Source organism: Podarcis cretensis (genome assembly GCF_951804945.1).
Source record: "Podarcis cretensis genome assembly, chromosome: 1".
Taxonomy (NCBI): domain Eukaryota; kingdom Metazoa; phylum Chordata; class Lepidosauria; order Squamata; family Lacertidae; genus Podarcis; species Podarcis cretensis.
Window position 1 is genome coordinate 83,595,357 of NC_137170.1, and position 231,281 is coordinate 83,826,637.

Consider the following 231,281-nt stretch of genomic DNA (forward strand, 5'->3'; position numbering starts at 1 on the left):
AGATAGATGATAGATAGATAGATAGATAGATAGAGATAGATAGATAGATAGATAGATATAGATAGATAGATATAGATAGATATAGATAGATAGATAGATAGATAGATAGATAGATAGAGATAGATAGATAGATAGATAGATAGATATAGATAGATGATAGATATAGATGATATAGACAGATGATATAGATAGATGATAGATAGATAGATAGATAGATAGATAGATAGATAGATAGATAGATGATAGATAGATAGATGATATAGACAGATAGATGACAGATAGATGACAGATAGATGACAGATAGATGATAGATGATAGATAGATATAGATAGATAGATAGAGATAGATAGATAGATAGATAGATAGATAGATAGATGATAGATAGATAGATAGATAGATAGATAGATGATAGATAGATAGATAGATAGATATAGATAGATAGTAGATGATAGATAGATAGATAGATAGATAGATAGATAGATAGATAAATAGATGATAGATAGATGATAGACAGACAGACAGACAGACAGACAGACATAGATAATAGCTATTGAAAGGCTTAGGTATTAATCCAAATCCATGTCATGCTTAAGTGCTACAAAGGTGATCTGCGATACTCTTGAAGCCAATATTGCCATAGCAACCTCAAAAATAATTGGAATCTCCCCCCCCCCCAAAAAAAGCAGCAGAGCTCAAGAAGACTGGATAGCTAAGATTGCAGAGGAGCAAGGGCTGTGAAATCACTTAGGCACATTTCCCCAAGGGTAAACGTAAACTTGAATTAGAGCCCTCATGCTGAGAGGATTGTTTTAAGATCTATCCAAATAGTCTGGCCAGTCAACGTGCCATGATTAACGTATGCCAGTTTCGGAAGCAAAGCAGCTAGCAATCGATACATACATATTACAATACGCAAACTGATGGAATACGCAGAAATGGACAGATTGACGGGGAGAATTAGGAACCAACGTGACCAGAGGTTCTCCGAGGAGTGGAAGAAATTTACAGAGTATATCAAAAATTTCTGTTATGAGCAAATAACGTTCGTTGGCTTTCAAGAAGCTCTGTGAAATTACTGTTAGAGATATTGTTTAAAAAATATGATGTGATTAAGAGTATTTGAGTGCAATATAATATTGGGAAATGTGAGACGAGGATAAAAAATAAACGGAAAATTATCAGACAAGCTGAGGGAAGTTCTGGAAAAAAGGGTTTAAGTTAAAAATGGATGTATAATTTTGTAAAAAAGTTTTTTTTATGGAAAATCTAATAAAAAATATTTATTTTTTAAAAAAGATACATACATATTACAGTATGACCATAAACCACCTACTGCATACAATAAAATGTCACAACTGATAACATCATTAAAGGCCATAAAACAGAATCAATCACATCTACTTAGAAACTTCACCCACTACTGCTTCCACTACAGAAAGACCTTCCTAAGTGGAAAGTTCCCTGAAGGTCAAGGAGGCTGAGTTTGCTGAAAGTACTTACCTGTTTCATAGGATGCAAGGTCCATGTCCACACAAACAAGGGAAAGAGTGCTAGGTAGCCCTGTGCAGGATACTCAGCAGGGCTGGTTCATTTATATAGCACCACCAGTGTTGCTGGCACTTTACAAGAGGACAGGTCTTTCCCCCCAGGGGCTTCCTTTCTAAATCTCAGTACAGATGAAATAACAGAGGAGAGTGGGGTGGATGGGGAATGGAGGCAGTGGGGGCAGCATACGTGCTTATTCCATTCCACATACTATAACTTAGACTTGGTTACACGACAGAATGCGGAGGCTACAGAGGCTGCAAGCACAACTTACACTTGAAGCCCATGACTTCCGCCTGCAAATCCTGGGAACTGTAGTTTGTTATGGGCCTTTGTTTGCTTGTTTATTTCTTGTTTGCTTGCTTTTTAACATACTGTTTTATTGGAGCCCATATTTCTAGGGTGAATTGGCACCCTGGAAAAGAGTGACCCAACCCCTAATCTGGTAAAGTTTACATGTACGGTATAATAGTCTAGGAGCATTTCCTTTCTTCTGACTTTAATTCCTCTTTCAGGGTGTGTTTATACAAACAAAAAGCCACATTATTTTAGCCCCATCCTTTTTTGAACTAAAACCCATGTGGCTTAAGATTCTTTTTACCACACTTTGGAACAGTCCGCTATCCCTGAAGGTCTTCTTGCCTGATTGCTCTACACTCTGTTTCTACCCACCTCTGCTTATTCAGTTGCATAAATATAATACATTTTCTCTTCATAGAGTCAAAGAGGTTTCTGCTCCCAATGGTAGAAGATGAACAGGCTATTTTACAACTCAAAAGTCTTCCATTTTGTACTCTACATGGATGCTTGAGCTGTCCTCGAGGGCTACTATAGCAAGCATCAACTAGTGATGATTTGTAGTCACTAGAACAGTGCTTTTCAACCAGCGTGCCTTGAATGGTGGTCTGGGGTGCCACAGGCAACACTGGCCTCTGTCCCTCTTTCCTTCTCTTCCTCCTTTGATGCCCTCTCAAATCTCTGCCTCCCAAAGGCTTGCACAGCTGTTTGTTGCAGCAGCCCTGGCTACTAGCTTCCTAGCCGAATGGCACCTCTGGGTCTGGTCAGGGGGTGCTTCCCAGGCCCTTGTGGGGCAGTGGGAGGAGGTACCTCTCTTTGGGGCAGGGGAGCAACTCAGAGACCGGGGGCTGCATCTGCCCAGAGGACTCCCAAGTGGAGAGGAGAGGAAGCTGAGGGAACACTCCACAAGGAGGGTGTTCAAAAAGGGGTGAGGGGCTGCCAGCTCTGCAGGCAAGGGGTGACATAATTAGGCTCCTGAGCCCCACAGGGGTGCATCAGAAAGAAGGTAGTTGGGCAAGGGAGCCGTTGACCCAAAAAGGTTGAAAACCTGTGCACTAGAAGCATTAGCTACAGTGTATTGAAAGCAGCAGCCCAAGAGGAGGAAATTCCTGCATAAAAAGGATGCATGTTTAAACAGAAGACTGCCTTGTCACTCAACCAGCCAACCATAGAATAGCCACCACATGTATAGATCATGCAGACACCCTCTGTTACTGTAGTACTAGAAGTTGCGTTTGAGAAACTGAATAAAAACTTTGCATGAGTATAGACAGGGTCCATGTGAGGCTCAAGTACACAACCTTCAGTAGGGAGAAACAAGCAAAGAGTACCATCAACTAATGGGTTAATCTGGCTGCAGATAGATCCAATTCCCAGGCAAATAACCATTTCCTTGTACATCTCCATTCATTAAAGATAGATGCTGGAATCATTTTAGGTTTAGTAGACAATTAGCTAATATTTCATGAAAAGTACTTAGCTGTAATAGAGAACATTTCGAGATTCCATTAGTTGCTTTCTGTGAAGAAAGGTGTGTTATTTTTTGCTTTCCCAAAGTAACGTTATACTACACTGCCACTCCTAAAAATATACACATGCTGCTAGACAGAGTGCCATCATAAAATGCAGCATTAAAATACTGATGGATTACAAGTTCTGTTCTTGTAAATAGATCCTTGTTTTCTGGGGAGGGGGGTGCTTTCTGCCTCCCAAATTCCTTTTGGATAACATGGATTCAGATACCGTTCTTACTCAGGATCTAACCAGTTGATAATATATATTAAAATGCAGAGGGGGAACAATATCTACAGCAGGTCAAATTGGCTATTGGCCAGCTATGGTGGAGCATGGAGGCTGTCTTCTCCCGTAATGTAGTTCAGCTTGCTTTCTTGCTTGCTTGAATCTCCTGGATTCACGGGTCCTTTTGGACCCTGAAGAAGGCAGAACAGGGGTGGGGCAGAATGGGCAGAGTGGGCTTATGAACACTCCACCAATGTGCATGGGGGCCAGGAATGCAACCCCGCACAAAATGGTTGCCGCCTATACAGTGGAACAGCTAGTAGATATTGTACTATGTGCATTTTTGGTTGGTGTATAAAAGCAGATGGGGCTACCACAGAATTTAGGTGACAGTGCCAGTATGCCTAATAGAGCACAAAGATGTTACACCCACAACTGTCAAAATGGAGCTGATTCATCTATCAGTTTCTACATGGTGGTGCCACCATACAGTCACTTTGGAGGAGAGGCCTGGCATGATGACTTTTGGGATCATGACTCAGCCTGTATTCAGCGGCAGCAGCAGCATCCAAAACAGGAGGAGCCACATTGCAAAGTGAGCTGTTCCACTTGTACTGACCCCATGGTCTCCCCAATGAACTCATGGATTGCAATACAGAGAGATCTGAACATAAGAAGATCATGATGCATCATGTCAAAGGCCCATCTAGTCCAGCCTCCTGTTCTCACAGTGGACAACCAGAGACCCTCGGGAATCCCACAGTCAGGACCTTGTGATTCTCAGCAACTGGTATTCGGAGGCAAACTGGCACAGTTTCTGTGGGGCTTATGGAGGCTGGATGTACAGAGCCAGCTCCTGCGGGCATGTCGTAAGGGGAAGATTATTGGATGTGATGCATACAAGTGTCAAGGATGTTGCCACCCATCGTGAGTTAACACATGCACCATCTCCACTTATCAACCTGCCAAGAGAGAGAGACGTGGGCTATTAACCTTGTCACATAGTGTCAGAGGCTAGCGTTCCATCATCACATCTGTGCAGAGATCTGGATGGTTTGAAGTAAATTGTAGGCAACCGATGAAGTCAACCATGGATAAATAAGTTTGGTTTAAGTTAAATTTAATCGATTTATAAACTGCTTTGTAAGAAAGCCCCAAATAACCAGCCAGCCAAAGCATAAACTCAGCAGAGTATAAACAGTATATCCCCCAAGGATTCTAGAACAAGGGCTTCTACAGCAGTGTTTCCCAACCTTGGGCCTCCAGCTGTTTTTGAACTACAATTCCCATCATCCCTGACCACTGGTCTTGCTAGCTAGGGATGATGGGAGTTGTAGTCCAAATACAGCTGGAGGCCCAAGGTTGGGAAACACTGTTCTACAGTATGTGCCTATGTGGATGACCTCACCTTGGCACTTCCTGTACAGGGGCTGTCTGGATGCCTCATGACAGACAGAGATTTGGCCTTCTGTGTCTGCATAGCCCTGGGCAGTGATACAGTTGGGAACTCAGAGGGTGCTGGGGAGGGATGGGTCTAGGAGAGCTAGTCAGTGAACAGTAGTATTGGGGTGTCAGTTACCCATCTCTTCTGTGCTCTGAGGTCACAGGTTGACCAAGCAGAAGACACACACACGTGTGTGTGTGTGTGTGTGTGTGTGTGTGTGTGAGAGAGAGAGAGAGAGAGAGAGAGAGAGAGAGATTTGTGTGAGCTGAACAGCTAATTAGCACAACAACCATGGAGACTGTGCACATGATCTGACTGTGAAAAGCAAATACTGCACACAGTCTGTTGAATACACAAGTATGCATGAATGCCCAGCAACTGAGTGTGCCTGATCCCACTTCCTACTTCCCTGTATTTGTATAATGTCTGAAAGGGATTGCAGTTGGGGCTGAACATGTGGATCATGATCCCAATCTCCAATCCACGTGTTCTCTGAATGTGTGAAAATATATTTGAGGTTGACTCACAGTTGCATATGCAACCAAGCACTGCTGACAAGAAGCACTGCGTCTGAATGAGCATCACATGTTGGTACAAAAGTCCTATCTGTAAGGACTGATCTGGAACAGCATATTCAGACATGCATGTCATTAAGATCATGTGATGCTATAGTCAGTGCACGATGAACTCGCATGGTGCACTCCTAAGGATACCTATATGAGGCAGCAAGTCCCTTTGAACTCAGTAGGAGTTATTTCTGATTAAGCATGTTTCATCTCAGGCTGCATGGGTTAGCCAATGTAGTTCACTCCAGATGTGGACTACATCTCCCACCACCACTGATCATTGGCCATTTTGACTGGGCTGATGGGAGTTGTAATCTAAAACACCTGGAGGCCGTTACAGTGGCTACCCCAGCTGTAAATGAAATACTGGTCTATACAAAGAGACCAAATGAGTCCTTTCACTGGTTAAAGGCGCTGCTTGAGTCCAAATGACTCCTTCAAATAGGACATAAATAGCACTTTGTGCAGGCCCATGCCACTGCCCCCTTGCCCAAATGTGAATGCCACCCTGTATGAAAAGAATTAGAGCTATTAAAGGAGAATGACTAAAGGAGACCTACATGCAGCCTTTTCACTGAATCTGGCATGGGGGATATTTGGGACAGAAGCCTGCAGGGGTCTTTCTCTGGATGAAGAGGAAAAGCTCTGGTGAGTCATCGCAAACCTTCCTCTCTTGCTCGGTGTGAACTCAGCAAACTGTATGGTGTTGACAGTGATGCAAAGAGAGAGTAGGGGGAAGGAGGGAGGGAAGTCCATCTGTGCTTAGGCAGAGAGAGAGGAGGAGGAGGATGGAGGGGGAGAGAGAGAGAGAGAAACCAAGTCTGAAAACACGTTTGCAGCAAGTGAAAAGGGCGGGCTGTATCTCCTGAGCATGTGGCAGAAGACCCAGGGAACTGGGCTGGATCTGGTTTTGTTTGTGACCGTGCCACAAGGACACATGAGGTTCTCAGAACGACTGACAGCTCATCCCCACGCAGCCTTTTCATCTGGGGAGAAAGCAAACAAAACGGCAGGGCTATAAGTAGGCACAGATGGAATCAGTGCAGCTAAAAAAAGCACCAGCCGCTGAAGCGTCACATAAAGCTCAGCCCCCAAGGTTTGAAAGCATTCCATCATTATTTCTTCTCCTTCCCTCCCTCCTCCCCTTCTCAGTGTTATTTCAGAGCAAGCCGGTCTCACGAGGAGCCGCATCTTCATCTGCAGCAAACCAGCAATGGCTGTAAAGGGGAGTGGGGGGAAACACACACATGTGGATTTGTATCCACAGTAGAGTGGGTGCCTGCATCATCCTCACCGCTGGGGAGCTGGTTGGGCTGCTATAGCACAGAGCTGCAAGCTCTGGCAGTAATTGCCCAGGCAGGACTCAGCAGACACCACCACCCCCATTTAAGTGTTATGCATAAGACCAGCATGTGAGCAGGGACATGTAAAATAGTCCAGCCCTTAGTACTGTAAGAAGAACACCTGTATGTGGCTTAGGGTGCTCCGAGAAATAAATAAATAACAGGGCTCCTGGGCACCCACAGGAAAGCATATGTCTGTTTTTTCTCTGTAAGATTCTGCAAGGCAGGAGGAGTGGCGCGGGGGGGGGGGAGTTGTCTGCTACATCAATGCCTTGCATTTGACTAGATCATTCAATCAGTCTCAGTATAGAAGGGCCGGTGCAATACAGTGGTACCTAGGGTTAAGTACTTAATTCGTTCCGGAGGTCCGTACTTAACCCGAAACTGTTCTTAACCTGAAGCACCACTTTAGCTAATAGGGCCTATTGCTGCTGCCGTGCCGCCAGAGCACAATTTCTGTTCTTATCCTGAAGCAAAGTTCTTAACCCGAGGTACTATTTATGGGTTAGTGGAGTCTGTAACCTGAAGCGTATGTAACCTGAAGCGTATGTAACCCGAAGTACCACTGTATCTACCCAGAAAGAAAGGGGCACTTTGAAACTATGGTGCCTTCAGATAGTGGCATCAAGTGTTTCCTTGGAAATGTGAAGCATGGAAATTCATCCTTTACATCCTGACAGAGATGTATTGGTAGTTTTCATCCTGTTTGTGGGTGATCCTAGGTTTTCCTGGAAACTTATAAGGGTTTGTAAATGAGGAGATTAGAAATGGTATACAAACATCCTTAAAAAGCACTCTCCTCTGTTGTTGTCCACCTAAAATGTCCAGCTGCAAGGGAGTTCAGATGGGATCGAGGTGCATCAGCTTACAGAGAATGGTGAACCATAATGGGCCTAAACAATACTGTGAAACAGGTGTACACCCTCAAACCCATCCCAGAATCCTCTGCAATGTGCAAGGGCTCCGTGGCTGGAGCATAGGGATTCCTTGGCAGTCTTTTGGGCTCCAGGAAGTTAAGCAGTCCGGTCACCATTTTCTAGAGGAGGAAACAACTTTTTTTTTTTTTTTTTGGTCTTTTACAATATTAACAGTCTGGCAATTCTGTTTGTAACACACATTGTGGCACCCAGTGATTAAGGCAAGAGACTGCTGGTGGATCAGCCAAAATCTCTGAGCTATCTCTGACTGCTGTCTGTTCTTCAATAGGTACCTATTTCTCTCAACAGCTCTAAATCAAATATTAATACAAGTTTGTACATACCTAAGTTTCCCATCAAAACAAATAATGCCTAATAGTAAAAAAAAAACCACTTTTTTTTTTTTTTTGAGACCTGCATTTTGGTGAAGCTGTTAAGTCCCCAGATGAATCTACCACTGGCTTGATGGTAAATGTTGGGCAGGGGCTGGGGAAATGCCTAGGGAGGAAGAATGCCTAGGGGAAAATGCCTAGGGAGGAAGAACTGATATTCCCTTTGGCAAATGACAGAGAAGCTCTTCCCTTTCACCGCCCATGGAAGTTCCTGCAGGAGAGGGTTTCCCAAGGGATTCCTCTTGGCTGCTACATGGAAGAGGTTCTCCCACAATCTCAGGGCTTGTCTGTGCTTCTGCTTCTCTCATGCTTTCTTCTAGGTATAGGTCCGAGAGGTTTTTTGTTTATGCTGCCACTTCCCCTGCAAAACCCACTCTTTACTGCTGAATCACAACAAACATCAGTCAGGGAAATCAGTGGGGCAAATGAAAAACCTCTCTGAAAGCACAGGACAAGCAGAAGGGTGGACAAGCCCCCCGTGTCTTCAGTACCTCAGGACTACTCGCCTGGTACAGAGATTTTATCCAAGGAACTAGGCCACAACATTACATTCGGTTCTAGAGTGATTCTGAGCAACCAGAATAGATTTTCTTTAAGAACCAGTGCAAGTTTCTTTGCCTTATCACTTGTAAAGCTAAAGGTACCCCTGACCATTAGGTCCAGTCGCGGACAACTCTGGGGTTGTGAACACATCTCGCTCTATAGGCTGAGGGAGCTGGTGTTTGTCCGCAGACAGCTTCCGGGTCATGTGGCCAGCATGACTAAGCCGCTTCTGGCGAACCAGAGCAGCGCACAGAAACGCCGTTTAGCGGTACATATTTATCTACTTGCACTTTGACGTGTTTTTGAACTGCTAGGTGGGCAGGAGCTGGGACCGAACAACGGGAGCTCACCCCGTCACGGGGATTTGAACCGCCGACCTTTTGATCGGCAAGCCCTAGGCTCTGTGGTTTAGACAGTTACTTTGCAAGTTTCTGTGCAAGTTTCTTTGCTTTATCACTTGTAGGGATGTTCAAATCTGTCAATTTAGGTTTCTCTCAGCTTCTCATTTTTCCATTCCAAAGGTTCAGTTTGTTACCTTTCCACAACCATCTGAATTTTTTAAAAAGAAGTCATCACAAAAATTCATCAATATATACATTTTGTAGGCATTTTTGCCCAATATGCACCTTTTTGTATATGATGCATTTATCTGCGGGTGAAGGGTGGGAATCTACTGACCTTCACATCCTGCTTACCTTCCACCTCCTCTAACTGCTCTGTCTCTCCCTCCTCCCCTGGCTCCTGCCTTGTGGGTAGTGTGACACCCCATAAATCAGAGGTCCCCTCTCCCAGCTCACTCTCCTGGTCCCCTGCCTCTGCCACACACTGTTTTGGGCCCTGCCAGTCCCTGCCAGTACTGTGTAGCTGGGAGTAGATTGGGTTTCCTGTATTTTTAAGTGAACCGCAGCAAAATGCATTTTTGTTTTTCTTTTGAACAGTTCCTTTTTTTCTGGATCCCTGTCCATGTCAGCCGAAAAACATCTGAATGACTGCTTGGTGGGATATAGAGCATTTCCCTCTTTCCTCTTCCTTCCACCCCCCCCCCCATCCCAACTCATGATCCCATGAACTTTCATGCAATAAAATATGAGGGGGCTCGACACTGGGATTCTGGCAATAGGACCCAGACACTTTCCTCTCTGGACACCAGGGCAGTCATCAGGCAGAAGGCTCTATGGCCTTGCTCTTCTCTGCTCAGTATCACCATCCAGACGATGTCCACAGAGGAATACTACAACTCAACAGCAAATCAGGTTAGGAATCATTGGTGGAGGTGGGGGGGGGTGACCTATGGTAGCTAAATGTTTTGTTGGTGGCTGAATTCCTTGTGTCTCTCTTTCAGGTGAAATGCAGTGTTGGAATAAACATCACAAGTGCTGTAATGGCCTTAGCTGGCATCATTCTATACATAGCAGAGATAGCTGTATTTGCTGATTCACATTATCATGGGCTTTTGAGAATGATAAGTGAACAAGCAAAGAGGCGTAAGTAAGAAAACCATTAACTTTATAGGCAAGATCCAAGAAAGGGAACATGAGTAAATGGGAAAGAATCATGCTTCGCTTCCTGTTTTCACAGCATATGTCCACATGACATTTCTACACTTTCATCACATCACAGAATAACAAGCAGCCCTTCAGTGGGTCATTGCTCAGACATTCCTCATCTTTGCACAAGGGATGCTAAGCAGGTTTGGCTAAGGTGTGGTCTTCCAGATGTCACTGGACTCCAGCTCCCACCAGCTCCAGTCAGCAAGTGATGGGAGTTGTCATCCAGCAAAATCCGGTGGACCAAATATTAGCCAAGCCAATATAGGGGAAAGATGGCAAAAATGTAAACAAAGGAGTCTAAAACCAACATCCTTAGTAAGGAGTGGAGGAAAGAATCATGTACATAGCTGCTCACGTGCCATTTCAAGAACTTGCAGTAGAGAATGCCATTGTGCTTGTCCTCCACAGGCTATATTGGAACCCTTCCCTTTAATCCTGTTCCCTTTAATCTGCTTCTGACACAATGGCATGGTGTGTGTCTTTGTCAATAGTTTTCTGTCAGTTGCTAGCCATTTGCAGGCTCCTGGGTTCTAAAAGGCCTTGAGGTAAATGCCATGGGAAGGATGATACATGAGAGTACTCTCACAGGTGTACCTTAGACTGCCCCATCCTTTAACTGATCTATTACACAAATGTAAAATGAATCAACCAGAATGTGTTATATCCCAAAATAACAGCCTTCAAATATTTTTAGCTTTATTTGTGCATTCCAAGTACAACAGCCTATCAAATCTTTGTCAGATGTGCGTTTGGTGCTTTGCTTTGTGATTTTGCAAAGCACTCAGATACTAAGTCCCTGCCCAGGTTCTTACACATTAACAATTCTGTCTTACCATTTTATGTTTGAAGAGGTGTATATAATGTTCTATATCTCATGTGGACAGTAGACCCTTTGATCAAAAGAACCAAAATAGTCACCACTGCACTTCCCCTGACTTCCTAATGTGCTTTTTTTTTAAGAAAGTGACCCAGATTGTGTTTAGCAGGATACTTTCTAATGTTACAACTGAATGAATTTGTAGGAGGAACAAGTATACTATGCAAGGTACTCTGCTGTGTGGTATCTAGGTATTGGGCATGCCGTCTTTCTCCTCTTGTTCACCATTCTGGAGTTCTCCACCACTGTTTTCTTAGCACATTTTGGGCGCATGGCAGCCTGCAATGACATGGTAAGCATCTGAGTATCTTGATCAGATTTTAAGAGGGTCATATTTTAAAAGCCTGTGAGAAAATGGCATTGGGAGTACATTTGTTTGAGACCGTAAAACAAGGGTGGTGACAATGAATAAAGCATTTCATACACTAAATTAATTTTGTGTGTATTTCAGCCTGTAACTGTATCGCCACAACCTGTTCTCAGAGATGGTGGGAGACCCGCTGAAGGTAACCCTGATCCTCCAGACTATGATGATGCATATGGAGATACATATCCATCTGTCTATTGAAAAGCTAAGCAATGCGCCGAATAGAAACTTTTTGTGATATCTCACCAACCACCCAACAGTCTTATTATTTAGATCTGTTCTGAACTGGGTTTAGGCCTGACCATGGGGCTGAGTCTGCCTTGGTTTCCCTGCTGGATTACCTCTATACGAGTGAGATGGGGGAGGGCAAGCTTGCTCCTGCTTCTTGATCTCCTGTTGGCTTTTGATACCATTGACCTCCCAGTCATCAGCTGGCCAGGAGATGGAGATTAATTTTGCTCTGAAGTTCCTCAGTTAGCTGAATAGCACAAGGGGAATCCCAGGGAGAAGCAAGTTTTAAGCTTTCCCTCAACCACCCAGGAAAGGTTTTATTGTTGTTGTTTTTACTACACATGGTTGTTTCCCAGTCAGCTGAGCAGCACAAGGGCGATCACAGGAAAGTGAAGGTTTTAAACCCCACCCCCATTTGCCCTAATGGACCAGCCTCCACTGCCATGTCCCCTGGAGAAAAGGCTCTCTCGGCCCCTGGATGACTTTTAGAGGTGGAGCTGTGCTTTATATTTTTGATTGTAGTTTATGTTATTATCCTTGTAATGTTGCTTTTGTATTTTCTTCTGTTTTTGTATTATTTGTTCGTTTTATTCAATGCTTGTTTGTATGATGAATAAGTATTTAAAGAGGGAGAGAGATGGAGCTGTGGCGGCCTCTGGTGGATAGGTTGGGCGACTCAGAAGAGCGGCAATATGCAAAATCCTGCACCCGCCCGCATATTTTAGGGCCAGCTGTTGGTTAGCGGGATGGAGCCGAGGTGGGATGGAGCCGTCGAACCTCGTGATATGTGAAGGGCTTCCCTTCCAGCCGGTCGGATATTCCCAGCAAAGTACTGTAGATAGTTCCAGACATCATGTTCTCTCCTTCAGCGTATCAATTTTGTAGCTACTAACTGAAGAGAAATTACCAGGGATGGAGGACTGAACCTCAGCCCTCCTGAAACTCTGAGGGAACCGCTGCCAGATAGCGCAGGCAGACTGAGGCTTCCCAAGCCGCGGCCTGCTTCATTCAGGAGTCCGTGCAGGCCTGTGGAATTGTGATCGAAATTGACAGGAGGCAGCACATTAAGTACCCACATTGATTTTTAATTGCGTTTCGTGGCTTCTTGCGTTGCATTTCAGTTTGAATGGTGTGGGATTCAGCTTGTGAGAGGCAAAACAGAGATAGATAGATAGATAGATAGAGGATAGATAGATAGATAGATAGATAGATAGAAAGAAAGCGATATACATTATTTAAAAGCATATACAATTGCTACAGCGGGCCAAAACAAACAAACAAACAAACAAGCAAACAAAACATTCCGTGCTCCACCAGATCCTTCAGCAATTTATATTTTACACGAAGCTAGATGACGCTTGTGTAAGGCAGCGCCGTGTGTCCCTAAGAGCACCAAGCAACCTCTGGGGATTTGCGCGGCCTCAGGAAGAGGGTATAGGATTGCACCAGGAGTTGAAGGACAGGTAACCCCCGCGAATAAGGGTTGCCCCTTCATGGATCACTGCCCCTTCATGGATCACTGTCTTGCCGTGGCGAAGGGGCTTGAAGAACTCAGAGAAGCTATGAACTATGCCGAGCAGGGCACCCAAGATGAACAGGTCATAGTGGAGAGTTTTGACCAAACGTGATCCACCTGGAGGAGGAACCGGCAAGCCACTCCAGTATCCCTGCCAAGAAAACTCCATGGACAAAGACAACAGGCATATAAAAGTTATGACGCTGGAAGATGAGCCCCTCAGGTCGGAAGGCGTCCAACATGCTACTGGGGAAGAGCGGAGGGCAAGTACAAGTAGATCCAGAGCTGATGAAGCGGCTGGGCCAAAGCCGAAAGGACGCTCAGTTGCGGATATGCCTGGAAGCGAAAGGAAAGTCCAATGCTGTAAAGAAAAATATTGCATAGGAACCTGGAATGTAAGAACCATGAACATGGGTAAGTTGGAGGTGGTCAAAAATGAGATGGCAAGAATAAATATTGACATCCTGGGCATCAGTGAACTAAAATGGACAGGAATGGGTGAATTCAGTTCGGATGACCATCATATCTACTACTGTGGGCAAGAAACCCGTAAAAGAAATGGAGTGGCCCTCATAGTCAACAAAAGAGTGGCAAAAGCTGTACTGGGATGCAATCTCAAAAATGATAGAATGATCTCGATACGAATCCAAGGCAGACCTTTTAACATCACAGTAATCCAAGTTTTTAGGGGACGCAGGTGGCGCTGTGGGTTAAAGCCTCAGCGCCTAGGGCTTGCCGATCGAAAGGTCGGCGGTTCGAATCCCTGCGGCGGGGTGCGCTCCCGCTGCTCGGTCCCAGCGCCTGCCAACCTAGCAGTTCGAAAGCACCTCCGGGTGCAAGTAGATAAATAGGGACCGCTTACCAGCGGGAAGGTAAACGGCGTTTCCGTGTGCGGCTCTGGCTCGCCAGAGCAGCGATGTCACGCTGGCCACGTGACCCGGAAGTGTCTGCGGACAGCGCTGGCCCCCGGCCTCTAGAGTGAGATGGGCGCACAACCCCAGAGTCTGTCAAGACTGGCCCGTATGGGCAGGGGTACCTTTACCTTTACCTTTAATCCAAGTTTATGCACCAACTACTGGTGCTGAAGAAACTGAAATTGACCAATTCTATGAAGACTTACAACACCTTATAGAAGTGACACCAAAGAAGGATGTTCTTCTCATTATAGGGGATTGGAATGCTAAAGTAGGGAGTCAAGAGATAAAAGGAACAACTGGCAAGTTTGGCCTTGGAGATCAAAACGAAGCAGGGCAAAGGCTAATAGAGTTCTGTCAAGAGAACAAGCTGGTCATCACAAACACGCTTTTCCAACAACACAAGAGACGACTCTACACATGGACATCACCAGATGGGCAGCATCGAAATCAGATTGATTATATTCTCTGCAGCCAAAGATGGAGAAACTCTATACAGTCAGCAAAAACAAGACCTGGAGCTGACTGTGGCTCAGATCATCAGCTTCTTATAGCAAAATTCAAGCTTAAACTGAAGAAAGTAGGAAAAACCACTGGGCCGGTAAGATACAATCTAAGTCAAATCCCTTATGAATACACAGTGGAAGTGAGGAACAGGTTTAAGGATTTAGATTTGGTGGACAGAGTGCCTGAAGAACTATGGATGGAGGCTCGTAACATTATACAGGAGGCAGCAACGAAAACCATCCCAATGAAAAGGAAATGCAAGAAAGCAAAGTGGCTGTCCAATGAGGCCTTACAAATAGCGGGGGAGAGAAGGCAAGCAAAATGCAAGGGAGATCGTGAAACATACAGGAAATTGAATGCAGATTTCCAAAGAATAGCAAGGAGAGACAAGAAGACCTTCTTAAACAAGCAATGCAAAGAAATAGAGGAAAGCAATAGAATGGGAAGAACCAGAGATCTGTTCAAGAAAATTGGAGATATGAAAGGAACATTTCGTACAAAGATTTCCATAATAAAGGACAAAAGTGGAAAGGACCTAACAGAAGTAGAAGACATCAAGAAGAGGTGGCAAGAATACACAGAGGAATTATACCAGAAAGAAACGGATGTCTCATATACCCCAGGTAGTGTGGTTGCTGACCTTGAGCCAGACATCCTGGAGAGTGAAGTCAAATGGGCCTTAGAAAGCACTGCAAATAACAAGGCCAGTGGAAGTGATGGTATTCCAGCTGAACTATTTAAAATTTTAAAAGATGATGCTGTTAAGGTGCTACACTCAATATGCCAGCAAGTTTGGAAAACTCAGCAGTGGCCAGAAGATTGGAGAAGATCAGTCTACATCCCAAACCCAAAGAAGGGCAGTGCCAAAGAATGCTCCAACTATTGCACAATTGCACTAATTTCTCACGCTAGCAAGGTTATGCTTAAAATTCTACAAGGAAGGCTCAAGCAGTATGTGGACCGAGAACTCCCAGAAGTGCAAGCTGGATTTAGAAGAGGCAGAGGAACCAGAGACCAAATTGCAAACATGCGCTGGATTATGGAGAAAGCTAGAGAGTTCCAGAAAGACATTTACTTCTGCTTCATTGACTATGCAAAAGCCTTTGACTGTGTCGACCATGGCAAACTATGGCAAGTTCTTAAAGAAATGGGAGTGCCTGATCACCTCATCTGTCTCCTGAGAAATCTCTATGTGGGACAAGAAGCTACAGTTAGAACTGGATATGGAACAACTGACTGGTTCAAAATTGGGAAAGGAGTACGACAAGGCTGCATTTTGTCTCCCTGCTTATTTAACTTATATGCAGAATTCATCATGCGAAAGGCTGGGCTGGATGAATCCCTAGCCGGAATCAAGATTGCCGGAAGAAATATCAACAACCTCAGATATGCAGATGACACAACCTTGATGGCAGAAAGTGAGGAGGAATTAAAGAACCTTTTATTGAGGGTGGAAGAGGAGAGTGCAAAATATGGTCTGAAGCTCAACATCAAAAAAACGAAGATCATGGCTACTGGTCCCATCACCTCCTGGCAAATAGAAGGGGAAGAAATGGAGGCAGTGAGAGATTTTACTTTCTTGGGCTCCATGATCACTGCAGATGGTGACAGCAGCCACAAAATTAAAAGACGCCTGCTCCTTGGGAGAAGGGCAATGACAGGCCTAGACAGCATCTTGAGAAGTAGAGACATCACCTTGCCAACAAAGGTCCGTATAGTTAAAGCTATGGTTTTCCCAGTAGTGATGTATGGAAGTGAGAGCTGGACCATAAAGAAGGCTGATCGCCGAAGAATTGATGCTTTTGAATTATGGTGCTGGAGGAGACTCTTGAGAGTCCCATGGACTGCAAGAAGATCAAACCTCTCCATTCTGAAGGAAATCAGCCCTGAGTGCTCACTGGAAGGACAGATTGTGAAGCTGAGGCTCCAGTACTTTGGCCACCTCATGAGAAGAGAAGACTCCCTGGAGAAGACCCTGATGTTGGGAAAGATGGAGGGCACAAGGAGAAGGGGGCGACAGAGGATGAGATGGTTGGATAGTGTTTTCGAGGTTACCAGCATGAGTCTGACCAAGCTGCGGGGGGCAGTGGAGGACAGGAGTGCCTGGCGTTCTCTGGTCCATGGGGTCACGAAGAGTCGGACACGACTAAACGACTAAACAACAACAAAGGGCAAAGGAGATGGGGCTCCCGCGCCCTCGCCAGGCGAGGGAATTGCAGCAGCTGCGACCGTGCGAGCGACACCGGAGGGAACTTCCGCTTCTGCAGTCAGCAAAGGCGAAGGAGGAGCAACCGTATTCCGCAGCAGGTGTCAGCCCGGTCCCACCAGCAATGAGCGCGATTTCCAAGCGAGACCCATCGCTTCCCACGCCACTTCGGGCTAAGCATCGCGTTGCAAGCTCAAAAACCGCTAGTTGCTGGCAGACACTGCGAAAAGTTTTCCTGGTCGCTCATATTTTAATGTCGCTCCCGGTGAAGAAAACAGTTACCCCAAGTCGGGCGACTTGACCGGGTTGGATCTGATTTTTGCAAACGGAAGCAGGCGAGCACGTGGCTTTGTCGGCGCGTTGTTGCTTATCTGCGGGAGCATCTTCCGCCCTCCTTGCATTGTGGGCGCTGTAGTTCCGCCGTGCCTTGCCCAGCGCCGGGGCCTCGTCAGAACTACAGTCCCCAGTAGGCACCGGTCCCTCCCCGCCTCGCCTCTCTCCACGTGCGAGAGGCCGCTGGCGCCTAGGGGAGGGCTCTGCTCTGCTCCGCTCCGGGAGGCGCCTGCGGAGCTCCTTCCCCGCGCGGCGCTGTGAGGGTCGCGCGCGGCTCGCGAGGCGCCTGACCCGTGCATTGGGAGAGCAAGAGGCAAAAGGTAAGAGAAGGGGCCGGGAGAGCAGGGGGGCCGGCGGGCCTGGGGCGGGCGCAGGGAACAGCCTGGTTAGCCGGAGGGAAATGTTTGGGATGCCACCTGGGAGATGCAGGGTCACCAAGGGCTCTATCCTGCAAAAAACGCAAAACCCCCTGCTCCCAATGCTGGTCCTGGAAAGAGAAGGGGAACTTGTTGCTCCCACGCTCCCATGCAAAGGAGCATAGGTCAGGTGTCTCGTCCACGTTGCTCCTGTGGCAAATGTATGCTTTGACACCTGGGAAGCCGTGTGTGGAGTAGTAATACTTTTCGCGGCCACACCTTGCCGCGCGTTTGAGGGGGTGATTTATTTATTTTGTAAGTTAATGTATGCATACCTTTAAAACGTGTATCCCGGCCGCTCCTTTCCTCAGAAAAAGCTGGAGGTGGCTTATGACAAGGGGTGAAAGTAAACATAGGAGAACGAGATTACGAAAATCTCAGAATACAAAAGCAGATATGAAGCAGCAATTAAAGTAACTGGCCGCCTTCCACCTGTGGAAACAATTCCTTGCCACAAGTTAAAAGCAAAACACACACACAATTCATGCTCCCAAAGCATTTCTAAACAGGAAGGTTTTAGTGGTAAAGTCTTTCTAAACAAGAAGGTGTTAGTGGTAAATATATCCTGAAATGGTGCTTGTTTACAGTGCAATCCTAACAATGTTTAGAAGTAAATCCCATTGTGCTCACAAATAGGCTTCCTGGTTTTTAGGATGGCAGCTTTAAACGATGGAAGATCTGTAACCCATAGTAATATATACCAAACTCTGCTGTTAAGTGGGGGGGGGGCTCATTTTTAATGACTGCAGCTGTGGAATACAGTACTGATGTTCTCCTGATGAGCGTACAGATCATTATGTAGTCCTCCAGACCTATGCTTTTTTTTTACAATAATTGTTATAAAGTAATGTAGATGGTGATATATTTGGTCAGACTGGACCCCCCCCCCTGCAATTGGCACTCCCATACAACTACAACTATAATAATAATATTTTATTTATATCCCGCCCTCCCTAGCCGAAGCCGGGCTCAGGGCAGCTAACAACAATAAAACTCCCTAAGCTAAATAAAAAACCCCTGTTCATTGGCCCCAAAATAGAGAACTCTCTTAGAGGTTTTTAATCTGAGGCTGGTTGACCACCTATTTGTTGTTTAGTCGTTTAGTCGTGTCTGATTCTTCGTGACCCCATGGACCAGAGCACGCCAGGCCCTCCTGTCTTCCACTGCCTCCTGCACTGTCACCATCTGCAGTGATCATGGAGCCCAAGAAAGTAAAATCTCTCACTGCCTCCATTTCTTCCCCTTCTATTTGCCAGGAGGTGATGGAACCAGTGGCCATGATCTTCATTTTTTTATGTTGAGCTTCAGACCATATTTTGCGCTTTCCTCTTTCACCCTCATTAAGAGGTTCTTTACCACCTATTAGGGATACTCTAGCACAGGATTTTCTGCATTGAGAGGGTTGGGCGACATGACTTTTGGAAATCCAGTTCTCTGAAGCTTGACCTTTAATTGTAAGTGGCAAGCACAATGTACATTCCCCCTCTGCTGAAGAGAATGTGTGTGCACACAAGCAATTGTATGTAAATATTAGTAGGGTTAATTGCTGTAGTTCTCATGACCTGGTACTGGAGCAGCCGTCTACTGCATTGGTGTTTATAACATTCCAAGGGAGTAAGCTGCGCAATAAACCACATGTGACTAGCTGGCTGGCTTTCTTTACATATTTGGTTGAGAGCTGAATGTAATATTACAGCTGCTTAAACTACATCATAGAATACATTCAGAAAATATCAGGCAGAGCAATTCTAACCAGGTAGATTCTGTTACATGTCACCCCAATCTCCAAGCAAGACGAGATTCCAGGGGTATCAGGCACTCTTACCAGGGTCTGTGTTTCCTTTTGGGCAGTGAGACACAGTGGAGATTGTGGTGTCTTTATGACAACCTACCCATATATATCTAACCCTTTATTGAATCCATGTATTTTAGGTGAGTCTTGCCGCCCCCCCAAATTTATAAGAATATGTTGGTGTACCTCCTGTGTGAGATGAAACTGCAACCTAGCTGCTTTTGGTCAGGGTTTTTTGGGGGTGGGGTGTGGGAGGTGGTGCACCTCAACTTCTCCCAGCCAGTTTATGTGGGGTTAGGATTACAAAAATGTTAGGAGTTGGGAAACTTAATTTTAGAAGGGAATTCATGAAGTATCTTTATAGATATAACTGAAAAAAGAGCATTGGGGGGGGGGGGCAGATGAAAGAAACCATTAAAACAAAAAACCTATAGGGGAAAAATCCAGAATGAGCAAAACAAAACCACATAGTAGGTCAAGGTATTTTCAAATGAGAATGGAAAAACAACTGGTGGCAGATAAAATGGATCTCCTGGAGCAAGGAGTTCTGCATCTTGGCCACCACCAAACGGAAGGTCTGTTCCCTTTTACACACCAACCATACTTCTAATGGTGGTGTGATACACAGGAAAGTTTTTTATTCAGGCCTAAGTGGATGGCAGGGACGCAGGTGGCGCTGTGGGTTAAAGCCTCAGCGCCTAGGGCTTGCCGATCGAAAGGTCGGCGGTTCGAATCCCTGCGGCGGGGTGCGCTCCCGCTGCTCGGTACCAGCGCCTGCCAACCTAGCAGTTCGAAAGCACCTCCGGGTGCAAGTAGATAAATAGGGACCGCTTACCAGCGGGAAGGTAAACGGCGTTTCCGTGTGCGGCTCTGGCACGCCAGAGCAGCGATGTCACGCTGGCCACGTGACCCGGAAGTGTCTCCGGACAGCGCTGGCCCCCGGCCTCTTAAGTGAGATGGGCGCACAACCCCAGAGTCTGTCAAGACTGGCCCGTACGGGCAGGGGTACCTTTACCTTTACCTTTAAGTGGATGGCAGAGTATGGTATTTTCAGTAAAACCATTTATGTTACATCCACCACTTTGAATTTGACCCAGAAACAAATGGGCAACCAACACAGCTGATGTAAGAGAGGAGCCATGGGATGGGGGGTGGGAGAGAAGGGTTTACTGAAATTCCCAAGCTTACACTAGGACCAGTAGAAGTTGGCATAGCCATGCCATAGCAGTTGTCAGTATAGCAGAACAATAGGCTTGCCCCATCTAATTGTAAAATAAAACGTTATTATGGTATGCCTGCACTATTCCTTTTATTAACTTGTAGGAATGATAATGCTCAGACCTTTAATAACCTTTGATCAAGAATGGTAGTTTTTTCCATTTCATTTTATTTCAGGACTATGCATGTGTCGCAGTGGTGTTGTTGTTTTTTTAAATAGTTGCTTATTGAAAGTGATGGTGGTGACTCAAATGAGCATGCAATGGCATGACTCTGCAGACTTTACTCCCCAGTGTTTCAAAGATCAAATAAGGTAACACCTTGCTATCTTCTTTTACAGAAGGGTTTACTGAAATTCACAAGCTTACACTGTGACCACTAGAAGTTGGCCCAATAAAATATAGACTTTTTAAGTTTCTCTGTTCTGTTTTTTTTTATTTAATTGTAAAATGTGTCTTATTGGAGTATTATTTTTATTTAATATTTTGGTTTTCTTTTGTCAGTTTTTAATGCCATTTTTACTAGCTGCTGGAGTCTCAGCAAGTGCCCTACCATGAAACTTCATTAGCAATGCAGTTGTTTGTGCGTTTAGTCAGAAATACATTCCCACTATGTTCATTTGGACTTGCTTGTGGGTGAGTATGCATAGGGTTGCAGCTTAGACCAATTAAATTGAGACAATACTGTAAATGCCCTCTCAAACACCGTGCTAGTATTACATGTTCACTACATTGCGGTGTGTCAGCGTTCTAAGATGTAGTGCTTAATTTTTTTTAAAGACAGCGTCTTATCACTTGGACACAGACACAACCAAATTGGGAACCTCCTGGCTTTCTTGGCTATTACATCTCTGTATGTAAGATATTGATGGTGTGTGCGCGCATTTGTTTCATAAAACAGGCTCACAATGTAGTATTCAGGGAGCATTATAATAAGGTCTGGGGCAGTGGTAGACCTAGGGCATAGCCACAATCCGGACTGGGATTCAAGCAGCATTACATATAAACCCACAAAAGTTACTAGCTCACAAATAGCCTGGAAGAGAATAAAAGTATCAACACACTTCCCCCCCCCCAAAGCAACCCTGTGGGGGTCAGCTGGAGGCAGTTGATTTTTATTTATTTATTTATTTTTGCTACAGGTGAGTTGGTTAAGTTTAATTTTCAAGCCTGTGTTAGAGAATAATAATGGAGGTGTTGTCAGCAGCAGCATGGCACCCTATTTATAGTTATTTTATAGAAGATAAAAAAAAGCTTAGTTGTGGTGTATTTTCATGCAGATAAAATGTTTGAGGAGCAAAGACCAAGTGAGAAGCAGGGCAATAAAACAATGAATTTATTTATTTTCTTAAAAGAATGTGTGTTTTCCTAAGTGTAGATGATTTGGCTACCACCCTGCTAGTTGTATTTCTGGCTCTTGAAGCTAAGGAAACCTGGCGCTTGGTAGCACCTGGGATGGAGAACTGTAAATCTCACAGATACTGCCTCTGAACTCCTTGGAAAAAGAATGGGAAGCAAGTGTAATACAGGTGATACTGACACAATCTGACGAAGTAAGGCTTGATTGAGTTTATTTTTTCTTTCTAAAAATGTTTTATTAAATATTTTCTTGGTTAGTAAACCAAGCCTTGTCTCTCTTTTTCAGGTTGTGCAGTCTTTTCTACAGATCATTTACATTTGCTATGAGACATTAGTGTTGAGTACAGTATAAGGTCAAGACGAAGAGGGTGGGGGGTGAAACTTATATTTTGTACAGTGTACGTGTGGGGTTTTGCGTCAGAGTCAACTGGATAGGTTCTCCTATTCACTTGTTACATTTCGTGAGAGGGTTTGGGGGCCCAGGGGGTGGTTGGTTGTCTGTGCTTGGCTGCAGTGGGGTTTGTTTGCATTTGTAAGTGGGGGAAGGCATGTTGGGTCAGGTAAGCCAGATTGATTTGTGTGCTTGATTGAGATTCTAAATCAAGATGACAACTTTTAAAATGTGCTTTTGGCCAAATACACACAGCAACAGTGAGATAAAATTCAGCTGGTCTGAGTTACCAGCAGTAAAAATAAGATGATCTAAAATAACACAATATATTGTAGAATGCTCTCCCCTGGGAGACTCACATGCAACCTTCATTACATATCTTTAGGTGCCAGGCAAATGTTTCTCTTCCACCAGGCATTTGGCTGATTAGATTAACATTCTATGGCTTTTTAAATTTGCTTGTGGTGGGGGGGGGGGGTTGGTTTGGTTGTTAATGCATTTTGCATTCTCATTTTGTATTTTTCTGTTGTGAATGGCCCTGTGATCTTTGGATGAAGGGCAGTATACATTTTAAAAAATCAAAAATCTCTAAAGCCCACATTCACTAATGACTGGTTCCATTTTGATGGTGTTAAGAAGAGAGAATTTAAGTCTTCAAAATGTACCGAAAGTGGTTTCTATAATACCAGTACAATCAACACATCTGCCACCAGATCTCTAGCTACTTTGGTCAGAATCCAAAGTGTCACATATACCTCCCCCTACACAAATTTCATACACATCTCCTGTTCCAGTGGCAACATTGTACACCTCTAGAAAGTCAAACCTGAAAGGTCCAAAGTGCATGTCTCTTGGAGGGAAGGGGATTATCAGCTAGTTCACCTCCTACAGAGCAGTGTGGTGTTCTGCTTGCTCACCCATAGGTAAAGGTAAAGGTACCCCTGCCCATACGGGCCAGTCTTGACAGACTCTGGGGTTGTGCGCCCATCTCACTTAAGAGGCCAGGGGCCAGCGCTGTCCGGAGACACTTCCGGGTCACGTGGCCAGCGTGACATCGCTGCTCTGGCAAGCCAGAGTCGCACACGGAAACGCCGTTTACCTTCCCGCTGGTAAGCGGTCCCTATTTATCTACTTGCACCCGGAGGTGCTTTCGAACTGCTAGGTTGGCAGGCGCTGGGACCGAGCAGCGGGAGCGCACCCCGCCGCAGGGATTCGAACCGCCGACCTTTCGATCGGCAAGTCCTAGGCGCTGAGGCTTTAACCCACAGCGCCACCTGCGTCCCACCTTGCTCACCCATAAGATTGCCCTAATCCACTATAACGCTGTCCAAACAGAAGTGAGATGTTTCCTCTGTATGACCTGTTGACAGAGCAGAAAAACCTGACTGTCAAATGGGGTGGAGAGAGGGTCCAGAGAAATGCATGGCTTAGCAGAGTGTATAGCTCTGAGAGTTTTCAAATGGAGTTGTTGAAATTGGACATACTAGGATGGTACCCTGAATCATAGGTTTTAAACCTTTTTGAGTCTACTGCTCCCTTGGCCAACTACCTTCTTTCTGCGGCACCCCTGTGGAGCCCAGTTATGTCACCCCTTGCCTGCAGAGCTGGCAGCCTCTCAACCTTTTTCCGAACACCCTCCCTTGGGAGTCTTCCCTCAGCCTCCTCTCCTCTCCCCTCTCCTTGGAAGTCCTCTGGGCAGCTGCTCCTGCCTCCCTTGGCACCTGAGCAGCCTGCCCACCACCAAAAACTGCTCAGGAGGGTCAACTAGCAGGGGTGGAGAGAGAGAGAAGGGAGATGCTTGGACAAACACATTAGCATGACATTTAATTCCACCCATTGCATTAATCAGTGGGTGACCAAGTTCCACTGGGACTTGCCCACCCTGCTCCCAGGAAGAACATCACAGTGAGGGGGAGACCAGCCTGGCACCATCTGCTTGCTGGCCAAGGAAGGAGCAGCTGCAATAGGTTTTTCCCCTTGCCTCCCTGGCAGAAAGAGCCTTTGCTACAAATGCTAGTTGCCTTGCAAGGGTAAAGGATACCTGCGACCCATCTATTGGTCAGAGGCACAAGAGCCACCAGTTGCTATTAAGGCAAGAACTCCTGCAGGGGAATGTCATCCTGGGATTGAGAGCTGGATACAAATGCCCACTTCTAGCTCACGACTTTATTGTGGCCGATAGAAAGGAGATCTCCCTCTCCCTCTCCCTCTCCCTCTCCCTCTCCCTCTCCCTCTCCCTCTCCCTCTCCCTCTCCCTCTCTTTCTTCCTTCCATTTCCCTTTGCTCATTTGATTGTTTAGTTTGTAAGGCTGATCTTTAATTGATGTAAGTTGCTTTGGAAGGCAATAAGTGTCAAAAATTAGTACATTATAAGAAACTAAAGATTGAAAATTGAATGTTTAATGAGCTAAATGTGAACCTGTTGATCCTGAAAGCCAAGAGGAGGTAATACCAGCTGATCAATTATAGGGGGTTGCCTATAACCAGTGGGCCTGTGGGCCAGATTTTTCTCAGCATAGTGTTTCAGAACACAACAGCTGTCATAGAAGTTCAGTATCCTTTGAATAATAAGGATGTTAAAACAGCCTGAATGTGATTTTGCGGGGGGGGGGGTTGCTAGTAGAAACTAGCAAATATTATTTATTTAAGTTTTTTATGTCCCATTTTCCCCATTTTACTGGTGAAAGCCAGCTTGCAAATAAGGTAGGGTTGCCATATTTCAAAAATTGAAAATCCGGACAGAAAAGTTGTGTTGTTGTTTTTTTGCCCAAAGTTGTTGAGTGTTTGGCAACTGTAAATAAGGACAATATCCATATTACAATTGGAGGAAGAAAAGCATCAAATATTGTAAAACTACAATGACAACCCCACCCTAAAGCAGCAGAAGAAATTCTCCTGAAGAAGTGTAGTAGAATAGCTGCAACTCCACCGGAGTGAGTGATACCGATTAGACACCAGGCAGGCATCTCTGGAGAGCGTGTTCCAAAGGTGTTGCGCCACCAGGAAGAAGGTCCCATCTCTGGTACTTCCATCTGCTTCGTTGATGATTGTTCGCTGGGCGGGGGGGGGGGCGTGTATGGAGTTGTTGCAGAGAGAACAACTTAGAGAAGGGTGTCTTATGTTAGTCTAAATGATTGAATGTGCACATATGAGAGATGCTGGACTTGTGGATAGGCTGGCCCCAGGCATGTGGGATTTTATGGGCTGCCCCAAACCAGCACTTTGGCCAGTTTGGTTCAGTGCAAATTGTGGGAACATTGGAAGCTGCCTTATACTCAATCAGACCATCGGTCCATCCAGCTCAGTTGCATTGTCTTCCTTGTCTGATGATGGCTGTCCAGGGTTTTCAGGTCTCTCTTACAGTTCCGGCATAATATGCTCATATATATCTATATATATCTATACACATACACTTTATCTGGCCTTTATACTGTATCTCAGGGTGGGTAACAGTAATTCAGGAAAACAACCAAAACAGAATGAGGCCATAAAACACATACATAAGACCATCATTTCCACACTGCTGAATGAATTCCAGTCATGTATCAAATGCTTGCATGGCCAGCCATGTTTCATTGCACTGAAGCCCCCCATTCAGAGCCTCTTCACAACCACTTGAACCAGCTGAAAAACCCAATTGGTCTTGAAAAGTAATTTCATGTACGATGCATTCCAGTCTAACCTGGTCAGTAGTTAATCATAAGTATTAACCACTGTTATTGCCACTTATTCCTTATTCAGAGCCTGTGTGTTACAGCAGCGGCAGTGTTAGATTTGTATGGCTGGCAAACTTGGTTCTTATCCTTGCTCAGTTACGATGTGACCAAGGTGTCCTTGGGTATTTCTCAGCCCACCTACCTCGCAGGGCTGTTGTGAGCCTTAAAGAAACCTCTGTTCTAAGCTGCTTGGAGTAAACGAGTAGAAAACAATAGGGATGATGCCAGTATTTACCGTTAATTGCTTCCAAATGTATCAGTCCAGCTGAATAAACTCTGCTTCAGCTTTTCTTGGTTTTTTGAAGTTCTGATCTGGCAGCCTTCAAGCATTCAGTTGAAATGGTCACAGGCACCATGTGGAAGCGGACTTAAAAGGCATTGCAGTGGCAGCAGGGGGGCGGGAACCAGAGTGTTGTTTGTTCTCTTGGATTTGTAGCTACAAAATTAACTAAATTCCTAGCCAGATGATGGGGGTATTAGTTTGCAATGTTCCAACTAGGAAATTTGATGTGGTGCCAAACTCTCCTTTTTCTGCAGACACACCTATGTGTGCTGGAGGCTTTTCTGTGGCCAAGGGACAGGGATGCTGTGAAAAGAGCTCCTCTCTCCTACAACTGATTGAGACAACGTGGGTGAGCCATGTCTGCTGAGGCCGAAAACCCCGAAAAGCAACCCCCGGACCCACCCCCAGACCCACGCTGGAAGCTCCTTGTGTTCTACCTCTGCTTCTATGGCTTCATGAACCAGATCAGACCTGGAGAGAGCTTCATCACACCCTACCTGTTGGGGTCGGAGAAGAACTTCACAAAGGAAGAGGTGAGCTCAGGGGAGAGTTGCAGAAGGCCAAAGGGAGCCCTGGCATGTAAACGGAGCAAGTTTTCCCAAGTAGCTCCTGGTCTGGGAGAGTAGGCTAGGGATGGCTGCTTCTCCATCCCCATATCCTTCCTGTGTGTGCTGGTGGGAAAATTGAGAGGTGGAAGTGGATCAGTGTATGGCTTCAGTGGGTGGCCCATGGGGAGGAGAGGGGTGGCTGGGATGTGCAGAAGACAGGTGGGCATAGGCCTCCTGCCGTGCAGCTACACATTAGGAGACACGTCCAAACATTATGAGGGCTTATCCACACTTACCTTTCCCCAGCTATTTCCAGCCATGGCCTACAATTTAAAGCTCTGTGTCAGAGCACTTTTTCCCCTTCTTTGTAGCTTTCCCCATGGAAACCTGCTCTTTAAAGCTCTATTGGAGCAAACAGCAATTGGAGGAAAACCCATATAGACGTTTGCTCCAATTCAGCTTTAAAAAGCAGGTTTTTGCAGGCAATGCTTGGGGCAAAACAACAAAAGGTAAGTGTGGATAAGCCCTGAGCTATCAGCAGCACAGACTAGCTTGGGAGATGGTGGACTCTCATTTGCTTGAGGTATTTAAGCAGAGGCTGGATGACCAGTTCAAGGATGTTGAGGCTGCATCCTGCATTGTAGAGCCTATGCTTAGTAGAGTGGCTGACAAAGTAACCTTCACGGTCCTTTCCAGTGCCGTAATTCTGTGATTCTGGACACAAAGGGTAGTGAGAGAAGAGGCTTGTGCTGAGCCAGTACCAGCGTACGTAGCCCTCACCATTCAGCATTGCATGCCTGCTGGGAAATGGATTGTGCTTCATGTAGTTAATAAAGTAATGAAAATCACTGGGAAAGTGTTTTATCATTTGATCACTGTGCTGTAGGGTACCAATGTGCTTTTTTTTTTAATTAAATGCAGCCAAAAAGAACTTTATCCTGTTGCCTGCCTTTTTGGTTAATTAAATGCAACCAAAAAGAACTTTATCCTGTTGCCTGCCTACCTGTTGCCTGTTTAACAGTTTGAGTTTGTAAGTGAATTGTTCATCTGGGTTAGCTACGTCTGCTCACTGTGAACTGTTGTAACAATGTAAGATTATTTTGCCCAGGAAGGAAGCAACATGTTGAAATGCATTGGGCTTTCTGTCTGTCTGTCTGTCTGTCTGTCTGTCTGTCTCTCTCTCTCTCTCTCTCTCTCTCTCTCTCTCTCTCTTCAAATGCTGCATTGTTTTAAGATTCCCCCCTTTGTTGTTCCTTTTCCCATTCATTCTATCTATCTTCAGTTGTTTTCTTTGCTTTGGATCTAGCACTTTTGGGTGGCTGGGTCCCTATGGGAGATGGGACACAGTGTTCCTTCCAGCTGGCAGATGGCATCAAAGGTATCTTTGCCCCTAACTGCAGCTAAGGAATTACTCAGCAACTTCCTACTTCGACCATGGCCCCCATTTCTTTCACAATCTGCTCCTGGCTATTCTCTAGTAGTTTCAGCAACAAGTGGTGCTCTCTGCCAGGAGACAGAGGGCATCTTGGAAAAGTGCAGCAATAATGAAAAGGAGGAGGGCAGTGAAGTGGTATAAATTCCAGGGCATGTGGATGGCCCTGATTCTCATAAATCTAGTGTAATTCCTTGCACATCTTATGCAGCTCTCATGGACTTGCTTTGGACACACCAAACCATGTTTTCGACTCTGATGGAGCAGTTAGGAACTCAAGCACTCCCCGATCTCATTCATGGCAATTCCCTGCCTCTTTTTCCTGGTTTGAGGAAAGCCATTTAATCCCACCTGGCAAAACTGTTTTTCAATCCCAGGGCGAGCTCATACCATAGATGAGTTTTTGGACTAAATGGTCCAAACTACTGTATGCTCTGAATCAGAGAAGGAGGCAGGGGATCACCATGCAGAATGGGAGGGGAAGGAGGGAGTATGTTAGCACAAGACTCCTGGGTCCTCATTCACAATAGGGCAAGCTACCATTTGGCATTACCTCTGAACTGCCCCAATTCTCTGGCTTGATACCTTGGTTGGTAGCCTTGATCTGTCAATAAAACCTCAAGCTTCCAAGGCATGCAAACATTTGCTCCTTATCTGGAAGTAACAGGCTAAGGTGCAGGGTTGTTAACTGAAGCTTCTCCCTGAGATAGTGAAGCACTGTTGACCTGTTACTTCCAGTAAGTAAACATTGGGACTGTCCAGGGCTCATGAATAGAGCCAAACCACCTTGTGTGTGTGACTTGAACAGAATTTCAGGGAGGGGGTGCAAGGAAGTATATGTTTCTGCTCAAAGGAGATGGGGGTACTGCCATTCTTCCTCAAGTGACTGCTGAGGATGAATACACCCTGGGGACTTTATTCCACTCAGTTACAATTACAGTCAGAACTATCATTTTTGCTGGAGGATAATTGGTGTGTGTGGACTGTGGAGGTGGTGAAGAGAGGGGAGATTTGGGGGTGTGATTTACAAAGTAAAGAACTGAACATTACCAGGTAGTAAATGCCTAACAAAGAATCAAACTGAGTATTAGAACATTAATTTGATATAAACGTTTTAGTATTTGCTTTTTCTACTGATGTCTCATTTGAAAACGACAAATGGATCTAATCACAGATTTCAATATTACAAAAAGCCACATGCTGAAATCATAATCTTGGGAATGATCCTATTGCGCGAAAGAAAAATAGCAAGTATTTCTGAGTCTCATCAGTTTTCAGCAGAGAGTTCACCATATGTTTGAATCTTTTCCATTCAAATCATTGGGATTTTTAAAATCAGATCATGCCCTAATACAGGGGTCCCCAACCTTCTTAGGCCCACATAAACAATCGCAAATTTAATAAATTGTCATTGGTACCACAGAATTCCAGTTTCAGAGAAGAAAAATTGGCAAAGCTTGTTCATCTCTCCCCCCCCCCCCGAAAAATAGGATAGGCAAAGCAGAAACTCCAAAGCAGGCCAAAAAAAAAAAAAAGCAGGCAACACCTCCCAAATCAAAATTCACACACCCCAAACAAATGATAAGTGGGCAAAACATCTCTCAAACACTCCCCCCCCCCAAAAAAAAAAATCAGTTAAAGCACACAACCAAACCAAAAATCATGCTGAACATCCCCTACCCACAGAGGCATTCTGGAGACATTTAGGTCAGAAGGTGAAGTGTCTAGATGGCCTGCAAAGTGCTTTCCACTTTCGCTCAGTGCCATTCATGTGGAAAATAATCCTCTATTGAAAAACTGGAAAGGGTGAGAATCTTGGTGGGTACCAAGGGAGTTTTGAGAGTGCCGTGGTGCTTATGGGCGGACACCAACCCTAATGCATTGGAAAGACCCACTGCCATGACAGATACAGAAATACAGATCATACTTGGGGAAGCTTGAAGCTGGAAGCTTCCCCGCTTGATTTAATGCTACATTCAGTTTCAATTGTTCGTTTTGTACAGTAGCAATTTTAGTACAATTATTTTCCCTTGGTCTTTCCAAATAATGATATAAAAATGTCTGTGCTGGTGACCTCCCACATTTTTCAGAGAGGAAATATTCTAAACTTAAAATTATTGTAAACTTATATTTTATTTTGTTCACGTTTTGGACATAATAAATAAATTAAAAATGCTTTCAGTTGGCTAATCTGTCCACTAGCCAACAACGCTTCTGCTTTTTTTTAATCTAGCAATTTAAAAAAGCACCCTTCACAAATGTTGTATGGGTTTCTCTGTTACTGGCTTTAAGAGGGAGGGGAGAAGTCTGTATTCCACCACCTGCTCCAATTCTGAGAACTCTGAACTGCCTTACAGAATATGAGTTGGGATTGCAACAGCCTTGCTGAACTTAACTCTCTGACCTGCTAACCTAATTTCCTGGTGGTTTATGTTTAAACCATCTATCTCTCCCTTTAGCAATGAATAATTTCTGTTTTCTGTCCTCAGATGCTTCTCTGGGACATGGGGCAGCTCTCATCCCACACAGGCCCAACTGGGAGAGGTGACAGGGAGGCAGCCTGCATACATACATGCTCACGTAATTCTGCCTCCCAACTTTGCCCTTTTGGAAGGGCCAAAGCTCATAGACATGGTGATTACTGTGTGAGCAATTTCTTTACATGCTGAAAGGAATGGGGGGGGGGGGGAGAGACTTAGGCACTCTTTCTCTCTCTAATTTTTTTGCCCCAACTCATCTCTTAACTTTTTTGATGTTAACTGGAACAATAAACTGGCCTGAAAGGAGTCTCCCATTTTCCACTGGGGGGGGGGCATGGATGGTGTGAAAGCAAGGAAGGCCATTCCATGGCTCTCACTCGAACTTTGTGTATCCTTCCAAGCCTCTCCCGGCCTAAAAGAGTAGGAGATTGAGGGAAGGCAGTGGATGACACTGATGCCTTGCTAGTGATAGGCTGAAATATCCTACCGGTTGAATTCAGTAAGGTGGTACTTTGAGACATATTGCTGGACTAGGGTTCCAGCACATGCGAGTAGACACAGAGCAGTTCCTAGAGCAGGAGGAACTATGGGACCACCTCCATAATTATTGTCCCAGAACAGAGATTTCAACCCTGTGTATTGGCTCAGCCTGTGACCTCTATGTGTTCACATTTCCCAGACTCATTGAACAGAAAACCCAACAGGAACTGCCCATAAATAGACAAGTTATTCAAACTGGCTTAATTTGCATCCTTTACATTGGCTGAAAATGGAGGGGCAACTGCTTCTTAGTCATTCATAGCTGGTGCCGGCTTTGCCCAACTCGTATTATCTGCCCAGTTCCTCTTCTAGTGCTTCTTGCTTTTTCTTTTTAGTGGAGTTGTCTCTTTTCCCCGTTGGTTCTGCTCCTCGTTTTGTTTGATGTGTGTTCCTCTCCTCCCCTTGCTTGCCTTTTCACCCATTAACCAGGCCTGCCATCTTCTGACCCTGAAACGGCTTCTGTGTGGAATGGAAAGTTACACTGGAGTGGGGGGCTCTAAGAAGGTCTGGCAAGGGAGGGTCTGCTAAGTGCTTGCATGACAGGCCACCTGGCACCCCTATGTATCTCCACGAGGAAAGAAAGATGCGATATAATAAATGGACTATATAAGCCATCTGTGCAGCCCTCTCAGGATCTAGGACTAGCTGCCTTACAGATTTCAATATGAAGATAATAGATGCTCCTATAGAACAAGCCCATGCACTTTAAAATGAAGAACTGTGGTCAGGATTGCAGATTTGCCTTCGAAATATAGCAAAACAGTCAGGATGGCTCAGGTGTTAACTAAGGATTTGTGGATTTTCTCCCAGGCACACCAATTTATCGGCAATTTATGTGTAAAGCATACACAAATGCCTGCAGTGTTATGGTCCGGGTAGCGTGGTTGTGCCAAATGTTCCTTGCAGCACCCATCATAATGTTTAGTCTCTCCTGATGGGGCAAGTGAATTTAACCTTCCGCGAGTCCTGTTCACGAGGCTGTCCCTTCCACACCTCCCCCCACTCATTGGGAGAAAGCTTTATTTATTTTTTTGGTCTGTGTCCTAGCAGGGCAGCTCTGGCCAAGGATCAGAGTCCCTCCTGCTGATTTGTTTCCATGGCTAGAAAACAGCAAGTTCCAATCAAAAGAGGCTGGAAGAAGCTTAGCTGACCTCCTTAGCAAGGGACCTGGAAGGGGGGTGGTCTGCTTTTGGGCTCCCAACGAAAGAAGGAGCTCGAGATGTTTTGTTTTTGCAAGACCAAATATTTGTAATTAGGCGACTGTGATCAGCAGGTGCCCTTCCAGAAATCGAGGGGTCCCCAGGACACTTTGCACAGTTCAGCAGATTTGTGTCACCAGCACCTCGCCTCCCTTGAACCAGCACAGCGTGCTATGCTTGTATTAGTATGCTTGCCTGCTCTGTGCCCTGTGTAAAGTGTTCTCAGTGCACTACAAAATGGTACCGGAAAACAGGTGATCAAAATAGTGCAGGGTTATGACTCCCAAAGTTGGTTGCAGTGAGAGCCTCTCCTAATTTAAAAGCAGTCATGGTTAACTTTTCCTTAAGGAAAGCCAGTTAATCCAGAAGGAGGTTAGCAGCAGATTCTGGCTGAGGTTGAACTCCCTCTAAAGGACCAAGTTTGCAGGTTGCGGGGTCTGTCCAGACACTATACAAATCAATCTGTGGAAGGACAGGCAGCAGTGGCTAGGAGTGCCCTTACCGGCATTGGCTGTTACAGCAGCCAAAGACCCTCTCTTAGTGTGACAAATCTTGCCTCAGTTACCCATGCACTGGTTACCTCCAAACTAGACTACTGCAACGGGTTTTAGGTAGGGCTTCCTTTGAAGATTGTTTGTGAACTTCAAGTACAGTGGTGCCTCGCAAGACGAAATTAATCCGTTCCGTGAAGCTCTTCGTATAGCGGTTTTTTCGTCTTGCGAAGCAAGCCCATTGACAGCTTAGCGGATTAGCGCTATTAGTGGTTTAGCGGCTTTTAGCGATCAGCTGTTAAGCGGCTTATCAGCGGATCAGCTGATAAGCGGCTTAGCGGCTTAGGAAAAGGGGGGGAAGGGGAAAAACCCCACAGGAACTCGCAAGACATTTTCGTCTTGCGAAGCAAGCCCATAGGGAAATTCATTTTGTGAAGCGCCTCCAAAATGGAAAACCCTTTCGTCTAGCGGGTTTTCCGTCTTGCGAGGCGTTCGTCTTGCGGGGCACCACTGTAGTGCTAAATGCCAGCTGCCCCGATGTTAGTTGGGATAAAGCAATCAGAACATATTGCTTCAGTATTATATCAGCTGCGCTGGCTGCCAGTTTGTTTCCAGGCCCAATTCAAAGAGCTAGTTAAAACAGAGTTTCTTGAAGGACCGTCTATGCCCATATGTACCTGCCTTGGACCTTCCTGTTGACCTCAGCTCGTCGATCTGTCAGTGGGTAAATTAGACTGGCAGCACATGTGATAGGGATTTTTTTGTGGTGTGCTCCTGTTTAAGAAACTCCCTTCCCCAAGGCTTTTATTCTACTCCCTGCTTTTTTAAAATTTTATTTTATTTTATTTTATTTTATTTTAAGCCTAAATGTCTAAGACAAGCTGGAGTGACTGACATCTTGTGCCCGTAATGAGGGGTTTGGCTGTAGTGCACTGTGCTATTTGTCGCTCTTGTTTTGTATTTATGAGTTAAATATTTATTGATTTTAATTACATGGTTAATAAAGTTTTTTTGTACTGCTTTGACTTATTATTCTAAGCTGTCTTGGGCAACACAGAAATAGCTTACATATATCAGTAAAAACGACCTGAGCCAACAGTAACAAGTCACCTGGGAGAATTCACCCTTGCCTGCCTGTCTTCAGCAAGCAAGTAAAGGAAACTTCACTGTGAACCATGGACTACTTAGTAATGCCTAGGCTTGGTAAACTGACCCGGTCATAAAGTTATTACTACAGTAAAATGTCAGGTCATGCATTTTGGAAGATGGAATATAGGTCAGAGCGATTACGGCTTGATGAACCATAGAATTCCATGTGGGTTTGCTGACTAAGGTTAGTAGTGAGAGCATACAAAGTACTGAGTGTGCTTTTCCAGACAGAGTTTGGATGTATTAACTTGGAGTTTAAAAAATTTAACATTGTGTCTGATGGCAGAATGCTGTGCATGCAGATTAAAGCCACCATTTCTTCAGCTGTTCCATGCTCTCGCTTAAAGAGTGATTTGGAAGCTCTATGGCATGGGATTTAGAGCATAGTCCTAATAATCATGCCACTCTCGTTTCGTAGATATGCAAGCACCGGGGTCAAGGGCCATAGCTCAGTGGTAGAGCATGGTCCCAGTTTCAATCCCTGGCATATCTTGATAGGGCTGGGAAAACCTGTGGCTCTCTAGGTTTTGTTGGACTAGAACTCCCATAATACCAGACCATTTGTCATTAACTGCCCTCCTCTGGTGCAGACAATTACTGAACTAGATGGGCTTGATATAAGGAAGTTTCCTATGTGGGGTTGCTTTTGGAGGTTCCATCAGTGCAATCACTTTGGGTGGCATTGGGGGCTTAGCTTGTGGAGATTGGGCTCTGCCATATTGCACTCGTGGACCCTTAGATTATGGCAGAACACATACAAAGTTTAGCCTGCTGTCTCTTGCAGTAGCCTCTTGCATACGCGCTGGGGTGGTTGTGTTGAAGCCTCATTGATTTACCATGTGCTGTTGCTTTAAGAGGTGGCGTATAAGGCCTCTGCACATCTTGCTCAGCAAAAGAAATGTAGGAAGAGAGCTCCAAATCAGTGGTTGAGGGAGAAGAGGGACTGGTTGTTGGACTACAGTTATAGTAAGAATCTTTGTTCCTAACATCTGGGGTTCTCAAACCCAGCTTTGATCTGGCATCACTTGGGGCTTTGAGGGGTAGGTTTTGTCATTCGCTGTTGGAAGGCGTTGCAATTGCTTTGGTTTCTCTCTCGCAGGTAACCAATGAAATCACACCTGTGCTGTCCTACTCATACATGGCTGTCTTGGTGCCCATCTTCCTGCTGACCGACTACCTGCGGTACAAGCCGGTGCTGGTGCTGCAGAGCCTGAGTCACATTGCCATCTGGCTGCTGCTGATCTTCGGGACCAGCATCCTTGCCATGCAGTTCATGGAATTCTTCTACGGCATCACCATGGCGGCGCGGGTGGCCTACTCCTCGTACATCTTCTCCCTGGTCACCCCTTCGCGCTACCAGCGCATGGCTAGCTATTCCCGCACCTCGGTCCTCATGGGAGTCTTCGCCAGCTCCGTGCTGGGGCAGCTCTGTGTCACAGTGGGGGGCACCACCTTCACAACCCTGAATTACATCTCCCTGGGGTTCATGTCCTTTGGGCTGCTGCTGACGCTCTTCCTGGAACGCCCCAAGCGCAGCCTCTTCTTCAACAGGAGTGAGCCTGTGTGCAACGGCACCTCGCCCTCTGAGATGGACAAAATGAACCCTGGGGCCGGGGATCCAGTGTGGCACAAGGCCCCCACCTGGAAGAACATGGTCTTTTTCCGGATGTTAAAGGAGCTGGCGGCATTTGTACGGCTGCCGCAGCTAAGACTTTGGTCCCTTTGGTGGATATTCAATTCTGCTGGCTACTACCTAATACTGTATTATGTGCAGATTTTGTGGAATGAGATATATCCCACAAGAGACAACAGGAAAATCTACAACGGAGCTGTGGAAGCTGCTTCAACGCTCCTCGGTACATAGATCCTCCCCCACTTCCAGTTTGAGCTTGATTATAACCCCACCCCACCCCTTTCTATCTCTGCTTTATGCCCCAAATATGAATTCAGAGCACCTAGGGGAGTCTCCTAGACCATGGTCCTAAAGTACCGTATTTTCCATCTATAAGACGCCCCCCATGTACAAGACATCCCCTATTTTGGGGGACTCAGATTTAAGAAAATGGGGGGAGATGGCTCAGATTATAAGATGCCCCCTAATTTTTGACGTTATTTTTTAGGGGAAAACATAGTCTTATACACGGAAAAATACGGTGCATTCATGCAAAGGCAATTTCTGCTAAAATTACTTGGGTTTAAAGCAACTTCAGGTGATGCACCTCAGGGATCTCCCTGCATTGAGAATCTAGGCTAACCATTCCACTAACCTTCCCCAACCTGGTGCTTGCGAGGTTGGTCTACAAGCATGCATTATTGTGTGCTAAAGCTCAGGGATTATGTGCATTGCTCTGCATGCAGATGTGTATAAGCTCAGTATTTGCCATCTCCAGCCAAAAGGGATTGTAGGGTCACCGTCAACCAGAACAGGGAGCATTGGGAGCCAGATGCAGTAGTGGCTACACCTAAGAACTTGACCAGTCTGGTGCCAGCAAGGAAGCTGTGGTTGGAAAGAGCACTGGCTTTCCCGAGTTGCCTCTCAACTCTCTGGGTTTTACACTGCAGTTCCCCAGCTGGTAGCATGTTTTGAAACATCCTGTTAAGAGTTTTACTCTTTTCTCACACCCAGAATGGTGGTTTCATTTGCATCATCCTAAAAACCATGCTAGAACTGTGGTGTATACTTGGATGCATTGCATCTCTAGTGCAAAAGGCTGATGCCCATTACAGGAAATGTATTATGTTGAAAGTGACCCACCCCTTACCTTTACAGCTGGATCCAGAGCAACTTGGTTACTAAACGTTTTTAAGGGCTTGTCTCAGGACAAGTCCCCCCCCCCCACTTCTGTGAGAGTTGCGCTTTATGAAGCTGAATCCCATTCAGTATCTGTCCAAAAAAAAAACCAAACCTAGCTTGCTAAATCCAACTAGGAAAGGCAAAAATTCCTCTCCCCATGTACGTTTCATTGCAGATCTGACATAGAAATAACTTGCTGCATAGTCCTTCTAGGGCAGGGCAGGGGAACCTGTAGCCCTCCAGATGTTTGAACTTCTGGCTGGGGCAAATTCCAACAACATCTGGAGTGCCATCATCTCCCCCCCCCCCCCCACTGTTCTATGACTTTTTTTTTGTCGTTTGTATGGTATGTCCCCATTTTTCAGCTGCTCAGCTGTATACAGTTTTATTCCTGCAAACTTTTTTTTTTTGGTCATTGTGTGCATGTTTGTATCCTAGTGTAAAGTGTTGGGTTAAAAATGTCTGAAACAAAAGGTGTTCAGGGAAGCAAAGGCAAGTGCCCAAAGAGAAATTTCTTCCTCAATTACCTTGGGCTTAAAATAATCTCCTTGGATATTTGGGGTAGAAATTGTCCCTTGGGTTTTTCCAAACAATGACTGTTCTGCTGTGCCCCTTGTTGCGAGTGCCGCTTTGGAGAGTGGAGGCCTTGCTGTCCATACCTGGTCCTCTCATCTATACCTTGACAACATGTATGTGTCTTTGCAGGTGCCGTCACCTCCTTTGCTGCGGGCTACGTGAAGATCCGTTGGACGCTGTGGTCAGAGCTTGTGATTGGTGTAGTGACGGCATTCCAGGCAGGCCTCCTTTTGCTGATGAACACTACTGCCAACATCTGGCTCTGCTACGTGGCTTACATCCTCTTCAGGGGCTCCTACCAGTTCCTTGTGCCTATAGCCATGTGAGTGGTGAGAACAACTTGATGACTAGGCCTCCATTAGCCACGCTGGTGGTGAGGAACATAAAGATTATGATATCCATCGTTACCTGGATATATATCGTCATTCTCACTCTTTTCAACATGCAAAAAGATGTGGGGGTGGTTTGAATGCATACCCCAATATATAGACCAGATTAGCTTTCTAGTATCTGCTTTGCTAAAGCAGGGATTGTAATGCCAATAAATATCCCCCCACCCTTGTAAGGATGCCAAGAATAACCTTTTGGTCCCAGGGTAGATATGTTGTTGGAGGCTTTTAGTATTCAGCCTAGGTTAACAAGCTACGGTGATTGCTGCTGATGTTCTGAATGATATTAGCTAATTTGTTGGAAATGCTAAGGTGGGGATGGTTAGCTAAATACAAAGAACTGGATTAGGCGGTCTTTAGCACTCTTCCAGGCCAGCAACTGTATGCCTTTAACCATTGGATATTTCACTAACATCAGTGATAAAGGTATTACAGCTTCCCAAACTCTCCTCTTGGTGTAAACACTCCCAAGCTGCCTTCTAAGGTCAACACAAAATAACCAGCATTAGCCCTATCTCTATGCCATCTTCGGCTTGTAAGTAAAAATGCATTGATCTTTGCGAGTGCCTTCCTTGTCGGTGATGCTGCAGCATACCAGCTGTGGCTGGGGCCTGGGATGGAGAACCTGTGGCCCTCCCTGTGGGACTGCAAAAGTTATCACAGGGATAACTGGCTTGGCCAAGAATTCATAGCAATTTCACCTTTTGTCAGTATCGGGACAGTGAACTATCATCAGCCCCAGGGAGCATAGCCAGTAGTCTGGGATCATAGGAGCTGTAGTCCTTCATTGTCTGGATGGCCACAGGCTGGCCACCCTTGCCCTGAGCCATAAAGCGACCCTCCCTTTGTCCTTGGTGCCTTTTCAGTGCTTGCCAGCAGAACTGACCTGCCTTCCTCTCTTTCTCTCGCTTTGAACAAAGTTTCCAGATTGCAGCTTCCCTGTCCAAAGAGCTCTGTGCCCTGGTGTTTGGAATCAACACTTTTCTCGCCACAGTTCTCAAGACTGTCATCACCATCATCATAACAGATAAGAGAGGTCTGGGTTTCTCAATCCACCCTCAGGTAAGAAGCACAAGTTGCACTGAGGCTTGCGGTAGTGGGCTTTGGATCAGTCCTAGCTGCCTTTGCGACTTACTTTGTAGGTTCCTCCTGTGGAAGGAGGTCCTTTGAATAATCTGGTGAACCACATAGTGGGAACTCAAAGGGACTTATTTGCAGTAGATCCTCTTGCCTTGCCTGGACCACTTTTGGCTGTTGGCCCCATTCTATGCATTGCCCATCATGTTTTGGAGTGGAAGCAGGGCTGGCAAAAATTAAAAGGCATGTAAGCCAAGAAAAATAGAACTTCTGTTCCTTATCTTCCTTATTTATTTATGTTAAGAGACTTATGCGCTTGCTTTGGGTAGGTTTCTAGGGTGGGTGGCTAGCCGTCAGTCAGTTCTGTCCTTTCCAAAAAATGAAAGGTTTCTGCGAGAGTCTTAACACAGTGATCCTAAGCACATGCCAAATCACATGATTTCAATGGAACTTGTTGCCAAGCAAAGTTCTGCTGAGTTAACAGAACTACCCCCTAATAAACATGTAAATGTATTAATCCTTGCCATTTGCGGATTTCTGTTACATTGTCCTCAACAAAAGCTTCATCCATCCTGCAAGAATCGAGCTTATATATTTTTTTTAAAGATGCTGATCTGGAAGCTGCAAATGTAATCTGTTCCCATAAGGGCTGTCATTGCTGGCTCATGGCTGTGGTGGGCTTAACAAAGCCTTGTAATTACCCGCTGCTCATGTGACAAGATAAGAAATGATGGCATTGCATTGGAATAGCATGGCAGCAGGATATGCATGTGTGTTTAAATCTTCCTTATTGGAAGTAGCGGGCACAGGTTGGAGAAATATTTGGTTGGGTTAGTTCAGGTAGACTTTATTGATGAGGCTGGAGGAAAAGTAGGGTGCCTTTTTTAACTAGAGTTCCAGCTTTATGTATGTCGCTGCAAATGAGGTTGGCAGATGCACATCATGAGTGGAATTCTTGCTGTCAGAGATGGGATATAATTTTGACTTACGATAGCTACATAGAACATCCCAGCTCAGATGCTGTGTTCTGGCAAACAAAGCAGTGGGGGACAATTGCTGTTATGCCTGTATGTGGGAGCTTGAGGGGAGTTTTCACCTGGCTGGCTGCTAGAGTAGATGGACCTCTGATCCAATGGGGCTCTTCCTGTTCTTAAAGAGTTTCCCTCCTAGCTCTATTCTGTGCTTCTGTGGGCTGCTGATCATTTCTGGGTTTTTTAGTGCTTTGGAGGAAAATAAGGCACAGGGCCTCAACACATCGTATGTCCCTCTTTCTCTTTTCCAGTTCTACGTTTACTTCAGCTATTTCACGCTCCTGACAGTGGTGTATCTTTCTGCATCTGTGTATGTGGCTGTGAAGCATAATGGATGCAGGAAACCTCCAGAGGAAGCACCACCCAAGGAACTCAGCATGCCAGTTGAGGACAGAGGCACAGAGCTGGCTAACTTGGAAGTCTGAGAAAACGCTGGATGGGGAAGAAAAGGAGCTGGCCTACCTGCATACTCCCAGCTGGGATGTAACACACAGAACTCTCATGTTAATCAGCACTTAGAAGCATCTCAGCTTTCCAGAGTATCAGATCACTGCAGAAGGAAAAGGCCTTCCTTAACTTTAGGGCTTGTGCATCAGCAGCACGCAACCAGATGACTGGATTTCCCCCCAGTCTTGGTCATAGGCTCCTGAGCTCAGGTGAGATTATGGAGACATTTGCCAGTGTTATGGTTGGCACCTGGTAATTTTATGAATGTAGTTTTAAACACTGATAATACTCTGCACGCTTTCCGCTCAGCCTTTAAAAGAAGTCAACAGCAAGCAAGATGGATGCAGGTACTTTTTAAAAAAATAAAATACAATAGTTTTACTTTTTATAAAACAATCAATTTGTTACCAGTAAATATACTCTGCTGGGAGTTATGGATTGTAATATTTGTTGAAGCTTTCCTCCTAAGAAAATTGAGCTCCTTTTCATATTTGGTTTTTAAAAGTCAAAGTTATGCTTAAGAAAACAGGACTGAGAGTAAGGCTGCCAACCTGACTCACGTCCTCTCATCCATTTGGGTCAGTGAGTGGGAAACACAATGCGCTTTTAACAGTCACTTTAGATCCTCTGGAGGAACATAATCCTTGGAAAGTATACACTTGCATTTTGTTCTGACTTGTAAATTCTTGTTCTCTTCCACTTTCCCCACCAAAGACGATTGATTTTCAAATACCTTCACTGTCACATAATTTCTACTGGCCGCAGTAGTATGCTCAGTGAGCATTTTGAGAGGAAGATGAGGTCTTTAGCAGAGTCCTGATGACTTTCCAAACTAGCTTGGACTTTTCATCTGGTTTTGCCTCCAGGGGCCAGTTCCACGAATCCTGCTAGACCTGTAGGCCATGGGTGGTAGTCACACAGTGGCTGCTTAACATAGAATGGCCATATGAAAAGGAGCATGGCCACAAAAAGGTGTAGCCGTGCCCCCCCCTCCCCCCAATCAGCCCATAGGCACTCACTTGCTCATGGAAAGCTCTTTGTGATGCTGTTCTGTTCAGAAGGGAAGGTGAAATGTGTGCTGGGAGTATATTCAGTGTAGGAAGACCAAACAGTCTATTATTGTGTGTCAGGGGTTCAGGGAGAGAGGCGCAGAGGAGGGAGGAGACCGAGAGTGAGGGAGAAGGATTCCAGCCTGACGAGGAAGAGGACGACAATGACCCGAGATGGTCCATGAGTCCGTCCAGTGAATCGGAGGATTCCCAAAAGGGAGCCCCCCTGGTCAAGCCAAGGGGAGCCCAAGGGGGAAGCAGTCAGGAGCAGGGGAACGTAGGGGGAACCGCCAGTGGGAGTTGGAGATCGAGACCTGCTTCTCCACCGGAACGGAGTGAAGAGGGTGGAGTTACCAGTGTGTCGGGAGGAACAGAACAAGGAGCAGAGGGGGGAAGGAGATCGGGGCAAGACGTCCTGCCGGAAGGGGCGGAAAGCAGTACCGGGAGCAGTGTGGCTGTTGAAAGGAAGGTCAGGAGCAACGTACGCGCGCCAAGTTCAAATGTGGAGGCGCGCGGAAGTGGGGAGAGCTCTGGGGAGGAGCCTGGTGCTAAAGCACGAAGGAGGGGGCAGCAGGCAGGAGAAGACTCAGCCTCTGGGGAGTCCCGGAAAGAGGGAACACAGGGGGGCAGGAAGACCCTGCGGAAAAGGAAGGAGAGGAAAAGGTGGAGCAGCACAAGCCTCTTAAATTGGTGCAGGGGAGGGACGGACTCAGAGGGGACTTCTAACATCTAAGGGTAACAGATGTGGAGCCACGGAGTTTGGATGTAATCACGACAATGATCTTCAATAAAACCTTTTGTATATAACTTGGACTGGACTTTGGTCTCTTGTGAGCTGGGACCCAGGGTGGCTCTGACAGTAAGTCCCCTCCAAAGAACGCAAAAATTTTTTTTTGCAAAGCTCACGAACGGTGACAGCCATGAGTGCGGAGGAGCAGTTGACAGCTCTGCGAACTACAGTTTCCGAACTCACTGCTGCAGTCCTTGCGTCTCAGAAGAAGCATGACGAAATGGAGAAGCGCTGCCAGGACCTGCAAACCAGGTGGGAACGTGCAAGCAGGGAAGGGTTCCCAGGGTCCAGGTCAGAAGGGATTGGACTTGGACGGAGGGGGGGCAGCCTAGTCACCCACTTCGATGGGAACCTGAAGCACTACCCCAGTTTCAGAGCAGACGTTTTGTATGCATTGCACTTGCTTCGTCATGACTTTAAAGATGAGGAGGAGAAAGTGGGGTTTATTGTTTCTCACTTGCATGGGCCGGCCAGAGACTGGTTGCGCAATTTGTGGCGTGAAGATGGCCCTGCCCGCCGCGATGCGGATGAATTCATTAAAGCAATGGATGCCTGCTTCCAGTCAACTGTAGATGTGGATCTTGCACGCAGGGAAATTTTTGGATTGCGGCAAGGCAAAGCCACTGTGCGTCAGTACCATTCCAGATTTTTTGCTTTACTGACTGCGCTAAGCTGGGAGAAGGATTGTGCACCTGTGAGGGATTTGTTCTGGGAGGGGCTCAGCGGTCCCATTAAGGATGAACTTGCCAGGGGAGACAGACCCCAGACCCTGGAGGAGCTTGTGCAGAGGGCTTTGGCGATTGGGATAAGGCACGAGGGACGTCCTTGGCACACTGAGGAAGAACGTCAGGTGCGTCCACCAGCGAGGACGTCTTCTTTCATCCCCAGGGAGTTCAGTCAGTCACATCCTTCGCCACTGGGAAGGCAGGGGGAGGAGCCCATGGAACTTGGTGGTGCTAAGGCTCAAGCAACAGCCAGAGCCCCAGCTTCCGGTGCAGTAAAGGCACAGCCTCCTAGAGGGACCAGGAAGTGTTACATTTGCGACAGTGCACAGCACATGGCGAAAGAGTGTCCCCAGAGGCTGCAGAAACACACTGCAGCTTTAGCAACTGTTGCAGCAGAAATGATGCAAGCAGAGCAACCTCAGGGAAACGACAGTGCCTGGCTGGAAGCAGAGCTGCTGGGGCTCAGCCAGGCGAATCTGTAGAGCAGTCCCCAGCGCTTTTGCAACGCACAGACCCTTTACCACCCAAGCCAGCGGTGCAGCTCACTGCAACACTTCAGTTGCCGAATGGAACCACCCTGGAAGTCCCCATCACGATTGATTCTGGGAGCAACGCAGATTTTGTGGGGACGCACTTTGTCAAGCAGCATCGCATAGCGCTTCTGCCAGCGACAACACCTCTGAACGTAGTCACGGTGGATGGCAGGAAATTGCTAGGAGGACAAGTTGTGCAACAGACGCCTCCCATGGTGATGAGGATTGGAAATCATCGAGAAGTCATCAGCTTCAATGTCACCCGCCTTTCAGACACGCCTATAGTATTAGGCATGAGTTGGCTGGAGAGACACAGTCCTGCTGTAGCGTGGTACCAACGGCAGATCACCTTTTGCTCATCGTACTGTGCTCAACATTGCATCCAGTCCAGCCAGGAGGAGGGAGCGGAGCAGCAGTTGCAACTTGGCATGGTGCAGGCAGTACCCCGCAAGTACGAGGGGTTCCTGGAGGTTTTCTGCGAGAAGGAAGCTGACCAGTTGCCGCCCCACAGGCCTTATGATTGTGCCATCGACCTGGTGCCAGGGGCGCAGTTGCCGACTGCAAAGCTGTATTCCATGTCTGAGGACGAGATGCAAGAACTCAGGGAGTTCATAGAGCACAATTTGAAGCGCGGATTCATCCGAGAATCGAAAGCGGTGGGGGGCAGTCCTGTTTTCTTTGTAAAGAAAAAGGACACGCCCCAAAAAAGACTCATTGTGGACTATCGATTCATAAACAGTAAGACCAAACCCAAGGCCTTCCCCATGCCCAAGATAGATGATCTCCTGGCAACCGTAAGGAAGGGGAAGATCTTCACCAAATTGGATCTGCGTGGAGCGTATAACCTCATACGCATCCGGGAGGGCGATGAGTGGAAGACGGCCATGTTCACGCCTCTGGGCACGTACGAATACAGAGTGATGCCATTTGGTCTCCAAAATGGATCTCACGTCTTTCAAGCATTTATGCATCACGTGCTAGCGGGACTTCTCTACAAGAAATGCGTGTGTTTCCTCGACGACATCCTGATCTTTTCGGAAACGGAGGAGGCCCATGAGAAGGACGTAAAGGAAGTCCTGCAGAGACTACAGGAGAACAAGCTCTACGCCAAGTTAGAGAAGTGCCAGTTTGATGTGACGGACGTGGATTTCCTAGGCTACAAGCTGTCCGACAAGGGGCTGGCCATGGACAGCGCCAAGGTCCGCGCGGTGTTGGACTGGAAGAGCCCTCGCAATCGGAAGGAAGTCCAAAGATTCATCGGCTTCGCCAACTTCTACCGCAAATTCATCAGAGGTTTTGCAAAGGAGACGGCAGCGATCACGGACACTCTCAGTTCCAAGAAAAAGAGGTTCGTGTGGACGGAACAGGCGGAGCGCTCTTTTCAGAAGCTTAAAAGCCTTTTCGCCTCCGAGGAGCAGCTGCTGCACGTGAATCCAGGCAAGCCCATACGAGTAGAGACCGACGCGTCAGACAGAGCGGTTGGAGCCGTACTCCTGCAAGAAGATCCACATGGAAACTGGAGACCCGGTGCCTTTTACTCCAGAAAGCTCAGCAAAGCGGAGCAAAACTACACCATATGGGACAGGGAGCTGTTAGCCATTCACGCAGCGTTCAAAGCGTGGCGACATTTCCTCATTGGAGCCAAGCACACAGTGCAGGTCCGCACGGATCACAAGAATTTAGAGTATTGGCGCACGGCGAAACTCCAGAGCCAAAGACACATGCGCTGGGCAGAGTTCTTCGCGGATTTCGACTTCAGGATAGAGTACGTCCCAGGGGACTCCAACGTTATAGCCGATGCGCTCTCCAGGAAACCGCAATATCTTGAGGAAGCGGCGCCAATAGCAGCCAGGCACATTTTTGCACCGCAGGCGTGGGCGTGCGCTGCCATCGCTGTCGACCTGGACGCAGTGCGACGCGCGTTGCAGGTAGATCAGTTTGCACAATCCAAAATAGAGGAGCTGCGTAGGGGTTCGCTGAGAGACGATGAGTTCCAGTTACGCGACGGACTGTTAACTCACAAGGGTGCCCTCTACGTGCCGAGCGACGAGCTCCGAGCAAAGGTTCTGCAGCAGTTGCACGACGCTCCCAGTGCGGGCCATTTCGGCAGGGAGAAGACAATAGAACTGGTGGCCAGGGACTTTTGGTGGCCCCAGATGCGAGGAGAAGTAGCGGAGTACGTCGCCAGATGTGACACTTGTCAGAGGTCCAAGCCAGTACACCAGAAGCCGGCGGGCTTGCTGGAACCACTGGAAACACCACAGCAACCGTGGGAGAGGGTGGCGCTGGACTTCGTCACTGACCTGCCCAGTTCCAGAGGCAAGACGGCGGTACTGGTGGTGGTGGACTTGTTCACCAAGATGGCGCACTTCATTCCCTGCGCGAAGGTGGCGACGGCGGAACAGACCGCCAAGCTCTTCATCGACCACGTGTTCCGGGCGCATGGGCTGCCGCGGGCCATCCTGTCCGACAGGGGGCGCCAGTTTATTTCCAATTTTTGGCAGAAGCTCCTAGGTATCCTGCGCGTCAAGATCAACCTAGCGTCGGCAAGACATCCACAAACCAACGGCCAGGCCGAGAGGGTCAACGCGATCATGCAGCAGTACCTGAGATGTTATGCAAATCAGCGACCCACAGCTTGGGTGGACTACCTACCGATGGCGGAGTTTGCCTACAACAACACGAAGCATGCGTCGACGGGGGTGACGCCGTTCTTCGCGAACAATGGACGTCATCCCAGGACCTTCCCGGGGTTCGTAGCACCAAGAGAGGGGGAGCAGCAAGAGGCCGACCAGTTCGCTGCAGAACTACAAGAGGTGCACGAGGAGCTGCGGAGACATTTGGAGCTAGCCAAACAAGCATATAAGGTGCAGGCAGACAAAGGCAGAAGAGTGGGAGAGGACATCCAGGTGGGGGACTGGGTGTGGTTAGCGGCCCAGGCGATGCCAACCAAGTCGTTGGCCAAGAAGAAGCTAGGGCACAGGCAGCTAGGACCATACCAGGTGGAGGCTAAGATCAACCCCGTGGCTTTTCGACTGGCCCTCCCCGAAGGTTCCAGAGTCCACCCGGTTTTTCATAGGTCGGTGCTCACTCCCTACAAGGCCCCGCACAGGTTTCAGGAGTCTGAAACAATACCGCAGCCACGCACAGAGTCACCTAGGAGGGAGGGATCGCCTAGGGTCGAACCACTCAACGAGGTCACAGAGATCCTGGACTCGAGATGGGGGGAAGAGGGAATAGAATACTTTCTAGTCAGAGAGGGTGCACCAGTCAGTGCCAGTGGGTGGGTGCCGGACTACGCTTTAGACGAACCTCTTTTAAAGGACGAGTTCCATGCCCTTTTCCCACATAGACCCATGCCAGCCGAGTACTTCGATGACTGGCTCTTTACCCCCACATGTTCAGGCAGCACTTTCCACGGCTTTTCTTCAGCCGAGGAAAGAACGCCGAACTCAAACTCGCCCAGGGGATCGTGTTCGGAGGTGGACACAGAGCCCTCTTATTGGTGGGATGAGCAACCAGAGGAAGCCTGGCGCAAGAAATGGCTGAAGGGGCCTTGGCCGGCAGCACCAGACGAAGTAGCAATGGAAGAGGGAACTGCGAACATTTTGGGTGAAGAACCCGAATTCGAACACACGTACACCGAGCTGCCAGCAGAGGTCATGGACGTAGCCGAACTGTATCCTGCATCTACCTCCGAGGAGCTGCAGTTCCCACAACCCGCACCCGATGGGGGGGAGGGGGGAAGGGGGGGCTTCGAGGGGGGGATGGATGTCAGGGGTTCAGGGAGAGAGGCGCAGAGGAGGGAGGAGACCGAGAGTGAGGGAGAAGGATTCCAGCCTGACGAGGAAGAGGACGACAATGACCCGAGATGGTCCATGAGTCCGTCCAGTGAATCGGAGGATTCCCAAAAGGGAGCCCCCCTGGTCAAGCCAAGGGGAGCCCAAGGGGGAAGCAGTCAGGAGCAGGGGAACGTAGGGGGAACCGCCAGTGGGAGTTGGAGATCGAGACCTGCTTCTCCACCGGAACGGAGTGAAGAGGGTGGAGTTACCAGTGTGTCGGGAGGAACAGAACAAGGAGCAGAGGGGGGAAGGAGATCGGGGCAAGACGTCCTGCCGGAAGGGGCGGAAAGCAGTACCGGGAGCAGTGTGGCTGTTGAAAGGAAGGTCAGGAGCAACGTACGCGCGCCAAGTTCAAATGTGGAGGCGCGCGGAAGTGGGGAGAGCTCTGGGGAGGAGCCTGGTGCTAAAGCACGAAGGAGGGGGCAGCAGGCAGGAGAAGACTCAGCCTCTGGGGAGTCCCGGAAAGAGGGAACACAGGGGGGCAGGAAGACCCTGCGGAAAAGGAAGGAGAGGAAAAGGTGGAGCAGCACAAGCCTCTTAAATTGGTGCAGGGGAGGGACGGACTCAGAGGGGACTTCTAACATCTAAGGGTAACAGATGTGGAGCCACGGAGTTTGGATGTAATCACGACAATGATCTTCAATAAAACCTTTTGTATATAACTTGGACTGGACTTTGGTCTCTTGTGAGCTGGGACCCAGGGTGGCTCTGACATTGTGTATCGTGGATTTTTCCCCAGATACCACGCTGGTGGGCTTGTGAGTGCCACCCTGGCACTTCCAGCCTAAAAGGCACTTTTCCCATTCTCCTGGAGCAAATGGAGTCAGGGTTCAGTTCAGGGATGTAGACAGAGCCCTCTACAATTCCATGCAAATGAACAACAACAAATAACAAGAGGATACTTTCCTTTATTCAGTGCCTTTAGAAAACAGTTTATAGAACACAACACACAACTGACAAAGATATAGAGATCCACAGGCTTTTAAAATTGCATTAAAAATTTCACAAAATACAGTAGACAGTAATAAACTGATTGTGTGACTTGCACAGGCTCCCTCTCCCTCCCTCCCCATCTGGTAATAAAATTTCAGAAAGACAATCAATGAAAGCTAGGTAGAAATTTAGCACCTTGGTTTGTCAAAACAGACTCAAACGCTCAGACATTAATGTGTTTAAAACAGAACTGATACACAGCAATCATCTGCCTGGCCAAGGCTTCTGGCATTGAAGTGGAAGGGCTGTGATGGAGGGAGAGGTACCAAAAACTCAGTCACAGTTAAGACCATAAGCATGGCTTTCTTCATTCTGCATTCAGCGTTAAAATGGCAAAATACTGCTTGCCTACCTGTGCTTGGGTGACACACACTAACAGACAGTGACTGGTGTGAACTCTAGTCCTTCCCCCTCGAAAATGTCAGCACAGTGCCATTCTGCTCTGATGCGGCAGAAGAAATGCTGCAAAATACAGCTATTAGAAATGGCTTGGTTCTGGTGGTTCCTGCCACAGTGTATTAGGGACAGGGGAGAGAAATGAAAGGGGTCAATACTGGACAGAGATGGTTCTTAATTGCCTAAACTTTGTATTATCTCTTTATTTTGGAGCAGTTGCTAATAACAGATTCCAGATCTGAGATATTTAGGAGAACATTCCTGGCTGGAGGATTATAAATCTGATCACCTGCTACAAACAAAGCTTGCTATAGGTCCACCTGTTCTTCAGGGTCTCAGGTAGGACACTTTCACCTCACCTGTTATTTACAGTGGAGGTGCCAGGACTTGAACCTGGGTCCTTCTGCATGCAAAGCACAGGTTCTGCACCACTGGGCTTTGGTCACACTTCTTCTGATAGGTTAAAGCAATAGAGGGTTCTGGGAGCTAGCATGACCCTCAAGGCTTCAGCCAGGAGGGCCCTGCCACTTTTGCACTGACTGTTTTCTTTGAATATGGCTAGTAGAGGCATCCTTTATGGAGAATGGAGGAAGGCAGGGCAAGTAGAGTATAAAAATGTAAAAAAGCAAACCACAAATCCAAATACTGATTGTTACAACGGCAAGCAGTTTCTTCTTCCACTATGGCCTCTAAGGAGACTGGCTGAGGCAACTTTTAGAGCTAGACAATGTGAAAGGGCTGGGTGGGGGAAGAAGCAAATGAGAGAACTCTGCCATAGCAAGGTTTGAAGGTTCAGTCTCACTGCTCTGGGCATGTTGTCTCAGCAAAGGATACTGTCAACTCTGCAGCAAAAATTGCAACCAGCTATGAAGAGTGTTGTTTGCATCTATGTTTGGAAATAATTATGCCGGCTGGTGAGTCAAGCAGAGATAAGGGAGTATATTTTCTGCAAGCCCATATATTACTCTCGGGGGAGGGGGGGCAGACAATCAAATTCCTGGTCTCTTTGGCAGGATCCCCCCCCCCCCGATACTATGCTGGGCACACAACAGAAAAGCCACCTCAGTGTTTACAGAAATCTTAATTTGGATGATTATGCACTGTCCAGCAGGGTCTAAGCTTGTGTTATTTAGCACCATGTCCCCACTATAAGGCAGGCAGTGACAAGAGTGACAAGTTATCGGGTTGTGTAATGCAGCGCTACACTGACAGTAAGGGGGACACTGCTGTTTGAGGGCTACCTTATGTTAAATCAGCCACAATAAATAGACTTTCTGACCTATCCCAACATGGCCTTGGCTTTTTTAAGGGGCCACCTGAATGGAATGGGGGGAGAGAGGCAAACAGGGAAGCTTAACACACACAAACAATTCAAGGGTTAAACATGAGCAGGATTAGAGAGAGAAAGAGAGTTAACTGCTCCATGTACCACACTTGCCTGGAGATTGCCTTGCACACAAGCCTGTTCTGCTCCAGCCCCTCCAGCAGGCACGTATGATTCACAGCAGCCACGCCAGGAGGAAAGACACAAAACATTCAGCACCGGAGCTGCGCTGGAAGACACTCTTTGGCTTTGTCACTCATTCATCTGCTTGACTGATATATTGCGGAACTGCTTGGGCACATGATCCTGGTGGGGGTGGGGGGTGGGGAGTGGGAACCGCTTGCCCATTTCCCCTGTTCCTTAAGGGAAAACATTTGGGTTCCCTTCCTCCACTTGCAGCCAGTGCTTTTGTTGTGTGCCGTTTTTTTATTTCTTGGAAGAAGTCATGAAGCTGTTTTCAATGCAGAGGACGATGAAGGCGTTCTTGCAGCTGCTGCTCTTCTGCTCGAGCAGCTTGCCCGACGCCAGCGAGGAAGCCTGCCCTGTCACCACCGTGTCGTCTGTCCGCCAGGTCTCACAGTAGCTCTCTGTTAGCCGCCGTCCCTTGGAGTCAGAGCCGTGCCACACAGATTTCTGAGGCCTGAAACACACCAGAGTGTTAGGGGTTGCTTCACACGTAAGTGGCTGCAGGTACCCCAACAGTCATGGCTCCCCTTGGGCTGATAACTCTCAAAGCCACCCATTCTTGCCACATAAAGTGGGGACAGTTGGTCTGGGCAGCATCTTGTAGGAATGAACTGCCAGCCTTGGGATAAGATACCTGGGACGCTTACTCCACTTCTTGACCTTAGTCTTTTGGGAAGGAAAATAATGCTACACGTGACTATTATACTGCTGGGGCAACATAAAATGCTTGGCTTCTAAACATTTCGTTCCTGAAAACCTGCCCCCAAGAGAAGCATCACATGGGGCTGGAAAAAGAATACAAGATAGCAAACACATTCCTCTTCTCTTTGCCTGCTCTTTATAAACAAAGGAATCTTCTTTGATGCCCTTGGAGTTGCAGAGCCAGAGAGGCCAGCCCCAGCTGGAGGGGCAGCAAACCTGCAACCGTCGCACATTCCCGGATCTTTAGACAAACAAAACCATTTCCCCCACCTACCATGCAGAGTCTCTCAGGACATCCCTTCCGTCAAAGGAGAAGATGCGAACCCCAGTTCTGAATGGAGCATCAGTGCCGGAGAAAAGGTTCTCCCAGTTATTAAACAACAATTCATCCTGGAAAGGAACAGAAACGGGCAATGTAATAATGTAACTGCTCTGAGAATACTTTCTGCCTGTCTGATAACTTTGAGACAGGCTGCCCTTTCCATGGACAAGACCTTGCATGTCCCAGGTTCACTCCCTGGTGCCTATGGTTTAAAATATCTCAAGCCACTGGTCTGGGAAAGGCCCCTGCCTGAGAACCTGGAAGGACAGCTGCCAGTCTCCCAGTTCAATGCAAGGCAGCTCTTTACAGAAGTATTCAAGCTGACAGCTTAGTCTGCATTACAGATCAAGTATTAAAGATAAAGGTATTACCAACATTCTCAAACTTTTCAAAGTCGGTTTAAACCTTTTTATAAAAAGTAAATAAATATTAGGTGTTGTTAAAAGATGATGCTGCTGCCTTGCAGGTTTGCCCCTGACCACTAGTCTTGATGTGTAGTTCTAGCCTCAATTAACACCACTTAGAGGTTGCAATCCTACACAGGGGCAGGAAAGGAAGACAGCAATCCCATCGCTGAGCTTCATGTTTGCCTTCCGCTGTCACGAAGCGTTGTGTTTGCTCAGGCCTCTGACCAGACGTACCCTGAGGTTGACAATAGGCACCGTGCCCCTGTCTGCTCTGCGCACTATGCTGTAGAGGTCTTGCAGTCGGGAGGAGAGGAACGCTCGGAAGGTGCCCGTCAGTCCAACCTCCCTGGCTTGCTGGAAGCACTGGAAGTCAGCTCCTCGGATGCCCCGCATGCTGCCACTCAGGGGAGTGTTCAGGGCTATGAGGTGGAGCTGGAAAAGCAAGAAGACGACCACACATGAGAGGGAGCCTGTACAGTGCAACTGGCAGAGATGCTAAGAATGCAAGGGGGAGGAATGTCCGGCCACCACAATACAAGCAGCCAGTCAGCAATGGGGCTGAGCATGGGGGTCGGGGGTCTTTGCACCTTGATTCCTGCTGCTGCTGCTGCTTTCTGGGACTCCTGAGAATCAAGAGAGGCCAGCCCTGTTATTTCTCTCACTGGAAATCATTCATTGTTGGGCGGACATTTCAGAAGTAGTTGCCTATTCAATGGCTATGTCCACAAAGCAGTCAAATAACTAAAATGCAGAGGATATAGAATGTAGTAACATCCTCGCCCTCGTCAAAGCTATTATGACATGGCTCTGGGATGCATTCCATCAAATGAGAACTGGATATATTGTGTGGTTGTGGCCTAGCCAGCTTGTCACCCCTGTAGTCTCTTCTTCAAAGGCATCCTATACCAAGTTGTAAGCATAGGGTGGCCCCATGGAGCAGCCTCCCAGCCTGGGATGGAGTGAGTATGTTGTTGACTGGCTGCCTACATCTGAAGCAAAGGAATGCAGGATGCAGGCACCCTCTGAGGGGACTGGGCCCTTTGGGCCCGTCAAGCCATGAACTCCCACCATTCAGAGGTTTCGATGTCTGATTGGGATTCTTGAAAGGGCCTCTTGCTCATTCATCCCTACTGCTGGCAAAGAAGCCCATTCAGGCTCCTCATTGCTAGTGGTAGACCATCATGCTAAGCTAGGTGGACAACCTGTACAGAGGAACCCTTCACAATGGAAGTCAGCAGGCAGGGGACCCTTTGGTGCCAGCTGCTTTCATGACCCCACTCTCGGTGTCTTTATGTAGGGCCAGTTGAGGCAGTCACCCAGGCAAAACTGCAGCAGGGGACTCTGCCATCGTGTGCAGGGCACTCACAGCAGGCTGGAAGTCATGGTGGGTGTGGACGGCAGAAGGAGCAGTATCGGGCTGGCGGTTGAGGAAGAAGGCGTTCAGTGGCTCCTGCTGGTGCTGAGCTCCCTGGTGTGGCTGGTGGATGGCGGGTTGCTCAGGAAGGCGGTGCTGGTTGGCCACACTCTCATCCCCTCTCCAGGGCTTGGCAGTGGAGTAGGCGCTGTATTCTCGGTGGGAATGCACAGGCAAATGCTGTTGGAAGGGGCGCTGGGATCCAGATGATGAAGCCGTTCCTCCATGGGAGTAGTGGACATTGGGAGGCCTATCATACACCTCATTGTCCTGCAGCAGAAATGAAGGGTAATGTTCCTAGAACCCTTTCTAAGTGTCCTCTTAAGGGGTCCGTCCCATAGAAGAGCACAGGTCAAATAAAGCCAACCTCCCCCCCCCCCCCATTTCCTGCCCCTTGCAGCACAGTCATCTGGCTGCATTACCAGCAGAGCCAAGCATGCACACCACCAGGCTAAACAACAGCCAGCTACATCAGCTGCATCCCAGTATGGGTGATCCAAAATCCTTAGTAGCCCACTGTGGACCTGATCATTCAAGTCACACTCCCCCTGCATGACATGCCTCATTTGGATTTTCCCTGATCTATACCCGAGTGCACCATATAGGTCACCATGTATTGAAATCCAAGCACTAAAGAACATTGTAAAGATTGCTAATCCCTGGATCTCAAAACTCCTAGCAAGCTTGGAATGACCCACAATAGACCCAGTCCATGCTACAACACCAGGTAATAATGTTTCACTTACCAGCCCAGGGCCAGAGATGGATATTCTTTCCTCAAGCTGAAATTAAATCAGAATAAGTCATTATACCATTTATATAATGTGTTTTGCTTGCTTTGTAACACTTATAAGAACCCTAGGTTGGTATTATCTCCAAACTGCATGTCTGAAGTCTTGCCTAAGACCACCCAGTGAATTCATGGTTGAGGAAATATTTTATCTAGGGAATTCCCAGCTCACAGTTCACTCTATACCACTAGCACCCTATTACTATTATTCTTTAGGATGAATTTTGCTATTTTCAAATGCATATTTGGTTTTGGAGGGAAAGGGAACGTTTGCCAGAATGAAATAAAGCTGTAGTTGTTGCAACCTGAAACTTATCCAGGAATTCATTTGGTAAGGAGGAAACAATGTCTATGGATCCCATATCAGATTGTTTCCAGTAAGCTTCTTCCAAATCAAGCCAGAGGAAGCTCATTCATCGCTACAAGGGAGCGTTTCTTCCTGGCATTGCATTCTCTCTTGTGTGTATAAATTAGCAGTGGGTTCTGCATTACTCTGAGCGTCTGCCAATACCCCACAGAGAAAGACCCCTCTCCAAGGTAGTAGTCCACCTACAGTCTTACCCCGATTGCTGTGTTCACACACATCATACTCACAAGGACTCTCCTGAAACCACTGCGGACACGGATGTAGAGCTCTTCCCTGTCCCGGATGAAAAGGAGCTGTCCTTCTGGCACCTCATGAGCTCTGCCCATCATGCTCTGATAGGTTGGCAAGATTCGCAGCTGCCGGAAAACAAATCATTTGAAAAAGGAACAACGAAAAGGGCACAGCCATTCATCAGTCTGAAGTACGAGGTGGTGGCTCACCATTAATACAATTTATATTTGGTGCCCTTGTAAACTGCAGGCATATTGATGATAGCCCTTGCTTTAATCACACAGGGTTCTTCATCAAATAGAGAGTACCTGAGTTATAATAGGTCATAGTTACAGTCAGATTCACAAGCCAGATGCCAGAAGCCAATGACAAACTTCACGGTCATCACTCTTACAGTGTTATCATGTCTATTACAACAAATATTTGTCGTAATTCCCAGAAATTGGAGTGGCGTTCCTTTCAATTAGCACCCTAGAGCTTTCCAAAAGTAGCAACAGCTGTTCCTATTTGCAGGGCTAGCAGCAGCAGCAGCTGCTGCTCCTATTGGACAACAAATGGTTGTCCGTGTTCATAGATGGAGCATCATCAATCACTCAGGCAGCGGCAATCTCTAGCCAATTTGTTAAATTCTTGCTTGAGTAAAACCCATCAGGGCCACCCACAGGAAGGTAACTTGCTCCACCCCCACGAAAGGAACACCACTGTGTAGGCCTCTTTTTCTTACCCCAGAAGATGATGTATCACTGGTGCCTGGAGTTCCCGGTGGTCCTGGTGGCCCCGGTGGCCCAGGAATACTGATTGCTGGAAATGAAACAAACCCAGAGCTAAACCAGCTATATTCACACAAAGCTTGTTTTTAAGGCCTAAAGCAGGGCCATTTGCAATGAGTAGCTGGGAAAAGATTGGGTATCTACTCACATTGCCTATGGGGTCCTGGAAAGGAAGGGGGTCCTGGAGGGCCAGGTGGACCCGGGGGTCCTGGGGTCCCTGGGCGCCCCTCAAATCCTGCGCCAGGAGGCCCTTGGGGGCCAGGAGGGCCAGGGGCCCCTCTAATACTGTCCCCTTTGGGGCCCTGAAGAAGCAAATAACATACATGTATATTAGAAACACTGAAGTTTTGCTCAGTGGCAGAAACATCCACCTGCCAGCACTGATCCGCCTAAGCAATTAATGACATTCATAACCAAATGCATAGTTCTAATCCTTCCTCCCCCTTTCTCCTTCCATTGCCCCACACAAACACCTTCCTCTTCCAGCTTCCTAGGCCCCGCAGCACATGGAGCAAAGGAAATGTCAGAGTTTAGCTCCATGCCCCAAGGTAAATTATCCAAAGCTCTTAACAACCAGTAACCTTTCCACTCCAGGTGCCCACCCCACAACTTGCCTCCTCTCTCACTTCCCTTGTTCTCCTACCTGCTACTACAGTCTCTCCACTGCTTCTGCCACTCTGGGCAAAACAGCATTTGTTACGGTGGACAGCCTCATGGGATAAGAGAAGGCTATTCACAAAGCAAGGCCTCTCCTCCCCACCATCAGGATGACGTAAAACAAAATCTGCCACCTGTGGCAGCTACCCTACTCTGCCTATTGGCAGGGACTGCAATGCACTTGAGAACTTCTGCACTTTGGAGATTGGGTGCTTATCCTTCTCTGCCCAAATCTCCTACCAAAGGTGCCACTTGCACACTCCGTTTCCCCTGCCTTGGAAAGTATTATAGAATGCAGAAGACTATCCCGTGGTAGAAAGATGTTGGCCACCAACCCTCGTAACAGTGTAGTGTGGGGTATCTCACCGGAAGACCAGGATATCCTGGGGGGCCTGGGGGTCCAACAGCACTTGATCCAAACAATCCTCCTCCGCCTGGCTCACCCTTTTCACCTTTCAGCCCTGGGTCCCCTCTGTCCCCTCTTTCTCCCTATGGAAAGATATTAAATAAGCAAATAGACAGTGGCCAAACAAAATGCATTCTCCTATCTCACCTTCAAGATTAGCACTATTTCCTTCTAGACTTGTTCCTCTGGCTTGTCTACACTTCCCCTTGTGCTGTGCCTAGAAAACGAGTCCGAGCAGTTTTCTGCTTGACCCATGCTTTCTAGGCATGAGTCAGAGCCGTCTGTCATATTAGGGAATATCTAACTAAAATTGGTTCATTGGGCACACCTCTCTCTCCCTTACATCTTCCACCCCACACCAATACACCAGTTGAACTTCAGTTCAGCCACTGTAATGACAGGTGAACACAACTGCTAGCTGAAGCTTTGGCAGTAATCAGGGGCAACTAATGTGAATACAGTGGTGCCCCGCAAGACGAATGCCTCGCAAGACGGAAAACCCGCTAGACGAAAGGGTTTTCCATTTTGGAGGCGCTTCGCAAAACGAATTTCCCTATGGGCTTGCTTCGCAAGACGAAAATGTCTTGCTAGTTCCTGCGGGTTTTTTTCCCTCCCCCCCCCCCTTTTCCTAAGCCCTAAGCCGCTTATCAGCTGATCCGCTGATAAGCCACTTATCAGCTGATCCGCTAAAAGCCGCTAAACAGCTAATAGTGCTAATCCGCTAAGCTGTCAATGGTCTTGCTTCGCAAGACAAAAAAACCGCTATACAAAGAGCCTCACGGAACGGATTAATTTCGTCTTCCGAGGCACCACTGTACCATTAAAATTGACAAAGGGGAAGGGAGAGAGAGAAAAATACAATCATTCAAAATATCTTAAATAAAATGAAAAAAATGTTTAAAATATCCTTTAATAAAAAACCAGAAGCTTTCCTTTTGGGGATTACAGATTTGGACATTCCCAAAAAGGTAAGAGATCTTTCTATACGTTATGGTCGCAGCAAGAGTTCTCATTGCGGCAAACTGGAAGAGTGATAAAGTTCCCTCAAGACTAGAATGGATTCAAAAATTGGCTGAATATGCAGAACTAGACAGCTTCTTAGAAAAAATAAAAAATAAACCAAAACAGGTATTTATCTCAAAATGGGAAGTCTTTAAAATTTATTTGAAAAATAACAACTGTTGCTTAAAGTCTGTCGCAAGTTTTGAATAATCTCAGTAGTAGTTTAAAAGTATGAAGCATAATTTAATATAGATTAAAGTCGGTTGAACTCTAAAAAAATGTTATGTTATGGCAGTGAACAAATGATGAGAAATTGAAGTAAGGAGTAGACGGGAAGTCAGGTCTATAGAAAAAGACCATTTTTATTAAAAGATTTTGAGATTATGATTTGATATATTCATTTCCTTTTTGGCTTTATGTTGATGGATATTTGTTTTTTCTTTCTGGTGTATGTTAAGGTGAAAATAAAAATAAAAAGATTTTATAAAATATATACCTTAAATAAAATAACTGGTTTTAAGTTGTATTATGCTGGTTGTGGTGATTTTGTATTGTACGATGGTCTTCATATTTGTTTGCTGTCCTTCGATTTTTTATTTTAAAAAAACTCACTATGAAAGCCACTATGAAACTCACTATGAGTTACCCAAAAAGGCAGCTTATAAAGTTTAGAAGCAAATAGTAAAGCAAACAAAAAGTCTTTTTGCCTATCCCTGTGACCCTGGCCTCATTAAATACATATCAGCCCAAACCTGTTTGCCATCAAAACCCCTTAAGCTTCTTTTTAAATCTGTATATTCCTCCCAAATGGCAGACACTTACCCTGAAGGTGGAGCCAAATCTGCTGAGGTCATAAGGGAACTGGCCTTGTGACAAAGGGAGAAGAAAGGGAGAAGAATGAGATGTTTGTAACGGCAAAGAAACCAACTCTGCTCGATGTGGGGCTTCTTTCCATTGTGATCTTTGGATCTTTCTCTTATGATGCACCTTCATGGCACAACCCAGCCATTTATGACTGTATGGAAAGGGCTTTTGTTTTTCACTGGGTGAAAAATTTGGAAGCAATACTCATGTAAAATGCATTATTTTAGCTTGTGCTAATAAGCCTTGTACTTGTACCGATAAGGCTTGCACTGATCAAGCCAGTGCATAACTCTTACAGATTTTTCTCCAGGAGGATACAGACAAGCTCAGCTAGGCTTTGGCTTCCTGCACAACGAAAAGGAGGGGCCATAGTACGTCTGTTGCCTGCTTTGCACATAGGTTTGATCTCTGGCTTCTATGCTTAAGGTAGTGAAGGTGCCACCGGTGCATGTAACTTGACTAGATGACACCAGGTTTATTCCAGCCCTGCAGGTCTTAGATTTTGTAGAGTACTCCGTGGTAAGCAGTGAAAGAACTAGCCTGTACAAAAGCCGTTGGATGCATCTAGCTGGAGACATAAAATAGGAACAATAGGTTAATAGCGACAGAAACCTACTGCAAAGCAAGAACTTGTGTGGTGCAGCCGCCTCAGAACAACACACCTAAACCACAGCATGCTACAGGTCTAAGGCAGGAGCAGGGAGGTTAATTGGAGGTGTGCAATGCTTAGATACGCCACACAGCTTAAGCACATGAGCCAAGTCAAAAGAGGCTTCCATGACTGCCACTAGCTCATGAATCCATGATACCTCTTGGTAAGTGTTGGTTAAAAGGTGGAAGTTAAATGCAAGTAGCAACACTGCAGGAAATCTTACCTGGGGGCCCAGGAGGACCCACATCACCTTTTTCTCCCTTCGGACCAGCAGAACCATGGTAGCCTGAAACAAAGTCATGGCATAAGGCTAGACAGTCCCCAAGAGCCAGTGGGAAGGCACTGCACATCCATAGTCCAAAACTTCCAGAACCGCTAGAGGAACGTACTGATTTATACTATCATGCAAGGGTATTAATTGCACATTCGGTTCAGATTAAAATGATTCCAAATGCCTTTTAGAAGGAAACAATGTTATGGTTCTATACAGCAAGGGTAGCTAATCTTTCCAGGTGCAAGGGCCACATCACCTTGCAATGCTGTGGGCCACATGGCAGCTGCCCCACAGCTGACATGTGCCCAATCATCAGATGGGATGATCTGCAAACACCCCACCCAGCCAAGTATCATGATAAGGGTAAAAACAGCTGTGTTCCCACCAGTGCTCTACACCATTTTTTTTCTCTAGCGGCATTGCTACTGCCACCATATTGGTTCAGGGGGCTGGTGTGCAACCAGGAAAGGTTTGGTGGGCTGGATCAGGCTGGATCAGGCCAGCAGGTCCCAATGCGTACTTGAGCAAAGACTGGCATTAATATGGGAAGTCTTTAATGGTGACCCATAGAGCACCATGGAAAAGGAATTATGAATCCACCCTTTCCTGCTTCTATAGAGGGATTCACCCCAGGAATCTGATGGGGAAAGCCGATCTTTGTCATCCAACCCCATGCTTTAACCGCTTCTGCAACATCCTTACCAGGCAATCCTGGAGGCCCTGGTGGTCCCACTTCACCAAATGCCTGAAGTTGCAAAATAAATAAAATAAATCCCCCCATGAAATACATTATTATCCAATCATTGTATAACAAGACATTCAGTTTCTGGCATTTACACGTGTTTCCCCCCAGCAAGGAAAATGCACTTAGGCCATTACTCACATTGTTGTCATAAATAGGCACTATGCTGCCCGGAGGACCTGGGGGGCCAGGAGGGCCAGGGAGCCCTGGAGGACCCTAGAGAGAAGAAGAGAAAAACAGACATCCCATTAATTATGTAGGGAACTGACTGAAAACAGAACAGACTGAATACAACAGGACACTAGCCAGTATCCACTCAACAGTGACAATTCTGCAACCACCCTGTGTCTTTGTGGGTGGTGGGTGCTGCTCCTGGCTTTAACTGGAACACAAGATTGCGCGATGTGGCATTGCTTCTACTTGTGGGACTTGAGGTCAACTCAAAAAGTGGAAGACAGGAAGATGACACAGCCAGTGGAATGCATCCTGCACTCTGTTCCACCTCCTTATCATGCATGTCATCGGCATTTACAAAAACAAACAAGGTTTGTGTTTCTTTCCACCACCCACAGACAATTCCTACCCCAAATCCCAGACTCCAGGCTTCAAATATTTCATTATTCTGTCTGCAACAGCAGAGGAAATCAGAGTGTTCACACACAATATACTTGACAAAATTGTTCTTGCAGTGCATGGACCAGGATTAGCATTGCTTTACTAGAATCCACATGGTGGGTGGTTATGACACTCTAGGATTGGTGCATGAGAGCCCAGGGGTCTGGCAACAGCACAGAATTAGGCCTATGATTTTGCTAGCCTCCCCAATGCTGTGCTGTGCTGCTGCCTGCTCCCTGGTTCTAAGTACACCAGAAGCAAAATCACTCCAAGGCAAAGGGGATGCAGCACACATGAGAAATAGTGCTCTCACAAAAATGCTTGGCCACTGCTGCATTTGGATACTTGCAGCCACACTAGGACAAGAGCAAGGTCGTTTTCAGATGCCCCTTGGGGAGGCATGAGACCTTTTTCTTCTCTCATAACAGAGTCTGATGATGATCATGCTCGGGGTTACAGTGGGATACAAAGGCCATCAAAGCTAGCAGCACTGCATGCCAGCCTTCAGCATAAACTGCACCATGCAGAGAGATGTGTCCGTTTTCCACTTACCCTTAAGCCCAGCCCTCCACTTGCGTCTGCTGGGTCACCTTTTTCTCCTTTCAACCCGTTCATACCAGGTCGGCCCTGCAAAGGACAAAAAGCCACTGCTGAGTCAGCTTAATGGACCCTTGTAATGACACAGCACTAATGAGGATCCAGAGTACAAAGAGCACTACAAACATCACCTTTTGTGCTCCCATCGGGTGAAGTGAAAGGGCAAAGAGTGAAGAATCTACTGAGATCTCACAATTTCTCTATGGGGAGAAATTACATACTACTACATACTACTCCTGAAACTAAATGCCTCAAGAGTAGGTAAAACTATGTTGCGGTTCTGCCTCGAATAGATGGTTTAACTGGGAAGGCCAGAGCTGTCCATATGAAGTTAGAATTAAAGGGAACAAACAGCAGGTGAAACCCTTGGTACTTTCATAGATCCCTGAAGGAAGCTCATGGCAGATTTTGTGGTTTCCCATGACAAACCTCTGTCCTTAAAAAGCACTGTCACACACCAGCAAGACATAGAGACAGTAACCAAGCCAGAGCCACTCTGTTGAACAAGATGGTGGAAAGAGGGGCTTGTAGGATCAGGAGAAGGGCAGGTTCATCCTGACTGGAGAAAGACAACCCTGAAGAAAGGAATGCAGGGACAAACCTTGTGTTGGTAGAAGCAGCATGGCAGGATCTCACAGCAGAACGTGAGACAGAGGATGGTCCTGTTGTATCTCAATGTACCCAGAGCCTCCATGCTTATGGCAGGAGGGAGTGCCAGCTGAGGGGACCTAGAAGCATAATTCCACTTCCAGATGCATTCAGAGCCACTGAGTGTTTGTTATGGCACTTGCATCCTTTTACCTAGGATACCCTTTTGTTAATGGTTCAGTCTGGAGTGAATTAATGCCAGAGTCTGATTTCTGCAGCTTCCCTTGGAATTTCTATCTAGCAGAGAGGTAACAGTGACTATTCTAGAGGTGGATGAATTTACTCCTCTTCCCCCATTCCGTTTCTAATAAGGGAATGTACACTTGAAGACAATCTAAAAATCAAAATTCTTACAGGCCTTCCAGGAAAGCCGATTTCTCCTTTCTGTCCATGCCGCCCAGGTGGCCCCTAGAAGAAGAACAGAGAGAAAAGGCAGGCTTAGAAAGATGGCAAGAGATTGTAAATGAGAGTTCCTGCAATATCTGTGATGTAATACCATCTGCTACAGGATTTATAATTCCAAATGGAAGCAGAAGACAAGGAAATCATCATTCCCTCCAATAGCAAACTCAGGGAAGTGAGTGCTGACAAAATATAGACACCAGAGGGGAAAGGGATACCCTGCTTACACTCCTTATGGCTTACAGAAACTTGGGGAAGGGCAGGCAGAAACCTGAACAGAAGGACTTCTACTAGGAGATGAAAACACACTGCAATATTTGGAGGCAGACTCGACTTTCCTAAGTAACCACACTGAAATAAATAGGAGCTACACAAAAGCTCTACTAACAATACCACACACAATAACAACAACAGAGAGGATAATTTAATTCTATCATTCATGCTTAATGGATGTTTCGATCTATGTAAATTCCTTGCATATAAGCAAAGATACCCTTTGTAACTTACTGCTGGTCCCACAGGTCCTCGCAGGCCTGGTTCACCCTGGCAATAAAAGCAGAGACAATTAGACCCTCCAGACAAGCTGCTTACACTCATCCTGATTTGCTTGCGCAAAGTTTACAGCGAGCTTAGATTATCTTCAGTCTTTATTAAGCATTCATTTCTATTTGTTTGCAGGGTGGATATACAACAACAAACATTCATCCTGCATTCACCCAGTTTTCTTGTGGGTTGCTTACATGCCTTTTCCTTAGCTAATTGTTCACTCAACATTTTTCAATGCATTTCCCCATCACTTTCTAAACAGCAAATAAGCCAAATCATTTTTAAAAGTGGATTTCTTCCACTAGAGCAACAGAGCCCTTTAGTCCACTTGAAATGTGCATACCTAATGTTCTGGCATGCGCTTGAATCCCTCCCACAAAATAGTGAGAGTCTGGAGGTATCCCACACTACTATTTAGAACAGGGGTGATGAACCCCCTCACTCCAGCCTCGCTTCGCACCCCAAGTACTTTGCCTGACTGGAGTGTATCCTCGATATCTGCTTCTCTGCATGAAGACTACAGAGGGGTTTGTGAGTGTGTGTAGAAACTAGCATACTGGACAAAGTTGAAATGTAAATTTGCCATTCTGTACACTTTTGCCTCCGGGCTCCATCTGCCACTGACCTTGGCAGGTTGCCCTGAAGGGAATGTCCTGATTTAGAGCACCCTGGGCTAGAGGCAAGCCCATGGTCGCTAAGGGTCAAACTAGACATTCATTAGAGATTTTGCATGCATCTGCATATATATTTTTCTCTTATATAATACAGACATGTGAGGGGATAATCCTTTTCAAGGATTGCCTCTCCAGCACAATAAGAATGACCCCAGAAACAGGCCTTATGGCTAAAAGTCTTAGGGGGAGACATCTCCTTTGGAGGCTCCTCTGCTGTGATTATTCAGATCTTGCTGGGGAGGGAGGGGAGATAAGACTTGTTATGTGCTGCCTTCAACCCCTGCCTTTGCCTGTAATTAAATAATAATATTAATAAACTAGATAAGAGCAAATAAACACTTTATGGTCCTTAACAAAGAAAGGGAGACTCTTCTCTCTCTCTCACACACACACACTTACCAGGGTGGTAATTGGGGAGAGACAAAGCAACATTGGTACAAACATCTTATTGCTTGGGACTTCCCGAAACCTGGCAGCGCCCATCTCCCCTGCCCACTCGATGACCACACAAAGGCTGTGAGTGGTTCTTGCCAGAGAACCACCTCACCAACCATAGTCACTTTCATGGTCACATTGCAATGAATACTCTCTCCTCCCTTTTCCCAGAAAAGATCTGAATGGTACAGATCACGTGGGTAATCCCATGCGTGCGTTTGCTAACACAACTTTTGCAGAGGGTGCACATCCAAAAACTCAGTAGCACACTCTCCCAGATGCATGGGTGGCGGCTCTCAATCTTTCACTCTCTTTTAGAGGGGCTCTATACCAGTCTTTACGCCATGGAGGGGGAAATCCTTCAGCTTCTCGTTATACAGTAGCAAAACTGGGTAAGAGAGAGAGAGAAAAATTCAAATGAAAACATGCTTATTTCTACCTTTTCTCCTTTTGGATTAGTTGCTATGACTGTCCCATCAGGACCAATTATAACCCCTGGCTCTCCTTTTTCACCCTGTCCAAAAGACAAATGGCAAGAATGAAGACAAAATGCTTGTGAAAATATAAACTTTGCAAAACAGGCAAAAAATTTCCTCTGGAACCAGGCCTCTGGCCTTTAACTATATGCAGCCTTTTAGAAATAGGTGGGATGTTTTAATTTATTTATGTGGGGGGGGGGGTTGTTTGGTTGTAAGTCACTTTGGGTTGTATTGGGCAAGATAAAGCAACTAACAAATGTAATAAATGCTCCGGAGGAAACATGACCCATGTTATAAGCTATCTGGTACAATGATCTTATTGAAGAAAGATTCCCCAACAGAGGATGATGGCTGGCAATAATGAGCATTTGTTCATGGAGATTCCTGGAAACATGAAATGCTATGTTTGCCATGCCCTTAATCAATCACTGTAAGGCTGAAGAAAATCAAAGAAATAGAAATTGGTGCTTTGGAAAGATATTTGGATTATGGAAAACGATTTGGAACTAAGGCTGCAGTCCTAACCATGTCTAATCCAAAGAAAGTCCTACTGAATTCAAAGGGGCTCACTCCCAGGTAAGCAGGGCTAGTTAGGGTTGCAGCCTAAGACCAGGAGCCAAATTGTAAGAATCCTCTTGATAGTGGAGAAATTTGCATTTTGGTGATCAAGTTGCAAACTGGAATGCTTTGCTCCAGAGGGTAGGACTCAAACCAATGGCTTCAAGTTACAAGAAAGAAGATTCCAACTAAACATCAGGAAGTACGTTCTGACAGAGCTCTTCAACAGTGGAATGGACTCCCTCAGAAGGTGGTGTGCTCTCCTTTCATGGAGGTCTTTAAGCAGAGGTTGGACAGCTGCTTGTCATAGGATTGTAGAGTTGGAAGGGAGAATGAAGGATGATTAGTCCAAACCCCTGCAATGCAGGAATATTTTGCCCAACATGGGACTTGAACCCATGACCTTAGTTGAGATTCCTAGATGAGCCTTGGGGGTCCCTTCCATTGTCTTACCTTTGATTGTCTTACCTTTGGACCTGAAGAGCCCGGAACACCTGCAGATCCTGTGTCACCTTTTGGTCCCACTGGCCCCTGGAATCACAGAGAGTTACACCTGATGACATTGACACATTGGCCCATCTTTTCAGTGCTAGGAGTCTGTGGAGCAATATTGTTTGTTTGTTTTGCTCACCCCCCCAACTGCACACCCTTTACCTAGGGATATTAAAGCATGCTGTGAGCCAACAGGCCCCCTCCTTTGCTTTGATCTGCTTGCCTTGGCCTAAGGGTGAGCCTCTGGTCTACGAATAACGCCAAGCAAGCCATCAAAATAGTAGTCTTCATGTTTTGGGGGGAAGCTGACTGTGGAAAGCACCAGAGAAGCCCTGCTTTAAAACAAGTCAGGCCAATCTGCACATTCATTATTATTATTATTTTTTTAAAAATACCTATTAAGAGTTCTCAAAGGAGTTTGGTTATTGGTGCTAGTCCATCTGTACTTTCTCCCCTTTGTAGATTTGCAGATGGTTTGTCTTATTCTCCTGGTGCAAGCTAGCACAGCCTGCAAATGGGAGGAAAAACTAATTGGGAAAAGTGGGGTTTAAGGCTGGAAAAAATGCCAGAGAAAATCCATTTAGTGATCTACCTAGTTTGAAAAGCTATGTGCACTTTAGCTCTCAAAATGCAGGAGCAGCAGGTGATACAGCAGGACTGGTGTCTGCTGCTCCCTGCCTGGGATGCTGAGGAAATGGAAAGAAGCAAAAGGAGGAGCGCCTTGCAACCACCTCCCCACCCCTACACACAGACACACACATCCTTCCTGTTTTGTTCTCTCTCGTTCCATTCCTTGTCCAATATACACAACCGCTGACAAAATAAAAACAAGCAAAAGGTAACAAAAGCTTGACTGCTGCCAAGCCTCAAAGCTGCCCTCCTTTGCTTCTGGTTGCTCTAGGGCAGCTCTCAGCCAGAGCAGGCCCCAGGGGGGAGAGCTGCTCACTGAGGCTTGGAGCAAGGTCACCCAACCCCTTGCCAGGGCCAGTTCACACACATCCATTTTGACTTCAATTGGCTCTGTTCAGAACATAGTAGTACAGCTGCGAAGTCTGTAGTAGTAGTAATAGGCTGCTGTGGGGGTTTTTTGCGGGGGCGGGGAGGTGGATCATACAGTCTACAGGCAAAGAAAATCAAGCTCAAGTCACAGCGCCAAGACTTTAAAAAGGGGGTTGTGAATAGATACTTGCCTGATCAGCTGTGCCAAAATTGTCTCCAGGTGACCAATCTAGGACGCTTTATAAAACTTTTTTTTACATGTACGCAGATAGATGTCAGTAAATGGACTGGTAAATTGGTTTGTTTGTTGGAGTGCTGGCAACTGCTGTGGACTTACAGAGCTGACCTAGGGTTCAATGCACACTTCCTGTTAGGCTGCACTTTCCATGTACAGGTCCGGGATTTCTAGGTCTCTGTCAGAGTGTTCCCCTCCCCTTCCTGCCGCTTACCCCAGGGAAACCTGTGTTTTACTGCTGAATCGGAGCAAGCAGCAATCAGGTTTTCAGCAGACTGTCATTTCTCCAATTCAGCAGCAAATAAATGGCTTTCCTGGGGAAATCTGCAGAAGGTGGAGGGGAAAATGCTCCAACCTGGACCAGGAAAACCCAGAGCTGTACCTAGAAAGCGCAGCACAAAAGGAAGTGTGCATTGAGCGCTTATACATGTGCTGCAAATTTTCTCTTGCAACAGAGGATGCCACTGTATACTAAGAAAAAACTTTGGCATGCCCTCCCCGCTCCAGCCACTGGTAAACTGCAAAGATGTACAGCAGCCAAATTCTTACAATCTGAGCACTGTGAAGCCACCGGGCCGTATTCAACCACATTTTTGCACTAGCACAAAGGGATTCTCCCTTTCCGCCATGTGCACCCTATGCTGTCCCCAAATCTGTCCTCGAGGGTTGGGAACAGATTTAGGGGGAACACAGGTGAAAGAAGAGGCAGAGATGGTTCTGTTGCACAAGGAGAAATCCTTGCACTGAAGGAATGATCTGCTTAGTGCTACATTGAACATTACCCAGTATGACCAGTACTGGGTCAACTACTTACTGGGAAGCCAGCATGCCCTTGTTTGCCCTGCAAGAAGAAATAGGGTAGCATAAATAACATATAAAATATATAATAGTATTATCTCCAGCCCTTTAAACTTTAAAATAAATTGTTTGCACGTAATCAGTTGAGCCCAAATGTGTGGGTCACTATAGTTGCTCAGCCATGGTCTTGGAAACCAGCTGAACCCCAACACAGTGTGTCAGAGTAAGCGGTGTGGTGAGGATAACAGGGAATGTCTCATCATTCTCACTCTTGCACCAGCTTAGCTTCTGAAGCAGTTTAGAAGAAGTGGCTTTGTACATTTGCACATCAGCAATGTGAGGATCTGCAGCACAGATGTCTTTACGCTTGATGCTTATTTATAACTGACATCTGTGACAGGCGGATGTTGAGTCAGCCTCCTGAAGACCCAGAAACCAATCAGGGCTGGATGGAGTTGTCATCCAATTGAGAGAGAGTAGAGAACAAAAAGTCAGAACAGCAGTTAAACTGTTGGATAAGGTTTGACTATCAGGTGAAGATCAGATAGGGCTTGGTTGGAGCCTAGATAGGGCCTCGAAATGGTTTAGCTGGGGATTATTCAGGTGGTTAGGGGCTTGCTAAACAAGGCAACAATATTATTCCCCTGTGGGGAAGGAAAATATCTTAGAAGGGGCTGGAAGTGATTTACTGGCTTAGTAGAACAAATGGCCATTCTAGGAGGAATCAGTTTAATCAGAAACAGGTTTAAAATGAAGGTTTAAGTAAAGTTCTTAATTTCTTCTGTAAAGTGTTGTTGACTGAAACAAAGTGCTTTGCCTTATCAGTGAAATCAATAAACTCTAATGTTCATCAAATACGTTTAAATAAAATTCCAGTTTTGTTTATATAGTGCCTCATACTTACTTTGATCCTCTGGCTGAGGGATAAGTTTCCTTTCACAGTATTAAAAATCCTTGCTGTTGGTTATCAGAAAACGCTGCCACTTAAAGAGAAGACCAGACCTCTCAAGTGTTACTGACAGGGAGTCTAAGTGTTCAAATACCCAAACCATCTTCTTCTTCTTTTTCATACCCATCTTATTGAGCGAGTTTGCCACTAAATCAGTATAAAATGATCACTAGGATAGAAATTGCTTTTTACTTACCTCTGGGCCTGGCAGAGTAGGTAATGTAGGTAATGTTTTCTATAGAAAATAATGAAAGGGTATACTTAAAATGTGATCTTTATTGTATTTCCTCATATTCTTTGGTGGGGCAAACTAAAGTCTGACCCAAAGTCCAGTAAAATGCCACAAATTTCTTACCAATGACACTAAATTATTTATTCTTATTCCTACCATTATCCTGTCATTTCTATTAAATCAACAGTAGCTGGAGAAAAGAGATGGGCTTGAATTCAAATGTAACATTACATACCATGGCTGGAATTCAACTATTACAATTGGTCGATTGGTGAAAGTATTTCAGCTTCTCTGATGGAACAATCCTCTTCTCTCCCCCCCCCCCCCGCTTGCTGGGATTCTGGGGGTTCCTCAGGGATACATTCCAAGTCCATTTGGGGCAGTGGGGGGGGCACAAGGAAGAAACTCTGATGTGCTAACAGGAGTTCTTGTGCTGGCCCCCACTAGCACTATTATTTAGTTGAATCTGGCCCCGTATTTTCTCAGCATGAGAACCCACTGGCTTAAATCAGAAATCTAAACCTTGCAATCTAATACATGTCTACTCAGAAGAATGCCCAACTGAGTCCAAGGACATCTAGACCCCTTTGCCTAAAAACTAAAATGAGCAGGGGGGATTGCCAGGGAAGCCAGTCACGCCAACAAGGAACACGTAGAAAATTTTCTAGAGGCAATCACCTATTGGTTCAAACCATGGTTTAGCATGAACCTGCAAGCCTACAAGTTCCCCACCATGAGATTGCAGGCACTTCCCTCCTCTCAGTCATTTTGCTGCTGAGCTGCACTGACCTAAACCATGGTTTGGCTTAGTGTGTCATCCAAACTCATGGTTTCAGCTCTCCTAGGCAAACCACAAGCTGTAAGTAAACCAAGAACAACCTTGGTTTTAGCTCATGATCTGTCTGGAGAGAGCTAATTCATGAGCCCAGGTTTGGACAACAATCGAAGCAAAGCCATGGCTTAGCTCCATGCAGCACAGCGGCAAAATGGCTGGACATGAGCAAAGTTGCTATGATCTTCTCCCTGGGAGCCTGTAGGCTCACATGTTCACACTAGTTTGCCTTAGTGTGGTATGTGAACCAAGCCAATGTCTGCCAAGAAGGAAACTGAGAACTATCAGTCATTGAACTTCAGGGTATTAATATTTTCATGGTTGATGCTGAACTAGAAAATATAGAAACAAATTACCTTTATAATTAGAAATAATGAATTGATTATTTGCGGAATGGCTCCTCTATGGAATCGTATCATTTTGATTCACAGCAAATAGCATGATTTTGCAGAAGTAAGAGGAAGGGGTCAATAAAAAAGCACAAATATCCTTACATCATCACTGGGCAGGAGGATGACTTGTCCTGGAGGGCCAGGCGGTCCAGGAGGGCCTGGCAGCCCTATTCCATCTTGACCTCGTTCACCCTCAAAAGAAAAGAAAGAGAACATTTGAATGTGGTGCAGAATTCAGCAGCCAGCTTGCTCACAGGGGCAAGACAGTTTGAGCATATAACACCAATCCTGGCCTGATTGTACCGGCTGCCAATTAGTTTCTCGGCCCAATTAAAAGTGCTGATTTTGACCTATAAAGCCTTCAACAGCTCAGGACCACAAGACTTCAAGGACTGCCTCTCCCCATGTGAACCAACCCGGATGCTGCAATCACCATCTGAGGCTCTTCTTCATGTGCTTCCCCTATATGAGGTCCGGAGGGCAGCAACACAAGAACAGGCCTTTTCTGCAGTGACTCCTCATTTGTGGAATGCCCTCCACAGGGAGGCTCACCTGGTGTCATCATTATATATCTTTAGATGCCACACAAAAACTTGCCTCTATAACCAGACCTCTGTCCTTTAACTATCTGTGGCCTTTTAAACAGGGGTGGGGTATTGTTTTCGTTTGTTACTATGGTATGTATTTCTGTGTTTTATATTGTAAACGGCCCTGTGATCCTTGGATGAAGGGCAGTATAAAAAATTATTATTAACAACAACAACAACAACAAAGTTTTTAGGGGGTGAGTTGCAAAACATATTAATTGCACACATTCTAGCCCATTTTCTGTTTGTCTGCTAAAAGCATTTGTATACTTCAATTTCATTTAAAAAATTGAAATGGTTTACAACAGTTAAAATACAGTAACAACAAAATTTAAAACAGATCAGCAGCTGACTATTAGGGAAACTGTTGCAAGCCAATCCTGGCCCGATTACACTTTACCATAACATGTTGTGTGCACACACACACTCATACATATGCACATACACACACAAACAGAACTTCTCCTGAAATCCACGGGGGTACTTACTTTAGGCCCTGGGTCTCCAGTGTCACCCTTTGTCCCCTGAAATGAGAAACATGGGGGAGACAAAATCATTTTCAGGGAAGGATACAGTTTCGCACAATGGAGAACTGTGTCTGGTGAAGAACTGTGTGGCAAGTGACAGCCAGTGTGGTCCAGCAGATGGAGACCTGGACATGGATCCAGAAGATCTGGGCTGAACTCCCACACTTCAGTCATGGACTCATTGGGTGGGCTTTGGGTCACCTACCATCACTCAATCTGTTCTCCATTTACAAACAAGGAAGAAGAGTGATCCCTCTCTTGGGACTATCCTAGGGATGAGTGCAATTAATACTGTTGCATTTGAGGTGTGTGATTACTTACAGATGAGGAGAACAACATTGTCACTCTATGAGGGCACACACTAGACATGGGAGATGAGAATAATACAGCTGTGAAGTCCATGTTTCTGCAGGGTTTCTTCCTGAGCTACACTTACACACAGAAGGCTGCATCCAACTAGGCTCCACTCAGAAGGGAGCCATCTAAATTAACAAACGTAAGTCTGTTCATTTCAATTGGATACAACCTATTCATTATTTGTAGGGGTATCTTAATTTTCCGCTTTTCAGCTTTCAAAAAGAAACATTTGTAGGATATTCTTTTCTGTGAGTTTGTCCGAAAGATGCCAAGAAAGAGAGGAATGACTGCACTGAAATTCATGCTCACCTGTGGTCCTGGGAAACCCTCTAGCCCAGGACGACCATCCAGACCTGCCAATCCAGGGTCTCCCTGCAAGCAAACAAAGGAGCCTAATAAGGGATCCTAGCCTTGCCCACAAATGCCACTCAGCAATCCAGTCCAGCTCCTGTTAAAATATTTCATAGCAGTACAGTAACAAAACATCTCTTATAAACCAGCAGTCATGGCAGGGGAGGTGGAGACAAAGTTCACCTAGTACTTCTCAGTATTTATGACATGATCTTACCTTTACTCCAGGCAAACCTGGGAGACCAGGGCTGCCGACATCACCCTGAAAATTAACAAAAAGACAGGCAGAAGGCCTATTTTTACTGGTCACATTAAATAAAAGACATGCTATCTAATTTTTCTATTTTGTTTTTCCATTTGAGTCCTAGCCCAGGCTATCTTTTTGTGCTATTGATGGTGGGATGGAACTTGTGACAGTATGTGACACGTGTGCAGCACCATCTAAATTGGAATGGTCCTGTCTGTGCTCTGCTAGGGCAGTTGGAGAGATGCACTTTGCCTTTTGACCAGGGGTAGGCAACCTAAGGCCCAGGGGCCAGATGTGGCCCAATCGCCTTCTCAATTTGGCCCATGGATGGTCTGGGAATCAGCGTGTTTTTACATGAGTAAAATGTGTGCTTTTATTTAAAATGCATCTCTGGGTTATTTGTGGGGCCTGCCCGGTGTTTTTACATGAGTAGAATGTGTCCTTTTATTTAAAATGCATCTCTGCGTTATTTGTGAGGCATAGGAATTTGTTCATCCCCCCCCCCCCCAAAAAAAAAAAATAGTCCAGCCCACCACGTGGTCTAAGGGACAGTGGACCGGCCCATGGCTGAAAAAGGTTGCTGACCCCTGCTTTTGACAGTCCTGTTTTTAGGTCCGTATGCATCCTTTGTGAGAGCCAAGATGCTGCACCAAAATGAAGATGTTATCCTAGTCTGAATGACAAGAGACAGGACTAAGGAAAGCATCGTGACAGCCTCATCTTGCCATACTATTCACACCTGATTCATTCATGCCTTGCACAATATATTTCCACCAACCTGAGTTCCTATACTAGTTCAACACTGAGTGCTTCATTGTAACAACATCACAAAACTCAGTAGTCCTCTGCCCCCTCCACCTAGCATCATCCACATTTTGCCGTTATGGAAAGGATCTTAACTTGAGTAGGAAAATGATTTTTTTAAGAAGAGCACTGGACACTAAATGGAGTTCAGATCAGGCAGAGAGATGGATACCTTCATTTGTGGGTGCAGTTCTGGCTTAAAACAAGCCAAGCCACACTGCCTACCAACCAACTAGTTAAATACAGCAGCAAACAACAACAACAAAATAGTAACAGTAACAGCAATAATTCTGACCTTGAGTCCTGGAAGCCCTGGTGGTCCCTATAAAAATAAAAATGGTCATCAACTCAATTCTGTCAGATTTCATGACCTATAGAAAAGCACTATCTCCTCAAAGCCATATTTATACCTGTTGTGTATATTTAGCATCCATTAACAATATTGACATATTTTATAGCGTAACTTAAGGTCTGCTATTCAGATCTTAAGTATCACAGTCTACAGGCAAGGTCTGTCTGAAACTCAGCTGTGGACTAGGATATTAACATGGCAATTAGTGGAAGATGCTTGTTTCTGTAAGAGGAACAACAACAGACCGAAGGTTTCCAGCTGGACACTGGCAACATGGAAACTTTTAATTCATGTCCATTATAGACCCAGGCAATTATATGCCATCATACTGTCGATGAGGGGGTCAGAAGATAACTTCAAAGGCTCATAACTTCTTTGGTCTGCACCCCTTAATCACAAGTGGAAACACATGGCCACACAGTGCTGAAAGGTTAACTTCAACACTCATAAAAAATATAAACTGATTAGCAGCCCATTCCTATGCATCTTTACTCATAAATAAAGCTTGTGTTGTTCAAATCCTGCATGCTCCCAAGCAGGTGCTCAGAGTGCTGGAGTCTTTGGAGGAAGGCAATGCTGAGAAATGGAATGAGGAATACCTGTGGCCCTTCTGGTCCACGTGCTCCAGGAACAGCAGAAACCAACGGCAGCCCTGAGCCCTCCATGTCATCCTAAGAAAGAACGGATGGCGTTAGTCTCCAGGCAGAACTGTCATCAGGTAAAGCCTGTGGAGAAAAGCCCTGATCCCTTGCCATCCATTTTGCTTGAGCAAGCCAGACATGTCCAAGTTCCCAAATACACAAGCACAGGATAGGTCCCTCTGGAAGCAACATCAAGAAATCCCAGTGAGAGTGAACACTAAGTATTCACATCCCCAGGAGCTTCCTGCCATCCTCACCCCTCTAACTCCCCTACAGGTGTTTACAAACGACTTGGCCAATAATTGGCTGAGAAGTGCCACCGGACACTCAACTGCAATGTGGGTAGGAAACTCTTTAAAAAAGAGAGAGGCTATGGCCATGCAGCCTTTTGTCCCTCACACTAAAGTCCCTTGTCCGTCACTGACCAACAGAAAACCCTGCAAATGACCAGCTATGCCTGTTTCTAAGTCACTGGTTCTTGATGAGCTAGACTTGAGTTAAAGAGCTCCTTTTATTTTCAATATTCTGCTTAGTTCCTTTGTTCTCTCCCTTTCCTTCTTTATTCCTAATAAACATTATAGAATTAGACAGTTGCTTCTTGCATATATTGTTGCCAAAGTCACAAGGTTAGTGTAAAAATTCCCATGTGCCTAAACCACTTGGTTCATTTCTATGGAGGTACGGAAATTGGGATTGGCAGAGAAAAGCCAGTTGCTTTGGTCTTTGAGAGAGATGCAGTGGATGCAGGACCATCTCCTGCTCCCTCAAACTACTCTACTCTTCCTTGCTTGCTTTTCCTTATACCTGGAACTCCCTTCTAAACATCTATGTGACATCACTCCGCTCTCACATCCTTCAAATCCCTCTTTTCCCAGGAAACTTTTGACTTAGTCCCTTAGTCTTCATCTCCTACTGAAGCAAAGTCTCACCATACATTTAAAATCACCCCTCCCAAAGAATGCTAGGAAGCAGAGTTCAAGGGGGCTGGAAATTGTAGGTCTGTAAGCTGCAGTTCCCAGGATTCTTTGGGGCAAAAGGAATGACTGTTAAAGTGGTATGAATGTGTGGCTGTAGCCTGTGTGTAACTTAATTTAATGCACAGTCACCTATTTACCCTTGCCTCCACCTGTCTCTCCTCCTTTTATTGCCGTCATCCATGTTCACATTGAGTTTGAAAAGAGGACCATTTCTATTTGTTTGGTAATCTGTTAAGCACCTCACACATTGATGGAACAACTATTAGTAGTACAACCAAGTTTTTCCAACATTTTGCACTTCTTGGGTCTTATGGGGCCCACTGAACAGTGGTGCATTCAACAATGGCATTTCAAATATGGTACTCACAAATCCAGGCCCAAAGGCTGGCCCAGGTGGGCCAGGAGGACCAGGTTGTCCTCGGGGACCCATGGGCCCAGGAAGGCCTGCCAGGCCAGTTTCACCCGGTGCTCCCGGAGACCCTGCATCTCCTTTACTGCCCTGGAAGAAAACAGGAAAGGATGTTTGAAAAGAGCAAAGAGAAGGAAAGTACAAGCGGGCCAAAAGGAGCCTGGTAATAGGATATTATGTACAGTATTTCTGAAAGAAAACCTTGCAATGCTGCCTCTCTCTCGTTACATGCATTAAAAACATCTGTATGCGCATCACATCCCAGAATGGCACATGCTTCTGATCTGCGCTCTGTCGTCAGATGCTCACACTGGTTGAAGTGTACAATGCCACAAGTGTTACAATGACGTAAGTGTGTGCAGCTGAACAGAGGAAGCACCCTAAATTGCATAAAATTGGGGACTAACTCAGCCTGCATATTTTGAATTTTGCAGCTGTCGAATTGCAGCTGACTTAGCATGTAGATATGCACCACACAGAACCTCTGAATGCACACAACAGTTTATTTGCACTCCTGTACAGGAGTGGTTTCTGTGGCCCAAACTGGTGGTCTACACACATGTTTAAGTCTTTTACATAAGCAAGTGTACTGGGGATATGTAAGGAAATCTGACGTCAGACACACTGGCTTCAGGACTGTACCCAAAGTCTGTATTTTGTTCATTATCAGGCAGAACATGTGCAGTAAAAAGAGAAAGTAAATTATGGTCTATGGGAAGTGTAGCTTACAGGAAATATAGACTGCTTTTATTTTATAGCTAGATGCTATTGTCTTATCAGTGTTCAATAATAAAGGCATTCTCATCTGAAATGTTTTTAAGCTTGCTTTTAATAAAATAATGTCAAAAACGCTAGAGGGGAAAAAATCTGCATCTTCTTTTACATCTCTTAAGAGTGCTGGGTTAATAGAAGGAGATGTGGATATATGTGTCTTTTCCAGTGCTAGGTGAGAAAAGAAACCTTACATGGTTATTTTTATTTTTTTAAAATGGGACTACCACCACCAATTAGGCCAGTTCAAAGAACGTGTTAGAAAACACCCAGAGCTGCATGTCATAGTGCAATAGAGGGCAGGGGGCTTTCTCCCCACAATTCCACAAACCATTCAACATGCAGGATCACACTGTATTGTTATTACACCTCTGCACACATATCAAACTGCATTTTTTGTGCCACACAAACACATGCACAGAGATGTTACCTCCATTTTTTGTCTTCCCCTGTATGGGGCTCTGTAGTAGTAAGAAAGTATCTCTAACACATCAGGGGAGATAGGAAGCAGAGTGTTCTAGTTAGGTGGGGGAAAGTAAATGGAAAATAGGAAGGTTGAGAAGCAGGAAAAGAAGAATAAATGTCTGAACCACCTATGAGATAAGACAACCTCAGTCTTACTCTGTCCTGTCCTTGTACTGTACTGTACCCAGAAAGTGAGCTATTCTACCTTAGGTCCAGGTGCTCCTGGGAGGCCTAGTTCTCCTGGTTCTCCCTGGAAACAGCAAAGGAAAAGAAGTGTGAATGTGCTTTTCTTTTTTACTAAATTCAAGCCAGAGGCAGCCTATTTTCTCAGGCTTGCTGAGGCAGCTCTGTGAAAGGAACTTGCACAGCTAAGAGAGAAATATACATACACTAGCTCCATTCAGTCCAGGCTGGCCAGCTATCCCATCTTTTCCTGGAGAACCGGGAGGGCCCTGGAAAAGATTAGAAAAGGAAAGTTGTTTTAAAAGCTGCCATAAGCCAGTTTGCATCCACTAATCCCAAGTCCATTCCTTGTCAAAAGATACCGTCTCTTCCCTTTAAACAGAACTACATATGGTACACGTCTTTGTGTACCAAAAGAATGGAAGCTATTTTCCACTGGACACAACTTTTGAATGAAAGATTACAGTGTGTGTGTGATTTATTTATTATTTTATTTATTACATTTATATATCACCTTTTTCTTCTAAGTAGCTCAAGGTGCTATACATGGTTCTCCTCCCCATTTCACCCTCACAACCCTGTGAGGTAGGTTAGGCCAGACATAGGCAAACTCGGCCCTCCAGATGCTTTGGGACTGCAATTCCCATCATCTCTGACCACTGGTCCTGTTAGCTAGGGATGGTGGGAGTTGTAGTCCCAAAACATCTGGAGGGCCGAGTTTGCCTATGCCTCAGTTAGGCTAAGTGATGATGACTGGCCCAAGTCACCCAGTGAGCTTCATGGCTAAGTAGGGATTCGAACCCTGCTCTCCCAGGTCCTAGTCCAACGCTCTAACCACTACATCACACTGGCTCTCAGTGTGAAACCTTTCCCTTGCTCGCTGTTTCTTCACTCCAAGGTGTGTCCACAAAGCACTTTTCTCCCTGTGATGCTCTGGGTGTGTGTTTATTCATAAAAGAAGCTCCATTGTTTGGAACTGTGCAGAGAAGCAACTTGGGACAGATTATCACACACACACACACACCAAAGGAAAAGTAGGTTGCCCTGTGTTCCACAAGCTACTAGTTTAGACTGTCATACTTGCACCTCTTGGCTACAAGATTGTGAAATATTCACATTATTATAGCTCATGCTTATATTTGGGATACTGTTTTAGCTTTGGGTGATGCTCACACATATATAGGACTAGTTACAGGTAGGTAGCCGTGTTGGTCTGCCATAGTCAAAACAAAATAAAAGAAAAAAAATTCCTTCCAGTAGCACCTTAAAGACCAACTAAGTTAGTTCTAGGTATGAGCTTTTGTGTGCATGCACACTTCTTCAGATACTTCTTTTTTTTCTTTTATATATAGGACTATTTGTGCCCTATACCCAAAGTAGCAGAACAGAAGCGTAAGTTTCTTATATGCATCTAATTAATCAAGACCATGTTTCAGGTCAACTCCAATGAAAATGCTGCTAACACAATACAGGGAGCCTATAACGCGCAATAACTTTAAGGGTTTGGTAACACCTGGCAAGCTTTTACTTGGTGGACTAACTCCAGCAACCCCACAGGAGCAAACAAAGCAGCAGGCAAAGGCTCCCACCCCTATCCATGCCTCTGCAGTGGAAGAGTTGACAACCAAAGCCAAAGGCCCATAATACTGGGAGCTGGGGCAGTTTCTGGAGACAGACTTGCATTTTACCATCCTCAATTATTCCTTCCCCGCATCTTCTTTAACTTACAGGAGGCCCTGGAGGTCCTGGGCTGCCATCTCGACCTGGCACTCCAGGGAGGCCAGGGGGCCCTGGGAGGTCACTGCCATCTGTCCCAATTCTTCCAGGTTGTCCTGGCAAGCCAGGCACACCAGGTGGTCCTGGGGGCCCGGGTTGTCCTCTGGGGCCCTGAAACACAACAAATAGGATTCAAAATCAGGTGTGAGCATATAATAAAAGAGAGCATTTGTGGTGCAAGTTGACTTCTGAGGTGCATGCCATACACCACCTCCCCAGAAGAAATCCTTCTGAAGGTAGCACCTGTTTTTGGTACTTACACGTAAGGTTTCCAAATCCCCTCCAAAACCAGAGCCTTCCATATCGATAAATGTCTGGAAGAAAAGAACACTGTTCTATAAGCACACCAATGAGAAATGCTACAGGGGTAAAGAATTGCATGACTCAGGCCTAACTCTGGATTCCTTGCTGTGGGTTTAACAGTATAAGGAGTTAAGATTATCCCGAATGAGAGAGTCAGACTCAAGACATTGTGAAGGGTGTTCTAATAATTGAGAAAGAAAAGTACTCTCTCTCTCTCTCTCTCTCTCTCTCCAATTGTCTAGTATTTACTTTTTCATTTATTATTCAATTGTTCAGCCTACAGCACTTCTTACAATAAAACGTAACACTGGTAAAAGCAGTGCGATATTTAAGAGCAAAACAGACCATAAATACAGCAACAAATACAGAATAAAAATAAACTCTTAAAAGGTCTGGGTAAATAAAATGATTTTTACTGGATGTTTAAAAAAACATGCTAAGAAACTTAATGCATACAATAAAAAAATTATGCCACACACAGACTTGTTATTTTTTTAAATGGAAGAGTGGTTTATAAATATTTAAATAAAGGAAGAGAGAGGGAGAGAGAGAGAAGGGTGAAATGTGGCTTCAGAGGAAAGCAAACAACTACACCAGACAGCTTCAACCAGAGGGGGCAGTGACAAGGAGAACAGCTTCTTCCCATGCAGTTATTGTGGGTATCTGGGACTCACCAACTTGTCCAGTTTTGAACTGAATCCTGGTTGCCCAGGTGGTCCTGGTGGCCCAGGAGAACCTCTTGGACCGATGCCTGCATCACCCTAGGTGAAGAGAGGAAATGACAGAGCTGGGAGCATTGGCCACACTTTCACAAAGCAGCCACAAATGAAATCTGCTCAGAAAACACCGATGGCTGCTGAACTTGAGAGTTCAATGATACCAGAATATGCCCATGTGACGGAAGCTCATACCTTTTCACCTTTCTGGCCAGGCTCTCCCGGCGTCCCAGGGAATCCTTGAGGGCCAACATCACCCTGCAAAGGAAATAAGTCAGGGAAGTGATGGCGTCTGGGTGATCCCAGAAGAGCCACAGAGAAGCATCTAAAACATGTTTATAAACACACACACACACACACACACACACACAGTTGCACATCATACCTCAGTTCACACACCACACAAGGTTTTCTTCTTGGTTACAAGCTCATGATTAATCTATAGAAAACCACAAGCCCAAGTTCAAATGATGCATTTGGCTAACTCAGCACATCACAGCTGCAGATAGGTCTGTGTAGGAAGAACACAGCTGCAAGCTCCTTCCCAATTTGGTTTAGAGTGACATGCAAACCAGACCACTGTGCAAGGCAGCTGAAAGTCACTCCAAGATGAAGTGCCTTCTGATGAACAGCACCTGCCACCCGGGCTCTACATTAAGAAAATCTGTTTAAGATTATAGATTATAGAATAGATTATAGAATTGCAGAGTTGGAAGGGACCCTGAGGGTCATCTAGTCCAACCCCCTGCAATGCCGGAATCTCAGCTAAGCAACCATGACAGATGATAAAACCAAGTTCCTGTTAAGAAGCAGTGCACACACCATGCATGCTGGGGGCTTAGTTTACAATGTTCTAACTATTTTGACATCTCATAAACAAACATTTGTGACAAAATACCAGACACAGACATGCTTGAAAGTGATGCAATAAAGTATTTCTATAAAATATTAATACATTTAAAACATTTTTATTTTAAAAAAATATTTTTGTTTCATTTTCATTTTTATTTTTTATTATTATTTTTAAACTATGATCAGGTTGTTTACTGTTATGTTTACTGTTACTGTTACACAGCACTTTGTCTCCACTAAAAAATTAAAAACCCCAAACAGGGATTTCAAAGTTCAGGAAAGGGAAACTCCAAGAACTGTAATTATTTTCTATACTCCTAAAATAGGCAAGAGAAGAAAGAAACTACTTTTTTATGGAAAGCACTAAAGTTAAATCTATTTCCCTATAACTATACCAGTTGAGGAATTTATCTTGAAAAGTTGAGGGACAAAAGAGCAGAACTTACTGGTTTACCATCCTCACCAGGATCTCCCTAGTAAGAATAAAACATAGGAGGTTAGCAAATGCCAGACATTTTCTACAAAGTTGTAATTCAGCAGCTATCATTTCAAGCTGCCCTAAGTCCCGGGCCTATTTTTCTTGGTACCTTTTCAGCACTTACAAAGCAATTGGGTTGAGACAGCTGCTGGGAAAGGCAAGCCTAAAGCCATAAACACTCCATGAAACTCCATAGGAAAAATCCCTCTTGTCAGAACTTTCAAATGGTTTTAAAAATATACACATACACTTGCCCTTCACCAGAAGGTCCCAGGGCAGGTTACAGTAAGAAAATATACAACTATAAAACAAATAAAAGATTTAGAACCATGAAAGAAGGAAGTGTAAAAGCAATTAAAAACAATTCAAACATTTAAAAATAATTCTGTATATAGAAACGGTTAAAAAATAGTTTACAGTACAAAGCAGACTGCAGGCTATGAAAATTTCCACTTAAAGCGCTTGTTGAAAGAGAAAGGTTGCTGAAGAAGGAAGCAAACAATGGGCAAAGTGAGCCATTGTAATATGGTTGGGAATGAGGAAGGAATTATTTGAGGCGGCTCTGATAAGGTAGTAAAAAGACATTTTTTAAAGGAAACTAACCATGGAAGGCAATGATCACACAACCACATACAGGAGGAGCAGAGTATACAATCAAAAAAGCAGGAGAAAATTTCCCTAAAGAGAACATTATGCAGAAAACAAACTCAATAATGTGTGAAAGACTTATGGCTAATTTCATTACTAGTAGGGACTACATAGATGAGAATTACTTACATTTTGAAATCTCCATTTAAAAAATACGATCTGGGAGTCTGATACAGGGGATCTCACCTGCAGCTCTAGAGGTGTTTTATAAGTTGGCCTTACACCAGCAGTTTAGGCACTTGCTGCTTTCACAGATCACAGTAAATCAAAGTTTACTATGTTTACTATGAAATGCAGTTGGTTCCTGCTTCACTCCTCCCCTTACATGAACAAGAGCAACAAATCACAGTCCCTGTTTTTGTGATACATCTCCGCTGGGGATTGTGGCTTGTTTTGCTCCAGCCCATGAAGTCAAGGTTTGTTCTTGGCTTACCAATCATTATTTGTTTGAGTGAAACAAGTTACAATCCTAATCTGAACATGACACTAGGACAGGAATTGTGGTTTGTTGCTTCTGCTCATATTACAGAAAGAGCAAGGAAGGTGCCATCTGTCTGGTAAACCATTAACTGGTAGTTTAACTACCAATAAACTATGGTTTACTGTGACGTGTTGACTGGGCCGTTATTTTAACAGCAAGGATTCAAAGACTGCAAGTGGTTTGCATAGCTGAAGAACCCCTTTTCCTCCTTAACACAAACCCTGCACTTGAAACCAGACATTACCTTTAAAAAGAGTTTACTTACAGGCTCTCCGTCCTTTCCAGGCAAGCCATCTTTCCCAGGAAGCCCTGGTGGCCCCTGGGGTCCTGGAGGCCCAGCAACCTGCTCCACCACAGAACCGTCAGGGCGCTGCACAATGGTCCCAGGAGGGCCTGGGGGCCCAGCAGGGCCAGGAGACCCTTGGTCACCAGGCTCCCCTTTCTGTCCTTTTGCGCCTGGATATCCGAAGCCGGCATTTCCCTAGACATGGTTGAGGGAGAGGGAGAGATGGAAAATGAAAGCAATCAGATACTATTCCTGTCATGTACTGAAGTTCTCACCCTGGGCCAGCAGGGGGATACTGTAGTGTAAATAGTTCAGGTCCACATATGCAAATAAGGGATCGAAAGTGACGTTCAGTGATTGGATAGTTACAGAATGTTGTTACAGTTACGTTGTACTGGAGCTCTTATAAGCAGGCTAGCTGAACCCTTCAGTTCAGTTCTGTTCTGGCCTGTGAATAAACAAGAGCTGTTTGAAGAATCGCTGTGTCGTCTGATATGTTCACCCACACAACTTAACAATTCCCTCATGAGAATATAGAAGTGGGCATCTGGCAGATGTGACCCCCTTTACTACCAAGGCCTTCCTGCTTTCCTCTCTTAAAAGTATTTCTCGGCTGGTATCCATGTGCATTTTTTCTTTGCCTTCCTTTATTCCAGCCACAAATCCCTATCCTCTTCAAAATAATTGCTACTGGCAAGCTCAACACCAGCAGTGCTGTAGATAAGGAGGTATATTTGGAGCAAGGAAATATCCTCCCATGGCACACGATTGCCATACTGCAAATACAGATAGCCATAGCACATACAGTTATGCACACCAACAGAAAAAAGCAACACATATCATTTTCAAGGAAAGATGAACAGGAAGTCTGATATTAATTACTGCCAAGTGCCCAGGGTCACACCCTTTCTGCCCACATGGGGCCGGTCCAGATGCTGCTTCACCATCCTGTCCAACCACCACCTTGGGTGGCAAGTGAACAAAACAGCTGCAGCACAGCTCCTTAAAGGGGCGCCGGATGTGAGTGACAGGGTGAGCTGCAGTTCCATCTCCATTCCTTGGTATCTTGCAAGAAGCCAAGGAACTCTCACAAAGGTGTGTTGGTTGCACACCATGTTCTAGAATAAGGCTGTGCATCAGCATCCTGGCTCCAGTTCTCTGTTACTGCATCAGAAACCACCACTCAGACCCCAAGGCACTATCTGGGCAATTGCTCATTTGGCGCCACTGAATGTTAAGAGACCAGATGATGGTGATGATGATGATTTTATTTGTACCCCATCCATCTGACTGGGTTGCCACTCTGGGCAGCTTCCAACATATATAAAAAACATAATAAAACATTAAAAAGTTATATTCAGTAAAATATTTGGTCTGGAGTAATAACCAGTAAAATCTTAGGGATATTCACTATTTTACATAAATCTTAGGGACGCATTACTGGAAGGATGTTGTTCTGTTACAGCTAGCATCCGTTTCAATCTCTGGCATGCCTGTCTGAACCCCTAGAGAGCCACTGCCAATCCATATAGACAATACCAAGCTAGATGGATCAGTGCTCTGACTGTGCAAGGCATAGCTGCCTATATTTCTATATGGATGAACTTCTAATTTACATTTAAAAATCCAAGTGGGACCTGCAACCAAGTGTTGCAGTGATGAATGCTTCTGCTCAGGGTTTCAGCCAGCCATGCCCTCTTCAGGTCACTCCATTCCATTCCTCCTCTCCCCCTTGTTGTCAGTTCTCTCACACACAGCTAGAGCCCCATGGCTACTAAGCACATTCAGCTCCCAATGGGCTACTTTGGAGATTCACCCTTCTATGGTGCTGTTTTGGCTATATAATAATCCCCACTCTGAGCATGAGTTCCCTATTAGTGTATAGGATAGGTGGAATCCACCTAAATAAATTATCATCACATGAAACCACTTTTAAAAGCAAACAATGCAGCAGCTTGGCTCACCTTAACACCGAGCTCTCCTTTTTCTCCCTGCAAAAACAAACACAAGGCTTTTCAGTATAGCAAAACATAGCAAAATGAGGTTGAATTCTCTGTTTTAGGAAACAAACACCCGTGGTCAAATCCAACTTCCTTTTGTGGCAAAGGAAATTAGTTCATGGGTCATTTCTTTGACAATGGATGAATTAATTGATATGTTTTTCATGAACAAACAACCCACACCTCACGTCCCATAAGTTAAGTTTTCTACAAGACCTAAAGGCCTACCCTGTGGAACGCCCTCCCATCAGATGTCAAAGCGATAAACAACTACCTGATATTCAGAAGACATCTTAAGGCAGCCCTGTTCAGGGAAGTTTTTAATGTGTGATATTTTAGTGTTTTTTGGTTTCTATGGAAGCCGCCCAAAGTGGCTGGGGAAACCCAGCCAGATGGACGGGGTACAAATAATAAAGTTGTTGTTGTTGTTGTTGTTGTTGTTGTTGTTGTTGTTGTTGTTGTTATTATTATTATATAAAAAAGGAAAGTTCACAGTACAGGGTTGCAAGCAGCATCTCTTTCAAAAAGCGGGAGCATTAGTGTGTGATGAGCGTAAGAAGCCTCCTTCTTCCTGGTTCATACACTTCAATATTCACCTCTTACCACACTCTACAATCAGATAGGCTAGATTTTCCCCAGACTGGTGTCCTCCAAATATTTCAGGCTACAGTTCCATCAGCCCCAAGCGGTGCAGCTGTACTGGCTGGGGCTGATGGGAGTTGTAGTCCAAAACTTCTGGAGTGCACCAGGTTGAAGAAAGCTAAAGTAGGCTTTGTGTCTTTCCACTGGACAAGCAATTAACACTAAGAAAACTGTCCTCTGCACAGCTACTGTTCCATATTTATGTCTTGAGCATGAACATGACCGAAAGATGAAAGAGAGAGCAGAAAAGTGCTGGTGGTGGGAAATGATTTCCCATATTGGCAGCAGCAGAATATGAGCAGGTATCATAATTTTGATTATCTCCGATCTTCATGGCAGTACCAGGACTCCTTGAGTTCCTTCCTGAAGGCTTTTGTTCTAAAAGTTGGTGTTACTCTCCCCTCCACCATCCACAACTCAGGGAGAAACACGGCAGGATGAGAATTACAGCAGACCTTCTCAAATTTGTTTACAAACCGACCAGATTTGGTGAAGAGTCACTTCACTGCACATGCAAAAAAATAATAATCACATTTCGCCCCCACTTCATTCTGAAAGAGCAAAATGCTGCTCATCCCAGCCCAACAAGATGCTCAGAAACTCCAATCACAGTGACTTCTGCAACAATGAAGGCATCCGAGAGGAGGCAAAGCTCAAGGCAGGGAGTAAGTGATGTGAAAGAGGGTGATGGTGAGACTCTATTCCTAAAAATAAAAATAAAAACTTTGTCCCTTTTGGATGATGAAAACAGGAAAGGAGATCCACACGTAATCACATTACCTTTTCACCTTTAGCACCATTTGTCGGCAGAACTCCACCAACTCCAGAGTCCCCTTTTGTGCCACGTTCACCTTTTTCACCAGGGTCTCCTTTTTCTCCTTTGACTCCAACTATGATGGAAATATAAAGATAAGCATGTGTAATTATCTGTTGTGAAGGTAATTCTGCATTTCTGCAAAAATGAAAGAATGAAAATCAAGACGCTTGGCATTCAGATTCAACATGAAAACACTTTCAGACATTAGTGGATTTATAAAGAAAGGCCTTTTTCTTCTTTATAATTCTAATGGTCATGTCAAGAGTTCTTCTGGTAAAAGGGGTTGTTTGTTTTTAGTAGTATTATTACCTACTGACATGAATGACATTTATAAAAGTGTCCTCTTCATTAAATTAACTAAAATAATCAAATAAACAAACAACTATTGGTGCCTTTCTATACCCTCTCAACTTTAATCACAAGACCTGACCTTCCAAAGCCCCAGTCTGAAAAATCATGGGCAGACATATTAATGGTAGACATATTCAGTGCATGCTTTGAGTACAGCATGTCTTTCATACTAGGGGTGATAGATGTGGCATAAAAAGAGGCTTCATTGGCATTCTCTCTGCTGTAGTTCAAAACCTGTTTCCTCATAGCTGCTCAACTGAAATTGCATGCTTGCATACCAATGAACTGAATGCTGATTCAGTTGACAAACATGCCCCAGCCCATGTTTCAAGGGGCATTGAAGTATGTGTGTGTGTGTGTGTGTGTGTGTGTGTGTGTGTGTGTGTGTGTGTGTATTGCAGAACTGTTCCACAGGTGTGAAGTTGTGACCTTACAGGTGCCAGGCAATCCGTGTCATCCATAGCCAGTTCCATTAACATGAAAGTGGTTTGTTTATCAGTGCCCACTGCTAGAGAAGAAAGGTATGTTTCGGTTGTGATCAGTAAGGATGCTTTCAAAATCAGTCCTGCTTTTGCATTTAAAAAAGCTACATCTGGTTCACCCTAACTCCCGAGGCCTACATTTCTACTTGTTCTGAGCAAGCACCACAAACGTTTTTCCCCTGCCCAAAGCTTAACATGAGGAATGTGTGACATTCAAGGTTTTTCTTTTGAATAGTCAGAACTGTAATGATTTTTTTTAAGGGACTGTTCCCAACCTTAGAAAAGCTAGGCTTACCTCCTGAAGACAATGGGGGCCCCTCTTCTAGTTTGGTTAATTCAGTTTGCAGGTGGAGTTTCTCTTCTGGCTGGGTGGGCTTTTTGGCAATTGGGGGAGAAGTGACAGGTGGTGGTTCTGGCAGACTTGAGAGTGATACCTGGGCCAAGGGAACAGGACTGAAGTAAACAATCACTTGCTCTGTCCTAGGCAACCTAAGGCAAATGAACTCTTTGCTCCTGCAAGCCTAATAACAGGGAGCTCTTGCACTGTTGATCCTGCGCTGTAAATACTTCACCTCAAAATAACAAGGAAAATTTGAACTGCTTGAGAAAAAGAATAAAAGGAAAACTCTTGTTATCTAATTTTTGAGGGAAACACACACAAAACTGCTGATGGGAAAATACTTCCAAGTGTTGCAGAATACAAAACATCTTCAGAAAAACCAGTCCAACTGGCAGACAAACTGTTTCAGCAAAGTTGAAGCAATACTTTGGGACAATACAGCCTTACTCAGATTCCCGGGTCTTCTCTATCAGCTGCAAAACTACTGAATGTTTCAAAATACACACACACACACACACACGCACACACACACAAAGTCGGTTTGATTCATGCAAAGCTTTCATTTTCTGAGTTTGATTAAGCTCAAAATGGAAGTTTGAAATCAGGAGATAGAGATATTTCACAGACATTCATCATGGTTTACTGGGATGGAATTGAAAAGAAATAAAATAAGCAAATAAATTTACTTTCAGGACAGCTGGTTTTATCTGCAGTTACTATATTTGCAGTCTGATCCTATGCATGTTTACTCAAAAGCAAGTCCTACTGAACTGAATGAGGCTTCCTCCAGAGATGGGAGGAAAGTAGCCTTAAAACAAAAGACAGTACAGTTTTGAAAAGTTCAGTGTTGTTATGAAGTTTGTAAATGCAAGTTTGATCTAATTCAAATATTCACTGCACACATACTTCTTCCGCCCGCCCACCCCACAAAGGTTTCAGAATTCCCAGAAACTGTACATACAGTATTTGCCTAGAAAACAGAGAACAGATCGCCTGCTATTACACCTCTGGCCAGTGGGTGGCACAGATGTTCCACATACAAATGCATGAAAAAAGTGAAGACAGTCAGAAAATCTCTTGGAGCCAGTCATGTGTCTAGCATCTTTTGTCCTAGTTTACATCATTGGATAGAAACTAGAATTGTTCCCTGTAGACGTGATGCTTAAGAGTGTTACAGGTTCAAAATCCTAATGCTGCTCGGCTACGGAGCTCATTTGGGTGATTTTGGACCAGTCACTCTCTTGCACCTCACAGGGCTACTGCAATTTGTTACAAAGTGACCTTTGTAAAGGAAGCCAGTGTAGCACAGATGTCCAACCCTGGTTACTGTGATTTGTTAAGGTGCTGGGAAGTGTAGCTCTGATGGCTAAACCACAGTTCCTTGTGCATAATTGTTTTTATTGAAAGATATACTCTCTACCATGGGACATGAGTGGCACTGTGGTCTAAACCACTGAGCCTCTTGGGCTTGCTGATCAGAAGGTCGGCGGTTTGAATCCCCACAACGGGGTGAACTCCCATTGTTCAGTCGCAGCTCCTACCAACCTAACAGTTTGAAAGCACGTCAAAGTGCAAGTAGATAAATAGGTACAGCCCCGGCAGGAAGGTAAATGGCATTTCCATGAGCTGCTCTGGTTTTGCCAGAAGCCACTTAGTCATGCTGGCCACACGACCCAGAAAAACTGTCTGCGGACAAACACCAGCTTCCTCAGCCTGTAAAGCGAGATGAGCACTGCAACCCCAGAGTCGTATGTGACTGGACTTAACTGTCAGGGGTCCTTTTCCTCTACCATTTTATACTCTCTACCCTCAGGAATATCAGCAGCTCTTCTTTGGATAAATATCAGCAGCTCTTTATGTGGATAAATAAATAGTTAAAATGTGAGTAAAATAAAAAGCACCCCTTGCGCATGTTTGTGCACACATGTGCATGCATACATTAACTCTTCCTTCAACGCAATATATGATGATGAGTCTTCACATAAAAGCTACTGAACATTTCTGTGACATGGCTTTCAGTACTGCAAGTTCTAAACATCCCTGTTCCAGAGATCCCTTTTAATGACATTATGTCATGAGTACAGGTTGTAGCTGGCTAACATCCACAAGAACTACCAACAAATAGGCATCCTTAAACACAGGTTGAATACAGGAGGCATTAAGCAACACTCTGCTAGAACAGTGAATTCTGGGTCCTGCAACATTTGGGGCCAAACTCACAGAAAATTCTAAGGACAGAGTTGCTAAGCTCATTGCTAAATAAGAGCACATTCTGGGCAAACTGGCTGTTGTGCTCGTGAGTCTCCTGCCTTACATTTCCATTCATTATTAAGTTTGTTCAGAACTGATCCAAGCACAGTGGCTTCCAAGGACTAATCTGCAATGTATAGAATCAATTTTAAAATACCGTTATCATGAGTGTTGATTGAGTGACAGGTGCATGGCTGCATTTATTCCAGAAAAATTAAAGACGCACATGAAAGAATATTATCCCTGACTTAAGCCCTTGTGTTTATTGATTTAACACTTCAGTCATGTTGGTCCAGGATTCTATATGCTGAGCAGAATCCAGGCTGGCTTCACAAAGTGTAAAAATATACTTTGAAAAAATAAACCTTGGGAAGGCCATTCTCTGCAATGAAGTGGTTGTTTTTGCAACTTGATCTTGCATTAGTTCTGGCTGGGAGGATGGCTCTTATCTCAAAGCCAGGCAGAGATTAATGGTAATCCCATGCGAAAAGGAAGGGAAGGAAAATTCTCAAGTTATCTAATTTTTGCAGGAAAACACACAAAGCAGCTGAGAAACGAATAGGCTCCAAACACCACCATCAGCTACCCTGTGGATATACTAGTGGTGATTTTAAAATGTATCTTTTTACAAAGAGCTGCATGAACAAGGAAGTGACACTACAGTTCTGGGGACGCTGTTACCCACCTTTAGTAAGATACTTGGGTTAACAAGGAAGAGTGGCAAATTCAAAGCATGTGTTGTCAATGTGTGGCAAGAAACAGTATGCTACTGCAGAGGCTACCATCTGGGAGGAAAACATTAGGGATCTCACAGAGAGCTGTAAAACATCCCCATGTTTGATGCGTGAACAGAATACAGACTCAACAAATTAGACATAAAGGGTATTTCAAAAAGACCTCAATCCCTGGAGTTGATGTCAAGCATGGACTTATTTTGCAGAAGAAAATTAATGTGCAAAATGTGCTACATAGCAACATGAATGGGGGCGGGGGGACAAAGCAGCAGGAACTAGACATTAAATGCCATCTGTGTCAATAATGCAAGCTTTAAAACTGAATGGGGAAAGTATAATGCTACACTCATGCGTTTCCCAGCTATAGGATCTTAGGACGATGCAGAAGAGCTCCCAATGCCACCAGAAGCGGGAAATTGCTGCCTCTTACCAAAAAACACTGCTGCCAAAATGGTAGCAAGTGTCACAGAAAGCTGTAGCTGCCCATCAGCAGAATTCCTACCATGGATCCTCCCAAAATGAGGTCGTAGGTGAGGGGCACAGCTACACCAGATCCTGACTAACCTGTCTCAGTCCAAGGATCCAGACAGAAAGCCAGAAATCAAAGTCAGGACAGAGCCTGGCATAAGTAATTCCCTTTCCATTGACTCAAATGGGAACAATCTCATTTTGCCTCACCTGCCGCTCCCTGCCTCAGCTTGGAATGGCTTTGGCACTGTAGAGCTATGACTGATGGACCAGGGCAGAGCTCAGGACCTCTGGATTCTAAGCCATGCAACTGTTCGGTAAATTATTTTAAAGTGTTAGTGATGCAGAAGATACACTGATTAAGGATCAAGGGGTTTGTGCAGTCTTGCTACAAAGCAATGAAGCTTGTTGCTACAGAGAAGGAAGAAAAATCATTGTAATTATTTTTTATAAAAGATGCAGTAAAGATGCTTTGTTGTTATTGTGACCAAACATATGAGGTTCAGGAAGAGCAATTTTCTTCCAAGTGAAAATATTTTTTGCTCACATCACATTTTTTTGCAGAGAGAAAAAACACAGATACTCGTCATCGGTCCAGAAAGGCAAGGTTTGCGGGTCTGATGGAAAAGGCTATTGGACTGCACTTAATTTGCCCATGTTTCCACATTTGCCTGTATTTCATCATCCAAAACGTCGCATTGGTGTGCCAGGAGCAAACACCCAACAATTTGCTCACATACACATTATTACTGGACTAGCTCTGGGGCGGGGGGTGGGGGAACGGCATTAACCATGGTGTGGGTAATCAGGTGTGGGCGAGACAAAGAGGAAATCCGAAGAAGTAGAAAGTTAGCAGAGTCTAGGATTATGTGACGCACCACTGAAAGTAGTCAGCAGCATGCCTGGTATGCTGTGCCTAGCCAAATGCTTGGAGGTTGCCAAAAACCCAACAGCAACGATCCTCCATTAGTAGGAAATGAGGAGTCCAGCTTGACCAGCTGCCTCAAAACATTATTGCCCTGGAAAAACCTCATATCCTCAATCATACAGATGTCTAAGCTTGGACACATTATTTGGATTAGCACAAAGGGGCAAGTTTCCAGGCTGCACCGCACATCTGGTGGAAAGAGGATAACTAGCAGATCATCTCTAGACTCTTGAAATCTTCCTTCGGGTAACTGAAATGTACAATGCTCGAAGCTGTGGCTTTAGTGTATAGAAAAACAAACAAGCGTGTGGGCATACCATATGTACACTATATACACAGTGATAACACCAACTTGCAGCTCTCTTTGTTGAGAAACTTGCCAGCTTTGTTCATGTCCTGGCAATTGCTAATTGTTATTGCAATGTGCTGCACATGGAGAGTACTTGAAGACTCTTCAGAAGTTGTTGCCAGTAAAAATGCCATCACCGGCATTGTGGCCGAACTTAAAATTTAGCTGAATTTAGAGAAGTCAGTGACACTGATCACTTTTCAAAACTGGCAACCCGTTTGCTTTCAAACAAGATTCTGGACATTGGTTATCACTTATTAAAGCTTGGTATGCACACTTCCTCCCTACTCTGTGCCTTCTGAGACTAGCCCTTCTTTATGCAGAAGTAAATGCAGGGATCCAGGAACTTCCAGAAACTATCCAGAAGACAACAACAGTCTCATTCATTTTGTAGTAGAAAATAAAACTCAAAAAGGGCTGGATTTAACTAACAAGTTACCGTATTTTTCGTTCTATAAGACACACCTTTTCCCTCCTAAAAAGTAAGGGGAAATGTGTGTGTGTGTCTTATGGAGTGAATGCAGACTGCGCAGCAATCCCTCTTGTTCTGGCTTCAGGGATAGCTGTGCAAAGCCTCTTCAACAACATTTGATTCAGAATATTTTTTTTCTTGTTTTCCTCCTCTAAAAACTAGGTTGCGTGCATCTTATAGAGCAAAAAATATGGTACGTCCAAGGACTTGCACTAGTACAATGGGGGTTCTCCCCTCTGTGTACCCCCATGCCCCCAAACTGGCTCAGGGGAAAATTGAGAGGAGCTCTAGAACAGTATGAAGTGGGGAGGAATGATCCATCAGGCAAGCAGAAATAAGGTCTCAGGGCAGCTTTACAGCCATTTAAAATTCAGTATTAAAACAAATTTAAACAAACAGAAGTCACAGAAAGAGGGAGTGTCACTCTGATCCCATTTTATCTTTTCCTCCACTGCCACCCAACTCTCCTCAGATGGGCAGTGCATTAATAATAACAAATTGTTGTTGTTGTTGTTGTTATATTTTATTTTTATTTGTTACATTCCCATTATTAATGCTAACAAATAATAGTAAGGTCCCAAACCCTGGCCCCTTCCTATCCCTGCTTTGCCCCCCATCCCTTGCAGATTCTAACTTCTCTGGACAGGAGCTACATCACTTTTCTTTTCCATAAAATGCTCAGCATACTGCTGTTGTTAAGTAAAATGCAAAGCAGCAGGAGGAAATCAAATTAGAACATTACAAATGTTCTAATTACACAGTACATAGATCATTATCTTATAAATGAAATAACACACTGGGTAGAGATCCCTTTCCTTGTTGAAATGACCCTTGTGTTAAGGCAAGAAGATAGAGCATGAAGTTACTTGCATGAGCAGAACATGTGGGACAGTAAGAGGTGCGCATATGCGCCAGAAAAAGTTTGGTTGGCATGTGCTGATCTTCCCTAGTTTTCCATTTATCACCACCCTGACCTCTTCAACTTAATACTACATAAAGAATCTCACCCTTCACTGCTCAAAGGAAAAGCAACACTTATTTACCAGGTGTTCAAGGTTCCTTGTAGCTCTTATGTATTTTCTCCTTACAGCAGTACAGTTGTGCTTTAGAGGCAATTAGAAATTCAGCCCCACTTCGGGTTTCTGCTAACTCAGCACAAGGTTAGCTGAAGGAGGAAGGGGGTCCCTGTCATTGTGCTGGCTTTCTTTCCCAAATATACACTTCCTAAGGGGAGTAAGCCAGATGTTTAAGGGAGTTCTCACACACAAAAAACACATTTTAAACTTCTGAAGCTGGATTGCTATGGTGTGTGTCTTTGACATTCAATAAGCAAATGTAGCAAATACAAAAACCAATTCGGTTGTCACCCAGCCACACTTTTCCTAAAGTCTACACCTCTTTGCCCTGTTTTCAAATTGGTCTGGGGCTGGGTATTCCCACTTGTGATTTTTGCCTAAGATTTTACTTGGGGAGAGACCCCTGAAACCCCATGTTTTCCCATTCATTATTCCTGAAATCAATGGTTTGCTTTTCATGTTTTTTCCACCTTCAGATCCACCCACCTATGTCAGAGTCAGAAAATCAGAGAACATGAGAATCAGAAAGCCAGATAATCAGGCAATCATTTGGCATCCACAAAAGGAGCAAGGACCCTTCTAATACATATTATTAAAGACAGAAAATAAAGCTGTTTTTGGAACCATCACAACCAATCAAAACAAACAAGCGGAACATGAACACGTTTTGCACATATATCATTTGATCACAATTCTATATGAGCACTAAACAAGGAAAAGTAAAATAAAAAATTAGGCATGCAGAGAAAACCAGAAGTGTGCTGCTCAAAGCTAGAGAGGCAACTGGAAAAAATATCTTACGGGGCAGGGCCAGAAAGAAGGAAAGGAAGTGGAAGCAGACCGCCCCAACACAATTCCCAGGTTTAGAATAGCATTTTCTGTGGATTGATGCCTATTCCAATGAAGTAGTAAATAGTGGGTTTTCCCAGGGAAAGTGGAGGGACAAAAAACAAAAGCAAAACACCTCTCTTGGACCCATGCTAATAGATTGATACAAAATACTAGAAATCACAGGACAAACAGAAGTGTGGATGGACCCTAAGTATCATGAACTGGCAGGATGATGGGGAGGAGGAAGAGGATCCTGACAAGGGGTGTAGCCAGGACTGGGACATGTCAGGGCAAGCTGGGGATGGGGAAGGAAAAGTTGGTGTAGGAAGTACTCACGGCATGACGGAGGATGGCGAGGAGGTGGGGGTCAGTGCACAGGAACCAGAGCAGCAGGACCCCTCACCAGAGGGGCCCCCGTCTCCATGATCACAGCAGGCTCCGAGGCATAGGGAGCAGGGGGAAAAGATGATCTTGGAGACTGAAGCAGGCAAGGACCCACAGCCCAGCTCACTAGCTGGCCAGGTGGGACTCGCTAGGTCTGGGAGAAGGTGTGGGATTCCTCAGCTGGAGCAGGGGAGGGTCATGTGACTCTTTAAGCCCAGATGCTGCTATCAGCATGCAGAGTATAAAAGGGCAACAGGTGCTGTGTCTGCTCAACTGCCCATGTTGATGGACCTTGACTTGGACGGGACTGTGCTTGCGAGGGGCTCACCTGCAGGTGCCATGATCCCTAGATCGGCTGCAGAGGCAGGAACCTAGTCTGACTGATCTTTGGACTTGTTGGCTTGCCAGACTGCGTGATAGCATCTGCTGTGGGATCGTGCCCTCCAGCAGGACATGCCGCCAGGTACCCTGTGGTTCAGGGCATTAAGAAAGATATCAGCTTTCTTTCTCAAGTTAATGATAATAAGTAAAATTGCCAGCTTTGCTTTTCAAGTTCTATTGCACCTTTCAGAGCATAATGTTTTTTCTTATCATTTTAACCTCTCCCCCCCCCTCGACTTCTGCTGCATGAACTAGACTGAAAGGTAGCAAAGTGCCACGTACCATGGGACCGGACAGAAGAGCAAAAGAAGTCAACTAGATGCCTATTGGCCAACTAGATGCCTATGGGAAGCCCCAAAGCGGCACTCTCCCCACTTGCAATTCCTGGAAACTGGTGTTCACAGGCATATTGCCTCTGACGGTAACCTTAGCCATCTCACACATCCTTGCTTTTTATCTTCTTCAGTATATACTGATGCCACACACTGCACAGCCGTAGGTTCTAACCACAAGATGACAGACAAAATGGGTAACTTTCTGCTGTCGTCGTGGCTAGAGGTGGTTCTTCTTTGCTACACTACACATCTTTTGCATTTCCCTGCTGGAAATGTAGTAAGACTGACACAAGTGATTGAGTAGCTCATAAGGACCACTTTTCTTTCTCTGCCTCCAGCAGCTCCATACTTGTGGCAAATGAGTCATCCGACTCGCTCACCACAAGCGGATGCTACTACTTTGCGGAACATTATCAATTTCCTCGGTGTGGGTTTGAGTGGTGTCGTGCAACGAGACCACCCATTTGTCACAACCAGAGCATAAAAGTGAATAATAATAATAGCCGTCCCATATGCATCAACCCTAACAGCAAGGATAACTCACACAAGGATTTCAGAAAGTACATTTGAGCATGGAAAGTTAAGGCAAGGCAGAGGAACATCAGGAACATGGACTAGAACTCACCTTTTCCTTTTCCTTTTCCTTTTCCTTTTCCGACGGCTGCGGCCTTTCTTCAGCTCCACTTCCACCATCTCCAGATATCTAAAGAAGTTTTTGTTTAAATGAAAGATAAAGGTAAGCAGAGGATACAGCATAGTCAATTGTTTCCCTGAAAAAAACCCCCTATGAAATGCAATAGCCAGGCTAGAGCATAGCAACAGAAGTTTGGTGTAAAAATATATCAATGTGCCTGCACCATATGCAGAAAACTAATCCTCAAGCAACATTCAGCTATTGTGAAGAGGTGTCTTCTCTCAACATTTATGGAACCCTTTTCTTCTTACAAGCTTACCTCTTCTCTTAAGTGGGCAAGGAGGGTCTCTGCTATAGGCTTCTATCCCTGCCAACCAGGTTAAATCAGCAACGGCAGGTGGGTGACAGAGCTTTTTAACTATTCTCTTCCTATGGCTCACCCTCCTGCAGGAACCCATTGACATCAGATGTTTCTGGGCTTCTGGATGCAAACGAAGATGGGTTTTTTCAAGGCATTTAACTGAATGGTTTCCTAAGTTGCTTTGGTTTTATGATAAAATATATTAGTGGCAGATACAGTCTGTTAAACTTGTAAGCAGCCTCTGTTTTAAAGAAAAGTGGCATAGAAATTCACTGCATAAACAAACACCACTGCAGTCTTGCTCTTTGTTGACTTTAAGATGAGAAATATTTTAACTGGCCAATGGAAATACTAACAAGTGAGGACCTGGAAACCAAATAGTTTAATCCAGTGAGCACACTACTTTCTATGGTCTAATAAAGAGAGTAGAAATTTTCAAAAGGGTCCTCAAACTCTCAAAAACACAAGTCTTCTGATTTTGCAATGACTTCCTGGGATTTGTGAATCAAGTCCCAAGAGGTTCCTCTTCACAGTAAGGGATTCCTATACATTATTCTGGGATAACAACTCCTTAATTTACTTCATCCTTCTCCTTCCATGAAAGGAAGGCGGGTTGTTTTGACTACGTGGGAGGCACATATACAGTGATACCTTGGTTTACAAACTTAATCTGTTCTGGAAGTCCATTCTTAAACCAAGGTGTGCTTTCCCATAGCAGCAGGGGTCTCAATTTACAAATGGAACACACTCAACAGGAAGCGGAACATGTTCTGCTTCCAAGGCAAAGTTCACAAACCAAAACATCTACTTCCGGGTTTGCAGCGTTCTTAATCCAAGTTGTTCATAAACTAAGCTGTTCTTAAACCAAGGTACCACTGTACCAGAAAGAATGCAAAAGGGAGAATCTAGTTCTCAAAATTGCCAATAATTACAGCTCAGTGCATTTCAGAACAGAAGTTCCTTCTTAAGGAGTTACTTTAAACTTCTGCATTCTATAGACTATGCAGAGCAGCTTGCACAAATCCTACTGCCTATCTGGCACCATGCGGTCTGACTTTGTGGTGTCAGATAAACCACAGTATTGAGAGAGTCTGCCAAACAGAGGGTTTATTTATTTTTTAGTGCAATTTATAAGCCTGCCCTTTATCACATAATCCCAGGACAAGGTATATGTCATAAAGGTAACAAAGAAATAGCAAATATAAAACCATAACACATACACACGAAAACAATGAAAAATAAAAACAAGGTGAGACTGGCTAGCCTCTTACCACACCCTCCCAAAAGCCTGGCTAAAGAGGTATGCCTGCAGAAAATACTGATCTAGACTGATTATTGATCTGCCACAAGGAGAAGATTGAAAGTTTCCACTTCAAATTAACTGCAGTTTAGCAAGTTATGTGAATCCTAAACTGTGGTTTATCTCAACTATTTTCTGTGTAAACAAAAAGTTTCATAAGCAATAGTTTTTGAATTTGGCTTGTTTCCACTAACCATAGTTAAGATTAACCACATCTTCTCATAGTGCTAAATTATGGTTTAGTAGCAGTATGTCTACTAATATACCCCAATATACGACAGCTTTAATATGGTCAAATCCTGAGCCACCTACCATATCAGAATCACTTACCATATCAGAATCATCATCATCTTCCTCACACTGGACATCAGCTGCGTGGGGATCTCCTTTCACTTTCAATTCTGCAATTACACCCTACAAAACCAGAAACACAGGCATCATTACTTTTTTAGCTTCCATGAAGCAGAGAGCACCACTCCCAGTTGTGGGGGAGTACAACCCTGAGGCCTGCACCCTAATGATTGATTACATTTCCTACTTGATTATAAGCCAAGACTCATTTCCAACACAGACGCAGCTTGCTCATATTTCCAATGGCAATGGCTCTATTTCACAGAGTCCCCCTGGCGCAAGCTGCAATGGTTGTTGTATCACTTCTAATTAAAGCGAACAGTTCATTGATCTCTCATTGTAGACCAGAGATATCCTACCTACGCTGATCAAAACTTTAGCATCCAATGTAAATTATTTAAGGCAGGAGAACAAAAACCATGTGGGAAAGGAGGTTGGCAAGCAATGTCCCTTGTGGCAGAAAGATGGACTTTATATTTCTTTCTGGTCTCTTCAAAATCTATGGTTCTTTCTAATAAGGTTTTTGGGTGGTCAAGCACACAGATTCAGCATTCCCAGGACCCACAAGTCTCATATGAACTATCATTTTCCCCCCCCTGAATCTTTGCAGCCTGAAAAGCAAACCAGCAGCAAGATGTATCATGTGGAGTGGTACAGAGTTTCTGTCTGTCTGTCTGTCTGTCTGTCTGTCTGTCTGTCACACACACACACACACACACACACACACACACACACACGGGGGGGGGGGGAGTGTAATGTCTAGTGTGGCAACCCAATACCTGAATGCTACAATGTTCACACCTGCCTTACTTGCCTCAGATACATTCCAAAGGCTGCATCGTGTTTTGCAATGCCGATCAGGAGCAGCTGTGGGCATGTAACATCCTAGCCACTTAGGTCCTGGGCACACATGCAGATCTTAGGAGTTAAGAATGGACTAAAAGACAGTTTCATTCCTTTATGGTCTAGTTTATAAAAGCAGTTTTAACAACTTTGTTCCATCATTTTTGACAGATTGAGAATTACTACAGAAAGAAAAGAAAAGAAAAGAAAAGAAAAGAAAAGAAAAGAAAAGAAAAGAAAAGAAAAGAAAAGAAAAGAAAAGAAAAGAAACTTCTGAAAGGAATGTTTAGAGGAGAAATGTGAACATTTTCTGTTCCCACCACATACTGTTACAGTGAAGCTGATGCCCCCATTCACCCAGCTCACATTTGTCAGAATCCAAAGCAAACCTAAATATTTTAAATATGTGGGGAGACACTAGCTTTCCCCCTTACACAAATATGTGACGTGTAGCCTAACTGATGCCCATAACTGAGTTTGAGATAAAGCTACACTTCAAATCAGGCTGATGGGTACCACTAATAATTACACTGCAGTGTGCCCACTGGTTCCTTGCTTGAGTTGAACCTTTGCTCTGCAGGCAAAGAGGTGATGACTTGTTCCTATGCAGCCCTATAATGTGATTCATATTTTGTGATTCATCAGACTGTTAGACAGACAAAGGGGTGGCTTTTAGGCAATATTAGTTCTCCAGAGCCAAGGGGTGGGGCGAGGGATACTTCTTCTCCAGGCACAATTTAAAAAAGATCATCTGTTAGATGAAACTTTACAGTGGATCCATTCCATCTGAGTTTACAATTTGGAAGGAAGCTGAGAGCACAGTGTGACCATCAGCCAACAAGCTGCCCCTTAAATCTAACAGAACATTCCTGCTCCAGCCTGCCGACTGAGCCAATTTAATGGGGGTCACTGACAAAAGCCGCGGAGGAGGACAAGATAAAGTTTTTACCCAAAGTTCTATGTGTGCAGCTGCCCCTTCAAAGCTATTCTGCAGTAGATTCTCAAAAGCTTTTTCATAGCACAGAGAGCATGCAAACAGGAGTGATCTCCCTGCCATCTTCCATGCTTGCAAAAGCCAAGCAACTCCCTCATTTGCAGGAAAACAACCTGTCCAGTAACTCAAAAGCATATTTCAGTAAACTGTTACAAATTCATGCACCCACACACATTCTCTACTTTAATTTGAGCAGATCACCTTTGCTTCCCTCAGCCTCTCTGGTGGCTACTGAAATTGCTTACATAGAGATTGCTTTCAACAAAAATTATGAACATTTAGGAATAGCTCAGATCTGCAGATTCCATCCTAACTTCTGAGAATTGAAGCAAACCAAGGCTTTTGGTGAACAGCAGACTGATCGGTCTTACATCAGCTAAGAACCAATGACACGCGTTCCTTTCTTTCCTGTTCACAAGCAGTAATGGTTTTAATGAGGCATGTGTGGTAAAAAAAATAGTTGCAAAGAAATATTGCTAAAAGCTCCAGGTATCTCCACTACCAGTTCACTACTGCCTCTTCGCCAGTGATGGATCAGAGGACTTACAATGCTGAATCTTTCTATTCTCCAGACTTGATGGCTCTAGATGATGGATAGCCAAGGTGGTACCAATTTTGTGGTACAGTAGTGCTTTAATTTGGTCTCAGGAAACCTGAAATCAAATCTCAGCTCAGAAAGCCTTTAGAAAGGAACAGTCTTTGAAGACCCATTTATGCAATGGCTCGAGTCAAACAAACATCCAAAGTGTGATTTGGAGGATAAATTGAGGTATAGTGGATGCCACTGTGGTCTAGGGGGTGTTAGAGGAGGGGTGGCACCTCTGATGGGGGACATGATGTCATCCTTCTGGGGTAGTTTGTCCACCTTTGGTCCCCACCCTGCTCCCAGTTCTCACCTGCGGCTCCTAGAAAATGTCAGCATGCAATAGCAGCCATACCCAGGAAGCGGATTCAACTGGCCGGATAAACTACATGAGGGTAGCCGTGGGGTCTCAAACCCTTGGTGAGTTTGGGACTTCCACCGCATGCAAAGACAGGCTCCAGCAAACTGAGTGGGTGAGACCAATAGTGGGTCCAACAGTCATAGTATAGATTCTGATGTTGAATACAGTAGATGGGCAAAATCGAAGGAGGCAGTCAACCACTCCTCACACTTAGCTCATATTTATCATTGGGGAGCCAACAGCAGCACTGCCTTTTCTTGATCATGTATGAAACAAGAACCAGCATTCTAAAACAGTCTTACATTTAAAGACTGCCACTAACCCTTTCTCCTTGCCTTTTTGATAGATACCAATTTGACACAGCCACAACTCTGGCCCCCTCCCTTCCTTTCCCATACGTGTATTATGCTCCTGCCAGGTAGAAGCGAACATTTCTATGCACAGTGAGATCTTCATCTGGGAGACTGCCAGGCCTTTATGTTCAAGTGCAGGATTTACGTACCTCACCTCACTGTAAATACACTACACAATACATCATCACCTCATGCTCTTGGGGCAAGAGAGTAGAAACAGGAGGCAGGCAAGGACAGGCCAGAGGCTTCAAGTAGCTGCACGACCAAAAGTGGGGAGAACAGACAAACAAGGTGCTCTTATTCTTAAGAGAGAGCAGTTAAGGACAGGACAGCCTTCTGTGAAGAAATCAGGAATACAATTTATTGTGATCACTCTAAAATCCTCCCACTGCTCATCATTCCAATCTTCATTTTGAGGGTGAAGAGAACAAGGAAGGAGCTGGCGGAAACAAGGTGCAGCAGTTATTATGGAGTACATGGGCCGGCTTTGGGTTTCTCATAATCTTTTGCAAGGGGGAAATATTCACAAGCCCCTTTGATTACCTTTTTGGTATGCTATTCACAATCTCCCTGAAACTGGTCCTTTCCTTGATATGTAGCAGTGGCTAACAAAACAACCTCAAACAAACCATCACATGCTTGTTCCAGAAGCAATTCCAGACACGCCATAATATTATAGACAGCACAATGTTATCACACTCAGTTCTGCAGGAATGTCATAAAAGCTTTCCGATGATGTTATGTAGCCAAATCAAAATGAAGGCAATGTTTCTTGACCTCACTTCTCAGCAGGTTAAGTATGTTCACCCTGCTTTGCAACTCCTATAAAAACTTGTAACAAGAAAAAGAAAAAAGTGCATTTCATGGGAGAATGGGGCTAAAGGTGGGGTTTTTTGTGAAACATACCCTGTTGTTTCAAGTCAGCACTAGGCCAAGGGCGTTTTAAAATGTATACCGAAGTCCAAGTTCCCAATTTTTCTTTTAAACATCTGGATTTCAGAGCCTATGTATGGTTATGTTTTCCTGACTAGGATTTAAAGTTTCTTTCCATGCCAAATCCTTGGTCTCAAGAACAGAGAGTGATCAATATTAATTCCCTTATTTTTCCCACTCTAAAGGAGGAAAATGCTGCATGTGTTTATAAGCTGTAGAATCTTCTCGACAATCTTTCATCCATTAGCTTTGTTAGGATGCTACTATTTGTTTGCATTCCTGAAGATAATCCACACTTCCTTAGCATTTATTTAGTCTTTACAACTACTGCATACATCTGAAGCACAACAAATTCTTTCCTAAAAGTTCAATCCAAAACATATATGCCCTGTCTGCATGTAATGCTAAATGATGTTTTAGTGGCATGAAGACAAGCCACAGTGAGCCTTAAGCTCATGTGCACCTCCATACACATCCTCCAGTGTGGCGGTGAAGATGAGATTGGAAGCTTCCAATTCCAGTTTAGGTTAACCATAGTTTAACATTCCATCCAAATCATAAACTGCAATTAATCTTAACTAACATTGTGAAACTTAACTATCAGTGAAAACTAGCTTCATAAACTGTGATCCGAAGTTGACTTGTGGTAGGTCAACACACAATTCACAGTGATGGCATTGAATATTCCAGTTCACATTGGCTCAATCCAGATATAATGACAAACCATGGTTTAACTTTACCAACAAGCCTGCATGAGCCACAGGCTCACATGTTACCTGCTTCACTGGGGGGGGGGGGGTGTAAAAACTTCTATGAACATAGAACAAGCTATGTCTAAACTCAAGGAACTCAGGCTCATTCTAACTGGCATCTCACTGGCATCCTGCACAAACTTGTATGAACCCCATGTCGTACTGACTGTGCCCTTCAACAGTGTTGGGTGATATGGTATCACCCACCGCATCAGTGCATCAACATAAACATATTACCCTGTAACACACCAACACTGTGAGGGCATTTCAGGTAGAAACTACTTCAGATGGAGGGTGCCAGTCATACCTGAACCAAGTAAAGAGCGCAGCTGACTCAAAGCATCTCTTATGGAATTAAAGAAACCTTAACTTTCCAAATGTAGAGTGCTTAAATGAGGCTACACATGCCTTCTGAGGTACCCCAAGTGAAGTGGCAATATCTGTCTTTGTGTGCTGCAGATTCACTGGTGTGTTTGTTTGTGTGTGTGTGTGTGTGTGTGTGAGAGAGAGAGAGAGAGAGAGAGAGAATGATGACCCCACCCTTTTGCCTCAAATGATTTTGTCTCCCTCTAAGCTAAAAGGGGTTCCATTCTCCACACATCCAGAAGAGAAAAGATGGTATGGGAACCTGGGTAGCACTTAACTGGGAAAGATAAATTTTGTACATTATATAGAGTTGGAATTGTTGCTTTTGAAAGGTAGGTGCACAAAGACTCGAGGTGGGGGGATAAATAAACCGCATATTTTGAAAGTCTTGATTTACACCAGATCCACAGTACTCCAAACAACCTCTTCAGAAAGATTTCTAAATGGATAAACATTCACTGGCACAGCTCTAGAGTAAAACTAGTCATCATCTTTTAAAACACGCAAAAACCTGTGTACACTCACAGGGGTCAAGCCTATTTTTGTATTTTCCATCCAAACCCTGTTGCAGGCCATGGATGACTCTAATCCTCTTCTTGACCCAAGACGAAGTTACCCTTAGACTTATTACATGGAATGTTTCCCCATCTGGAGTCTGATTTTACGCTCACAGGCAGGATGCCTGGGACAGGGAGGGTAACGAGTTGTGTTCTAATCGGTCTGTTTTGCAGATGGTGCAAAATAAAAGTTTCCTCCCGGTTTTGTTCTTTGAAACAAACCAGAGTTGACACATATTTTCAAAAATCATACTTGCTGGCATTTACTGCTCCCTTGCTCTTTCCAGTAAATAAACTAGTCTCCCCTTATGTCTCATCGGGTTTTTTGGTACTGCTTTTGTACTGTACTGTAAGAGGAGTCTTGTTGGATCAGACCAACGGCCCATCTAGTTCAGCATTTTGTTCCCACAATGGCTAACCCGATGCAAGCAGGACCTGAGTGCAATAGCATTCTCCCCACTTGTGAATGGTATTCAGAGGCATACTGCTTCCCCACAGGGAGGACAGAACATACATAACCATCATGGCTAGTAGCCATTGATAGCCTCGTCCTTCATATAATCCTCTTTTAAAATCATCCAAGTTGGTGGCCTCTACTACTTCTCATGGGAACAAATTCCACAGTTTACCAATGTGCTATGTAAGAACATGTAAGAACTTCTAGTTCAGTCACCTGCAGCTACTGTTTAACATTCCTCCTGCATTCTGGTAGCAGCAGACTAAAGAAAGTATCTGTTGTGTGTATCCCATATGAATACCCACATCTGTTACTGAGTGGGCAGGGGAAACTGCTCCCCAAGGCAATCTGTGCTGAAAAGCAGCAAAAGCAGAATTTATCACGTTTTCTAATCAGTTGTCAACAAGGCTTGGGTAGAAATACCCCATGCTTTTGTCTGCAGACATCAGCTGTAGAAAATTCTGGCCACCCTCCTCCTCCACCACCACCCGCAAAAGAAAAATGCAGCAATGGATTTGATCTCAGTGGGGAGGGCCAAGTACGAATCACAGGGGTCACTAGACTGACAAATTAAGCCAGTGTCTGGAAATGAACTTGATGGTAAAAAATGTTAATTACTTCCCCTTTGTTTTTCACTCTGGATGATACACTGGAATGATTATTCAGATTCATTTTTAAAGCTCTTCGCAAAGTTAACAAAATAATCTCTTTCCTAAAAAGAAGGATAGACTTCAAAAGACAGACGAAGTTGCCACTGTCACTTATAAGTGCTGGCTATAATCACTTCCATATATTCCTCATCAGATTCTTCACAATGGCAATTCATTGGGTTGGTGTGGTGTGTGTTTTTTAAAGAAACATCAAAATATATTTCAGTGCTCATTGATAGATGTACATAATGAGCATACGCACCAAAGTAAAATGGGTACAGGCAAAAAAAATTAAAAAAACCACAAAAATCAAAATTTCTACAAACTAACCTACATTCTGCAGCTGAAACATCTAGGAAATCATATTCAGTAACATTACACTACTGAGCTAACTTTGGTCTACTGAGGCTGCCAAACATGGGAACTAGACAACCATCTGTCAGCTGCACAAAACACACATATATACAGACAGTTCTCCATAAAATGAGATAATGATCATGCATGCTGAATTTGATCTATATATAAGGAAACACACACAGGTTAAGAACCCCTGGTTAGACTAGAGGCTCTTTTCCATGCTCTGGTGAGGTCCTTGCGTGCATAAATAAGAGAATGGGCAAATTCTCATCCCATAATAAACAGATGCTTCGATAAAAAGCAGTGAGTGATCCCACAACAGATCAATGCCCAGGAGATGTCTGGCAGGCTTGCAAATTAATAATTCACAGGGGGAAACCTCACTATTCTTGTATCTCTGAATTGCCATCTCCTTACTGGGCCTCTTTTCTCACTAGTGAAAGGCAAATGCAGATGGGAAATTGGAGGATGAGGCAGCCTGAGTACAAGACCAAGGAGAAAGCTCCTTGATAGAAACTTTGGGTAAGCCAACCAGGTGTCAACGGATTTTTATTTTTATTTTTGTTTTGCTTGTTCCCACTTCCTTGGTCTACTGAATCACACACGGCCAAATTATGTATTTCAACACTCTCTGTACACTGTGAACTCACATCAGCCTGTGACCATTTTCACTGAAAATAATACCTTGGTGTAAGTCCATGCTCACCTGGTATTTATCGGGATCAGCTCCTCCAGCCTGTGCCACAAAAAGCCCTGAGCCATCTTCCAGCTCCATCTCATCAGGCGAGCGTTCAAAACGGACCCGCTCAAACTCCTCGCAGTCTACGTAGAGAACGACTTCCTCATCCTCCACACTGATGGCAAAGCGAGTCCACTGATTGACTAGGGAAGGCACTGTGAATGCAGCAGCGGCATAGGAGTTCTGAGAGCCAGGCTCCGTATAATAGAAGATGATCTGCTGTTTTCCATCTTTCACCTCTGATAGCTTCACGCCAACATAAATGATTGACTGGGAGGCATCCGTGATAGCAAAAAGGACCCCTGCCTTGTCTGTGGTGGGCTGCACATGGAACAAGAGCGAGAAGTCTCTGTAAAAAGGGCTGGGGAGGTGGTAACGTGCCACTTGTCCAGTGTTGGCATCCAGTCCAAACACATAGCCAGGGCTGTTGTCTGGGCCATACACTTTGGTTATCTGGTCTGGTGGGGGATCTCCAATCAGCTCCAAGAGGCCAACTTCTGTGCTGAAGTTTTCTGGTGAAGGGGGAAAAAAGGCATTTCAGAAATAAGCAAGACAGTGTTGTTCAGTATAGTATGGATACATTCATATAGGAGAGTCTTCCAAGTATCAGTGATGTGGCTCAAATCCACATTGAAAGGCAGAAAACTGTGGATTGGACCCAACTAAAGAGTCCCACTAGTATAGGGCCCTCTAGCTGCACAATGAAATTTTTTTGCCCGCCCCCTGTGCCCTCCCTAAATCTGTTCCAAAGGGTTGAAAGGAAACCTGTATGAGATTTAGGAGGTCCACAGGGAGACGGGGGGAGGGGAGAGTTGCACTGTGCAGCCAAAACTGTATACATTGGCAGAATTGTTTAGTTGGATAACTCCCTATCTCTCAAAAAAATCCGGGAGAGTCAAGTTTGCAGTATGCAGCACACATCACAGTGCAGGTAAGAGTGAACACCTAATAAACATATTTTAGGATCAAGCCTATTCTCTTGACTGTAATTTGTTTTAAATGCTTTTAGTACTTTATTTTTAAATTGTTGTAACCCACCCAGAGACGTCATGGTGAAGGGTGGGAAAGAAATCTAAACCACCGCCAACTATCTTCAAGGCAGCTTATGCCTCCAGTTGCAAAGCTGAACTAAGGAGCCATCGCATTTACACTTAGCAGCAATAAACAATTCACTAGAATGAGTCAACAATGGTGAGCTTAGTACCATAACTCAACAACTTAAGTCTCTGATCCTGAATATTTTCAAGGAATAAAATACTGTATGCTCACAACATTCTGCTTCCATGTACTTCAAGAGTGTCAGGCTTCAAGTACCTATCTGAGATATTAATTTCAAAAGACACTTTTATGCACACATGGCCTAAACAGATATGCTCATTAAATGCTATATATGCAGAAAGGCATGTATGCATGAGCCCATTACATTATGCCATGCTTTACTGCATGGAAAACCTGCCATCTTGATGTGGTAGTATGGCTGTATTATTTTTTGAAACATAAAACCATTCAATAAAAATTATTTTTTTAAAAGAAAAAAGAAAACCTGCCATCTTGAGCGAACCAGCTCTATTTTCCTTCTTGGTTTACTTCAATTTATCACCACTCCAAAAAAACCCCACCGGCCCGAACAAACTAAACACAGTTCAACGATTTGGTTTTTATTAGGGAAGCTTTCACTAGATGAATAAAGTTGCCTCTGTAATGCTTTGGGGAAGAATTTGCCCTATGACGAATTCCATGATTATTATAGCTTCATAAAAAAAAAAAAAAAATTGTGAAATTTCAAATGGAAGCCTATGGGCAAGCTTTAAAAATGTAGAGTGGTTAATATGAGTTTTGACCTCCATCCAGGGGGGTACCTAGTGGTTGGCTAGGTTGGCCCCTGCTATGGGTGGGTACAAAAATCGTTAAGAAAGACAAAGAGAGCCAATGATTGCCTAGGGGGCAAGGGATGGCAGGGGGGCCAAGGGCACAAGAGAGCCTAGATACGTCTCTGCCTCCACCCTATGCTGTCTTTTGGATTGTGCAGAGAACATTTTACTAATCAGATTACTGTAGCACAGCAGCACAGATGCATTAGTTTAGCTGATCTGTTTAAGTTACCCTGAGAGGTTGCCTATGGCATTAATATAACAAAGCACAATGGAACAATTAGAAAAGCTGGGTGACTAGGATTACAATAATGAATAACAATTGTACATTCTTATTAGAAATAATAGCTGCTGTGATACACGCAGGCATCAGCAGAAATCAAAGAAAATGTGTGTATTTTCTTTAGAACTTTTTCCACTCATAAGTTATTACACTCAAATCAATCAGCTAAAGGTCATAAGGTTAATTGTTTAGCATTTCTTCAAACAGGTGACAGCTCTACAAAAAGTGTGTGGAACAGTACTGGCAATTTTGAATGGTGAATGTTCACTTAAATGTCAGGATAAGCCCAGCAATAAACGTAGAACCAGGAATGGCCCCCAACTTCTGTGTTTACTGCAGAAATGCATGTCCATTTACACACATATACCATTCACAACTGATAGTACATTTTGTTGTAGCATATTCTAAAACAAATTAGATGTGAATCTGCCCTGACATTCTCTTGACCAAAGGTTCACAAAAACTTGGAGCCAGCAATGCCTTGGAAAAATCAAATTTAAGAAGTCAGCTGAATAGCCCCTCTGTTCTTCCTCTTTCTAGGCAGCTATTTACATTTCAATTAGATTACTGGTACTTAAATACATAATAAGCCACCCAACCCATGACACGGTCCTTTTCTTCAACGCAATTCAGATAATACAACCAGTGTATGGACAGTCTACAGGCCATTCCCTGGCGTTTTTGTGACAGCATGGGCCGGAAGACACAAAGGGCATGGCCCATTATGAGAGATAATGCAAATCATGAATGCAAGTAGCTTAATAAGTAAAGGTAAAGGTAAAGGTACCCCTGCCCGTACGGGCCAGTCTTGACAGACTCTGGGGTTGTGCGCCCATCTCACTTAAGAGGCCAGGGGCCAGCGCTGTCCAGAGACACTTCTGGGTCACGTGGCCAGCGTGACATCGCTGCTCTGGCCAGAGCCAGAGCCAGAGCCAGAGCCGCACACGGAAACGCCGTTTACCTTCCTGCCGGTAAGCCGTCCCTATTTATCTACTTGCACCCGGAGGTGCTTTCAAACTGCTAGGTTGGCAGGCGCTAGGACCGAGCAGCGGGAGCGCACCCCGCCGCAGGGATTCGAACCGCCGACCTTTTGATCGGCAAGTCCTAGGCGCTGAGGCTTTAACCCACAGCGCCACCTGCGTCCCGCAAGTAGCTTAATATGTTGAGAATAAAGGGATTACTTTAAATCATTTTAGTAAAATACAAAATTATTAGCATGAGTTGTGCCATGGGCCTATGTGTTTATCAGTCACCCATGTGCTTTTGCTCTCACTCACTTCCAACCAAGGCCAACACTACATATTTATGACAAACTCCCTCATAATGGTAATGCTGAGACAAGGGGAGAGAAATTGCAGGGGGAAATGTGTAACTGGGTGGGATTTGTAACCCTTCTCCCACCTGCCAGTACTGACTTCTGTAGGCTGCTCACCCTTGGTGGACTTTGGGGAAGAGAATAGATCCAGTATTTGTAAGGGAGAATTGGTAGGAAGAATTCAGTACATAATTAAGCAGTCTGGTTTTTTGTTGTTGTTGTTTTTTAAAATAATATTGAATAAGATTTTGGAAATTACAAAAAGAAAAAAGAAAAGTTAAACATAGAAAAACAGAAACAAAAACAAAAACACTACATAAAACATTAAATTAACCAAACAAAACAAAAACAATTAAAAGCACTTCCAATATTTTCGATCTTAACTTTCATACACTTGTTTCATTGACTTCCTCAACGCCTCCCTTTTTGTATTCCACTTCAATTAACTATTTCAGCAAGTCCTTTCCATCTTCATCTATTTTCTGTCTTATAGTTAATTTTAACATATTGTAACTTAGTTTTTTCCCCTTTTAATGCATTAACAATCTATCTATACCTAGTTCCTTCTAACATTTCTGCCAAAGCCATATAACTTTATTCCACCTTTTTTCTAAAGCTCCTTAATTTTACAGTATTTCTGTAAATAATCTTTAAATTTTTTCCAATCTTCCTCCACCGACTCTTCTCCCTGGTCTTGGATTCTGCCAGTCATTTCCGCCAGTTCCATATAGTCCATCAACTTCATCTGCCATTCTTCCCGGGTGGGTAAATCTTGTGTCTTCCAGTACCTCACGATGAATATTCTTGCTGCTGTTGTCGCATACATAAAGTTCTATCCTTCTTTGGCACCAATTGGCCGACCATGCCCAGGAGAAAGGCCTCTGGTTTCTTCAGGAAGGTATATTTAAATACCTTTTTCATTTCATTATAAATCATCTCCCAGAATATCTTAATCCTTGGGCATGTCCACCAAAGGTGAAAGAATGTACCTTCAGTCTTATTACATTTCCAACATTTATTTTCAGGCAAGTGATAGATCTTTGCAAGCTTGACTTGTGTTATGTACCACCTGTAAATCATTTTCATTAAATTCTCTCTTAGGGCATTACATGCCGTAAATTTCATACCTGTGGTCCATAACTGTTCCCAGTCAGCCATCATAATGCTATGTCCAACATCTTGTGCCCCATAATTAAGCAGTCTGTAACACGTGCATTGTCAACTAAATATTTGGCATGTGGCCCCATTCAAGAGAAACAGCTATGACCCAGGCAGCTAGCTCCTGGAGAGCTGACAAAGCAGTGTGACCTAGTTGGAGAAGTTAACTACTACTCTGTGCAGGCTCCCAAACCTCAGCAAAAATAAAGTTTGTTCTACCGTGAACTTGGCTCTTAGTAAGTTTCTACATCCACAGCAGCAGGAGGCAACACACAGCCCTCCTTGTGTTCAGCCCTCTGTTCTCACAGTGGACAACCAGCGGAAAGCCTGAAAGCATGCCACGATCACAAACAGCAAGTGTTATTCAGAGGCATATTGCTTCTGGAGTAGTGCACAGCCACTCCCAATATTGCTTCGGCAAATTCAGGTTGGGAAACCTACATATATACATGTGTCCTTTAAAATGTGTGTGACAGGCTTCAGCCAAAGTTCCAGGGCATAAAATATAAAATACAATAGCAATGATGAACAGCAGCAGTTAAAAACAACCACACCAGGCAAAATAAAACTCTTTTAGCCTGGTGCCCAAAGGGCAAACATTCCTTCCTGTGGTAGGAATCTACCAAGAAGGTCCTCCCTCTCTCTGGTCACCACCCACCTCTCCTCAGATGGCGGTGGTACCCAGAGGACAACCTCTAAAGATGGCAGTGCATGGGCAGATTGATACAGGAGCAGCTGTCCCTTAGGATAGCTGGGTCCCATGCTGTATGAGCCTTTAAAGGGGAAGAACCATGGCACCAGATTGTGCACCAATGAGGCGATCTGAAGCAGCCTGCCTCAGGCAGCATGCTCCACAGGGGCTGGGAGATCCTGACCACCATCATGATGCCGCCACTGCATCTCCACTTCTTTTCTTCCAACTGTCACCCTTCTCTGGCCTCAGTGGCAGCAGCTTCTGACTTGGCTTTGGGTAAGCTGAAGACACAGCCCAAAGTCAATGCCAAGGCGTGTAGCAGCAACACTCTGCAGAACGCTCCCTTTTCACCAAGACTCTCAGCACAAAGGGGGCATTCCTGCAGAGTGGCTGCATTGCCCCTGGCCTCCTCCCACACTGCTGGGGCACATGCCTGGATTTGGGTGTGGGGGCAGCAGTGCTTCCTGCCAAAAGGTCTCTGTCCACCCCCTGGGAAGCACCTACATTTTTAATTGACATTGGAAGTAGACTGGGAGCTAGCGAAATTCTTGAAGTACTGGCAACGTGTGTTCGCAATGGCCAATCCCAGTATGCAGCCCGCTGTACTTTAAAATAAGTTAGCAGTTTTCTGGCCATTTCCAGAGATAGTCCCAAACACACCACATTACAGTTTACAGTAGTCAAGACAACTAAATCCAATCTTGCCCTGAGCAATTGGTTTGAATACTGCACTTCATTTTCCCTTATACTTCCCATGGATTTATATTTCCTTACTGTTGACATTAAGGCTGAAAATTCAAAGTGAAGGGCCTGAAATAACTCTTGAGGGGCCAGCCTTCTTTCCCACTGAAACGACAGTCGTGGCTGCTAGCACTTTGTTTTGAAAACCATGTCATCAAAGGCAAATGTTCAAAATCCTCTCTCAAATTATTTCCTGTTCCATAGGGATAGCATTTTATTGATTTTCAAGGCTTACATGAAACATACCATAACGTCAGCATCTGTTGCTTTCTGGCAGTGGCTGTACAGTAGGGACTAATTAACACCAACAACTGGTTCAGTGCTGTTTTGGTTTGTTTGGCTTAGAGGAAGAAAAAGTCTTCCCAAAACCACAACTGGAAATCCCTTCAGCAATTCTCCTGCGGCTCTGCAGAAGACTTGAGTTGGAAAACTCATCCTGAGAATGTGAACTCAGCAAAGCCTGCTTCCCTTCCCACTCCAGCCCCAAGAGGATGGATGCCACTCACTGCCATTTTTATCCACTCGTTAAATGAAGGATGAAGATTCACATAGATACAGCCATTGAGTTTCTAACTATGCAGAGAGATAGCATAGTTCACGGTTACCATCAGGATCAAAAGGGTGGTTATTCGAGAAACTCAAAAAGTCAGTGGACGGATTAAGATGGGGCAGTGAATCCTGAGCAATGGGTAATGAAGTCACCAGCGAGATCTGCCTTTCAAATATTCAGATTTGTATGATGATGATGATGATGATGATGATGATAATAGTCTTACTCCTGCAATACACTTCTCTACAAAGTCTTAGGGCTCATCCACATTTACCTTTTGCCCTACACTTTCTAGGCAAAGGTCCACAATTTAAAGCTCTGTGTACAAGCACTTTTTTGTTTGCCCTGGTGCTTTCCCCTTGAAAAGCTGCTCTTGATCACTGAATCAGAGCAAAAGGCAAGCCTTGGAAAACCATCCTAGGCAGCTTCCAGCAAAATATAAAAACTAAAATTAGGCCATTTTCAGTGGCACTCCTGTGACAACTGTAACATGTGCCTATTGGTACAGATCAATTAACTATAAAAAAAACTTTGTTGAATATGAGGAAGAGATTAGCCTTGTACTCCCCACCCAATCCCGCTATTTAGCCTTTTGAGGGTGACAAGAACAGCCATCTCCATCACTGATCGCAACCCAACCTCCTGCTGTATGAAGAAAACTAAGAAGTCACTGAAGCAAATAAAACTTTGCTACAGATCTGGTTTCACACACTGCAATACTTAAAACTGCAATTTAATTTCCCTCCAGTTCCACCTGTATAATAATCTTTCCCCCATCTTCATTTTCTGGGAGTTGAAATGAGGCAGCTGTGTTTGCACCAAAACCTTGGAAGAGATCCTAGCACATATAATGTTCTCTTACACGAAATAGACTTAAGGGCTTTTCACACAATTATAAAAAGGGGAGAGTTTTGCTTCAAAACATTTGAAGGGGATATGTTTGTTTGCAAACTCCTATAAATAGATAGCTGGGAGTTTCACAAGGTATTTGTTGGCAATATATTTACAGACATGGGTCTCTCCAAACATCATACTGCAAATGCCTCTTTCCTTTTGGTATTGTGTGCAAAGGCTCTCAAACAGATCAGGCATCCAAAACCATAGCCACACTCCAGAGTTCACGGCCCTTCTGCTTGGGCTCCAGGGAAAGTTCTTCCCATTAAAGTGCACAGCTGTTAGAGAGAAATCTAGCAAAGCGAACAGACTTGGGCTAGGAGAGGGAAAGGATGAAATATCTATGCAGCGCAGTGCTCTGGATTTAATGCTGACCTTGAGTCACCTCCATATTAGTTTGCTTGTAAAATGAGGTGACACTCAAGTTTTTACAGCAGGAAAGCGCTGCGCTGCTCAAAGACAAACGCAGGCCAGTTTCTGATAATATGAATGACAGCGAGTAGAAAGAAAAATGTGATTCATATCTTTCCCATTCCCCACCCACAACATAATTCCCATGTACAAAGCCGTCAGTCATCTTGAATAGAAAACTTTTCCTGGCTGCAGTTTCAGTTGTGGAACACCTGGCCGTAGGAAAGTTGACAAATCACAATCATTCCCTGGAGTTGGGGAAACAAGTTACCTTGGCAATAGGATCTGCAAACATCATGATGGCATGGCTTGAGGAGGGTATGTTTTAAAGGTATATCCCTACAGAGCAGCCTTTACCCATGCTAATAGGAGTTGTAGTCCAAAACATGTGGAGAGCACCTACTTGGTTAAGGCTCCTTTATAGGGAAATAACTGTAGTATTACCATAGAAAAAAAGTGTTTTACAGAAAGCTGTATCTATGAAGTTTTTGTTGTGGCCACTTGCCGCTTTCATTTCTTTAATTTTTGCCACAAATTACCCCACCCCAACAGCCTTCAAAACTGCCATTCCTACATTCTGTTGTTGTTGTTGTTGTTGTTGTAGTAGTAGTAGTAGTAGTAGTAGTATATACCATTCATCAGACTGGGTTGTAGTAGTAGTAGTAGTAGTAGTAGTAGTAGTATATACCATTCATCAGACTGGGTTGCCCCAGAAATGAATGCCACATAATATTCAGGGGTTCGAAGACCTCCACAACTTCAGATAACCATAAAGGGAAACAAAGTAATGCACTAAACTCCAGGAACAGGCAACTCAATAGGAGAACATGTAAGTTTGTGAGAGTATTTTGAATTTCTGATGGCCCTTGCCATCAGATTTCAAGGCACCAAGTGACCTGACACCTCAATTTTTTCCTGTTCTGACACAGCTATAAATAAAAAAAATTAGCTGTGGCTTGGTAAAATAGGATACATAGGATATAATTGGGATAAATGACCTCTTGACCTCTTTGTAGGGTACATCCAATTTGAATCAATTTCTGTTCAACCACTAGAAGTATACATATTCACTTTCAAATAAACTATACTGAGCCTAAACTTTCTAAAGGCATTCCTGCACCAGATGTTTTCCCCAGGATATGTTCAGGAACAGCTGGTGCCATCCACACAGCAGCCTGTCTGATGTCCTTGATCTGGGCTCCAATTCCAGGCTCCAGTTTGCTGTGTTTGCCCATAACGTTCCTCACAATGCCCAAGCACATGATGTTTGCACCAACCTTTTCTTTGTCCCTTCCCTGCTCCAAAAGGTGAAAATGCTGGTGCAGATACAGTCACACCTCGGGATAAATACGCTTCAGGATAAGTATTTTCAGGTTGCGCTCCACGGCGACCCAGAAGTAACGGAGCACGTTACTTCCGCATTTCGCCGCTCGTGCATGAGCAGATGATCAAAATGACACCAAGCGCATGCGGGGAAGCGGCGAAACGCGACCCGCGCGGACATGTTTTACATTCTGTTCAGGATGCGAACGGGACTCCGGAGCGGATCCTGTTCGCATCCCAAGGTACTGCTGTACTTCACATGGCAATTGTATTTGTCAAGCTGTATCATTGTTCACTTACTGTCAGCGTTCACAAATATATAAAGGGTGAAAGAAAGATACCTATCTCCAGTGAAAGGTGACCTATGATGTGCATGAACTAGGAAGGTGCAACTGACCTCAGTTCCCTGGCGCATGTTCAGTGAGTGTCTGGAGATGCATGCTTCCCTTTCACAGAGTGTCATGCTTGCTGCGGTACATGAATCTGGTTTGTTTCAACTCACCATAGTTAAGATTATCTGCAGTTTAGGTTGTGGACAGCACTCTAAATTGCAGCACACTAAACTCCATCTAAAATGGAATTGGAAGCTTGCTCAGAGCCACAATGAATGAGGAGAGAGGTGGGAAAGAGAGTCTAAGTCCAGGATGAAACTAAACTCATTTTCCTAACAACAACAAAAAACGTTCTAGGTATTATGTCCAAATGCTGCCATAAAGAAAAGGCAACCTTTAATGTACAATCTTATACACCAGGGGCAGCCAATAGGGTGTCCTTCATATGTTGCTGGACTCCAGCTGCCACACGCCCTAGCCAGCATGGCCACTGGGGCAATGATGATGAGATGAGCCCTATTGGATCAGACCAAAGGCCCATCTAGTCCAGCATCCCATTCCCACAGTGGCCAGCCAGATGCTTATGTGAAGCCTGGAAGCAAGACCTGAGCGCAACAGCACTCTCCCAAGGCATAGTATTGCACTATTAGTTTCATGAGAAAATGTTAGAAACTGATGAATGCAGTTGTACTGAGCCCAACACCCACCATATTCTCTTGCAACCCCCTCCCTGCATTGCAAATTCTCTTCCTCTACTCCATGGGAAAGCCTCCTAGATCGACATTCCATGCCTCCCAACGCCACTGCACATTTGTACGTTTTGAATGGAAATGGAAATAATTACAAACAAAAGTACATTGAGTTTTCTCTCAAGGCATGCTGGAGTTTGCATATCCAGAAATTATTCTCTTACCAGCCCCAGCAGAACATCTGGCTATGTTCACGACCTGACCCTCACAGCAAATTCTTATTTTTCTGGCATTGTTTTACAGCTCTTCTCAATCACCCACACAGTGGGTGAGATTTTTTCCTAACACATGTCGTTTCTTCAAGTTAGAGCCAACAGTGTAATAACCTCTTTCTCTATACAAAAAAAAGGTTGAAACTCAAAATGCTGTTTTAAAAATTCAAGCTTTCAATTACACACAGTTTACCAAAAACTGAAAAACTCTTAAAATAAAAAAAGAAGTAAAAGTGCAGCAAAAATTGTTACAATTCAAAGATAAAGAGTGTGTAGGCAAAGGGTGGATTAAGAAGTCGAGGTGTGGGGTGGAGAGATGAATAAATCCAAAAGAACAGACATATAAACTGAAAACATCCTCAAAACTCAAAGCTGACTACTGTGATGAAGGCATGAACTCAAGACTCATAAGGAGCAACTTCATGGAGAAGATTTTAAAACCAGTATCAAAATGAAAATGGAGACAAGAACCTGAGAAATAAAAAGCATTATGGTTTTCCCAAGTACCTTGGGAGGAATACAGGAATGCACTTGGTTTCCCACGCTTGCAAAGTGTTTATGGCTAAGGGAAAGAAAGATTATTTTGCAAAGAGAGATAACTTTAATCACATCCACAGACTTGAAAGGAAAATATCAATCAACAGCTGCATTGCTGCAACTTTCACCATTGTGGGAGAGGTTTTCTAGGTCAAAAAAGGTCATTGTGTATTTAGAGCCCTCCCCATATTCGGGGGGGGGGGGCGGTCAGGAACCATTACTTTTAAAGAGTTCACTTTACACTATGGTAAAGCAAGACCGTGGGGGTGGGGTTTATCAAACGCCAGGAGGCAAGTTTCCCCTCCAGGAATGCCACCTGGAAGAGAAACATTCTGCAACATTTGAGACAAACATTAACCACAGTCCTGAGACTCATTGACCCATAAGCAAACAAACTGACCTGTCTTATGTGCTATTTGCATTTTAGTTGTACTCACAAGCTGCTTAATCTCCAAAAGACATTAGCCTAACAAAATTAAAATGTGCTTGATCAGTAAAAACTCAAGACACGCAGTGGGCGTTTCTATAAAATCTTGACAGGGATGGGGGGGGGGGGACCGGAGTAAACAGAAAGCATTATTTTTCTGTGAAAAATTAAGAGGGTGAAAATTAGAGCATTTCGCCGTCAAAAACAAACAAGCAAACCCTAAATATTTCAAGTCCGTGAAATGTTGCCATTTGGCCTCTGCAGATGTTATGTTTTGAGCCAAAGGATCCTCGAAGCCATACAGGAGACTAACTTTTGAGATAATAGAGAAAATGTGCAGCCAAGGACCTTTCACTCCCACGCTCAAGTATCTAATATAAAGGGAGGCTGTCAGACCTACAACCCACAGGAAATAGCAAAGGGACACCCCACACAACTTCAGAACCCAGGACCGTGCTGCTTTCTGACCCTGCCCAGTGCCTATACTGTGAACAAAGATAACCCTGTGTCTGTTGTGACTCACACATTGCCACAAGGAAGATTAATGGCTCCTAGAGGATGATCAGTCAAAGGAAATTACCAGATGCCTCCTCATCCTCTTTATATATAACAAATTGTTGAAAGTTCACAAAGCAGATCTCCTAGCAGGAGCCTGCCAGTACTCTTCGACCTTACAGACAGCTTTGGAGCAATAGCCAGTCATGTAACTGCTTTGAACCTTGTACTAGAAGAACATTGGTCTAATGCAGCCTTTGGTCTAATGCAGTGCCTTCCATCAGCTTCGCCTGGTGGCCTGCTGAACCCCTGTCTGGACAAGGAAAGATTGACTTCTGTTGCCCATGCTCTGACAGCTTCTAGGTTAGATTGCTGCAATGTGTTATACTTGGGACTGCCTCTGAAGACGGTTCAGAAACTTCAGATGGTTCAGAATTCAGCACCCAGCTGGCTCACCAGCGCAAGATGGTTTGAGCATATAGCACCGATCCTGGTTCGACTACACTGGCTGCCAGTTAGTTTCCAGGCCACATTCAAAGTTCTGCTTTTGACCTATAAATGGCTTAGGAGCACAATACCCCAAGGACCGCCTCTCCCCATATGAACTGACCCAGAACCTGCAGAAGGTCCAGAGGGCGGCAACACAAGAAAGGGCCTTTTGTGCAGTGGCTTCCTGCTTGTGGAATGCTCTCCCCAGGGAGGCTCGCCTGGCGCCTTCATAACATAACTTTAGGTGCCAGGCAAAAACATTCTTCTTCCTTTTAAAACTGGTGTGTGTGTGTGTGTGTGTGTGTGTGTGTGTGTGTGTGTGTGTTATTGTTTTTCTTCATTATTACAGGATACAACTTCGTGTTTTTATAATGTAAACCGCCCTGTGATCCCCAAATGAAGGACGATGTAGAAATTTAAATTAATTCATTAATTAATAAGTCATTTAACATCAAAATGCAGTTTATGAAGCAATAGCACCACAGCACAATAAATATCAGAATTAAAAGACATCAAAACAAACAAACAAAGCTGATTAGGCGGCAGTTAAAACAAGTGATAAAAGCATAAGAACGTAAACAGGGTCTGCTGGATCAGGCCATAGGCCCATCTGGGCCAGCATCCTGTTCTTACAGTGGCTAACAGTAGAACAGCATCCTGTTCTACAGTGGCTTTCCTGTGGGAAACCCAGAAAAAGAACCTGCATACAAGAGCATTCTCTCCTCTGTATAAGGATCCTCAATGCCATTAAGGGGAGAGACTTCACCCAGCACGTGGTACCAGGTAAACATATCTAGAGAGAAATCTATACCTAGGCACTACCACAGAAATCTCTCCAAATGTTAATGTGCTGATAATGTGATAAAGCTGTGTTATAATTACCGTAGTCTTGTGAATACTCCAAAAAAAGAATGGATTGAACAAGAGCATATTGAACGGTTTGTTTCTCGGTTTTTAAAGAAATGCTTCTATACCTCTGTAATACAAATTATTGTTTCCAGCTCTGCTTCACAGCCCTGAAGCCAAGAGTAAGAAAGACTTGGAAATTCAGGTTCCCAGAAAGCAGAGCTTCAAGAAAACCTTAAGCAGCTGTGCTATTCCTTGAGTCAAAAGAGCACAGGGCTGTCCTAAAGGCCTCCCTCCCCACGCTGCCCTTCAAAACCCACTCCCTACTTTCTCCCCCTGTCCTTCCCCCGCCATCCAATGCAATTAAGTCTTATAAGAAAATCCTGTGAAGAAGGGAAAGCCAAAAAATGAACAGGGAGTTTCCTTGGAACGCATGCCGTTCAATGCAACTTATGTGTCAGCTTCCCTTAAAACAGTTCCATCTAGAACACTTACATGAAGTTTACAATGTGAGGTTTTCACATGAAATTCAAGTTTATCCTAGGATAAACTGGCAGCCATAAAGAAGCAAGCCTCTCACTTCATATACCTATCGAAGAGCATTCTGTTCAATTAATCATTATAATAGAGATTAAGGTGGTTCCATCTTCAATACACACACTTACAAAGATGTGCAAAGACACTATATGATAAGCCTTCACTGTAGCTATAGGGACACTTTTGTTGCTGCTGCTGCTGAGGGGGGTGTTTTGGTTTTTACAAGACTAGCAATCAAACAGATGGTGTAAAGTGTAATTCCTTAATTTCTTAGATTATGTTCATGGACATCTGCAAATGGGTACCAGGGTAGTCCCCTCTCCTGGATGAGCAACAATTTCCAGATTCCCAGTTTTCGTTCAAAAACAGGGGCGGGAGCAAGATTTTCCCTTGTAGAACCTGAGATCCAAAGCAAAAAATAATAATACTGATGCCCCCCAAAGAGAACCCTTAAGGCATCCAGGATTGTAGCATAGCTTTGGGCAGTAGCATGTCTACCCAAAAGTAGCAGCAAAGCCAGGAGTTCACGATTTTTGTAATTCGTGTCATATTTCACACCAGAAAAATGTTACTCCCCCACCAGTAAAACGATAACAAAATCTTACCAATACCATCAATCAATATCACCATCGATATCAATAATAGTGATAAAATTAATTGCTATTACATCAACATTGCAGGGGAAAGGGCTGTGTCTGAGACAGTGTGGCTTATGCCAGTCCTGCAAAGTAACCCAATGTTATACTCATTTTTCTAGGGGGTGGGGGGAGGATGAGTTGGTACACAAGAACCCTGTATTGTTAACCTGGGGCACTGGTTTTTTCTCAGGGAAATTCAGGGAGAGCTATGAAGTTGACTGTAGCAGTAATGTCACTCATTAAGCGCTAGAGGAAGTAGATGGAGCCAGAGAAAGGATTGAGTTTTCAACTGTGGCAGGATGCTGTCTGGACGCCAGGTCTAGCTGCAGATGGATGGCAGGTCTACCCTCACAGATAAACAATGGAACGGTTTACCTGGGATACAAGTTTTTCAGGATACCCAATTCCTTGTGTGCCAGGTGTTGCCACTGCTCAGTCACAAAATCCACCAGAAAAGGCTGCCCTGTTCCCAGATGCTAGATACAGGTCTATACTTTCCCCCCTTCCCTGGAAAAATTATAGCAGGTACCCATGGTGTCATGTGTGCACATGTGGTGGAGGGAGGAGATAAGAATGGGAACACTGGGTTCATCAGCCAAGCACACAGCACTGTACGAAACAACTGCACCAATTGGATTCATGTCCAGACCCGACCAAACAGATTTTTTTTCCCTAGGATTGCTGACTACAATACTGTATTCTATTATATCCTCTTGACAGCTGTAAAAATTACAAGGCATGAATGCCAGCAAGTTTGGGACATGATGCAAATGTTTGCCCTGAACTGGTGCCATTAAAAGAGAGAGGGTGTATGCCAGATGTTTCAAATTATGAAGTTGCTTAAACTCCTATCCATACTCCTGTAAGGGGTGGACAAACATTTGTGGGTTTTTTCCTTTTTAAAAAATCCTCTTTTATCCATACTTATAGCAATAGAAAGGGGACGTGGGTGGCACTGTAGGTTAAACCAGAGCCTAGGACTTGCTGATCAGAAGGTTGGCGGTTCGAATCCCCGCGACAGGGTGAGCTCCCGTTGCTGGGTCCCAGCTCCTGCCAACCTAGCAGTTCGAAAGCACGTCAAAGTGCAAGTAGATAAATAGGTACCGCTCCGGTGGGAAGTTAAACAGCATTTCTGTGTGCTGCTCTGGTTCGCCAGAAGCGGCTTTGTCATGCTAGCCACATGACCCGGAAGCTGTACGCCGACTCCCTTGGCCAAAAAAGCGAGATGAGCGCCGCAACCCCAGAGTCGGTCACAACTGGGCCTAATGGTCAGGGGTCCCTTTACCTTTACCTTATAGCAATAGAAAGAATTGCATAAAACGGATGTTCTTTGAGGGTGAAGCCTCAAATATGGATTTTGTGGTTGTGTGCACATTACCACTTACTCTGCTTTCAGTGCACTCCTACCACTGGTGTTAAAAGCTGAGTAAACATGACGTTAGTCACAGTCCATATGTTTCCTGTTGTTTCTTGAGAAATACTGTGATTTGATATGTTTTCCCTCAATCCAGCTTCCATCCACTTTGAAACCATAACTGTTGATTAAGGTGAGGCGTGTACTTTTAGGACAGCCATTGAGCATGTGCAGATGAAGCTACGTTCAGCATGGGGAAACAAATCAGGTAATATGTATCGTGTGAAGACATCCCCGAGTCCTTTCTGGTGTGTACAGCAACATAAAAAGCATATTTGATACACAGTGGCTGGAAACTGCTAACATGTACCATACTGGCCTGAATATAAGCCACACTTTTTTTTTCCAAATTCCAACCATGAAAAGTTAAAGTGTGGCTTAAATTCGTGACCTTACAAAAATTGGCTTTTACAATATCGCTGCAGGATTTTCTTCTACATTTGCCATTTACGGGTGTGAGTGCCTGCGGAATTTTAAGGGAGAAACTTATATTCGGGTATTATCTTTTTTTTCTCCCCCCCCCCTTGAATTTTAAATGTGTGGCTTATATGCGGGCATGGCTTATATATTCGGGTCAATATGGTATACAGCCAGAGTTAATTCCAGGAACATTCTAGAGCTCTTGGGGAACTCTGTACTTAATTTTCCCATTTTAAGATTATGATTTTAACTATCAGCACATACTGGGATGGTGGGGTAGTTGTGTTTCCACCATGTTTCTCTGTTTCCACAGCAACCTGGTATTAACCCGAGTAGGTGATTGACACTTGCAAGTGTTTGAAATGTGGTGAATATTAGTTTTCACAAGCTAATGCCAATTGAATTTTGTGAATGTGGAGAAATTTACATCAGCAAATACGTGCAGTATGCCAAATGGGACAGTCATCATTCACCAATGTATATCAAATAAGTAATGGGTGGCTGGCATCCATATTTTCTACAGGACTGTCACCACTCACATGTAAATATTGACTTCTAGCCCAAAAGTCTAAGCAGGCCTGCTGGGATCTTAATTTGGCCTCTGAGGCCATTTCCCCCAAGCCCCGCCCACTCACACTGATAATAAGTGACTTCAATCACAATATGTGCCTGGCGCCTGGATAACTGTGAACACTGTCCAAAGGGTTAAAGTAAAATTAATCCAAGTGCATGTAAATGTGTGAAAATTAAGACTTTTCCTTTAGGAAGTAAAAGGGTTACAGCAATCAGCATCTGAGCATACACAAAAATGGTTCAGTTTGATGCTTAAGTCAATGCAGAACACACATGCACAGAAAATAGAAATTAGCTCACAATCAGTCGGCTTTCCCAGGTAACGTAGTGGGACAAATGAAAAGTCACTCAGACCTGTGCTTTCTGGGCATGGGACAAGCAGACGTGTGGACAAGCCCTCTGTGTTCTCCATTGCAGTGAGAAGCATTGTATTTCTACTTCAGTTATAGTAATTGTTTCTAAATGTGTGCGCATACACATAAATTAGCACGTCCAAATTAGTACATGCAGATGAGTGTCCTTTTTGAGCATTACATAAGTGGCCATCCTAAGTACCGCTGCTGCTACGTAAGCACTCACAAAGAGGAAAGGGAGGAAGGAACCAGCCCTCTTCTCTTTCCGATAAGTGCACTGACGAAAACCTCCTCCTGTCCTCCTGCCCCACCACATCATCATCAAGCGTAGCATAGAACAAAACATGGTATTTCAATGCACTGAAATGAACCCAACCTTACAAAGTACATTTTAACCCTAACCAGCAACCTTTGGAAGAAATTGATCCACAGCAAACATAAACATTTGGAAACACCTGAATCTACCAGAGTCAAACAGGGTGAAGTAATAGCCAATGAGGTACAGAACCAGAGTGGACGCAAAACATTATTATGGCATCTTCTCCTGAGAGTTCAAAAGGCAATCCAAAACCTGGCTGGGAATGAGTTCAGCTTAATGGGAGGGCGGGAGGGGGGCACAGCATCCGCAGTCCTATTGCTCATGCTGGGCAAGGTGGAAGACAGGGATGGGCAAAACACTGCGCCAGCCTGGCGCTGGTACAGTGATCAGGCATGGATCAGACCTGATGTCTTGTGACAGCAGTGGGTTTGGTTTGGGATCCAGTGGATCCCAGGGCAGCTCAGCCATTCCTCCATCCTGTTCCAGGAATGGCACATTTCAGGGCTTTCAGTGAGCTGTTGCTGGCGAGGATCCCCCCGGCAGCACTTGGCAAGCAAAGCAGGAAGCTCCATACCAGTGGCGTGGTGCTGGTCTCACTCTGCAGGCAGAGTCCAACAAAGCCCAGAAGGGTTAAATAGAGGAACATCTCCACCCAGTCCAAACCTGCTTCCCCCAACTTATAGCAGTTTCAATTCCAGTGTTTAGTGGCCAGGGAAATGGAACTCCAATGAAGGACCCTGAGATCCCTAAAAAGGAAACAGTGAGTGACTAACTCATCACTGAAAGCTAGAAAAAAGCCCACAGTACAGTCCCAAATGCCTCACTTGGCTCTTTAAAACTATGCAAGGCAGCTAAGACATCTCCACTGGGTTCCTTGCACACAAGGCTATGCATGCTCTCTCGTGAAAGCCAAGAGAGGCAGCAGCACAGGCAACTACAGTAACCCTGTGTGTGCTCCTTCCTTCAGCTAGAAAAAGCACTGCTGCAGTATCCCACCAGTTGATCCCAACTTGGAAAGTCAATGAAGAAGGAGGCTGAGGGGCAGTTAAGGCAGAAAGGGAAAGTAGGAGTGGGCAGGTCTTCTAACTTAGAAGGAATTCAGACAGGAAGAGAAGGAAGAATTCAATCCCACGGTTTAAAGCCTGAGGTCCTAAGGAGTCAGGAACCAGTCAGCCACCCCTCTAAGTTGTTCTATCAACATTTGGAACCTGTGTGTTTTCTGTGATCTTTTCGCAACCTGTACTTATGGCAGGAACCACCCATATGCACCTGCAGAATAAAGCATTGAAAATTGGGAGGCGTATTCTTGGACCCTCAAGGGAAAAGGCTCCTTGAACATAAATTTTATTGTCAAGATGTGCATTTCCCATCTGACTAACTAGATATCCTTCTATGAGATTTTAGAGTATCCATCAGGGTCCTAGAAAGGCCAGCAATACTAAGATAACAAAAAATAAAGGGTTTTATGCATGAAGATTCCATCTTGTGATGGAAGAAAAAGAACAATCACTCTAACTGGAAACCACATGGCAGATGCATGGACAGCTGAATCCCTGGACAGGAACATGTGCCCAAAATAACCACAAAGTGGCACAAAGACAATAGTTGCGCTGGGTGTGTGCAGAACAATTGTCCAGAGTGCTGAAACAAAGCACATCTGAAGCACCATTGTGAATGTTATTCATACTGAGATGCTTCTGCTCTGCATGCTCTCAGTAGATAAAAGTGCCATTTTAAATATTTTAGAACAACAGTTCAATCTTAAGTTATCTTGGGCTCAACTGATGTCTAAGAAAGAGGCTCCCGCTGTAAGAAAAAACATGCTTTCTTGTAAGATCCTTAGCTTGTGTGAATCAATGAATCTTCAAGGAATCAAGGAAAGGAATTCAGGCCTGGTGCCAGATTTTGGTGGGCCTCGAACAAGCTGCCCTCAGGGGGCACCCTTCAGTGCAGACCCACACCCCAAGAGCTTACCACAACCTGAGCCCTCAAAGTAGCAGTACTGTTGCAGCTGCCAACCTCACACCCATGGGTGGCCACTCATCCCCAAGCCCTTCAGATTCCCCTTTCCCTTCACACGTGCTTGAAACCTTTTCTAGTGGTGACACCGGAAAGGGCTGGGAGTCGAGCTGCTGTTCTGTGAACAATTACACTGCTGCTGCCAGGTAAGCCCATCAGCAAGCAAGCACAGGAGGCAAAGAGGTTGAGCAGCTGCCAGGCTCCTCCTCCTCATGAGCCCTCAAGGGGCAGGCTGGCAGCAGTGCCATCACTAGAGGGTTCACAGAACAGCAGGGCAAGCAAGCAGGCAGTCCTAGTGGGCGCTGCATGGGCCCCTGCAATTGTCCAAGGTATGTCAGGTGCTGATGCCAGATCTCAAGAAGTTCATTGAAGATGACTTGGAATAAAATGGATTTGTTTCAGAAGAGACAGTGAAGATTTTTATCCCAATGCATTCATGTGTCGATGCAGACAACTGCCTTTATAAATCCCACCAAGTATTAAGGAATGTTACCTTATTCTGTGGATGTTTTTGTATGAAGGCTTTTCCTAAAAAGGAAGTTCAGCATCAAAACACTCAATAATGCTGTGCGGAGTTTTTTCTGGCCTTGCAATGCAAGATCTGTAAGAATTAATGATAAAGAAACTCCTGCTGTCTGTCTGAAGGAAGTAAGAGCATGACTGGGTGGAAAGCCAAGCAATCTTAACTCTTCCAGTTAACACTCAAATTAAAGAGGAAATATTACCATTAAGAAGGTGAGCAGGTGTACATATTATTTTCAAAAAATACTCTGGAGTGTTTTCAAATACCTGCAGACATAATGTGAGAACTAGTACGCAAATCCTATCTATTTTCAAAAGAAGATTTGTGAATTCTGGGAGCTATTTCAAGATTCTTGATAGGCACAGGGGATAAAAGATACGCACTCAGATATATAGCTACAGATATGCTCCCATATCACAACTGGTCCCAAGGCAATGTTTTATACATTCTAGACTTAGAAGTATGTGAGATCTGATTTTAAGATCAACTGTACCCATAAATGTAATTTATTTTACCCCCTAGTCTCTGTATTGTACAGTGTGTCCTTGTGCAGCTAATATTCTCTGCATTCAGTTCCCATCTGTAAAACCAGCAAATGTTATGCCAAAATTAGTCCTTTAAGGGCCTTTTCTGTTGTAGCACCTATCCTATACAAGCAAGGCCCATCAGCCCTCATCACTATACTGTGTCAGGCAAATAGTGAAGACCTAGCTTTTAAAAATAGTGAAGATCTAGCTTGATGAACTGTAATTTTGACTGCCTCCCTTTTGGTGTGTGTCTGGAACAACACCAAAACTGCTGGTCTAACCTTAACAAATACTGGGCTACTCTAGATGGTAGAGGGTATCCCACACCTTATTTTAGGCTCCTTGTATACATACCTATAAGAGACAGCTCTCAATCCTACAACCCTACTAAGCTCAAGTGCTTGGAAATTAATTTATCCTTGTTTACATTATGGATGCCAACTTAATTCAAGTCCTTCAGCCCAACTGGGTTATGAATCTGGGTTGCTTGCATATGCATATCATCATAGCAAACCCATAAAGGGAACCAATATGTTGAAGTTAATATCAGATGAACCACAAGGCAGTCAAAAACGGAAAGGGTGGATTCACTCTCATTTGGAAGTCTTCATATCTGACCCACATAAAAGTGATTTAGCCAAAACAGAAGGAATGTATGTTACAGCTAAGCTAGATGTAATGGCTACTAAATTACGTAAATGACAACTGGCCTGTGTGTTCTTTGCAAAAATCAAGATAACCTTTTCATCTTTAATGGTCCAAGGAACAGTGAAACATACAAGAGGATTACTTACTCCCACTTTGATCACACCTATCGATGTGGTGTGAATCTTAGTCTAAACCATTTCAACAAAAAAAGCTATGTGCTTGCAAATCCATTCTCCATTCCTCTTCCAGGCTGCCGCACACTGCTTCCCAGGGATCTAACAGCCTAGGACCATGTGGCTTGTGCAAGTGCTTCTCATATACCTACAGTCATACCTTGGATGCCAAACGCTTGGTACTCGGGCGTTTTGGCTCCCGAACACCACAAACCCGGAAGTGAGTGTTCCGGTTTGTGAATGTTCTTTGGAACCCGAACGTCTGACAGGACTTCCACGGCTTCTGATTGGTTGCAGGAGCTTCCTACAGCCAATCAGAAGCCATGCTTTGGTTTCCAAACGTTTTGGAAGTTGAACAGACTTCCAGAATGGATTCCATTTGACTTCCAAGGTACAACTGTAATTATTTGGCTGCAGAATCATGAGAATCTTAACTTATATTTTCTTAAAGCAAATAAATATCTAGCTGTGAAATGAAGCTTACGTTCCACTTCTATCCTTTCCACCTTCTTAAAATGCTTTCCAGTGGCATTTGGGGCTCACAAAATTCCTGTATTGTAAAGCTTAAGTTGAGGTATAGGCTGCATTCAAGTGAGACCCACTTATCAAAACCACTATGCATCACAGTGTGCCTTGAAATTCCTCTCAGAAAATCTCAGAAAAAATGCACTGCATAGAAGTTCCAGTAATCGAGTATCATCCTTCATTGTGGGTCAAAGGCTATAGGATGCAACATTTTGAATGAAGTTAAGTAAACTTGCACCTGGTCAGTGCTGGGTGGGAGGCAGACTGGGAAACCTAGGTTCTGGTGTTGAAAAGGTTAGGATATAAGCGTAATTACTACTCCTACTACTCCTACTACTAATAACAATAATAATAATAAACTGCTTCTTATCAATCCTCAGAAGATAAAGAAGCAAATTTGCATAATTTATATAGGTTAGATACCCTATATCCAGCCAGAGATTTAGGTAGTGTACACATTATACCTTTAAAGCACATTCAAAGCACATTTCTTTCTTTCAAAGAATTCTGGGCACTGTAGTTCACTGCTTACAGTGTTGCAATTCCCTACAACCCTGAACAAACTACAGTGCCCAGAATTCTTTGAAAGAAAGAAATGTGCTTCAAAGGTAAAGTGTGTGTATGCAGCCAGAGAGGGTGCAACCCAGCTGGGACCTTTGAGCACATGGAATGGCATTTGATCCAATGGAGGCATCTGCTAATGGAAGGGGTGATTTTTGCTTATTCCCCCCTCCCTCTGCAGCCCCCCCCCCATGCCATCCTTCACCCTGCACTAGAGGGTCCCCCAACGCTCTGAAGCAGGAGTGCCAACTTGGCTCTGTGACTGTGGGTGCCCAGGGCATTGGGTGCCATACAGCTTGCACGGATCTGACACTGAAATTTGTGGGTGCCCGGCCCCTTCATGGGGAATTTTGTGGGTGCTCAGGCACCCAGGACCTCAGGGATTTGGCACCTATGCTCTGGAGTTGATTTTCAGGGTGTGCTGCAGACCACTGCTGGATCAAAAACGCTTGTACCAGTTGGAACACAAGGGATTTCATTCTTCTTAACTATTGTGGCCAATAGCCATTGATAGATTCATGTATGATAGACCTAATAAAAAGATATGAATCTGCTAAATAAAGAGGCATTGATGCCAACAGCTATCATAACATCCTGCAGCAATATATTCCATATCCTGGATTAATTACATGTTGCCAAAAGTATTTCTTTTTTCTGTCCTGAATCTACTGCCAAGCAATTTCACTGGATGACCCCCAAGTTCTAAAATTCTGAGACTGAGGGGATAACTCTCTGCCAGCAGAAATCTGAACTATCACAGAGGCACCAAGAAATATGCATGTCTTGTAGGAACTTGCTTTCTAGAACGCTACAGTTAGGGCACGCGGTAGAGAGAATGGGGAATTCCAAGATATGGGAAATGCGGAAACGCCCAATGCCAGGTAGTTAAGCAAAGAACAAGTTTTTAAGAGATAAAGGACCTGGTAAAAGGGCATTACATTGCATAGCTTAAAATGTAAATGTGCTGGATATGAAGATGTGGGGGAGATAACCTAAGTTGTATTTCTCTCCAAATGTCACACTAAAAATTTAGATCACTTAGGATACAATACAGGGCACACACAACACTAATAATTAGGTATTTGACTCGTAAGAGTTTCCTATCATATTCCTACTCCCATGCATTTTTAAGCACCAATAGATGTTATTAATCACCACATATGTCACTGCGGGATTACATGCATTCTTAAAATATGAAGGTGCTTCACTTGAAAGATTTTTGTTAAATGAAGCAACCAAGGAAATTTTTATTAATTACAGCCCACTGGTTTCATTCACTTCAGATGAGTAAAAATCTCTCTCTCTCTCTCTCTCTCTCTCTCTCTCTCTCTCTCTCTCTCCACACACACACACACACACACACACACACACACACACACTAAAGTAAAGGTAAAGGTAAAGGTACCCCTGCCCGTACGGGCCAGTCTTGACAGACTCTGGGGTTGTGCGCCCATCTCACTTAAGAGGCCAGGGGCCAGCGCTGTCCGGAGACACTTCCGGGTCACGTGGCCAGCGTGACATCGCTGCTCTGGCGAGCCAGAGCCGCACACGGAAACGCCGTTTACCTTCCCGCTGGTAAGCGGTCCCTATTTATCTACTTGCACCCGGAGGTGCTTTCGAACTGCTAGGTTGGCAGGCGCTGGGACCGAGCAGCGGGAGCGCACCCCGCCGCAGGGATTCGAACCGCCGACCTTTCGATCGGCAAGTCCTAGGCGCTGAGGCTTTAACCCACAGCACCACCTGCGTCCCTACACACACACTATTAAGGTGACAATTATATGCATGCCCTCAATCAACTTATCTCTCATCCAGTTCCCATTAATTTCTCACTGTAGTGTTCAAGTTTCCCAAATGTTAAAAAGATTAGAATCTTAAGCAGCCATCCCCAACCTGGTCCTTTCCAGCTGTTTTCGTCTACAACTGCTGTCATCCCTGACCATTGGGCATACTGGCTGGGGCTGTCCAAAACATCTGGAAGACACCAGGGTGAGGAAGGCTGATCGAAAGCAATGGTAGCCAACAATTTGGACAAGTTTGTCACAAGTCAAACACACCGTATACGTATCTCTACTGTACATTCAGTACATATATAGCCTCCCGTGTGTTGGTGGTGGCTTTCCCTGCAGTCTACAATGTAAATACATGGGCTACAGCCAAGTCCATGGGCTCTCCTGCTCTTTCACAGAGTTCCACAATACTTTCCCTTTGCCACTAGTGGTATCCATTCCACAGATTGGCAGCTAATGCTATAATGTATGGCTCAGGACAATGCTCAGCACCAGGACGATCATCCTTCTTGTCAGTGAAAGAGAAATAGACAACTCCTTCATGCCCTTTCCTGAAAGATGGAGAAGTGTGATTGACATGTGTTATAAAGCTGCAAAGTGGCTGTTTTTAATACCAGAATCCATCACAGAATTAGCTTACCTGATTGGAGAGAGAGAAGGAGAAAGAGTTGGTAAGAGATATTATTGCCCCTGCCACATTACCTGCTGAAACATTAACAAACACACATGAATATACACCATCCTCTGCTGGGAGAGAGTCACATGATATCGGAAGATGCCCCTCTTTCAAATGAATCCAACACAGATCTTTCAGGGCCTCACAAAATCCCCGGCATGGTGGAGGTGTTATTGGAAGAGAAGCACTACACCCAGGTACCAGCAGCAAGCAGAAAAACCACTCCAAGTAGCGGTGACACCGAGTTTTAAGAAGCCCCTCCCACTCATGCAAAGCAGCCCGAATTTCCTCCTCACTGCCATGATGCAAATAATTCGGCACTCGGAAACGCTTCATGCCCAGGTTGTTGCAATATGACAGATTGGTCGGTAAGGGCAAGCAGTGGCCAGCTGTTGGAGTCAATCCAGGAAAGAAGGAAGGAAGCCCTGTGCTACTATTGCTAAAATGTTGCATAGTGTAGGTTAGTAGAAACTCAGGAGAGTCAGAGTTATTGGCAGGGGGGAAATCCATAACATTAATTGCATTCGAATTAGAAACAGAATCACTAGAGCGGTTCTTATGTGCATCAGCTACGGCTATCCCAGAATGCTTAAGGAAGGGGTGGCTTTTAAGGCTGAGATGGGTTCTATTGCCATTAGAGACTGATTTGTCTGGATCTGCAACATAATTGAATAGCCGGTTGTCTAAAGCACCCACCACCTTGGATGGAATTCCAGCATGCATGCGGCTGCTATTAGCCTGAAGCTCCTGCAATCCCAAAGCATTTGCACTGGACAAAATTCCTTGTTTTTCTCCGAAAGCTCCCCAGGGTGCCCTTGTTCCTGGGGTGGTGGCACTTCCTTGCCCCGCATCTGTGGATTCTTGAAAAGCCAACCTGGTGCCACCAGCATGACCATCTGGTGAAAATGAGAAAGAAGCACTACCTGGGGGTGGAATCTCAGGCTTCTTTAAGAGGACTTTAGTCTTGTTCCAGAGAACAGCAGGCTTTGTAGTCACTGAGAGAACCAGCTCTGGCTGCCCAGCTTCCAGGGAGGTCTGCACATTGCCGGTAGAGTTGGCAGTAGCATTCTGGATGCTCACTGCCTCCGTCACAGGGATGGGAGATGCTGTCAGAAGATCAGCTGTTGCAGGTGCCTCGGTCCTCTCCGTCCCTGTGGTTGTCTTCTCGTCCCAGAGCTGAACCAAATTTCTGATTCCCTCAGCAACGTTTAATATTTCAGCCCCTACCCCTGCAATATTTCCTTCTCTGCTTTCCCGCTCAGAAGATGATGTAGCTGTAGGGATCGTTGTGCTTGCAGTCAAGTCTGGCCTCTTCAGGGTGAATATAGTCCACACTCTTCCCTTCTGCTGGGTAGTGCTTTCCAGGGGGGTGTTCAGGGTGGCAGCCTCAGGCGTGGCACGTTGCTGTGCCGTCTGCTCCTCAGTAGTACCAGCAGCTTCTGTGGGTGGGAGGGTTTCTTCCTTCGAACCCCCCCACAGCCAACTCCAGCCCTGTGCATTGGGTAAGCAACAGGTCAGCAACAGCAGAAGCCCAATGCTGAGCTCAGCTCGAGCCATTAAAATGTTGCTTGGAGGGGGAGATGTGCTGCGCTGCAGTGAGTGGTGAATGGAAGAATTCACATTGATCTGTGTCCTCTGGAGCTCCGGGCTGAGGAAGCATGCCGCTCTCTTCCAAGTAGATATAAAACTAGTGGAGGCGTGGTTAACAGAGCCCTCCCCTCCAGCAGCCTGCTTCCCATTAAATCAAAAACTAACTACAGCACAGCCGGCAAGGCTCTCAAAGGAAAAAGTGGTTCGAGCTACAAGCGTACTTGAAGATGCATTTGTTTCTATCCGATGCACAAGTACACACAAAAAGGCATACCTGGAAGCCAGCAATTCTGCTCGATTGCTTCACCATGTAAGCATTTTTCCTGTTTTCCCCCTGAAGCTCACAAAAGTATTTGGGCACGTTAAACTCCTCCCTGCCCCGGACTGATACTAAAAGGAGGCAGTGATGTTTCCCCTTCCTGGCTGATTACAGTTAATTTCCTTGACTTGAAATAATTAACATCAGCACTGAGAGTGCAGTGATATCTCTTCTTTAGAGATATCATTTCTAAAGGAGGAGGAACACAGCAGGAAACTTGCAGGGGAGTAGATATGCTCCAGTCACACAAGGGGAAGGATTCCTGTCTAGTTAAACTGTTAACGTCAGCAGCTAAAGTTAAGCAGTTTTGAACCCAATTCATTTAACAGGAGAGTTAAATACTTGCTTATAACTCTGCCATTCAAATGGGCATGACTAAAAAGGTGTTTGTATTTGGCTTAATCATATCCATAGTTACTGTGACTCGGGGTGGGGGGAAGAAATGGGTTATCTACAAATCTAAGACATCCCTCCCCATACACATCATCACTGGCAACAGAATATGTATTAGATATTCACACACACACAAAAATTAGGGTGTGAGTTAAGCCTTCCATATGCTCTCTTGAACCCTGTCCATTGCATCTTTTAAGATCTCACAGCTGGATCCAGTTAATGCCTCACTTATGGAAAGGGTGATGCCCACCACACTGAACAAAAAAAGGCTGTGCATCCACTCCTAAGAGGACCGCCCTGCACCCTGAGGTCTCAGAGAACTGCGGCCCAGTCACAAATATTCCTTTCTTGGGCAAGGCGACAGAAAGTGTGGTGGCTAGCCAACTACAGGCATGTCTAGATGAAGCAGGTTATCTAGACCCATTTCAATCTCATTGCAAACAGCTCTGAAACAGCCCCAGTCAGCCTTACAATACGACCTTTATTTGGAGAGAGGCATAGGGAGTGCTACCTGTTGATTCTGCTTGACTTCTTAGTAGTGTTTGACTTCTTAGACCATGGTATCCTGGAGCAGCTCCGTGAGGTGGGGAATGGGAGGCCTGTGTTACAGTAGCAGCACTTCTGCCTAGGGGACAACGACTAGAGAGAAGCATTGGAAGACTTCTGAATCATTGGGTTCATGCCTTTGGGTCACCGTATCTATATGAAACTGGTAGGAGGTGCCATCTGGGGACCTGGATGCAGTGTCATCAGTTTGCAGATGACACACAACTCTATCTCTCAATCCCAACTGAATAGGGAGGAGGGGCTGTGCAAGTCTTGGGCCATTGTCTGGGCACATCCTGCCCATGAACCTCTGGATAAGCAAGCAGCTGGTGCTGACATCTATAGAGCCAACAACAACGAAAAGGTCTTGCCTTTTCATCACAACTGGCAACACTGGGTGCCTAGCAGCAAGTTATGGTGATGGAGGAAGGACCTCATTTTATTTCATTTAACCTTTCCAACGCAATCAAATTCAAAGTATCCAGGTAGAAAATAAGTGGAAAAGCCTATGGCATTTTTTTTAACAAGCAAAGCTGGGATTGTGAGCAACATGTCTAAGCATAACATGCCCTGCCCAATCCAGTCCCTGGCAGATGTAGTGTGGGGTTCTTCTAAATTCACCCAAAGCACAGATTTGCACTAGTTCACTCCAACTCAGCATCATAATCTGTATGTGTCCCCACAAGTTATTACCCTCGGGTTGAAAAGATGGGAAGTGAAATCTTCCTGCAGAATAGAATAACCAATGCTACCAGATACATTCCACTGGGAGCCTCCCCTGAACAAAATAGCTGATATTAACATCAGATTAACATAACCTGATCATCAGAAATAGACTATTTTTTCCCTGCAGTACTACTGCATGTTTTGCTACAGGCTCCTGGTTCAATCCACAATAGTCCTCAACCTTTTCAGACCAGAAAATACATTTGGGCACCCACTTTTTATTTATCATTTATTTATTCCATAAAATTTATATACCGCTTGATTGTACAGAAAAACCTCAAAGCAGTTTACAAAAACATGAAGCAATAGCATTATTTTTTTGAAGCTTAGAGTTTTATTAGAATAGGGAATATTCCAGATAATCACATTTAATGAAAGAGCATATTCAAAAGTCAGGTGATTAACCAGTTTTTTTATTACATTTGTAGTCATTTCATGACTTTGATGGACACTTGGCATACATGATTTATTCCTGTCACATGCGAGAGTAGATTTCCATGCATGAGTCTGAATACAATAACTGACCATAACTCTCTCACACACCATCTACTAAATGGGCAGTAATGCTGTACATTTTCCTGTGAAATTAGAAGAAAATGTGAATGTTAACACAATGTGGGGCACAAAGTGTTAGTAGCTCTACAAGCAAATTTTAACTATGTGCAACCTTCTTTCAGCTATTGAGGGGATGACTGGTAAACAACTCATGCCAGGCACACCAGGCAGCTAAGTGAGTCACTTGCCCCTAAATCCAGTCCTGACTCTATCACTCCCATTCTTCCTCATCTGTATAGGCTTCCCATTGTTCTCCAGAACTAAATCTATGCACTGATTTACATCCCCAAACGTCTGCGCCCTGTGCATTTTTACAAGTGCTTTCTCACATATGTTCCTTCCTATCCCTTAAGATCTATCTTTGGTCAGCAGTCCCTTGTTTACTGAAGAATGGAACAAGGCCTTTTACATGGTGGCACCTGTATTTTTGGAACCTGCATCTCAAGGACCCCCGTCTCTGGGGTCTTTCTGCTGGCAGGCGTGTTTGGAAAGAAAAATGGAACATGATCTGGATGGGTCTTAATTTATAAACTCTGCTGTTTGTATTTAGACTGAATCTCTGTTTCTATGCAAGTTTTCAATTTTGGTTTTGATACTATTTTTACTTTTGCAGTCACGCTTTTTTTTTTGTAGAAATAATTTTTCAATTGGTTGCAGACCTATGAAAAGTTTATTTAATTATGCTTCTATTTAGAGCGCACATATTTTACAATACAATTAGCTAATACAATTTAAAGAATAATCCTAACTCTCAGATCCATCTACTGGAGGGGATTACAGTGAGCAGAGGTGTCTTTCCACCAATGAAGAGCAGCTCACCTGTTTTTTTGGGGGGGTGGGGGAATATCCACTGCTGAGGCCTCTGATATGGTCACCGAAAGCTCCATGGGCATAGCCAGGATTTGGCCCTGAAGCAGGGCAGGGCAGAGGCAGCATTGGATATGCTGGATCCAAAGCACTATATTTTCTCAAGAGACTCTGGGATAGAACCCATAAATCTTTACAGCCCATAACTGGTATAGATAACACATACACACATTTCAAGGTGGGTAGAAATTTTTAATGCCAGAGCAAAAAGAAAGAACCATGGTGCCTACAAACTGTAGGACTTTGGAAGTGGAAAACTGTTCCCCACTTCACCCCATCCCACTTAGGATTGCTGTGTCCAGCTGTAGTCCTATGCAGGCTTACTTGGGAGTAAGTCTTGCTGAACTCATTGGGACATACTTCTGAGTAAATATACATAGGATTGTGCTGCTAGGCAGATGTGATCTCTGATGTGCTTGCTCCTGAATTATCATCTTCCTGCTGTCAGAATGATCCAGCGTAAGTCAACATTCCACTGCTCATCCAACGGTTTGATAGCTCAGGCTCAAAATCTTGGCAGAAGCAGAATAGCCTAAAGTTCCTTTTGCACTGAAGCAACTCAAAAGTCACCAACAGACGGCATGCACTCAAACAGGCACACAAATTATCACTTTTGTTCCTTCATTCCTTATACCTCCACCAAGGATTTCTTCAAATTTGGCGGCCCAAGTACCGTATTTTTTGCTCTATAACACGCACCCAACCATAACACACACATAGTTTTTAGAGGAGGAAAATCCATAGGCATGCCACCCATAGGCATTCCCTCCATAACACGCACAGACATTTCCCCTTACTTTCTAGGAGGAAAAAAGTGAGTGTTATGGTGCAAAAAATACGGTATATTAAGCATATATAGTTTACATGATTTATGCTAGATGCAGATCTTGTTTTTTCCTTCCTTCAATCATTTGTGGAAATCCATCATGAACTTCCAGCTCTGCTGCAGGCACTAACTCATGCTGTTCTTCTACATGATACATTTTCAAGGAATAAAATAAATTTAAAAAGAAAAGTCAAAGCTTCACCTTTCAATGAACTTTTGGGGTGTAGCTCAGAATTAAATCTCACACTCATTACCTCAGCTTTCCACTGCTTTGTAAGTGCAGGGTCAGAAGGCACTTCTGCAATCTCCTGTACCTCACAGAACAACATAATAGCATCCCACCTATGTCTGGGTATTTGAGGGAGAGCCTGCCAAAACCCTAAACACCCTGGATTTCCAATTTATTCGTGTCAAGATCCTCCCAAGATAAAACAAAACAAATGTTTACATACCCCTAGGAACAACTGTTCTCTACCCCAGTCATATTTCCTTTAATCTGTTATTGACCCCATAATTGAATAAACCTATTATCTGTAAATCTCATTAAAGGATTATGACAACTGGGCTGTCCATATTCAAAAGGCATGTTCCTTGGCAAAAAGAAAGAACCTATTTTTAAAAAATGCTAAGGCTGGAGACAGATAAAAGAGCGTTTCGGTTCCCCCCCGCCCAACATTGTTGAAGAAAGTCTGAAAGAGGGATAGGTTCTTACGGAATGTCTACTGCGGGTGGTCATGTATACTACTTTACAGAGGCCAGGGCTGTTTGAGAGCTATCAGATGACATGCCTCTATTTGAAAAGGCTGCCTGGTCGAGGACAAGTTTAAAAGAATCCTATGCAGGGACAGCTAGCAGGGGCCTTGGAGTGGTCAATCAACAGTTAACACTTCAGAAAGTAGATGGAGCAAACACACAGGTTAAGGTAAAGGTAAAGGGGCCCCTGACCATTAGGTCCAGTCGTGACCGACTCTGGGGTTGTGGCGCTCATCTCGCTTTATTGGCCGAGGGAGCCGGCGTACGGTTTCCGGGTCATGTGGCCAGCATGACTAAGCCGCTTCTGGTGAACCAGAGCAGCGCACGGAAACGCCGTTTACCTTCCCACCGTAGCGGTACATATTTATCTACTTGCATTTTGACGTGCTTTCGAACTGCTAGGTTGGCAGGAGCAGGGACCGAGCAACAGGAGCTCACCCCGTTGCAGGGATTCGAACCGCCGACCTTCCGATTGGCAATTCCTAGGCTTTGTGGTTTAACCCACAGTGCCACCCACATCCCAAACACACCGGTTACCTGGGCACAATCTTCCCTACTAGGGTGAGATGGGGAACCTGTAGACCACCAGGTACTGTTGAGCTTGTTTGCTTGTTTGTTTGTTTGTTTGTTTGTTTGTTTGTATGCCGCCCTTCATCTGAAGGTGACGGGGCAGTTCATGACATAAAAACTACACCTCCCATCACGCCTGGTCATTGGTCATACTGCTTGGGCTGATGGGAGCCAGAGTTCAACAACATCTGGAGGGCCCCTGGTTCCCCAGCTCTCATTTAAGTTATTGTAATTATTTCCAAACTTGCATCTTATGTATATAACTCAGCAAATCTGTGTCCTCTTTTGCCCTCTTAGCGGCCACCGTATGTACACCTGAATATGGCCCTACAGCACTAACTCCAAGTTGGAGTTAGATTATATGCAAGAAAAGAACTTGGAGAGACTTATCCTTTGGCTTGCAACAAAATAATTTAATTTTACAGAACTTTGGCAAACGCTTCCCCTTATTCTAGTTTTGCCGTCGCTCCGACACCAAACACCTCATCACCTATCTTGCAACCAGCAGAATACAGCAATTTCGTGTCTACATCTACACATGGAACTTAGCATTTCAGATTTCAACAGTATGTTGGAACAAAGTGGCTTCTGTTTTTCATGTGTATAACATGCCCATTATATAGGGGGATGCCCCTGCCATGAGTCAGCTAATTCTAACTCCTCTCCACAATCATGAATAGCTTTGGAAGACTGGGGAGTGGGGGAATGGGCTGGGGGAATGTTAACAGAGAATCGTTAACATCAAGTTTCCTTTTCTCCCTGAGCATTTTGCCTAATGTATTTTAAAATCTGGTTCCACCTCTCACTGCATGTTTTCAGGATATTGTGCACGTGCAGAGCTGACCCTTCTTCTAGCCCAGATGTTCTCTTTTCAACCAGCTCTATGAAAATGAAAAAATCATTTCGTTATTTTACGCAGAGTTCTACTGTTTAGAAGACCAACCAATGGTCACTTTTTCTCATGGGCTACACCTACTACAACTATTAACATTAGTTTGGTCATATGTCCTTTATGCCGGATAGCCCAGTTTACAAACAAGTTAAACCAGAAAAGAGCAGGGCCCAGTGAATAGTATGAGAATAAGCAAACGCTGTAGTTTTATTGAAACTCAGTGGCTGTACACCTGATCAGCAATCTTGACAGAACACGATGGGAAGTTCTGTATAAGAGTAATACTGGAATAGCTCAGTTGGTAGAGCATAAGACTCTTAATCTCAGGGCTGTGGGTTTGATCCCCATGTTTGGCAAAAGATCCCTGCATTGCAGGGGTTTGGACTGGATGGCCCTCGTGGCCCCTTCCAACTCTCCAATGCAGGGATTCTATAATAAATGAAATAAACATTAAAAAGCAGAAAGGTGTGATCCAGCTAGTACACATAGGATCTATAGTGCAAACCTACGCAAGTTCACTGAATTAAGCCATCATTATTTCCCAATATGTATGTTCAGGACTGGAGTTGGGCAGCGCAATCCTATGTGCGTGCAGAACTAAGTTCCACTGAGTTCAGTGATGCATGGGACCATTCAGTGTCACTGAAATCAGTGATCCTAAACTTACTTAACATTTGGCATCTGTCTATCTCAAGAAACAGTGGAGTGTGCCTCCGGGTGTGAAGTTAAACTGTTGTGTTAGCAGCACTGAAGTGACCATCCAACTGCCTTAGGGACCCAACTCGGATTTGTGTAGGATTTACTCCTTAGCTTTTTCTTCTCCTGAAGATATCCTGCAAGGCAGCAGAGGTTTAGGATCAGAGTTTTCCTTCTCCTAGATGGGCTACCTTCCCAGGTTGACGAGCTCCACCTGCACCTCACTTCCCTCTACATCACATGCACAAACCACATTCTTGACTGTTGCACCCACTACTGGTCTCATCCACTCAAATCTGCCGGAGTCTGTCTTCTCACCCAGGGGAAGTCCCTAACTCACCTAGGGTTTGAAACACATAAACTACCTTCATCTGGTGTAGCTGGCCAGTCAAAGGCATTCCCAGTGTTTGGCCGTTGTCACATGGTGACAGCTTCAAGGAGCCACAGGTGAGAGCTGAGTGCAGGGTGGAGACCAAAGGTGGACAAACTACCCCAGAAGGAGCATGCTGTGTCCCTCACTAGAGATACTACCCCTCCCCTAGCACCCCATACACCTCACTTACTTAACTACTCCAACTACATTGTAATGAGCTTTCTTTTCTAAACTCTGGAACTAGTGGGGTTTTTTTTAAAGGGGCCTCATCAATGGTCATATCATAAACTTATTTTGGCAAGATTTCTGTACAGATGAACAATTTCCACACTGGAAATCACAATGCAAAATTACAGCAAAATACTTGAAGTTTGTCACAGTCCTCAGAAGAGAGGTGTTTCCAAAGTTCAAGGTGAAAGAAGAACTTTTAATGTTCTACAGAAAGGACACCTTATGCAGCATTACCATTTGTTGTACAAACCTGTAATCATGGAAGTTAACAGCTTGAAGAATCCAGGTATACATGTATTTACATGACTGCTTTCTGATTTAAAATGTAGTCAACCTGTTTTTGTTTTTTATGTGCTGATGCAGAATTCCACAGGTGACTGCAAACGTCTAAGACTACTCAAGCATGACTCTTTCCCCATTATTCCAGGCAAGAATGTTTTATTTTCACTACATTGTATTATTAAACATACAGAAAAGGCTGTGTATACTTATAATACTATATTGTAAGACTATGGGCAGGGCTCTGCTGTCTTTTCATTTTATGTGCAATAATCACACATAGAATTAATTCCATGCTATAAGGAAGCTCAACTGCTCAGTGTCTATTTTATTACAGTGTTAAGGACAATAGGCTGAATGGCAAGCTCTTTATTATCCACCCCACCCCTCCTCTTCTTCTTTTAACTGGAGATGAATGCATATTTCTGGTCCATTTAAGTGAGAGTGGAGAACTGGGTGAAGGGTGAATGGGGAAAGCATCTAAATTCGTTCATATGGCACGGAATGTTCTTCCATTGTTTTAATATTATTATTATTATTATTAAAATCTTAAAATTAAACACAATAAAATCAAACTCCAATTTAGGATTTGTTTATGCAGCTAAGAGATAATTCCAAGGTTGACGCAAGTTTTCTTTTTTGTAAGTGAAAGAAAGGACTAAGATAACAATGTTATCCTTTGAATACTGGAATTTTTACTCCCTAGGGAGCCATGCAGCACAATCCTATGCAGTGAGGCTTCCTCCCAAAGGAAGAACCTAGGCAGCTTCCTTATAACAATTCAAACCATTTCTCATCTATCTCAGTGTCACCTACACTATCTAGGGTTTCAGGCACAAAGCTTTCCCAGCACTGCCTGGAGACACCAGAGACTGAACATGGGACCTTTCGGATGCAATGCATACCCTCTACCACTGATCTGTGGTCTCTTCCCAGGTAAATGTGGCTCAGATGGCAGCCGAAATAATCAATGCTATCAATCAGTATCTAAAGAACTGCATGGAAAATATGTGCATTTGCACTCCAGGTGCCATGAATGCAATGATATTAGTGGCTAGTGGGGTGCTGTAATTGAACTGGCTTCCTAACCAATACCAATACAATTTATTACTACTGGGTAGTATTTTGCTGATCAGAAGGTCAGCGGTTCGAATGCCCGCAACGGGGTGAGCTCCCGTTGCTTGGTCCCAGCTCCTGCCAACCTAGCAGTTCGAAAGCATATCAAAGTGCAAGTAGATAAATAGGTACCGCTCCGGTGGGAAGGTACACAGCGTTTCCGTGAGCTGCTCTGGTTCGCCAGAAGCGGCTTAGTCATGCTGGCCACATAACCCAGAAGCTGTATGTCGGCTCCCTCGGCCAGTAAAGCAAGATGAACGCCACAACCCCAGAGTCGTCCGTGACTGAACCTAATGGTCAGGGGTCCCTTTACCTTTACCTTTAGAATCTACCTATAGAGGTATAGATGGCTTTGGGACAGCTGAACTATATCTCCAATTGCACAATCTTCATTGCCAGTTTCCTGCCTCAATATGCCACATATCTGCCCATTTCTATGCTACTGACCAATACCAATATGAAGGTTTACCAGTGTTGAGCACACTGCTTTATGGAACTGAGTTGTGGGCAGCTTACACTCTCCATATGCCTTCCATATGCACTGCATCAGGAAGATTCTGGGCATCACGTGGCAGCACAGAGTCTCAACAAAGATGTGCTCCCCCAAGCCCACATTCCTAGCACGTTCACACTTCTGTCTCTGCGATGTCTGCACTGGCTTGGTCATGTCCACAGAATGGAAGATGGCAGGATCCCCAAGAATGTGCTCTTCGGGGAGCTGGCTTCAGGCACTGGCCTGTTGGCAGACCAACTCTGCGTTACAAAGATGTCTGCTAACGTGATGTTAAGGCTGGCAACATTGACCTCGCCATATGGGAATCCCTTGCAAACGATAACAGTGCCTAGAGACAGACAGACAGGCCATGTATCCACAGAAGTGACCAGAGGAGGAATGACCACTGGGAGAAGCGCGGGGGGGGTGGGACACACACCACGGTGCATCCGTAGAAGCAAAACTAGATGCCTTCATCTGCCCACCTGCAATAAAACATGCCTCTCCCGTATTGGTCTCTACAGCTATAGCTGTAACTCTCCAACAGTTTTAGTTTACCCCTGAAGGTGCATTCTTCCATTGTCTCCCAAGACAGACAGATGCCAGCAACCGTCAGGATTAGTCAGGTTTTAAACTAACAACCTCCTGGTCTACAGGCTCGTAGTGAACTACTTTTGGGAAGGAAAAGAAAAGGCAATGGTCCATTTTAGGGCAGGTATGAAAAACTGTGTATCACCTATATAATATTCAGATATTAGCTCTGTTTACTAGATCAATTGTGGGGGTTTGGGAAGAAAGACAATGAATGCAAGTAAGAGTGAGAGCAGGATCATGCTGGCAGGCCCCAGATCTCTGTGAATTCCTTGGCTTTTCCTACTAGAACTATAAAACTATGTCTGGATAACTGGATCCACAAGCTCCCTCTTTCTATAAAAACAGCAGTGTTCTTTTGGAAGGGTATGCTAAACCTAGCAAAATATCACTCTCCAGTATTCCAGCAAAAAGTATGAAATCTGAATATTTCATGTATATATTCACTTGTAGAAACATTTGAATGTGTTTCCAGAATGCTAGTAGCATTCAACATTTCCAGAATGCTAACAACATTTAACACAACATGCTTATGCTTCTTCTTTGGCGATCACTTGTAGCCAAGTAAGGTTGTCTTCCATAAACACTGTTTGAATAATGATCCATAGGTGACTGTGGAGGCCAAATCTGGATCCACACGTCCTACCACAGTGGGGACATTGGTTTCCGGGCGGGAGTTGATCACGGTGTGGATTTGCCATCTATGCCTTCCTCTTAGCACATTTCTCCCTTGCGTCCTGAATTCGAGTGTCTTCAAAGCCCATGACACCTTTGGTAAAGGCTGTTCTCCAATTGGCACGCTCACAGGCAAATGTTTCCCAATTGTTGGTGTTTATACTACATTTTTTAAAGATTTGCCTTGAGACAGTCTTTAAACCTCTTTTGTTGACCACCAGCATTACGCTTTCCATTTTAAAGTATGGAATAGAGTAGTTGCTTTGGAAGACGATAATCAAGCATTCGCACAACATGACCAGTCCAACAAAGTTGATGTTGAAGAATCATTGCTTCAACACTGGTGATCCTTGCTTCTTCCAGTACACTGGTATTACTTCGCCTGTCTTCCCAAGTGATGTGTAAAAAATTTCGGCGACACCGTTGATGAAATCTTTCGAGGAGTTGGAGATGGCGTTTATAAGTGGTCCATGTTTCACAAGCATACAGTAAGGTTGGTAGCACAATAGCTTTGTAAACAAGCATTTTGGTTTCCCTGTAAATGTCCCGGTCCACAAACACTCTGCACTTCAATTGGGAGAAAGCTGCACTCGCAGAACTCAGGCGATGCTGGATTTCAGCATCAATGTCAGCCCTTGTGGAAAGATAGCTGCCCAGGTAGGAGAAGTGATCAACATTTTCCAATGTTACACTATTGAGTTGGATTTGTGGTGCTGCAGAGGGGTTATTTCGCAACTGACGGCTTCCGTAACTCACAACAGAAAAGCACCAGTCCCACCACTGCTACTTTTTTGTTTTGTCAAAGGTCTTCCTAAGGGAAAGTAGGGGTGAATAGAAAGAGAAGGAGGGAGAGGAGACAGATGGACCTATATGGTAACAACAACAAACAACAACAACAACACATGGGCCCCAAAGGTGGGTCCCAAGTTTGAGAACTTAATCACTTAACTAATGGATTTTTGTGATATATTACTTTTTACCTCTCAAAGACCCAGCACAAATGGAACTCCCTCTTTCTGCTGGCTGTTTTCCCAGACTTCACAATATCTCCCCTCATGTCTTATCCTTGGCAGTTGTCACTGACAACATCCACCTCTCCACTCTGCTCCATTTTCTGAAAACAAGGACTGGTGAAACAATCCTTCCAACTGTGAGGCTCCTTTCAGTCCCAGAGATAAAAAGACACCCCCCATAAGAACACATTCTTCTCCAAATAACTGTTTCCCCCATATTCCTCTTGTTTTCTATGGACCCTGACCTGGCAAATCTCTTAATGCATTTACATGACCTTTTATAGCCATGTCCTAGAGAATGTGAAGCCTGCCTTCAACAGAACATCACTGAAAGTGCAATTAATTAATTGCTTCCTGTCTGGAGATGCATTAAGAAGCTATTGTATTTCAGATTTCAGGACCAGTTTCCATAAGAAAGGAAATGCACCGAAATCAGACCCACTAGGGAGCAGATAACATGGCAACAGAAGATTCTCTATTGCTCACTGGGAATCTGCCAGAAACCTGTTTTCTTTTCTGCACATTCTTTCTTACACACACACAACTAAGTTGAGATGGGCAGTTCCACTATGGGCATATACCCTGGAAAGACCCATCACTAGCCCCAGTAAGAGTTAAATTAAGCATAATGCAGGAGATCTGTGAATACAATCTCCAATAGGGAGGGGTGAGAATTTGGATCAGACATACCCTCCAATCATCCTGATTGGACCAGGACATCCCAAAATTACAGAAGAAATCCTAGTTTCTGATTGGATTATGGGATGTCCTGTTTTGACTCCCACAAGAGCATGGACCCCAAAGATGCATGTTTTGGGGGACCATGCTCTTGCACGAGTTAGTTACCCATGCGGGAGTGGAGCCCCGAGAGACGTGTGTCCCGATTTTCTTCAGCGACAGCATGTTGGAGGGTATGAATCAGACAGTGGTATTGAGGAATAGTAGCACTTAGCTAATAATTCCTCCCTGCATGGTTTGCCCAATTAAACTCATAACCCTTATCCTTCATAAATTATCCATGAGTAACATATGGGTACCTATATGCTTTGTCCATAGGGTGTGGTTTTAATTGGAAAATGGCTGTCCTAATCATAAAAAGTACTTGAAGGAATGCAGAAGAAAAGGCCTTCCTACATATCAAGAGTTGTCAAGCCAACAATTCATTGCAATGTAAGTTCTATCAAAAGATTTTGGCAAAATATATAAACTATTGCAATATAGTAGATTCTGTTATACCTGTTATGTAAATAATCATTTGAAAATGCATCAGCCAAAGCTATAATTACTTCGGGGGGGGGGCAGGCAGAAGATAGGGGAAGCCTACTAATTTTCCTCAAGCCAAGAATAGAGGTTTTTTAAATAAATCTATTTATTTGTTTAAGGGATGCGGGTGGCGCTGTGGGTTAAACCACAGAGCCTAGGACTTGCCTATCAGAAGGTCGGCGGTTTGAATCCCCGCGATGGGGTGAGCTCCCGTTGCTCGGCCCCTGCTCCTGCCAACCTAGCAGTTCGAAAGCACGTCAAAGTGCAAGTAGATAAATAGGTACCACTCTGGTGGGAAGGTAAACAGCGTTTCCGTGTGCTGCTCTGGTTCGCCAGAAGCGGCTTTGTCATGCTGGCCACATGACCTGGAAGCTGTACGCCAGCTCCCTCCGCCAATAAAGCGAGATGAGCGCCACAACCCCAGAGTCATCCGCGACTGGACCTAATGGTCAGGGGTCCCTTTACCTTTACCTTTTTTACTTTTTTAGCTGTAGCCATTACAAAAGATAAAATACATAAAACAGAATAAAATATATTACACAATTAAAATAATTATTACAACCAGACATTTTGTCAAATAAGAGTTTACTCCCCTGAGTATTTTATCATCCTCACAAACATTTCTCCTCAAAACTGCCACTCTAAAAGCAACGCAGGCCTCTTTTTCAGGGGTGTAAGGGGACCTGTCCCCTAATAAAAAGTTAATCAAGTACACAATCTGTCTCTCTATTGGGAGATTTAAATCTTTGAACAAGAGTTATTCTTAAGTCCTTGTAACTTAGGCAAACCACTAAGTAGTGAGGCATATTACCTCCACACGGGCAAACTCTCTTCAGAGGGGATCCAGTGACAGTGTCCTTCAACTATGGCAGTGCATAAACTGGAGTCACAGAACTGCAAAGCCTTTTTATCATTTCATATTTATGATGCTGGTTACATAGTGAGTGAGGGTAAGGAGTCTGAATGGGTAGTTTGGCATACAATAGCACATTTAGACAGACAGGCAGAAGTGTGATCAGCACAAAAATCATGCTTTAAAATGTGAGATTCCATGTGATGAGATGCCACCTCAAAGCCTTACAAACTCAGAATGTCCACCAAAGTATTGCCATACTTATCAACAGCTTGTAGCATTTCCTGATTCCAAGATGAGGTCACTCTAATGTTAAGATTCAGCATCTTCTTGAAAGCAGAAGGTAATAAATGGGCCCCATTCCCTTTTTAGAATTTATACAATATCTAAGAGCAAGGATGTGCACTCTGGCCTTCATTAAACAAAGATCAGCTTCTAAGTGGAAAACGGAAGGCTCAGCTCTCTTGTGGAGCTCTAAAATAGAACTAAGATATTTATTATGGGGCATTTCCAGATTCATTTTTTTGAAGGTCTCCATATTTGTGTGCCTTTGGTTTCATAAATTTTAGGGGCTAGGAGAATCTATCTACCTCCATTCCTCCAACAGAACACTGATAGAGTTCACTGTATTACTTATCACTGGAATAGTTTAAAATGGGGAGAATCTTAGCGACAACACTTATAAGAACAGTGTCTCCAAGTGTCCCTATTTTCCAGGGATGTCCCTGATTTAGAGAAGATGTCCCCATTTCTAATTTGATCCCAGAGTGTCTTGCTTTTCTTTAGCATGTCCCTATTTTCATTAGAGAAATGTTGGAGGGTATGGAGTTTTTCAACTCACGAGATGTCTGAAGGCAATCCTGTATAGGGAAGGGTTTTTTAATGTTTAATATTTTATTATGGTTTTTTATATGTTGGAAGCTGCCCAGAGTGGCTGGGGCAACCCAGTAAGATGTGTGGGGTATAAATAGTAAAATTATCATTATGGAATGGGACATCCCTATTTTCATTGGATAAATGTTGGAGGGTGTGCAAGAAAGGTCTCTTTCACTAGACCTCTGACAAAGGCTTATGTATCTGTGGTCTTGCAATTATAAAATTGATTCTTTGACCCCAAGACCTGCTTCCAAAGCTGTTGTATAGAGATGTTTCATCATCACACTTCTTCACTTTCATAAATTCTACACAATTAGGCCAGTGAGCTACAGCCTTTCCCACTTCCCTACTCTCACTGCAGAAAAATGGAATTCACAATGAAATCCAATAATGCACTAAATGAAACTTGACTCTTTTCAGTTTAAACCCAAGCTTAGAGTCATTTGAATTAAAGCAACCACCTCCTAGTCAAGAATATCACTTAAAGAAAACCTCCAAAAACCAAGATTAATACATAAGCTAGGGGAAGAGGGGCCAAGCAAGAAAAAAGGATGTGAACATTTAGGCTTGTAGTTTCTCAAGGTCAATCAAAGGCGTTAACAAGGAGGCCTTTCTTCAGGAAGAGCAGCCAAAATTGATTTCTCATGCTGGTGACTCAAAGGCCAAAGGGAGAGGGGCTGCTGTCTCAGTACTGCTGTACGGAAAATATTTTGAATCACTGTTGTACAGCTGGACTAGTTTATTTTCCTCTAATACAGAAAATTAAAAAATCTCCATCTGTGCTAATTTCTTATTCCAAAATGTGAATGCGGAAGGAGTAGGCATATTCTGCTAGCATTGACTAGCTTTAACCCTGGAGTCCGTTCTGCTGTCAAACAGCTCTTACTATCAGAAAGTTGTTCCTGATGTTTAGTTGGAATCTCTTTTCTTTTAACTTGAATCCATTGGTTCGGGTACTAGTCTCCAGAGCAGGGGGAAAGCAAGCTTGCTCCATCCTCCAGGAGTCCATTTTTGACAATAGATGCAGATCCACAGAGGGAGCACCCTGAGTTCAACTGGAGCATCCCCACCAGCAGATTTGGAATGGCACGTGCTTGTAATTCTTTGCCTGCATGCAAGACTGCCTGAATCAAGGCAGCAGCATCTGCAAATGCCTCCGGTGTGCAGGGAAGGGAGAAGAGAGAACCTCCTTGCCCTGCTGTTGGTCTCCAAATCCTTCCTTCCAACAACCAGCCCTGTTTCCTTCACCATACACTAACTAGCTTCATACCTCACCACAAAACACAACATAATTGCAGTTTTGACATTTGTTTTTGATGTCTTTCGCGGAGTAATCAATGCTCTGAATTAAAGCGCCACAAAGACACATGCTCAGTGGTGGCCACACGCACAGCCCTGCTTACAATATGCAAAAGTTACATAATCAAAACAGGCAAGAAAGACTTCATGAATTTCAGAGTGACTAAATATTTACTATCTTCCTTTACCATTAGAGCTAAAGCTACCAGTGCAATCCTATACATGTGTACTGAGAATTAAAGCCCCACTGCATTCCATGGAAGACAGCTGCAAAAAACTGTGCACAGCACAGGACCACTGCTTAAATACTGCTTTTAAAATGACACCTTCACATAACATTTGACTATATAAGAGAAATATATACAGAGGAGCCAATGGGATACAAGGCTGTAAGTGAGAAGGGAGGTAGAGCAGATGCCAGTGTACAAATCTGTGGAGCAGTTACGTTTAAGATGCTGTGCACAGTTCTGGTCACCCCATGTTGAAAAACATTAAAAAGAACAGAAAAATGCAGCCAAAAGCAGCAAAGAGCTGGAGGACTTTGCCTATGAGCAAAGTCGAAAGCAGGGATAGGGCAGCTGTGGCCTTTCAGATGTTGGACTACAGTTCCCATCCTCCCTGACCAGGGTCCCATGGCTGAAGCTGATGTGTCACCACATGGTGAGACAAGGACAGGGGTGAGCATATCTGTCCATTTTGGCTCCTCTCAGTTTCTCGTTTTTCCAATCTTAAATTAAGTTTACCACACTTCCACATCAGTTTGTGATTTATTTATTTTTAAAGTCCTCCTAAGACACATTTTCACAAGCAGTTTTGCCAAACATAATGCATTTTGTATGTTGTTGTCACCAACATGTGTGTTTTTATGTACACTTTCCACTAAAGTAGTACATATTGGGGGGGGGGATTGGAGAACTGCATTGCAAAATTCAAAAGAGTACACACTTTGAGGGATAGTTCCATTTGGGTTCATATATTGCTTAAGGAAGTGAGAATTGGGTAGGTTCACATTGAAGTACCAAGTGAACTGACTTTGCTTCCCCTACCATATTCACACGGCTCCCAAACCACAAGGTGAGCCACTACCACATCATGTGGCAACAGCCACAAGGGCTGTTCACAAGGGCGAAACACTTCCAGAGCCCTCTTCACTGAACTGCTTTCCTTTTGTTCTTTCAAATTCTCGATTGTTGTAATCCTAGCCACACGCTCACAGCCTGACATATTTGTTCTGCCGACCAAATGGCGAATGACGGTTCTCGCCTGTCTCAACGCTAATGGCAGTAGCTGTTATAAAAAGTGACAGTTTACAAACACCTTGTGCTCCCTTTTGCTACTGATCTCATGTTATGTTTTCTGAGTAATGGCTGCTTCCTAAGCAACAAAGCTGGTTTAATGGCCTTATCAGCCACAGTGCCATAGCAGATTCCGTGTGAGCATACCATGCATTCCTTTCCCATGTATATCAATTAAAATGTCTCACTGCATAGCCTGGCATGGATAAGGCAAAAGAACAGATTTCTACCAGTTGTCTTTTCACAATTTCAGCCGCACGTATACAATGCTGCAGTCAGAATGCATGTTGACTCTCTTCACAAAACAATGTTTACAGGTAATTCCAAAACCTGTAGGAAAAAAATAAGGGCTGACTCAAAGTTTGACAGGGGGGGGGGGCGGCAGCAAATGTGGAATGGTTGTGATTTTTAATTTGTTTTCACTTTGTGCATCACCAAAAACCTGTGGCTGATAAACGGAATGAATAATTATCTTGGTGGGTTCTGGCAGTGGCAACAGCAGGTGGTGCCAGCAGTTGCCACCATTTAACTTTCCTACAATGCCCACGAAATAGTGTCACCCCAGGGCATGTTGAGAAATTCAAATGGTGGCTCCCAGTGCAGACCTTTTAAGAGGAGAGGCCCAGGAAAGGCTACAGCACAGGACTCTGCATGGACATTAAGGCTCTGAACAGCTGCTAGGCCTGAAAATTCTCCACAGGATATAGCAACACCATCACAACCTTCTGTTGAAATATGGCCTTACCAAAAAATTTTCACATGGCTGACTACCTGAGCCATCTTCAGTACAGTCGTACCTCGGGTTACATACGCTTCAGGTTACATACACTTCAGGTTACAGACTCCGCTAACCCAGAAATAGTACCTTGGATTAAGAACTTTGCTTCAGGATGAGAACAGAAATCGCGTGGCGGCAGCAGCAGCAGGAGGCCCCATTAGCTAAAGTGGTCTTCAGGTTAAGAACAGTTCCAGTTTCTGGAATGGATTAAGTTCTTAACCAGAGCTACCACTGTACAAGCAACTTTAGGGGCATTGTTAGACAGAGGTTGGAGAACTCCCACCCTCCACCCTCCATTCCCCACAACCACCACCTTTCAGTTTGAAAGGTGAACTTCATTTGAAATTCAGTCATTGAATTGTTATTCAGGAGTACCTAGATCTCTGGCCAGTATACTTATTCTCCAAACAGACTGACCATTATAAGCCTAGCTCTATTGGAGCCTCACCTTTCCAACAGTACTATGATGGTTTCTAGGAGATGGTTATTTACCCTTTCCCCCTGCCTCTTTAAACTCAATGCATGCTGTGAATCCGCAGAACCAAACCAGCTACAGTGGTACCTTGGGTTAGACACTTCAGGTTACAAACGCTTCAGGTTACAGATTCCACTAACCCAGAAATAGTACCTCAGGTTAAGAACTTTGCTTCAGGATGAAAACAGAAATCACACGACAGTGGCGCGGCGGCAGTGGGAGGCCCCTTTAGCTAAAGTGGTACCTCAGGTTAAGAACAGTTTCAGGTTAAGAATGGACCTCCAGAACGAATTAAGTTCTTAATCCGGGGTACCACTGTATTCCTGCTACAGACATACTATACTGGTGCCTCACTCCAGTTACACACAAGGAAATTTAACTGGATGGTGGTACACAACAACACGATTGCTTCCAGGTGATGCACTGCATCTTCCATTTCCCACACATAATGATCCTCATCCCTGCTCTTGTGAGAAAAATGACTGGACAAAAAACCCTTGAAGTGTTTTATCACAGAGAACAATAAAATAGAGGAAGGACAAGAAGTCAAAATAAAAATCTCTTCAGCAACTTCCCTGGGCACAGTCTTTGCAAGATCAATCCCTTGTAAGTCTATAACTGAAATCATGAGTGCTACCTAAGTGCTCACGCCAAAATCAGTGGGCTCAGTCCTGGCATGGCAACAAATGTCTTGCAGAGACATGAGTAATGTGCTTCACTTGTTAAACCAGAGTATGGGATATATCCTGGGAACAATGGATAAGACCTCCTATCACTCTCCAAAAATCACTGGCACGCCTATTCTAAATACTTAGAAAGCTGCATAAGTGTGCTGAGTCTTCTGGCAGCCTGTCACCCTGCTGAAATTCAAAACTGGCCTAAGAACAATCCTGCTTCTCTTCATAACTCCACTCTCCCTATATTTGTTTTGTAAAAAGCACCTGTTAAAAGTAATTTCAGATGCGGGGCAGGGGGCAGGAAAGAAATTGGAAGGATATTTCACTTGCATTTTAGCGAGAGGAAAGAACAGTGAAAATCAAGAGATTTTACTAGATGCATGTATATCGGACAGGTACGCATATCTGGTGGACAAGCGGTTCTTTTTGTCAATGGCTCTGAGGATGTTGGGTTTTTTAATCAAGTGAGATATAAATTTTATGAAATGAATAAAAACACCTTGCAGCTCAGCAAAACTTATAGGGCAGCCTATGTCATGGAAATCTTTCTTTCTTTATTTATTTCTTTTGCAGGCACACCATCTTCCAGCTTCATAACTAACTAGAGCGCATGGCTTGATTACTGTACAGTGATGAATGGGATATGTTGATGTTAACTGAAGGCTCTTAGATTTCATTATTCATATAATGATGTTGTGGTCCCTGGGGCTGAGGAAAAAAACCAGAGAATGCTCATGCAGCAAATAAATATGGTCTCAGCAATCAGATAGAGCCCAGGTGGTCTGCACCCCTACTTAGCCACCATTCTTTAAAAGCATATTGTCCTTATAGCCCTCCCTGCTGCTACCAGGGGAATGTCAGTGAGCTGATTGTTGGATGTAGAGGTGGCATGGGGAGGCTCATCCATGAAGCTCTCTGTGTGCAACTTTGAGCAAGTTCCAACTGCTGCCTTAGCCTGGCCTACATCCCAAAGTCAGTTGTGAGGATGAAATGAAATAGCTGCAGAGCACTTTGCATGCTACAGAAATGCTACATTATGATCACTATGACTATTTATTAAATGTATTATTTGGCTTATGCTGAAGAGTAATAAAATTCCAGTGCAATATAATTGCTTCAGAAAAAACATTTCATAATCAGAGCAGCCACTGGCTCCAGCTTCTTAGAGAAACAAACAAACAATTTTTTTTCTGCTTTACACTCTCCATCCCAAGGCCCTTTTTTACTGTTTACAGGCACTTATTAGAATCAAGAACACTCCATATTTGTTTTACACTACAGTGGCACCTCAGGTTACATATGCTTCAGGTTACAAACGCTTCAGGTTACAGACTCCGCTAACCCAGAAATAGTGCTTCAGGTTAAGAACTTTGCTTCAGGTTCAGAAATCGTGCTCCAGCAGCGTGGCAGCAGCGGGAGGCCCCATTAGCTAAAGTGGTGCTTCAGGTTAAGAACAGTTTCAGGTTAAGTACAGACCTCCGGAATGAATTAAGTACTTAACCCGAGGTACCACTGTATATTTCTTGCTTCAATATGTAAGGGCAAAAACTTCTTATGTGCTTTCCCTTACATGTGTTAAGGGAAGATGGGGCCACAGAGCTCTAGACTCTAGACAGCATCATTTAGCATCAAGCTTCAAAAGGCTATTTGGCCGCACTGCTGAGTTTTTGAACTGATGCAGTATGCAACACCTGTATCTACAGAAATGATCAATCAACATGAAAACAATTCTCTCTCCTTCTGGAGTTTCTCCACATCAAACCAAACAAGCATTCATGCAGTTCACATCTGGTCACCTCATCCAGGAGGGTTTGTTGCTGTTGCTGTTCCTGTGGTTTACTCTTCTGTATGTTTTATTGCCTCCAAGCCTGTTTATTTATCTAAACAAAAGCAACAAATACGTTGTTGTTCGTTTTGCCAACAAGCCTGAAATGGTAAGAGATTACCAGCAGCTGACGAAAGAGAAGCATTTCCTGTCTCTGGTCTGGGCCAAGGACTTACTTCCCAGGATCCAGCTTAAAAGCCTTGGTGGCCCCAGTCCACTGTTTAGCAATTAAGAGGGTGGAACGGAAAATCATTTTTATTGGCAGTCACAGCAGAGGACTAAAAGAGAAAAGGACCACAGAAATCAAGTCTCAAGGCAAAATAAACTTTAACCGCATACAGGGCCACCAGCACACTCCTTGGAAAACAAGAGATGCTGAGAAATCCTCTCACCAAGTTAATATACAACACAGAAAATATATCTCAGAAAACTGGAAATCAACACTCCATGGTCAGGTTACTGCTGTTAAATGTGCACCTACTGGAATGTGAAGGAGCAAAACCACCCACAGTCATTCCCCTAACAGCAGGGGCTGTCACAAAAACTGTGAAAGAGGCCCCATTTTCACAAAGCAAAAATAAACACATATTTAAATGCACACCATAAATTCCTTAAGGGCCATTTCAGTGTTGCCTAGGTAATCCAGGCTACCCTATAAAATCTCGATTCCTTGTCTTGCACTTCCCCATTTTGATGAGACACAAATATTGTATTGGGACATATCCCAAGCTTGCGATCTTTTTGCTAGTTCCGGGCTGTAGCTCAGTGCTAGAAGACATGTTTTGCATGCAGGTTCAATCTCTGGCATCTCCATGTAAGAAAGACTCCCTTTCTGAAACCCTGTAGAGCCACTGCCAGTCAGGGCAGGCAATACTGAGCTAGAGAGACCAATGGTTTGACTTGGCAGAGGTCTGCTTCCCATGTTGCCAAGCCTAGCACTGCCGACAAAGGAAGATGTACTCCTGGCAGAGTGTCATCTTACATTGTAGAACAGCTAATAAACAAGCACTGATCACACAAAGGATACCAGTGGCAACACATTTTCTTAACTCCCCTCTTCTTAGCACACTTTATTCCATTTTGATCAATACTCAATACCAATATCATAACTTCACCATTCTTCCCTTGAAGCATGACATGCTGCATAGCAGAGGTGGGGAACCTGTAGCCCACCATTTGTTAAGGGACTCAACAGCCAACCATCAAGGACTATGGAAGGTGAGTTCTTCTAATGACATCTGGAGTGCCAGTGTTTCTCCAGCCCAGCTTCATAGAAAGCCCTTGTACCTTTGAGTAGATGGCTACACACACTCTGTGTGTGTGTTTGTGAAGATAAAGGAATGGACATTTGATGTTGACGATCTACAGGGTTACTTGGAATTAGGTGTACAGCAGCAAGCAATTAATGCTGTCTCACCACAACACATCCATTCAGTTACTGATCACTGAGGTTAAAAGGAAATCTTTAACTATTGGATGAACAAACTAAGTAAAGGATTTTTTAAAGTAGGGAATTTTTATCTCCATCATACCCTGCTGAGACCTTCCCAAGGGCACCAGGTTGTCCACTGCTGTGATGAGAAGCCCAGTACAACAGTTCCTGTGTTCTTGATTAAACTGAACAACAGGCCACCTTCCTTGCCCATATAAAGCTGCCACAGTCAGAACACTGGTTCCAATGGAGCCCAATACAATTTGTTCTGACTGGAGGTGACTCTTCAGGGTTTCGTACTGAAATGAACACTATTCTCCAATACTCTTTAATTTAGCACTAGGCAGCTTTTTTCTGTCAAGGGTCATGTTCCCTCAAGGGTAAGCAGTTGGGGGCCACATGCTGACAGTGGACAAGAGCAAAGACAGTGGTGCTTGGGTGCAAAGCCAGAAGCAAGAAGTCTTCAACAGGCTCCCGGGGAAGGGACACTTTAGCTAGAGGTCTGAACTGAAAAGACCCTTCACCCCCTCCTCCTTCCATTCATTTTGGTTCTCCTCCCCCACATTTCCACCTCTACCTCCAGGCTCCCATCACCACTACATGAAAGTAGGTTTAGATTCCCTACTCCTGCTTTAACTAGACATGCCAGAGCTTCTACCTTGGGCTTTCTCGCATTTGCAGTCCGAATCCTCCCTATGCTCACAGATCTTGGGGGACAAAAGAAACCCTTTCCCTGGAACCATTTCATTTGCCAATATTGTGCAAGCTTTAAGAATTCTGGCAAAGCTGAAGCTCTGCAAGATCCGTCTAAGGCTATGTCGACATTAGTGGCTTAAAATGCAATGAGGTCATTGCCCCAATGTGTGTCAAGTCGCATGCGCTAATTACTATACACACCGGGGGGGGGCAGGGATGTCATCACCTGATGCACATTACCTTTTGGGTTTCACCATCCCTGCAGCACTCACCCCTCAGTCCAATTCATGAAGCTGTTATCTGTGCATGAGCTGTCATCCTTAAATGTGCAAATCCTGTCTCAGATGTACACACACCTAAGCTGTACTGCAGAGTTAAGGTGCGGGTAATGTCATGTGTACATGGATTCAAAAACCATCAGTGGGAGTGTGCTAGATCCAGGGCACACAGTGTAATGCACACACGGCCTCAGTCATAAGCAGTGTAGACCAAAGCTTTTTAGCTAACTAATCCTGTTCTCTGGAGCAAGATGCTCACCCAGTACAAATTCTGACTTTAAAGCCTCCAAGCATTTAGGCAGCAGCACCTTTGAGCCACTTCACCATATGAATCAGAAGGCTCCTATTTGTTCACTACTGATTTAGCTTTCTCTAGCCATTGGGAAACAACTTTTCCGTTTCTAGCTCATTCAGTGCCATCTAGTGGCCAGCAACAAGTTCGGTTGTGCTAAGTTTGTAGACTGTTAGTACTGTACCTTGGAAAAGAAAGTGAATGGAAGATCTATGAGAATCTCCCAGACCAATAAGCACATTCACATTAATGGACAAAAACATCATATTATAATTTTTAAACAAAACAAAATAAAGGAAAACCACAATCCAGTGTTTTGGTTGACAACAATGCATCAGGATTCCTAAAACATGGCATGCAAAAAAGCAAGTGGAAAAATGAACTTTGAACATTTTATTATGTACAAGCTTTTATACTGTTGCACCTTTCTACTGTCACCCAGTTCCCTTTCATGAAGGAGCAATGTTAAAGGGATTGGGTGGGTGTGAAAGAAGAGGCAATAAAGCACACATGGGCACCCCAAACCCAGGGTTATATTACTTGAAAGTCATTTCACTGTAACTTCTCATGAACTTTTGGGGCCACATGTTTTGTCATTCCTGAATCTACCTATCCCACATCATATCACCCTGGTACCATGAGTGAGTTGGTTATGCTACTGGATTATCTATGTTGGGTATTAGAGAGAGGAAATGTGCCCATTCATTCTGCTTGTCTTTTTTTTAGTGGTTTTAATGTCTTTATATATATTACCAGACAATGTTTACTGCCCTAGGATCCTTTAGAGATGAAGTTTTTGGGGGAATTTTTTAAAGAGATATAACTTAACTAATGAACAAATATCTAGCTGTGACTAACAACAAAGAAAGGTAAGTCACTATTGCAATCCTACCCCTCGGTGCCAGGTGGGCAGGACTGATGCTGAGGGAGTGTGTGGCCTGCCTAAAGCCACTTAAAGAGTACATGGCAGGAAAGAACTGAACCAGGGGGTCCTGTGTCATAGCTCAAACTCTTAGTCACCACACTGCTTCTGTGTGCTTTTAAAATTCTGATCTCAGCTATCATGGGTTGAACGGAGAGATGCATCTTAATAAATATTGCAGTGAAGCCCCATTTCTACACAGAGACACTCACAGAGCAAGCCAAATCCCCCCCCCCCCGCTTTGTGCCAGGCTGTGGGGGGAGTTGGACTGGGCAGAGGTTTCCGTCCATCCTTGTTTGGTCTCCTGTCACTCTTGACACAGAAATCCCCCTTGCACCTGCCAACTGTGTGGGCAGATATACCGTACATTGCGGGCAGTCAGTGGAAAACCTCAAAGCTTCACACTGGAGCAGCAATCTGCATCCCTCCCACTTGCTCACTTACTCAGTAATACTTATGACATCATCATGATTGAGTTCTCTTCTCCTATGCACATGCCATTCTATGACCCTTTTAAAATTGCTATTTTGTTACTGAATTCTACGAAGCACACCTATAGAGATTCAAAATAAAAGCATTCATGCAGCCCTTATAGAAAGAGGGCAGGCTGCCTACCACATAGGAAATGCTCCTCTGTTTTACAAACCTTTGGCTTTCTAAAAATGATATAGTACTCTAAGTTTGCTCTCAGCAGTGCTGAAATTTCATTTTGTTTCCAAGCAGAAATCAAGGAATACTGTGGCTAACGAGGACGGATTGCCATGCTACCGGTGCTGGAGCAATGCTAGTATAAGTATAATGCTAAGGATAAGATTTGGGTCCTTTCATTTTTTCTGGAAGGTCATTGGCAGCCCTTTGTGGCATCTCTCATTGCCCACAGAAGCCACTTCCAGCATTCTAGGCCACAGCCGTCTCTTCTTGGCAATTAAGGCAGACAGCTACTCAGAGAACATACTGTATGCAGGATTCCTGTTTTTGGCAGGGGACAGACAAGCGTGAAAGTTCTAAGAATCACAGAGTTGGAAGAGACCACAAGGGCCATCGAGTCCAACCCCCTGCCAAGCAGGAAACACCATCAGAGCATAAGAAAGTGCTTAAATATTATTTGGGGGGGGGTCGCAAATAAAAAATAGCAGCTCCAATTATTTTGAAAGAAAGTCATCATACTGTATTGCATTTTTCCTGGAATGAATGACACTAGGGCTTTCAAGAAGAATGGCAATATATTCCGAACCAGCAGAGGGAGCTACAAAGTTGGTCAGAATTGTTTGCTAGAGCTTAAGACCAGTGAAACCTTTAAATTAAATTAACATATTTTGACATTTAGCGATAGGATCATATTACCACTGGAGTTTATTTAAGAACTTATTTTAGGGGGCATAAAAATATATTCAGTCTGGTTTTTTTACCTTGAAAAACATTGAGATGCCTTTAATTTATTTTTATTTTTAATAAGAGGAGGAGGAGGAATAAGAAGAAGATTCTACACAACCACCCCAAAGTTAGCAAGTCTGCATCAATTCTTCTCCTGCTTTGATCTCAGCAGGTGGGATTGGATTTATTTATGTTCATAATCATACCACAAAATACTCCTACTCCGTACAGTTTTCTGGCCACACAGAAAGTAACAGATTTTCTATTAACATTGTTTGTGGTGGGAGATGATTGTCAGCCATCCACCCCCAGACCTGAAGCATCATGCCAGTCTAATAGTGTGAGGTACTCTGTAAGTAAGAGGAATTGCCAATCATCCTGTACTTTTCCCTTCCCAAACATAGCCACAGTAATTCCCCAACCAGTTTGTTGTTGTTGTTGTTGTTGTTGTTGTTGTTGTTGTTGTTGTTGTTGGAATACAGCATTTAACCAAACCCTCAGAAAGAGTCCAAGACCAAATTACATAAAATTGTATCTCTCTTTCGCATATTTCAAATTGGTGCAAATGCTATGTCAATTTCAATGCAGACAACATTTCATACAACAAGCAGCTTTCCAAGGAAAGTCTCGATGGGCTGTGTTCACATGCCCACACTGAATCCACTCATGTTTCTGTCCATGAACCAGAGGAACCTTAAACTAGACCTGTTTTATGCCAATAAAATTTATCTACTCCCAACAGCAAAGATGGCTGATCACCAAACCCTTGCCCATGCAGCCCCTTTCATTGAAACTCAGCTGCTGTTGTTAAATACCATATTGCTGTTGTTAAATACCATACCTCCTAAAAAGTAAGGGGAAATGTGTGTGCGTCTTATGGAGCGAATGCAGGCTGCACAGCTATCCCAGAAGCCAGAACAGCAAGAGGGATTGCTGCTTTCACTGCACAGCGATCCCTTTTGTTGTCCTGGCTTATGAGATTCAGAATTTTTTTTTTTTCTTGTTTTCCTCCTCCAAAAACTAGGTGCGTCTTGTGGTCTGGTGCGTCTTATAGAGCGAAAAATACGGTAAATCCCTAACTAAACAACAATTATACTGTGTAGACTTTTAAGAAGTACCGTATTTAAAGGTTATGTAGAATTAAGACGTGCTATTTCCCAAAATTAAATACTTGTTGTCATTTTGAATTAAAGCCCACCATGAAGTATAGGGGGAAACTTTCAATGCCATGCTAGAAAATCTTCCCAAACTCCAACAAACATCTTACAGTAGGCAAATCCAGAGATGGGGCAATAATGAGAACTGCCCAGGTTTTTCTATTACATCCCCTGCTTTTCAAGCACTTGCAGCTTTGATGACATATAGTTTTGCTTTTCTCTCATTTCCCACCCCACCCCTCATTTTGCACTTGTGCTATCTGCCTGAAGGATGATTTTCAGAACTAAAAGGGTTCTGTTGTATTCGGGAATGAGACTGATTCACGTACGTGACAAAGAAATGTTCCGACTAACTTCACTGCTTCTGGGATTGGAAATTAGGAAGGCTGACATTGGGCAATATCCAACATCTGACAAACAGCTTTTATGTATGTACAATGCATGTTAAGTGCTTTGAAGTGCATTGTATACATGCTAGATTGAATTTTATTTATTTAAATTGATTTAAAATATCACAAAAATGTTTTTGGTTTGTTTTTTAACTCAGAAACTATGAAACTGAAGGCATTAAGCTGATGGCCACTGTCAACAAAACCTGTAGCAGGAACAAAAAATCCCATTTCACAGCATGGTTATTTGAAGGCAGGATGATTAAATATAAATGAAACAGGGGGCCAAATGGCATGATGAGGAAGGCAGCATTTCCACTATCGTGCACTCCTAAGTGGCATGAGCATCGCATATGGGAGATAGGATTATTTAGTTAAATAATCCTTCCAGAGCTCTATATATTTAATGCAGCCAAGTAATTTCTACTCAAGAAGAGATCACAGCTCATCCTTGATTGCAAGATAACATATTTCTCTCGGGCTAGTCACACTTCTCTGAAGTCTCTCAGCCCCACTCTCCTCACAGAGTGTTTGTTGTGGGGGAGGAAGGGAAAGGAGAATGTTAGCCGCTTTGAGACTCCTTCGGGTAGTGATAAAGCGGGATATCAAATCCAAACTCTTCTTGCCCAACCCAAGCCACCTACTGCCACTTCTGACCTAGGTAGGCCAGAGTTTCTTCTGCCCACCTCTCAACTGGGCAGGCTACTGCTAGAATGAATGAAAAAGGGGAAAGAGAGGAAGAAAGGGCAACCCACACGCCCCAACCTATTCCATTAATGTGTGAGTAAAGAGCAACAATTTCTCTGGAACTTGGTCATATTGGCCTTCCCCACAGCTAGTGTGAAAAGTGTCTGCTTATAAATAAAAAAAAACCTCTGCTGCTGAGTAGGAAGTCTGGCCATTTGTGCTCAAGCAGCTCAGCTGACTGGCAAACAGCTGAGCCCAAAATATACAAGTGCACAGAGATCCCAGGTCTCATGAACTCTGACCAGAGTTAAAGGGACTTTATAGCCCAGCTGTGTAATGGAAAGATGATCTATACAAAAAGGAGCAAGTCAATATGGCTGTATGTACACATGTACAGAGTTTTTAACTGCCTCGTAAAATGAGGCAGAGGCTCTTTCTCTACATGGGCATTTCTTCCAGATACCACCCAGTGAGCATCCTGATTTGAACCCTGGTCTTCCAGGTCCTAGTCCAAAACACTAGACCACACTGGCTCTACAAAAATCCAGTACCAAAAATCCTTACCAAAAAAAAAAAAACCCTGTAAGGTAAATCCGTACTATCATCTCCCATTTTGCTGAGCTTGAGAGACCAGCTTGCTAAGGTCACACAGGAAGACAGCAAGTGTGACTTAGCACTGTTGCTTTTTCTGCCCTGAGACAAAATGCATAGTTCAACTTAGAGAGTTCTCTGCCACAGGATGTAGAAATAGGCACCAGCTTAGATGCCTTTAGAGGGGGGATTAGATAAATTCATGGAGGATGAGGCTATTTCTGCCCATTAGTCCTGATAGCTGTATACCGGTACCTTCAGGATCAGAGGCAGCACAATACCGAATGCCAGTCACTGGGGAGTAAAAATAGGACAACAACCCCTGTGCTCCTGTCCTGCTTGGGGACTTCCTAGAAGTACCTGGCTGAAAACTGCAGAATCACAGAATTGTAGAGTAGGAAGGGACCCAGAGGGACATCTAGTCCAACCCCCTGCAATGCAGAAATCCTTTTGCCCAATGTGGGGCTTGAACCCACAACCCTGAAATCAAGAGTCTCATGCTCTACTGACTGAGCTAACTTAATGGATTATTGTTGTGACGCATCTATGCTGGGGCATCCTTGTGTAAGGAGCTCACACTGAAAAACCAACAGGCACACCATGCAAAACAGCAGCGTATCTGTGGCTGGGGTAATGCTTCCCTCTCTTAGAATAGATTAAAGGCTACACGATCAAGAAGTGTAGGTAACAGCAGCAAGAATGCTCAGAACAAGTGAAATGATAACATTTCACATCCTAAGCAAGAGAGCACTTGGGACAGTTTCCTGTGTATTAGAAACAGGCTTCGCTTGGGGGGCCAAGTTCCTTCCAACAGAAAGGAGGTTCCACAAGAAGGCATGCAGTAGGGCAGATGTGCATTTTAACCCCTTCTGTGCTGTAATCTGAGACCACTAGACAATGGGGTGCAGGGAGAGGAAAAGACGAAAGGAAATATGTTTCAACAGAAAGGAGAATTCTACTGTAGGGGAATTCTAATGTCAGAAAGGGTCAGAGACAAGGATTGTGCTAACAGGTTTCCCCCTTTCCTTTTCTTTTTTTTAAAAAATGAGTGTGTGGTTGAGGTTACCCATAATGTGCTATCCTGGCCAAGGCATGAACTATAGCTCTGGACCAATGTTTCCCAGACTTGCCACACATGAGGGCACACTTTAATGAATTAAAATTGGAGGCACACTTCATCCTTCTAAAAGGACAGCATGTTTATAATTTCTTGATTATGTCCCAGGACAATTGGCAGTCACCCTCCTTGGCGCTGCAGGACAGTATAGTTAATACTACCGCCTGGTGTCCCATCATCCCACTGGCACAGTCAGATGTGGCTCAAGGATGAGTCGGTGATGCTTCAGAGATTGCTTCGTCTATATGTGAAATGGGATAGATCAGATAACCGTTGTATGTCTTTGCTTCCTCCGTCAGGTTGATGCCAATAATGCATACAGGCTCCCTCTCCAACGGGCATAGAACTGGAGGGTGGATGCATCCCATATGGTAGCTTGATTTTCCAAGACACACATTAGAACACTAGAGTGTCCCAGCATACGCACTTTGAGAATCAATGCCCAAGACAAACAAATGCCACCCTGACTTTCCAGGGGTTTTTCTGATATCTCGAATGGAGCATTTCAAAGCTCAAGTTTAAGCTACGCTTTCACTCACAGCCATTGTAAGACTTTTCTTTCAGGTAACCACCTACATGGGAAGCACCTTTTATTGGTAGCTGAACATACAACTTTGCAAACCACGTGCAATAATCAATTAAAATATAAAGTGGTGCTTAGGACAGAAAAAACAAGCAGACAAAAGGATCAGCTGTTTAAATAACAGCGCAACATCCTTATTCACTTTCAGTAACAGGTGCTGATTTGTCAGTCATCCTTTACTAATACTAAGGCACTGACAAAAGTCTTTACTGTTTATTATAGGGACCTGATGAAAGCCTTGATGCAGTTCATTTTTAATGATCTGCTGCGCTAATATCCCAAGGCCCTGTAGCAACCATAGGTGTTGATGGAAGATACAGGAGGAATATGAATGAGTTACAACACTGGGGACTCCTTAGACCAGAAGGCCTTGGTTTGCTAATCTGCAGGATCTGTTAGCAACACGGAGAAAAGCCAATGAGCCTTCCTTCTCCCCTGTATCTGGATTCTGTGCAGCTTGGACAAGGAAGAGATTTCCTTCTAACTCAGCACTGAAAGAGAGGCGAAAGTTCCACTCCTGGATGGTTGGAGGCACATAAGCACTATAGAATGAACGATATGGTTTCATTCCCTAGCTTTTGGATCTTGGCTGTCACACATTCAACGCATGTCTGCATACAGTATATGGGGCAGGCGCTCAGAGCAAGAAAAAACAGCAATGTGCATCACAGGACCCTCTGTTCTTCCCCACTACTCATGGTCTTCACCATATGGGCAGGGAAAAGAAGGCATCCTCCCCTTCCCTTGGAATGAATAGGGCACAACAGGCTCTCCCACCCCAGCTCAAGAGAAACCTGTAAGGAAGAAGACACACACAAAGAACTAATTATTATTAAAATTTCTATACCACCCTTCATCTAAGGATTACAGGGCGGCTTATAATACAAAAACACAAACATCTCCAAAAGCAGTTAGTTATCAATAATCACTTCTGACCAAATTCACAGTTACACTAAATCCTGTGCCACTTGATATGCAAGCGGGGCCCTAAACCCTGACCTAAATCTGGGTAGAGGCACTTTCTTCTTGACGTCGTCACACAGAAACACTAAGGATCAACATGACATTGAGCAAATCAATGCATTTGTCAACATGCAAGGTTAGTGCCGTGGAGAAAAGCCAATGAACCTTGCAAGTCCCTGGCATCTGAACTCTGCACAGCTTGGACAAGGAAAAGAGTTCCCTCTCGCTCAGTGCTGAGCTCAACTTACGGTAATTGTTTCATCCTCATCCAGTGTCTGTCCCCACCTAAAATATTTATTTATTTTTCATTTTATTGTCAAACAGTGCCTGTTCTGGCCATGCTTTCTGAGCAAATGAAAACTCTAGAGTTTGGTCTATAGTGGGATGGAAAACCACATTTATCTTGTTACAACCACCACTAAGAGTCTTATGTGACACCTTAAAAACTAACTGATTTATGGTGCTTACATACTCAGATAAATAATTACACAATTTGTGCAGCCTTGTTCCTTGTTCCCCACTGCTCTGCAGGGAAGCCAATCAGTCAAAAGGATAAAACAAACTCTTGCAGTTAAGCATGTTTATGAGGTGGGGGAAACTAGAAAAATTAGCTGAGTTCTGGAGGCAGATGGTATCGTTAAACTTTACAATTGTTTGAGATTATAATCTCAGTTTGACCGGAGTGAACAAATGATAGTTTAGACGCTCATTGACCAGCATTGTTTGTTTATTGGAAACCAGAGGAAATTGCTTAATCTCAGATTGGCTGAACTCAACTTTCTTCATAATGTATATGTACCCGTATTTTTCCGCCTATAAGACGCCCCCATGTATAAGATGCCCCCTATTTTGGGCGTCTCCGATTTAAGAAAATGGGAGAGATACTATCCATGTATAAGATGAGCCCAGATTTTGAACATTATTTTAGAGTAAAAAAACACAGTCTTATACACAGAAAAGTACAGTAATTTATGTGTAGAAATTATTATGAACGGCAAGAATTTAGGAATTTCCATTTATCAGTTAAACATATGGATGTGCTTTAATCAGGATTAAAATATTTTCAGCTCTCCAGGGGCATCATATGGGTAGGTTCTGATTAGGGGAATTCCTTTGTGGGGGGAAACTGTCTTCAGTCAGGGATAGGCTCCAACCCTGGCTGCTTGGCTCATAGGAAACCAGGACTGGTGAGCCTGAGCCTCTCCAGATGTTGGACTCCAACTCACATCAGCCTTAGGTGGCATCTGGAGGGCCAAAGCTCACCGTTCCTGCATCAAACTTTCATAAGAGATTAGAAAGTTAGTGCCTCAGTCCCTATTTCAAGTACCTTTGTGGCACAACTGTGAGCTATAGAGGTTGGGCTTTTAGGTTAGGAGGTCTCCTGGGCAAGCATCTCTCATTATTTACAGAATAAGAATCTTTTAAAATATGTTTCAAATCATCTAGCACTGGACTGTCATAAAGAGGCAGCGCTCTACTCTACCCTTCTAATGCACAGTATCACTTTGACGGCTGCATCCTGCAGGCCCATACTTCTTATTAGGAGTAAGAGGATCATGCTGCTGTATTAATGTCTCCACTACCTGAAAGTAATTACAAGAACCTCCTAGTGTTCAAAGAATGGTTGATTTCCTTGTGCAAACATGATTCCTGGCTGCTTTTGGATCTTCATTGGTTCTATGTTTCTTCAGCTTTGGAAATGAGAATTTAGCATTAGGCCGTATCTCACACACCAACTGGGGTTGTTCATGAGGGGCAACTACTGAGAAGAAAATTTAACCTCAGCACTTTTAATTTCTGAGAAATCATCTTTGACCTCAGTGCCTAAAATGCAAGGTACAAATCAAACACTTGTAAAATAAGGAGCACAACTGACACATGGGGGGGATAACAGAGCTATTGGAACCAATTTTACTATCTTTAGAAATGTTTTTGCATCAAACAATACGGCATATTTCATAGGCTTATTGACACTGGAAATTTATAGCACGGGGCAACTTTAGCTAACAAGGGCTGCAATCTTTTTTTAAAACAAAACAAATCCAATCCTTTAAAGGTTAGCCCTGTGGGTTTCAATGAAACTTCAGGGTATATTTGGGATTAGGCTTTACTACAGATAGCTCGGGTGGGGGTGGAATCCAGCAAATGCAGGGATAGCAAAGAAGTGTTTCACCAAAACAAGCAAGCAAGCTTAATTTCATAAGGATTTTAAGAAACAGATATTCAGTTCTAGAGTAACAATGTGGGGAAATGAAAGGAAACAATCTTGGATAGACAATCAAATGGAAATTAAGCTGTGCAAAATCACATCAAACATAAGAGACCACACACTTCACAGAATGCAAGATGCAAGTAATCATACTTATGGTACTGTCTAGGATTGAAGCAGGTCAGAAGATGACTGCATTCCTACCACTAGAGATTTTAAATGCCACCTTTAAAAGTATCCAATTTTCAACAGCAGAACTCTTACATGGTACTATCAACTGTGACTTAAGCATGACAGTGAAATGTCAGTGTTTCCCTGGATTAAACATGAATTGGTGACTGGAAATGGACTGACCTTTTGCTTCCATGTTTGTTGTTGTGAGGAAACTCCAATATTTAAACACTCATGGACCACCCACAACTGATGGCGAATTCCAATCACAGTGCCATTTAAACATGCACCACAGTTAAAATGAAAAATACAAACAATCCCTAATTGCATGTGTGTGAAATCATGTGAGATGGCAGGCCACCATGAAAAAAACTTGCATTCACAAAGCTTTCCATATAGCCAACAGTTCTCTTCCTAGAACCAAAGAGGCAGCAGATAGACAAGGCAATCTCTTTTTTTATGAGTCCAATTTGAATCAGCAGGTTATCATATTCTCTTATCTGAACAGTTTAAAAAGAATATCTGCTGACATCCTTTCGCAGTTTTAATTAAAGTGGTATTGAGGAGGGTTTTGGTTGTGGAGGGGAAAAGGAAGAATTCCACTACTCTAAATTTTTGAAGAATGATAAATTGACTCTGTTTTACTTCACTTGGGACTAATTGACAACTCAGAGATAAGGTGACATGGGGATATGATCGGAATGTGACCTCCTCACATAGTGCACACCACGAGCCCTTCCCATTAATAAATTACCTTCAAGACTAGGAAGAGCAGAAAGGGATCCGAGAATGTTCAGCTAACTATCTTGCTAGGATAGCTTGAGATGGTTTGTTTAACCTTCAGTCTATTTGCCCACACTGTGCAGCTCCGTTCAAGCATTAAATATTGCAGACAGACTCAAAATGGGCATTTGATTCATTTTCTTTGTTCTCAACAGAAGAGGAAATCACAGTGATTGGATGTCTTTGTGGAAAGAATTTGCACCAGAGTTGAAAAAAATATCACTTGGTTCCAACATACGGTGGTCTTTAAATGAAAGGGGAGGGGAACTCAACTAAGCAAGCAGTATAAACGAATTTGTGTGGCATTTCTATCCTCTAACAGCAGCTATTGAATAATAATAATGATAATAATAAAGGATTCTCATATGAGACTTTAATTTACCCCCATAATTATCACTTTCTAAAAAGGAAAGGAAGAGAGAAAATAGATATTCTGGTAAGGATTATAAAAATCAAATTGCATCAGAAGGAAACGGAAAGTCCTCTAATTCAACTGTCTGCCCTAAAAGTGAATCATCCACATTTTGGCAGATTACATCAACCTCTGCAGATTACATCATGTGGATTACAGCGTGCAACATGTACAGAGCAAGCTCAAATAAAAGTGTACCATGTGCCAAGAGTGCCTACGGGCAAGGAAAAGTTTGGCAAAAGATTCCAGATGAATTAAGAGAGTTAATTGCTGTCACATTCTATGGAAGAAGCTCTCATTCTGCCCACTCCAAGGATGCTAACCAACCAGAACTGGGGGTTGGGGGGTGGGCAGGAGGAATCCCTTCCACCCCTACTATTATAATAAGATCCTGAGCATAAAACAAAAAACTATCCACCAAGCATACTTAACATAACTCTTCCTCAGATGGAGCAACAAGAGGAAGGCAGCTATTTTCTCTAAACTTTTACTTATTCTCTACTTCACCCACTCACCCACCACAATGAGAGTTGCCGAAATTAGACCATAATTACCGTAGATCCCTTCCCTTTTCTGGCAAATTGGTGCCAAAATTACACAAGGCTTACAGTGATAGAGGCTAAACAGTATGAACTGAGGGCATATAGATTAATTTGGTCTATTATAGGCACACAGGAATCTGCCTTATAACTAACTCAATACAGTCTAAAGGGTCCAGGGGTTCAGGCAGAGGACAATCCAAAACCCTACCTAGAGATGCCGGGGATCAAACATGGGACCCCCTGCATGCAGAGCAAATACTCTGCCCAATTATGAACACCATGGTAAGAACCGTATATCAACCGTGATTATCACTTAGATGAAATGTATTGTTGGGTTTTGCTTCTTATGAAAAGCTACAGACAAAGTCTTTACAGAGGGTGGTGAACACAGCACATGATATCATGGGCTGTCCCCTGAGCCTGCTAGATGACGTCACAAGGGATTGTTACCTTAGGAGAGTGAGAAAAATTCTCAGGGACGATTCACACCCAGGCCAGCACCTCTTTAATCTTCTACCCTCGGGCAGGAGATATAGAAGTATAATCAGTCGTACCAACAGGCTAAAAAACAGTTTCTATCCATGGGTTGTTAGGCTGCTGAATGGAAAATAATATAGTGCAACTGACTTTCGGGGTTGGTGTGTTGTGCGACAAGCACACAGAGTGCAATGAGATTGAGTGTTTGTTGGGGGGGGAGGCTCAGTTAATTTCATTGTACACAGGTTGTACATTGACAATAAAGGTATTCTTATTCTTATTATGAAAAGCAATTCATAACAATAGCAAAGTAAACAGTAGACCTTCCATGCATAAGAGTTCCATGCTTCTGATGGACAGAATTTGGAGGTCCCGTCCCCAGTTCTATTATTCCAACTTAGTCTGAAGTTAGACATTAGGATTCCAGGCAGGGTAGTGCTTTGGAGATCAACGTGCATATAGGGCTGCAAGGAAAATTGGTTTGACACCTCACAACTTGTGCTGTGGCTACCGCTCCAGCTACTTTTAAGAAGAAAATTACATGAAGAGTTCTAGTCATGGACTTTAGCATAACACATAGTTTGGCCCTTGACATGAATGAGTGATTATTAGTCAGGAAGGAAAACAACTCACACAACTTGCCCCATCACATTGCTTTCCTGGAATAAATGGATCCTTTTGTTGATAAGACTCAACTGTTTTCAAATCCAGCCCTGAAGTGATTATAGCCAACTCCTTTCAGGTAGCTTTTTTTCTACTGGAATTAAAACTACAACTGAAAATAGTTCCACCACTAGTACAGTGGTACCTCAGGTTAAGTACTTAATTCGTTCTGGAGGTCCATTCTTAACCTGAAACTGTTCTTAACCTGAAGCACCACTTTAGCTAATGGGGCCTCCCGCTGCACCGCCGGAGCACAATTTCTGTTCTCATCCTGAAGCAAAGTTCTTAACCTGAAGCACTATTTCTGGGTTAGTGGAGTCTGTAACCTGAAGTGTACGTAACGTGAAGCGTATGTAACCCAAGGTACCACTGTAATTGTACTTTATTTGACTACTAGCAACAGTACTTTACAGGACCCTCATCTCTGACCTCTAATTCCCAATTCATGAGCATAATTAAATTTGCTTAGATGTACTCTGTACGTGACAGCACACAAAATTGAGCAGCATAAGTAATAAGTCTGCAACCCAAGAGCTCAACAGTGTGTCATGCCTATGGAGTTTAGCTTTATTTTCTTTTTTTAAAAAATTAAAAATCTGGATATCATGGAAATAATATTTAAGATGCAGAAAGTCACTGGAGACAGTCTGATGCCCTTGCAGAGCTTGTTCACAGTTGAAGAGGGCAAAAGAAATTCATCTCATATTGGAAAAAGGATTGATTGTGTGGCAAAGCAAGAGTGCAGTTTTGCAGCTGATGCAGACAGCATATGAGTAATGCATTCCACAGACACTGGAATTGTTTGAGAGATGGGTCCATGCAGATCTGAACGTGAAACCAACTGGGTGTGACCCACCTCAAACACATACTGATTTTTTTTCCACCCTCAGGTGCCTAGGTTTTCCTAAAAGCTACATGGCAATGATCACCTTAAGTGTGGCCTGTGCAACTTGTGACCCATCAAGCCAAGCACAGCCCACCAGCAATCTATGGCAGCCCAACAGGGGCTTAATAAATGTTCTTCTGCCAAGCCTTAAGCAAACCAGCAAGGCCCCATATCCCATTTATGGTGGGAAATGGAGATCCATCTTTTACTGTAACCCCTTTTCAGAAATGAGGCACAATTGTTACTGCAGGGAGGGCAAAAAATCCACTGCGGTCATGATTTTAAGTACTGAGAAGTTCACTCAAGAGTTACTAATGTTAAATCATCACAGCTTTCCATGAGCTCTTCTTGTTCTAAGTGCTGCCTACGGACTTGCACAACATTCATCCTGTTCCCACACTTAGTCACGTTCACCACAAACACAAAACAAGAGACACAGACACATATAAACTTGTTTACAAAATACAAAGGCCAACTGAGAAAAGAGAAATTGCTTGACCCTGTCTTTACAAATCCATTCTATTCATCCGATTAAAAGGAAACAATATTTTTGTCTGAAAATTAACTTGTGGAAAAAAGATCATGTCTAACAAACTTGACTTCCTCACTACTTAAATCTCTCACATGCTCTATGGGAAGCGTGCTGCATGTGTGGCAGAATTCAGAAATTCATTATTGCTTATGCCCATAAGTGCAACATGAAGGATCCCCGATACTATGAGCATTCCTCTTTTCCATTCAAAATTCAGCTGTACAAAATTACAAGTGATACGCTTGGCAACTAATAATAAACATGATCCTGCCTTGATGCAGCGAGTGGGAGATGGTCTTTCGTTCCGTTCCGGTCCTAGGACTTTGCAATTAGCTGGATATGGGTGAAGATGAAAACTGTCAAAGGATATTATCTGTATCTCACAGTTACTGCAGCCAGCGATGTAATATAGGGTAGTATTCACCAACTATGTCCTGTCAGCACAAAAGATTATGGCCAGCACAATGGGATTCTCCACTCCCAGCTTCTACCTTCACACACACCCTATGTCCTTCCCAAATCTGCTCCAGCATATTGGACGAACCTCTAGAGCAGATTTAGGGGGCACACGAGGGAAGAGAGGGAGAGACTGTTCCAATGCAGAAACAGAAATCTTTGTGCTGCTGGAATAACTATGTTTGATCCCAATCATAGTTTCAAAAGCAGAACAATGTACAGTGGTACCTCGGGATGCGAACGGGATCCGTTCCTGAAGCGAACACAACCCGCATCTGCACGTGTGCGGGTCGTGTTTCGGCGCTTCTGCGCATGACATCATTTTGACCATCTGTGCATGCGCGCGCAGAGAAACCCAGAAGTAACGCACTCCGTTACTTCCGGGTTGCCGCGGAGCGCAACCCAAAAATACTTAACTTGAAGCACATTTATTCCATGGTATGACTGTAATGTTATACTACTACAGTATAGATTAATTATAATATTTCTACTAGAAATTAATAATGCCAGTTCACAAGGCACTCATGTCACCACAGGGAACTTCATGCTTTGCTTAGGGTAACTATGTTCTTTACAGATGAATTCAGAGCCAGTGCACACGCAATATGCAGTTACCATATAAAGCTTTAAATCACATTCTGCAGCAGCTGTCTCCGCCAAACAAATAATGAAGCATCAGCTTGCAAATTTCTCCATGACAGTGCAGCAGACATTTTTACACACATGCAGTGGTATAAAAACTTATGAACATAGGGTTTATTTTCCAGGACTCCCTAGCCACTGAAATTGCAGGTGGAAAAAGTCCTCTCCTTTTTATATACCTAGACCCTAACATCATCCATCCCATAAAAGGGAGCCAAATATATAGTTTCCAAGATTACCCATGAAGGAGTATTTTCAAATAAAAAAAGCTTGTTGGTTATTTACAGGAGCTAAAAGGTGTGTCTTATAGTTTAACCAGGCTTCCTCAACCTCGGCCCTCCAGATGTTTTGAGACTACAATTCCCATCATCCCTGACCAATGGTCCTGCTAGCTACGGATCATGGGAGTTGTAGGCCAAAAACTTCTGGAGGGCCGAGGTTGAGGAAGCCTGGTATAAACTATGGTCTAGAAAATTAAACCATCCTTCCAATGTTTTTGAGTGTCCAACGAAGTGGATAAACCCCCCAAATAAACTTCCAAAGTGACACATTAATCTTTTGAAGTACACTTGGGGAATATAGAAAAGAATTTTATGAAGCATGTAAGTTATCCATGGCAAAATATCTGTCTTAGGTTTACTATCCTTATCCCAAATACTAAGTCTAAGTAATGCCTATTGAGAGAGATATCTGTTATCAACCTGTTTTAATCCAATTTCATCATTTGAGAGGGTTGGACTAGATGACCCATGGGATCCCTTTCAACTCTACAGTTCTATGAATAGCTCAGCTGGTTAGAGCATGGTGCTGATAATGCCAAGGTTGCAGGTTTGATCCCTCTATATTCTTTCACTGCAGGGAGTTGGACTAGATCAGGACTAGTATAAACCAGGCTTCCTCAACCTCAGCCTTCCAGATGTTTTGAAACTACAATTCCCAGCATCCCTGACCACTGGTCCTGTTAGCTAGGGATCATGGCAGTTGTAGGCAAAACACATCTGGAGGGCCGAGGTTGAGGAAGTTTGGACTAGATCCACAGAGTCCCTTCCAACTCTATGATTTCTATGAACCAAAATACCTCCAGGCAGGCACCAACAAAACTGTCAATTAGAATATAAGCTCAATAGTTTACTAGTGCCCACTAGCATTGATTTGGATTTTAACTGATTAACTGAATAGCCAAAATACATTTCATATTAGCCAGCTGTGCATACAACTAGCACAAACCTTGGAGAAGTTGTTAATGTAACAAGGGCCAGGGAACATGACGGACAGACACAACCATAAGAGTGAGAACAAAGGGAAACAGTACAAAGGAAAGTTATTTTGTAGTCCAAAACTTGGCTGATAAAGTTGCTGCTTTGTTTTCTATGACTGGGGCTCGACTTCATTGAGCAGGTGATGTGAAAGTGGGGGAGATGGGGGAGAAGAGTGAGATTTAGGGACTGGGTGTGGCATGATGAACTGAGTCTATTAAGAGAGTATGAGAAAAAAGAGATACTGCGCATTTCTTATGAAAGGTTTTGTTAGCAAGTTGTACTGATCACTGTGGATTTTTGAAAAGCTTGTCTTAAAATGCCCAAATATGAAAACACACATATCTTAGTACATGCAAACATGATTAAACAGATTGAAGCACGTCATTCAAACACTGCTGAGGAAATGGATTTAAAAGAGGATGAGACTATTAGTGGCTACTAGCTACTAGTGGCTATAAGGGCTATGTCCTACCTCCACTGTCGGAAGTAGTATGGCAATAAATGCCAGTTGCTGAGAATTTCAAGGGGACAGAGTGCTGCTGCTACTACAGCTGCCCTCAGATCCTGGCTGCAGGCTTCCCATAGGCATCTAGTTGGCCACTGTGAGGATGCTGGACTAGATGGGCTTTTGACCTGATCCAGCAGGGCTGCTCTTCTGTTCTTCTTAAATTATTTTCTAATTAGGGGCCTTTAAAATGGCTTTGGGATAACTTCATGGCTAACTTAAAAATGCACATAAGCTGCTTTAGGTAAAAAAGTTAGCAAACAGGTGATCTGGTTTCAAATTCCAACACAATGCATTACTTCCCCACATTTAAAATTAGGATAATTACATCCTGTGGTTAAGGCTGATGGGGGGCAGTGTACACTAACAGTTGGGTGCTATATAAATTAACAACGCATGCATCATATAATGCTGCCTAACCCTTTCCAGAACAAGCGACGGATCTTAATTTAATGTTTGAGAACTGATCGGTGCATGGAGGGATACTCTTAATGTAAATCATGCCAGTATTAATGGAACCATAATACAGTATTACGCAAAAGAATTGGCTCATTGGGTTTCTTTTCACATGTCACAATGCTGCCATTGTTCTGCTGACAATTGTTAATTATCTAGAAGCTGAAAAGCCTGGTATTTCCAGCCTACAGAAATGGTAAGTTTGACTTATGGCAAAGGTTCCTTCTGTCCAATAGGTAGGAGGGCAGGTATAAGAGGGTTAATTTCTCTTCCAAGTCAGATACATATTGGTGAATGTGTAACAATGTGATGTGTGAACCCTTTTTTGGATAGTCCAAGAATAAAAGGGTGGGGGGAGTATCAGCTTTGCAGTCTCCTTTTTCATGTTTTGCCATCTAGCCTCTAGGTGAACTTTGTTCCCTTCCTTTATAATTCTCTGGAAATGTGTACCTAAGATTTTAATTTGTCTCCATGTTGAAAGTAGTACAGTACAGATTCTAATGCATCTTTCCGCCACTTTTAGGGCACAAATAGCTATTAAAAGATGCAGAAGAAGAAGCAGCGCTGTGATTGGTCACAGCAACACATTTTTAGGAGAGGTAGATTTATAGCATGTGCTCGTGCCCACCAAATTTATGGGGGGCAGGGAAGGTCAACAGTCTGTTAGTTACAATAGTAAGTGAAGTAGAAAACCCTACCAGAAAAGGAGGAATATTACACACTATCCAAACCCTCATGTACCAGTAACGTTTTCCCACCAGGAACGCTACCTATTGAAAGGTTATTGCCCCAGCCACCTCAACTTTGCTTTTCCCTTTAGACAATGTGAATGTTTGGTTGCCAGTCGTTCGCAAGCACCCATGAAACAAGAAAGCTTCGCAACAGCTAGCATCAGCATTTCCCGTTCAGATGCACAGAGCATGAAACAGACTGCTCTCAAATACAGTTGACAAGCAGGACTATTTGATTGTTAGAGCCAGTCCATTGGGCATTAGATGAAGGATGCAGACGATTCCCGTCCCATGTCCTGCCCCGATTAGTGTTTCTCTTCCTACCAAAGCTAGTGCCGCATTAAACAAGTAGCCATATTCATGTGACAGCCCTTCTGCTTGTTTGAACATCCCATAAGGTTCCTCATCCTGGCTACATCTGCTCTGCCTACTACTCTGCGGGGCTACCCTTGAAGCTGTCCCAGAAAGTCCAGCGGGTGCAGAATGCTGCAGCGAGGCTCCTCACAGGGTCTCTGCCATGGGAGCATATTCACCCAGTGCTTTTCCAGCTGAACTGGCTCCCGGTGGAGTACAGGGTCAGATTTAAGGTGCTGGTTTTGACCTTTAAAGCCCTTCATGGCCTAGGACCCTCGTACCTACGGGACCGCCTCTCCCGGTATGCCCCACAGAGAGCCTCAAGGTCCATAAATAGCAACACCCTAGTGGACCTGGGCCCTAAGGAAGTTAGATTAGCTTCAACCAGAACCAGGGCCTTTTCAACACTGGCTCCTCTGCCTCATGAGACCAGGGCCCTGCAGGATCCGACTTCTTTCCGCAGGATCTGTAAGACAGAGTTGTTCCGCCTGGCCTTTGGCTTGGAGCCAATTTGATTCCCTCCCCCTCTTTCTTTTTTCTTTTTCCTTTCTCCTCCTGTGATGAGGCTGCATTTTAATATTTTAATGTTTCAATATTTTAATGTTGTATTTTAATCTTGTTTTTAAGTTGTATTCATTCAACTTGTTTTTATTATTGCTTGTTAGCCGCCATGAGCCCAGCCTTGGCTGGGGAGGGCGGGGTATAAATAAAAATTATTATTATTATTATTACAGAATGCTAGATAGACACACACTCTCACCACTTCAGCCATCACCACCATTCAACAGAAAACCACATAGCACCGCCTATTTGATAATGTACAACCCCAGCTATTTCTCATGGGAAAACATGGCCTGTTTACTTAAATGTGATTGATTTATGATGAGCTGGGTCTCGAGGTTTCAGATTGGGAGCCTTATCCCAGCCTACCTGAAGATGCCAAGGACTGAACCTGGGACCTTCTGTGAGCAAAGCAGATGCTCAACCACTGAGCTATAGGCCTCATATACAAATGTCTGAAAATAGCTAATTACTCCCCTGAATGATGGGGGACGCAGGTGGCGCTGTGGGTTAAAGCCTCAGCGCCTAGGGCTTGCCGATCGAAAGGTCGGCGGTTCGAATCCCTGCGGCGGGGTGCGCTCCCGCTGCTCGGTCCCAGCGCCTGCCAACCTAGCAGTTCGAAAGCACCTCCGGGTGCAAGTAGATAAATAGGGACCGCTTACCGGCGGGAAGGTAAACGGCGTTTCCGTGTGCGGCTCTGGCTCTGGCCAGAGCAGCGATGTCACGCTGGCCACGTGACCCGGAAGTGTCTCCGGACAGCGCTGGCCCCTGGCCTCTTAAGTGAGATGGGCGCACAACCCCAGAGTCTGTCAAGACTGGCCCGTACGGGCAGGGGTACCTTTACCTTTACCTTTACCCCTGAATGATAAATAAATATGCTTCTGCAGTGCTGGCTTTAAACATTTTCACACCTTTAGTGAAAGTAAAAAATGATACCTCCTTTCTCAGTTCTTTAAATTGGACTTCACAAACTGTTTACATCAGAAGCCTGGAGGGAGAAAATATATTTCCCTTCTGCTGGATTTGCTGACTTCCACAACCCCTTCGGCACGGAATCAGGCTTATTAATAAAGAAGCAGACTACAAAGTCCAGAACCAAACAGAGGAAAAATAAACATGAACAAGCTGAAAGTGAAATGATTAACCATTGCCTTCAGGTGAACAGCAAAGCAGAAGGTAGTTCTGGCAAGAGACTTACTAAGAGTTAAGAAGCCCCCTTCCCATGCATTTCAGCAGCTAATGCATTAAGGGTGAGAAATACAATAAAGGTGGATCGTTTTGAAATTTATGGTGATAACTGTGACTTAGCTGTTAAGTTATATCTGTAGTAGCTTGCTCTTCCTGGGATATATCCAAGGAAGAGCAGATGCACTATATGGGAAGCTCCCCTTTTAGGTTTTCAAGAAATCAAAGTCCCCAATTGCAACATAAGGGCTAAATAATGTTCACCTATATCAGGCATAGGCAAACTCGGCCCTCCAGATGTTTTGGGACTACAATTCCCATCACCCCTGACAACTGGTCCTGTTAGCTGGGGATGATGGGAGTTGTAGTCCCAAAACATCTGGAGGGCTGAGTTTGCCTATGCCTGACCTAAATCTAGTGAACGTGCACAGACTTGAGGACAAGGTCTGCTTGCCACCATGATCCTACTTCTTATCACCCCCCCCCCTTTAACCCTATGAATTTATTCACCCTGAATTAATTTCTAGAGTATCTGTCCATGACCTACTCTCACAGAGAATAAAATTCTTCCAAGAAATCATAATTCCCAATTGTACATACGGGCTCACTAAATCTAGTCAGCTCCCCTAGAAGTGACTGGGGAAGAAATTATTCAACAATAATTCCTAATGAGTTCAATAATAATTACTAATGAAACAAGCAGTGATGGTAGGTATATGCATACAATGTTGCTATTCCAAAACAAAAGCAAAAAACCAAAAAAACCCTCTTATTTCAATGCCACCATTTCATTTTCAGTTGGAAGGGAGGAACTATTCTTATACACTTATTTGCACAGGGCATTTTGAATTTATTGAACACCTTTCCTCCAATACTGGTGTACATTTCAGTAAAAGAAGAGAGTGGATTTTCCCACACTGGTGCTGCTTTCTGGACTCTCTTTGCAAAAAGAGAAAGTGCTGGAGTGAAGGAGGTGGTACAGCACTGGCACCACATACCATAGCAAGACTCAGTGACTGTCATCGTCATTCTCAAACATTAATCCACGTTGCTAAGCAACGAGCTAGGGAAGAAATGCAGTACTTTTGGATTAGCGTCTAGACTGCCTGACCTTTCCCTTGGTTTTTCTGGATATAATTGGCACAAAAAATTCTGGGCCCAAGAGTAGATAGCCATTTTAAGAAAAGTAAATTATTTGTAGTCCCTAAAGGGCAAGATTTAAGGGCAGGAAAAGGGAGGCAGGAGGCAGCCTTGCATCTAAAAAGGCCATTAAACTCTACCTGTTTTAGGAAAGTGATGTGCAAAGAAGAATTTCAGGCCTTGCAGTCCAGCTGCCAAGATTTTGATTTGCCCAGCAACCAACTCTAACAAAGGGTTCTTTCACTGAAGGGGATAATGTCAACTCTTCAATTAGCAAAGAAAGAACTGAAAGAAGATTATTACCTCCAGTGCTGCCGGGGTGGTGGTGGAAATCGCCTCCCCCTGACATTTTCATTAACTTTTTTTTAAAAAATCAATGGGACTAAAAAAGGGCAAGAAAAGATAATGTTGGCTTGTAGTTTCTCATTCCTAACTTTCATGTATTGCTGCTTCTTTAGTATATTATATATATTTACTGCTTCTTTAGTATATTACATATATTTTACACACACGAGCAGCCCCAAGAACTTAAAATTGGGTACGTTCTGTAGTTTGAAAATAACTACGTACTCTCAATTTTAGTCATCCTTGGATCAGGGGCTGGACTTTCTGCCTTTTCAGCACAACTCAGAACTTCAGCATTTCAGAGGCTAACAGTAAATCCTGCTGGGCTACACCCTGCGCTGTGGCTTGGAAAGGTTGGACAGCCATATAAAGTAAAAGCTAATGGTGGAAGAAGACAGTTCATCCAATATGAAATAAAGAACTTGAGGGCTGATGCATGTTTTAGAATGAAAGTCCTGGATCACAATACTGTATGTGTTTAGAAGGAGAAAGCTCAGGTTGTCAAAGTCTCAGGGCCGACCCACCAATGAGACAACTGCCTCGGGCAGCAGGATCTACAGGGGCAGCAGATCCGGCCTCCAAGGAATACATCACCCACTGCTACTGCCACACACTCCTTGGAGACCAGATCAGCTGCCTCTACTGCTGCCTGCCCCCCATGCCATTTCTTGGGAAGAGGTGGGGGGCTGCCCTCTGGGATCTCCTGGGCTATGCACCCGCCCAGCGTGATTTAGAGTGGGCCCCATAATGGTTTTTTATTTAAACTTCAACCATCAGGTAAGTCTGAGTTGATTCCTCCCCCCCCCCTTTGTTCCTGATGTAGATCTTCACTCACTCACCCCTTCTTCCTTGGCGCCTGGGGGCATTTGTTTTGCCTCAAGTGCAAACCTAGCAATAAGTGCTGGATGGCACTGGGAGGTTCTGACCATCACCGCTGCCATCTTAAATGAGATCCTTAGTACAGCCTTCCACTGCATGTATTTCAGTCAGTGTGGTGCACATACTGGCTATTTACGATGGAGAGTGCAGAGTAACTGGGGCATGGAAAAACAACTGAAGCTACAGCATATAATCAAGAATTCCTGTGCTGTCCATATGGACTTGTCAAATCCCAGATACAACAGATTTCCCCAAGGATATATGAGTAACCAGAAGGAAAACCAGTATCCTCAGAGCCAAAGAATGTTGCAGTGGCACTCGAGGATCAGTGCCTGGGCCTAGAGTTGTTCCCGGCTCTCTTTTGAATACAGTGGTACCTTGGTTTACAACCATAATCTGTTCCAGAGGTCTGTTTGTAAACCAAAACAGGTTGTAACCCAAGGCGCGCTTTCGCCAATGGGGCCTCCAAAAAAAATTTGTTTGTAATCCCAACAAAATGGGTTGTAATCCAAAAAAAAAGATTGCAAACCGGGACACACACTTCCGGGTTTGACGTGTTTGTAATCCAAAATGTATGCAAACCAAGGTACCACTGTATCTCCAAGTGAATACTTTGATCAAGTAGAACAACGAGGTCAAACCCTTTTGATTATTCTGGATTTCAATAAATGAATAGTTGGAAGGGGGAATTTAGGGTCACTTCACACTATAATCCTAACAGGAAAATGCTACAGACCCATCTTGTAAACTGGCTAGAACCAACATTTGAAACATCTCTCTTGAAAGTGGCATGGCATTAATTACATGGATGTATTTAATGGGCATGATCTTATTATGTAACTGGCAACCATGAGGAAGACTGAGTAGACTTGGGACCCTGAGGCCGGGGAGGGATAATTCAACTCTCACTCTTTCTTTCTGCACAAAATTTCCTTCTCTGAAGCTGTTATTTGCATTTCAAGGGAAGTTCCCATTGGCCATGGCTGGGAGAGAGTGTTAAACTCCCCCTCCTTTTCTACGGTCCCTAGTCTGCTTGTAACCTTCCCCTTGGCTGCTATTTATGTAACAAGAAACATGGACATTCATCACATTCACACAATTAGGTTACCAGGTGTCCCCGTTTCCCGGGGACAGCCCCCGGATTTACAGCTTTCTCAACATTCACATGTACAAAGCAAACAATAAATGTCCCTGGATTCATTGAAAAAAATCTGGTGACCTTAAATTAAGGTCATATCTAGTTTGGCCTTAAGATTCATTGGAAGAGGTACAGATCATGAAGTCCTTGGTTCATAAACTGAGGATAAAATGAAAGAAAGTTACAGTGGTACCTCGGGTTAAGAACTTAATTAATTCTGGAGGTCCGTTCTTAACCTGAAACTGTTTTTAACCTGAAGCACCACTTTAGCTAATGGGGCCTCCCGCTGCCGCCGTGCCGCCAGAGCACAATTTCTGTTCTCATCCTGAAGCAAAGTTCTTAACCTGAGGTACTATTTCTGGATTAGCGGAGTCTGTAACCTGAAGTGTATGTAACCCGAGGTACCACTGTATAAATAAGCAATTAAATCTTCTCCGTATGGTTATTTTCAGTGAGTGATGGACATATCACAAGTGCTTTTAAAGGATACATTTCAGATGAAATTCCACTTAAAACTAAACCATTTGCCCACAGTTTCCTTAAGTGCACGCACACGCACACACACACAACATATTTCCCTGCCACCTGTGACTAAATAAGTAAATGCACTGTTAAACCTTGGACAAAATGGTTCTGGAAGGTGAATATCTGCTTTGTGCCCTTATCTGCATTTCCTGGGGAAATTATCTCCTTTTGCATAAACCTAAAAAAACACAAAGTTTGGCTACCATGTCAGTAGACTTAACATACGGTGACAATGATCGCTAATTAATAATTCGAAACCTCTTGCCTCAGAACTAAGTAAAGTCATATGATCTGTATTTAGAGGCACTTTCCTTCAAGCATTATCAGACACCTGATTAACAATGTTGTCAGCATTTTCCCTGGCAGGGCTCCAATGCCTTTAACAGCTGCATAATGAGATGAAAATTAGTGTATGATGCTTTTTCATGGATATGAGATGCAGTAATGAGAAATGCTTCAACCTCTGAATACCTGCTTGTTTGTTAGTTGTTGAAGGTCCAGGATACCTGATTTCTAGGATACCCTATTTAAGGAGGAGAGAGGAACCCTACAAGAAAGGGCCACTTTGTCTTATGGGCCAGGGGAGCAAGGCCTGCTTCCTATGCCAGAAAGTCCTTGCATCATGAAGGAACAAAAAACCAAGGGGAAAATTGTATTTTACCTGAGAAACCTACTCCTCAGGTTCTTTATCAAGCCCTATTCAAGTTTTCCCTTCATGTAGTTTTTATGACAAGGTGCCACCAGGCATGTTCCAGGGAATCAGTGATGAGGATCTCCTACATTTTTATTTAAAAGGGAACAAAAACTATTATCTGTATGTTTTACACCAATGATGACAGCAACAGTTGGATGATGCCTTGCGCTTTTAACATCTGTATGGCTGGCAGAAATTAAACAGGGAAACCTTTTACACTATGGAATACAATTACAGTATGGAGAAGTTCCACCTATTGACATTCTGTCTGTCAGACATATTGTTACTTGTGTGGCCCCCAGTTTACTTTTGGGCTCTATGCTTCAGCATAGCAACCTGTAATACTCTGAATGCTGATATTTTATCTTCCCCACCTACCAATGAAATGCATGTGGATGAACTTGGAAGACTGTTCTGTAAAAGGATGAACTGCAACTAGTTCCTTTTAAAAATGAACTTTCCAGCTACTAATTCTTTCTGCGTATGTGTGTGTGTGCGTGTGAACTTTCTGTGCATTCTTCTACAGCACTCAAGTGAACTGGAGAGCAAATGTACCAGTTCAATGAATGCCAATTCAAGCCCATCCACCAAGCTCCTCCTCACTTGCTGGAAACTGATTTGAGACCAAGACCTCTTTTTATATTATGTGTGTCCCCAGCTTACTTTGATGTGAAATCAGACCTAGAAATAGCCAAACTAGCTATTGTACTATGATAGACTTTTATTACTCGTAATGAACCATTGCAACAGGAAAACTTAAAGGAGAAGGCCAAGACTAAATTGGAAACAGAATTCACCTTTTGTTAAAGTTAACAGGATGCACTATGTGTTTTCTTTATTACATTTGATATTTGTTTAAATTTTGCTCATCGAGTATGTGTGGTGGTGTAGGTAACAGATCAGGCATGGCAAATCAGATGTTGTTCCAACTATCTCTGACCACTGGTGATGCTGGTTGGGGTTGATAGAAATTGGAATCCAACAGTATCTGGAGGGCCACAGGTTTCTCATCGCTGCAACAGTGGAAACAGCCTATTTAAAGCCTACATTTAACAGCTATGAATCAAGTAAAGGTAAAGGTAAAGGTACCCCTGCCCGTACGGGCCAGTCTTGACAGACTCTGGGGTTGTGCGCCCATCTCACTTAAGAGGCCAGGGGCCAGCGCTGTCCGGAGACACTTCCGGGTCACGTGGCCAGCGTGACGAAGCTGCTCTGGCAAGCCAGAGCCGCACACGGAAACGCCGTTTACCCTCCCGCTGGTAAGCGGTCCCTATTTATCTACTTGCACCCGGAGGTGCTTTCGAACTGCTAGGTTGGCAGGCGCTGGGACCGAGCAGCGGGAGCGCACCCCGCCGCAGGGATTCGAACCGCCGACCTTTCGATCGGCAAGCCCTAGACGCTGAGGCTTTAACCCACAGCGCCACCTGCGTCCCCTATGAATCAAGTAGTCCTTGGCAATTTAGAAGACAAACAATAGGGATGTTTTAGGAAATACTGTTAAGCATGTGGATATTTAAGCACGCATTAAGTCATTTGAATCTGCAGTTTTTGCTAACAGAATTGCTACTTATCTGTTTCAGTTGCTTTACATACCCAATGGTGCAGGAAAGAAGCCATTTTTGATCAATAATAAATTTACCAGGAATGTGTCTTGGACTTCTTTTACATGGGTATAGAGTTTTGTATGAGTAGAACAATGGCTTTGTTAAAGATCTGAGAATGATGTGGCTACATACAGAATACTGGGCTAAATCTTCCATTGACCTTTGAAAATACTAGTGTTACCCAAGCACTACTAAGGGGGGATTCCAGGGGCAAAATCCATATGCTTCAAGAGAATTATTAACGTCACTGGTCTCATCTGTTTTGAGTATACTACTCTGCAAAGTTGAGAATGGGCTAGACAAGTTGTGGAGGGGTGGGGAGAACAAGATTAAATGCATTTCAAAACAGTGACTTTTCAAATGGGCTGGTAGGAAAGACTGTAACTTGGTGGTAAAGCTTCTGCTTTGCATACAGATAGCCCCAGGTTTCATCCTTAGCATCTCCAGGTAGGGCTGGGAATGGTTCCGGTCTTAAATCCCTGAGAGCAGCTGCCAGTCGGTGTAGAAAATATTGAGTTGAGTGGACCAAGCATATGAATCAGTGTAAGGCAGTATGTTCCTATCATGTTATGGATGACAAAACATACCTAGAATTAGTTCTACTTAAAAAATTATCAAGGCCACAATGGCACCTTTTAGCCTTTCTTCTATTATGGCAGGGGCAACAAAATCTATAGCCAGATCAGGGCAGTCAGAAAGCAATATTCCAAGAACGCAGCTGCATCCAACAAGAGTTGATTCTAGCAGCTGGTGAGACACCAGATAGTCCATGAACAGCACAGCCTTTGTCCTTCAAATGCCTGGGGTGAAATATAAACTCCTTAATACCTCCAGCACACCTTTCCTTTTTCACTACCTGCTACAGTGAATGCTTTCTTTTCCTAGACTTAATCTAAATGAGAACAGTCAGTTCGCTGCCAGTTCCTGCAACTTCATGAACCTCAAAGACATAGCAACATGAAATCATCTGGGATAGTATACCAGGTAAATTAAATGTGTTTCTTGAGAGCTGAATAATGACATAAAGGGTGATACAGCTTGCATTCTCAATGCACTTTGCATTTTTGGGTAAACTCAGGAGATAATCAGAAAACACTTCAGCTTACTTGCCTCTAGCCTCTGAATATGTCAAAGCTGTCCCCTTACTCTTAAAAGCATTTCTGGGGAGCATTTCTCAACAAGAAAGAATGGAGTGTCAAACAAGATTTTCCTAGTACTGAATCTGCACTGTCCATAGATTACATAGTTAGAACTAACCATGAAGATCATCTAACAGTCTGTTCCATTACGCCTCCTATCCTTACCTCATCATAAAGACTGGGGCAGAGGTGTGAGACACTAGGGTCGCAGACAACAGAAGAGCAGTGTTAGAAACTCAGATATATAAACTAGGTGCCAAATGGCTCCTTAAACCAGGGAGACAGTCACCAAAATGGAATGCCTAGTTGCCATTATTGGGCCAAACAGCTCAAAAGTTGTATGTTTCAATACATATTTTTGGTTCCTGAAATTCCTTTTGATTGTGTAGATAAAACACAGTTCTACAGGATGCATTGCTGGTGTGTGAAAACAGTCAAGATCCAAGAATCCCCAGGTATGCACCTCCAGATGGTGGAGACATCAGACACTATTCTGGCACCCAGGCATTTTCACTTGGTCACAAGTGGCTGATAGCCAGGTGCAAAATGTGCCTGGTGAATTTCAAATTCTGCAAAGGAGGAAAGAAACCTTCCATTGTGCTTGGACACAGCTCAAGTTGAGAGACTCCCCCCACCCCATAGCTACTGGTTGTTATCACTGAGGCCACCAGAAATAGAGGAAATAGCAGCCCTTTACCATTTTCCATAATCCATTTAACATTTGTTACTGACTTGACTAGAGCTATGCTTTTTTAAATTGGATGCACTTATACGTAGCCCTCTGCTACAGGATTCTTACAATGAACATCCAAACATGTCCCAATAATGATCAGCATGTATGGTCTCACCAGATAGGACAAGGAAGGCTTCATTTAAAAGGCTGCATATGCTGCAGTAGTCCTCTGAGTCCCACATCCTTGAAGCATCAGCTACAATAAAAATGCTGCAAGAATGAAAGAGCATGACTCACACTGGACCACAAATTAGCAATTTCCTTGGAATAGTCCCATTCCAAGAGGCCTCCTGGGCTTGGATGTAGGAAGCCCAGTTTCAAACCTCCATTCAGAGTCAATTCACATTTTACTCTTCCAGCACAGTCCTTGATGAACTTCAGTTGCATTTGTGAGCCGATTGCACTGAGAATTATGCCAAAGGAGATATGAGGGTAAGTGGGAATGAGCTATCACAAAAGTAACCGCCTGATAAATGGCAAGTTTGTAAGAACAAGGCTAAGGTCTCTACAAGACGCAGCTTCGCTGTATTTATGCTCATTACATGGATGCATTTCAGAAATTCCAGAGCCTCTCTGCTTCACTTTTAGCAGCGAGAAAGAAAAGAAGTGTTCCTCTAACCACAATTTCTGCACATTCCCATCCCAAGGTCAGTCTCTGTTCTTGGGCTCATGTTATGAGTCATCCTCGTTAAGAATAATTTCACAAGCCTTGTTCTCATGGGTCATACTGTACAACAAGGAGACTATTTCTGGGTCACTAGCATTGGAATCTGGACCTGCCACTGTGTTGTCCCTCTGCTGCACAAACAGGATCAGAAGCCATCTCTCTCCCACAGTGGAGAAAAGTATTTTTGTCACTATCACAACTTAAATCTCCCCTATGTTGATGGGAACCCATTCTGACAATCACAAGAAACAAACAAAAAATATGCAAGCAGCTACAATTTACAAATGTGAACACCCATAGTCAAGTATAAGCAGCTGTCCCATAAGGTAAGCTTATCCAAAATATGCCAAGGGCACCAGCTTCACCAAGAAATTGAGAAGCCTGCTGGAATAATCAATAGCTATTATTTTCCACACATTCATACCAGAGATTATTACAGTAAGATGAGGGTGAAATCTGCCCTGCACTAACCCGATGGCAGGAATCAGAGCAAAGGTTTTCAAATTGTGTTTCTGGGAATCCTGGAATTCCTTAGCAGGAGGATCAGTAATGGTGAACAAGCTTAGTGGCAGTACATCGTGGAAATAGGTCAGGGATGATTCCAGGGGTAGCCAGCACTCCACTCATTACTCTCCCAGCTGTCAGTCACAGCATATTTGTTTTTAATGAGCATAACAATCCTTGCTCCCGTAATAATGGCCTTTGCTACCTCTTTGCTCTCCTAAACTAGTTCTTTTGGGGAGTTGCCTCTGGAATAGCTATATGCCTATATGCAGCAACAGTTCAATTTGTAATTCTCCACTCCATTCAAAAGGCTAGTTTTTGCGTGCAACTAGTTATTGGGGGGGGGGGGGGCCTTCCAGCAGACCTCTCCAGAAGCAGCATCCAGATCTAGGCATCCATATAAAGTTGTTCAGCCATGGGTAATAAACAAGTATGTTGCAGTATTCTTACTACCTACAAACATCTAGCCAATAGCTAGCAAGGTAGGGGATTCTGTCATAAGTATGCAGCTGTGTGCATGAGAAGAAATTACTATATTCCAAGTTAAACAAAACATATTTCAAGCAGTAAATATTGCATGTATCCAACACACACCCTCACAAAAGAGGGGTTGACAATCCATTGGATGGAATAAAAATGAGAATAAAAAGATATGACTAAAATAATTTGGGGAAAATATTTGCCATCAGATATATTTAAGGATCATTTAAATCCTTTTATTAATCTCACAGCTTTGGGCCACTGATATGTATCCAATGTTTAATCACAGATGTCTCCCTTATCACTTTGAACTCTCTTGAAATGCCAATTGTAATTCCTTTCTTGGTAAGCTCTCATTTTTTTTTAAAAAAGAACAGACAAACCCTTTGAAACTGCTCTTTAAAATGTAATCCCCCTAAACCATTAAAAACAGATTAGTCTAAAAAGAATTTGGTGTGCACACAGGAAAAACGGCAGTTAAAGAAACTTAAAAGGGAGGGGAAAGGATGAAGAAATTAAGTGGCATATTAAACTCTCTAATGGCTAAATTGCATAGAATTCACCAACAGCATCATGCCACACACACGATCCAGGATAAAGGAGTCAGTTCTTTCCCCATCATGTCCAGGTGCTGTTTCAGAAAATTAATTTCCAACATGGTCCAAAGGTCTGCTTCACAGGTTTTTAAAAGTAGGGGCATTTGCAGAATATTCATCAGATGAGCCTTCAATATGCAGTGCATCATTTGAAGAAGATGATTTGCAAAACAAACAAATGTGGTTAGGATGATTAGCTTCAGCCACATTCACAGTACCATGAAGTGGACACACAGTTAACTTCAGTTGGTATCATGTGGAGCAGGCCCAATAGTTTTTTTCAGCATGGTGAGACACTTACCTAAGCTCCAGCTGGTTCACCCACACCATCCCAACTTCACTGCTGCCTTGCCCCAACACAACCAAGTAAGCCACTGTCAGGAGAGGGGTTCTGTGGCACCCCCACCACACCAGCTGCTCCTGGTTTTATTTGCACATAGATTCATTCCAGTTTATCAGACATTTGCTTTTCTATTAGATCACTATAAGCACAGTCCCAGTACCCTCCTGGGCTATGCATTTTCATTCTCAGATTATGCACCACCAGGAAGTTTCAGATTCTACACCCAGAGGGGGAAAATGCACCTTAGTGAAAATTCTCCCCCCCCCCCGCCAAGCTGCGCAGTTTGCATGTTTCACCCCTTCATTCTTTTGTCTGTCCTGATTCCCACCCTCCCTCATGATTACATAGTATTCACCTCCGGTCCCTTTTCAGCTGTTTGGTTTGTATTTTTGCAAATATTTCCAACAGCAGAGAATTTTGACTGGAAACTAATGGGAAGCAGGTACGGTAGTATCTGCTTCAAAGTAATTGTTTGAAAAGTGCTAATACTTTAGTCTGGTGCATTATTTCTAGAGAAGCAGAGTGTTTCATAATATCTCTTACCCCTCCCCACTCCCCCCAAAAAGGGTTACAATTAGGTCTGCCCTCTCTCAATGCTGCCTTGCCAGTAATTAGCCTAGCTTCCCCATCATACATTCTTCCCTGAAATTTGCACAACATTTGCCTAATCTTGGAGAAGATAAGTCTTCCCATGATTCACAGCCGGACAGACAGACAGATGTGGTTGGCCATCAACTATTAAAACTGATGTCCAGCTACTGCCAAAATGGAATTTCTGAAAAGGAATGAATTACTAAATGGACCAAGTTCTTCCCACTGAGGCATTTTAATGGAAATTAAGTGCCTCACATAACCCATTTTTAAGCATATGCCCTTCAATCAGCCTTCAGCCAGTATTCTGCAAGTCTCAATGCCACCTTGCTGGGTGCCCCTTAGGCATCTGGCTGACAACCACAAGAAGAGGATGCTAGACTAGGTGGGCCTTTGCTCTGATCTAGCAAGAGTTTTCCATAACCTCTTTATCCCTTCCATTAACAGATATAGACAGCGCAAAAACAAATGGGAAGTCCCACCCTGCCAGGTAAAGCAGATCAAGGAAGCTACGTCACTGTATGTATCAAAACAGGAGCTGACTTGCATGGCAATCTGGCTCCTACCAACAGGTAATTTTGGTCATCAATACAAGTGGCATGAAAGTCATGCTCCTAGATCACGTGAAACGCGCAACCCTTTCAACTCTGGCAGCTGCAGATTTCATAATAATCAAAACCATAATAATTTATTATTTATACCCCGCCCATCTGGCTGGGTTTCCCCAGCCACTCTGGGCGGCTTACAACAAAATATTAAAACACAGTAATGCATCAAACATTAAAAGCTTCCCTAAACAGGGCTGCCTTCAGATGTCTTCTAAAAGTCAGATAGTTGTTTATTTCTTTGACATCTGGTGGGAGGGCATTCCACAGGGCGGATGCCACTACCGAGAAGGCCCTCTGCCTGGTTCCCTGTAACTTGGCTTCTCGCAGTGAGGGAACCGCCAGAAGGCCCTCGGCACTGGACCTCAGTGTCCGGGCAGAACAATGGGGGTGGAGACGCTCCTTCAGATATACTGGACCAATTTCACTCACTTCAGTGTTGTCTCAGACTCTCAGTCAAGCACACACTGACTTTGCTGCATATGAAGTGATTCTCAGTACCTTTTAAAAGCAAAAAAGCAAATGATAAGCAGCTACATCAGGAACCGATAGTGAAAAAGAAGAAGAAAAAACCTAACCTATTGAACATGTGCTCACATCCATCTGAGAATCTAGCTTTTTTTCTACAAGTTCTGCAAACCCAGTCCTCTTAATACTTTGGGTTGGATTCGACTAACCTGATGCCTCATGCTCTCCTTCTCCACCCACACCAAATCAGTGGGGGAGAGGGATTGGGAGAACCCCAAGAACAGCATGGGGAGAGGAGTTGGGGCAGTCGTTCTCTCTGGCAAGAGAAATGCTTGTGCTGACAGAATGACTGGAAGAGCATGATGCTGATTTCCACCCACTGTTTTGGTGTTAATATGTTTATGATTGCACTGTTTAGTCAAAACTTTCTATCTGTCTTGTGGATAGATTAATATCATGCCTCACAGACATGAATTCTACAAGCGTGGTTGTGATTGCCTCCTACATTAAGATGATAAAAAGTGACTTGCCACTTTATTACCCAAAATGATTTGTTTTGACATAAGCCCAAAATGAAGCTGTTCCCCCTCCAGTCACTCAGTTATTTCCATATTATCTGATTATACATCCATATACTATGCTTCTCGCTTCACCTAAGACATGGTGAGAATAATCCCAAGTTACTGCTGAGAAAATTGATTACATACTAGAATATATACAGGCTTTCCAAATGTCCGTATCAGGTGTCTATTCACGGTATTAGTACATTATTCGCCCTAAATAGATGGTTCCTCTGCCCCTTTCCCTAAGTTTGTTTCCTTCTTACTACTTGAGAACATCAGATCCATAAAACTAAGCATTTTGCCTTGTTTTGCAAACACGGCCAGTGAGCTTGTTAGCTTTTATTGAGCTCTTAAACCAGCAGGTCCTTAAGCTTGTTTGAGCAGAAAGTCAGCACTTTTAAAGTACCTCTTAGGTTTGTTCAGCTTCACTTCTGTCCTGTTCCTGAAGTGTTTGCACAGAATGCAAGAAAACTGAAAGCAACTGACAGAACAGATCAAAATGTATTACTGTATTTCAAAGAAAATTGTCTACTTTAACCAGTTAAACAAAACAAATCTGCATGCCTGCATTTGAAATAAGCATGGTAAAGGATGCATAGCACATCTATGGTGTCTTAGGCACATCAGGAAAAATTCTATTAGGAAAAATAGAAAAAAGGAGGATAGTTGGAAAGAGAAATTGTAAGGCAATTGTTGTCTGCCTAAAACATTTTGCTATTATACATATTCTTTTTGTTGTTTAGTCGTGTCTGACTCTTCGTGACCCCATGGACCTGAGCACGCCAGGCACTCCTGTCTTCCACTGCCTCCCACAGTTTGGTCAAACTCATGCTGGTAGCTTCGAGAACACTGTCCAACCATCTCGTCCTTTTCGCCTCTGTCATTAACTGCAATTGTAATCCAGGTCATTTCAAAAAGTGGGATGCATTGCTGCTACATTCCAGCAGTCCACCTATTCTTCCCCCACCCAAAATGTGCAGGTACTCATTTTGATCCATTCTCACTCTAGTGACACCGGACAGGGAGGGGCAGATAATGGCAGCCGCATCAGAGCAGGAGATAACACTCCTGCAGGGAGAATGATGCATTCTGCTCCAGCACTGCCTGCTCCCCCACTACCAGAAACATTGTGTAACTGGAGTTCCTTAGCTACGATTGGATAGCAGGTAGAATGCACATCTCCCTACCCCACCCCATCCCCAGGCCCAAATTCACATTCAGATTCTCAGAAGTTGCTTGCTACTTTTACATAATCAGGAGTTTTATCTACCCATGTTATAGACTTTCGGAGATGAATACTACCGTACCTGCTTCCCAATATTTTCCAGTCAAAATTCTCTGCTGTTGGAAATCTTTGCAAAAATACAAACCAAACAGCTGAAAAGGGACCGAAGGTGAATACTATGTAATCATGAGGGAGGGTGGGAATCAGGAAGGTAAGTAAAAGAAATAAATTATAATGCATGGATATTTATGTACAGTTGGCAAACGGTCCCAGAGCAAGCTAACAAGGTAATGTGACTTTAGATAATGAAAGCTAGAACTACTTTTTCCTATTACCTATATTTTCACATGCAGCTTGCTTTTATCTCTCACTTCAGACATTTAGGGTTTGGAGTTCACCGGGTATTATTTTATAGTATGGAAGGCTGAGATGAGGGAGATGCTAGGAATGTTATCTGGTTAAGATTCCTCTCTACTTTGTAATCAAGAGAGGGAGTTCAGGATTCTTTTATATGCTATGACAGCTACATGTAAAGAACCATGGGAGTTTTCTAAGAAAAGGCAAATGCATACATCACAGTTAAGCCTTCTAAATACAGCACTAGGCAAACTATGATCTAGAATTATTTGGTGAGGGCTGACAGTAAAAGCAAACAAAAGTGACTCTTCTTATGGGCAGCTGTATCTATCAAACATAAACCAATTTGTCAAAAGTTTCAGTTACTAAAGCCTGCAGCACATACTGCTTGCTTCTTGTATTAGGCCATGAAGTCACACTAATACCCAATTCCAGAGTAACCAAACATTTCACCCTCTAGATGTTGCTCGACTAGATGTGGCAATTCCAATCATCCTTGACCATGGTTTGCCCATTAGGTGCCCTCCATGCTTTGGGCATGTGATGTGGTTATCCCACTGTGAAGCAAGCCTGCCATTCTAGGATATCTCTTTAAAACTACAAGATCCATTATTCTCAACTGGTATACTGAACAACTTTATTATATGGACCTAAAGTGACATTTAAAAACTTCAGACAACTAAGTTCCCACACCATAATTTCACCATGCAAGCAAGGCAGGATGAACTTGCAGAACCTAAACTTCCATACAATGCAGTAATCATAAAAGAGGGTGCAGGGCAAGGTATAGCTATCATATATACCCATATATACACCAATAAAAACATATCAACTGTGACTTTAAAACCTGAAAAAGTATCAATACGTATTAGTGGCAAGCTTCATTTATAGGTCAGGTTCCAGGTTATTAATCTAACATGAACATCAAAGAGCAAACTGTTATTTCTTTGGCCAATATAAAAATAAGCTGCTTGTTTCTGCCAAAAACAACCTATCTAGGATAGGAGAACATAACATGGGAGTTTGCTAACTTCTTTTAATTTGTGCCATCAGAACAGTCAGTGCACATGCATCCTTTAAAAAGTTAATTTCGATGTCAAAGGATAGAACAAATCCCTCCCTCCCCAGATTAGTGCTACTACCTCCCACAAAGCGCAATGGAAGATTCTCATAATCTTCAAGGGACGGGATGTCTTGAGGGAGGAAACACTTGTAGATAAAGAAAAAAGCACAGTGGTAATAAGCAGAGAGAGGAGATAACAAGTCAGGTATTTACTTTCCATGGAACCAATCATGGAATTAAAAGGCCAACAAGTTCCAGTCAATTTCTGCACGGATTTCCATGCCAATATTCAAACATTGCAAACATCACAGAATGGACATTAAAGCAGCATTTCTCAAAGCTTGTGAACTTATGCCCTCTTCTACATTTATTCTGCCCTCTGTCCCCCAGAATAGCCTTCCCAGCATAATCATCAATCTGTTTGACAGCAGAATGTGCAGAAATCCTTCTGCATAGTTGTAAAAACCTATGTTTGATAATGGAATTCACCACAAGCACAAGAGTCACATGTCAGATTGGTGCTTTTGGACAATACTGCAGAAGCTATAATGGGATGTAAGTGAGAAGGTAGCCTCTTCTATCAAGTTATGATTATTAACTCACCTGACTCAGGCATAACTTGTTACTGGCCTTCCTAGACCCAATGTAGGATCATTTCAAATATTATTCTATTGTGTTTGCATCTTACTCCTCCTCCAATGAGCTCAAGGCAGCATACATGGCAGTAACTCCTTTTGTCTATATGACAAACACTTTGAACCATGACTCCCATCATCCCTGACCATTGGCCATGCTTGCTGGGATGTAGTCCAAAACATCTGGAGGGCACTACATTGGGGGTGGCTGGTTTAACTAACAAAGCATCTTGTTCTCAGAGTGGGCAACAAGGTGCTTATTGGAAACCCACAAGCAATAGCACTCTCCCTCCCATGAACCCCAGAAACTGGTGTTCAGAGCCATCCTACCTCTGATTACTGGAAGGTAATATAAACCGCCATCATCACTAAAAGCCATTTATAGTCTTGTAAAGTTGTCTAATCCCCTTTTAAAGTCAGCCAAGTTGGTGGTCATCACTACATCTTGTAAAAGCAAATTGCATGGTTTTACTACACACTGTGTGAAGTACTTTGTTTTGGTCTGTCCAGAACCTCCCAACATTCAACTTCTAGCATTATGGGGTTCTAGCATTATGGGGGAAAGAGGGGTATTTTCCTTATCCACTATCCCCATACTATATATATATTTATTATGTCCTCCCTTTCCTAAGCTAAAAGGCCCTCAAAATTGTAGATTTCCCTTTTCCTCTTGTTGTTGTTGTTGTTTAGTCGTTTAGTCGTGTCCGACTCTTCGTGACCCCATGGACCAGAGAACGCCAGGCACTCCTGTCCTCCACCGCCCCCCGCAGCTTGGTCAGACTCATGCTGGTAACCTCGAAAACACTATCCAACCATCTCGTCCTCTGTCGCCCCCTTCTCCTTGTGCCCTCCATCTTTCCCAACATCAGGGTCTTCTCCAGGGAGTCTTCTCTTCTCATGAGGTGGCCAAAGTACTGGAGCCTCAGCTTCACAATCTGTCCTTCCAGTGAGCACTCAGGGCTGATTTCCTTCAGAATGGAGAGGTTTGATCTTCTTGCAGTCCATGGGACTCTCAAGAGTCTCCTCCAGCACCATAATTCAAAAGCATCAATTCTTCGGCGATCAGCCTTCTTTATGGTCCAGCTCTCACTTCCATACATCACTACTGGGAAAACCATAGCTTTAACTATACGGACCTTTGTTGGCAAGGTGATGTCTCTACTTCTCAAGATGCTGTCTAGGCCTGTCATTGCCCTTCTCCCAAGAAGCAGGCGTCTTTTAATTTCGTGGTTGCTGTCACCATCTGCAGTGATCATGGAGCCCAAGAAAGTAAAATCTCTCACTGCCTCCATTTCTTCCCCTTCTATTTGCCAGGAGGTGATGGGACCAGTAGCCATGATCTTCGTTTTTTTGATGTTGAGCTTCAGACCATATTTTGCACTCTCCTCTTTCACCCTCAATAAAAGGTTCTTTAATTCCTCCTCACTTTCTGCCATCAAGGTTGTGTCATCTGCATATCTGAGGTTGTTGATATTTCTTCCGGCAATCTTAATTCCGGCTAGGGATTCATCCAGCCCAGCCTTTCGCATGATGAATTCTGCATATAAGTTAAATAAGCAGGGAGACAAAATGCAGCCTTGTCGTACTCCTTTCCCAATTTTGAACCAGTCAGTTGTTCCATATCCAGTTCTAACTGTAGCTTCTTGTCCCACATAGAGATTTCTCAGGAGACAGATGAGGTGATCAGGCACTCCCATTTCTTTAAGAACTTGCCATAGTTTGCCATGGTCGACACAGTCAAAGGCTTTTGCATAGTCAATGAAGCAGAAGTAAATGTCTTTCTGGAACTCTCTAGCTTTCTCCATAATCCAGCGCATGTTTGCAATTTGGTCTCTGGTTCCTCTGCCCCTTCTAAATCCAGCTTGCACTTCTGGGAGTTCTCGGTCCACATACTGCTTGAGCCTTCCTTGTAGAATTTTAAGCATAACCTTGCTAGCGTGAGAAATTAGTGCAATTGTGCGATAGTTGGAGCATTCTTTGGCACTGCCCTTCTTTGGGATTGGGATGTAGACTGATCTTCTCCAATCTTCTGGCCACTGCTGAGTTTTCCAAACTTGCTGGCATATTGAGTGTAGCACCTTAACAGCATCATCTTTTAAAATTTTCCTCTTAGTAAGGTTATTATTTTGGTTGCTCTTTTTTGGAAGCACAGCCATCATAACTATTTACAGTATTCCAAGTGTGGTTGCACCATAGGTTAGTATAAATACATTGTGATGTTGTCTGTTTTATTTTCATTCCCTTTCCTAATTATCCCCAACATGGAATTCACTTTCCTCACAGCTGCCACATGCTGGGCAAACATTTTCATTCAGCTATCCACTACAAGATCTCTTTCCTGGTCAGTTACCACCAGTTCAGATCCTATCGGTATATATGTGAAGATAGGATTTTTTGCCCCAACGTGCATCATTTTGTACATGTTTGCACTTTCTAGTATGCAGGTGATATACAACTGGAAGGGATTAACCTGCTAGGTAACACTAACATAAAAAAATCTTTGCATGAGGAATGTGAGGTATTTCTGATCTTCACACATGTGCTTTTCCAAGTGCTGAAAACACTAAACAGCCGTTTAGTACTCTGTGCTTTTGCTTTGTGGAAATAACAGCTCCACATTAGAAAGCCAGATGAGACAGTCCCACACAGACAGAGACAATGGGAGGAATTCAATGTCTCTCCTCATTTTGGCATTTTGGCATGCCAGACAAAACAATCCCCACTCTCCTCCCCACCACCATGCACTCTTCAAGTGTTCTTCTGACTCTCCCCAGAGCTAGTTTGGAGGACAGAGAATTCTCTTGTGCATGTGGAAGTCTTTGCACAGAGGGCTTCATTAGTTGACTCTTGCCCATTATGTCAATCCAGAAGTACACGTCCACAACATCCACAATGAACCAGTCTAGAAGGATAGCTCCCTAGCATTCACTGAGTATGCTTTCCAGCACCATCTTGCATCAGAGGAACAGGGAGAGAGGCAATTTTCACCCATTCCCTTCCTTCTGGCAATCACCCCCCCCCAAAAAAAAACACACCAAAATCCCATGCTGTTCCCAACACTCTGGAGCAGATGGGGGGGTGAGGGGCTGTAGGGGGGGGGAGCAGTGAAAGTTTCTGCCCTTCTGGCTCCACTGTTGGAACCTTTGCTGGATCAAAATGCCTTTTGTCAGCTGAGAGACACTGTTAGATACAACCCATTGCTGGCAGAGAGAGACCACAGTAGGGAAAACACAGGACTGTCTGCAAGAACTACAGAGTAGGAACAGAATAGATGTCTACTATTAGTTAATACAGGGGGGCTCAATACAACACATCCCTGCATTAGAAGATGTGCAAGAACTTATTTAACAAATATAGGACCCCAGAAAAGCTCCACACAATTAGGCTTTCACCACTAAATTACATTTCAATCTTCTCCTTCATATTTGGTAATAATTAAACAAATATGAACAAAGGTACAATGCATGGAGAACAGCAAAAGGAATGTCACTCTGTGTGTATGTACACAACAGTCTACTGACAAGGTGACCATTACATCATCAACCAGGCATTTTGTAGCTGCCCTTTATAGTCTATTCAGAGCATATTTCTGCGAACTGTCAATGCAAATTGCGCATAGTTTCACAGCAATACAGAAGAAACTATACTGGTTCTTTCATTGATTTTACATGAATCTTGAGACTGCATAAAGTGCAACTATCAGAATGTCACCATTTCAAAAGCACAGCTCATATTGCACACATCAAAATCTCTCAGGAGCCATTTAAGATAATTTTATCCTGTTGAGAAACAAGATACCAGTGGCCAATGCCTTAGGTAAATCCAAAAGTGCATTTGGAGGCAGATTGATTATCAAACGCTGCACATGTTCACATCCAATGCCCTTTTAATAATAATAAAAAAGTATATGAAGAACATAAACAGTTCAATTACACCACAATTTTTCAGATCAGTATTGAGCAGTATACTGATCTGGATAGGCTCTTATCTTGCCACCCTTCATCAGCTGAGATCCCAGGGCACTTTACAGTGCATACATCAAAACATTAAGCTCCCTTTTTATCTCATTGTTTGTCCAAAAAGTGCAAGTTAACCCACAACTCCTTCTTTGTTTAGTGATGGATCTCCATCGAGCACTTTAAGATAATTATCTGATTCCCACATGAACCATATCAGTCTAGAATTTGTCTGAAACATTGCACACATATAAGCTTCAGAAGATACCACATTACAGCAAGCAGAATGTTGGTGGAATTGTATGTAAGGCACTGCTTTCCTCTGATGACAACTGAAGCTGATTAAGTGACATCAGCCAAAGGTAAATGGTAAACTTTCATTTAGGTAAAGTTTTACTTCTTTCTGTTCCTGCAACATATCTTGATTGTATTTCAGTGCCTTACATTGTATTTCAGTTCCATGTGATGCTTTTTATTACAGATGTATTCTGTTAAAACAGTTCTCCTTGCTTGCTGGTATGAAATGCTGGTGTTATACAGTGGTGCCCCGCAAGACGAACGCCTCGCAAGACGGAAAACCCGCTAGACGAAAGGGTTTTCCGTTTTGGAGGCGCTTCGCAAAACGAATTTCCCTTGTGAGTTCCTGCGGGTTTTTTTCCCTTTTCCCCCCCTTTTCCTAAGCCGCTAAGCCGCTTATCAGCTGATCCGCTGATAAGCCGCTTAACAGCTGATCGCTAAAAGCCGCTAAACCGCTAATAGCGCTAATCCGTTAAGCTGTCAATGGGCTTGCTTCGCAAGACGAAAAAACCGCTATACGAAGAGCCTCACGGAACGGATTAATTTCGTCTTGCGAGGCACCACTGTATACAGCATGGAACTGACTGGTGAACCATGCTAGGTCCCATGTCGCTCTCTCTCTCACACACACATATTTAAGGGGAACCTTTTTCTACTGAGGGCCCCATTCCCTTGGGGATAATCTGGCAGGGGCCATACACTAGTGGAGCCAGAGCTTTCAGAAGCCTTTCTCCTTTCCATCACTCCATCCATTTCCATCCCCACTTCCCAGTCCTCCTTCTCACTCTAGATCCCCTTCCCCATATGTCACTACAAGCCCCTGCCCCCAACAAATTATGTAGTAGTTACACCCACCCACCATCTCTGTCTCACTCACACAAAATGTGGAACTAGAAGTGACAGCTGGAGAGGATGTGTGGAGAACAAGAAGGAGCCTTTTTGGAGGACCTAGGTGTTCAAAAATTCAATATGGCAGCCAATGTGGGTGTTCTTTTTTTTTACATTCTAATAAAGCACAGACATTTTGCTTATATTGCAAGTCCATCCATCTGTCAAAGTATGCTGCTAGGGTTGAGAGTTTTGAATCCAGCCTACTGTCCAGATTCAGTTTCCTACCCATTTTAAACAAACCATCTTTAACATTAACCATAATGTTTCAGTCTGCAGAAGCAACAAACCATTGTTAAGGAAAATAGCTGAACTCCTCCTGGCAATGCCACAGAAGGGCAGAGAAGGTTCACCTGATCTTATTCACATCACTTCAGCCTATGCAGTCAGTACCTTTGATGGTGATAATCCTTTCAACACTATTAGTTTAGTCAAGGACAGGCTCTCCACATATGAACTGACCTGGACCCTGCAATCATTATCTGAAGCCCTTCTTCGTGTGCCTCCTCCATGAGTGGTCTGGAGGGGGCAACAAGAGAAAGGGCCTTTTCTGTGGTAGCTCCCCATTTGTGGAATGCTCTCCCCGGGGAGGCTCGCTGCTGCCTTCACTATATAGATTTAGCAGCCAGGCAAAAATGTTTCTCTATAACCAGGCCTTGGGATGATTAAAATTCAATAGCCTTTTAAATGTGTTTGTGGGAGGGGGAATTTGTTTTGTTTTGTTTTGTTTTCATTCTGTATTTTGTGTTCTCATGTTGCATTTTTATATTGTGAACTGTTCTTTGATCCTCAGATGAAGAATGGTATACAAATTTAATAAATAATAATAATAACTAGATCCAAATTCAGCAATACTCCCATAGTATACCATACAAAGAAGTAGCATCTCCAGGATTTGTTCATAGGGTCACTAGCCTTTCTCTTCAACTGATTTGATCTTAACACCTTTTCTCTTGCACATTGTCTTAAGAGACAGAACCTCCTTCTGTAAGTTGAATATTGACAGTCAATTCACACACTGTTATGTCAGAGGATATGAATAAAGTGCTCACCAGCAAGTAACTTCTACAGTGGGTGTAATATAAATTGGGGAAGCCCACTCTCATCTGCATTATATACAGTAAAGGTAAAGGTACCCCTGCCCGTATGGGCCAGTCTTGACAGACTCTGGGGTTGTGCGCCCATCTCACTTAAGAGGCCAGGGGCCAGCGCTGTCCGGAGACACTTCCGGGTCACGTGGCCAGCGTGACATCGCTGCTCTGGCCAGAGCCAGAGCCAGAGCCGCACACGGAAACGCCGTTTACCTTCCCGCTGGTAAGCGGTCCCTATTTATCTACTTGCACCCGGAGGTGCTTTCGAACTGCTAGGTTGGCAGGCGCTGGGACCGAGCAGCGGGAGCGCACCCTGCCGCAGGGATTCGAACCGCCGACCTTTCGATAGGCAAGCCCTAGGCGCTGAGGTTTTAACCCACAGCGCCACCTGCGTCCCTCATTATATACAGTACTCTCCAATAATTCCATATCGTAAGCTAGAATTGGGAACGGGGCATACATCCATGAAGTTGCTGGTTTTAATTCAAGAGGCTCATGTGGAACTTACTATATACAAAGGAGCCATGAACACACTCTGCATTAAAGGTACCTGTCATGGAAACCACATATAGCAGGGCTGTGAACCTCTGAGCCTTCAGGTGCTGTTGAACGCAGCCAGATAGGGATGATGAAAATTGGGAGCCCAGGAACATCTGGACTCTGGATGCCCATCCCTGACCTTACGTGTGTCTTCTCTGCAAACCAATGGGAAACTTAATACGAACGTTTTCTTTCCAAAGCAGAAAGGTTTCAGCCCTGAAGAGATGTGTCCTGAAAAGTTGACCAGCTCAGCTCCAGGGTGGTTTCTTGTTAAACTCTAAGGAGGGCAACGCAGCAGAAAACAGCTGCACAACAATTTCAGCACAAGGAGCTTATCATTTGTATTAATGAAACCTGCTATACAAATATGTGACATTCAACACTTTTTCTTCCTTGGATAGATTGCAAACGCGGAGGAAAGAGAGCGGGAAAACTGCATCTGGCCTCTGCAAACTTTCCTCTCCTTGTCCTAACATGTTCGCTTCGGCTCAATCAAATAGATGTTACCTTTAGAAGTCAGAGAATGAAACAGTCCTAAAGCTCCCATTAAGCAGTGTTAAAGAAGACAGTCTCCCTTCCCTTCCCCCCTACCAGTCAATACAAGCAGGGTCTAATGGAATGTGTGCATTTGTTGACAGAATGTGTCACTCAAGGTTCCACTCAAAGACAGTACATGTGGATCACACTTAAGCACCCTAGAGCTTTAAAGCCAAACAATGTTTCACATTTAATAGTTTAACCAATAGTGCAGATACACAAGAGTTTTATTAGCTCATGATTCATGAATAGCCAAAGGCATTTTAAAGAAATCTTAAAAGTGCCTCAGAACAGCTGCCTGGCAAACACTTAGGTTCATGTTGTCTCACTGACTTCATGGGCTACATTCTCATCAGTGTTTACAGACCAGCTCCTATGTGGATAAAACAATACAGAGGTTATTTGCCTAAAAATGTACAAACACTTTTTATTAGCCTTGGTTGACTCCTTTAAAGGCTATCAATATATAAGTGTCTCTGCAGGGTTCTAGGACTAAATTAGCAACCAGGACACCTGAGCTTTTTTCAGCTTATGCTGCACAGCTGTAGAGCAAATATATTCTCATGGCTTCTTGCACATTTCATCTGTCAAAGGTCTAAAATCTAGATTTCCAGTTATCAGTGTATGGCCAGGTTTCAGATGCAGAAAAGGGTGGAGGAATCCCATCACCTAACAGCTTTGGTCACTATGCGCATTTGCACACAACATGCATCACAAATAAGAAGTGGCACAAATAGGAACTAGCCTAAAACATTCATAGAAAACCTTTTACTTTATTCTGACAACTCTTCCTTGGACGTTAGTCCTACAGAGTCCCCAACTCTAAACAGTTTTATGGCACATCTACATGGAGAATCAGAACCATATCCAACACCCAGTTAACACACACCAAATCCACATAAATTTGTGGTTTAGGCTGTGCTGGTTGGCCAACAGACTAAGGTGATGGTGGGAGCCTGCAGCACCTATGCAATCTGAATAAGTGGGTATCTAATGGCACTGCAATTTATTTGTCCATCACCATATATGTTGGCTTTTTTAAGTTACATTTCTTTTACTTCTGGCTGTGCATTGAGCTGAAACACAGGAAGCTCCTCTGCAGAGATAATTTTAACTAGGATTTCAATGGAACTTGCACAAGCAAAGCATCTTATGAGCTATAGCCTCAGGGCCACTTCCTAAGACTTAGGGTTTCACAAGTGATGCTAAGAATGCCTTTTAGTCTGGAATGTGTCACTTGCAAATGCTAGTAATACAAGACAGAAAGCAGAAAAGAACCAATTCCAAAGTCAAAATGTACATAATATCTAACCAAGATAAGTTTTAAATTCACATTACAGAGATGGGGAATTCAGAAAAGGCAATTTAAACAAGACTCTCATGCCTTTGTCTTAAGATACATTAAAACCCATTATGTAAACTAATTAATATACTTATTTTCTGACTGAAGGCATTAGAGGGAAACTTATAATCAGCATACTGCATAAAAAATACATTTTCATACTTGAATGATATGGAGGCGGGGCAAAGTGTCTTCTCCAAGCCTGGTAGGAAGCAGATTCTGGGCAAATCCTTAACTCTGAGCAGTCTGCTGCAGAGAACCACATTTGGCCAAGGTTGTGTTTGTTTTGCAAAACTGAGAGGAACACCTTTAAATCTTGAAAATCCATACAAAGCAGGGCATGCCCCTGTGCAGTTAGTGTTAGTCAGAACACACCTTTTTCACGGAGTAAAGCATCCCAGAGAAGCAGGATCTTTCTGCTCCACAGTTTCTAAAACATTTGTATTCTATACCAAAGCAGTTTCTTTTATTAAAAAAATAAATCAGTTGAATATTACACCAAGAGAAACTTAAATCCTCATTCTAACAGAGCCTCTTAAGTAATTAACCATCACAAACACCTCTCTCTAGACGCACCGAAAGAAAATAATTCATCAGTCTAGAATAGCATATTAAGGTGTTATTATCATGTATTAATTTGCAAGCACAAGCAGTAGACTCAAGAAAAGTTTGGCTTCAGCACCTCAGACGCACTATTTTGGCTAACCATTTAGGATATAAATTCAGGATGGAGCGGGGTGGAACCTAATCATCGGAGCCAACTCCTAGGGGCCAAGGTCCCTTCTGCCCCCCCCCCCAATAAAAATATTTGAGGGGGTCGCGAGTCCCCAAAGTTGATGGGCCACACCATTCAAATTGATTATAATGTGATCAACTATGTGGGGTTTACTCTCCCCCCCCCCTCAATATTTTATTCAAGTCGGCACCCATGAACCTCACTATGTCTACTCAGAACAAAGCCCCTATTTATTTCCATGGGATTTACTTGCGGGTAAACCGGGTTAGGAACTGCAACCTGAAGCCGCTCGAAAAAGCAGCATGATGCGCCCCATCAGGGACTTTAGGAACTTCTGGAAAGGGGGAGGAGGAGGAAGAGGAAGAGCGCCTCCAAGGGAGGCTGCGGCGGAGCGGCCACTTCCCAGCCGCCCCCTGGGATCAGGCGGCGAACTTCTCGCCGGACCTCCGGGAGGCACCGGGGGCCCTTTGTGCGCTGACAGCCCCTCGGGGCGCAACGCCGGAGGGCAGAGTCCCGGGAAGCCCCCTCGGGACGCGCATCCTGCAGGCTGCTTGAGATGAGTCCTCCTCCTCGTCCTCCTCCGCCCCCCAGGCACCGGCGGAGGGGCAGGCTTCCCCTCGCCCCCCAGAGTCCTTGCCGAGAGGGGGGCAACAGGAGGTCAGCCCTCGCCGCCTCGCCGCCTTACCTCGCTGGGGCGACGCGGGCGCAGCGAGCAAGACAAAGAGCCCGAGCAGGAGCCGTGGCGGGAGACACCTGCGGGGAAAGGGTAACAGGTTATATAGAGCCAAGCGCAGCCCGCCTTCCCGCCCGCCCAGCCGCGGCCAGCGGCATTCCCGCGCTCCGCTTCGCCCCGCTCACCTGGCGCGCATGGTCGCGGCTGCGCTGCGCTGAGGCGAAAAGAAGCTGCCGCTGCCTCCTCTTGCCGGGGCAGCAAGTTCTGAGCAGGACTCGCCTCCCAGGGCGCGCTCGCTCGGTCCGGTGGCCGCGGGGTCCTAGCGCCGCACGGTGTCTAGCGGAGCAGGGGGCGCCTTACGTTCCCCCTCATCCCCCAGTGCAGGATTTACGTATAAGATAAACAAGCTATAGCTTAGGGCCCCACTCTCTTGGGGCCCCAAAAATATATACTTCTTCTTAATTGTATGTCACTATTAATATACTTCTTAACTGTATTTCGGTTCAACAATTACTTTGATAAAATACATATTTTGTTATGTGCAAATGGCTTTAGATACCTATTAGGTCCATAAATTACCATATAGCATATATTCAACACAATTTGTTGTTGACAAAGGACAGCTGGACATATAAAGGGCCCCATTACCTAGCTTAGGGCCTCATCAAACCTAAATCCAGCCCTGATCACAGCCAAGGGCTAGCAAATATTGGGGTGGGGGCTGCATCCAGAAGGCGGAGCCTCTGCTAAGAGGTTGCCAGCGACCAAGAGATCTACCTGCTGCTTTCTACTCCAGCCATGGGCAGGGGAAACGCTCAAGAAGGGGCATGATGGAGAGACTTGTCTGCGGTTCCGTGGCCCTCAGCATGTATTAAGGGTGCCACAGAACCCATGAGGTTTAAATGCACATCACATCATCTCTCCATCTTTCTTCTGGGCAAGCAAGAGGTTCAGGGACATATTCCAGCCAGGCAGAAACACTTGAGGAGGGTGTGGGGCAGTGCCAGTGAGGGGGGTGTAACGGGGTGGAGGTAAAAGGGGGCTGTCTGGGGAGAGACTCCATGTCAACATTTGACCCTCAGGTCTGCAATTCCTCACCCTTGCTCATGCTCATGAGCACCACAGCACCTTCTAGCAAATTAAAGCCATAAATCACGTACAGTATGTGTTGTGCAGTTCCTTCATGTGCCTCCTACCAATCTGTATCACTGGATCCCTCCAGGGATTTGAAAGAAAAATGTTTTCTACATTCTATGATCACATACCCATCTGTCTCCTATTCATGGGTGTAGGCATGAGGGGACAGCTGCCCCCCAAATCAATAAAAATAAAAATATTTAACTGAGGTTCTGTCCCCCTCCCCCAAAAAAGTCTGCCCCCCCCCAAAAAAAAATCCTAGCTACGCCAAGCCACCACTGCCATCTTTTCTTCTTAACTCAAAACCTCCAAGCTCTCTTACTTCATAGGCGCAGCACTCCATCTTCCTGGGCAGTTGCCCATTTCTGTGCCTTCCCCTCCACGGTGATCTCGGTGGGGTGATCAGAACTATAAGCATTCCAAATTACAACTCATTAGTTTGTGGTGGGAATGCTGAAGTCCCAGTTTGCATCATTTTGCACTTCTGTTGCACTTCTGCCATTCTGTTGTCCATTCACCCAGTTCACAATTTATGAATAAGTTAATTGGGGGATCCCAGTGTTTACTCCCTCTTAATATGGAAAAGTGGCTCATATTCTATGCTTCCTCTCTTGGCTGGTTATTGACATACACTTGCCCACTTATCCCATCCCACAATACTTCCTTGTGTTTCTCAGCCTCACTACCTGTTCTTTTTACCTTTGTTTTTATTACATTATTTATGTTAACTACTCTAGGACCTGGTGGCAAAGGGTGGTATACAAAACTCTTAAATAAATAAATATTTCAGCCACTATTTCCTGCCCCTCCCCATCCTTACCTCACTTACCTCTTAAGTTCTATTTTTACCACAGCAGTTAGCATGTCCATTTCTGTTCCATGACATCATAGGAGCTCAACCAATTATAAAAGAAGAGGTCTTGCTGACACACCACAATTTCTTACATAAACAAAAGGTGCCTAATATGATCTAGAGTTCTGTGGTGCCCAATGCCTTTGGCCAAGTCCTGAACTTGGGGTTTGAGAGCATCAAAGATTCAGTTTATGCACCAACAACTACTTCTAGCCAAAGAGAATTACAGGGAAACCACCCATATTACAAGGCAGCCTCTTGACAGGAATAAACTCCTCATCCATGTCAAGATAGGCCAGGCTTCCTCACATCTGAGCAACAAGCGAACTACAATAGTCTACATTGCCTTTGCACACGCACACCCAAAATTGTAGGCATGGAAGGTTTTTTTAGCAAGTTCTGTTGTTTAGCTCAGTTCAGAACCTGATCCATTGTATGCAGCTGCTTGGAACAGTCCCTTCTCATGGTATTAGCAGCATCACTTCTGTACATCAGACGGTAAGTTATGTCTAGAATCATAAATATGGGAACCTCTTTGACATCATTTTCCCTGGAAATAAAGTCCTAGATTGGCTGTGCTATTTATTACACTGACATCTGCTGGTAGGGTCCTTCTTCTGCATGTGTTTGAAGAGGCTCATTACAACAATTCTCCCTGAAAAGTTGAACAGAACCTACTAAGGATGTTTTCCCCCATGCATTTTATTCTTGCAGCAACCCTGTTAGGTAGGTTAGCCTGGAAGAAGGTGGGCCAGTGAATTTCCACTAAACCTCATGGCTGAGTGGGGATTTGAACCTGGGTCTCCCCTGTTCTAATTCAACACTGTGCTCTTCAGAACAATGTAATACCTTTGTTTGTTCAAGATCAATATAATACAGGGAAATAAGTTATCTTTTGTCTTGTTTTTTAAAAATATGATCCAAATATTATAGTACAGTACTTGAGTTTCAGTGGGCACAGTCCAAAGAAAGTTAGGAAAACAAAGTGTCGACAAAATAAACAAGGTTTAAGCAACTGCAGCAACAAGACACCCCAAACATTTAGATTCCAATACAGTGGTACCTCGGGTTAAGAACTTAATTCGTTCCAGAGGTCTGTTTTTAACCTGAAAGTGTTCTTAACCCGAGGTACCACTTTAGCTAATGGGGTCTCCCCTGCCTCCACACCACCGCCACACGATTTCTGTTCTCATCCTGAAGCAAAGTTCTTAACCTGAGGTACTATTTCTGGGTTAGTGGAGTCTGTAACCTGAAGCATCTGTAACCCGAGGTACCACTGTACTTTCACATGCAAGCTAGTTATCTGTATTGCACCCTCTGCATTTTCAGCACAGATCGCAGGGTGGGTATTTCTAGAATCTAGATGAAGAGAATTGGGACCTAATCTGTTCCAGATTTCCAAATGATGACAGGTTTGAATGCTATTTAAGATGTTTTCGCAACTGACTTAAATGTGTTACGGATTTCTTTTGTCTATAAATGCTACATTGACAGGGAGCGGGTGGCGCTGTGATCTAAACCACTGAGCCTCTTGGGCTTGCTGATGAGAAGGTTGGCAGTTCAAATCCATGTGAGCTCCTGTTGCCCTGTCCCAGCTTCTGCCAACCTAGCAGATCAAAAGCACACCAGTGCAAGTAGATAATTAGGTACCGCTGCTGTGGGAAGGCAAACAGCGTTTCTGTGTGCTCTGGTTTCCGTCACGTGTTCCATTGCACCAGAAGCGGTTTAGTCATGCTGGCCACATGACCTAGAAAGCTGTCTGTGGACAAATGCCGGCTCCCTTGGCCTGAAGCAAGATGAGCACTGCACGCCACAGTTGCTTTTGACTGGACTTAACCGTCCAGGGGGTCCTTTACCTTTTTTTATATTGACCACAATGTATATTTAGTTAAAAAATGTCTTTCTTCCATTTTATAGTGCACATTAGTCAGAATAATTCCATTCCCAACCAAAAGCATGATCCTAAGTATGTTCACTGAGAAGTCCTACTGGGTTCAATACTCAAGTACATGTGCTTAGGCTTGTGATTTAAGAATGCAATCCTATCTACACTCTATGGAGCACAGTAGGACTCACTTCTGAGTAAAGATGGACAGAAGTGTACTATAAGGTTTTGTTTGCCTTGCAAAGGATCCTGGTTATACTATGTACAATTTTGGTTTGCACACAGTGCCACAACTTCCAGATCTTCCCAGAATAAATGGCATACTTAGCTTCAAGCTACAGATCATGCTGAATCACACTAACCAACCTCGTTGCAGACAAGGCCTCACTTTTGAAAGCAGTTGTTGTGCAATGTGTGGGACACATGTTCCCTCCTCTAATTTTAATCCCCTCCTTCCTAATCCAAGAGAGGCCGGTGCTTGCCTAGGGCCTCTGAATGGAAGCTTTTTTACATGACAATAATAATTGTTGTCTGTGACCCTGAGCTGATCACAGAATGCCAGCTCATACCAAAAGAACGCCAAGCCTGGCTAAGCTAAAATCAAATCCTTCCTCTGCCTCCCCCACCTCTTCTCCCTTTACTTTGCTGGCACAAGGAAATGTGAAGACTCTTACAAAACATCAAAGCAGGAAGGTCAAAGCCTGCTACTCTTTTTATTAACTTCAGTCATTCAGATAACCATTATGGCCAGCCTGCGAAATGAGAGTGTTGAATTCTTCATGTTGTGGTTTGGGTGGGTTATGCAGCTTTGCAGTCTCTTGCCTGATGTGAGTGGTTCAACACAGGAACTCAAATGTCTACAGAGAAACACTCAGCCCACCAGTTTAATGACCTAGGCAGCACAAGGCAGCTAGCCAAAACCTTTTTTCTTTTTTATTGCAAATAACGCTCTTTTTCTTCAGCAAGATCTAAACCACCCAGGTAGTAACATTAGTGAATGCATATGTTCCAGAGCATCTATATGTTTTTTCTGCTTAATCAACATTTGCTGTTCATGGTGTTATTCCAATACTAACAAGCAAACAAAAACAGATGATAGAAACAAGCTAGGCATTATAGAACTAGAATTTTTGTCTACAACATAATTACATACATATACTCGGTACTGAATCTGCGAGGTAAAATAAAAAATTAAAACTAGCAGTGTAAAGAATGGAAGGGAAGACCATTTTTGCTCAAAGAAAATAAGAGGGCACAAAGATTTATGACAGTCTGATTTTGTTAGTCATTCTACAAGTGAGGCCTATTTTAAGCTAAGATATCTAATTGTTGCAACAGTAGGCAAATGTTTTTTTCAGATACTACAACGAATTATAAAGAAGTGACATTGTTGTAATCAAAGCAGCCCCATTAAGTTTTAGCAAAATCCTTATGAAGATGAATAATAAAAAAGAGCACTCTAACATATCCCTGGAAAGAATAGCTAACCCGGTCTAGTGAACAATAGCACAAGAACCTTCTGTGTGCAATGTAGCTATAAAGGAGGATTAAAGGAGCCTAATGTAGAACCATATTTTGTAACTCATTTCAAATTTCTCTGCAACGGGGAAATTACCTATTATGCCACATTTGGCAAGGTTCCATCTGTTTTGCAAGTGTTTCGAGACTGAGAGACATATGCAGCCAGAACTTAAGTTTAAGTTGACAAGAGATGAAATGGAATAACTTTAAACTAGTGGCAGGGTTCTTTTTGAGGGGTATTGAACAAGATGCTCTCAGAAGGCACATCTTTCTGCTGTCACCACTGCACATTCACTTGACCTCTCCCCTTATGCCAATCAATAGAGGCACAAAGAAGAGAGAGAACAAGGTGAGTGGAAGTGGCTTCTCCTCCTCCTTGCTGCTGTCACTGCTCACTTGTGGACAGGTGATCAAGCAGCAACAGCAAGGAGGACGACAAGTCAGGGGGCTCCTGGAGCTGGCAGTGTCCCCTGCTAGGATATGGATGGTGATGATTATGATTATTTATTACTTATACCTTGCCCATCTGACTAGGTTGCCCTAGCCACTCTGGGGGGCTTCCAACATCATAAAAACGCAACAAAACATCAAACATTTAAACATTTAAACTTCCCTATACAGGGCTGCCTGTAATGGCTTCAGAAAGTTGTACTGTATAGCTATATAGCTCCTTGACATCTGATGGGAGGGCTTTCCACAGGGCAGGTGCCACTATTGAGAAGGCCCTCTGCCTGGTTCTCTGTAACTTCACTTCCTGCAGTGAGGGAGCCACCAGAAGGCCCTCAGAGCTAAATCTCAGTGTCCAGGCTGAACAATGGGGGTGGAGACGCTCCTTCAGGTATATAGGGCCAAGGCCATTTAGAGCTTTAAACGTCATCACCAACATTTTTAATTGCACTCAGCAGGTGCCCAGTCATGCTGACAAACAAGCCCACAAGATAAATGCACAAAGTAAGGAAAGGTATCCTCTAGGTTGTCTTAACAACAGTGCCATAACAAAACCAGAGTCATTAGCAGCAACCCTATGCTTCAACAAAGTGGTATTCTGAGGTAATATCAGTAATGGTGGACAGCTTACCCTCCTCTCCAGGAAGGCACTAGATGAAGGTAGGGATGTGGGTGGCACTGTGGTCTAAACCACAGAGCCTAGGGCTTGCCGATCAGAAGGTTGGAGGTTCAAATCCCCGCAACGGGGTGAGCTCCAGTTGCTCGGTCCCTGCTCCTGCCAACCTAGCAGTTTGAATGCACATCAAAGTGCAAGTAGATAAATAGGTAAACAGCATTTCCATGTGTTGCTCTGGTTCGCCAGAAGCAGCTTAGTCATGCTGGCCACATGACCCAGAAGCTGTCTGCAGACAAAACGCTGGCTCCCTTGGCCAGTAAAGCAAGATGAGCGCCACAAGCCCAGAGTCGTCCATGACTGAACTTAATGGTCAGGGGTCCCTTTACCTTTAGGACATTTCCAAGTTCACAATAAGCAATGGTCACACCCAGACAGGGCACACACTTGAACATATCTTCCTTTGCAATAAGAGATAAGAGATTTTGTAACAGACGTGTTCATATGAAAAGTGGACCCCAAATTATTAATGTTGAAAGTTATACCTTTTTAGCCTAATGTGAAGCTCAGGGCTGAGCTCCACTTTGCCTTCTGAAACATTCTGAGCCTCTTAATAGCCTCTCTTCTGCACATTTGGTTGAGAGACTATCTTTCCCACCATCTCTCAGCAAACAGGCTTTCTTCCTGAGTTACCTTACCTAGCTGTAAATCACTGTCTAATTGGTATGAATGGCTAAAACCCAGAAGGAGGCCTGTATCTACAAGCCTGAGCTCATGATTAATTGGGGAAGGTGCAGCGTTTTTTTTACCCCGTCTGAAGTTTTATGTATGACAAAAACTTATGCTGACAAAGAGCAAAAAATGTGTCCAGAGGCAACTGACGCATTTAGAAATCTGCAGAAGGAGAAAGGTGTGCTGTGTTTAGTGAAAACTTCAGTGTCTTAGACCTGTCCGGCAATGTAATGCTCTCACTTCTGGTTTTTAAATTTTAAACTTTGAGCCCGTGTGTGGGAGTGGAGTGGATGTCTTTTCCAGTTGCACATTCGGTTTGTTTTGGTGTGTAAGGAAAGGCTGGGGCAGCCAATTAACTTCCCACACATGAAATCTCCAGGCCAAAGCCACAGCCATCTATGCCTTTTACATACTTCCTTTTGGATAACTACTGCCATAACCTGAAGAGACAGATGTTACTCCATTCAGCCCAATGTTTGTCGGAAAATATTGCTTTGTTTTCAGATCATGCCCATGTAGGGTTTCTCTTTTTGCCTCCTATTCTATGGTGCAGACCGAAGGAACAGTGGACTGTGGAGATGGAGGCACGAGGCTTTCTGTTGCTTCCTTTGCCTCGATGTATTGTAAATTGAAAGACAAGTGTATGTCTGATTAACTCCTTTGCTCAGCTGCTTCTTGGGTGGACTCAAATGAGATGACCCGTTTATGCAACAACAAAGCATAGCTCACTCCATCTTCGATCCACCACAGCAGCAGAGGCTGGAAGGGCTATCATAGATACAAGGAACAACTGGTGGAAATGTCAAACAAGGATCTCTTGCACCTCCGCAAAGTGATCCTGTAAATCTAGTCTTTGCCTGACACAACAGTTGCTTATGGGCTGCAGAGAAAGGCCTCTTTTTTTACTACACAACTCTAGAATTATTATTGTTATTGTTATTGTTATTATCCTGTCTTTCCTTCCAAAAGAACTAGGACGGCCATGCAACATTACATCAAAGTCTTGCATGTCACACATCCCAAAGTTTCCATTTTAAATACAAAGCTGACATGGAAGCCCCCAAAATTTGACCTAAGCAGTGGATAGGTCCCTTCTGGTGCCATTTTCCAGATCTAAAACAAACTTCCTCCCCCCAAACCTGTTAGTTCTGCATGAGAAAAAAATGCAGGTACATGTATAACTTCCACCATGGAACTAACAGTAATTTGAGGGAGGAAGCCGTAGACTGGAGAATAACATGGTAGTGGGAAATAATTGTCTCTCCCCATAGCTCCAGTTAAATTTGGGGCACACCTGCAGCAAAATAAAAACAAATGTTAGGACATCCAGCTATGAGTCTCAGATTTTTCATTCTGTGGTGTCCTTTTGTTTCTCATACTGAAATGATTGTCATGTAATTGCATATCCTGTATTATTTTTATGGATTCACCTTATTGGCACGTCTTTCAATATAATTTATTTGATGGGCTTCAATTAGTTTTCCTACTAGTAATAAAAAACCTCTTGTGCGTGGAACTGCTACCATTGCTAAATCTTGCATAGCTCCTTCAACTAATGCTGTGTCTTGTTCCTATGCCCTGCTTTAAAATATGAAAATTGACTTTCTACAAAAAAAAAAAAAAATCTTCATATGTAATATTCTTTATGCTAGCAAATGTTTCAGAACATTTTCTGCTCTGGCTCTTGAACCACACTTCTTCCTTAGGTTTTGTCCCAGGCTCTTCTCTCTTATGAATTTTCTTTCCTTCTTTTAATTGCTTCTACAGACTGAGCAGTAGATTCAGCCATTTTCACTACTGGAGTTCTATTTTCAGACCAGTTATAATGGGAGAAAGAGAAGCCCCTATGTGCTGTAAACAAAGCACAACAAAAATTGTGATGCCCGCCACACTTGGCCAACAAAGAGCAACTAATGAAGAAAAATGGGAAAGAATGTGAAAGAGGTAGGCTCTGGTGGTTGCAGCCTTAGCTGTAGAAAGAACACAGGCACCTGGGGACAATTGATACCTAATCCTTAGCTATTCAGATGTAAATGGTATTGCCAGGGGGGAGAGGTAGCAAGCAATTCCAAGCAGGGGAGTTGCTAATGGTAACCCACCACCATGGGGGGAGGAGAATCTGATATATTTTTCATCAACCGCATCTACTGTATTATTTGACTGCACATTTATTTTTTTCATTCATTCATTCAAACATTTATTTCTTTGCTCACTTGTTTATTTTTAGGGTGCCTCCGGACCGACAGTATTTTGTAAGTTGGGTTCAGATGCATACCAGAACTACAGGCTTGTGCATTGAAAGTGGATTAAAGGGCCTCTGTCTCCAGCTATGTGCACACCTTTAAAGCACAGTTAAAGCACACAATCCAAGCAAATCACCCCACTAGCTAATCAAGATAAATGATCAATGTCATATAACTGCCCTGCAAACAAATAAAAATGAATTGTGAATATAATCTGACCTCTGCATAAGCTTTGTACAAGCAAATCAGGATAAAGGTTCAATAAATAAGTTGTTGGAGAAGTCCATAATCTAACCCCTGTGTCAGCTTTGAATACACAGGTTGCCTGGAGGGGTCCAGCCTACAATGCCGGAGATCCCCAGGCTGGAAGAATAAAACCATATAAAAATGAATGTCACTTGCAATAAAAACAAAAAAACACCAGACACTGTAGACCACCCCAAAATGACATCCAAACATTAAAAATTATCAAAGGCTTGGGGAATTGTTTTTATCTGACTGGATGAATGACAACAAAGCTGGCACCAGTCAAATTTGGGAGATGGTGGAGTTCCATAATCAGGTGCTGTAGCACCCTGCTTGTGGTTAACGCTTAGCTGGAATGAAATATTCAACGCAGCAATAGAGAAATTAAAATAATAATTTATTTGTCAGACAAATAAATATGAGGCACAGTGGTATATGGTTACCAAGCTCTGGCCTGGCCTCCTGCCGTTATGGCCAACACTTATATTTCCTTAATCCAGCCCCCTTGCTCCTCCTTTGGCTGCCTCTGTCCAATCAGCCTGGTTGAAATTCCTATTGGCTGTTTGCTAGAACCAATCACAAAAGATACACCCATTTCCTCTTGCCTTTTATGGGAAACAAAAAGCTATATATTCTTCTATCTATAAATGACAAATAAGTAGTCATTTATCTTACATTTGTCTCAACAAGGAACCTTAATTACCAGCTCACCTCTTGCCCTCCTTGCCCTATTGCCCTCCAAAACAAATGGTTAATCTTAAATTTTTATCTTAAACAGATGTCAAGGATCTTGAGTTCACATCATCATTGAAAGATCTCCTTCTTTTGGAGGTCTTTAAACAAAGGCCTGACAACCATATGTGTGCTCTAATGATGTTTCCTGCTTGGCAGGGGGGCTGGGCTGATGGCCCCTGTGGTCTCTTCCAACTATATGAAATAAGAATCTAGCATAAGGATTTAACATTTCTTGGTTTCTAAATCCTTTGCATAATTACATTTAAGCTAATATATTTCATACATTATCATAGATAGCCTTTTAGAAGAATAAACCTTCTCAAAGTAAAAAAGGAAGGAACATTTTACAGCCTCAAAATAAAATAGAAAGAAAACCTCTTCTTCTCTTTACACTCCCCTTCTCCAGCCAAGCCAGTCTATTTGTTCTTGGCCTTTTAACCTTAGGAAAATATGGCTCAAGTTTAATGGGAGGCACATGGTTTTATTTTACTATTTATCAACTCTTAATTATGTTTATCTCTTTTTTTATCTTCTGTAATATGTAGGGTCAGTGTAACCTTGGCTGTCAGCCTGTAATTCCCTTTTTACGACTTTAAGAATTGTTTTCTGCTATAAATCAGGGGGCCCCCTTGTCCAGGAGGATAAACATCTTGCCAAGGTTCTTAGGCAGCTGGTCTTCTGCCTGGCATTTAACATTTGAAAATCTTTAAGCTCGTTTTAAAATGCAGGCCCTGATCAAGCCTTAATAAAAATGCAGGCTATGATTAGATGCCTCAGTGCCACCACAGAGAAGGCCCTCTTTTGCTTTTTATAAATTTATGATACCTGGTGGTGGGCCTCCCTAGCAGATCTTAGCATCCAGGCAGGAGCACATAGTGAGAGATGCTCCTTCAAGTAATTAGGTCCTAAGTAGTTCTAAGCTTTATAAATTATTGACAATACCATGAATTTTGCCCAGAAGTGTATTGTAATTCAATGCAGTTCCGCAAGATAACTATAATAATAATTTATTATTTCTACCCTGTCCATCTGGCTGGGTGCCCCTAGCTACTCTGGGCGGCTTCCAACAAAAGATTAAAAATACATTAAAACATCAGTCATAAAAAACTTCCCTAAACAGGGCTGCCCTAAACAAGAACTGGTGTTTTAAGGCTCCATCTAGCTACCCTGTTCAGTAGCTATATAGCTCAATATTTTGCACTAGCTGAAGTGTTCACATCCTCTTTAAGGCCACACCCACAAAGAGTATAGTACATTTTTTGAAACTGAGTGACTGTGAATTACTGTGGCCAAATTCCTATCCAGGAATGGTAGCAGCTGGTGGACCAGACAACACTAGCCAAAGGCACTCTGCACTGCAAACAACACATGTGCCTCTGATGACAGAGCTGGACCTCAGAGTAACCCCCAGACTTTATTCAAGCGGAGTTCAACCCTCTCAACAACAGATTCTCTTACTAATCTCTGGATCAAACAACTTGCAAAGGTCCCAAGTAAAGACACTGAGCTCAGCTGCTGTAGTGCTAACTGGTGCAAATGACCTCTTCTTTCTTCAAACAGCCGGTCATACACAAACGATTTCACACCATGCATAGGATTCGGCATGAAATAATGTGCTACAGAATGAGTTTTCCCATTTTCTGAAGCCGTCATCTCACGCAGTTAAAATGTTAGAGGTTGTACTCTTTGCTACTGTTTCTTTTTCTGGGACTGACAAGATTCTGGATGAATGTACCAATAGCCATACAGTAGCATGAAATCACATAGAGCATATTCTCAGTAAAGGTTGGAGATACTGTATTAGCATCAGTTTTGAAGTAAGACTCAACTGTCAGTCCAACTGAATATTGTTTGTGGAACTGCGATGATTGGGATCTTTTCCTTTGTCTTAGCCAACAACAGGGGTAGGCAACCTAAGGCCTGGGGGCTGGATGTGGCCCAATCGCCTTCTCAATCTGGCCCGTGGACGGTTCGGGAATCAGCATGTTTTTACATGAGTAGAATGTGTCATTTTATTTAAAATGCTTCTCTCGGTTATTTGTGGGGTCTGCCTGGTGTTTTTACATGAGTAGAATGTGTGCTTTTATTTAAAATGCATCTCTGGGTTATTTGTGGGGCATAGGAATTTGTTCTTTTTTTTCTTTCCAAAATACAGTCTGGCCTACCACATGGTCTGAGGGACGGTGGACCGGTTGCTGACCCCTGGCCAGCAAAATGACTTTAGGGCTGGCTCTTGGTGTTTAAGGAAGCCACTATGCTTCATCCTTTCCCCTATCTGTGATCCAAGGTAATATTACCTACCTTGCAACACTGTAGTAAGGATTGCAGAGATAATGTATGTGAATAACATTTAGGAAATATGTTGATTAGGTATCGATTGAACTTTGATATTGACACCAGTTATCTGGGCAGCATGTCAAGGAAGTCCTCAAGAAAATAAATTACAGATAAGTTGAATTGGCAAACACCAGCTTCAGAATTATTATTTTTTACACATAGCCAATATTATTATTTAAAACCAATTTATCACACTGCTCAGAAACTCTGATCAGAACCCTGCTGTTGTTGTGCTAAGTAATGTATATGCTCTGAGAAAGTCACAGATCATAACCCCAGGCGGCTTGCTATGTTGGTGGTTAATTACAATACTCTTTTTTAAAAAGTTATATTAATAACTTGAAGCACCAAGGACCACCAGGACCCTGCTGTGTGCTTTAGGGGCAGGAGGGAGACAGAAATAGATGCTGCTTGTCTCCAGATCCTCCCCTGCAGTGCTGGCAGGCAGTCTCTGTCTGTTTCTCAGACATTCCCTGCTTAACCTTGTTTTTCTGTCTTGCCCTGCTGTTTGTTTTCATTGGCTGTGATTTATACACGAACTTGAAACTCAAGGGAGAAGCATCAGGACCATTAAATAAGGGCTATTGTGTTTTCTTCCTCTTCTTTCTTGCAACAAAGGAGGGTTTGCATTTATTTTCAGATGTACAAATGCTATAAAGGGTGCATGAAGAACCCTTTTCACTGGGTGAAAGAAGCCCACCTTAGAAGAAAGCGCCCTCAATCTATGCCTACCTCATCACAGCTATTGTGGTGAAGAGCAGACTGGGATGCCCAAAAGTTTACAGGTGGGACAGCTCTCCAGCACAGGGCAGCTTCTCATTTTAGTGGGAATGCAATAAAGGAGAGGAGATGATAACAGCAACAGCAGTGCAGGGAAGAGGGCTGAAATATTGGTTACAGTTTCCCCCCTGAACAAAATAATCAAAATGAGTTCCATGCTTTTGGAACTGGAGCCTGGTAGGCTAGAAGCCCCTAGGTGTTGTCACAAGGGAAAGGTGCAAACATTATAGAAACCTGTACTATACTGCTGATAGTATAATTTCAATATGAAAACAAGACTCTCGAGTTACTTGATTCTTACCAAGAAGAATAACGTACCTACTTTATGTCATAAAAAGCTACAGGTGGCCCTCTCTCCTTTTTACCAGATGTCCTGCCCCATTTCCCAGAAGTCCCATCTTTTAATATATATTTTATATAGGTATTCTAAGTAGTTGTTCTATTTTTCTCCAAGATCAGGCTGAGGCCTTTGTCAATTTTACATTTGTGGTACCAACTGAGGCAAGATTGGTTGTCACCAGAAACAGGGCCTTTTCAGTGCTGGCACCCTAGATATGGAACTTCTGGTGAAAATTCGCCCAATCTGTTCTATTGGCCTTTTTGCAAAAGCTTTATGCTTTGCTTATTAATTTTGAATATAGGAGCAAATATACAATAAATTACAGTTCCCTCCTGTCATGCCCCATAACAACACCAACTACATCCAGTTGTATTAGTAATAAGAAAATAAAACATTAATGTGCCAGTTTTAAAAGTGTCATTTCACAGGTTCCCATGCATCTTGGGTGGTTTATACACATGGGTGTTTTTTGGTTGGTTGGGGGTTTTTTTGCTGCAAATGAAATAAAAATGGACCACATTTTGTAAAGGTTTTGTAGATTCTTATGTTGTCTTCTTTATTGTACAGTTGTACCTCGGGTTACATACGCTTCAGGTTACATACGCTTCAGGTTACACACTCCGCTAACCCAGAAATAGTGCTTCAAGTTAAGAACTTTGCTTCAGGGTAAGAACAGAAATCGGGCTTTGGCGGCGCGGCGGTGGCAGCAGGCCCCATTAGCTAAAGTGGTGCTTCAGGTTAAGAACAGTTTCAGGTTAAGAACGGACCTCTGTAACGAATTAAGTACTTAACCCGAGGTACCACTGTACTCGGGGACGCAGGTGGCGCTGTGGGTTAAAGCCTCAGCGCCTAGGACTTGCCGATCGAAAGGTCGGCGGTTCGAATCCCTGCGGCGGGGTGCGCTCCCGCTGCTCGGTCCCAGCGCCTGCCAACCTAGCAGTTCGAAAGCACCTCCGGGTGCAAGTAGATAAATAGGGACCGCTTACCAGCGGGAAGGTAAACAGCGTTTCCGTGTGCGGCTCTGGCTCTGGCTCTGGCCAGAGCAGCGATGTCACGCTGGCCACGTGACCCGGAAGTGTCTCCGGACAGCGCTGGCCCCTGGCCTCTTAAGTGAGATGGGCGCACAACCCCAGAGTCTGTCAAGACTGGCCCGTACGGGCAGGGGTACCTTTACCTTTACCTTTACCACTGTACTCAACTTTTCCATCAAGGTTAAGTCCCAAACACAAGCATACCAAATTTCATATAAGTTTGCATTCAATGTCCTCTTGCTCTTGGTGCTTAGCAACAGCAAGACATGCTGCAGTTATAAGATGCATAATTAAGTCTCTGTCTCTAAGATCTTGTGCTTCATCTGCAAATATTGAAAGTAGTGCCATTTGGGGATGTGAAGTAATCAAATCAAATGTAATTTGTTCCATTTCCTGAAATATTTTTAACCCAAAGTTTTTAATTAGTAGGCTTTCCCACCACATGTTCCTTCATTCCCATAGTTTCCCCAGCATTGTGGAGAAAGTATTTTGTCAGAGAGGTATTCTTGTCTATTTAGCCGTGTGGAATGCAGGTACCCTCTGTAGCTTTAAGGTAGTTTCTTGCACACAAGCTTGAAAAGGATTTGTGGGCCACATTCTTCCACACAAAACATCATCATTCTCTTCCCACAAGTGTCTTTCCCATCTAGTCTGCAAACTGGAGGATTTTGATGTTGAAAAGTTTACAATAGCTTTACAAATTAAAGAAATTAAACTTTTGCTCCTAGGGTCTGTTGTATATAAAACATTTTCAAACATGGTTAATGACTTTGTGCCTTGTTTGCAAACGTCTGTGCTACTTATGAAGTGAATGATTTGATTGAGTACCATCCAATTGTGGGAGAAGTTTTGAACCACTGGTTGTATAGCTATTCCGTACAAAGGGGTGCCTCTTTTGGAAAAGGCTTTAAGCCAGAATAGGCCCACTGTTTCCCATTTTTAAAAAGGAATGTTGTATCTTGGTACCATTATCCACTGGACCACTTCTAAGGGGATTCAGTGCCAATGAAGACAGGCTTTCCTTTCACACCACAGCCCAATGAATGAGAACAGGTCAGAACTGGAACCCCACTCATGTTCTCCTGTGTTTCCCAAGCTCTGAACTAAAGAAGCTCTTCCAGAACCTACAACCCTGCTGCCATGACTAGAATCTGACAGAGACACAAAAGTCATCTTGTAAAGCTCAACATATCTCAACCAGATTAGTTCTTTGAATCAGTAGAACTGCCCACAACCCTTCTGTTTGGACTGCTTTTCAGTTGGCACTTACCCTGAGTTTGTTATTAGACAGAGGGATGCCTTGAAGTGGGAAGCAAAACTTCAGTAGCGTCACCAGCCTGTAAGACCTGGGAAGTAATTCTTTCCCAGTCACAGTCGTTTAGGCCCAAGGTATGCAGTCAAGCCAAGTATTAAATTTTCTGAGGCAAGGCTTGTGAAGTACCATCACAGCAGGCCTACCCATCTGTGCAATAGCTCAGCTATAGCCCCTCTGATACTGACAGCAGCTGCAGTGGAATAAAACTAGCCTAATATCTTAAGTAGACCATTATTGGAAACCTTAATGGATCATTCCATATCAGCTTCAAGAACTCAAGTTCACTTCTATAGCCTGCATGACGGATGAGCATCTGTTTGGGCTAACCTAACTCAGAAATCCTTTTCCTGGCTTGGAATATATAAGAATTTGAAGGTAGCTCATCTGTTATGATTGTATCCCTTCATTCAGCCTCAAAATATGCATGCTCAGATGACATTTGCACTTAGCAATTAGCTACCAACTGTTTCCTCTCCTTGCTCCTGTGACTCATTAACTTCTGTTGAAAATAAACAGTTCTGCAAATATAAAAAGACAGCTAAAATAACAGTTTCATGGGAAAGTAAATAGGAAAAATATTTTCTAAGTGCATCATCCATTGAGTTTACAAACCTCTGGCACATTATCGGTTAGTTCTGCCTTACAGCTGTGTGTATAAATAAATCCTACCCACTTCCTTGCTGTATCTGTAAAATGTCAGTGGGAAATCGGATCAGCTAGCTGAACCTGGCAAGCTTTTACCATAGACTGACCATTGCCACATGCACATGTCACGATAAGCCATGGCTTCTGGTTTATTGTGCATGATGTGCTGATGTGTACCGCCCCATCACTTCCACCTTTGGTGAAAGCAGGAGAAATAAACCAGGAATCCACAATTAAACTTGGCTTCCTGTTATATCTGAACCCAGGACTATAATTTGTTTCTCCCTAACAAGCCAAGATCACCAGTCGGCCTTAAGCCATAATTTGTTATTGGCTAACAGATCCTGGCTTATTCTTGAGCAACAAACCATGATCCTGGATTCAGATGTAACAGGAAACCAAACTTTATTACATTTTCCTGGTTTATTTATTCCATTTGCACCTAGTGACAATCGAAGCGGGAGCAATTGGGCACAGTAACTCGCGGTACACCATAAGACCCTGGCTTATAAGAACATGTAAGTGAAGCCAATTAATGCATTTTCCAAAGCTGACATATTTGACAGTTGCATTGGCTGCAATAGAACGCACAGCTTTAGCTTATGTATGACGTTAGTTTCAATTTTATAAAACTGAGTTTACTCATGTAAGTGTGCATTGGATTCCAGCCTCAGCTGTGTTAATCCATCTCTGGCTTGTGCTTTGTATCCACTGATTACTGGATATCCTCAAGAGGTGGCCTGCAACTTAGCCCATCAAGTCACTGTCTCTTGATCATACTCCACTTTCCTGGTGGCTGCCATTCCTATGGCCCAGCCACCATGTTTCTTGGAGGTACTGTGCACATGCACTCCACTATATAGTGATGAGCCCAGAATAACAGAGGAGGAAGAGGAATGAGAAAACTGTGCTGGCACTGAGGCAAGAGGCCAGGGGGCAAGGCCTGGACAAGGCAGGGCTAGCGTTAGAACCTCTAAGAAAGGAGAGTCTGAAGCAGTCCTCTCCCTTGTTATCCAATATCTGGTAACGTCAAGAAGTTCTTCCTAATGTTTTATCTAAGGTTGTGTACACACTCCCATTTACAATGCTTCCAGTGCACTCCCACTTCTGGTTTGAAAAGCAGCATACACACAATAGCCACATTCCATATTTATCCTGTCACTTATGGAATACTGTGTTTTGATGCATTTCCCCCCAAACCAGATTCGATCTAAACTGAGGAGAATGACCTACTAGCTGCATTTTAAGCTGGAAATGTGTACACAGGATAAATCTCCTTTCCTTTATTTATTTTTTAACCCATTGGCTTGGGTCCTATCCTCTGGAGCAAGAGAAAATGCATTTGCTCCATTATTTTTGTGACAGCCCTTCAAGCAACTGAAGACAGCTATCATATCACCTCTTAATTATCTCCTCTCTAGGCTATTCTCAGCCTCTTCTCCTAGGACTTTGTGTCCAAGCTCCTCACCATCTATGTCACTCTCCTCTAGACACAGATTATCATGTAACTATTAGCTGGAGCTGTTAGCCTGACATTATAGGTTATTTGAAGTGATCCAAGAAAGTAACTGTGACTTACAGAGGGAACAAATGGCACATGACAGCTTTCATTTTGCCAATGAGCAGTAACTAGCAACAGCAAACACGAAGCTACCTACAATAAGTGATGACATACTGTATAAAAATCTCTGCTTGCCTTTACAAAAACAAACAAAAAACACAGCATCAGAATATGGATGCACGTTTTTACAAAGGATCGTAACAGGTTCGCCAGCAATAATTGGTAGATACATTAAACTTTCAGCTGATTAATCGGGGATCTGGATATTAAGAGAAAACCTGTTGATGATCTGACACTCTTTGGGCTCATTGGGAAATGAGGAGAAAATATGAAAGATGGCTTTTTTCTTTTAAACAATGAATAGATGCTGCTTATTGAATTCTATGCTATTTTGCACTTCTTTCAGTATTGATGAAAGCTCAGGACATGGAAGTGTCGGTTTGCAAGCCCCCTCCACAGAGGCTGGCCCCTCTCACTGTCCTCGGAGCTTGCTTGCCGGTAACCTCCTCTGGCTGATATCCAGACAGACCAGGGAGATTTTGATAGGCGACATTTTCCCAAGCGTGGGTAAGATGCACAACCCCTCCCTCCTGCTTCCGCAGGGGAAAGAAAAGTAAGTCAGAAATCTATTTACATGATGTTTATTCCTGACATTACAGCACTAAAGAAAAACACGTCCTTTCAGTTCAGTTCTTCTAGCACGTCTGACAAACTTCCTGAGCATGTGCAAACGGAAGGTTTCAAATTACACTCCTCACAGAGACTTATCCAGCCTGTGAACGTCCGGGGAAATTCTTCTTTCCCACAGATAGGCGCATCATGTGATGTCAACAATCTGGCTGTCTGCAGCTGTGATGTTTCCATATACTGACAGGAAGACCAGGGTTCAAATCCTTGCTCAGGCATTAAGCTCACTGGCGGATGTTGGACCAGTCACTGTATTTCTGCCCAACCTACATTGCAGGGTTGCTGTAAGGATCAAATACAAGGAGAGCCCTGCACACCACATTGAAAAGACACGTGTTTTGAGGTTTTGTAATAGAGACAGCCATTTAAATTTAATCAATTCCTAATACAGGGATGAAATAGGAAGAAAAGATGGTGGAGGAGAGAATGCACACACATGGACAGATAGCCAGTACCAGCATAAAGTTATCCACAATTTAAACAACCTGTTTCCCCCTTGGATCTGGCAGCAGTCAAAAATAGCTATGGACTACAAGAAGGATTGGAAACTTGTGGTCATCCAGGTGTTGCTGAACTGCAGTTCCCATTATCTTCCTTGACCACTAGTCATGACACATCTGGTGGGCCACAGGCTGTCCATTCCCGGACTGGAATAAGTATATTAGTTGACGATAGGACTGTGGGGGTTGCTGGGAGGTCCTTTTGGAGCCACGGCCTCTTCTGTTACACTTTATATTATTGTGATGCTCTAGAATAAGGGTTGACAGTTTAAAGTAAGAGGTAACTGGCTAATCTAGTGAGAACCTCAAATTATCATAGAGCCAAGGTCTTGCTCTCTCCTGGTGCATCTAACACCTGAACAGACAAAGAGGTATGGAGCTGGAAATTTCCCACCCACCCACCATTTTATCCATAATGAAACTGGCAGGCTCAGAATAGTGGAAAGCTAAAGACAATGGCTGAGATCATCTACTTCTTAATATTTGTGTCCCTGCTGATCCAGCACTCCCTATATCACATCTGGAGTCCATTTCCTCTTTACTGCTTTAAGACCTTCAATGCTGATTAAGCCTATTTGCTGTTGTGTTGCCTAAATATAAAGCATGAAAGACTGTTGAATCAGAAGTAACCTGCTGCTCTGAAATGCCTTAAAACAAAAATACTCAAAATTAGAACTGGAGTTAGGTTGGTTTGAGCTCCAAATGTTGAAAATATACCACATGCTGCACTCTCCTTATCCCGGGTATGTTGATGTAAACTCATATTTGTTATGTATAAAAATGGCTGACATAAGCAGCAGTTATTGCCTATGCCCATATACAGCAAACACATATTAATTTATCTAGTGAAAACAGCTGCTTACACCATAAGGCACGGCATGGGTAGTACTAACATGCACAGCCCTGGAATAATTGCCTTTTACTTCAAGCATCTCAATACTTGCTCTGGAATGTGGAACATAAGACCCAGGCATCTGGACCCACAACTCTAATCTCTCTCTATCCCAGGGGTGGAGGAACTATTTCAGCCCAAGAGCTACATTCTCTAGGGGCAACCTTGGGAGGGGGGCACATGCTGGTGGTGGGCAGGGCAACAGATATGATCCTTACCTTTGTACAATAGGCACCTGTCCAGCCACACACAAGTCAGAGGGTCCTACATGTACCCCTCTCCATCCAGGCCAACAAAAGGCATTACTAGAGAGCCAGTGTGGTGTAGTGGTTAAGAGTGGTAGTCTCGTAATCTGGTGAACCGGGTTCGATTCCCCGCTCCTCCATATGCAGCTGCTGGGTGACCTTGGGCCAGTCACACTTCTTTGAAGTCTCTCAGCCTAACTCACCTCACAGAGTGTTTGTTGTGGGGGAGGAAGGGAAAGGAGAATGTTAGCCGCTTTGAGACTCCTTAGGGTAGTGATAAAGCGGGATATCAAATCCAAACTCTTCTTTCACTACAGTCAAGGACACATTCCATGGAGTCCAAAGAATTGGAGGAAGTATGAAGCAGCAGGGCCAATGAGGGGAGGAGAGACAGCCTTGGAGAGTCCCAAGGGCCAGACAGAGAGGCCTGGAGGGCCACATTGGGTCCCTGGGCCTGACATTCCCCACTTCTGCCTGGTGCTTGAAAATGATACATTTTGTTCTTCACAGAGATTCTGGGGAAATTGCTTCAAATATATGCTTAATATTTCTCCTTGCTTCATTGCACGTTGTATGCAGACAGCTTTAACTGTTTTGTCTTCTAAGTACAAAGCCAGGCCCTTCTGCTTCAGGCATCTCTGATCTGTGGCCCAGATTGCTTTGGGTTATCTGCTGGAAGCCTCAGTGCCATGTGGAACCATTTTAAGTGCTGGCGTAAGGCTGAATCATGACACGCTTCATATCTGCTCCACCTCTCAATTGTGTCTTTTAGCCAAGTTAATTCAAAAACAATGTGTGAAGCTGTTCAAAACCACACATTTCCTAATGTGAAATATGGCACACCTTTTCTTACAGAAGGCTGAAATATAATCTGGAAGTTCTTTCTTCCATTTCCCTGCCTGCTGATTTATTGAGTGCTGATGTGATCCACTGGCCAAAGGCTAAGTTACGCGGTGTGTTAGGAAAAGCTACGTTTGACTCGCAACTCAACCACAAACAGCCAGCAAAAATGGAGCTATCTGAGACCTTTGGTTGTTACTTCATGAGCAACTGTGTGCATATGGATTTGGGTTATGAAGGAATCCAAACACCTAAATCTCTTTCCTTGAAATGGTGTGTCCATATTTGCTTCCCTGTGCACAACATGCTTATTATGCCACTTGTTCACAAATGTGGTAACAACAAAAGCAAAAGGCCACCTAGAAGCAGTATGGATAGAGGGCAGGACTAGTGACAATCATTCATTTCCCTACTTAAATTTCCACTGGATTTAAAATTAGTTGGCTCTGACTATCAGTGGCTCCAGCTCCCTGCCTCCCACCCTAACAAATCCCAATGGGTGCCACAGAAATTCAGCCACCACTGAATTTATACATGCTTTGGTCTGTGGAGAAATTATCTGTGACGAAAATCAGTCAAAACATGCCCATGTGCATTTTGGCCTAGTACTCCCACAACCCCATTGTCATTGTTTTCAACAGCAGCAGCGCAATATATTGGTGGGGAAGGTAGGCATTCTTGCTGCTGGTGAGGGATAACCATGTTTTTCAGTTCATCACAATTTTGCGAGGAGGGGACTGAAAATTGGCTTGTTGGGAGAGGCAGAGAGAGCACACACAACACCTCACAAGAATTAACACCAGCAGGTTCACAAAACGGTATGGTGTTGCTGAGGGAGGGTAATATAGAGTGCTGGTTTCCATTAATGCAAAATGGCTACCTGATTAGAGAAGTGCCTCTGGTCCCATCAGTGAAGGACTTTGGGGCAGATGTCCAGCGTTCTGCTCAGGAGAATGAGCAGGTGGATCCCTACACATGGGGGGGGGGGGGTTGCCACATTTAGAAGTAAGCGATATTTAGCTGTGCTGCACATACAATTCTCCATTTCCCGCAAGGGGTATTCAGATCCAGGTTCAGCCACAATCTCCTTCCTCATGACTAGAGAGTATTGGAGGTGTTCTTGCAACATCTGTTTGCAAATATGCACACTGAGCATGGTGGGAACAGGCAAGCACCAGGACGCCATAAAACAACAGCACCAGAATCAACTTCCTGTTGCACTTCCTGTTCCTCTCCCAATAAAGGCCATCCTATTAAAGGGTGACCAAAGGCCATTTCATGCTCAAAACCAGACCTGAACCCACTGGAATGGGTTTAGATAATCATCGGCATGACTTGGAGTTGTGTGAAAGGCCCCTAACCCAGGTCTTGAGCCCCAATATATAGAAATTTGTATGTGACTTTAAAACAACTTAAAGGAAGAGAATTCTCCAGCACAATGTTTTCCCCCCTCATTTGAGGCATAAATGCCACACACTCTGCCTTCCTGTGTCCCAGAATATGAACAACCTAATTCGGGATAGGAATTCTGGCTGCTTATCTAGCCGTAAAAGTGTCCTGCTTTTTTGAAACACAGCTTCCAGCATGGCTGCAGGCCTAAGAACAGGAGTTGTACTGTCCCAGCAGAAAGAAGAAAATCCCAGCGGGAGCCCAGGGGTCTAGCCTGAAGGCAACCAAAGATAGAATAAAAATGTCAAACTGTTCAAGAGCATTAAGTATTAAAAATTGGCTAGAGTTACTCAGAGAGATTATTATGAACATTTGGTCTAGCTAAATAAAATGATAAATAGTTCCTGATTCAGCAGAATACATAAATTTAAATAGAACTAGTCCCACTAATCCCACAGGATGCTTCCCAGATTAAAATTACATAACGCAGACAAGGAAGAATTTTGCTCAGTGGAATCATAAATTGCCTGGCTTTAAGAGACAGTGGACTTAGAAATAAGACCCCTTATAAAATATGGTAAACTTCCCAGACCAGAAGGAGGCAAACTGTTTTGACTAGAAGCTGGGGAATGGGGCACAATTATGTTTTAAGCTTGCTTGATAGGCTGCAATATTATAATGTGCACACACAGACTGTTCTCATATAGTAACCCATATATGGTGTTTCAAGTGTGTCCATACTCTCTTAGAAAGCATGTTTAGGGTACACAGTAATGTCTGCCTGCCATTTTAGCACTACTACTAGTAGTAGTAGAAGTAGTAGTAGCAGTATACCACCCTCCACCCGCAGATCACAGAGTGGTTCAAAACATAAAAATGCAACATGAGAACACAAAATACAAAACAAAACAAAACCAATAACCCCCTTCCACAAACACCTTTAATAGGCCATAGACTCAACCAAAGGTCTGGTTACAGAAAAATGTCTGTTTTATTAGAATACAGAACACCCACATTGGCTGCCATATTGAATTTGGATAAATTAACCCCACTATTAATCACCTAGGCCCTCCAGATGCTGCACAGACCCCCCTTCATGCCCCCTGGACCACCCCTCCAGGTATCACTTCTTGTTCCACATTTTATGTGAGACAAAGGTGGAGGGTTGGTGTAACTGCTACAAAGTTGGGGGGGTTGTAGTGATCTATGGTGAGGGGAATCTAGAGAGAGGGGAAGGGCAGGGAAGTGGGGTAGCCTTCTGTAAACTCTGGCCCCACTAACATATGGTGCCTGCCATACTATCCCCAAGGGAATGCAGCCCTCAGTAGAAAATAGAAATAATAGAAAATAGAAATAATAAACCCTATAGAAATAATAAGATATAATACCTGTGTGTATGAGGAATATTCTGTAGAGTTTATCACATACTCCTTCCTTTTATCCGGCAACAGTTTTTAAGGAATGCTTTGTGTGAAATTTAAGCCCATCATCCTATTCAAGATCCGCCACCCACAGTCACAATAATCCTTTGTGATGGAAAGCTTTAGATTAATAGACAAGACTTTGCTTTCTGCTGCTAGCCACTGCTAAATGGTGTTGTACCAGGGTAACATGAAAGAGAGATATTCCAACTGGTAAGCTTCAGCTGTGAATTCCAGAAATAGGTTCCCTAAAAGGCTGGCTCTGTAAATGTAATGGCAGGTGGCTTGCTCAGCGGATGACTAGCCCTTACTTGCAACTGATGGTGCTACTCAGGGCCAGTTATAGATACAGTATACAACACTTGGAGAGTTGTTAAAAAATGAGGAGTCGGGGTCTAGCCTGGGGAGGCGTCCAAGGAAGAAGCTCATACCCAATTAAGGTAGGGAACCAAACAAAGTCAAGGACTTCCAAGAACCATGCAAGTCTATAACTCTGTAATCGCAGTGCAGGGGCTAGTCAGACCCACCCCAATAACATCTGGGACATTAGTGTATTTCGTGATAATGTCACAAAACCACAATAATGGAAGCTGGCTTCCAGAGCACCATTCAAGTACAACTATCAGATTATTGCCATTTCTAAACAGCAAATATCTAGCTCTCATTACAAAGACACGCATAAAGACTTGAAGGCAGCATTTACCTCTGAGGGGTCTGGGAGCACCCCCCCTCCAACACACACACAGCGTGCCCTCTTTCCTGGAATATATTCTACAAACCTTGGGGTTCACCATGGGCATAACTAATGCGTCCCTCTGGTGTGGTGCTATTTTGGCTACTTAAGGATTCACCTCTGGAGAATGAGTTTGCCATTAGCACACGTGTGTGTGTGTGTGTGTGTGTGTGTGTGTGTGTGAGAGAGAGAGAGCGCTACCTGCATAGATAAAGTAATTAAGCAATATGTTTTGTCAACTTGCACCATTCAATCTTCCTCACTGGAGGATTATTGTCAGTTTAATCTCACAGTATTCCAGTGTCACTGCCTGACGCTAAAATCCTTCTGCTGAAACATTTAAAAAAACCCACCCAAAATAACAAAAGAACTCCATACACACAAGCTTAACAAAACACCTAACAATTCATCAGACAGATTCTTTGTGAGGAAAAAAATGTGTGGAATGTTTCTTAAAGGGCAGGTGGAATCGATCCAAGTAGTTCTATAGCGTAAATTATCCCAAATCCCCCCCTTCTTCAAGGAATGTGTTATGTGCAAGCTTTTAAATGCTTCAGGGATATAATGTCAGTTCCACTCCATGCTGTAGCTGACAGCCTCCTTGCTGCTCTTCTGAATAAGCAAAATTTGAGAAAGTAAATACTTGCTGTGTTTGCACCTATGGATTCCTGTGACTGAGAAGGCAAGCACTTTATTGCAAGCAGCAGTTGTGCCAAGATGTGTTAGAAGGTACAGCACACAAGCACTTTCTTCATTTTTTCTACACAATAGCTGTGCTGAGATGCTCAAAGTTTTCAGCCAGCCAGCCCTATCATATGGCAGGGTGAAGACTTCCACCTCAGGTAACACCATGAGGGGGTAGAATATGAAGGCAGGAACTGGTGTCTAAATGTTGCCACAACACTTTTTAAAGCACTGCCTGCACTGGGCGGGGTCTGCTCCTTGGGATCTGCTTCAGTCTGCAAAATGTCTTGAGCCAGCACTGAGCAACAGCAGGAGGGACACTATAGATTTTGCTATTTAGAACATCCTTTTTAGCAGATTCACTGTCATAAATGGATACATTCTTTGTTCTTACTCTGTTTCACTCAATATGACACTTCTCTCCTACTAAACATACCAGCTTGATCCAAATACATTTATTTTGGAGCAAATGGAACTGCAACCCCAATGTTATGGAAAGTTCCACAAAAAACCCTAAGCAGTAGCATCAGTTGCACTAAGTTTCCATGCAGCTTTGCCATTTCTGATATTTGGAGAAAACATGAGCAGATAAAAAGCAGGTATTTTAATACATCTTAAAATGATTTTCTATTATTAAGAATGAAAATGTAATATTAATGCATTAACGTATTTTTTTAAAACCGTGCCCCTGCAAAGTCTGAAAAGTTTGCTTTCTAATTTTGGCATTTGGACAAGAACGAAAGAAAGGGAAGAAAAGGGAGAGGCAAGGTTGACAATAAAAAGGGGAGGCTTATGAGCAGTGGTAGGAGGTAATGAAATATAGAAATAACTCTTCTTCCATTTTAAATCTGTAGCATTAAAAGATGGGGTTTCCCTTGGCTCAAAAAGGGAAAACAATACTAAAACATTGAAGTTTATTTATCTGTTTATAGCCTTTTCTGTCCTTTTATTCAGTGGCTTTAAAGAACCTATACAGATCTTTCCTGTGGAACTTCAGTTATTTGATTGCTTGTCGTTTTTCCCAGTGAACCAAATGAAGCCCATTCTTGGAACTAGTCAGTGAATTTTCAAGCGTGGCCCAGGCAGGGGATTCCCGTTATTGAGCTCTCCAGAGACATGCCTCTGACTTTCTGCCCCAGTGATTTCATCCAAACAGGAAGGCCAGCCTGCCTGTCCCTCTGCAGGAGGTAGTCAAATCTTGCATTCCTCTCAGGGGGAAATGTGCTGGGAGGAGCAGGCTGCTCTCTTCAGAGCTAGTCGCAACTGGTGTCCTGGTTGTCTCCTCCTCAAAATGCACTCTAAGGAGCCGATAAACCACCAAAGAACCCTCTGGGTTCTCTTAAGGTGGCACTGCCACCTATTGACCGAAGAAAGTAATATTTTAAAGCCCTGAAATTAAAAGTACAGTGGTACCTCGGATTAAGTACTTAATTCGTTCCGGAGGTCCGTTCTTAACCTGAAACTGTTCTTAACCTGAAGCACCACTTTAGCTAATGGGGCCTCCTGCTGCCACCGCGCCGCTGGAGCATGATTTCTGTTCTTATCCTGAAGCAAAGTTCTTAACCTGAAGCACTATTTCTGGGTTAGTGGAGTGTGTAACCTGAAGTATATGTAACCTGAAGCATATGTAACCCGAGGTACCACTGTATATACTGTATCTGTAAACTATCACAGAGAGGCATATGCTCTCCTAGTTAATGGCACTTCACAAGAAAAAGCTTCCTCATGGATATAAATTCTAAGCAGAGATGGTTAAATCAATCTTATGTGAAGCACCCCTCAAGTTGCTTGAGGCAAGGCTTCAATGGAGGGTGAGAGCTGTGTATTTTACAACTCAGCCTCCTCCCGTCATAGTCTTGGCTCCCCTAGTAACCTCTCGACAAAGCATCTTTTGGGACCCCTGGTCCTACAAACTGTCTGCTGACCCTCAATGACAACTCTTCTGGGCAGCTGTGCATGATCACCTCACAAATCCAGAGGAGTACGAAGGACCAGGGGGGAAGATGTCCCATGCCTTGAAGACCCAGGAGCTCAGTGAATTACACAGCCTGTGACCTAGACAAAATTCAGATTTAACCCGGTACAAAATGAAACCGGTGTTTAAATATTCCTGTGTATGATAGCGAGTCACAAAACGGTTTGATTCTGAAGTACACATAGTTCAAGAAATTCTTGTTCAATCCACATGGACGACCTAAACTCAACTTCCACGTTAAATGGGCATGGCTGAAAGGGTATGGAGATTATTTGCTTGAATATTAAACAAATTCTCATATGCATGAGGTGGGGAAAACATGTTGTGAAGGCAAGTACTAGAAAAAAGCGGAAAAATTGTAAGAGGGCATCCTTCAGCCAAGCATCCTG

General features: G+C 43.9%; 2 protein-coding genes and 1 long non-coding RNA gene across 6 annotated transcripts; 1 reads left to right on the forward strand and 2 right to left on the reverse strand.

Moving 5' to 3' along the window:
- Window positions 1-17,449: 17,449 nt before the first annotated feature.
- SLC19A1 (solute carrier family 19 member 1) lies at window positions 17,450-41,103 on the forward strand. 2 transcript variants are annotated; one of them, XM_079956512.1, is made up of 6 exons: window positions 17,450-17,608; window positions 26,717-26,995; window positions 35,401-36,157; window positions 37,801-37,993; window positions 38,981-39,122; window positions 40,420-41,103. In XM_079956512.1, exons 2-6 carry the CDS (start codon window positions 26,819-26,821, stop codon window positions 40,591-40,593), a joined length of 1,443 nt encoding a protein of 480 aa, XP_079812638.1. In that variant the 5' UTR covers window positions 17,450-17,608; window positions 26,717-26,818; the 3' UTR covers window positions 40,594-41,103. The 2 variants fall into 2 exon arrangements, with proteins under 2 accessions (XP_079812638.1, XP_079812639.1); XM_079956513.1 differs by lacking the exon at window positions 17,450-17,608 and adding an exon at window positions 20,936-21,027.
- Window positions 41,104-48,442: 7,339 nt separating this feature from the next.
- On the reverse strand, window positions 48,443-203,444 carry COL18A1 (collagen type XVIII alpha 1 chain). 3 transcript variants are annotated; one of them, XM_079956194.1, is made up of 43 exons: window positions 203,291-203,444; window positions 203,118-203,185; window positions 105,546-106,090; window positions 97,613-97,696; window positions 95,613-95,690; window positions 86,735-86,873; window positions 85,570-85,679; window positions 84,112-84,138; window positions 82,127-82,342; window positions 80,701-80,727; window positions 79,598-79,660; window positions 79,361-79,447; window positions 78,644-78,697; window positions 78,336-78,494; window positions 76,814-76,876; window positions 76,630-76,674; window positions 75,147-75,278; window positions 73,761-73,832; window positions 73,105-73,131; window positions 71,976-72,020; window positions 71,717-71,779; window positions 71,012-71,047; window positions 70,039-70,128; window positions 68,677-68,715; window positions 67,548-67,574; window positions 65,476-65,538; window positions 64,410-64,484; window positions 62,823-62,858; window positions 62,268-62,321; window positions 61,221-61,295; window positions 60,195-60,269; window positions 60,014-60,056; window positions 59,261-59,323; window positions 58,344-58,387; window positions 56,480-56,602; window positions 55,605-55,758; window positions 55,411-55,487; window positions 54,683-54,811; window positions 54,045-54,080; window positions 53,251-53,568; window positions 52,119-52,316; window positions 51,430-51,545; window positions 48,443-50,907 (listed from the first exon to the last, which is right to left on the reverse strand). In XM_079956194.1, exons 1-43 carry the CDS (start codon window positions 203,299-203,301, stop codon window positions 50,694-50,696), a joined length of 4,200 nt encoding a protein of 1,399 aa, XP_079812320.1. In that variant the 5' UTR covers window positions 203,302-203,444; the 3' UTR covers window positions 48,443-50,693. The 3 variants fall into 3 exon arrangements, with proteins under 3 accessions (XP_079812320.1, XP_079812319.1, XP_079812318.1); XM_079956193.1 differs by lacking the exons at window positions 203,118-203,185; window positions 203,291-203,444 and adding an exon at window positions 131,522-132,271; XM_079956192.1 differs by lacking the exons at window positions 203,118-203,185; window positions 203,291-203,444 and adding an exon at window positions 130,625-132,264.
- An 8,529-nt stretch (window positions 203,445-211,973) lies between these two features.
- LOC307205055 lies at window positions 211,974-226,811 on the reverse strand. Its single transcript, XR_013833814.1, has 3 exons — window positions 225,726-226,811; window positions 212,832-212,899; window positions 211,974-212,144 (listed from the first exon to the last, which is right to left on the reverse strand). It is a non-coding gene; the product is annotated as an uncharacterized lncRNA (long non-coding RNA).
- Window positions 226,812-231,281: the final 4,470 nt, after the last annotated feature.

Bases quoted from the DNA above. Each gene is read 5' to 3' on its own strand.
- SLC19A1 (XM_079956512.1), top strand. From the start codon at position 26,819: ATGTCTGCTGAGGCCGAAAACCCCGAAAAGCAACCCCCGGACCCACCC. The intron at 26,996-35,400 runs GTGAGCTCAGGG...TCTCTCTCGCAG, and splicing joins AGAACTTCACAAAGGAAGAG to GTAACCAATGAAATCACACC. The intron at 36,158-37,800 runs GTACATAGATCC...GTGTCTTTGCAG, and splicing joins AGCTGCTTCAACGCTCCTCG to GTGCCGTCACCTCCTTTGCT.
- COL18A1 (XM_079956192.1), bottom strand. From the start codon at position 132,155: ATGGCTCGAGCTGAGCTCAGCATTGGGCTTCTGCTGTTGCTGACCTGT. The intron at 97,697-105,545 runs GTGAGCATGGAC...CTGGTTTTGTAG, and splicing joins CTGATCCCGATAAATACCAG to GGTGTAATTGCAGAATTGAA. The intron at 60,270-61,220 runs GTAAGTGGAAAA...TCTTCTCTCTAG, and splicing joins GTGGAGGGCTGGGCTTAAGG to GGTCCTCCAGGGCTCCCTGG.